Below are 260,160 nucleotides of genomic sequence, written 5' to 3'. Positions count from 1 at the left end.
GTCTTGTTTCTCTATGCGGCAGCGGAGCGTGCTGAGAATTACAGTAATTACCTCTAATGACAGTCAGCTAGGAACCAGGACCTTCCCTGTAAACAACATGATTCTCTGAAGCCTCAAGTTCAGCCTGAGTTCTACTTTTAGTGTCTCAGTTTTTCTATCTTTGTGATAAACCTGAATGGATGAAATTACTCATGAGGTTAAAGGATTTTTTTTATGTTCAAGAAAGATTTCTGATTATTATCAATGTTGAAAACAGTTGTGCTGCTTTTAAAGTTTTTTGAAAACCATGATTTTTTATCAAGATTTTTTATGAATATGAGGTCCAAAAAACAGCATTTATTTGAAACAATATCTTTTGTAACATTTTAAATATATTTACTGTCACTTTTGATCAATTTAATACATCCTTGATGAATAAAAGAAAAGTATAGGCCTATATTTCTTTAAAAAAAAAAAAAAGTCTTACTGACGGCAAACTTTTGAACAGTAAGAAAAAAAAATGGTAACACTTTATTTCGATAGTCCACTTTAGACTATAAGCAACTTTTTAACTACATGCCAGCTAACTGTCATTAGAGTATTAGTAGACTGTCAGCTTAATATCTGCTAACACTTTATTTTGTTGGTCCCCCAACAGACATTTACTGAGTACTTCACGACAAGTAAACTTATTCTCCTAACCCAAAGCCAACATCTAACCATAACCTAACAGTCTACTGACAGTCTACGATAATATAGCCTACTAATAGGCCTACTCTAATGAGAGTTACTTGACATGTAGTTGAAAAGTTACTTATAATTAGTAGAACGTCTAAAGTGACTATCGAAATAAAGTGTAACCCAGTGCAGTACTATCTTATGTAGTAATCTAACACTGCAGTCCGCTAGATCTGGCTGTGATGCCACTTTTTTATTTTCACAATACTGAGATCAGTGCCTTGACTCTGGCAGATTATGTGCACCATATGTATTGGTGAACGACAGCCGTTTGTTGTGTCCACATTAAGACTTCGTATTTTGTTGATGTAGTAACATTATCTGAGGCCGTCACATACCTGCACTGTTTGAGGGAAGTGTCTGGTTTCACACAGTCACATGAATGAAACGTTAGACTTTTTGCACCTTCAGATAAAACTTTTACATTTTTTACATGTTATCATTGGATTTTAAGGTTGTGCCATTTAAGATTGGGAACATCCTGCATGTGAATTTAAAAAAGAAATATGTGGAGTAACATAACAAAAGTAGAACATCTGAAAAGGAGGTTAGCATATCCCTGAGGACTGGAGAGGAGGATGTCAGACACAGAGAACTCTTCTTTTGTGTGTGTGTGTGTGTGTGTGTGTGTGTGTGTGTGTGTGTGTGTGTGTGTGTGTGTGTGTGTGTGTGTGTGTGTGTGTGTGTGTGTGTGTGTGTGTGTGTGTGTGTGTGTGTGTGTGTGTGTGTGTGTGTGTGTGTGCGTGTGTGAGTGTGTGAAAGAGCTTCAATATCAGACAATGTCATTGGTTATAGGCACAAGTTAATGGCAAAGACAGCCTCCAGCAATGCGTGTACGTGTATCTGACAATGAATACTTCTTTCGAATTTCCTCATCATTAAACAACATGCATAACACAAACTGATAGGTTGAGGAAAACAAGATACTTCCATGGAATATTTTATATAAGTGTGTAGGATTTCAAAGAACAAAACAATATTAAATCTCTAAATATTTAAGCATCATTCATTTATTTGATGATTACACTATTCATTGTGTGCGCGTGTGTGTGTGTGTGTGTATTTTTGGACCCTTATGGAAAACAGCTTATAAATCTTAATAATTGATGTTTTTTTGAAAATGTAAAAATGCTGAAAGTTTTCTGTAATGAGTAGGTTTAGGGATAGGGGATAGAATACACAGTTAGTTTGTACAGTATAAAAAGCATATCTATAGTCCCAACATGTGTGTGTGCACACAATAAATACGTAGGACATAACATATTAGTGATAAAACCAATTTTGTAAAATGTATACGTAGCTATTGTGTGAAATCTTCAAACATCAGAATCAGGGTTCTGTGTATTCTGGCTTAAACAAGCACCAGATGCATGTACAGAAGATGTGAAAACTATTTCCAGCAGTAGCAGCTGTTTTCTGGAACAGTGAAAGTGTGTGTGTATGAGACAAGAAAAGAGAAAGAAGTTTCCAGAAGTTCTGGATCAGTGAGCATGTACAATGCAGCTCTGATGAACACACACTGCGACTGGAGAATCCCTGCCGAATAGCCAAGAACTGTTCAATAAAATTGACAACTTGTAGGTTAATTGTAGGAGATATATCATAAAATAAATGGTTGTTTTCCCCCACATATTTCTGGCATGGATTGGAACAAGCTCTTCTGAGAGAAAAGGGCTTCAATCCATTTGTGGGGTTTTCAGAACAACAAATAAACTCACACAAATTGTGCAGTGAAGCTCACTGTGGAGGCCATGGCAGAGAGTTTCTTAGCTCTAGGTCATATGTGCAGGAGTGAAACCTTAAAAATACTGCCCTCTAGAGAAGCAAATGCATTTGACATATTTTCCAATGTGCAAGCAAGCATATGGTGAATATTATGCATTAGAGCAGTCTTCCAGGAGCTTTTTTATAGGGCCCCCTAGCTGATATGTGGCACTTCTGTTGTACTAAAACAAAAATATGATGTTCGTTTTGTGTACATCTTTATTTTTTAGTGTGTTTTTTTATCATTTTAATTAAATGATGCAAATTGTATTACATTGAGACTTATTGGGGTAGATCACCCAAAAATTACAATTCTGTCATTATTTACTTACCCTCATTATGAGGGTGAGAAATGATTGACAACATTTTCATTATTGATCCAATTTCGTTTGAATTTTCATGTTGTTACAAACCTGTAAGACTTTCTTTATCTTCGGAACACAAATGAAGATCTTTTTGAAGAAATCTGAGAGCTTTTTTCCCACTTTTTTCAACTACCACTTTGACGCTTCAAAAAGTTCATATAGAGATCATAAAACTAATCCATTTGATTTGAGCAGTTTAGTCCAAATTTTATGAAGAGAATATCAAACATAGTCTACAAGTTCAAACGAGCTGCGTAATACGAGATTTAACCTCATTGGTTCTTGAGGAAGCTCAAACGAGCTGCGTAACACTAGAATGAACCTCATTGGTTCTCGCACATCAAGCGAACATCCTTGAGCTTCAGTTTACCACAGCTGATGTGCCTAATGGGCTTTATGCCCAGCTGCACTACTTCCTGAACTTCAGCCAGCTCCTTGTTTCCTGTCTGCCATTATTGGCCAAATTGATTAATTCAGGTGTACCTGACCTCAGTAGTCATGGCAACAATAATCAGACACACCTGAATTAATCAATTTGGCCAATAATGGCAGACAGGAAACAAGGAGCTGGCTGAAGTTCAGGAAGTAGTGCAGCTGGGCATAAAGCCAATTGTTAAATGTTCATCATATAAAGCAATCATGTCTCCTCAGAAAATTTGGACTAAACTGCTCAATTATGGATTCGTTTACGATCTCTTTATGAACTTTTTGAAATGTCAAAGTGCAGTTGTGCATGGGAGGAACAAAAGATGAACGAAATTCTTACTGGTTTGGAACGACATGAGGGAGAGTGATTAATAATGACACAATTTTCATTTTTTGGGTAAACTATCTCTTTACCAGCTTCACAACCAAATATCACACATCACATTAATAGTAGCCACCAAAATGTATTTTGACACTTTCATTTTTATCGCATTTCTCAAATGTTGTAATGCCAGAGCAAATGTTTCTATCGTTTTCTCAGGTTTTTTTTTTTTTTTTTTGAGAAACAAGTAGAACGTTTGATGATCAGACAGAATAGTGATTGTTTTGTATATTTTTTTGTTTTGAGATTTGGTTTCATTTTTTAAGGACTTTTAGTTTGTTACCTATATTTCCTGTGTTTTCTTCTTTTGGTTATATCTAAGTTGTTTATTTTTGAGTTAATTTTCTTGTGTATTTAGGTCCTTCAGTTCACTGTCTTGTGTTGATTGTAGTTTACAGACTGTTGTGTATAGTTTTCTATTTAGTTCCTTTGTTTGATTTAATAAATGTAAGCTGGAAATAGATCTGCAAAACCTCTCACCCTTTTTTATGACATGACAAAAATACTTTTTTGTCCTCATTTTGAAAAGTATACCTTTCATTATTAAAAACCTCAAACTTCTCTTTATAAAGTGCTTGTGCTATCTTTATCTTCCTCTAATAATTAAATAATAAAATCATGTTTTCTAATGCAATCATATCCATTTAGGGTCCAAATACTTCTTTTGGCTACTGTACAAAAGTTCAGAGCAGGTAAGATTTTTTTTTTTTTTGTTTCAATATATTAATACTTTAATTTAGCAAGGAAACATTAAATTAATATCTACTCACAATATTCGTTTTTCTATATTTTCCAGTCAATAAAAACAGCATTGGTGAGCATAAAATACTTCAAAAAAACCTCTTTGAACATCAGTGTAAATATGCATCTCTAAATGTGAATTGAAATGCAAAACTGTAAAATAAAGGCCAACAAATTAGCATTTTCTGTGAAACCACACAGCACATCAGCTTTAGACTGTTTATTAACAGTGCTGATTTACAGTCTCAAAAACAGAAACATTCCAAAACCTCTCTCTCTCTCTCTCTCACACACACACACACACACACACACACACACACACACACACGCTTTAAGCAATAAAGTTGTAAATGCAGACATTCACACGTTAGAATTGTTCTGCTGTGGACAATTAAGCAGAACATTTTGAGAAGCACTTTAATTCTAGTGGATCAGTCAAGGGTCAGAGGTCAAAGTATAGTAACGTAAAGATAAGAAGAAAACTATTTGGAAGACCAAGACACAATTTAAATATACATCCTAAAATCCACTGTAACATAAAAACACGTGAAAGAAAACGTGATACCAGTTCAAATGAATCGGATGCGTTATTCAATAAAAAATATTGAAGGAAACCGGGTGTGGAAGGTAAAATGAATGAAACTCATTTTAAAGTAAAACATGAGAACACAAATCATGTCTATGGGACAACTAATAAAACTGTCTTTCGGTGTCAAATAATAATCACAAACACACACACGCACATGTTAAATCATTCTCAAAGCTTCAATAACACAAAAACCAAACACAAAAAGTATGAATCTGATCTCTATATGTAAGAAAAGACATTTAAAACAGCAAACTGAACATTCCAACTTTATATAACAGGCATCCAAAAAGCTCAAATAATAAAATATTTACAAAGTAAAGCACAAAACCTTTCATATTCCCAAAAGCCTAATTTCACAGTGAGGTCATTGTTTGATCTTGGTTATTTGCTCAGTATTTGTAAGGGGAATATTGCAGCTGTGTGTTGTGAAATTCCTTAAAGTAGGTGCTTATATTCCTCTAACACAGCGCTTCTCAAAGCTGTCCTGGGCATCAACCTCATCTGACACACCTGATTCAACTCATCATTTCATTTGTAGAGACTGCAAGACTTAAACGGGGTGTTACTGATAAAAATGTGCAATGGTGGGTGACCAGGACAGCTTTGAGAAGCACTGCTCCAACACACAAACACACACTGTGTGGACATAATGCATAGCAAGGGGTGTAATAATTAAAACTGGACAGGTGGAAAAGAGAAAACACAAACCTGCAGCAAAATAGAGAGAAAGCACAACCACATCAATCTTTCAGAAGGGAGCTATGACATCATATGTGATATCATCAAGCTCAATGAGCACTGCTATGGCAGCACGTGAGGGCATTGCCGTTGCGATGTGGTTTGTGTAGCGATTTTGTGCACAGTGAGGCAGTTCCTCTCCAGTCCTCTAGGTGTCCTCCTCCGGCACACCCAAACCTCTTCTTCTGACAGCCTCGGCTCCGCCCACCGGCTGCCACTCTTCAGTCTTTCCCCCGTACTCGTCTTCATCATCCTCCTCTTCTCCATCTGCTTCCTGCTCATCTTCAGATTGCTGCAGGAGACGCACCTGCCCCGCAAGCAGTTTCCCTACAGAAACATTCACGCGTCCATAATTACACAATATCGTCTTTAAGTTTTAATCGATCTCTGTTACGTTAGAAGTTCTCAGAGTAAAGCAAGTATAGGTTAATATAAAACATTCACACTTACTGTGGTGATAATCTGGTGAAAGTCGTCGTGATGGGAACACAAAATCTGCGATGAAAACCAGCACCTGAGAGAGGAAATAACATGAACTTAGGGAGACGTGACTGGCAATTGATTCCAATGGAGTCCAGGTTTGATGTTAACATGTTCTAAGCTAGGGCTGTCAAACGATTAATCGCGATTAATCGCACCCAAAATAAAAGTTTGCGTTTACATAATATATGTGGGTGCACTGTGTATAATTATTTTGTAAATATATATATATATATATACACACACACACGTATATTTAAGAAAAACATATTTTTTATAAGTAAAATATTTATATATAATATAAACTATATATAAATCTATATACAGTCTATACATGAAAAATTTCTTGAATATATACAAGCATGTGTGTGTATTTATGTATATAAAATAATTATACACAGTGCACCTACATATATTATGTAAACACAAACTTTTATTTTGGATGCGATTAATCATTTGACAGCCCTATTCTAAGCTAATGATTCAAAATAGCACACAGTATTAAATTGTACTTTTTTTGATGATTTTCACAACTTAAGGAAATAAATAGGGTCCGTTTACACGACAATGATATACTAAAAATGTATATTTTTTTTTTTTTTTTTTTTGGCAATGTCAAAACAATCCCGGTTCACACGGATTCGTGAAAACAACTAAAATTGCTCAATTATGCTGCCATACCAGTAGCTTGCGATTATGTCACTTTGTAAAGAAACACTATGTGCCAATAGACTGAACACATAACACGCATGCGCAATTGCGCATGACATCGCCATTTTCACAAATTTGTGTTTTTGTAGTTTACACAGAGTAGTAGTTTTCAAAAACTTGTAAGTTTGCATTTTCATATCACCAAAATCGCCGTTGTTGTCGAAAGGCCAAAACACATAAAAAGTTTTAAATCGTCTAAATGGTCCCTTTCTCTTAAATCATCCATGATTTTGGATGAATGAAGTTTTTGCAATGCATTCTGGGATTTTACACTCCAAAAATTACACTTGAAACAGATCTGGGGTCAATAAGATTTATAAAAGATATTAAAACTTTAATTCAGTAAGGATGCATTTAATTGAGATGAAAGAAAAGACATTTATAATGTAACAAAAAAATCCATTTCAAAATCTGTTCTTTGAAGCTTTCTATTCATCAAAGAATCCTAAAAGGATCCTAAAAGGATGTATCAAAGTTTCCACAAAAATATTAATCGGCATTACTGTTTTCAACATTGATAATAATAGTAAATGTTTATTTAGCCCCAAAATCAGCAAATTAGACTGGAGTAATGACGCTGAAAATTCAGCTTTGCCATCAAAGAAATAAATTAGATTTTAAAATATACTAAAAGAGAACATTTTAAATTATTATATTTACAATATCAAGTTTTACTGTATTTAAAATCAAATTAATGCAGCCTGGTTGAGAATAAAAGACTGAGCAGTGAGCATAAGAAAATACAAGGTAGATTAGTGTATTTGTGTGCACTCACCAATCCAAGAGTCAATCCTGAGATGAGTGTTGCCAGAGCAAATATCCCATACGAGCCCCAAACCGGGACGCCCAGCTGCTCTGTTAAGTAATTATGGCATTGCTGGAACACAATGTTAAAAGATCATTTAAATTACTGCATGAAAAAATCCATGAGCAGATTATAAATTCACCAGGTATTTATTACAAAATCATTATAACCATAAATTAAGTTTATTTTCCACTGGCTTCAAATTATGTTTGCAAAAAGCTCATACAATAAAATCAATTGAACCAAATCACATTTCAAATGAAACATTTTTAAGTAGCTTTGTCATATGCAGGATACTGTAGTCAGGGCAGGCAATCGTTATTGTAAACCCTTCAGGACGACACAAGCCCCCTCTTCTTTAAATCAGACAGTTTATTTTAAATGTACATTGACTATTTTAATGTATATTTTCCCTCACTGTCTGTTGCTGGTTCCTTCACCATTAGCTTGAGGTATAAATTATTTGTGCATGTAAGTTGCAACTTTTAAATTATTCACAAAATTGCTAAGAAATTAAAAAAAAAATTGCTAATTACAATTAAAAACACAGATCTGAGAGGAACGCAGTTTAATATTAAAAGACATACACACTCACCCTGATGAACATGGATAACTTAAAGAGGGCTGACATTGCGTTCATCCTACGAAAAATAAATATCAAAGACAATATCAAATCAACTGTAAAAATAGTCATTTATAGTGTGCTGCCTTATGAATCAAATTTTACATTAACCACAGGCTGTGGGTTCTCTGATCTCCGTTTTCTGGAGACTTTGCCAGACTCACCCAGAGCCCTTTGCATTATTACAGAATTTGAAAGTCACATTTATTTATATAGAGCTTTTTACATTACAGATTGTATCAAAGCAGCTTCACAGTGATAACATGAAAATAAAAAATGACTTGACTTGACACCACCCACACACACACTACAAATACTCACAGGAAGGAAGAGGGGCCGAACCAGGAAGAGACCGGCTCTATGCTCTGCCATTTCTTGTCATCAATGAAGCTCAGGAAGTCGTCTTTAGATCGGGCTCCTTGATATCTCCGAAACACACCATCTTTACAGCTGCAACACACACACACACACACTTAACCAAGTTTAAACTGAGTTTACACCCAACACACGGGGACGGTGCATATGACTGAAAACAACTGCTGGTGTCGATCTATCGACCTAACTCTATACAACTGTTCAAAATATCTGAACAACTGCTCAATAGTTTGGTGTCAGAAAGACTATTTAAAATATATATTATTCAGCAAGGACACATTAAATTTATCAAAAAATGACAATTTCTATTTGAAATAAATGTTCAAATTTTCTATTCATCAAACAATCCTGTAAATATGCATCACGGTTTCCACAAAAGATATTAATGGAATGAAACTCACTGGTAGATAGTTGGGAGAGCTGTGATGATAAACCTCCCACTCAAACCTGCAGAACAGAGAGAGAGAGAGAGACAGAGTCATTCAGCTGGTCCTGACACTCACTAACCCGACTAACACTAACCAGTCTCAGACCAGCACTGCTTCTCACACACATCAGAATAAACCAAATTACCAAACAGTATAAAAATACATATCTGGAACATTGGGATCAGGAAAACAAAACACAAAGTAAACTACAATTCTATCGAAATCTGAAAGCAAATTATGAAATGGAAGAATATCTCTACTTCCTCTAATTCATACCCACCATAATAACTTAAAGCCACACTGCAGAACTTTTTGGCCACTAGATGGTGCTCGACATGTAATTTTCACGTCCAGCGTCCCTAGAGGCCACAAGCTACGCAGCACTGTCGCAAATTAAAGTCAACAAACAGTCAACCGGTCAGCCTCCCGTGTCTTTAGATTGTGTGTGCTTGTGCTTTTACTGTCTATGGTGCTTGCAGTGTATGAGGCGGGCCGGGCAACCTTGCCGCGCTTGATTCCCTTATAGCAGTCAGCTGAGAGAGCGAGCGGGGTGATCCCCGTGGGGATTATCATGTCTGTGAGTGAATGTGGGCGCGGGACAGCCGACACATTCACTGCACTGAAAACACCGTCGGCCAGAGCTGACTGTAACGTTCTGTGTTTTGGTTTATTTTTACAGAAACCGTGGGACATGTGGTGTGTAATGTTAGTGTTTGTGGGTACTACTGAGTCGTGGGGACGTTCACTACATTTAATGTAACGTTGAGGCGATTTTATTAGTGCGAGCCCTTCACTGAGGCGGGCTGTGTTTGTAGAAATGAACACTGGGCTGTGGGCATTTTATTGCACTCATAGCACCATCGGCTGTGGCCGGAATACCAGAAAATACTACACTGCTAATATGAATTTATCTGGGTTACCTTAGAAACGGCATTTTTGTGCAGGCAAGCGTCCGCATCGGTCGAGCACTCTTTCTCCTCCGTTAGCTCACGCCAGCGAGCGAAGCGAAAGCTGGACCAATGTGTTAATCCTAGTCTTGGCTTTTAATTTGTCACTCTCCCCTTTTCTTTTTTAGGTTCCTCTGATAAAAGCGTTGCCTTCTTCCTTGTAGCTGTTGTTCGGCATGACGAAAACACAATCTAACGTTAGATTCTGAGGAAGTTGTGGGTGGTGGGGGAAGTGACGTATGCCGTAAAGCGGTCGAAGTTTGTAGTTCTTTTTGTGCTCGGGTTCCTACCCGAAACCCGAAGTTACAAAGTGCAAGTAAAAGCGATACAGACACTTTCAGGAGACGGCAGATGCGTCATTCGTCCTATTGCAAGTCGATCTACCATCTCAATAGGTTTTGGTAATATATTATAAAGGTTGAAGAGTTCCACGGTGTGGCTTTAAAACAGAACTTTACAGGCATAACTGAAGTAGAACAGATAAAGATCTTACTAGGGACAGACCGCAGTACTGGCTAGCAGATACGTGTGTGTGTGTGTGTGTGTGTGTGTGTGTGTGTGTGTGTGCCACAGCCTGAGAGACAGTAGGTGAATGTGTGTGTGTGTGTCTGACCTCAGTGAGTTTCCCTAATGTGCACCACAGTGACCCTCAGTAATGCGTGTATGTGTGTGTATGTATATGTTAAACCACTGTGGTATCAAATGTTCACAGAAATTATAATCTGTTACACTGTTAATTTGTGCAATCAATTTAATTTAAGTTGTTATAATACTTTATTATTCTTTATGTCTTCATTATTATACTATGTTATAATAATGTCATTATTATACTTCATTATTACAAGCTTTGCCAATATGTAGAGTCAAGCCAATAAAGCAATTTATTTATTTATTTTTATTTATTTATTTTAATTTGAGAGAGAGAGAGAGAGAGAGAGAGAGAGAGAGAGAATGGAGGGAAACCCATAAGGACAGCAGACCAGGTGAGCAGAGAAACAAGATTTGAGGAGATAACAGCATACCCGGCTGCTCGGTGACGTCCACTTTGGCAATGCTCAATCCCAAATCTTCTCCCCATTCTGCAAACTCATTCCACACGGGCTGGAGCTGCTGGCAGGCCGGACACCATGGAGCAAAGCTGCAGTAGACAGACAAACCTTTAATCCAATAACACAATCCCAGCCAGAGGAGACACAAAGACACAGAGGCTCATTTGTTTTCCATGGGATCTATTTAACTAGAATCCTCTTGTTCGATGGCTCTAGCAGGAGGAAGCTGACATTATTTACTCACTATCATGTTTTTCCAAAACTGTATGACTTTCTTCTGTGGAATACAAAAGGAGTTGTTATGCAGAATGACAGCCTCAGGCACCATTCAGTTTTGAATCCGTTTTACATACAAGTGAACGGTGACTGAGGTTATCATTCTGTCTAATATGTCCCTTTTCTTCTTCATAGAAGGAAGAAACGCATATGAGATTGGATCAACATGAGAATGATTAAATGATTACATCCCTTTGATTTTGGCAAACTCTTTAACTTTAAAACCACAGAACTTCCTCTAACCTGAGCCCAGTACAAGAACACGGTAGTAAACAATAATGAAATAATAAGTTATTGTTGTGTAATTATTATTATCATGTGTACACTGTTAATGGCTATGCAAAAATAAACAGACTTTTTGCAAAATTTAATCTAATAACTCACAACTCGATCATCCATTCTCCAGTCAGGATTTCCTCCCAGTTACCATCTGTGATTTCTCTTAATTTACCCGGCTTGGCCGAAGCGGGCTGCAGTATCACACATGTTGCGATAAACACAGAAAATAAACACGCGCCGGCTGTCATCTCTCTGACTCTACGTGTGTATGAGCACGCCATGTTTCTGCGCCCACTGTTTCCCTTCCGCTTCCGCCTCCACTCCCACGTGCTGATGATGGGCGGGGCCAAGTCATTGACGTCATGACGCACAGCGTTCGAAAAGGTTTACAACAATTTTTGTCAATGGTTTACAACATAATTAACCCACTTCAAGACACTTATGCATAATTAACCTACAATTAATTATTTTACATCGTATGTATTGCCCCTTGTATTTAAATTAACGTTATTTCATGAACTGTTTGATTATTCCATAAAAAATAATGTTCTGTTTGTCTTGTTTCATCTGCTATTAGGTATTTTTCTACCTTAATAAAATGTATTAAAAAGATATTCTATTAATATGAATTACATTACATGTATTACATGCATGTGTGTATGTATATTAGTAGAAAATATTTATAATTCATTTTATTTTTAAAGTATTTACTTTCTATATAGATAATGCATTTCCTATTATATATGCCTGAAATTCAATTATTAAATTAATTTACATAAAATGTATATATTATGTATAACGGTTTTCCTCTTCTTATGATTAGGACAAAAACAAAAACATGTCCAAACACAAGGTGGCGATATGAGGTCTGTCTTTTTTTTGAAAGTCCGTGTAGGCCCACTGATTTTACTGCACAGTTTTTGTGAATCCTATATGAGAATATAAAATATCGACGATTGTAGACTTACTACACTCTCTGTGTGTGTGTGGGGGGGGGGGGGGGGGATCTCTCTCTCTCTCTCTCTCTCTCTCTCTCTCTCTCTCTCTCTCTCTCTCTCTCTCTCTCTCTCTCTCTCTGACAAATGAGTGCTAATGACAGCAGTGAGGTGCATTTTTAAAATATTCACTGTGGAAAAGAAACTGTCACAAGTTAACTGTCACATGCAAAAGTGATACACCCCTCACATTTTAGCAAACATTTTTGTATATGTTCTCAAGGGAAAATACTATAGAAATTAAACTTAAATATATTTTAGAGTCAATGTGCTTCTTTTATAGCAGTATTTACTGTCCTCTGAAAATAACTCAACACAGCTATTATTGTCAAAATAACTGGCAACAAAAGTGAGTACACCAAGTGATAATAACTGTATGTCATTAAACCATGCAAAGTCATTTATCATGTATATCAAGCAGTTTTTGTCTGCTTGACAGATTTAATATTATTATTAATAATAAAAGACACATTTTTGTATCTTGAGCAGTTAAAATTTGTGCTTTGAGTGCAATTCTCTCATACTGACCACTGGATGTTCATGGCAAATAACTCTCTAAGGATTTGAGAATAAGAATTGTTCCTCTCCACAAAGATGGTCTAGGCTAAAAGAAGATTGGGAACACCCTGACACTGAGTGACAGTATACAGTGGCCTGGCCTGGGTCATACAGAGGTTTTCCAAGACCGGATTCCTCTCGTAACAGGCCTCGCAAGGGTCAATCAAAGAAGTCGAGTCCTCGTGCTGTGCGTCAGGTGCAGAAGCTGGCTTCAGAAAACAGACGCATGATCGTGCCAGCATTGCTTTAGAGGTTGCAGAAGCGGAAGTTCAACCTGTCAGTGCTCAGATCATACGCCGCACACTGCAACAAGTTGGTTTGCATGGCCGTCGTCACAGAAGGAAGTCTCTTCTTAAGTTGGCTCACAAGAAAGCCTGCAAACAGTTTGTTGAAAGCAACCTGTCCAAGAGCATGAATTTCTGGAACCATGTCCTGTGGTCTGATGAGACTAAGATAAACGTGTTTGGCTCAGATGGTATCCAGCATGTGTGGCGAAGCTCTGGTGAGGAGTACCAAGAACATTGCGTCTTGCCTACAGTCAAGCATGATGGTGATAGCATCACGGTCTGGGGCTGCTTGAGTGCCGCTGGTACTGGGGAGCTGAGCTTCATTGAGGACATGGATTCCTACATGCACTGTGACATTATGAAGCAGAACATGATGCCCTGCCTTCAGAAACTGGCCCGAACGGCATGATAACGACCCCAAACACACCACCAAGATGACAACTGCCTCGCTGAGGAAGCTGAAGGTGATGGAGTGGCCAAGTATGTCTCCAGACCTGAACCCTGTTGAGCATCTGTGGTGATCCTCAAGAGGAAGGTGGAGAAGTGCCATGTGTCCAACGTCCAGCAGCTCGGTGATGTCGTTATGGAGGAGTAGAAGAGGATCCCAGTAATATGCAGCTCCGGTGAACTTCATGGATTAAGGCAGTGCTAGTTAACACTGGTGCTCACACAAAATATTGACACTTTGGACAGAGTCCAACATTTTGACATGTTCACTTAGGATACCCACTTTTGTTGCCACTTTTGTTTTGTGTTGAGTTATTTTCAGAGTTCAGTAAATATTGGTATACAAGAACACATTGACTCTAAAATATATCCACGTTTAATTTCTATTGTTCCTTGAGAAGATATACAAAAATGTCTGCTGAAATGTGACGGGTGTACTCAATTTTGTGAGATCCTATTTTCAATAAAATGATGATCTTTCACAGAGCAAAGATGGATGATTTCTACAATTTCTTCTTTAAGTCTCTCTAGTTGTGCAACCAAGTGGAAATACAGAAAAAAATGATTACTTCCATACATGATTGTTTGTACAATAATTTGCACACATTTCCAGAATGGAAATCTGAACATTGGATGAAGCCAGTTTCAATATTCTTCTTTTGTTTGTCAGTATATGCTTTATACTCTCTGTTGTGTGAAGAAAGTCAAATACAAAACACTTTCAAATAGGTGATTTTTTCTAAAGCTGCTTATTTTGTGTGTATTTCTTTTATGTGAATACTAGATATGTGACACATTTTTGGAATAAAATGGCTTGATTGTTTGCACTTTTGAATGCATCCTAATACACACATTAAGTAATATTTTCAAGCGTGCATAATTTGAATCTAATTGCAAATGACGTGCAATAAAAATATTCTGTTCACACATCATGTAAAGTGTCCCCACACATCATGTCTCACATTTTATCTCAAGCATGCCTTTCACTAATCATTTTGTTTCCTTGGTAACCAAGGACACTCACTAACAGATAAAACTGTATTAGATAGACACATTGTTCATTGCAGTGGATAATTAAACTGATATCAATCATATATTGAAATGGTTTATGATTATTTCACTCCATGTTTATCATTATAATGTTTTTAAAATTAACGATGGGTCAGGGTCTGGAACAAAAAAAAACAAGACAGTTTCAAAATATCAGTAACACGCAAACAAATAAAAACAAAATAAAAAGACAGGAGGCTTAAATCTGCAGAGTATATTATTATGTGATAAAAAAGAATCTTGTCCGTTCATTTCTCAATCATTTCATCCGGTTAACACCATCTACGGAGTGTTACGCAGTGACCGTTCTCACTGACGTCTGCCACGCACACATACACACACACACACACACACACGACAGGATGCACGTGGGAGGAGAGAAAACGCCGGAGACAGCATGAATAGGAGTAGGTGGATAGAGAAATCTACTTTCCCCCTTCTATTTCTCATCCTCAATCTCAAACAGGCTTTTACCTGTTATGCAAGGCGCTGCCTACTCTCAGCATCATAGAAAGAGCCTGCTCATTTTCAGATGTACCAAAAATAAATTGCATTCTGTGAACTTCTGCCAAACATAGTCTAACGGACAGGCATACTCATAAAAACCCTATTATAGATGCGGGTTGTCTTCATTAGATTGCGTTGCAGCTTTTATGTAACTGTGGATGATGAACAGCTTGTGCACTCAAACAGAAGAAAAAAAGAACTTAACACTATAAATCCACACGCAGCACGGTCTGATTGATTCCTATTTGACGCAGAACTCTAAATCTCTACAGCTGGGATGTAGATATTCTGTTGTTGAGTTATAGGGACACAGTCCAAGCCAATTTCTGGAGCTGCAACTCCTTCTGCGATTTTAAGTCTCCAAAATCTTTCAGAAGATTGAGCATCACCTCCTTCACCAAGAGCAGCTCCAGATGGACAGACTGAAGCTGAGAGCCAGAGAGAGTTGAAGAGCTGTTCTAGGTTTACTGTGCAGCTGCGAGTACAATCGCTGTGCTTGCTGGTCTTTAGAGATCGAGCTTGAGCAACACAAGCTTTGAGAATGGACCCTTTTCACATTTCTGTCGTTCAGAAGCAGAAGTCGTCATTGTGTAAACTGCTATAGTGGTGAATGGGAGGCGACAGCAAATGTAATGTTTGTATTCCCGTTTGCTCCAATAGCAGAAAAAAAAAATCCATGATATAATTTCCAAGACTTTCCGAAAGAGGGAAAAATATAGAGATTCATTACAGCAGTCAGAGGAGAGGATGATGTGAAATTTGCCATCACTCCTTCACTCATGTGATAATTGGTGTTAATATCTTTTTTTTCTCTAATTTAATTTCAAGGAAATATAACATAGTATGATTAGAATTTTAGAGTATGTGAATAATGAAACACAAACAACAGAGTTATAAATGTGTATTAAAAGAAAGAAATTATGAAAATATTTAATATATACAGTTGATTTGATTTGGAGTTTTGTAACAGAAATCACTCTCATCAGCATCTTGAGGTTGTTAGGTTTCTGATAGTTCAGTTCAGAATCTTGGCAGAAAAAACTATCACTGAGTAAATGTCTAAATGATATTTCTGCTCAAAAATGTTCCCTCTCAGGTCTTTATCTGGCAACATAGAGTTTGAAAAATATATGGTTTAACAAAGTTTTGTGGCTTTTAGTCCATGTTTTTGGGGTTTGAGATAATCTACAGTATGTAGCCAGCCTACTGTACTGCTGACAGAATGTAAAGGGGTGATGAACTGAGAAATAAAATTTTCCTTGAGCTTTTGACATCTAAGAGATCATCATATTTTAAGAATATCCTGTAAGTATCGGAACTGAAAACGTCCTTGTTAGTCCAATAAAAGCTTTTATTGACACCAGCCTCAAACGACTCGTTTTTCAAAGTGGGGAACTATGACGTCAAAGAGGATAAAACACCATCACCGCAGAAGATGATCAACGCCTACTTCAACACGGCCGGTTTAGCCCCGCCCACCGATAGCGCATTACGCGCATAGCTAAATCACATAAGCTAACCTCGAGATGACAAACCGGATCGAGCTACCGAGCAATACAGAATATTGTGCAGTGCCTGATTGTAAAAGAAGACAGTGGCTGCATAAGCTTCCTCTGGATTCCAATAGGACTACATGGATAAACTTTATTTTTAATGACGTTCCAGCTGATGAGGTAAAACATTGTCTGTCTGTTCACTTCATTTCACTGAGTATTGTTTTGTAAACAAGACTGGATTTGCAGACCGATTTAGGCTATGTTTACACGGAAACAATTCTGAAGAGAAAACGCAAAAGTGGCGTTGCGTTATCACTTTTTATTCTGCGTTTAGACGAGCGTTTTGGGTGGTAAATCCGTGTGCATATGGTGACGCAAAAGCGTGTGAAATTCAATGTAGTATGCACTCCAGGCGGCTAGGTGGCAATGTGGAGCACCGCCACACAACAACACCAAGTCCGCGCGCCTGCGTACAACCTTCACTGTCAAGCAGACTTTTGCGTTTTACCAGTTTTTACCCTTTACACGGGATGTTGGGATCATGAACTGGCTTCATGTTGGGATGTTGGTATCATGAACTGATCATGAACGCGGCTGTGTTTTTAAGATTTCCACTCTGGAGAGTGGTTTCACTTTTTGCATTTTTAAGCCCCAAAAACGCTGCCACCGTGTAAACGAAAGGCACATATTTTTAAGTTTTCACCCGCGAGCGTTCGAATAAAGAATAAGTGTGGAAAGAATGGTGCTGTGCCGACGCCGTCCATATTGGATCTGACAGGAATTGTGCAACACACGGACTCTGGGTCCAACATGTATGGGCGAATCATTTCGGTTACAACATGACATCATGACTTTTGCGTAAACATATCTATACACATTTTGAGCTATCCGCGTGTATCCGTGTGTATGCGTGTATGTCTACGCCATTAATGCCCGAGTGATTCCGCGTGTCAATATGCATGCCGTTAAATGTCCGAGCAAAACGAAGCAAAATGTAGATCTACATCTGGGAAGCGATATTTTTTTTCCTAGAATGGCATGGGAAGACTCATAAATGCCATTAACCCCAGTGACGGGTAGGTTTAGGGACGGTGTTGAGGTAGGTCATTTATTTATATATACAGTAATAACGTTAAGTCAATGGCGTTCATAAACACGCTGAAAAGCGATTATGCATATTGATAGCACGCCAAAAATGGAAATACGAATTGGCGTGTCATACACACGCAATTTCATGAGATCAGTCTGCCGGTTGCCATTTTACAACATTGGACATTTTCAAAACAATTTCCCCCAAGTGCATCAACGGGCGAGAGAACTCATTATAATATACAAAACTGTTCACTCACAGCAGTGGGCGTTCACTTCCAAGTCTTCAGTGCAAGACGCCCATAAAAACCTAGCGTTTTTCAGCTAACTAAGGTACAAAATAGCCTATTACTCATTAATTTTGATGTTTTTGAATGCAAAAACCAAGCGAACGTCATAAGTTGACCTCAGACAACAATTATAATAAAATCTAAAAAGCCAGTTCATGACCCCTTTAAGATAGCAGATGCATTCAGTTACTTTTTTCTCTTCCCGGAGACAGAGGCAAAAATATTGATGATGCATTCTGCATTACAACAATTTTATCTCTAGCATGAGAATGTCCCTCCCCAAATTATCTTCAAGTCAACTAAGTAGCAGCAAATTGTGGCAAGGAAAAACAACAGTTAGTTGACCAATGTGCTGTATAAAAAAACTATGCAAAAAGCAAACACAAAAATCCAACATATCAATAAGCTTCAACAACAACAAAGAAATAAACGACAACAGTGTGGAGGCAGTTCTAATGTGCAAAGGCACAAACAAATCTAATTCAAATATTGACAAAAAATAATAATAATATATAGATACTGAAATAACAGTTTCATGCACTTAGATAATATTCTGAAGCAATAATACATGTGTGTTGCACTGTGTCCCACATAAATTCTCTATTAGTTTAAATGTTGATGATTTCAGATTAATTTTGGATTCAGAAGGTCGAGATCTGAGAATCACCTTGAAGATGATTATGCGAATACAGCTGACTCTCTCTGAGAATCTCAATAAGCTGGCCCCAGTTCTGCTCTGTGACCCAATTACTGTCATAAGAATAAAAATGATTAAGCAATTAATTTCCCCCCACAGATAGGCCTACTCACCAGAGTGGCACATGCACAAAATTCACATGGCTCTCAAATAACAGGACTTCTAACACACACACACACACACACATACACACAGCAATACGCCCACATTGCACTCCTCTACTAGCACTCACATTTACAATATTCACACGTGTCTAAAACACATGACACAAACACTACAACACAGGGGTCAAACATTTGGTCAAATCAATAGCAACAGCACTATAATAGTTTGCCACACACCTGACTATATGAGAATGTAAAAGACACCATTATATGTCCTGACCAAAGCAAAGTCAAAGCATAAACAAACTAAACATTATTAGGAGCAACAATTGCTCGTTCGTTCGCTGTCTGACGGTATATTGACAAAAAGTGTTTGACAGATTCTGTTGTAATTTCTCAATTTGCTCTCTCTTTGGTTACCATGGAAATTTAGCTGAAGGCAATTATTATCACCCACCAGGCCAGCAATTAGGGTAGAACGTTTCAGATTTAGCTCCTACATTTCAGCTGTCGAACACTACAACCGAAGACTGGCTTGTGATGTAGCCTACATACGTGATGGATGGATAGGACAAATCAGGCGCGCTGTGAGAACAGGTGCACTACCACAAACATTGGCTGTGTGTGTCTCAAATTCATTAAGCACTCCTGCTTTGCATCATCAGTTTGATTGGATTCCTGGAGCTCATCGCATAAACTGACAGAGATTTTATGCAGTAGCTGTTGGCGCTCGTGCCCCAGTCAGCCTACGCCCACTGGATTTATACCGCCCCCTCCTCTATCCTCCGGTGCATAGGACGGAGAGCGCGAAGGAGACGCGTCCGTGCGGAGTTGCCATCGTTGGGGAATATTCGTTTAGAGGAAGTCTCCGAATCCGTCTCGAACGACAAAAATGGATGAAATGGAAGAGGAGTTAAAATGCCCGGTGTGCGGCTCGTTTTTCCGCGAGCCGATCATACTGCCCTGCTCGCATAATATCTGCCTGGCCTGCGCGAGAAACATCCTTGTGCAGACGCCCGACGCCGAATCCCCGCAGAGCAGCCGCGCGTCCGGCTCCGGCGTCTCCGATTATGATTACTTGGACCTGGATAAGATGAGCCTGTACAGCGAGGCGGACAGTGGATACGGCTCTTACGGCGGGTTCGTGAGCGCACCGACCACCCCGTGCCAGAAGTCCCCTAACGGGGTGCGAGTTTTCCCCCCTACCGTGCCTCATCCGACCCAGGCGCAACACCACCTGCTGCCTCACACCGGCGTCCTGCCGCCGGTCCCGCGGAACTCCTGCCTCACCTGCCCGCAGTGCCACCGCAGCTTGACTCTGGACGACCGGGGGCTCCGGGGCTTCCCCAAGAACCGCGTGCTCGAGGGAGTGGTGGACCGGTACCAGCAGAGTAAAGCGGCCGCGCTAAAGTGTCAGCTGTGCGAGAAGAGTCCCCGCGAGGCGACGGTCATGTGCGAGCAGTGCGACGTGTTCTACTGCGACCCGTGCCGCCTCCGGTGCCACCCGCCTCGGGGTCCGCTGGCTAAACACCGGCTCGTGCCGCCAGCGCAAGGCAGAATCAGCCGTCGCGCGAGCCCCCGGAAGATCTCCACCTGCACCGAGCACGAGCTGGAGAACCTGAGTATGTACTGCGTCCAGTGTAAGACCCCAGTGTGCTACCAGTGTCTGGAGGACGGCAAACACTCCACTCATGAGGTCAAAGCGCTGGGGGCCATGTGGAAGCTCCACAAGGTGGGGAAACTGGTTGAGGTTGTTGTTATTGTTGTTGTTTATCTATTACATTTCCCCCCCAATGACTAAAAAAGCATCTCTGGCCAAATGGTTTTAGCTGGTATCACAGATAAACATCCTGGTCTAGATGTCTCACAGTCTGGTATTCAGAATGCCACTAACCCTTTTAAATCAAGCTAAAAGCAGCTTAAATGTTGTTTTTTTCAGCCTGCTGAGGGCACTGGTTTTAGTATAAGGGTCTGTGATAGTGCAGTAAGACTTGTCATTGTGATGGGAGAGACACCACCGGTCTAATTAAAACACAGCGCACGGCACAGCCAGCCATGATTCAGGCCAAATGAAAAACACTTGTGCTCCAGCTCTCCGGTTTAGATTTGACTGGAAAAGGTACAAACATGGAAATATGTTTTGGATTTTGAGGCATCTATGAGAACTGCTGTGCACGGTCAGGGCTGGTTTATAGGGATGGAGGTTTAATTCTCTTGTGGTGTATGCACGTTTTAATTCAAATCTATTCGTTGATTGAACTCAAATATACAGGTTGCTCGTGTGTGTGTCTGGATTCCTCATGGGAATGTGCATAACCGCTGTGACACTGGCCTGTTGTTGTAGCAACATGAGGCAGAGCTGATTGACTGTCTGTCTGTGAAGGAGAAAGGAGTGTATCCAATGGAGAGCCAAAGAATGAGGGAAGAGTCCCCTCTCTTTCTCTTAGTCCTAACGTGCACCACTATGCGAGTCAATATGTAAAATTGAGAGTGACTCTCAGCTAGACCTTTTTTTATGTAATCAGAAACCATAAACATGAGCAATCAACAGGTATGGAGATGATGGATCAATAAGCACATGGTTTAAGGTGGCACCCAAAAGTCATATCTGTACATTACCCTTTTAATTTAGAAATATTTTTGTTGGTGTGAGACAATATTGGCGATGCATTGATATTAAAATGCTGGGTGATATGATAAGCCATTAACTGCCAAGTGAATTTAGGCACTTCAACATATGTAAAATATAAAAATTAATATTCATTCTGAGATTTGCTAAAGATTACATTTAAACGGGTCATGACATGGATTTTTTTCACTTAAAGTTTTTTTTTGTACAAAAAAATGTGGAAGAACTGTTATTTTCTTCCTTCATTCTGACCCTCTGTCTGAAATGATCTGTTTTTAAGGGGCGGCTTCTTTAAGGCTTGTCAGTGAATGGCTACTTTTATGATTGCATAGGAAACGGTACGAACACCAACTCTCTATTGTGCATGAGTAAGTGTTTTGAAAACATCCATATAAAGCCATAATGTACAGCTAAGCGTTATGAAATAATTTACACACAGTTTGTGACGCAGTTGCTGTGAGATTCAATACAATTGGCTGCTTATCTGTTAACCCTTAAATGCAGGAACGTTTCATTATAACTTATTTGGGTCTTTAGCGATTTGTATCTAACACAGATGGATTTTCACCAGTCGTGACTCGTGATAATATAAAACTCTCCTGATATTAGAGGAAGAATAAAATATAGCATGTTTTGTTACCTTTTGGAGCTTGAAGAGTTCAGTTTGAGTTCATCATCACTGTCCTCATCAGAGCTCATTTCCCAGTACATTCAGCATCTGGTTCATATTCGAGATCTCAAACATATTCTCAAAACTATGTTTTCAACATGTTCAGAATCAATATTTTGATCGCTGACAGCTTTTTCACCAGATCCACCATCAAGTGACAGTGACACTAATATTCGATTGCTTTCAGTATTTGTCACTGAGCCATTTCAATTGCTGATGATATTTCCTATTCTGTTGTTTTCTGCCTGCTGTAACTATAAGTGAAACAGCACTTCATCATTGTGAATGAAAAGGAAAAAAGGTAATTTTATATTTTTTTCTTGTTGTATTGTTTATAATGAATTGATTAAGGGATACTGAGGAGGAGGTTGATATCTAACTTTAAAAAACGAATGAGAAGGACGGTAGTGAATGACGTCGAGGGTAACTAAAGACCTGAGGTATCCATTTAAGGGTTAACAAAAGTTTCTTTGTGAACTGTTAATTCCTCATTTACAAAGCAATATGTGGTCAAATTCTCTGAACAAACATATAATCCTCCAATGCAGGACACCATTAAAATAAACCATCCAGTTGATAAAGCAACCTGGTATTCTTCTGAAGTCTACAGAAATGAGAAAATGAGCTGTTCAGACAGAATGCACCAAAGCGAACTTTCCTTTATGCTGCTTCTATTCACTCATCCAATTGTCCTGTTTTTTTTTTTTTTACAGTTTCTACAAAAATATTAAGCAGCACAACCTTTTTAAATATTGATAATAATAAGAAATGTTTCTTGAGCTGCTACTCAGCATATTAGAATGATTTCTAAAGGATCATGTGATACTGAAGACTGGAGTAATGATGCTGAAAATTCAGCTTTGTCTCCACAGGAATATATTACTTTTTAAAACATTTCACAACATTACCGTTTTAATGGTTTTTGATTAAATAAATGCAGCCTTGGTGAGTGTAAAAGACTTCTTCAAAATCATTAACAAATCTTTTGAACAGTTTTGTATGTCAAATATTGACTGAGAAATCACTATACATTTTTACTCTATCAATTAGAAATGAAATAAAATAATAGTACATTTGAAAATAGGACATTTAAGGCATGTGGTTGCATTTAATTTGACTGCTGGATGATACTAATATTCACCCCTCTTTCAATTTTGAAGAAGATATGGAGACATTTTTATGGGCAGGCAGATGTGAGAGCAGTTACAAAGTTTCTTAATTCATGCACTATTATTCTTTGTGCTAAGCTACATCATTTTGGTTCAGTTACTTTACTCTCTGTTCATGTGTGATGTTGTGATTGCATAATATCAGTTTGAACTGGGACAGCAGCTTTATGGCAGACCCAAATACAGCTCCCCCTTTTAGCACCTGGGACACACACACACACACACACACACACAGAGAGAAGATCTTGGATCAGTGTCCTCTACTACGGTCCCATCTGTAGCTTTTTCACTGAACACTGGTGAGCTGGCCTCATATCAGAGGAAAATGGCCTCTTTCCGCACTGCAGACACTTGCTCGTCATTCACTAAACAGATTGTAGTTTTGCTTTAGCCTCAGGACCCCATATGCTACTTTTTCTCTCATTTTCTCCATCTATCTCTCGGTGTCAGTGTCACATACATTACGCAGACGCTTACACCGCAAGAAGGAAATGAGGCCTGTGTGTTGATGCTATGAGAGATTTTTACTTGGAGGGAATATATTCCTGCTTTTTGCAACAGTGCAACATATTTCAATTAGTATTTAATTAGTAAAATAATAGTCCACAGATATGACTGTTAGAGAGTGTCAGATGTACATATTTTTTTACATTTGTTTTTAACTTATTTTGCATGATTATTTATTTTACATAATGTTTACTGACTATTCACTTAATTGTGATAAAAAAAAAAAATGTCCAGTGAAAAAGGCTGGCGTTAGATTTTGGAACTGGTTTAACATACAGTGAGTACACCCGTCACATTTCAGAAAACATTTTTGTATATGTTCTCAAGGGACAACAATATAGAAATGAAACTTGGATATATTTTAGAGTCAATGTGCTTCTTGTATTGCAGTAAAGTACTGTCCTCTGATTATAACTCAACACACAGCCATTATTGTCAAAATATCATGTCAACAAAAGTGAGTACACCCTAAGTGAACAAAACTCTGTCCAAAGTGTCAATATTTTGTGTGAGCACCAGTGTTAACTAGCACTGCCTTAATCCATGAAGTTCACCGGAGCTGCACAGGTTATTGCTGGGATCCTCTTCTACTCCATAATGACATCACCGAGCTGCTGGATGTTGGACACATGGCGCTTCTCCACCTTCCTCTTGAGGATCACCACAGATGCTCAACAGGGTTCAGGTCTGGAAACACACTTGGCCACTCCATCACCTTCACCTTCAGTTTCCTCAGCGAGGCAGTTGTCATATTGGTGGTGGGTTTGGGGTCGTTATCATGCCGTTCGGGCCAGTTTCTGAAGGGAGGGCATCATGTTCTGCTTCAGAATGTCACAGTACATGTAGGAATCCATGTCCTCAATGAAGCTCAGCTCCCCAGTACCAGCGGCACTCAAGCAGCCCCAGACCGTGATGCTATCACCATCATGCTTGACTGTAGGCAAGACGCAATGTTCTTGGTTCTCCTCACCAGAGCTTCGCCACACATGCTGGATACCATCTGAGCCAAACACGTTTATCTTAGTCTCATCAGACCACAGGACATGGTTCCAGAAATTCATGCTCTTGGACAGGTTGCTTTCAACAAACTGTTTGCTGTCTTTCTTGTGAGCCAACTTAAGAAGAGACTTCCTTCTGTGACGACAGCCTTGCAAACCTGGAAATGCTGGCACGATCATGCGTCTGTTTTCTGAAGCCAGCTTCTGCACTTGACGCACGGACTCAACTTCTTTGATTGTCTTGCCTACTAATAATGTCTGAAATGTCTATTTAACCAATGGGTTTGTAGCAACTGGGCTCTTATTACAGAACCATCCCAACTAGAATCTAGTCTTATTTGTCTAGTAACCATGGTGATTTTAGCTCTCATTTAGGACAAAGATTTAAGATAGGATGTTTCTGTAACATTGCCCCTGCTGGGTTCTCATTGTAGGACTTTAGTATGTCAGGTGTTAGTCTGTTAGTATAGGGGTTTAGTGTGTAAGGCTGTCAAATGTAGGGCTCTATGTAATGTTATGGAGTGTAATGCTGTATCATATAGTGTTGTAATGTAGTATGTAGGCCATAGAGAGAAATTTGGAGCACTATGTTTCATTCCTTGTTCTCTCACTTTTGTTCCTCGTTTGAGAACAGACCACAAATGAAAGTGGAGGTCTCTCGGCGGATGGTTGTCATAGCAATGTGAGAACATTTATAATGGGATATTTTTCCCACTCTAAAGCAACATCCTTTGGGCTGTGCCTGACGCACACACACACATACGCACATGCACTCCTCTTCCTATTCTCTCACCCACTCTTTAAATGACAGATTTAATCACTAACCTCTCACAAATTATGTCACTTCCTCTCTAAAACACATTTTATGTAGATCCCTGGTTCCCTGTTGCAGCAGTTTGAACGGCTCTGAACTGTGTTAAATAAAGTGTTAAGAGTACTGAAAAAATTATATTAAGTGTCACGTCACGTCCCCTTTTTTGAATAAACATGAAAATGCACAATCCGAACTTAAGAATGCTTTGGAATATAGATGTAAGATTGGTCTTGTTTTAAAGAAGTCATTTGGCAGATTTTTGTGGAAGTTAAATAAATTAAGAAAGTGAAACCAGTTTGAGTTTATGAAAATGTTAAAATGTAATTATTCATATTTTGAAAACCTGGTGGGCTCTAAAACTGCAAGAAAATCAAAGCCAACACTCTGAACAAGTTGTGTTTCAAATTTTAGGTTGATATCTAAAAAAAAATTTGCTTTCAGTAAGATTTTGTTTGGGTCAGTACCAAACATTTTCACTATGTCAAAACCAGACTCCATTACTGCCCATATAAATATATGGGCGCCTCCATTTCCATGTGTTTTGACTAATCTGAACCATTATTTCCACAATTTTCTTAGTTAGCATCCTATTCAGAAGTAGTAAGGGAAGTGTGACATATTTTGATATGAGTTCAACCTCAAAGAAACACATACAAAGAACACGCATAATGTGTTATTATAGCTGGCTGCCACATCACAAATGGTGAATTTTTTTCTTTATATTTAAAACATTTTCAGATATTTTTTTCTAAAATTGAATGGATGTTGTCTTTTGAACTATTGGCATAAAAACAAACTGAGATTTCTACCATTCTTTCATGATTTTCATGTTCATCACTATTTCAAAATAAAGGTTTGAAAAAAACTTTCTAGTGTATTTTATGTTAAAACAAAAAGAATAAAATTCACTTGTTTTGTATGATTATTTACTCACAATATACTAACCTGAAATAATAAGACTGTTGTCCTTTGTGCAGAACAAGCTTTAGTAAAGTTAGTTAAGTAAAGTTCACTTGCCCTTTATTTATATCGTTTCATCTCTCTTACCTTATGCCTTTATCTTTCCAGGGACAGCTCTCTCAAGCACTGAATGTTCTGTCTGACCGGGCCACAGAGGCTAAAGAGTTCCTGGTTCAGCTCAGAAATATGGTACAACACATACAGGTACAACAAACACACAAAATAACACTTATACTCTCATACGGTGCATTTGTGATGTGATCTGATTCTGTCCTCTCCTTATGTGCTCTAGGAGAATGGAGTTGAATTCGAGGCATGTTTGGTCGCCCAATGTGATGCTCTGATCGAAGCTCTCAACCGCAGGAAAGCTCAGCTTCTCAGCAGAGTGACCAAAGAACATGAACACAAACTCTCAGTAAGCACAACCACTCACGAAACACTCCTTGAGTTCTTGAAGAGATTAGAAAAAATAATCTCAGTTATTGGGTGGCGTTCTTCATTTGAGGAGCTCATTCATGCAATGCAAATCGACCGCAAAAGCAGAACGACAGCTCTCTGTTGTGTTTTTGAGGTAAAAGGAAGGTTGGAAAAAAGCCAAATCACACGAGTCACAGTTTGATTTCTTAATTGGAGGTTTAGTGACTGCCACCTTGAAGATTTTTAGTGTGTGCTAATAGAACTGATGAAATTAATTTAACACATTTTTTATTGCAAGCAAGGGGATTCATTTATTATTTATTTTTTCAGTTGCTTTGTAAGACCTACAGAAAAACACATTGATAACTTAAAGTGTTTAGTTTATTTAAACGTTTTTGAACTTTGAAATCAGCATTCACTGTAAAAAATAATTAGTTGTTTCAACTTAAAGCAAGTACATGCTTTAAAATTTTAACTTTAGTCAACTTGAAATGTGAAGTACTAAGTGACAACTTGGATATTTGAGTTGAGTTGAATAAACTTAAAAATTTAAGGCAGCACGAACATGTCACAATGCCTGTGCGCTGTGTCTTGTAAGGACTTTTAAGTTGAAGTGTTTCTATTCTTTCTGTGTTCTCCTCTCCTGTTTCCCTTGTTTGTGTTACCATAGCAACCCTGATTAGTTATTAACAGTCCCTCAGGTGTTTCTTGTTTCCCTGTGTGTGTGTGTGTGTGTGTGTGTGTGTGTGTGTGTGTGTGTGTGTGTGTGTGTGTGTGTGTGTGTGTGTGTGTGTGTGTGTGTGTGTGTGTGTGTGTGTGTGTGTGTGTGTGTGTATGTGTATAGCCCTGTGTTTTAGTCTGTTTTTGTGAGTTGCTTTTTGCATTCTTCGTTTCTGGTTTCTGGTCAGGGGGGATATTCCTGAAAGCAAGGTTATCTTAGTAAAATATCAAGTAAAATAGTGCTGCATTACACCACAATTTTAATTCGCCAGATGAAGTGACCTGTATGAGTTCAATTTAGCACTACGGCTGTTAAGTTAGAATTGAAAAAAAATAATGTGAATTTAAGTGATCAAACGTAACAAACTGTAACAAAGTTCAAATTCAGGGAAGAAGGAGACGAACATTAAACATAAATTTAATTGTAAAATATGCATAATCATCACTGAAAATCCTAATAAGTTAATTGAACTCAATTGATTTGAGTAAACTCGTTCTCTCAATTTAATTGAGTATGGGGTCTCCCAAAACATGCATATTTAAGTTTACTTAACTTGGTGCTTATGTTGACTTGACTTAAATTGTTTAATTCACCAAACTTGACGATTTTTTAAATGTATTTAAACAATAAAGTTCACTTAGTGTTGATTTCAAGTGTACTTATGTACTTATACCAATATTTAGGTATACAGCAAAATCAGCAGTGTTAAATTACCAATGCTCAGTGTTTTATACAGTATGAGTCCACTCTCAAGAGTGTTATAAGTAACACTTAATGAGATAATTAAGTGAATAATTGAGAGATGATTGAGCATTATTGAAGACACCTGATGTTAACAAGTAGAATCACTGAAGGAGAAACCCATAATTTTTAAGTCACCGTTAATCTGATCAGTGTGTCTTTTAGTTGGGCTCTTGTCCCTTTGATCATTAACTTTATATTTAGTTAGACTGCTGTAACTCAGTTATAACAGTCAGATGGACAGTCAGAACAAATAGAAAAAGTCATCTGATGGTGGTGATTGTGTCTTAACATAATCGTTATATCACAATCTTTTGACCTGAATCCTAAACTCATTTAAAGCCCAATTTCTGATTTAGATTTATGTTATTAATTAGAGCAACGCTGTTCTTGTACAGCATAACATTTTCAATGATTACATATTAATGCCAACAATTTCTTTAAAGTTTGTTCTTATACATAATACTGTATATTATTATTATTAGACACACAGACATCAAGATTTAGCATATGAATCTCAGCAATGGTGATAAACAGATCACCTCTGAACATAAGCTCATTATTTATTCATGTAGAAATGCATTATGGGAGCCATGAATGAGTTTTGATTGGTGGCACCCAGAATGCACTGCAACATGCTTTATAAGTGTCACCATTGTTGAGATTCACGGGCTGATTCTTGATCTCTATGTGTCTAAAATAATGAAATTAGAAAAAAAAAAAGTAGGGCGGGGCTTGATTTCGTCCTTCGGCAGATAGCCGCACCCTCATCTGATCTGGCCGCACATTTTCGCCACTCCACGTGACCGAAATAGAAGAGAGGTAATTTCGATGGGGGAGGGAAGGGTAATGTCTTTGATTAAAGATTATAAGGGTACATGAATTTTTAAAAAATAATGAAGTGCACAGATAAATCATTTATAATAAATACTACAGTATTACATAAAAAAGATAATTTGTCAAATTTGATTTCATGCCGACTTTAAAGAGAATATTTGGATTATAATTTAAATGTTACAAATATTATGCTTTTTAAACAGTGCTGCTATAATCCATAAGGTGAACACGATTCAGCTTTATATGACTTCAAAAATTAAATTCTAATAATTATGAAATAATGATTATATTAAAACACAGTCACCACCATCAGATCAACTTTTCTATTTGTTCATCTGGTTACAACTGAGTTACAGCAGTCAAATAAAATATAAACTTATTGAGTTGAGTGTCAAGAGCCCAATTAAACAAACACTGATCAGCATAACGGTGACTTAAAATTATTCTCCTTCAGTGATTCTGCTTGTTATCATCAGGTGTCTTCAATCATCACTCAATTAATCTCTTAATTATCTCATTAAATTTAACACTGCTTCAGTGTTACAGTCTACATAAGCACCAAGTTGAATAGACTTAATCCATTAGCTCACCCATTAACATGATTTCTGCATGGGTCCTGTCATATTGCTTTCCATCGGCTGTGGAGGTGAAGACGACCACTCCCATGATTCCACTCTCGTTCAAAGCGTCATCATATGGCTAACATATCTCTTACATATTTTGCCTTTAAATATTCCGAAAGCACGTGCATTTAAAAAAAAAAAAGAATTATGTGCATAAATTTTTAATTCATGGAAATCTCTACACATTTCTGTATTAGGGCAACAGATGACTGGCACTGAGGGTATTTTCTATTTTCCCATTAAAAATTCATTAAATCTCTTTTCTGCCAAAGTTGGATTCAGAATGGATTCATGCTTCAGGCAGCAGGGCTAATCAGCAACCATTGTTGGTGAGTCAAATCAGCCTGTTTCTAGCCCAAGCTTCTGTGCCATATTAAAAGGTTTGCTATCATAGGGGGAAAGCAGCTTAATGGTTAAAAATCTGGGCTATTAACGGAAAGATTTATGTTTAAAATGGAGTCATTGTGTCCTTGACTAAGACTCCCAAGCTGCTCCACTGAGACTGCACCTAGTTTGCTGTGATTCTCTTTAGTTGAAATGCAGAAATGGAATTACAAGTAATTAAATAGCAAACCAGTATGTTTTTTTATGGTCCTGTACTCTAGGAACATCATACAGCTTATTATGCACTAACATGACCCTGATTTAGTTGTCTCTGTCAGTGGAGAGATGCTAAATATTAATATTTTTAAAGCACCATTTCTTTAAAGTTTTACGTAATCTTCTATTACTTTTTGTATTTTGTAGTAGTCTGTGAGTTATAAGGGGAAACTTAAAAAATGTTATATTAAAATGTTGCATAATCTTCAATTACTCTTTTTGCTGTTTAATTAAATATGTTAATACGCTGATTTCATGCAGCTGCCATTTTGAAATGGCGCCAGTGGGAAGAAAACCAGAAGTGTCACCTTTAATCATAGAAGAGCCGCGAATGCAATATTGTTGTGTTTAATGTAGAAATGAGTTATTCTAAAAATGTACGTACTTAATGTACGATTGTGTGACTATATACAGTGAAATTCATTTATAAATAAAATTATTTTTTATATGTAGTTCAGAAAGTAAAAAAAAGAAGAAGAAGGAATGAACTATATACATCCTATCCTATATTGGATATTAACATCCAATAGTGTAAATCGCGAAAGCACCTTCAGGTTGGTATAGTCCAAGGCATTGTTGTCTATCTGTACTTCCGGGGTTCTTCCCTCCGGAGCCTCGCTTTTGATTTCAAAATGGCTGCTGCGTGAAATCAGCGTATAATCCAAATTTCTTCAAGCTGGAGTGATGACACTAACTCAATAATATTTAATAGTCTGTGAGTTATTACTGGAAATATACAAATTTTATATTAAAATTGTCCTGGTCTCCCCCTATACTGTTAATACACTTTCACACAGTAATCCCAAAAGTTACCGTAAAATTACCAGAATGATTTTACTGTAGCAAGGTGTTTTTTTTTTTCTTTTCAAAGCAAGCTTCTTAAATCAGCACATTCGGACCTTGTACGTGTGGTAATCTTCATTCTTTGAGCAAATTCCAATCGGAAGTGAGCATCCTTATGCCCTACTCAATCCGGAGGGCAGAGCCCTTGAAGTGGGGACTTTGGAGGGAGCAGGGCACTTGTGTGTCATAATGAAGCTGTTTGGAATTCTCCATTTGTTCACACACAGCAGTATCATACCGGTAATTTACTGGTAATGTTACAACTTCGCATACTGGTAAATTGCCAACTGATTTACCTGTATTTTTGAAAAGGTGCTATTGAACTCTTAAAGGGATAGTTCACCCAAAAATTGCATTCCCTTGTGTTGTTTCAAACCTGTTTAACTTTCTTTCATCTTCAGAACACAAATGAAGATCTTTTTGATGAAATCTGAGAGCTTTCTGTCCCTCCATTGACAGCAACGCAACTGATACTTTGACGCGACTGAATTTAGGTTTTTATTCACATAAACATTAATAAACACACACATCAGATGTGGTAAACTGAAGCTCAAGCATGTTCACTTGATATGTGAGAACCAATGAGGTTCATTCCCGTGTTACGCAGCACGTTTGAGCTTCTGCAAGAACCAATGACGTTTGTTCTCACGCTTCAAGCAGGTTCGGTTGAGCAGCTTCTGTTTATTTTTGCTAATAGATGTTAAAATGTGAATTAAAAGTTCAATCTAAATTAAATCTGTTCATCATATTAAGCAATCATGTCTCGTCAGATAATTTGGACTAAACCACTCAATTCACATGGATTAGTTTTACGATATGGAGGGACAGAAAGCTCTCAGCTTTCATTATGAAGATCAACGAAAGTCTCATGGGTTTGGAATGTCATAAGAGTAATTTTTGGGTGAATGATCCCTGTAACGGTAATTGGTAAATACTGTATGTGTACAGGGAAATGTAAAAAATGTAATATTAAAATTGTTAAAACTCCCCTATACCATTAGTCATGTGCTTTTGCTGGCATCTCATGTAGGCCTATTCTCTCGTCTTGTCTCCATGGTGCCTCAGGCCTGTTCCCATGGTGACAAAGATGTTGGGGTTCTAGTTTTGTCCAGTGGCTTTCTTCAGTTCTGCCTATTTCTTCCTCATTCTGTTTGGATGTGAATGGCTCTTTTGCTTCTCATAAATTAAGTGTCTAATGTTTGATTCATTTTGGTATAAGATTGGCTTTGGAGGGACGTGTGTGTGTGTGTGTGTGTGCATCAGTGTGAACGTGTGCGTCATGTAAAATGAATGTAGCCAGTAGGTTTAAGTAGAAGGAGGAGGGACACACTCAGACACACATTCACCCAGTGGAATATGCAAGCATGAAGTGCAATTTTTTTGTGTGAAAAAGGTCAGTGATGTGTTGCTTGCTCAGAGAGGATGCTGACAATTGGTCCTGCTGTTGCCTAGCAACCCAGCCACTGAACAGTTATCATGGATTCATTCTCTTTCTCTTTCTTTCTGCCTCTTTATCGCAGGTGGTTCGTGATCAGATATCTCACTGCACGGTGAAGTTGAGGCAGACCACAGGACTGATGGAATACTGTCTGGAGGTTATCAAAGAGAACGACCCCAGCGGCTTCCTGCAGGTCTCTGACCCTTTTAATATAGCACAAACCTCGCAAAGGCCGCAAAGTTAGGGTGCTTACACGCCAGAGGAAGATCTAAGCAAACTTGGATGGGAATGTCTAAGATCCATTGGGCCTGTTTACACCTGGCAACAATCATTTTCTCTGATTGTAGAAAGATCCAAATCAGTTTGACATAAAGAAAAATTGGATTTCCAAAACTGTGCCGCCTCTCTGAAAACCTCATTGGTCAATAAGAAAATGAAATTTAGATTTAGAAAATTAAATGTAACATTTATTTCTATTTAATTTTAACTTTAACTTACTTTTTCTTGTAAGAGTTCAAAAGTCAGAATTGTCAGATATAAACTTGCAAAAGTCGCAATCACCTTTTTTATTTTTTATATTCTGTGGCTCAAACAAGCTTTCTTAGATATCAGATATTTGTGTATGCTCATTTCTTAGTTTTTTTATTTAGATTACCTTTGCTATCATTAAACACTCATTGAAGTTAATCTTTAAAAACACTAATAACTTGTTAAAACTGTTAATTTTTTGCAATTCTTAAAATGAATATCCATTTTTCATGCTGTACATAATCTCAATTCACATGCAGCATTTTGATTTGAGCTTTTAGTGTTTAATCTTTTAGTTTGAACAAAATAGTATTTTAACTAATTAAAAAAAATAGTGTTTTTATAAATAATTTTAAAAATTAAAATAATCTATTTTAATATCACATTAATATCATCGGTTATTGACCATGAACGTAATTATCTTATTGGTGTTTGCCAGAACTTTAAAGGGATACTCCACTTTTTTTTTTTTTTTTGGAATTAGGCTCATTTTATCACTCCCCCAAAGTTAAACAGTTGAGTTTCACCATTTTCAATTGCATTCAGCCGATTTTCTAATATTTAGAAGAATATCAGTAACCAGACAATTGCTGGCCTCATTGACTACCATAGTAGGAAAAAAATATATACTATGGAGGTCAATGAGACCAGAAACTGTCTGGTTACTGATATTCTTCTAAATATTAGAAAATCGGCTGAATGTGTTTGAAAACGGTGAAACTTAACTGTTTAACGTTGGGGGAGTTGTAAAATGAGCCTATTTCCAAAAAAAAGTGGAGTATCCCTTTAACATCAGTGTGTCAATACTAGATATTGCTCTTTGTGAGTGTAAAGGGCAAGGAAACTTTGGTTTTGTCACTCCTGTTCAATGACACTTTGCCTTCCAAAACTTTTCTCATCACAAAATGTTTCCTGCTCTGAGGAATCTTATTAAATTAACAGAAGGTCATACATTTACATAATTGCAACACTTCATTAATTTGACTTAATGCCGTGTAATATATTCTGAATCTCTGTGTGTGTGTAGATCTCTGATGCTCTGATAAGACGGGTCCATATGACGGAGAACCAGTGGGGGAAGGGCTCTCTGACCCCTCGCATGAGCAGTGACTTTGACCTGACGCTGGACAGCGGACCCCTGCTGCAGACCATACACCAGTTAGACTTCGTCCAGATGAAGGGTGAGCCTGTGTGTGTGTGTGTGTGTGAGTGATTGGGTGTGTTTCATTTTTGCATGGCTTTCTTTAATGACACAGTAAGTCAGAACACTGGACCCAAAATAACCCTGTCTGTCTTTGTTTGTGGCTTTGTGTGTGTGTGTAGTTCCAGCTGCTCCTATTCTTCAGTTAGAGGAGTGCTGTACTCAAACCAACAGTGCGACTCTGTCCTGGAAGCAGCCGCCTCTCTCCACCATCGCTGTGGATGGCTACATTTTAGAACTGGATGATGGGACTGGAGGCCAGTTCAGAGTGAGTGTCACATGCACGCAGTGAACTTTTCTGTGCAAATTGCTTTCTTATGGTGATGATACACAGGGCAACTTTTTGAGCAATGTTGCTGGGCAATCTTGCAGAGCGATTGTTGCCTGGGCACTTTCCCATTGAAAATGGGCAAATCTGGGTAATTTAGATGGGTCGTGGGCCCTGTGCCTCATCTGGTTCCCTACTGATGGCAACATTGCTCAAAAAGTTGCCCTGTGTATCATCACCTTTAGAATGATATATTCATTTCAACAAAATAGTGTTCTGTGGAGTGTTCACTCTATGTTGCCCCTAATATTAAAGGGGCACCAGTACTATCCTTACTTTGTTCCCTAGAAAAGATAAGACATGACAAAGGATAATAAAAAAAAATTTTTTAAAAGCTTAGTAGATCATTTGGTTGAATGTAATATGTGTTATTCAGGTGTTACTTTAAATACTCTCAAGTCATCAACATGCATTTTGCTTAAGAGAAAAATCCTTCTGGATCATGAAAAATTCATGTAAGGTTGGATAGATGAAACAAGTTTCAGCTTAAAGTCACCAAGAAAACATAGAATATTTGGAATATTTATATTTATTGTAAATGATTTATCCATGTAGAGATCATTATTTATTTAATGTACCCTCATATTATGTAATAAATCCCCCCACACTTGCAGAGAAATCTGCTCTCTGCTCTGATGATGTGTTTTGGGGCAGCTTGTCAATCACTTCAGATCATAGCATTAGCTAACCACAACCATCCAATCAATTCCCAGACAGACAATATCAAGCCCCACCCTACAATTTTTCTTGTTTGAAAAGCCGTTTCACTTGGATATGTCGCAATTGGCATGAAAAGTCTGGAACTCAGTTGGGCTGGTCAAATTTACACATCATAAAACCGTACAGAGATTTCAAGTTCATAGCAGCACCGAGCAAAAAATGCAATAATGATGACTATTCCAAACAAATGGATTCCCACAGAAGCCATATGTTATTGCATTTATTTATTTATTTATTTATTTATTGGTGTAGTATTATTTTACTATCTCGAAGTGGACACTGAACACTGCATAATTGTTAGATGTGATGTTTCGGCTTGGCAAGCTGAATGGTCTGTCCAGTAGATGTTTTACTCAGCAAGAAGAAACATTAGATGAAACATTGACAGTGGATGAGGGTGTACGTGTGTGTTCATACACATGAACAGTGTGTACTGTATTAATAAAGTGATATTGTTGAACATGGTTTGTCATTTGGATGTGGGCAGTCAGAATCAGTGATGTTCATTTGAGTGACAAGGGACATGCATATATTCCTTTAGATCATCAAGTTAAGTCCACAAAAATGGTGTCTCATCTCGGAGTCTAAAGATGATTCATACCTCTCACTGCAGAAGTCTATTTATATATTAGAGGACCACTTCACGAACACACTTACATGATCACGAACGCACATATGCATGCACCACTGTCACTCGTTGGCTTTTTACACTTGGTATTGACATTCATCTGAGGTGATCACAAGTGGCCACTTTTGTGGTTTCATGCAGTACCGTTCAAATGTTTGGGATCGGTGAGATCTTTTAATGTTATTAATTTGAATTAATATTGTGAATTATTTGTACAATTTCAAATAACAATTTTCTATATGTTTTAAAAATGTAATTTATTCCTGTGATGACAAAGCAGAATTTTCCGCATCATTACTCCGGTCTTCAGTGTCACATTATCCCACATAATACTGATTTGCTGGCTGCTTAAAGGTAGGGTATGGAATTTGCAGAACGGCAGACAGATTTTGAAAATACACAACTCAAAACGTCCTACCTTCTTTCCTCCAACGCTGGCCCTGACTCCACCCAAGAGCATGAGCGTGCAATCATGATAAACTCAGATGTGCGAGATTGCATTTACTCACTTTCTCTCTCTCTCTATACCGGGGCGACTTGAACGTACTGTGACTGGGTCACTAGCTTTGAGTTTTGGATGGGGGAAGGGGGTATGGTATGACCGTTTGATTGACACATTTTCTGTCCAATGATTCTAGGTGGTCTTGGAAATGATTGGCTGGAGTTTTTAGAGTCCTGCCCGTTCCACATATGATTCAATTGTTTAATTTTCATTTCAGTGCTCCTAACTCAGTGTCTGTAAGGGGTTAGGAATAGGATTTCAAGTGATTTTGAAAAAAAAAAGGTAAAAAAAAAAAAAGAAAATCACATATCCCGCCTGAAACATGTCTTATTATTATCAAACAAGATTATTATATTATCATTGAAAACAGTTGTGCTGCTTATTTTGTTTCTGGAAATTTTTCTGAAATTTCAAAAGAACAGCATTTATTTAAAATATAATTTTTTTTTAATCATGGAAATGTCTTTATTCTTACTTTTGATCAATTTAATGCATTCTTGCTGAATAAAAGTATTAATTTCTTTTTTTAAATGTGTACCCCAAACTTTGAACGGTAGTGCCATCAAAATATTTAAAGAGAATAAATCTCCTGAGTCACATTCACACTTACACTTACACATAATAATTCAAATACCCTCAGACATATAGACTCAATCTCTACTCTCCTCTAAACAGGCCAAGCTCTTATTTTAGAAAGCCAGGTTCATGTGTTCTTATATTTGCTCCATTTTTGGGCAGATTTTTAGCAACAGTATCACATTGTGTTTTCCCAAGATATTCATCAGCTTTAATTAGCAAATTATCTTAATGTTTTATTCTACAGGAAGTGATTCCATGCATACAGAAAATGTGCATACTATGCAAAAAATGTCATTTTTCTGTATGCATCTGGGCTGAACTGAATTTGAAGTTGCATACTACCCTTCTAGTCCTGAAATATTAAGAGTAGTATGATAGTATTGAATTCGGACATTTCATATTATATACGACCTGATTCTTTGATTTACTGTAATGTAGTTTGCACTTTGTGTTGGGTACTATTTCCCACAATGCAATGCACTCACTGATCTATATAGAATGACATTGTCATTATATAGATCAGTGAATGCACTCAATCTGCCCTTCCATATAAAATGTTACCAATAAACCAAATGTAATACCTGGGGTTTTTAACATATTTTCTTGATTCAGAATTTAATTAGACTGCCCAATTTAAACACTGAGTCATGTGAAACAAACATGTATACTGTTTAAAAAATAGTAGGCCACATAGAGTATTTAATGTTCAGTATACCGTAAGCAGGACCCTATTTGCTATTTCAAACATAGTTTGCCACGTGTGTTTACTAACTGAAGTATGTATTCTTCTACAGGAAGTGTATGTTGGTACAGAGATGATCTGCACTGTGGACGGTCTGCACTTCAACAGCACCTATAAATCCCGTGTCAAAGCGTTTAACTCCAGTGGAGTCGGCCAGTACAGCAAAACGCTTGTCATGCAGACATCAGAGAGTAAGAGATGTTATCTCACTGCTACACTCACACACCTTACTATTGAATGCTGCCACTCTTAATGCACAGGGAAGCTGGAGCATGTCAGTGCAAAATAAAACATCAGATTTTTAGTAATGTCAATATAGTAGGCAGTTTCCATAAATAGGATTACTATATATATATATATATATATATATATATATATATATATACACACACACACATATACTATAGGATATATATATATATATATATATATATATATATATATATATATATATATATATATACTTGGTGTCTTGTGCCTTTTTAAGGGCTTGTAGGCCTACATTTTTTTTTTTTTGTAAAACCATCAGATACATTTGATAAACTGGTTTCTAACACAAAATTAACCTGGCATGCAAAGTAGTTTTAAATGCCTGTATCTTATATATATATATTTATAAATATTGTTTTTATATGTAGCTATATTTAATATAAATATTTCTATGAATAGATTTTACTATATTAATATATTTTCATAGTTGTAATATTTATTTTATATGTTTATTATATGCGAAGTAGTTTTAAATGCCTGTATCTTATATATATATATATATATTTATAAATATTGATTTTTATATGTAGCTATATTTAATATAAATATTTCTATGAATAGATTTTACTATATTAATATATTTTAATAGTTGTAATATTTATTTTATATGTTTATTATAAATGTTTATTGTTACAATATATGAAGAGTTCAGATGCAAAAGCCTCTAAATGCCATTTGAAATTTTCTTCTTTAATGATGATTTTTATCAAACTTATATATTTAAGTTCAGTAATTTCACTTAAATAACAATTAATAGGTAATTATCATTGCAATTTAAGTGAAATTACTGAACTTAAATATACAAGTTTGGTAAAAATCATCATTAAAGAAGAAAATTTCAAATGGCATTTAGAGGCTTTTGCATCTGAACTCTTCATATATATATATATATATACTGTATATTGTGCCTTGCACACCCAAATCAAGCATTGGATTAAGATACAATATACTGTAGATTACAAAATAGAAATCCTGCACAGTACTCATATATATAGATTTGTAGGCCTGCTCATTAAAATATTTTTGTGATGATGCAAACTTTAGTGTGTGCAGGATTTATATTTTGTAGTTTCTAATGTTTCTTGCTAGAAAATAATGAAACCACACAAGTCATGGTTTTAAAACTGCATGCCCTTAAACATTGGTTACATTGTTGCAAAATCTTCATTTAAAATTAAGCTCATATAATGCTCTTATAATATTTAGTTTAACCTTGTTAGGTTTTACCCTATTCTTGGAAAGTGCCAATGACATCACCCTGAAAGTCTACTGGTCTTGATGAGCACCACTATATGTCTGATACTAATATAAATTAACATCATTGTTAATTTGCTGTTAACATTATTGACTTGTTCTTTACATGTGAGCGCAGAATAAGTCCAGCTTCCCTGATCTGCTGCTTTCCTTCCTCTCTTTTAGTACCCAATTCTGTTACTTTCTTTTTCTCTCTCCTTCCACCATTCTGATTTTTCTTTTCTCTGCATTTCTCTGCCTCCTCCACTTTTCTTGTGGTCTCCAACCTTTTCTCGCTCTTTTCCTCTCTCTTGATTTCAGTGAGTCTGCCTTCATATGGTAGTAAAACTCTGGCAGCAGGTATGAATGCCTGAATATCTGAACATCATGATTATGTTAACCTCATACACCCTTTCGTGTGTGTGTGTGTGTGTGTGTGTGTGCGTGCGCGTGTGTGTGTGAATGATAGAGTGTGTTTGCGGGATTTATTTGCAGTGTCTCTGTGTACTTAAATTCATCTGGACTTTCATTCGTACTGTAAATCGGAGCTTAACCAACCAGCCTTCATGACTGTATGTGTGTGTGCTTTTTCTGCAGTTGCCTGGTTCACCTTTGACTCTGCATCGGCCCACCCTGACATTATATTGTCCAACGACAACCTCACGGTGACGTGTAACAGTTACGATGATCGTGTTGTCATGGGCAATACAGGGTTCTCTCGTGGTGTGCACTACTGGGAGATGACCATCGATCGCTATGACAACCACCCTGACCCTGCATTTGGGATCGCCCGGGCTGATGTCATGAAGGACGTTATGCTGGGGAAGGATGATAAAGCCTGGGCCATGTATGTGGACAACAATCGCTCCTGGTTCATGCATAACAACTCGCACACCAACCGGTATGAATTTGTTTATGTGTTCATGGTAGTCACTGAAAAAGTAAAATGATTGTGTCGTTTCAGTAATTAATTATTTATTTATATTAATTGTTAGTATTTTTGAATTTCTTTATTGATATACACTGAAAAAAAAGTAAAACGATTGTGTAATTTATTTAAAGTGCATTTTTATATTGATCTAATTGAAAATCATGGTGTAAACCTGTTTCCCTTTCAATTGGGAATTCGCACTGCGTCTGAACAAGGCGCTATGGGGAATGCCTCCAGCGTGACCGGTGTCTGAACCATGTGTTAAATCGCGACAATATCATTGGCCGAAGACAGTCTGTGACATCACTACCAGTGCGACCGTGAGTATAAAAGGGCGCCTGTAGTACACGTCATTATAATCTTTGTCTTCAGGAGACGTTTGTTTGTTACGTGTTAAGGCGAATTTTCTCTACTGCCAAACGTTTTAAGAAGTGTGTGCCTCCTTGTCAGAGGTATCTGACACCCGAGGACACACATGACTTGTGCGTTATGTGCTTAGTCGAGGAGTACGCACGTTCAGTCCTTGGTGGGGCTGAAAGGGCACACTGTGAGAGCTTCTCAATGAAGAAGCTCCGTTCACATGTGTCCTTTGTCTCGAAGGACAAGCGTCTGCGTCTCCGCGGCTCAGGACCCCCGAACATCGAGGCAAAGCGGGGAATGAGATGCTAGTCAGTCTGGCTAAGGAGTTTGAGAAAGGTATGAATCTTACTCTTCTGCTGCCGACACGAGAGAATTGCTGGATCAGGACATGCTATCACTTGCATCATCCAATCCAGATAGCACTCTGCTGTCTGCCAGCCAGGAAGAGTAGGTTGTGGCTGAGGAGGGTGAAGAAGCTGGTGAGGCCTCCCAGCCTGCCTGCTCCACATATGAGGAGCTTCTGGACACAAACCGTCATAACTGTCCCGTTCCGTTGAGCCTTCAATTTCTTCTGGATCTCAATGCTGAGATTGATAGATCATGGAAGATACCATATTCAGCCCGCATTCATCTTTGTCATCATGATAGTTATGTGAATGTAAGGGGAATGCGCGAGCACAAATATGTCTTTATGCCTTCCATTGAAGAGACCCTAGCCAGCTATCTCTCAGTGGCTTAGGCATCATCATTAAAGGCTCCAAACCTTGCCACCCTAGCCGCTGCATACCACATCTTGTTTGCATGGCAGGTCATGAATGGCAGGGCATATGCAGCAACGAGCTGGTCCGGGGCTGCACAGCACACAATAACTGTTCCATAAGCAAAGCAGGCTGATCTGGGGAATGATCTACCCCTAACCCTAAGCATGTCTGACAAGTGAGGACAACTTCTGACAAGTCACAAGTTGAGGATGCTCGCCAGTTAAAATTGGCATCCCTCCTAGACTCTGTCAACTACAGTACATTGCTATAGTACCTGTCAACAGCAAACTTGATGATTGCTCAAGATAGAAGCTTCCTCCCCCAGATATTGGGGTCTACTAAGTTGGAATCTCCCTTACAGTGCAGATCTAGAGAATCCTTACAAAAAATGGCTTTAGTAAATCTTTGCAAACCCACCAGAACCCTCTCCTTGTTCAGGTGTATAGTTCCTCTTTTCACCAAGAAGAGCTCTTCCTTTCTCAAGAACCCGAAGGGATGTGCCATTCGGCCCAGATTTGCAAACCCTTCTTGTTGTAAATATCCTTGTGCAAATTAGTCTGAAGACAGCAGTTTGAGGGGTTTGCCTTCAATAGTTAAGTCTTCATGGAGAACGTTGATTAGGACCCCCACTTGAGGGTCTTTAAGTTGAGTCCTCTGCTCCCTCAGAAGTGCTCCATGGGATTCTTGCAAACCTTCTTTATATCCACTAGACAAGCCTCAGACTGATCTCTTGGTAACTGACGAAACGTGCAAACCCTTTTTGTTGTAATGCGACTTTGGAAAATGTCTTCAGTCACTGTATGATCGGAGATCTTGGTATGAGAACAGCTGGTTGTAGTTAAAAGTAAAACGGCTAACTCCCTTTTTCCTGCAGGCCTTCAGATTCTTTTGAAGAGTGACCCTCCTTAACTGTTAAGGGTCTTCGAGTCTTCAGGGTCCTCTTCTCTCCGAGATGATCACTGTCCGATTCCTGGAATCATACCTCTATAAGACACCAAGCTTGAGTGGTAGTAGCTAGCGCTTTTGCAGATCCCCTTGATAAGTGAGTCTTTAGGGTTGACTGGGGTATCCTAGAGGTAGAGCAGGGATTCTCTTGCTCCCCCTAGAGGTAGTGACAGACTAGGGAGTTAGGGATTCCTAGGCCAGGTTCCCTTTAAGGTGATGTCTTGCATTCAGAGCTAACATACCAAACCTGAGTCCTCCCCTCAGAACGGGCTCTATCGCTCTATCGCTTAACCCTGAGAGGTAAGTAGGAAGTTTAAAAAGGCCAGGGCTTTCCTTGTATAGGGCATAAGACTAGGGTAGTGGCCGTTGGCAATTTCGTTACTGACAGTTCCACCGCTGGTTCACTTGAGTTGGGCATATAAGTCTGATGTGTCTTTTTTTGTGTACTTGGACATTTCCTTTTAGCATGGCGTAATAGGTATTTGTTCCCAATAGGATCTTGTTCAGACACAGTATGAGTTCCTATTCGAAAGGGAACGTCTTGGTCACAAATGTAATCCTGGTTTACTGAGGATGGGAACAATACACTGCACTTTCAAGTCAAGTGGCGTGTTATCTATACGCATTTTGAGCTATCTGCGTGTATGTCTACGCCATTAATGTCTGAGTGATTCCGCGTGTATGTACATGCCATCAAATGTCAGAGCGAAACGAAGCAAAATGTAGATCTACATCTGGGGAGCGATATTTTTTTTCCTAGGATGGCATGGGAAGACTCATAAATGCCATTAACCCCAGTGACGGGTCGGTTTAGGGACGGGGTTGGGGTAGGTCATATATTTATATATACAGTAATAACGTTAAGTCAACGGCATTCATAAACACGCTGAAAAGCGATTATGCGTGTTGATAGCACGCCAAAAATGGAAATACGAATTGGCGTGTCATACACATGCAATTTCATGAGATCAGTCTGCTGCTTCAGATAAAGAAGAGAATGACGTGCACGACAGGCGCCCTTTTATACTCACGGTCGAACTGGTAGTGATGTCACAGACTGTCGCCGGCCAATGATATTGTTGCGCTTTAGAACGTGCTTCAGACAGCAGTGTCACGCTGGAGGCATTCGCCATAATGTCTTGTTCAGATGCAGTGTCTCATTCCCCTTCTCAGGGAACCAGGGTTACATTTGTAACCAAGACATTTTTTTTAATGTTTGTCTTTATTTATACTAAATAAATTAAATTAAACATTGACTAACAAATTGTTTATAGTTTTATCCTAAGTGAAATCTTAGATTAAAAAAATATTTTTATTAAAAAAAAATTTTTTGGGGAAAATATTTTTTATATTTTTGATTATTATTAAATATAATTTAAGGTTTGAACCAAACCAAAATATACACTGAACAAAATTATAAATGCAACACTTGTTTTTGCCCCCATTTTTCATGAGCTGAACCAGAGACAATTTATATAGAGACTTCCTAAACCCTCAATACAACTACATAGGGAAAACCCGTAAAGCCAAAGATGGCTGTTGTATGCACATGTCCCACCCCTCCTGCTGGAAAGCCAATCGACTGCTTTTAACAGTCAAACCGGGAAACATTTAAGCCTGTCGTCTGGTTCCACTGATGCACGCGCACATTTGATGTTTGCAACAGCAGAGACGAGAACCCTTGCACATGCGTAGTAAAAGTATAGCATGTGGGGAAAAAGTGGGTTTTAAACCTTATTTTTGGGGCAAAGTAATCAAACTTTTTCAGCGATTTTTATCATAATTTACTTCTGTTTCTATACATGCAGTTTTTATGTCCTGGTGACCAGTGAAAGTGCAGTTCTGACTCTGCCCATTCATTTAGATAGGAGCCTGGTCTTGTTAGTCTGAAATAGCTGCCCGGAGGCGTTGCCAAGATGGTGGCCGAGTGGCATGACTTGCCTACAAGGACTTTGGCTGAACTCAAAGATCTAAGACTTATTCTATGTACACAAAAGGCCTATTTCTCTCAAATATTGTTCACACAAATCTGTGTAAATCTGTGTTAGTGAGCACTTCTCCTTTGCCAAGATAATCCATCCACCTCACAGGTGTGACTAATCTGCATCTTGATATGCCACTCCTGTGAAGTAGAGGGATTATCTCATGCTCACTAATACAGATTTAGACAGATTTGTGAACAATATTTGAGAGAAATAGGCCTTTGAACATGGAAAAAGTCTTAGATCTCGGAGTTCAGCTCATGAAAAAGTGTTGCGTTTATAATTTTGTTCAGTGTAATTTATGAAATTATTAAAAGAAATTATTGCCTGATTATAGCCTGATAAAGCATCTCAGCAAATGTTCACTGTTGCCCTTGGTTACAAAGTACATGCTTCATTTAATTAATGAATGAAGCTAATAAAAACGTCTGAAATTGCTCACAGTAGGCTACAGTACATAAAAAGTGAAAAAATCTGATGCATTACTGCCATCTGCTGTTAACTCATATTATTCACATGCAGTAGAGAGAGGTCAAGGGTAACAGCAGGCTAAAATCACTAATAGATTTACGTTAAATGTTGCAAATAAAATGTTCTTCTATATGTTTAATGTGTTTATTGAGTCAAACTGGGTCTATAATAGGTCTTTCACCCTATTGGTCAGGGCATTATGTTTAATTTACTCTGTCTTTATCTTCTCCCTCTTTCAGTACGGATGGAGGAATAAGTAAAGGGGCGACTGTGGGTGTGCTGCTGGATTTCTCTCGTGGGATTCTATTGTTTTTGATAAATGATGAGCAACAGGGACCCGTTGCCTTCAACACACTAGAGGGCATGTACTACCCAGCTATCAGCCTCAACCGCAATGTTCAGGTAACATTCATTTCATTCATTCACTGCTTTTGCATACTTAAAAAAAAAAACAAGTGCAAATTGTTAAAAGTTATAGTTTTGGATACTTAATTGCATGTTTTTTGCAATTAAATGAACATGTATTTACTTTTTATTAAATGTAATTAGCACTTAAAATGTGAGTTCACCCAAAAATTCTATTTTGTCAGTTAATTATTCACCCTCATGTCCTTCCAAACCTGTAAGACTTTTGTTCATCTTCAAACACCTTGCCACCTCGTACATTTATACGATTTTTAAACAAACAAACAAACAAACAAACAAACCACTTTTATGATTTATTTTCACACAAAATATGTTGCTCCATCAATGTTCAATAAAAACATTAATACCCTGGTCTGTTTTAATACTCGGTTCTGTTTGGCTTGAAGGTGCGCAATAAAACAGTTTAATTCACAGGTAGTTCCAAGTCAGTTCTATATTATGAACCATAAGGCTTTGTTATGAGCAATAACTTGGTAATATAATATCTTGATTATTTTTGTGTGTATTTCTTTTAATAGGTGACTCTTCACTCTGGGCTGCCTATTCCTGATTTTTATACACCCGGAGAGTCTGAAGCTGCAGGCTCAGTCTGCTGAAGAGTCCTCGACGGATACACATTCATACACAGACACACACGCACAGACAAGTGCACATGGATTCAGCTGTGAGTACTTGGCAGGGGATTTGCTGTTGACAGTCATTAATATATTTTAACAAGGTCTGAGAGATCAGAAATGTAAATGGACTTGTTAGGGTCAACTCAACCCAAACTTAACCCTAACCTTAACTCTGACCCTGATGTATGTGAGGTAAATTATTGGAATTCTTGAATCATTTTTCTCTCTTTCTTACTCTTTTTCTAGATATGATTATTATTATTATTATTATTATCATTATTGATGTTGTCATTGTTGTTTTTATGGAAAAGGTGCTCATGTGAACTCCAAGCTTACTGGATCTTAACAGAGTGTTGTTTCATGATAAAATCCTCTGTTTCAAGTTAAGCTTAGAAATAAGTTACTGATGTGTTAGACCTTAGAGGATGAATTTTACATTATATAGAAACTTTCTGTTGCATATAAAGGGAATTTTAACTGCAGATGGGGACATAAACGAGAGTACAATATCTTATATTACAGCCTCATTGCGCATATTATGCCTCAGTTAATCTCATATATATATTAAACCCTATTCTGAAATTCAGAATATAAACCCTAACCAAACCCGATCCCTAAACCTAAACTCAGAATGAGATATTTCTAACCTTCTCTTCATATTCACTGTCGATGAGCAAACATACATTTGGGGTGTATTAGAGAAGGCCAGAATGAGCTGAATGTGTGTCAGTGAGGAGGTAATGGCTTTCTGTTTGTTGAACAGAATAGAAAACACTAATTGGGACACAAACACACAGGCATTTCCACATCCTTGCATAATGTATTATGGAGAGATGAGAATGAATACACTTTTGTTTCTCTCTCTCTCCGTTTGATTTATCCTTTGCTGCCTCAAATGTGCACAAGCTAAACGTGAATGCTAAACAAATAACTGGTGCTGCTTTTGTTCAATGTGATAAAAGATTGCAATATAAAACAATAGAGAAATTTAAACAAGACAGCATATAGTTTAGCTGCTTGAAGCATTGGCTATAAGTTTACCATAAAGGATGTACAGTTGCATTTTTAAAACAAATATTTAAAATCCCACTGGTGGGGTTAAAAATGGGGCAGGTGCTGTAGCCTACTTTATCTGTTTGTTGAGCTCAACAAACAACTGAATGTTTGGGTGCGTGACAGGAAAATTTCACCCATTGTAAATTGTATTTTTTAATAAATTAATCCCAATATAAGAAATGTATTATTATTATTATTGTGTCTGAATTGTTATCTGTGTGCTCAATAAACTGGATTAGTGCAATAAAAAACTGTCTGTCATTTCCCTGCGAAAATAGTTTGTGCAAAATGTGTGCAAATTTGCTGTGCAAAAAAATTAATGGTAATGTATTTAATCAGAGTAATGTGGTTATATACCTATATATATTTCGATATTTTTCATGAATTTCAAATGGCAATTTTTGACCTTGAACCGTTTGGTTCCCATTGAAGTCCATTATATGGAGAAAATCCTGGAATGTTTTCATCAAAAACCTTAATTTCTTTTCGACTGAAGAAGGAAAGACATCTTATGACCTTATGATCTTATAAGTGAACTACTCCTTTAAGTCTAACAAAAATCAACTGAACACATATCATAGAAAAAATGATTGTTCAAGTGTGTGAGCTGCATTTTTTTATAACTGAAAAAATCCAGACAAAACCACAACAGAGTCTACAAGATGAAATTGGACTGAGTAATCAATAGCCTACGTATTTTAATTGAATAACTGATTAAGGATTGTTCAATTATTCAATTAAAATAAGTAAGCCTTATGATTATCCTATTCAATTTGATGGATTTTTTTACTGCGTAAATTTAAAAAAAAACTTTTTTTTTATTATGGACCGTATGGACGTCACGTCATTGATTCAAATACTGTATGTTTACCATGGCTAAAAAACAAACAAACATAAAAAACAGTTCAATGAGAAAGGGAGGGAGAGACTTTCTGTCCCTCCCTCTATTCCCCCTATAAAAATATGTGCCTTGTGACCCCCGTGCGCTGTGCTCGGTGTAACCAGTGATCTTCAGGATGGCGACGCCTCTAACGGACCAGGAGAAACGCAAGCAGATCAGCATCAGAGGGATCGTCGGTGTGGAGAATGTGGCGGAGCTCAAAAAGGGCTTCAACCGGCACCTGCACTTCACGCTGGTCAAAGACAGGAACGTCGCGACGCCGCGGGATTATTATTTCGCGCTCGCGCATACGGTGCGTGATCACCTGGTGGGTCGCTGGATCCGAACTCAGCAGTTCTACTATGAGGCCGACCCGAAGGTGAGTCGGGAAAAAAGTCCCATAAAAAGTCATTTAGTACCTTATTGGCTTTGACTATTATTAATTACTAATTTTACTAACTATTTATTATTTGGCCAAAGTTAAAAGTTATTTAAATAGGCTGTAATTTCAAAAACATTTACTTGTAATAAGTTCACAGTGCTTGGAATACAAACAAAAGGGTAATGTTTTTTGGTAATTTGTAATATAGGCTAAGATTAGCAGGTTGTTAGTGTCAGTCATCTAGGTTAATCTAGGTGCATAAATCTTTAAAACGTATTACAGACAAGTTTTATGGATGAAAATAAAGTATTAGTTCCAGTTGTTTGTGATTAATAACAGGGTTCCAACTGTAATTGCCAAACCTGCATAAATTAGGGAAATATACTATCCTGGAAAAGTTATGGAAATTTATAACATTTTATAATAATTTTAAAATGAAAAATAATAAATATCTCTATTTTTATTTTCCTCTAGTTATGCAGAGCTTTTAATCAAAATAAATTACAATTAGAAATGTATAGAAGAGTAATAGAAATGAATGTCAAAATGCATTATACAAGAATGCAGTTTCTCTAGAAAGACTGTTTAATTTGTGTGTGTGTGTTTCTATGTGCTTCAGCGTGTATATTACCTGTCGTTGGAGTTCTACATGGGTAGAGCGCTCCAGAATACCATGATTAATCTGGGTCTGCAGAACTCCTGTGATGAGGCCATCTACCAGGTAAGAGAGAACAAGACACTCATCCATCCATCTGTGTGTCTAGCTGTCCGTAAACCTCTCTCTTTCCTTCCAGCTGGGGTTGGATATGGAGGATCTGGAAGAAATGGAAGAAGATGCAGGATTAGGCAATGGAGGGCTGGGAAGATTAGCAGGTCTCACTCACTCACTCACTCACTCACTCACTCACTCACTCACTCACTCACATACACATTAAACAAGTAATAGCATGATCTAGATTAATAGTGATATTTCCTGTGTGTTGCCAATCCACAGCTTGTTTTCTCGACTCCATGGCGACCCTGGGTCTGGCTGCTTATGGATATGGAATCCGATATGAGTATGGAATCTTCAACCAGAAAATTAAAGATGGCTGGCAGGTAAATTTGATGGCTGGCAAAATAATATATTTTCTCAAATATTTTTTACATAATTTCTCAAATATGTTTACAAATATTTCAGAATCCATTAAAAAGCCAAAATATTTTTAAATGATTATTTATAATTTCTCAAATATTTTTATATGTCTTGTACAACATTTGCTAAAATATAAAATGTTATATTTAAAATATATTTAAACAAGAATAAGTTTTATTAGTTGCTTATATTTTCTTAAACATATAATCTAATATGTTAAATTTATGTTTAAAAAAAATACATTTTTGCAGTTACACAAAACTGTGGATAGTTTGCGTTACATCAGGTCAGCGTCTGCACTCTGCATAAAAATCGATGAAAATGGGCCAGGAGTCCATTGCGTTTGTGGTCACTGGCCTGTTGCATGTGAGCTTGCCGCAAAACTGATAATACTGCACCAATACTGGACCAATGAGGGTCTTGTGCAAGCTGTAGTAGGTTAATAAGAAACAGTGGCTCAACTTATTTACAAAGGGACAGTGATAATGGTGTGTGGGTTAAAAAATACACACACACCTGAACTTTAACCTGACCTAGATCTGAGTACCATGTCGTCCAGTGCAGATTGACACTGGTGTCGTCTTCGTCATCGCTGTATCATTGTCTGTTAGGTTGAGGAAGCGGATGATTGGTTAAGGTATGGTAACCCCTGGGAGAAGGCCCGTCCTGAGTTCATGCTTCCTGTGCATTTCTATGGCCGTGTGGAGGAAGAGGAGGGAAAGGAGCCGAAATGGGTTGACACACAGGTTTGAAAACAGCTACAGGCATACAGAACATACACTCCTCCCACAATATAGCATTACAGTACTTTGGCCAGGTTTGTAATGCATGTTTGTGGTGCAGGTGGTCCTGGCAATGCCGTACGACACGCCAATCCCTGGCTACATGAATAATACGGTGAACACCATGCGCCTGTGGTCTGCACGCGCTCCCAACGACTTCAATCTCCGAGACTGTGAGTCATTCAATTTCACACAATGGGTCACCAATACAATTTATCTGACATTTTTTGTAATTCCTTATAAGACAAACACTTGAAAATATTTTATTACTAAAATTAATGTAAAATCATAATTGAGCCTATTTTTGTGTTTTATTATGATGCAGTTAATCCATATTATTCCAAAGGTCTTCATTTTTCAAGATATAATGTACATAAAAATAGATTTGAATAAAGTCTTCAACTGCTTGCATGGATAAAATCAAGCCTCATTTTCCTCATTTAATTATTCAGTCTAAAAGGCATAAGCAAAATAGGTGTGACCTTAAAGGTATTGGAATTTATATGTAATAATTCAATGATGGATGTTTTTGTTTTTACAGTTAATGTTGGTGATTATATCCAGGCAGTTTTGGACCGTAACTTAGCAGAAAACATTTCCCGCGTGCTCTATCCAAATGACAATGTAAGTTTTATTTGAGGCAGATTGAGGATTAAATGGCTTTTCTGTGTTTAAACTGCATTCATTATTGTTTGCAGAAAATTAGGCTTCATTTATCCAGTTTAAGCTTTTTGACACTTTGCAATTGGTGGGTGTTGTAGTTTTTTGAGGGAAAGGAGCTGCGTTTGAAGCAGGAATATTTCGTGGTTGCAGCAACTTTACAAGATGTGATTCGCCGCTTTAAGACCTCGAAGAGAAGCTTCTCTGGACCGTTGTCATTTGACAGCTTCCCTGATAAGGTCAACTTTACTACACACAACTGTTTTAACTAATTGAACTTTAAAGAAAGTCGCTGCATGGATTTGTGTGATTCTTCATGTATGTGTTTCAGGTTGCCATCCAGCTAAATGATACTCATCCTGCAATGGCCATACCTGAGCTGATGAGGATATTTGTGGACATTGAGAAACTGGACTGGGATTCAGTAAGATTCATAAATCTATGATACACTGTGACAGCCCATACAGATGTGTTTATCATGTGTTTTTTTTAATTGGTCAAATGTTGAAGTCTGAAGTCAAATAAGTAAAAAAAACTGTCACGAAACACACACAGAAAATCCAAGAGCAGTAGTTTTTAATAAAAAGACAATCCAAACTCGTGGTCATCCAGGACGGGGTCCAAATCCAATAATCAATCCAAACACAAGAACAAAACAAAAACAAAAACAAGAACCAGGCAGATACAGACATGTGTGGTGACATAAAACAAGGACTCCGTAACAAACACTAAACAGGCAGGGTATTTATACACACAGAACATGAGCATCATGATGGGGAACAGCTGAGTGCAATGAACAGTGATGAGCACAGATAAGGATTGTGGGGAATTTAGGCCCCGTTTACATGAAGGGAAAACGCAGATATTTCCCTGCGGATTGGCCTCTACTTTACACGAAAACCCTGTTTTTATCACAGAAAACGATTTTTTTCTAAACTCCGGCCAAAGTGGAGATTTCTGAAAACGCCGGTTATGTGTTATCGTGTGAACTGGGAGAAACGGCGTTTTAGGTTCTCTCTTCTCGATTCTGATTGGCTTCCATGGCTTTATCCTTCTCCCTACACTGCCGCCCATAGGTTTGGCATAGTTATGATGGCGCTCGATGGCGTATTTATGCGGGTGTGTGAGGGGGAAAATATTTGTTTCGCTAAATACCCGGCTTTGTGTAAACGTGGCCTTAGTTCCAAAAGTGAATGACACAATGTGGAAAGAGGACCTCTAGTGGACACCAGGGAACATACACCTGACACTGTGATGGAAACTGTAGTACAATGAGTCAGAGCATTAAAACTAAAAAAAATTCATAATTCTTTTCATAATTGAAATAAAGCTCAAATAAAATGTAGATATGTAGGTAATGAATAACTGACTAGGTTAAATGTAAGTTTAAGAATAATGCGAGGGCTTGGAGCCAGAGGGGCGTAAGTGGCATTTTGGGCGAATATGAGTTCTTTATATCAAAATAAAGGTCTCGATGAGCTCTATCCAATGGTGCCAAAAATACCTATCTGAGATCAAACTGTATTGAATAAAGCAACAAAAATGCGTATCTGACGTATTTTACTTTTTGTTTTTTTGAAAATGTTTTAGAACATGTTCATTGTGTTAATATGCCATACATTTACTTAAATAGTCATTTCATGTATTATATATATATATATATATATATATATATATAAATATTTCATTTCAAGTATGCCTGTGGTTGCAATGTCTGTGGTTTAAGGTTAATAATAAAGGTGATTGAAGTGTGGTCAATTTTGTTTTGTCTCTCCTGTAAAGTTTGTTAAAAGCCACTTACGCCCTCGAATGAATGAATAAAATGACGCAAACAAAACAAAGTAAAAGTGAACCCTGAAAATATAAAAATATTTAAAAATATTACAAGTATATAAATAATGCTAAAATTAAACTGATGCTTTAATACTGTGCTCAGTTTAATGAAGTCGCTAAAAAGCTCGAAAAAGTGCTAAATTTAGACATTATAGGTCAGATTGAATAAACGGCATGAGAGCCCAATTCCAAAACAGCACTGATGGGAAAGGAAAGTTCTGTGTGTGATCTACTGACGACGTGCAAATTAAAGAACACAGACAAAGTCAGATCATGTCCATAATGACCAACACAAATCTAACAGTTAGCGTCTGGTTTAAGACGTGCTTTTCTTTTTGGGTGGTAAATAATGGCGCAAGCACCAGCACATTGACGAGTCCAAACCTTAGTAAATCACCTTGCGTGACTCATTTAAAAACTCTCCTCCTGAAAGGGAAACTCCTACAATTGCATATGCTTTAAGTTCAGCCGCAAAAATAACCCTATCCATGCCTTTTCAGCGCAAATATTTCACTATTTTTTTCAAAAGAGGGTTTGCACTGGCACAAGCTGTCCATTTGGCCATTTGGTTGTTGGTTTTTTGTACATTTGACAGTATGTCGGATTTGTCAAGGCAACATGATTACTTAAAGTGAGATCTTCTGTGTGAGCGTCTAGGCGTGGAATATCACTAAGAAAACGTTTGCATACACCAACCACACGGTTCTGCCTGAGGCTCTGGAGCGCTGGCCAGTCGAACTGATGGAGAAACTTTTACCCCGACACTTGCAAATCATATACAAGATCAACCAAACACATCTGGATGTGAGTACACTCCAAATAATAGAGGACTGCCCATTTTTGAAAACCCACATACACAAGTAAACCCAGCATTAATGTTTTTGTACTGTATGCATGTTTGTGTGTGCGTGTAGCATATAGCATCTCTATTTCCAGATGATATGGATCGAATCCGTAGGATGTCTTTGATTGAGGAGGTAGAGGGAAAGAAAGTGAACATGGCTCATCTCTGCATCGTGGGCTCACACAAGGTCAATGGAGTTGCTGAGATCCACTCAGACATCATCAAAAGAGACGTGTAGGGCTTTCTCTTTCTCACTCACACACTCACACACAATCCTACATCCCATCGCTGATTATTTTCAATGTAATGATGTAGATTTCGAGACTTCAGCGAGCTGGAACCAGACAAATTTCAGAATAAAACAAACGGCATCACGCCACGACGCTGGCTGCTCCTCTGCAATCCAGGACTCGCGGATCTCATCGCAGAGGTCCGACACACGTACACATTTGTTTTTCTCTTTTTATAACATATTTTTTCAATTCATTTCATGTTTTTTTATTGTGTGTGTGCGCGTTTGTAGGCTATCGGTGAAGAGTATGTAAAAGATCTGACTGCGCTGCAGAAGCTGAATGATCTGGTTGACGATGACGCCTTCATCCGAGATGTAGCCAAAGTCAAACAGGTCAAAACGCACACTCCTCTCATATCAATGCATTTGTAAATCTTATCTATGTAGATTTTAATGGCCAAATTGGACTGTTTAACTGCTTATCACTGGGGCAGTCCCCTTTAGGGCCACTTAGCTACCCCTAAAAAGTGCATATTAGAGTGATATGTAGTCTTTCTGCCCTAGTGACAAGCTGTTTCTGTGGGGATTACTGACTCTGATGAATGGTATTATTCTTAAAATGTGGTGATTTCAATTCAAAGTCATTTGCAGTTAATTTTTATGTTTCTGTGTGTAGGATAACAAGGTGAAGTTTGCACAGTATTTAGAGAAAGAGTACAACGTGGATGTAAATCCTGCATCCATGTTTGACGTCCATGTGAAAAGGATACATGAATACAAACGACAACTTCTCAATTGCCTCCATGTCATCACTATGTACAACCGTATGTACACGCACTTGCACACTTTCTAACTGCTAAAGTGTATTTTTTTGGGATGTTTTTCGACAAATATTCTCTCATGTAGAAGAGGGTTCTCAAGTCTCACGCATTGGCCATGAGACACACTCATTTCGACCGGTTCACATGCCACAGTGTGTATTTCTCACGCTGAAAATGCAATGCCAACCAAGTTGTCCTGGCTGAAAGCTTTCTAACGTTGTATACGAGGCGCAGGCAAACAAAGTGAAGTTTCCTGCCGCCAGCGCGTATCTCCGCCAGATTGCGTTCGTTACTAGGCAACATATATGCGCGCTGCGTGCACCACTGATCTATACATGACATGTCATTCAGTAGTGCGAACACACGGAAATGGACGGAACATCCTCGGTATCCTAGGTAACCAACAACATCGCGCGAACACATGTGTCGTGATGGAGAAGAAGGTAAGTTGGAAGAAGCTCGTCTAACATTTTTGGGCTAGAACATTTAATATGTAGCCCATCGTACATTATTATTGATGCAGTCAAAAACTCTACAACTACTTTGCAACCAGGCTCAGTTTGGCTATCTTACGTTATCTGAAACTAAGAGAAATGTTAGTGGGTATGGAAAGGAATGAAGATTTACTGATTTTATTTTAAATTATATTATACTGTAATATTAATAGTCTTTCTAGTTACATTAAGGATGTATTACAGCAGATTGCTCTGGGTAATATTTAATCATTGTCATAATGTTGCATTTGTATTTTTCAAAGATGTCAGGAAAAAAAGCAGAAAGATATTTTGTCATTTTGGGCACCAAAGGGTAAGCCCCCTAAAAAGGTTGCCAGATTATAGGAGGAGACAGTGGAAGAGGTGGTGCACTCTAATCTGTCCATTTGTTCTCAATGTCCCACCACACAATAAATCATTCGTCTAGATAGAAGACGCATTCAAAAATCAAAATGCAATTTTTAAAGATTTGTTTGAAACTGTTTGGAGCGATTTGTTATATTTTTGGTTAGCTATATTTGTAATAGTGCATTAAAGAGTATTTGATGTGATGAATTGCTCTGTCATTTATCAGATTTACTAATTGTTATAATTTTAATTTGTTCTGGTTAATTATGAACAATGGGTAAAATTGGGGGCGGGGATGGGTGCGGGGCTTCATTATGGCTCCTCCCCTAACCGCGTGTGATCTCACTCCAAGCTTTTGCTCAAACTTGAGAACCCTGAAACAATGAAATTCTGCCATTATTTACTCTCTTTGATTAAGATTGAAGAATTTTTCAACTGTTTTACACACAGGAATCAAGAAGAGCCCCACGAAACCGTTTGTGCCGCGGACTGTGATTATCGGGGGCAAGGTAAAACAAACAACCTTTTCCAAACACTCACATGCACTGATTTGCAATATGTACACTACAAAGTGAAAAAGTAACAGTAATATTGGGAAATATTATCACAATAGTTTTCTATTTGAATATATTTTAAAATGTATTATATTCCTGTGATTGTAAAGCTGAATTTTCAGCATCATTATTCCAGTCTTCAGTGTCACATGATCCTCCAGAAATCATTCTGATATGCTGATTTGGTGCAACTGTGTGAAAACTGTTTTGCTGCTTAATGTTTTTGTGGAAAACCACACTGTAAAAAAAATATTTTCAAGATTTGTTATCACAACATTTTTTTTTTCTTTTTTCAAATCAAATTTTTTTACAGTGCATAATAGATTATTTATATAATTATTTTTTGATAAATAAAAAGTTCAAAAGAACAGTATTTATTTGAAATATAATTTGTTTGTATCATTATAAATTATCACTTCTAATCAATTTAATGCATACTTGCTAAATAAAAGTCATTTAAAAAAAAAAATAAAAAAAACATTTTGAATGCCAAGTTTTAATATGTTTGTTTCTGCAGGCTGCTCCTGGATATCACATGGCAAAGATGATCATTAAGTTGATCACCACTGTCGCTGATGTCATCAATAACGATCCTGTGATTGGCCGTAAACTGAAGGTCATTTACCTGGAGAACTACAGAGTGTCACTGGCAGAGAAGGGTAACTACGGTTTAATAACTAAACTGGGTATGGTATTTTCTGTGTATTAATGCATAAATCCCTGTTCATCTCTGTTTTATGTGCAGTGATCCCAGCTACAGACCTGTCGGAGCAGATCTCCACCGCGGGTACGGAGGCGTCCGGAACCGGAAACATGAAGTTCATGCTGAATGGGGCGCTGACCATTGGCACAATGGATGGTGCCAACGTGGAAATGGCAGAAGAAGCTGGAGAAGAAAACCTCTTCATCTTCGGCATGAGGGTGGAAGATGTAGCAGAGATGGATAAAAAAGGGTAGAGAATGAGACAGAGAGATTAAATCGATGGAAATGGATGCTGAGTAAATATCATTCAATCTTTGTGCTTGTGTGAAGACATTAACCATTCCTTTGTGTGTGTGTGCAGCTATGATGCATTACAATATTATGAGAATCTTCCGGAGCTGAAACAGGCCATAAATCAGATTAAAAGTGGCTATTTTTCACCGAAACAGCCTGAGATGTTCAGCGATATCATCAACATGCTGTTCTATCATGATCGGTAAAACCCACATGCAGACACATTTTTTTTTTTTTTTTTACTCCTACATTACTTTCTCATCACTCAGAATTTTTTCTCCAGGTTTAAGGTTTTCGCAGACTACGAGTCTTACGTCAAGTGTCAAGAGAAAGTTAGCTCTCTGTATAAGGTGAACATTACCACATAAACATTTCATTTAATACTCAACATTCATTTCATAAGTTATAGCGGCTTTTGAATACAGCTTAATGAAGCTTCAAAATCTTGGAGAATCTTTTGTTTTTAATCAGTGGTTCGGAGCACGTATCAAACTAGAATAATGACATTATCCTTATTGAGTAAACCTTTATTATCATTACTCATTATTTACATAACTCAATATTTAATGTATGGACTCTGTTCATCAATTTCCAACCCCAAGCTATTTTTTTCTGTGAAACGCAAAAGGAAAAATTTTGATTTAAGATTTAAGAATCATTACACAGCTTATTTCTACGTTGCACCAGGTCAAAGTGACCATGGATGTCAAGCTCTAGTAAATTACAAAGACTCTAAACTGGTCCATATTTCTCCGTCTACAGGATCCGAGAGAGTGGACTCGGGTGGTAATTAAGAACATTGCGGCCTCTGGAAAGTTCTCGAGCGACCGCACCATTACAGACTATGCTACTGAGATCTGGGGAGTGGAGCCCACTGACCTGAAGATCCCTCCTCCCAGTGAACCACGTGAAGCTCTGGAGGAAACCGCACGCGCCTTGCGCAAGATCTGAACACGTCTGTGCAGTTATAGAATCGTGAGAGGACTTGTTAGAAGGGTAAATTAATTACTTGGTATGAATACATTTTCCAGTTTTGCTTTCAGTTTTTAAATATTCATGCATGATTGTATGATGATCATGAATGGATTGTACTAGCAAAGAGATAAAATAAAAATTATGTTTTAATTCAACATTGAAGTCAAATTATTCATATAATAACTATCAGTCAATATATTGATTTTAGGTATATTGGTGGAGAGTGATGAGAGGCAGAAGACAAAGAGTTGCACTTAGAACATTAATTGTACAAAAGAAAAGTTTCACTGAAGAGCAAGCTTGTGGGATGTATTTCAAGGAACATAAAATGTTCCTGAATGAATACACTGTAAGCATCTAACAAATAAATACACTATTGAATACTATGGGATTCATTGATAAAAAGGACAGTAAACACTTTTTCATTGTTACAAAAATTATATTTCAAATAAATGCTTTTCAAATCTTTCTAGTCACCAAAGAATCTTGGAAAAAAAGTATCACCGTTTACACACAAAACATTAAAGTTCCCCTGTAGTCAATAATTTTACCATTAAAATTCATCTTTGATTGCATATCTAAGCGAATTAATGAATATGCAAATGAGCCCGGCCTGCACTCACACAGGCTCCTCTACAAGTCAATATATCATAATGGTTAATGTGTTTTGTATCGCTCTTTACAACGTTGGATAACAATGCATAGTGGTAATTGATATTATTAACCTTTGGCTTTTGACTATGTTATCAAAAAGCTAATAATGTGTTGCAAATTTTACACAAACCATGTTCCCATTTTATTTCATTTAATTTACAGAAAAATATACCGGGATAACCTAGCTTCTCTTGAGATTGCCCTGCTTCAGAGAATAGTTAAAGATATATATATTTTTTTAATTAAACAAATATAACGCAAATAGAATAGTTAATGATATGCTTAAGCCCGCCTCCCTGGTCGTGACGTGATTGGTTCCAAGGTATTTTGTTTGTGACATAAGAAACACCAACGATTCCAAAACCGCTTTGCTGACTGTCTTTTTTTCACTGCTGTTTTATGGAGAAAATATTCAGCAATGGTGTTGACTGTTGACTGATGAATTTGTGCATGGCTTGTCTTAAAGCATTTAAAACATCCCATAGACATATAAACAACATTGATTTTCACCACAGGGGGACATTAAGCAAAACACAACAAGAAATGTAACTCAAGAGTTGCAATCACAAGAATAAATTAGATTTTAAAACTACAAAATTTATTTTAAGTTGTATTTATATTTCACATTGTTCCTTTTATTACTGTATTTTATTAAATACAGTAATAAATAAATAAATAGTATTTTATTTAGTATCTAATAATAAATAGTATTTTATTTATTATTTTATTAAATAATTACAGCCTTGGTAAGAGACTTTTTTTTCAGACAAATTAAATAATTTCACCTACCCCCAAATTAGAGTGAATTGGATTTGACAATGATTACTCAAAAAAAAAAAAAAAAAAAAAAGCTAATAAATCTTCATAGTATTGAATGCGAGAAAATGATGCGAGAATGAGAAAATAAAGAGAAAAAATAAAGAGAACTCGTCTAGGTCTTCACTCAACCGGTGTTGTAGTTCCTTCACTGTCATCCTGGTGGCGCTGTTGCGCGCTGTGTTTCTGCTCGTCTCCTCCTCTTCCTCCTGCAGGGCCTTTCAAAATCTCCCTGACCAACCCACTATAACAGACAATGTAGCACGCTGACCCGAGCACTCAGCAGAAATACAATTCATCCACAGCTTTAGCCCCGGTATTAGATCCAAACACAAGCAGAACGGTTCAGTTTGAGTGCGAGCACTGGATCAAACTAATGGACTTCTAGCCGAACGGAGAGAGAGAGAGCGCGCGCATCTTTGGTACCGCCGGGTATGTTCTGATGGATTTAACTTTAACTTAATCATCAGACACAAATCACACTCATCTCACTCCTAACATATTCATGCATTTATTTTGTACACTGTCTCCTACATAATGGTTTATTGAGCTTGTGACGTAATATGAGTTGGTGATTAATTTGTGTCTGACAAGTTGAAGTTCAGAACTTTGTATGTATCTTCTACATACACAGATTTCTATTATTATTTTCTTACACCACAAATCAACCTGACAGTAAATGTTGGGTAATTTAAGTGTTTATGTAGGCTTTAAATCAGTGGCAGTGATCTTTGGTTTTTGTTTAATGGCGTGTTTGTGTATTTAATGTTGCTGTGTGTCTTTATGTTGCTAATAGTTACTGTTATGGACTGATGACCTCAATCATCTGAGATTGCAGAACTGTAGACATGTGATGATGAGGGAAGTTGGTTTTCAACAGGTTGTTGTGTCATTGTTTTAAAACAACTAATTGTTTAAAAGTTTAAAAGTGGAAACAGAATTAGACACCACTAATACCCAGTGAGTTTTCTGTCCTCCGCTGAATCACTCCATCTGTCTCTGATGTGTGTCTGTTGTCTTCCTTTGTGTCTGTTTCACTTGCATGATGCTGAAATCTCAGATTTTTATTATCCAGTTTTACTGGATTCACAATGAGCTGGGCTCATATCACTTTTAGATATTAATTTCTAATAACTAATATTTAATATTATACCTAACAAAAATTTCTCAGATGCATCATATTCTATTCTCTTATCCTGTTCTAGCTCTATGAGACCTGTTGCTATCAGATACCAGAGCTTCAATGGGTGCCGCTCACTGAGGGCAAACAAAGCAGAGTTTTGCATATTTTCTAGTAATGAGATGATTTTAAATGATTTAAAATGTATTCTTACAGTACAATTTTTACTTGTGCATTATTTGTTGGGAGAATGGTTCCCATGGTCATTTAAAAAACTGCAAAAATTGGGATTTTCAGACCTGGAAATATCATAATTTGCATTTAAAATGAAATTATTTAATACAATTTTTGAATTCATAGTTTTAAGATATCCATTTGATTTGTTCCAATTATGCTCAGTGTGAAAATGTATTAATGTTTGCTAAAAAAATAATAATAATATTTTTGATTACAATCTCAGTAAAAATAAATATGAAATAAATGCAAAAAAATAAAATGTAAAAAATCCAATTATCACAAATTCATTGGTTAAAAACTGTGGTTACCCTGTTTGCAGCTTTAAAATTTCAAATTAATCTGGTATTAAACATTACAGCTATAATCGTTAAAAAAAAGTATTTGATCGATGCTGTACATTTTATATGGTTAGAAATAAATTTCACCTGAAAATCAATTCCAAATATTTTACCTCATCCATATCTGAATCTATTCTTCCTGAATAGAGGAACACCTGGCTACTCTCAGACATCCTTGTAAGGGGCTGGTGATGTCATTGGCAAGGAGCAGATGGGCACCAAACACCCTCCCCCGTTGTGTGTGTGTGTGTGTGTGTGTGTGTGTGTGTGTGCACCATCCACTGAAGAATAAGAAATGCATACACACACTTACAGCCTATGCTTGTAAGCCTTTCAAAGGTGTCAGGGCACCTTAGGACAAAAGACAACCACTGCAGTCGTTGATTGTGTTTAGGGCGGCACAATAAAAATAATAATAATTAAATAATATCTAAATTCAATAAATAATAAATTCAATAAAAATGCAATAACTTGTTAAATTATGCAATATGATCCTTTACTTGTGTAAAAGAAATGTAAATTATATTTAAAAACTTAAAAAGATTAACGAACATACATGTTTCACATTCTTTTTTTGTGAGGGGAAAGCCACCCTACAACTTCTGAAAGTGAATAGCAGTGTTTTACTGTAGCATTACATAAAAAGTAAGTGTCATTTTACCGTCAGTGTAAACCAGGGGGGTTGTTTAGGGTTTCAGGTAGGCCTACATTAGGTTTATTTAACAACAGATATTGAATAATCAAACGTAAAAATAAAGCACTGCTTAGTCTTCACTGTATGAAATGTATAGTAATTCTTAGTCGATTCCAAAAACACGGAATTGAACACCCATACTGAGTACTCGCCAAGATTGAGTTATAATTGTCTACGTGTATTTGTATGTCTACGTATATTTCTACGTGACCTTGCACTTGCACTTTGTTTTTGTAATATTTTGGAGTATTAAAATCATGCAGTTATTGCAAGCTGTTGCGATATGCAAATTTGCAATATTTCAAATTCAATATATCATGCACCCCTGCTTGTGTTCATCATCTCAGTAGTTATAACTTGTGTGTCCTGACATTGGCCTCTCTCATCTGTGCACTCTGCATTTAGCTCACAGATCTCTTCTCTTCCTGAGCGGATGGATTTTGTGTGTCAGAAATAGTGCTGTAGGTCTGTATGCTCTCCATTTTTGTGGATCAAGCTTAAATGTTCCCTTTGGATCTTATAGACCATTTCACAAGATGTAAACAACACTGGTCCAGAAACACTTCCTGTTTCAGTTTGTAACTGTTTTCTTTATTTCACATGTAAAGAAAAAATCTAAAAGATGTTTGTTTAACTTTTTGATTCAGTTTTAAATGTTCTGTTGGTTGTATTTTATCCCAGCTTTTATGTAGTGTTAAAAAACTGAAACAGGAAGTGCTTCTGGACCAGTGTTGTTTACATCTTGTGAAATGGTCTATACATACGCAAGCATGTGCTTGCATTGAGTAAAACTTGTATGCAAACAACCATTGCAATTTTAATCTGTCCAGTCGTGGTTATTTTGGAGACATTTGCAAAGTAGCAGGTATTAGGGACGTCTCTAATAAACTGATTATAATTTTCTTGTTATGGCTGATTATTAAAATTGTCTAAATAAATAACAAATAAAATACTAAAAATTTAAATCAGTTTTGAATTTTTTAGTCATCTCAACATAATTTTAAGTATTAAAAAATTGATATTAATTTTAAGATTTGTGAAAAATTACATTTAACAGTGTTAATTAGTGTTTTTAAAAATGAACATGATTATTCATTTTTTGTTAGATCATGGCAAAAGTAGTGTTTATTTATTTATTTTATTGTAATAATATTGTCAGATAATTGAAATGGTACTGATTTATTACACATCCCCTTATGTACACCTATTAATTCAAAAGAATGGTACCTGACATGAAAATTAGCCCGGAGTTTCTAAATGCTCCTTATCCTTCTGACCGACTAAAAGGTTTAGGAAATCCATTAGTCAAGTCTGGGAACGTTCGTTGTTTGAGTTTACAAGAGCTCTGCGGTTATGAAAGCTGTAGTCCTTTAATGGCTCAAATCCAATACAGCCTCTCTGGTAGAAGTGACCAGTGTGCGTCAGGCACTTGCGTTTGAGCTCGTCGTTCTTCTTGTCCATTTTTCCTTTGGTTTCTGATGGCTCTTTTTGCATCCTTGTGTTTTGAACAGGAAGACATTGGAGTTATTGTGAGTGTGGAGGTGAACTGTCTGATTAAATAAGCCAAATGTCAGTGGGCAGAACGTGTAACTCTGTGTGTCTGTAGGAAAGGCTGATGGATGGAGCGAGGGACCAGTATGAGGAACGATTGAAAGAGGTGTTTGAAAGTTTTGATGGCAGTGGTTTGGGATCTCTGAGTCCTGAAGAACTGACTGATCTCTGCCGGGCCCTTCAGCTAGAGGAGAACACACTAAACACACTCTTACACACACTGCTGCAGGACCAGATCAGTGCACGGGTAAGAGAACATGCATATTTTAGTTTAGTTTAATTTTTTTGTGTGTGTGTGATCTTGTTTTGTTTTTTTAATGCTGAGACGTTTAATACTGTTAATGGTCGGGAATTCGAGTGTGGATTACATTTCAGAAACTTTGTATTTTATACTTTTCTAGAGTATCTAAAACAAGAAGCTTTATAGACTTGGATGAAAAGAGGAGAGGTTTATTGTTATTTTTTTATTTTTCAGGTTGATTTTGAACAGTTTAAGGATGTGCTGATCCTCGTGTTGTCCAGTACAAACACAGATGATCCAGAGGAATGTCTTGAACAGCCAGGTAATGTTCTCATAATGTAGCTTATTATGTTAAGAACTGGGCTGGTAACCAAAATAATGCAGTTTTGAATCATGTAATGGTAATCTTGAACGGACATCATTGCTTCATTGATTACTGAACTTCATTGATCATTTTAAATGTTTGGCATCAGCAATAATTATTGAACTCTAAATATATATTGGTCATTGGATACCCACCTGTCTGGACTGGAATTTACCATTTAATCTCCATTTTCAAGCAATCATTATCTAGCATGCTGCGATAAATATTTAGGCTACCTGTATGGAAATAAATATCTGTTAAAGTGATACTCCACTATTTTTGGAAATAGGCTTATTTTACAACTTCCTCGGAGTTAAACAGTTGAGTTTTGCCATTTTCGAATCCATTTTCTGATATTTAGAAGAATATCAGTAACCAGACAGTTTCTGTTCCCATTGACTTCCATAGTAGGAAAAAAAATATACTATGGAAGTCAATGAGACCAGAAACTGTTTGGTTACTGATATTCTTCTATATATATGAAAATGGATTGGCTGAATGGATTCAAAAATGGTAAAACTCAACTGTTTAATTCTGAAGCAGTTGTAAAATGAGTCCCTTTAAGGTATAATATAGGCTCTTTGTGTTTGACACCATTTATTCTTGAGTCTGCTTTATTTATGACTATTGTATGAGACTATTTTACAAAATTAAATAAGATATATTTTGACTATTTACTTTAACTTGAAACTGCAGGTTGTGATCGAACAGTTTTGCTCAGTGTTTGGATATCCTGATGTCACCGAGGATGTATTAAAAGCCAGACAGCGGGAGCTCAGGGAGTAAATAGGGAGGATGTAAGGTTAAATCTGGATTAAGGATTATTCTGAGAGCAGTGAGAGTGTAAATGAAGACTATTCTATCTTAAAACAAGCTCTTCTCTTAATTATGAAATTCACAGTTAATGATGGTAGTCCTGACTTTGCTATGTGGTTCCTATGGTGTTTTTAGAACATTGGGTGGTTGCTAAGTGGTTTATTATTGGCCCTCACCGTTTCCAAGTCTTTATGATATTCGTCTCCTTAAAAGTCAGAATTTTTAGGAAAGAAATAATACTTTTAATCAAGTATGCATTAAATTGATCAAAACTGACAGTAAAGACTATTACAAAAGATTTCAAGTAAATTCTGTTCATCAACGTTGCGTTCCATTCGAAGTATTGACAAAAATGAACCGTTTTCAACATTGATAATAATAAATGTAATGTAAGTAAATGTTTCTTGAGGACCAAATCAGCATAGAATAATTTCTGACTTAGTGATCCCTTGTGCAAATGTTGCGAAAGACTGTTAGATTTTACTGTGCTGAGATGTATTAATGTTGCAAGAATCCTTTTGTCTCTCCCCTAGATTCCCCAGAAGTCCAGCCACGCTTTGTCAAGGGCAGTAAGCGCTATGGCCGTCGCACTGCTCCGGAGTTCATTCACGCACACACCGATTCACACACACAGGCTGAAGATGAGGAGGAGAAGGATGAAGATGCTCAAGAGAGCGATGACAGGACTGTACCCAGGAAACGTGAGGTAACAAACAGACGTGAAGAACGGTGAAGGTTAAGGCACATTCTTCTCGTTCGGAATCATCCATATCTGAACACGCAGATAAGATGAAGGTTAAAGTTGTGAGTCTCCTTGAGGAAAACTTTCAAATTATTTCCGTCGCAAATTTTGAACTAGCTCTGAAAAAGCAGAAACACACTGTGTATGTGTGTCTTTGCCCTATGCTCTGACAGCAGGTCAGTGTGACACTGAATTAATTTGATTTTAGAGTCTTAGAAGACATCCCACTGGCTTTAAAGCACTCAAACTAACCTTATCTATTCCTGCTGGCGTGTGTTTTGTGAGCTTTTGTGTGTGACTCTGGCCACGCTCTCCAGCAGGTGCACATTAATACACACTGCTGCGCAGAGCTCTCTCTGATATTCTGATGTGTGAACAATCCTCCGGTTCTATGATGGCAGATGTGCGGGGTGTGTGTTTGGAGGGGGGTGGGTGTCTATTGATGAACAATGACCCCTCCCCTACCCCCTGAATTCCATTGCAAGTATTCTCCATCTGCTCCCTACACCCCCCAAAATTCACCCTGTCCATATCTGAACAGGCACACAATGATCTTGACTAAACAACAGGGAAAAAATTGATTGAGTGGCTTTGCATTAATACATTTCTTCACTTCATTTTTTTACTTGGTTATTCATTATTGAGTTATTTTATATAATATAATGTTTTGAAGAGTCATTTAAGCTCACCCTGGCTGCATTTATTTGATCAAAAATGCATTAAAAAATTGTAATATTGTGAAATATTATTACCATTCAAAATAATAGCTATTTTAATACATTTTGGCCAAACTTATTTTTTTCAGCATCATTACTCCAGTCTTCAGTGTCACATGATCCTTCAGAAATCATTCTAATTTGCAGATTTGGTGCTCAAGATCTTTTTAGCTTTTTTTAAAACAAAGTCTTGAAAACAGTTATGTCGCTTAATGTTTTTGTAGAAACTGTGGCACTTTTTTTCAGTAATCTTTTAATAGAAAGTTAAAAAATAGATTTTATTGTAACCATACGAATGACTTTACTGTCACTTTTGATAAGTGTTTTGAAAAGTGTAATCCTTGCCGTATAAAATTCTTTTAAAGAAAAAAATCATACTGACCCCAAACCTTTAAACGGTAGTGTTTTTATGTACATTATTAAATTCCTGCCCGTATAGATAGTGTTCCACACATTGCTTAGCTGATCACTGAAGGCATTTGTTTTGACATTGATGGAGTCAAAATAAATTAGTAATGTGACCGTTAACACCCCTCCTTATTTATTCACCATTTTAACATCTTCTGTCTCGTTGTTGCTTAGTACTGCCCCCTCCTGGGACTGTGATGATAACAACAGTTTTTCATTTGTGCATTTTATTTTTGTTTTCATTATAGCGCTGGAATGCTGACATGAGCATTTCTGAAGAGTTTGAAGCAGAAGGTAAGGTTAAATACTCTCAACCCCCCCAGACATCTTCCTTTATGCCAGAGATTTACACTGGTTTTTGTGCAGGTCAGATGCACCTCTGGAACCCTGATGAACCCAGTACACCCCGAGGCAAAGCAGTGCCACTCTGTGACTTGGAGGAGCGTTTGCAGAATGCCTGTCATCAGCTCTCTCTACCCCTAAATGGCATGGCCACACTGAAACAGCTACACGCACTCTGTCAGCGCATTGGCATTGAGGTATTTTCCATCATCACAACCTGAGGGTTAAGGGCCCTATTTTAATGATCTAAGCATAAGCGCATGATGCAAGTGTGTGCCCGAATCCACTTTTGTTAGTTTAAAGGGATAGCTCACTTTGAAATTAATTTTTGATATGTTTTAGCTTACCTCAAGGACATCCAAGATGTAGGTGTTTTTGTTTCCACAGTATTTTCAATTTTGATATTTTTAGGTCAAACCGTTGTTGTCTGTCAGTCAAATAATGGAGGTTTATGGGGTTCACCTCAAAGAGCATGCACAGAGAAGTCCAAATTAAACATGATTTAATGACTCGTAAATGTAAGTACACATTGATGGCCTAAGACGCGAAACGAGCGGTTTGTGTGAGAAAACGAACAGTATTTATATCGTTTTTACCTCTTGTAACCACAGCCACGTCCAAGTGATCTGAAGGCACTGGCGCTTCGGTCTGTGCAAGCGCCGGAAGTGATCTCTTACGCGGTTGCGGAAAAAAAAATCAACATTGTCTGTTGATATATCGAAATTTCACCGGATGTATGATAGGGCCCTAAGTGGTTAAATACCATATTAACATGCAGTTCCTGTGTTTTTGAATGTTCCCAGGTGGATGAGGATCTGTTGCAGGGTGCTGATGAAAGTGTAATGGATGTGCAGGAGTTCATCTCATGCATAATAAACCACAGCAAACCACCCACACCGTCAGTATCTACACCCTACAGACAATTAAAGAGACACCATTCTACTCAGGTAGTACACAAAAATAGGTTGTCCGCAAAACATGGCTGAATATAATAGTTTAACCTCTTTTCTCCATCTCTCTCTCTCTTTCAAGTTTGATGAGTCGGGCCGAAGGATCTCCTGTGCTTTGAGCAGTACAATTGGTCTGCAGGTGTTTTCAGATTTGGATGATGGATCGGGACACGCTCCTGTGGAAACTCTGCTTTTCCGGTGGATGGAAGAGGGAGTGGACAATAGCTCTGAAATCCTACAGGTAAAACACATAGACGTTGTGCATCTACACAACTCTACGTTTAATCTGGGATATTCATAACAAGATTTTATGTGTGTGTCTGTCTGTAGGCTCTGGATTTTAATCTGGAAGGTAAAGTGAATCTGTGTGAGCTGACCGTTGCTCTAGAGAATGAGCTGCTGAGCACTAAGAACTCGATCCACCAAGCGGCGCTAGTGAGCTTTAAGGCAGAAATCAGACATCTGCTGTGAGTCCATGTATTTGAACTCCAACTCTCACAGCTCACTCAAGCTTGGTCTAGATTTATCCAGCATACTACTGCATGATTCATATTACTAATTTGTATGATCATCGTAATAATCATTCATTAAATCCAACTCGTATGCTAACACTCACGCCAGCTCATTACTCTAATCATCACTCTAGAGCACTGTAGCCATTCATTTCTGCATCATTCTAGATCAGTTTGTTAATCACACTTACTCTAGCTCATTCTAAATCAGTGGTTCAACCAGGAGGCTTCAGCACAATTCCAAGGGGGCCACAAGATGGATTTAAATTATTTAAGCCTGAATTCCGTAACTTTTTTTTTTTTTTGGTTTCTAATATTCACTTTGTTTTTTGAGCAAATATATTACCAGCCAGTGTTCAAAACTCTCTGCTTGCCTTAGCTCGATTCAAAGCGGTAAGTTTGTAATACAGTTTTTAATTCCAGTGGTGCTGGTGGATTTCCATGGGATGAGTCTTTGCGTCACATCTGTACACATAAAGGAGTCTCGGCTAGTAGGCTATTTTGCGTGTGAGGATGCTGGAGGTGGAGATTTATAGCCTTTTCTCACAGCACTTGATCTAATTAAACGTATCAATTTGATGGCGGATCCAGAAAGGTTCAAACGACAATCACCAGTGACAACAGATTCACCCGCTGTAAAATGCAAAAGACTTTGTTCGGACTTCGGAGTGGCTACAGAAAAAAAAAGAGACTGCAACCGGACCCATGCAAAAACCAGGATAATATCGGAAGGGCATTAAATGTAGTCACGCAATGCTGATGTTGTTAACATTAACAATTTGAGAAGAAAGTATAGTTTGCACGTTTTGACATGTCACACGATATGATAAGCAATCTTTAGATTTAATCAGCGTGATTTACTGCGATGCTTTTTTTTTTTTTTTCACTTAGTTGGTCTGAGCAAAAGTGATTCATTCTTGTTCAGATGACATTTTCTGGTGAAAATTATTATCTGTGATTCTGAATGCTAGTATCCACACCGGCGCGGTGACTGACAGCCTCAGTCTCCTCAAACATTGTGTTCATCCATGCTGTGCCGTGCCGGGGCACAACCCACGTAAAATGTATAATTCCGAATTGCAGATTTCGAACAGAGATAGCGATAAAGAGGCAAAACTATGGACTGCAGCTTAAAAATGAGACAAAGTATATTTTAAAATTAGGTAAAACAGCAGCAACAACAAAAATTTCTCATTTTAATGTATTACCTCAACAACTATCATTTTATTTGAAAATCAGGATTCCCACAGTCTTGGAAAAAAAATAAAAAGTGTAATTTCTAAATCTGGAAGCATAATAAAAATGAATAAAATATTCAAAGTATTTTTCTAGTTATGTTGAACTCTTTTTATTACTAGTACTACTAATAATAAACCTATTAAAAATCACTGAAAAAATGAATTTATGTAATTCGAGTGCTTAATTCTAATAATGAGAGGGGACTATTAATTAATGTGTATTCTGTTTAATCCATTGCTTCACTCACTCCAGTAAAAGAGTGTGTATGTACAGTCTCAAGCCAGTACAGTGATGGGATGGAAAATTTCAGCCCTGGAAAGTCACTGTCCAATAGAGTTTATCTCCAACCCCAATAAAAAACTTAAATCCCTGTAGCTTTCTAGCAATCCTAAAGACCTTGATTACCTTGTTCAGGTGTGTTTGATTAGGGTTGGAGCTTAACTCTGCAGGACAGTCCCCCTCCAGGACCGAAGTCACCCAGCCCTGGTCTAGAGTGCGCATATTTCATTTTGGACCCATTCCAGATCTCTTCATTTAATTCAGACTCACTCCAGATCACCTCAGTTTTGTTAGTTTGACTCAAGCTTATTGTTTTCTCTTCTTCTAAATTGTTATTCTGCCTAAATCCATGTCCTTATTCATATTTACTTCACATACTCAGCGTCACTCCAGTTGATTAAGACTCTTTTTTTTAAATTGTCTTTATGTCTACATCAATCTAGCTCATTATTCAGATTCACTCAAGATCATTTAAAAATCATCAGAGCTCCAGATTGCTTCTAATGTCATACTTCTTTACTGTGACAGTGAGTGTGTTGATCTGGAAAGACGTGAGAAGGAAAGGATCCGCTTTGATCTGGACAAAGCAGAGAAGCTGAAATCTCAGCTGGCGTCAGAAGTGGACGACCACCACGCTGCCATCGAACGCAACAACGAACTTAACCTCCGGTAACATTTCACTTTCAATAATTTCATAACTGAACCATCTTACTCCGTTTAAATGCAGAAATCCCTTAAAGATTTCAAATTTTCCAATCTCTTCTCTGCATGTCATCTGTGATGTGACATTTTCTTTGACAGTATCTTTGTTTACCTGCAGTCAGAGACTGCTGCATAAACATAGAAGGCCTGTTCTGTGGACATTGATGATCTGTGCATGTGGGTGTGACGTGAGCATGTGTAGTCATGTTTCATCATGTGCATGTGTGTTTATGTCCATGCATACAATTATGTACAGGAAGTTGGAGCAGGAATATAAAGAGAGTATGACTACTCTGAAGGTAGAGCTAAGTAGAGAGGTGGAGCATGTGCAGCAGCAGGCCAATCAGCAACGAGAAGAGCTTGAACAGAGTATTGGCAAGATGAAAGATGATGAAACCTTCTTACGAGAACACCTTACTCGCACCATTAAAGTAATCAGCATTTTGCATTTGATTTTTTTTTTCTTCTTTTTACTTATGATATGCCTGCTAAATGTTTACATCACATTTCTGTCAACCTGTCATATTGATTCGATTAAATGGTTTGAATTGAAGAGTGTAATTTATGGGTTTGTCTTCAATAACTGTCTTGTAGGAAAATAGTCGCCTGGAGTCAGAGCTTATTGAGACCACAGAGAAACTGGTGGAAGCTGAAAACCAGTTGAACAAAGCGCAGAACAGTCTGGACGATGTTTTGAAAGAGAAGGTACTGAAATCAGCACAGATGCAGACATCAATATTGACATGAGGAGAAACATGCGTAGATTAATAGTGACATCACCAAAGACACCCAACTTTGCTGACATCACATACTCAGGCCTGCTGATATTACACACATCTTTCAGATTACATAGATCAGCATTCCGAATGTCTTGAAAAAGCTGAATATATATATATATATATATATATGAGGCAGTCTTATTGTGATTTCTTGACCAGGAGAAGCCATCTAAATTCTTATAACTACATGGGGCATTTTGATATATGTTTATGAATGTTCATTTTTCTAGGTTAGAAAGGTAACATTTTTCTGAAATGAAAATATAGTAAAAAAAATATATATATATTTTTGTATTTATTTATTAGGGCTGTGAAACGATTAATCACATCCAAAATAAATAATATTTTATTTATCCAAAATAAAAGTTTGTGTTTACATAATATATGTGTGTGTAGTGTGTAATTATTTTGTATATATAAATACACACACATGCATGTATATATTTAAGAAATATTTGCATGTATACTTTATATATATTTATTCAAAATTAATATTATACATAAATATAAATATTTGATATATTGATTACACATTTTTCTTAAATATATACATGCATGTGTGTGTATTTATATAGGCCTATATATACAAAATAATTATACGCACTACACACACATATATTATGTAAACACAAACTTTTATTTTGGATGCGATTAATCGTTTCACAGCCATAATATATATATATATATATATTTTATCTTTAATCCTTATCCAATAAATCATGAAAAATTGGAAAGTTGATATTGTCCACTGATTTAGATGATCCTGTCATTTGTTATACCATTACTGGTTTATTGTAGTGTTTTGTGGGTTTCTAAATGTTCTTTTTGTTTCTGTTTGTAGTTTGGTGATTTGGATCCAGACAGTGCAGAGTTTTACCAGCAGGAGGAACGTCTCAGACATCTGCGCAGTAACTATGAGGAGCAGTGCAGGGTCTGTAACCTCTTTGTTTTTGTAATACTTTCCATTTGATTCATTCTATTATTCTGCCTGAAATTCACATCTATATCTGTATGTGTATTGTAGGAGCTGCAGGATCGTATAGACGAGCTGGAAGCTCAGCTGGAGGAATATCAGACTTCAGGTCACACACCCTCGACACGTCCCGGATTGAGTCTGTCGGATGAACTGGCCAGCAAGAGTTCAGGTAACGCATACATGTGTGCTCATACTCATAGACAACACTGAATGAATGCTTAGAGTTGGATTTCATCTTCTGCCACATGTAACGAGCTATGCTTGTTGTGTGTATGCACGTGTAGGTTCTCAAGAGCGGCAGCCGTTAAACATGAGTCTTGAGACAGAGATGTTACTGGAGCAGCACCAACAAGAGATAGAAAACATCAGGGCAATGGTGAGACATCAGGGTGACGAGCACACTAAAACTTTTAAAAAAATTTAAGTTTTAGGTGAACCATACCTTTAAGATTAAATTAAATTCAAAACTGCCCTGGATTGTTCAAAATAAAAGTTGTACTGTCGCCCTCTTATCTCCTCTATAGGTTTATGAAGAAAAACGTAGCGCAGAAGAGGAGAGAAGTCATCTCTCTCTGCAGCACCAACAGGAGGTGCAGGTTTTGAAGGAGGAGATGGCAAGAGAACTAGAGAGAGCCAACAGATTGGAGCAGGACATTTCTGCCCTCCAAACTCTCCACCAGCAGGAGCTTCAGTTTCTCACGCAGGAGGTGCAGGAAGCCAGAAGCCGTGCAGAACAGCTGGAAGCGAAGGTGCGAGTTCTGGAGGAGAAACAGACTGCCCATGAGGAGCAGAGCAGAGTGCATGCTGAGGAGATGAGTTTGATGGAGTCAAAGCACCAAGAGTTGCTGGAGGCAAGTCTGCAGGAGCAGAGAGAGAGACTGCAAGAAGAGAAGGAAAAGGAGGAGATGAGGCTCACGGAACAATGGCAACAAGAGCAGAAGAGCTATGAGGAGGTGCTAAGTGCTCAGCTCGAAGAGATGCAGCAGAGAACAGAACAAGAGCGCGTTGAGCTGGAACAGAGGCTCAGGGAGGAGTGGGAACGAGAGAGGCAGGAGTTAGAGGAGAGCAGTAAGGAGGCTTTTCAGGCTGTGCTGGAAGAGAGAGAACGGAGGCTCAAGGAGGAGTGGGAACAGGAGAAGCAGGAGCTTGTGGAGATCAGTAAGGAGGCATTGCAGGCTGCGCTGGAGGAGAGAGAACAGAGGAGAGAGGAGTGGGAACGGGAGAAGCAGGAGCTAGAGGAGATCAATAAGGAGGCGCTGCAGGCCGTGCTGGAAGAGAGATTGGAGAGGGAAAGGAGTCTCAGGCAGCAGTGGGATGAGGAGCGGGCTTCATTAGAGAACAAACATCACGCTCTGCTTCTACAGCGTTTGCAGGAAGAGAGGGAACGACTCCGAACTCAGCAGGAAGAGAACGAGAGCATTATCATTGAGCATTGGGGGAGAGAGAGGGCTCAGATGGAGAAACAACATGAGGAGGTGCTGCAGGCCTGTTTGGAGCAGGAGAGAGAGAGACTGCAAGTGGAGCGAGAGGAGCAAGAGAGAAGGTGGCAGCAGGTGCTGAATGAAGAGCAGGGCCGGATGGAGGAGGCGCACAGGGAGGCCATGCAGGAGCTTTGTGCCAAACACAGCGAGGAGAGGGAAAGAATCAGCTGCCTTTTGGAGAAACTACGCACAGACATTGCAGAACAGAGGTAAGAGACACACTTGCTAACTGAAAATAACCTTAAAATTTGAATATTTTTAAGTTTGAAATAATTCAATTTCGACTGATGCATGTCCTCAAATTGGATATCATTTGGATTTTTCTTAACAAGTATTTGTCAATCTTTAGTACAAGTTCTGTCTTACACTGGATTTCCCATTATGTGCCTCATGCCAGAGTCCTCTATCTGTGAAACGTATTTAATTGAACTCTGGTGGTTTTCATTTTTTGAGGAAATTATTTAAAAAAAAAAAAGATATATATATATATATATATATATATATATATATATATATATATAAATATAAATTTGTATTCAAATTTCCTTTTAATTTCAGTTTAAGAAGGTTTTTTTTAATAAAATAGGTATGGGTTTTGTATAGGTTTTAATCTTCAATATATTTTATTATATTTCTACCTATTTTATGCTACGGTAGCTGACATGGCATAAATGACAGACAAATATTTTACAAACATTTTCAAGTATAATTTTTTTTTTTTTTAGTATAACAAAATACACTTATATTAAAGATGCATTCTCTTGAAACAAGTCTTTAGCAGTGTTGTTTCTCAAGTAATAATAGCGCTAATAAATGGAAAATAAATTTTTAAATATAAATATAGTGGGGGGAATTTGGTCCAAATAAAGAAGAAAACTCCAACCCTGCTATTGGAGGGCTTTTATCCTGCAGAGTTCAGCTCCAAACCCAATCAAACACCCTGAACACCTTGATTTAGTGATTCGATCCAGTCCAAAATTGCCATGCCCTTCACTCGCTAACTTCCCTCCGTCTCGTTCACTCGGATGTACGTCATTGCTTACGTTGCACGAGTGCCCACTAATGGCGGAAACCGCAATGAGATGAACTGGAACGTCCTATGCTCTTGATCACTTTGAATCAGCTATGAGTTGATATATTATTTACTTTTTTCCCCTTCACGAATTTGTTTAATGCAGCATCCATCCACATGTATATAGGTGTGTTTGGGTTATTTTAAAATAAATAAATGAATTATAATTAACATATCATAGAGTGTTTGTTGTGGTGGTGATTAGACGATGTGTGGTTACGTCACAATCGTACTGCATTGTGGGATATATAGATGCCTGAAGTGTACATATGAAGTAGACTTGCTCCCTCGGTCTAAATCGGGGGAACGGGTGTCTGTCCATATAAACTTCCCTCGTTCACTTCACGAAGTGGAACGCCCTTCAAAATGGCGTCAGGGATTCCCCCGAGGGGAAGTGCTTAGGGAAGTTCGCAAGTGCGTGTCTAATAGTGGACAGGAACGCAGCCAAGGTGAGGTTCAGGTGTTCATTTACTTTACTGGGCTTAAATTACATGCAGGTGTGGTGAAGCAGGGTTGGGGCAGAAGTCTGCTAGAAGTGTTTCCCAAACCTGTTCCTGGAATACCCCCAGAACTTAATTTTAGGCCTTGTCCACAGTAAAACGAGAAGGGGTTGATAATCCGGATTGAGAAACACTGCTCCAGGAGCAGGGTTGGAGACCCCTGATATATAAAGGTATCAAAGTCATGAATCTCAAGCCCATGTGTGATGATGTGCTTTTGGATTTAACCGCACTTAACTTCTCACCTTGAAACATATAAAATCACTGTCTACTATTCTTCATCTCAACTCATTTTAAATGTCCCATATGATATGAGTTGGTGAGATTTTTTTTAGGTAATGATATAAGCCGTTGATGTTGATTGCCCGTGTGCAGGAGAGACCTGGAGAAACAATTCTCTCAGCGCCTTGAAGAAATGGAAGTCCGTTTCAATGGTGACCAGGAGGCAATGTCTAAACGTTTTGAGGCAGATGTACATAAACTCGAGCAACATTACCAAAGTGAGATTGCAGCACTTGCCCAACAGCATGCTGCAGACCGCGCCCACTGGGAGGAGTCAGAGGCAGCCACCAAGGAGGCGGAGCAACACTGGCAGCTGTTGAGGGAGGCGCTCAAAACGGAGAACCAATGCCTTGAACTTGCACACGCACAGGATATTAAAGCTCTGATAGACAAGAACCTACAACTTCAGGCCGAACTAGAGGTTTTTGTTAGTGCTGCTCGAACAAAAGAGATTGAGCTGAGCCGTCAACTCAGTGAGCTGCACAAGGATAGGGTGGAGGCCAAAGATTTGCTGCTGGCTCAAGCAGAGAACAAAGCCATTGAGCTGGAAGAGATGCTGAAACAGGCCGTGGAAGACTTCATCCAGGAGCGAGCGGAGCTTCAATCGAGTCTGTCTGCTTTGGAGAGCAGGCGAGGGGAAGTTTTTTCAATCACTGAGAGCATGGAGCTGAAAGGCACAGTCAAGGAGGGTGAGGAGCTCCTCTGTCAAGAATTAAAGATTGAAAGAAAGGCTCTGCTGGCAGAGAGAGATGCATTGGCATTGAGAGTGTTGCAGTTGGAAGAAATTGTGTTGCAGTTGACAGGAACCACTGGAGAACCTTCTGCAGAACCCTTGGGGGAACCTTGCGTAGAGTCTACTGAAGGAATCCATGCAGAATCCATTGGAGACAACTGTGAAGAAACTTCCAAAGAATCCACAGTACAACCCTTTGGTGAACTCAACCAATACACCTGCACAGAATCTACTGATGAAGTCAGTCCAAAGCACCTCATATGTGAGGAGTCTTCTGTAAACAGAGATAGTGAAGAGGAAGCAGGCATAATAGATGAAGTTACTGACTCTGGGCTTGGTAATCCACAGCAACACGGATGCCTAGAGATTGGAGTTACAAATGATATAACTTCAATCTCTTGTGTTGATGAATTAGATAGGTCTAATGTAGAATCTAACAATAGTGTAACAGAAACCCCTGATTTTGCCTGTCTTATAGAAGAGAAGGAAAAGACAGAGGAGAATCTCACTAATCCTGGAGTCGATGGTTCTGAAGATGCAGCATTGAACGAAGAGTTGCAGAATACTGGGAGGAATAGTGCAGAGTCTCAAAGAGATGAGACCTTAGAGATGGCTGAGGAGGATATTTTGAATGGTACAGAAATAAAAGCTCAAATCTTGGTTGAGAATGAAGATTCCCATAACCAGGAGAGCTTGCAACACCATGAACCTCCAAGCACAGATGACACCCTGCTCGAATACAATTGCAAACCACTTGAACATGTGATTGAAGACGATCCAGATGTCGGTATCAGCATATCAAGTCTTGAGAATGAAATCAAGGCTTTTGCGTATAAGGTTTGTAGCCCAACCACAGTTGACACAGAACTGGACAAACTTGCGGATTTCAGAGATGTGTGCATACAGGAGATCCTGGATCTTCAAGAAACAGTGATGCAGTACAGTAAAGCTGCAGAAGGCACTAGCTCCCAGTTACAGAGCCCTAAATGGCAGTATCTGGATAAAGAGAATATCAGACATCCAGTCCCAAATCGTTTTGACCAAATGGAGGACTTAATCAAAGATGTGCAACTTGCTGAGCTAAAGATCTGCTTTGAGCAAAGCATCCAAGAGAATTTGCAGCTTGTGGAGCGCAACAGAAACCTGGAGAAGAGAGTCAAGAGTCTGGAGGGTAAGATGCATGTAGTCCTGGACCTGCACAAGCAGCAGGTGTCTGTCCTGGAAAAGACTGCACAACTTGGAGTGGAGTATTCCAAACTGAAGGTACTTCTTCAGGACTTTGATAAGCTGCCGGAGTGGGACTCTGATTCTTCAGATACTTCAAACAATTCAAGTAACTCCCAGTTAAAAGAGAAGATTGCTGCTGTAGCAGAGCCTGAATTCTTCTGCATGGAGTTTGAGAAGCAGAACTTGCAACTACGCAGAGAACTTGCTGATCTGCAGGACAAATCTCTCAGGATCCATGAACAAATGCAGGAACGGAGGTACCATGTGATGGTCCCCTTTGTCCTGCTTTAGTAGAACAGAATCCCCAATTCCCTCATCCCATTTGCCCCTGCTGCTCAATCACCTCTGAGTGCCTGGGTAGACCCTGCCTTTTTTCCGAGATAGAGGCTTGACATCCACCATTAATCTCTCCCACACACTTACAAACTCTGGTGGAGTTGTACTCCAGTATTGTGACAAAAAAAGATCTGTCTGTGTAGCGTAGCTGTTGTATACCAGTTTTGACCCAATCTTTGTCTTGACTATTAAAAAATTGTAAAAGCTTGTAAATTTAACAGACTAAATGAATGACCTAATCCTAAAAAATGTACTCTGAACTTATGTTCCATGCAACAAACTGCTGCATCATTTTGCTGTGCTTGGTCATTGTTGTACTGAATTGAATGTCACCAAGTGGATTTACAATGCCTTCTGTGTTTAGGAGTGAAATTTGTCGTCTGGCTAAAGAGAATATCATTCTGAGGCACAAGATCTCAACGGCGAGGGAGGAGGACCTGAGAGAGAACCAGGATGACCTGCGGTAAGACTCTGCTGTTTTACCTTAAGAGTTCTCAATTTTCAACAAGAGCTGTTGAATGACAACCAATAATGTTTTTCTCCAGATTACAACACATGAAGCAAGGGAAGAGATCAGTTCAAGCTCTCAGGAGACAGGTGAGATTTAACTCCATTACTCAGAAAGTTAAAATTTCATGTTTAAAGCAGCACTATGCAGTTTTAACTGAATAGCTTCGAAGTTATTGCAATGGTTATTTGACTATTTTCGGGTTGAATGTTGCCCCCCCCACCCCTGTTTCTTGTGAGCGGAAAAAACACACTTGTCACTTTCCGGCCGCAGCATCAGGAAGTGTCGCGCGATGTAACGAATTGCTTTACGGCAAGAAAGATCTGCTAAAATGAGCATCAAACAGAAATATCACGCCGCCGTATACATGTGGTGTTCGAGTTGCATACAGTACAGACTGCAGACAGTTTAACAGGGCGCAGCTCTTAAAGGGGCCACGCCTTATTTCCAGTCGTTACAGCTTCCATCCTACTGAACAGGTACCGGTATACAGAGGAAGGGGATCAGGCCGTGAGTGCAGAGGCATTTCTGCGTGAGTGCTATTTACAACAGTGCAAGTACTCCACAGCGACTCTAGGGGTCACAGTTTGACAAAAACGGAAATCCTGCATAGTGGTGCTTTAAACATCATGCAATGAGCCACACATGTCCACAAACAAACACTCCTAATGTCTTCTTCTCCAGCTCTCAGAGCCTCGTCGCTTGGGACAGCAGCTGGATGAGGAGAATATTTTATTGCAGCAGAATCCAGATCATGTGCTTCGACATGCGCTCCAGGAAGTAATGCGTCATCATGACAGCTCAACCAATGAGAAGAATGGGGTATGGTTTTAAATGTGTACATTTAATCGTAATATGCTCAGAGTTCGAGTCACCTGAATGTCCATTATATTTATCTTTTTCCTTCATGCCCATGTCATGCTGAATGCACACATACACGGTTGCTTCCAGTTTTGTGATCGAGAGGAGATTGTTTCCAGAACAGAAAAAGACCTGCTTCGATCAGAACTCAATCGGTGCATAGAAAAGGTACAAAAAGCGTACACAGTGCAAGACCCCCTCCTTGCCCATTTTCTCTCGCATCTGACACTTTACTTTACAAATGTTTCCTGGTCTCCTTCAGGTCATGTCACTGGACTCATCTTTACAGACACTCACTCAGCAGAACGTTCGTCTCAAATCTGACCTACGCATCACACAGCAAGAAAGGGATGCCCTCAAACAGGAAGTGATTTCTTTGCACAAAAAATTGCAATATGCCAATGAGAGGGTGAGTATTGAGGACAGGAGTGTCTGTTATTTCATTAGATGAAGATTGTAACAATCTTCCTCTTTCTCTCTTTCTCCGCATCAGTTGTTGGAGGTTTCCGTTGTGTCTGCTGGTCAGCAGCAGGGTAGGCGTGTGTGGGAGGAGCTTTCTGGGCTGATGGAGGTGGAGCATGCCTCTCTAACTGAGGAGAACCAACAACTCAAGCGGCAGATGAGCGAGATGAGCTCAGAGATGCAGACGTCAAAGGATCAGGTCAGAACATGTTTACTAAACACCTCTAGCAGCCATAGGATGTGTGCAAGAATGCTGATTATGATGTTCTTTTTTAGATCCGCCATATGGAGGCATTAAGTGTGAAACAGAGAGGACTCGTGAAAACTGCAGATCAAGAAAAATCTGCTTTGAAACATGAACTGGAGGCTCTGCACACACAGCTGTTATCAACACGGAACAAGGTTATACACAAGTGTTTTATATAACACACTACACAAACCTCATTGTACAATTAAAAAAGCTATAGCCAATCCCAAATGGGTAACCCTACCTCAAACTTTGTTTGAGCCAAATTTGTGTATAAAACTTTTTTTTTAATATGCTGTTTAAACTTTTTAAATGTATGAAACCATTAAAAAAGTCATTTCTACTTAGTATGAACATGTAGTAGAACTACTTTATATATAGAGGACATGTATGTGATTTCAGATGCAGCCTGCAGGTGCGTTCTCGTTTTCCATTGCTCAGAGAAATCCAGTCATTTTTCTATAGGAATCCACGTGATCGGGAGTTACATTTGAGAGTGAATGTAGATTTTGCTCATCTAAGTTGGTCTCTAATTTTTTTTTGCCTTGGCCATCAAAAAAGCTGCTTAGTTTGAAAGTGACTTCTGTCAACACTGATAACACTGGACCTATTTTTGCATGTGAAATTCCGCTAATGTAACTGTACCCTATGCACTTGACCATGCGGGCTAATGCAGGTGAGCAAAAATAAAGAAGCTATCGAACACAATCCTTAATTTAAATCTTTCTGATAGTATTCATTTAAATTAAGCAATGACAAAGACTTCACGTACTACTCATGTAACTAAAAAATAATTTTCCTATATTATTCATGTCAACAGTCAGGGAACAAAAAGTCATTAATAGCACATTGAGTGGGTTTTCTTTTTTCCTCGTCAAGATTGATTTCAACTCAGTCTGTCGTTTTATCTACCTCTCCATGATTTTATTGAAATTTGACATTTTATTATTGTTTCACTTTGACTAAATATGCATTGTCCCAGTGACTAAAGTAAATTCATGACTATAAATTATTTGTTTAATTATTATAAAATATACTTTTTCTTGTCAGTAGTTGACTTGATTCATTTAACACTCCTTATCATGTGCTCAAACACACATTTCCTCATAATAACACACTGATTCTCTGTTGTTTCAGGCTCATCTGTCTGCAGTCTTGCCTTCATCTCCTCTACAGTTTCCGGGGGAACAGAGAGGACAGCACTATAGTGACGGCCCAGACTTCAACATGCAGGTAACACACTCAGCATCACAGCCAGCATGAGAATTCTCTCGGGTCAGTGCATACTCTGTCACGGTGTACTTGTATGCTTGTGCAGCACTCTCTGAGGAGTATTTAGGGTGCGTCTGGTCTCTGAAGTTTCGGGTTTTCTTTGGTCTCTTGGGCTCGTCTGTTTGTTTGCTTTGTTCTGGAAAACACTCGTCATCCTTTCTATTCACACTCTTTAAGAAGCGTGTGGGCAGCACTGGGTCAGTTTTCTGTGTAGTAGCAGTGTTAGAGGAGCGCCCCCTAGGTTGTTTAAATGAATGGTGTTGGGTGTGTCTTTACTAATGGCCTTAAATCCTTTTGAGCTTGTACCCGTCAAAGTCTGTTCCGTCACAGCTGAGAAGTTTGTATATAGCACTGTGTGTATGTTTCTCTGCAGGTGTAAGAGCTGTTACATCATCACCAACAGACATAGGAGAGTGGCAAGCTGTGACATCTCCTCCCAATTGAACTCTGACCTTTACTCTGTGTACCCCAATCACCGAACCCTTCCTGACAGATTTTGTTTTTGTTTGAGGTGTTAAGGCCAATGTCCTCTGTCTGATTTAGAATGGTAGTGATTTACAACTGCCACGAGGTGGTGTCATACTGCATTTGCTCTTGGCTGTGAGTCGTTTCCTCTGTCATGCAGATGATGGCACATATATCTGGTAAAACAAGCTAAGATTTTGACATGCCATTAAGGGAAGTTTAATCTGTTTGAATGTATTTTAAGATTTTCAAGCATTTGAAAGAGCAGTATTGTTTTTTTTTTTAAGTTTGCACTGTTATGGCATCAGTTTTAACACGATACCGCACTACAGCTGAAATGAATGATTGTTCTGAGATAAATCCAGCTTTTGTATTTTATTTTCATATTTATTTTATTTAATGAAGACTTAATTCATCACTATATCTACCTCTACATGTTTTTACTGAACATTGTGGCATTTATAATTAATGAATGTTTATTTATTGATTTATTTTATTTTATTCGTTGGATTATGTTATGTTGCTTTTCTTGGTTTATATGTGTTATGTCCATTATTGATGTGAATGTGTGTTTTTTATATATATATATATATTAAGTGAGACCAAATAAACTATTAGGTGAAATATTTTGCATAGTGTTTAATTTGATTTATTCTTTAAAATGCTTTACTCTTGATTGTCCGTGACCTCTTTACATCTCCCTAATTTTACACTATTATTACAAAAATAGTTTTCATACATTTTAAGTGTTTTCATTGCTCATAAATCAAAACGGAAAAAACTTCATAATAGATCATTTACCAGTAAGGAAAGGTACAGTGACCATGAAAAGTCAATAACTGTTAATTAAATTAATCTAAGAGCAGTTGTGTCTAGCATAACTAATGCCTGGTTCAGATTACACGATTTTAGCCCGATTTTGGCACCATCCGTTTGACGTAGGGTGTCGTGGGGATTCGTAAACGACAAAGGGCGTCGGGACGCAAGATTCGATCGTATCATCTTGTATAGTGTGTCATTGTGGACGTCAACCTACGCCGCATCTGCGATGCTTCACAACATCACGACAAAAAGACTTGCATGTTTAATTTTTTAACGGTAGTCCACAATGGTTCCGTCACATGTATGAGGTTGACCAATAGGACCAAAGAAGCTTTTCCGTACACAACTTTCAAAAATGGTTAAACGAAAGAGAGACGATGTTTACGTTTCTTTCCGGAAGTCACTCGCTACTAGTTTCGCCTTCTCGATGACATCACACGCGCCATTAAAAACGGCATGCGATGACTGGTCAGGAAGCAACGTGTAGTCTGACATGTGTCTTGTCCATGACACGACAAGATTTTAGGAGCCAAAATCGCGTAATCCGACACAGTGATTATCGTAACAGACAAAAAAAATCGTGTGTTCTGAACCAGGCATAAGGCAACTGATTTTTAGCATACCAATTGACCTTGTGACCTCTGACCTTGATTTGTATGCCCAGCAGGACGAGCGGGAGGTGGCGCTTTTACAGATGGAGGAGAGAATGAGAGAAGTCGAGGTCATGCTCCGAAACCTCAAACTGTTGCTTCAGGAGAAGGTGTCTCAGCTGAAAGACCAGGTACAGAAATGCACAAACATGCTCCCCTGCCCTTTGACACATTCTTGATAATACATTTTACTCCAAACTAGAGCCCAACCAACAAATATTTGTATCGGTATCGGCAAAATCTTTTATCGGTTTTAAAATCCGATATTCCGATATATCAGCCGATATTTTTATTTATTTATTATTATTTTTTTCAGAAATGCGCAACAAAACATTAACAGATTTCCCTAACATTAGTTATTTGTAGTTATGTACAGTATGAGTTTTAACTAAAGTAATATGATAATGCATTTTAAAAAGAAAGTTGTTTCTTTTATTGTCGCAACAGAAAAGAGGAACCAAAGCTCATTAATGTTAACGTTAGTGGTCTTCCACTGTTGATAGCTTTGTGGTTAGCAGGAATGGCGTAGAGTGCCCTTGGGTGGACAAACTATACAACTCTAACACTCATGACATGGTTGAAGCATGTTTCGTCCGTTTTTATTTTATTTTTTAAATATTCATTTATCGGCCATTATAACTGCCGATACCGATAGTTTGGAAAATGCCTAATATCGGCCTGCCAATATATCGGTCTGGCTCTACTCCAAACCAGACTTCCAGTTGAACCGTTCTGTTCTCTCTGCTTCTGTAGTTGATCAGGAACAGTGAGTCCGACGTGTTGATCAAAGACCTGTACGTGGAGAACACTCAGCTGCTCAAAACCTTGGAGAAAACCGAACAGCGTCAGAAAGTGGCAGAGAAGAAGAACTTCCTGCTAGAAGAGAAAATTTCTAGCCTCAACAAGATCGTCCGTGACCTCGGCCCTTCCCCTTTGACCCCCGCGCCATACCACTTTACACGCTCCTGATTTTACTGTATTACACACAAGCCATTCCAAACAGTCAAGCTACAATAAGGACAACAAATGCAGGTAGTCCATATGACTTGTGCACTATATTCTAAGTCTCCGAAGCCATACGAAAACTTTGTACTGACTGAAATAGAAGTATTTATTTACTGAAAATGTTCCGTCTGCCATACAACTCAAATCTCTTTCCCAATCATTTTCATTTCTGGGTGAACCATTCCTTTAAAGAAAACCATCTCTATTGTAGTCTCTATTGTAGAACATGTTCCTCATTTAAATAATTCTCGCTCAAGGCATTTGCGAAACAAGGGGGTTAGGCCTGTAACTAGTGTGTTTCTTGGTTATGATAAGGGGGCCAAACGCGCTTGAAGTGGTTGACCAATCACAACACACTGATCCAGCCAACCAATCCAAGCACATTGTGCATTTTTGTAAGGAGGGGCTTCATAGAAGCAGGATCTAAACAGTGTTACTAACAAAGTGGGAAGAGAGGAGGTGCAACAATGTAAAATAAATGAAACATTTTCTTTCAAGCATGAAACATATTCTTAGTAGACCCCAAAATCAAAACTTAAGTGCACATGGCTGCTTTATTTTTATTTATTTTTCATTGCTATTAATGATTTGATTTGAATTAATAGCAGTTTCTTTTTACTGAACACTACTGGTATATGTCTGGTGAGTCTCGACCTTAAACTGCAATTGGAAGATTGTCTTAAGGAATGGTGAAATTCCTTAGACCTAGAGAAGCTTGTCCAACAGCTGAGGCCCCTGTGTTCACACACACACACACACACACGCTCAGCCGCCTGTCATTACATAGTTTTCAGTGAAATGCAAACAAGGTCAGTGATTCCCTACGTCTTAGAGAAGGAAATTAAAGGGTAAATGTCACTGTTTATTCCTGGTTGTTATTTTATGTCTTTGGGATTGTTTAGTTAATATAAACCTCCTTACTTGAGAATGTGCACCAAAAAAATAAAATAAATAAATATAACATCCAACAACGTTACTTTAGTTGCAGCAGGACTCTTTGCTGTGTATTTATATTGTGTACCTATTTTTCATTTATGAACTGTAATCATGCATTATGAGCACTGTGAATATGAATAATAGGGAATTTATTAAAATATTTATGTGGATTAAAAGAAACTCAGAGCTTGGTGACTTCAGGCTCATGGTAGCCACTGTATAATTTGTGTGTGGAGAAGAAAATTGCTGGTTATGAAGTTTCATTTCAGGCGTCTCTCAACAAATGCCGTTTACAAGCTTTGATGCTGTGGTGGAAAAATGCACAGAGATTTACAGGCATTTAAACATTTTGAAATTGCTTTGAATTTTGTGTCTTTGTGTTTTTTAGCAATGTAACAGCCTTTGGTGAAGTATATAAGCTATGCTATACCACTATTTGTTATGAAAATGACTGTAACTTACTTTTACGTGTTAATTGTATAACACTTGAATGTAAAAAACATAAAAACTTTCTTTTTAGTAAAAAAAAATAGTTTTAGGAAAAATTGTTTTTGAGTGTTTTGTATGCATAAATATTGCACATTTCTCTTTAGAAATATAGATGTGAAAATTAGAATTTTATAAATATATACAAATTAGTAGCCTACCCAAATCAAGGATTTTACTCCATACTGTATACAGAATTTGTGTTAAATCCCACAGGAAATAAAGACATAAACAAAGCAGACCTTATATGTGTACCCTGTTCATGGAGAATGCCTACTTATTTTTATAGTAAACGTGTTGAATAAACCATCATATCTGTCCTGCAGCGAAACCATAAAAATGTGAAGGAGAAAAGAAGTTCGGGAGTAAAATATTTCCCACAATGCACTGCACCTCTAAGGACATGCCTTAGGGAAGGTCTGATCTGGGATCAGTCTGCTGCGGGGAGTGAGCGATCTAGAGAGGTGATCTAGGAGCGATTAAAGACGCTTCCACGTTGTGCAAATAATGCTTGTAAAAATTATTGTGTGCGTAGTTGAACGGATACTCGTTACTAATGTTAGCTGTTTTGGGGGTATAAAGTTACTAATAAACCTCTTGAATCTGAAACTAAAGTAAACTGATCTGTAATCAGGCCGTTGGAAGTTAAAGATCCAAACAGCTGATCTGAGATCAGGTGGCGGGGAGGGATCCAGTGAGAGCTGGTCTGGGATCAGGAGGCGATGGTGAGGGTTGGGTGGACACATTCAGCTGATAAAAGTTTTCGTGCTTTTCTCTGGGCGTAATTTGGACAGCGCGCGCGGGGAGCGCTAATTAGTCGTCGAAAAATATTCATAATGTTCGACTAAACACTGAAAACTACGAAACGTTCGTTAAACGCAAACTCGTTTGTTTTGTGTTGATGTTTACAGATTGTAGCCATGATGACTCGAAACTAGCTATCGGGCTACGCTCCGAAATGGTCTCGGTTCTGCGTGTCAGTGCGAATCTCGATCCGGATTTCAGGATGAAACCGAAGTCTAATCGGGCCAGAACCGATTCGGATTAACGATGCTCTCCAGAAAGAAGAGTAAAAACGAAGCGTCCAAGCCAGCCGAAGTTCAGGGCAAATATGTGAAGAAAGAAACTTCCCCGCTTCTGAGAAGTGAGTAACTTCTAAGTCAATATGCCTAACAAAACCCTCAAATAAATAAATAGATCTACATTTTTATGTAATGTGGTCATTCGGTGCATGTTGAGCTATGAAACTTTTGACAATTAAACCTAATTGTAAGTATGTTTCATTGCAAATTAATTAAGGTTTTTAATATGAATTACAATATGTAATTTACAGTTAACGTTACATAGCCTATAATACAAATACACGTTTGCATCAATCAAAAGATATGTGCCATCTGCTCATTAATATTATAAGTATTACTTTTTTTGTTTTTACACTATTCTGTCTTTTAATGTTGCGTAGTTATTTAACTCTAAGCCAATGTATCTTGGCATAATTGGGTAAACAGTAGCTCAAGGGACACTTTCAGTATTAACACTCCAAATTAGCCACAAGTGTGTTTTGCGTAGTATAGCCATAGACTTTGGTGGGGGAAAAATTAGAAATCCAATTATTTTCACTCTTATTTTTGTAAGAATAAAAATTGCTGCTCTGGAGACATGGGAAAATAATTGTAGTCCAGGAAAATTATTTAAATATGTAATATGCTTTTTTAAATAATCTCATTAGAAATATAAGTAGTTGGACTTTAACATTATAAATGCCATAACTTGCATTGGGGATTTAAAAGGCAAAGGAGTCTAGAAATGATAAGTTTCAAGATATTTTCCAACCTGTGCTGTGCACATCTGGAGCAACTTAAATTTGAATCACTTTAGCACTTTTTGTATTCTGGAAAATAGATTCATCTTAAGCATTCTTTACAAATGAAATATTGTTGAGTATGTTTTGATCCACTTACCCTAGGTTTCTCTTTTTTGCCTCTCCCTTGTTTTTTTTCCCCTCCAGATTTAATGCCCTCGTTTATCCGGCATCCAACATTTCTTCGGCGTGAGCCCCCGTTAGTGGATCCAGTTCCGGCGGGGGTATCTGGTGCGGGTCCGTATTCCTCTGGTTCTGTTGGGGATGTTAGCGGCCCCAAGAGTTTCCTGCGCAACGCACCTCCACGGACCCCCCTCGAAATATCCCGTAGGGAGACTCATCGGCTTTCTGCTCCACCACACCTTCATCGCGATTACTCCCCTTCCTCGCCATCCTACATCAGCGATGCTGGTTCGGTGACGGAGAATGGAGATGGCGGCCCGTATTACTATCCTCCAGAGCCGTACTACAATAACCAACCCAGACGAGCCCACAGACAAGACCACTTTAATGAGAGCTACAGGTACTATGAGCACAATGAACTCAACTACCCACGAAACCCAGGACAGCCCCAGACGCCCCAGCCACATAGTCGCCCACCCCCAGGTGAGGAACATGTCATCATGTGTGCATTCAGACTCGCATGCATTATAATAGACTCCGCATGAAATAACAAACATGGCCGTCGCTCTTTACTATAAATACACAGCCGTAAACTGTCTCTATTTATGAGACCATATTATGCTGTTGACTATATGAGACCGGGTTTGCCGGCACACACATCCTGAAAAGTAAGCTAAAGCATTTATGAACCCGCCCTCTCCATGTAAACAAATGTGACTTTTTCAGGCAAACTGAAACAATCAAATTACACTTCAAGAAGAATTTTACACAGTTTGTAATCACACTGATGTAAGTTAAAGTGTTCTTTATATAGGTTTGGTTTTAGTTAGTTATTTGATGCTTTAATACAGGGGTGTGACATCATGATTGACATCTTCTCTGAGTGATGTAGTCATGGAGGCAGCAACAGCCTTTTTTGGGATATGCCTAGTTGTATTTTCCTTATTTTAACAAGCCTTCAGTTGTATTACAATCAGCAGACATCAGAATTGGAGCAGTCAATCTACTTAAAAAAGTTGTCGGCACGTGTGCTTGCGATTTCATTCGGCGGGAGTGTGGGCAGGACCTTTATACACCGTGGGTCCACTATACACTCACTACTGTGCAGACTCACTATAGGCTACTGTCTTTGATGTTTCTATATTAATTTGGAGATTAATGATGTGACATTATTAAAATATAAAGGTATATTTTAGATATAAGATATAACTTTAATTTTAGGTTTTAGTAATCGTGATTAATTACAGAAAAAATAAAAAAATGTGTTGATTGACAGGACTAATATATATATATATATATATATATATATATATCATGATTAATCGTTCGTATCCAAAGTAAAAGTTTGTGTTTACATAATATATGTGTGTGTAGTGCATATAATTATTTTGTATATATAAATACACACATATGCATGTATATATTTAAGAAAAATGTGTTATTAATATATCAAATATTTATATTTATGTATTATATAAATTTTGTATAAATATATATAAAGTATATACATGCAAATATTTCTTAAATATATACATGCATATATATATATGTGTATATTTATATCAACATTACGGAATGCTATTAATTCAAATTTAATAAAATAAATTAACATAATTAAATTACTATATTATTTGCTTTGTAAGTGTTATATATATATATATGTATATATGTCATGGTGTTATACATATATGTGCTAAGAATGTCAGGTGACAGCTGTGCAGAAAAGTATTAGGTTGAATGAATGAACAGAATTATAGATTAAAATATTATAATATGCAGCAGAATCAGATGGATTATTGGTTCCTTCAAAAAGATATGCTCATGATTAGAGCTGATGGATATAGCTAAAATTGTCCTGATATTATATATATATATATATATATATATATATATATATATATATATTGTTTTGATGAACTACTGTGGAAGAGTTCGTGGTCAGTAACAAGTTAAAATATTTTTTACAATGTAATTTATGGCACAGCTTTATTTTCAGCATCATTACTCCAGTCTTCAGTGTCACATGATCATTCAGAATTCATTCTAATATGCTGATTTGATGTTCAAGAAACATTTATTTTTATTAACAATATCGGAAACGGTTGTGCAGATTTGTGGAAACTATATATATATAATAAACATCAATATTTACCAGCATATATTATTTACTGAAGCGTTTTAATGCAAAACATTTAAGTGAACATTTCTGAATGATGCAAGTCCTTAGCATAGACTCATAGAAATGAATCAAACTTACCAACTCTAAAAGCATTTTGCAACTGAAGAATAAACAAGAGATGAGATAAAGTTTACAATGTGGCTTTGTATTACCAGCAAATTTGTCACAAATATGCATAAATAAATATTACGATTTTTTGCCAGCCCTACTTACTACATTTTCTACACTTTTGTGGCCAATACACACACACTTTCTCGGCTGTCACTCTGGTGCGGTATTTCTCATTCTGTGTGAGATTGAAACAAATGTGGATTTTTCTAGGTTGCCCTTTTCTTCAATGTGTGTGTGTGTGTGTGTGGGCTGAACTTTTGGTAGTCTTCTGGGGGCTGTCATTTTATATTTGACCCTGCAGCTGTGACTTGTTGTTTTCTCCCCATCTCTCTTTAACGTCACCAGTCCTCCTTTGTGTTCAAATTGAAAATAAATGTAAATACTCAAAGAAACATGTTCTGCATGTAGATCTGTAATACTTCACTATGTTTGTGCATTTATAGCAATCGGCCGTGTGCCAGCAAAGTCGGTGGGTAATCTGACTACGATGAGTGGAGAGGAGATGGTTCTTCCTCCTGGCTGGACTGTTGATTGGACGATTCGAGGCCGGAAGTATTACATCGATCACAACACAAACACAACACATTGGAGCCACCCGCTGGAGAGGGAGGGGCTTCCGCCGGGCTGGGAGAGGGTGGAGTCAGCTGAGTTTGGAGTGTATTATGTTGACCACATCAACAAACGTGCCCAATACAGACACCCCTGCGCACCCAGGTGAGTGTTGAGATGTTCCAGCACATTCTGAGACTGTTTGGTGCCATTTTGTATCCAAAATACACATACAAGCTCTGCTCTCAATCTGCCTCAGTGTTCCACGTTATGACCAGCCCCCTCCCCCGCCAGTCACCTACCAGCCCCGCCCACCGGAACGAAACCAGCCCGTACTGGTCCCAGCGAACCCGTATCACACAGCCGAGATCCCAGACTGGCTGCAGGTGTATGCCAGAGCTCCACTAAAGTAAGTTTCACAGATAACCAAACCCTGAGGTGCAGCAATCTAACAGCAAACAGAAAACTCTCACTTACACTCCAGTCTGCATCACAGATGGCCACATTGGTGTACAGCTATGTTGGTTGTAATGGGAGTGCTTTCATTTTGAAGTGTCATGCCACACTGTATGTGTTCAGTATTCATACTTTGCACGTGATGTAAAAATAGAGAAAACGGACCAAAAAGGGCTTAGTCCCCAGAGGGTTAAGATGTTTTTTCAGCAGTGACATCAGCCAGAAGATTTTTTTTATTGAAGAGAGCAAGAAAGTGTTTCATTGGCTGCTTCCTGGAAGCCACCAGAGACTGTAAACATGTCGTGATGATGGAGTCTTGTTAAGGCCAGTGTCATTAGGGCCGGTTCACATATCGCGTCTTTTGCGCGCTCAAGTTCGTTATTTCAAATGTAGGCGCGCGGTATGCGCGCTCATAATGGAAGCGGTGCGGTCGCGGTGCGACGCGCTCGTTTTTTCCATGCGCGTCCGCGCCGCATCGAGATAAAAACATCTCAACTTTTCAGAATACCGCAAGCGCACCATACGCACACAATAGGTCATGTGACAAGAACCAACTGAAGTGCAACCGCCCTGGCGCTTTGGAAAATGGAGAATGCGGCGCGCCCAGCGTTTTCTACGCGTTTTTAGGCGCTATATGTGAATCCGGACTTAACCTGCAGTCATATCGATGTGTTTGTGTTTGTCTCAGGTATGACCACATCCTGAAGTGGGAACTCTTCCAGTTAATGGATCTGGACACATATCAGGGGATGTTGAAGCTGCTTTTCATGAAAGAGCTGGAGTGCATAGTTAAATCCTATGAAGCATATCGACAAGCGCTGCTCACCGAACTTGACACTCGCAAGCAGCGGCAGCAGTGGTATGCCCAACAGCCAGCCAAAAACTTCCCTCCGAACATGTGACTCGAATGAGACACACACCAGCCTTATCAGTGCCTTAGCTGCTGATGCAGACTCTCATTTATTTCCTCAAACAGCTCCAAATATAAACGCCCAAAGAGAGACGCCACACAAAGCATGTTGGAAACTTTACACTATTACGCCTATGTAGATTATCAGCCATTATACGGCTGTGTGTTATGAGTCTGTGCTTTGGTTTTGACTGTGTGTTGTGAATGTGTTTGCGCATGTCAGGACTCGCTCCTTCTTTATGGCATTGTCTGTATGGACAATCATAACTATCAGTTTTCATTGTTTTATGTTTTATCAGACTCAGCCTGCGCAATGGTAGTTTTGCTTTTTGGATGAATCTCATAAAAAAATGCATCCAGTTCACATTTTACCCCAGAATTTAAAAGGAAGAAAAAAAGGAATTTATTGTTGGTAAAGAAAATGAAGCTCGTTTTAGGATTAAAAACATCCGCATTAATGAACGATTTTACTATTAAATTATAAACAATAAAAATCTTGTTTTTTGCATTACAGTAATTAGACATCTTCATGGAGGTTCATCCTTTAAGATCTGGGTGGATTCCTTTTTTAAGGAATTTGCTTCTTATATTTAAAAACAAAACTTTCAGGCTGAATCGTCACTTTGGATGAAGTGATTGTGCCTGTGGAATTTGGGTTTTTTCAAGAGGTTATTGCCTGTATTTTTCAGTTATAATGTTTGTAAAAAATATTTTATGCATCAACACTAAATAAACCAGGATCTTGTATTGTGGGCATGTGTGAGAGGATGTTCTTCCCAGTTAAGATTATACTTTTCTCACCTCTTTTCAAAGTTATTATTTTTATTTTGATGGAAGTAGAGCAGAACACCTCATTTTCCATTTTAATATATATATATATATATATATATATAAAGCCCTTTTTGTGGACATATTATGGGTAAAGACAAAGCCACTTTGAAACAAATGCAAAATTCAACATTTTGGAAACAAAAATAGTAGCAATACAAAGGTACCCTGGGCCTCAATTCCATGGATTTTATCCTACATCAAGAGTGAGGAACGAATAGGGATTTATAAAGGAAAAGGCTGACGTGAAAATATTCTAAATTGAATGCGTACTCAAGAGCAAGTACAAGCTTTTTGTGCCTATACCAGTATTTAAAATTGTCCAATGTTGTTTATTAAAATGTAAACATAGAGTCTCACGTCCAGTATGAATTAATATATGTAAAGTAGCAACATATTAACTGCTTTGTGATAATTACATAACAAAATTAATTTATGTTCATGATTCCCTGGAATTCATAGTGCATGTGCTTCTGATGAACCATAAAGGGATATTTCTGGGTGAAAAAAAAAAATTCAATAATTTGTTATCACAACTTTTTTTCTTTTGTCAAATTAACTTTGATAAAGAAACTCTAAATATCATGCTATCTGAACCACATTAATTATCAATTTATAGGGCTGTCAAACAATTAATCGCGATTAATCACATCCAAAATAAAAGTTCGTGTTTACCTAATATATGTGAGTACACTGTGCAAAATTAATTTATATATATAAATACACACACATGCTTGTATATATTTAAGAAATATTTTCAAGTATATACTGTACATAGATTTATATATAATTTATATTATATATAAATATTTTATATATACTGTAAATAATATTTTTTTCTTAAATATGCATGCATGTGTGTGTATTTATACAAAATAATTATACACAGTGCACCCACAGATATTATGTAAACACGAACTTTTATTTTGGATGAGATTAATCTTTTGACAGCCCTATCTATTTATTAAACCAATCTCCTTTATTTATTTAAGGAAACAGGTAACTTTCTTTTTTAAGTTGAACTAACAATAATTTTTTACAGTGTAGATGGATTTGATCCGCTTAAATTTAAGATGATCTGCAGTTTATAAAAAGGATGCATTTAAGATCATTTTGTGCTTATGGACAATTTATACATTTTACACATCTAAATTTTGGAAACTTATGTTCACATAAAGGATCATCGATTCTGCACACACAAATGAGCCCCGTAGTCATTCATGAGCATTAGCTGAACACATTTTATTATGAGCTAACAAGATTTAAGATACTATAAATGTCAGATTTTCTTGGTGATTTTGTGTTATTGAAACAAGCTTGGCAATTTGTCTTTTCCCATACAAGTAGGCTTTTTTAAAGGTTTGATGTCTTTGAAAAATGATTAAGATTGTCCTAAATATGATGGGATGGAAGATCACTGCATCACATTATTTGGCCCATGATAATGACTACAACTTGTGTTTTTAAACATGTAGTACTTTATTCCCTTATAAATAGCACTGAACTCAACGTACGACATCCATTACAAAATAAGAACAGACTCCTTTCATGTGAGTGTCAGAGAGAGAACCAGTATTTACAGTGAGAAGATGGTAAAATTGTGATTCAGAACTAATACCGTGATTTTCGACTTCAGGCGCAAAAGACTGAATCTTTGAAGTCAGTCTGATTCTCGTCATCGTCTGACTGTGGGCCTGAGCTGTAGGTGGAGGATGTTGCAGTGGTGGGTGATAGTGACGATATGTTCCTGTTGTAGCAGTAAACAGTCCCGTGCCTCTTTCTCTCTCTGACTGTACGCTCCACTGTCACTGTCCACAGTGCATCTGCGTGAAACTGTGTGGGGTCAGTTTTGTTTCTTGTCCTGCTCAGGCGGCTGACCGGTCTGGTGTCCGGGGAAGGCGTGGTTGTACAACTGCCTGTGGTTTGCAGCTACACTGTACAGCTTATACAGAGCCTGAGCGAGAAGGAAAGGAAGATACAACATGTTAATGTGAGACATCTCTTTCTGTTTGTATGATGTTGTGGGATTGTGATGTAAGTAGACAGATACAGTAAGTGTGTGCAGGTACAGTTACCTCATTTGTGCTTCCCTGAAACAAAGAGATGAGGAAAGCAGTTAACAAACTTTGGTTTAAATAAAAATGACCTGATTTTATACACATGAAATTATGACGACAGAATATTCATTCTTAGATTATTCCGAATGGAAAGAGTAGCTGTGTTTATTACAGCCCTGAGAAGACTACAGACACTCGATTATTATACTCTCCTTTTCAGAGTACTTACATTTTAAATATGTATTGGTATATAAAGACGGTTTAAACAAATTTGGGAAAAAGTTTTTTAGACAAAACCTGCCTTTATATTAAGAACCAACTCTTTTGAAAGAATGATCTTTCAAAATATTTCTTTTTTTTTTTTTTTTTTTTCATGGAAGAATCCTGAAACCCTGTTTCATGGTCTCCACAAAAAAAAAAAAAATATTTTCAACATTGATAATAATAGGAAATGTTCTTGAGCAGCATCTCAGCATATTAGAATGATTTCTGAAGGATCATGTGACACTAAAGACTGGAGTAATGATGCTGAAAATTCAGCTTTGATCACAGGAATAAATTGCATTTTAAAATATATTCAAATACAAAACAGTTATTTTAAATAGTAATAATATTTTACAATATCACAAAATCTTACTGACCCAAAACTGAATGGTATACATTCAATATTTATAACAAAAACTATAACCAAATACATAAACTTGCATACAAATTAGGGTTCAATTATACTGTACAATTTGAAAGCGCATGCATGGTAAATTGGTATCATATTGGCTGTTGGCCGTAGATTTTTTTTAAATTGATCATTATCAGTCAGTCTACATGCATACTTGTTTTTGTTAAAGGGGTAGTTCACTTTTGAAAAAACTTTTGCTGATAATTTACTCACCCCCATGTCATCCAAGATGTCCATGTCATTCTTTAGTCAAAAAGAAATTAAGGTTTTTGATGAAAACATTCCAGGATTTTTCTCCATATAATGGACTTCATTGGGAACCAAACAGTTCAAGGTCCAAAAGACACTTTCAGTACAAACTGCAAACTGTTCAAAGGGCTTTAAACGGCACCAGATGATGAATAAGGGTCTTATCAAGCGAAACGATTGCTCATTTAATAAATAAATAGCAAAGTTTAAGTTTTATGAGCTCAAATGCTCACCTTGCTCTGTTCTGTGACGCACGTTTGTGACTCTCCTGTTCGAACTCATTCATCAAAATGAACAAATCTTTTTCCAAGTCATTTGGTTCATTCAATGAACGAAACGAACGAATTGACTCGGAAAAAGATTCGTTCACTTTGATAAACGAGTTCGAACAGGAGAGTCACAAACGAGCGTCACAGAACAGAGCAAGGCGACCATTTAAGCTTATAAAACTTTGTTATTTATTTTTTTTTAAATGGCCGATCGTTTTGCTTGATAAGACCCTTATTCATCGTCTGGAAACGTTTAAAGCCCTTTGAACAGTTTGCAGTTTGTACTGAAAGTGTCTTCCCACTGAAGTGCATTATATGAAGAAAATTTTCTTTTCGACTGAAGAAAGAAAGACATGGACATCTTGGATGACATGGGGGTGAGTAAATTATCAGCAAAAGTTTTTTGAAAAGTGAACTACTCCTTTAAGTAGTTATTTCCTCTTAAAGTTTGTGTTGTACCTGATCCCACAGCGCTCCGGCCACCTGGTCAATGACTGCGCCCAGTTCTCTGTATTCTCCTGAGTAGCGGATGTACGCCCATGTGCACAGAGTGATGAGCGCGAAGCCCAGCACCATGTTGCAGACGCTTGCGATGACGTCCACGCCCACGAACCCCGTGATCCCTGCGGCCACGTACATCACAAAGATCACCACGAACAGCGTCGCGGGGGTGCGTGCCGCGTGGAAGATGTTCTTGGAGTCGTTGTGTTTGATGTACTGCACGAACGACTCGTCGATCTCCGTCTCCAGCTGCAGCAGGTACCGCCGGCTGAACTCCTCCCCGCCCATTTTCTTCACACTGCGAAACAACGCCAGTGACTCCTCGCGGATGTCTAAGTGACGTGCCTGGAGCTCGCTTGGGGCGAGGAAAGGCCGATCTCCCCCGCTCACCTGGGGGCGTGAGACACGCGATGAAGACGAGTCGCACTGATATCATATGGTAAGAAACCAGCTGTCAATATCACACTTACCACCTCCATCTTCCTGTTGTAAAGATCTTTAGCTGCAGCCACTGCGGCCAGATTATTGGCTTCTGCTGTGGCCTGTGCAAACAAACACAGCCTAACACTGTCATACTGTAGGATGATAGTAGCTCTCGGATGAATTCACTGCATGTAAGGCTTTGGAAGGGGGAATGCTCGTGCTGAAGGTTAAGAGGTTGTACCTGTAACATAGATTTTGGATGTGGCAGCTCCTCTCCCTGGTAAATCTTGATGTATGCCTGAAATCATAAACAGCTGCTCAGTTCACTCTAATTCCAAAAATCGAATTATACTGTAACAATTATAAACTGCGTACAAATTATATACATGATATATCGGGCCCTTATTGGCTATAGATTTATTTTTATTTACTGATATAATTTGATATCAGTTATTAAATCTAACACTCATAGATGTAATCTTAAGCAAATTTTAATATCCATTTTTATATGTACAATAAAATTGTAGTTATTGTAATTGTAGTTTTTATTTTTTGTTCATTCAGACAAAATAGTATAATATTGTCTATTATATAAAGACAACCGTTTGGGGTACAAAAACAGCACACATTTGAAATATTGCAATTTAAAATAACTTTTCTATTTCATTATATTTTTTAAATTGTGATAAAAGCTGAATTTTCTGCTCAAGAAACACTTTTCATCAATCTTTAAAAACAGTTGTACTGTGGTACTGTGCATATATTTAAAATATATAAATATAATTTGAATATTGGCCACTATGTAAGAAAAGGAATTTAGTGTTATCTGACTCTTAATATCATTGAATGTCTAATGAATAATGTCAGTTGGTTAATATATATATATATACAGTATATCATTACTAGTAGTGGTGATTGCACAGCTATCAAAACTATTACCTTGAAGTACTCCAGGAGTCCACGACAGGTGATTTTGCTTCCATTTATTTCTTTCACGTCCAGGTTTTTGGGGCGTAGTAACCATGGAACAAGCACTTTGAGATTATTGGTAAACTCTTGATCGATCTCTGAAACACATGATTGGAAATAGGTGTTTTTGAACACTGTTTTTGTACTTCATGGCCAGTGCTGGGTAGATCACTTACAAATTGTAGTCTGTTTCTGAATTCAGATTGTAACATAATCATTACACATTTTAGGTAATATAATCTGATTACTTTTAGATTACTTGACTATAACATATAAAGTTGACCTAGTTTAACATGAAGTGCATTAAATATTACATTACATCAGGGTTTCCCTAACTAGGGTTTGGGAAGAAGGAACTGTAGGGGGCTCATAAATTTATGACAAGTTAATAATTAGTTAAATCATTACATAATTTGAGAGTAAAAACAATCAAAACACTAAAAAAATGTGGCCTCTCAATTGCCCATGTAATTATAGTCACCTGACTAGGGGCCGGTCTGTGTGTGCAATTCCATAAAACTTTTGAGAAAAGAAAAGATACAATAGAAGAATTAGGGAGAATCAATGAATTGTGGATAATTTCCTGCCATTTTGTGAATATTAAAGGAGTAGTTCACTTTTAAAAAAACTTTTGCTGATAATTTACTCACCCCATGTCATCTAAGATGTCCATGTCTTTCTTTCTTCAGTCGAAAAGAAATTAAGGTTTCTGATGAAAACATTCCAGGATTTTTCTCCATATAATGGACTTCAATGGGAACCAACCGTTTCAATGTCCAAGTTTTATAAGCACAAATGCTAGCCATTGAAAGAACGAAATGACTCGAAAAAAGATTTTTTTAAGACCCTTATTCATCGTCTGGTGTCGTTTAAAGCCCTTTGAAGCTGCACTGAAACTCTCATTTGGACCTTTATATGGAGAAAATCCTGGAATGTTTTCATCAAAAACCTTAATTTCTTTTCGAATGAAGAAAGAATGACATGGACATCTTGGATGACGTGGGGGTGAGTAAATTATCAGCAAAAGTTGTATCAAAAGTGAACTACTCCTTTAAGTGATCAGTAAAAAGGAACTGTTTTCTGATTTTAAAAAATGTGCATAATATAATTACAGGTATTTAATTTTTGGAATAATTTTTTGGAGCACGGCCCAAGTGTACGCTCCACTCGTTTACCGCTCGCGCTCACCAGTAAAACGAACTCGCTTAAATCCCGCTCCGACATTTTTTTTGTGTACTATATGTCTTTCTGTTTATATAGAATTTCTTGAGTAAATCTCTCAATTACGTATGCCTACAGATAACAGTTATGATATTTGATAAATGATAAATTATTTTAGATGAATATGCTTGCACTCTTTCATGGATTAGATATTTAAAATAATAACATCAGACATTTGGCATTATCAGGACCCACAAATAATCCCCCACTGCATTATATTATAATCAACATTATATATATAGTACTTGCGCTAAAAATCTAAAAAAAACTATTTTGGGGGCACTATCCACGATACATATTGTCACTATCCACTGCACGATATATTGTTACACCCCTAATATATCGCTTCAAACTTCTTTTTACGCTCACATGCTCTGATAATCAGTTACTACCCAGCACTGTTCATAATATAAAGATGCTAACATAGCTTCCACATGTTTGAGCTCTGCATCTGTAGGCTTACCCCTCAATCTGCCATCAAAGTGTGGGTTTGTGGCCACCTTGAGTCCCGGGTGTGGCATGAGGAAGCAGGAGATGTTGGTGAAGCAGGAATGAATGTGTTTCCTTACGTTCTGCAGCTCCTCGTGTTGATTCTCTGAGATCTACACATAAACGCACATTAGTGGTGATTCTGTTGGAATGGTTTCAGAATATTCATGTTATATTTCCAGAAATATTTGCCTTTAATCTTTTCTCCAGGAATTTCATCCCCCCTTCCTGTCCGTAGGGAAACTCGTATGGAAAGCTCCAGTCCCGCACCAGAAAGATCATTGACTTGAAATAACACAAACCAGATGATTGGTGACGTTTATTTCTACCAGTATCACGATAGCACATTTTATAAGGAACATTCTGTTTCAGAATCATCATCATCAGCAATAAAAGAGGCTGTTAGCAGAAGAAGCAAATACCTGAAATGGTTTGAGGAATGTTTCTTCCATTGCCAGTCTGCCATATTCAGTGAAAAGCTACACAGGTCAACAAAAACAAAAGCGTATAAAAATTGTTTTTATAATTATTTATGTATGGTTTTCTGATTCAAATTACAAAAATGTCTGCACTCGTGACTCAAATGTCCTATTTAAGATGTTTGTTCGGTTAAAACCAGTGTTTTAATGAATGTATTACGGTCTAAAAGTCGGATAACTAATGGGTCTCTCTATACCTGCAGATGCTGAAGATCATCTTCCTGAACGTTCTGAGATATGTTATATACCTACAAACAAAGAAAATGAAAATCCTGCTTTGTTGCATTAAGAATATGGTAAACAGGAAGGTTTAAGGTCACAGTTTTTTTTAGGAGGGTGTTTTTTTGTGTAATGTTGTTTGTGTACAACCTGCATAGAGCTGATCATAGTACTGAGGGCAAATACAGTAGCTGAGTCACGGAGAGTGGACTGGCTGTCGAAGGTCCCCTGTGTGTCCATTAGCAGCACTGCCACCTACAGGCAAAAGGACATAATGCACCCCTCCCATTTAAACCACATATACATACTAAATGTCCTCATGAAGTAATTTCCTCCCATGTTTACACAGATATGATAGATTACAATCATACTCAAGTCATGACATTGAGTATACACAACTGTTCAAAACTTTTGGGATCAGAAAAAAAAAAACTTTTATTCAGCAAGGATGCATTTAATTGATCAAGGTAAATTAATCTTAATCTAGAATACTTAATCATGTGTTTTAAATATGGCTTTAATACAGATTACTAACAACTGAAGTCCTAAACTCAAATAAGATACATTTAAGACCAAATGTGCTAATCTGATTTAGCATAACTGAGGTTGCCCATAAAACATGGAATGAACCACGCAATCTTAAAATTTAGCCCTGGGCTGAATCCTAAATCGTCGCCTTTACCATCAAGCAGGGGGTTATTCGAGGGGACAGCCATTTGTATTGATTTTGTGTGCACTTATTCAATACCACACATTGTACCACAATTGCTGATGTCCAGTAAACTCAACAGCTGTGCTAATTCGCTCACTCCTTTTCATTAAGTGAACAGTATTAGTGGACTAACTTAGGGAATAGCGAATGAGGGTTTAGGGGGTGATTTCAGATTCAGCCCTGGAGTAGCTCTAGTCTTCCAGGAAAATCAGATCATTAAACTCTGGACTAGACTAAGTCTAGGACTATTTAAAACCATGACAGGTTTAATAATCTGGTTTACAAGGGCATTTTAGGCTATGACCAGGCTTAACCTCTCTCCGGGAAAAGTGACTGTAAAGACATTCATGATCTTTTAAAAGATTTCTATTTTTTTCTATTGAGCTTTCCCCGTTTCACGGTTTCCACAAAAAATATTAAGCTGCACAACTGTTTTCAACATTGATAATAATAGGAAATGTTCTTGAGCAGCAAACCAGCATATTAGAATGATTTCTGAAGGATCATGTGACACCGAAGACTGGAGCAATGATGCTGAAAATTCAGCTCTGATCACAGGAATAAATTACATTTTAAAATATATTCAGAGAGTAGACAACAGTTATTTTAAATAGTAATATTTCAAATTATCACAGTTTTTACTGATCAAATAAACGCAGCCTTGGTGAGCATAAGAGACTCAAAAACATCTTACCGACCCCAAAACTTGTGTACGGTAGGTGTTTTAGACAGTTTAAAGGGAGTCTTACCTTGCTGCCATCTGGCTTGTCCACCAGAAAGACCTCACTCCAGATCTGAATCCCAGTGGTCTCCCGCTCTGACCCTCCTCTCCATGAGAATCCCGTCAGTGGTTCCTCAGGGTCACCCAGCCACTGCTCACTGGCCTAAACACACACACACACAATGCATTTGAGACTAGTCTGAGAGCATGTTTTTATACTTGAAAGATGAGCTATAGACAATCTGACCTGGCTGTACATGTAACGCAGCATGAAGTCCATGAGGAAGGATTTGCCCTTGCGAAAGGCTCCTGCCACGGAGATGGCCACCACCTCTCGGTCTCTGAGCTCTTCAGCCAGCAGGATCTTACTGAGCGCCGCCTCGTCCAGCTCAAACGAGTGGTCATCCTTCACCACCAACACCTGCACTGGACGGGCCCGTCCGTCTGTCTCCTCCTCCTCTGAGCTCCAGTCATACACGTTCTTGTCCCCTAAAGACCCTGAATAAAGACACATTTAAATGTGTTTCTCCTGCAACTGCAATGACTGTCATAGTGCAAACCGTAGACGCAATATCATCCAGCGTTGTAAGCAAACCGCAGCTGATAGAGACGCCATGTACTGTAAATGATCTTAAAGGAGTAGTTCACTTTTAAAAAAACTTTTGCTGATAATTTACTCACCCCCATGTCATCCAAGATATCCATGTCTTTCTCTCTTCAGTCGAAAAGAAATTAAGGTTTTTGATGAAAACATTCAGGATTTTTCTGCATATTAAGGACTTCAGTGGGAACCAAACGATTCAAGGTCCAAAAGACACTTTCCGTACACTGCAAACTGTTCAAAGGGCTTTAAACGATTCTAGACGATGAATAAGGGTCTTATCAAGCGAAACGATCGCTCATTTAAAAAAAAAAAAAAAAGTTAAGTTTTATAAGCTAAAATGGTCGCCTTGCTCTGTTTTGTTATGCGCATTCGTGACTCTCCTATTCAAACTTGTTCATCAAAATGAACAAATCTTTTCCCGAGTCAACTCGTTCATTTCATTTGTTGAATAAACCAAATGACACGAAAAAAGATTCGTTCATTCTGATAAAAGAGTTCGAACAGGAGAGTCACGAACGCGCATCACAGAACAGAGCAAGGCGACCATTTTAGCTTATAAAGCTTTAACGATTCATCGTCTGGAATCGTTTAAAGCCCTTTGAAAAGTTTGCATTTTATACAGAAAGTGTCATTTGGACCTTGAACCGTTTGGTTCCCATTGAAGTCCATTATATGGAGAAAAATCCTGGAATGTTTTCATCAAAAACCTTAATTTCTTTTCGACTGAAGAAAGAATGACATGGACATCTTGGGTGACATGGGGGTGAGTAAATTATCAGCAAAAAGTTTTTTTAATGTGAACTACTCCTTTAAAGCTGCTGCTTTTAAACGCCTTGCTCTCTATAAACCAAAACGTTTGGGTTGCACCAATATAACGTTTGGGTTGCACCAATATAACGTTTGGGTTGCACCATGACTATGATGGAGAATTTCAAAATCAGATGAAGAAAAAAGTGACACTGTTTGTTAGTTGATAGGAGCAGATTGCATTTTATGCTGTGTTATTTTAATGTTATTTATATATATATATATATATATATATTAGTTTTTATTATTATTATATGTTTATTTTATAGTTTTATAGGTTTAATTTTAATGAATTTGTATTTTTTATATTACTATATGTTTATTTTATATTTTAAAGTTTTCATTTTAATATGTGTCATTTTTTATTTGTTTTATAAGCTACAATTTAGGTTTAATTCATTTTTATTCATGTTTTAGTTTTTATTTATTTAGTCATTTTAGTACTTCAAATTAGTCTTATTTCAGTTAGCTACAAAGGAATTTTTTCTAATTTACGCTCAGTTCAAGTTTTTCATCTAATATTTATATGTTGTGTGTATGTGAGAGAACAACATTAATGAATGAAGTGAATTAATGAAGCATTAATGCCATGTCATGCTTAAAATAATCATCTGTTTGAAACCAAATTAGGCCTAAATTCAAATCAGAGATGAGTGTTCACAGCACATATGTTACGAGAAAACATGTTTCTTATTCTAGCATTCTCCAGGGAGAAATGGTGGAGTCATGGTTTAGTAAGGCTTAATGCAGCTGGCAATCCTAATGGAGGTTTACTGATGATCTTGACCTCTGCATCAAGGCCAATGTGTTACGGTTCATTATTAGTTTAGAAGTCCATCTCTTTCACTTCTCATTCTTCCTGATGTACAAACAACTGTTAATGTGTTTTTAAGCATCATATAGGTATGTGAACCAGTAAAACACCAAGTTGCTCTGGGGATTCTGCCTGTCTCATTGATGCATTAGTTAAGCATTTCTTAAATGCAATTGAACATTAATGGATATTGACAGGGGAATGAGAACATCTCTAACATAACATATTTTCAACCAGGGCTAAAAGGATCGTAGTGAGTCAGATTCAAATTATAAGGATGTGATGAGTCAGTTCACAACATTACATTTACACTTTTGCCATTTGGTTGGTTCCAAAATTACACCAATACTGTCCCAACCCTGTAAATTATTTACATTCAAATTGCCTTGTAGAGCCCCAAACCCCCCCCCCCCCCCTTCTCTCTCTCTCTCTCTCTCTCTCTCTCTCTCGCACTGTATCTTGTCATATTCACCTGGTCAGGCCTGTATGGAGCAGTAAGCATCACATGGCAACCGTGTATACATTATATAAATCAGCAAATCCATACAGGCCTGTAGCAGATGTGTAGAGCTCTGCTTATGTGGGTCGCTGGCTTCACTTCTTCACACACAGTCAATGCACTTCTGATTTTAACCACTGCAATGAAGAGAAACTATGACGCGGGATCTATGCACAACGATGAATTCCAGAAATAAAACATTACTGACCGGAATGTGTATGAAATAATTAGGTTGGAACATTCGCAAACGACCAAGAATTTGCGTTCCCATGCATTGACATTACAGTACTGCAAATGTCACACTGCTTTTAAATATAGATTGTACAGCAGTTAAATAGCTGTCAACACAAACACACACGAACAGATACAGGGCGGAACAGGGCTGTGGTCCGGACCAAATCAGCTGATTTGGACAGAGAGGAAAATCATTGTTTTTGTCTGTGTGCAGGCCTATGTTCTTTAATATATAGACAGAGTATCTATGCAACAGCATCCTCATAATTTACAGAATCACACAATAACCCGTCTCATAGGGTGTCTCGCGTCTAGGTGGTTTATTGTAAAGATGGACTCACCCCAGCTGTCTCTGTCCTTTTTGTCTCGTGCCATGTCGCACTGGGTGTTTTGTTCAGTATTCGGGTCGGGTCTTGTCGGTTCGGTTCTAAACAGCGATCATGAGACGAATGCGATGCTGGAAATCAGCTGCGAGTGATGGAGGCTCATTCTCATCTGAACCTAAGATGCAGCGCACTTTTTGACCGCCTAGTGGCGCTGTATGTGGTCGGTGGTAAACATATATGAAATGGGCGGGGCTTAGGCTCTGGCTTTGTCTGTAATTGGACAGGTACGGTTGGTCTAAAAAGTTTTCACAGTTGTTCTCATTGTCATTATTATTTACGATTAAGTTATTATCCAGACCACTGCTGATGTCAATACATACTTTTAACAGTGCTGGTGTCACGCATAAATATAATAGATTTAAAATAAAACGTGCTTTTTACGCATAAATGTGTCTAAAACAACAAATTAGATTTTTTTTTAATGTGGCAGTGGCTTAAGTTAATGGAAAAATTCAGCTAACTGCGTCGTTAAGCGTCAGATGTGACAATGTTTTCCGTTGAGGAGTGTGTTTTGTTAAATATTCGTTGGTTACATTTAAAACAACATTGCTTTCTATCTATTTAATAAACTCTATTGTTTATTTGCTTTACCCGCCGGTGAATTTGCAAATAACTCTAGGGTAAAAAAAATGTGTTTATGAAAATATGCGGTTGCGTGACGTTTGCCCAAAAAGTCTATTATAATAATAATCATTAAAAATAGTAAACATTCGTATACTTTCGTCGTGTGGCTCTGGCTCAGGATATATCCGTCAGATGGCGCTAGGCGAACACTATAGAAAAGAAAAGAAAAGAAAAGAAAAGAAAAGAAAAGAAAAGGATGATTAGGTCTATATATGAAAATATAAGCCTTATATATAGCTAAATATGAGCTAAAATAAATAACACCAGTTAATATATAACCTTTTCCCACCATTATTTATTTTGCTGTATAACTGACAGTTGTCACTGTCAGTACAATGGTACCATTGTTTCAAGTGCAAATAATGCACATTGAAACAGAGTGAATTAAAGTGAAATAGACATCGTCTAATGCTCAACATTGTGCTTGCTTTTATATATCATGTTTGTTTGTTTTCTGTGTGAGTGTGGTCTGTGTGTCTGTGCGTGATTTTGAGTGTGCTGTGTGAGTGTGTTTGAGAGAGAGAGAGAGAGAGAGAGAGAGAGAGAGAGAGAGAGAGAGAGAGAGAGAGAGAGAGAGAGAGAGAGAGAGAGAGAGAGAGTCTGGTGGTCTGATCTGATCTGGCTTCAGTTGAAGTTTGTGCTTTCTCTGTTCCTGTTTGGATGGTTTTTTCGACGCAAAATGAACTTCGTCATTTATGAAAACCTCTTCATCTTCATGAGATCAGAGGACAAATATTAATCGCACTAATGGTAAAGTTTAAATCAAAGTTTCTGAATTTAAGTGATTTATTTTGTGTTGTAGTTTGACGCTGTTTATAGCATTAGCATTAGCTTCGGCTGGACTTTACTGTCACTCAAAGCAAACGGCAGTTAAAAACACCCATTAGCTAAATGCAAGTATATATCTGTAAAATCTCGATTATGCGTTCGATTTGAATTTGTATTTATTGTGTTTATAAAATGTTAAAATTATAAAAAGTTTAAAGCTGAAGTGATTATGTGAGATTAGTTAGCAGAAGTTAGCCGAGTTAGCCTCATACACGGACATTCAGACCAAAAAAAAAAAAACTTTAAATAAACTCTCTACCTTACTATGAAGAGGTACTTTTAATAATAACCCACCTGTTTTGACAGTTTAGAATTATTGACATAATTTCGAAACGCATAAATAACTGAAGTAACGTTACAAATACTTACTTTTAAATCATCACCATCTACAAAGGTAGGTTTAACAGTAGTTTGATTTTGTTGGAAAAGTCCTTATAAAACGATTATTATATTTTATATGTATTATTTTTGTCCATAAATTGCTTTGCATTTTCACTAGAGTATCTATCTAACTATCTATCTATCTATCTATCTATCTATCTATCTATCTATCTATCTATCTATCTATCTATCTATCTATCTATCTATCTATCTATTTGTCTGTGTGCCTGTCTCTCTGTCTATCAATGAACTGTAGCTGTCTATCTGTTTGTTTAAGCTTAGGTGTGCTGCTGGTATTAATGACATTATGTTCTGGTTTCTGTTATTTTTCAGGGGGATGTGGACTGCAGGTCTGTTGTGAAACTGAATCTGGGTCATTAAAGTAGTAAATACTCCAGTCCGACAGGATGGATCCGCTGGGCCGGTCCGGAGGGGAGATTCAGCGCAGAAACCCACAGAACGACTTTGAGCTGATCCAGAGAGTTGGCAGCGGAACCTATGGAGACGTGTATAAGGTACTGGACACATTATACCAGGATTCCTGAGAAACTCTCTTATAGAGAATGGGAAACTTCTTCACACTGCATTACATTCTGTAGCAGTTGCCATATTTTTGGTACACAATCAGGAGCACACAGTGTCAACAAATGCAAATCAGCAGAGAAAAAAAATCTGTTTTTGTATTAATACTTTTTGAGATTTGTTGCTTACAATCGCTTAAAATAAAACAGAGTAACATTTTAATATCTAACTAATTTAATCCCTCCCTACGACCAGACAACACACAAGACCTAATTCATTTCTCTTTTGCTGCTTATTGCTTTGATCGCTCTCAATACAAACTATGTTAATTGTTGTACTGCCATTCCATCTTAGTTTTACTCTGTAACTCTGATGTCAGTATTTTCATTCAGTCTTGTTCATTAAGAGACACTTATATAACTGATAAAATAATATGGTTAGTTCTCATATGGTGGATCATGTGTATCATCGTTATATATTGTCAAATTGGACTAAACCTTCTCAATGTTAAAGCATTAAGCCATTATAGACAATGTGCATTGGAGAAAGTGCCATACAAATAAATGACTTGACTTTAATGAATAAATATCTATAATATATGATATTCATCTATAAATATAAATTATAACGCCACATTTTGGTTAAGTTGTTAACTTCACTGAGTTTCACTTTCACCCTTGAAAGCTGAAAACTCACACCTTTTCCATGCTGGCCATGAGAACGGCTGTGGAAGTTGATGACGTCAAGATCCCATTCTCAGTATTCGCTGTAGACAGTGATATGGTAACCTGATATATATATATATGTATGTAGTTAGTTTTTATTTGCCTTCAAATTAATAATACTTGTGGTTTTAATATTTCCGTGTTGGGTCTGGATTCCAGCCTTAGGCCCTTTTTAGGCAAACATTTGTATACAAAGGGCTAATGATGTGAAGCAGTAGCAAGAAAAAATAACAATGTATTTATGCATTTAGTTAGTATTGTTATTTCTGAGCTGATTGGGAAGCCACAAACTCTTAAAGTGTGGTAAAGTCACTGTCATGAAATGTTTGTCTATTGCACCATCAGGCCACACATGGTATCCTGCATTTAAAGTTCTGTATGTTAAGAGACTCGTTCATTACCTTGCGTTAATATCCTGCCATGGGTTCATTTACTGCTTTTCCAAAGCCCTCAAAAGAAAAAAAAGGCCATATACAGTCAGAAAATGTCCCAGTAGCAGCTCCTGAGAGAAGAATAAGCTTCTGATTGTATTAGTGACATGTGGGTTGCTTGTTTCTGAGTTAGAGCGGTTTGGTTAGTGTTAATGTGTAAATGGACTTGTGCTGTTTCTTTTAAAGATAAAAGTTAAAACAAACAAAAAGATTAAAAAAAGCATTAGGAAATTAAATAGGTGATGAATTTAGTGCCAAGCATCTCTTTTATTTTTATATTATTATTGCTCATACCCGAGTAACAGATTTGAACAAATTAATAATCCTTATTATTGAACTTTACTTTACCATATAACTTTTCCAACTCCATGTGTGCTATAGTCATGTATGATACCTCAAATTGTGCAGTATGTTGAGATGATGTGTGCTATTGCTTTTTCTAAGCAATCATACATATAATTTTTTTTCACATGGTTTATGACCCAGGCTTCCAAGAACACTTTAGCAATTGCATGGTAACACCCTGGCACAGTGGAAGATGTCTTCAGAAAGTCTGTTCATAAGTTTTCGCAGAAAATGTATTAGAAATGGAAAGGGCATTTGGGATCTCTTGAGTTGAACTCAATTATACTCAGGAGGTTTAATGATGATAAATCATACTTGATCTCATGGAAACTTTGATCAAAGATTTATTAACTTTCATTTGGCTCGAGTCTGTGTGCAACATGAGTGTTTAATTTGTTTATTTGGAGACTAAACACACACATTGTCCCCCAGGAGTTTGGATGTTGCCAGTGGTCTGGAAGTGCTTGAAAATCTGGTGAATTGTTGTAGTTTCCATTCATTCAGCAAAGTGCAGAAGTCGTGTGTGTGTCTGCGTATTACATTTACTGTTATTGATTGCTGAGCACACTTCCTGGCCGGGTGAGTGGCTGCTGGTTATGTGATCTAGCATTGATCCGACCGACTACATTAAGGAATTTTCATATGGTCTACGGACTTTTTTTTCTAAAATGTTTCTAAAATAAAATGTTAGTTGTAACAGCGGAGATATAATTTTGACCAAACAGCACAGTTTTACTAAAAATGATAGAATGCAGTAAATAAATAATAAAATACTGTGGTAATGTAAATATAATAAAAATACATTTTTCCACACTACTTCCACACTTTTGGTTCAAAAAAATCTTATTTATGCACACCAAAACTGTTAATTTTAAATATTTTAAATAAACATTTTAAAAAAGTCTTATGAATTCAACTGATTAGACATGCTTTTTTTTAATGAAAATTGAATTAAACCATTATGACAGAAAACAGAATTTAGGGGAAAATAAACAAAATTGAAGGAAAACAAAATTATATTTCATATTTCATAGAGCACTATATAAAAGTACATGGTAATAGTAACATAAATTTTCACAGCAGTGTGTTTTTATTAAATCATGAAAAAATGTTTTTGAATTGATTTTTTTTTTTATTAAAGGTAGTGTAGGTCAGAATTTCATAAAAACTTTTTTCCAAATTTGTTTAAACTTTCTATATATATATATATGCATAATTAAAATCTAAGTACTCTGAAAAAAAGACTATAAAAATCGAGTGACTCTAGACCGTTTAATCTGCACTAAACACAGCTCATTATTTCGAACCGGGACGAAACAACGGATTGGCTTAGGCGACTGTCAATCTCTCCCAACCATGGCAACGACCACCCTTTTGCCCCACAGGACCTGCCCACTTGCGCGTATCCAGATCGTACCTGTTCGCATGCCCTTGTTTGAGCTTAAAGATGCAAAACTCAATGCAGGTCCTCTTGTCTAAAAAGTGCTCCTTGCCCTGCACTTCGACTACCCCGTCCTCGGCCTCTACTAATAGCACGGCCTCTTGCACGACCTCCTCTGCTTCACCCTCGACCACGGATCTGTCCTCGAGCTGACGATGCGGTACTTGCTTTCTTGTACTGTCTATGGGTAACTTACTTGTCTCGGGAGTGTAGTCCTCATCAGAATCAACAATGCTTTCATCAAGCAAACTCTTACATGCAGTCAGAACACCATATATATGTTATGAATCTTACACGAAATTCATCTTCATCACAGTGTAAATGATGGCAATGGAAAAACGTGTATCATGCAACCTGTTTTTAGCTTTGCCTTATAGATAAGTTGCTCGTTAGCGAATCAATAAATATATATTGTAAACTTTACCAATATCAATATGCTAGCTTTATAGTGAGTAATAAAATACAACTTATTTGTTTATCTTCATAATGATAGTTAGATTTTTTTATTTACATGTGTTTCTGACATGATGTCACTACATGCACTCTTTCCTCTCCTCTCCGTTCGTCTCAGGTAAATAATGTGTCTTAAGCTCAGCTGTCGGAGTCGCGCGTTCATGTGTTTTGGGGGCGTGGCTTTGGAAGGAGCCCAGAAGGGAGGGGGTGAAGTGAATGGAAATAATGAGCTGTCTTTAAAACAGTCGTGAGAGGTCTACAGACACTCGATTTTTATCCTTTCTTTTTCAGAGTACTTAGATTTTAATTATGCATTGATATATACAGAAAGTTTAAGCAAATTTGGAAAAAAGTTTTTTAAATTCTGACCTACACTACCTTTAAAAAATTTTTTTGTTTACAGTACTGTTTATTTTAATAATCTTAATTTAATTTAAACATAGCAAATATTCAACATAATGTTAAACCCTGGTTGACGGATATATAGTATATAGTTTACAGATTGAAATTGTTTTAAAGGGGTGCTATTATGCCCTTTTACGAAGTCTTGGTTTTGTTTTTTGGGGTGTACTAGATTATGTTTTCATGCTTGATTGTTCAAAAAACACATTATTTTTCAAATATTTTACATGATCGAAGCGTGGATTTCACAGGACGTTTCACAGTGGTATGTTTTTTTGTAATTTTCTTATAGATATGATGTTTTCCACCATTTAAATATACTGTATTTGTCGGAAAACTATGGTAATACAAATAGTAATGGATCACAAAAACATGGTTAATTTTCTTACGGGGCGGTGAACAGACTTACAAAAGCTGAAGTAAACACTATCAATACTGTAAGGATAGTTATCAGGCTAGCAGAGTCAAAGCTTTGCCCTTCGTTTACATCGTAGCTTTCATTGAAACTGTTAATAGAAAACACAACTACAAATAATAAGACATCGTTTTTTTCAAGTGATCCAAAAACATCAGATTGTCCTGAGAAAATGGGAATGACTACGTCTTTTAGGAGAAGCTTACATACAGAGCTTACAGAGTATACATACTGGTTTAGAGCTATGGATGCTGTTATCTGGCCTACTTGGTTATAAAAGTGTTATCAGAGTTATCTGGTTCAAATAACTGTTTTGAAGCTGCCATGGTGCTACTGTGTTTTACAGTACAGTAAAGATAGTACAAAGTACTATAACACACCATTACCACTTTACTTAGTTGTGTGTAGTTATCAATGAATCGTATCAAGAATTGGTGGTTTATGTGATCTGATCCTCAGTGAAACAAGCACACATATAACTTCCTTCCAAACACTTGATTGTCTCTCTCAGATGAGGACGTGTCTTGTTGTCTCACACATACCCACACACAATCATACTTGTTTATTGTACCCGTTTATCTTGCTCAGTCCTAAGATATACACCTTTTATGCACTGTTAAATGACACTTGCAGATTATGGCAAGTTACAAGTTACACTGTGAAAGGAAACATGTATATGTCTGGGAATTTTGGAAATTGTGTTTCTGGAGCAGGCATGGAAATGCATAAAATCTTAAAACGTCATTGTGTTGTGTGAGTGCTATCTATTTCTATAACTGTTTTTGAAATCCATATAAAACATTTGTGGAAAAGGTATGGAAATTCACTGGCCAAAAAGTGTGGGAACTCTAAAGTTACTTGTTTAAAAACACTGCAGGTAACAAATGGATGACCCTCAAGTCTCTTTTCTGTGTATGCTCATATGTTTCGATGGCTGATGACCTACTTCCATTTGGAAACGATGAGGCGGTTTCCATCAGAGACACGGCTCTCACTTACACAAGCACATTCCAGTGTTTATTTGAATCGGAAACTATTCTCGCTCTTTCGTTCTTTTTTTTAATCATAATCTGCCCTCCTTGTTTTTGTATTTTGCAGGCTCGAAACATCTCCACTGGAGAACTTGCAGCGGTGAAGATCATCAAACTTGAGCCCGGTGAGTATGAAGCCATTCTGTTGTGCTCAAGGAGGTGTGATGTGAAGTCTGCGGTGAAGCTCACATGACACATCCTGTTTTGTTCTTTGCAAAGCAGCATGAAAGAACAAATTAATGATGGTGTGTAGACTGATGTACATGAATGTTGGTGGATGTTTTATGATATGCATTTTTCAAATATTACCATACCGGTGCGTAGCTGAAACATTATGAAACATAATTCTGTAATTGCAAGTTGCAGCATTTTTTTTGCAGACATTATTGAATTCTAGATAAAGCTGTCAGTTTTTTTTTTTTTATCCTTGTCATGACTCCAGACTAACATTTGAGAGCAGTAGCACTAGTGCCACTAAGCTCTACAGATGGTGGTGCTAGCAACTGATTTGGTAGTGCTGTGGGGATTTTTAATCATAAAACTACTATTGTTTTGCATTAATAAGTGCAGTTACTTACAATATTGCATATTTGATTATTGGAAATTTGACAGTAAAGCACTGAGCTGAAAAGTGCATGAATTTCACGCTTAAATCCCTAAAATGAGTACAGTGAAAAAACACTATTTCTGCCACAATACCATGATTGTAGTTAGTGTTGCTACATTAAATCCATGGTGAATATTGGTGATTTGTTGATTTGAAGAAATCTTTCATGGCAAAAATCAAATCTTTCAATGTTTCCTATGGTTTATAACTATGGTTTATGGTTTATAACAGAATTCTAGGGCTGTCAACTTTAGTCGTTTAATCGACCAATCAGTCGATGCCGTCTTGGTCGACTGACATTCTTATTGGTCGACCAGTCGAATTTTTTTTTTACCAATAGAAATAGATTTTCAATGATTTACTCCTTGATATTTATTCCTTTATAAAGCAGTTATTTTTTACTGTTTTCTAAATATAATTAGCCTATGTTTTATCCCCAACTGTAAATTATTTAATTTAGCCTATTTTTTGTAACTGCGCCACAGTTTAGCGCACACACATAATGCACTCGGGAACCGCACCTGTGTCTGGCTACATTTAAAAAATCGAACTTGAGAACGCAAAAGACGTGAGCAGCCCTTTTAACGGCTTTATCATGCTGACTCAGATTGTGTTTTCTAAATATGTTTTCGTTTTATTTGTACACTTCACGCATTTGAAAATAACCTAAATAAAGTAACAAAACGAAAATAAACCTATATGCCTTCTTACAACACAGCCTATTTCAGATTAATTTTAAGGCTATTTTGTTTTTTTTGTGTGTTGTTTTAAAACGCCTAGATGGCTAGATCGGCTGGACAAAAGTTAACCCATAGCTTTGTAAGTAAAGAAGAATACAGCCTGTATAAATGAGAGCTTTTGTTTAGATTTTTCATTATGTGGCAGATAGCAGTTCTATTTTTTGTAGCGTTTGGTGTAAGCAGGTGCGCGATGACTCACCATAGACCTAGGACAGAGCTCCTCACTTTTTGCAGTAAAAAAATAATAAATTTTTTTTAGTCGACTAATCGTTGCGCAGGACAAGACCTTGGTCGACTAAGGATTTCTTTGGTTGACTACAGCCCTACAGAATTCTGCATTGAAGTTGAATGCTTGTTCTCACTAGAAATTTTGCATTGATGTTATTAATTCTGCCGTGAATTCACTGTGTAATAACGATGTTGCATGCTCAAGATCAACCCGCAAGTAAAACCTGCAGCTCACGCTGTCTAATTATTTTCCTGAGCCAATAAACGTTTCGCACAATGCAGCTCAAACGAGTAGCACAGTTTCATTTCACATTTGTTTAGTTTGTCGATTGATCTGGACCCGCAGGAAAAAAGGTCTCAAAATGTGACCATCTGGTCGCAGTCTGGAACCCTGTTTGTGTAAAAGCTGTTCTGTTCTCACGCTCTTATGACTTTGTTTGACATTAAATATCCCAAAAGATTATTTAAATCATTAAGAGCCTGGTGAAAGAAAAAAAAACACGGTAAAAAATATGTTAATTCAGTCCTATATATTGTATGTTTATTAAATTGACATATGTATTAATAGAGGGTGAGACTGCAAGATTAATCATGACTACAATCGGGAAATGGCTTAGTGTGTTTGGTGGTCCAGAATGAACTTGAAGTGTGGCACTCTGTGCATTTACACATGATCTGGTGTTCTCAGATCATCTCGGTTTGCAGGAAACGCTGCTCCATACAATCTCATTTCTGTCTGTGCTTTGAGTTTGGAATGCTTATGCCGTGTATTGGGAACAACTTGCGGCAATCATCTCTCCAAGCTTGTAATGAGAAGAGTTTATCCACCTTTTTTCTAATGAGCCTAATGTTTTAGATTATGGGAGGCACTTCTGGATTGGGCAAATTTCACTTTAAAAGACTGAAAAAAATACTTTCAAATCAAAGTTGTGCTACAAATAATCCTTTTCCAATAATCACTATGCCAGTATGACTGAATGAGCTGTAATAATTCCCTTCATGTTCCATTTTCAGACCTAAGGAGAATAACATAATGCTTGGTATAAAAAAAATCATTGGCATTTCATTGCATTACACCTAAAAATCAGTCAATAATCTTCCCACAGTTTAATTTGTTGGGATTGATGGGCTTTTATCTACCGTATTTAGTAAGAAGAGGCATGGCCATGTCTTGAACGTCTGAGGCTTCCGGTGTCATCTGCTTCCAGTTATTTTAGCTGTATGAAAACAGCCTGGTATGCTGCTTGAAATTGCAAACAGGTATTTTAGTGTGTTTATGATCACAATAATAAAATAAAATAAATTATTATTTTAGTATCTTGATGATCATAAAGTATAGTTTAGTTATAGTTTTATAGTATAGTTTTCCATTTTCCATTTACTGTACTTTGTTATTCTTCTAGGTACATGGTTAATGAATCTCAAATCTCGCACATTGACAGAAAATATCTTACTTCTGCATTTCTAATTAAGGTGGATAGAGAATGAAGTTATTGTTTCACAAGTGTCCTTGAATGCTTTCTGCTTGCTTGAATTCTGCCGTAACCGTTTCCAACACGTCTGTAGCAATAGAGGCCGACTGTCCTTTTATAGTACCGTACCAAGTGTTTACTTAATGACGTGTGAGCATTTATGTCACTCAGATTGTGTCAGTGTCAGATCGCATGATGCTGATGATTGTTAGTGATTTGCTAGCAACTTGTCTAGATTGGTTAACATCTGGACAAAAAAGTAAAAAAGCCAAATCTGATATCCACCTGGAAAGCAGGTGTGCGTGTGCTTTATCGTATGTCACATCTAAAAGAAGCCCGTCAGCTGGAGTTTTCGTGTGAATCTGAGTGTGTTTTGTGTAGAGTTTTGCGTGACCACAAATGGCATCTAATGGAGAACTGAAAAGCTGACTGAATTCACAACTTTTTTTTGCAGTAGCCACACTGTTACGCTGCTGCAGGAAAGGACAAAACTTGACAACGAAGATACTTGTTGATGTAGAGGACAGATTTATTTGCTTGCTCATTGGCTAGTTTACACCCCACCCCATAGAAATGATCCAATCACATCGTAGCAACCATTGGGATATCTGTCAAGAGGGCATTTTTTTTTACTGTGGAAGTCTGGGATCTCTTTCCACCGCTGAGAGCGGATGGGTGTTTTTTTTGTCATAGTTTGGTTTGTGGAAATGTTAAATATGAATCCCAACTATAAAATTTGCAGAGCATGAATAATTGTGAATAAGATGAAGTTATGGTTTCCCCTATGGTGGATGTTTAATTTGGGATCCATTTGATGATCCATTCATTTCTAAATTCATCACAAGCAGCTGGCAAATTATTTTGCTGTAGATTGAGATCTTGTGTTTGCTTCTCAAAGCATTTTTTGGGCTATTCTTCTGGATTCTCTCTGATCTGTTTTACACAAGTTATAATGTATTGGATAGTTGATACAAATTTGTAATACCAGATAATAATTAGTTGACAGAGAATTTAAGGAGATCTGACAAGTGATGTGATAGTTGTGTCTCAAGATTAGTGAGGCTTTTTCACAGAAGTTGTTTTTCTAGTTTTAAGTTTGTTCCTAAGTAATTTTACATTGTTACACCAACAGTTAGAATTTAATTAAATTCATTCATTTATTCATTTTTTATTTATTTCAACAGGGACAATGTGCAAAAAACATTAATTAAAGATGCACCAGATTTAGCTTAAGCTAGTTTCCATCTGCAGTCCCCGAGCAGGTGAATTACAATACAAAATATACAATATGAAATGTTACAATTAGTCACTCAAATACAACTATCAATTAATTCAGTCATCCATTCTCTATTTCAACCATCAATAAAACCTCACTAAAAAGTCATATTTACATACATAATTACAGTGTTGTAGTCGAGACCACCTCACTCGAGTCCGAGTTGAGACCGAGACCAGAGAGAGTCGAGTCCGAGTCAAGACCGAGTCCATAGAGAGTTGAGTCCGAGACCAGAGACGGTCGAGTCCGAGTCGAGACCGAGACCAGTGAGGGTTGATTACCTAATTTACTTTTATTTACTTAGAGAAATCCTTTTTTTTTACTGAATTTACTTAGAGTTTAAAAAATATGATCAGTTTAGGGTAAAAAGGCCACATAGTAGGTGGTGTTAAAAGTAATTTTATTACAATTTGTCATGCGCAGTTGCGCACTAAAAAATCACCAATCACTGGGTGTGTCAATCAATTTAAAGAAATATTTTATTAACATACATTAATAATCATGAAAACTATTTTGAATTGAACTCGAGTGGACTCGGGAATAAGTCAGAGTCCTAAAAAAGAAAATGTTCGAGTACGAGTCAATTCCGAGTCCAAATGCACACGAGTCCATGACAAGACCAAGACCATTAAAATATGGTCTCGAGATCGAGTCCGAGACGAGTCAGAGTCTCGAGTACTACAACACTGCATAATTATCTATGCTGGCACAACTGGTTGTTCAATAGCACTTTCCTTATATTACTAGAAAAATCCTTCAGGTCAAAAGTGAGTTTTAGAGCCTTTGGGAGTTTGTTCCATTCTTTAATGCCCTTGAAGGAGAAGGCTGTCTGTGCAAAGGCCGAGCTACATTTAGGCAGCCTGCAATCATTGCAACATTGCGACCTGGTACTCCTTGTCATCTTTTCAGAGCAAAACTGTACAAATGTTTTTAGGGCAAGAGGCGCAATATTATTCAAAATTTTAAAAACTAATCGCACATTGGCATACACAATTATATTATCAAAGTTTAACATACTGCATTTTCTAAGAATCAGACAGTGATGATATCTCAATGGTTTTTTATCCAAAACTTTAACAGCTTGATTATATAAAGATTTTAAAGGTTTTACTGCCGTTTCACTCGCCTGTGACCAACAAGAAATACAGTAATTAATATTTAATATCCATTGTTGAGGAAGTACAGCGTCCATGGGAAGCCCGAAACACAGAAGACCTGACAGCTGCGTGAACAACACACTCGACGAGTCGACGTGCCTCAGAAATATACGCATGCCATTTTCTGCATATTCTGAGGGAGGAGTTTATGCAAATGTGCGGGTTAGTGACGTGCCATAACCCAGCTGTAGTCCCAATCGAGTCGTTTTTGTAGGCAATTATACTTCCTGATTTTTAAAAGACGATATCTCTGCTTACACTGAACTTTCAGAGCTGCAACTTTGCAGATACTGTTCATGCACCAACAGCAACATTACACACTATTTAAAATGAAAAAAGTGAAATCGCAGTCAACCCCCCCTTTAATCGGTCTGCAAATCCAGTCTTGTTTACAAAACAATCCTCAGTGAAATGAAGCGAACAGACGGACAATGTTTTACCCACATCAGCTGGAACGTCATTATAAATAAAGTTTATCCAAATAAAGAATCCAGTGGAAGCATATGCAGCGACTGTTTTCTTCCACAACCAGGCACTGCACAATATTTTGTATTGCTCGCTCGATCCGGTTTGTCATCACGAGGTAGGCATCTATGTCATTTAACTATGCATGCGTGTAATACGCGAAAAAAAAAAACGAGTCGTTTGTTGAGGCTGGTGTCAATAAAAGCTTTCATTGGACTAACAAGGACGTTTTCAGTTCCGAAACTTACAGGATATTCTTATAGTATCATGACCTCTAAGATTTCAAAAGCTCAAGGAAAAATTGATTTCTCAGTTCATCACACCTTTATTTAAAACAGATGTATTAAGTTCATCAAAAGTGACAGTAAGGACTTGCAAACAATTTATTTCAAATACGTGCTGTTCATTAAAACAACAACAAATGTTTTTGTTTTTTTTTTAGCTCCAAACCAGCGTATTAAAATGATTTCTGAAGGATCAAGTGACGACAAAGTAATGGCTGCTGAAAATAAAATGAATAAATTACATTTTAAATTATATATAAAAATATTACTGTCTTTACTATGTTTTTTGAAATTCAGCCTTGTTGATTATAAGAGACTTCTTTCAAAACATTATAAACTCCTACTGACCCCATTCTTTTGAACCTTAGTGTATTTTGAAGATTGTCAATGGGGTCCAATAGTTTACACTAACTATTCCATGAAAATATTAGAAAGTAATGATCATTTAAAAACGTATTTCTGTGTAAATTCTGTTCACTGAGAAGTGCATCTAGCTCAAAGGAAGCTGCCTGAGTTCAGCTTTCAACAGACAAACCCTCAGGCCCTGCTGCTGTCCTTTCACACAGTCTCACATTATCTCATATTCTCACACTCTTGGGCATGGCCTGTTTGTCTTGAGTGGAGAGGAAGTGGTCAGAGCTTGTAGGCATAACTGTGTTGTTTCTTGTTTGGCACATAAAACCATACACTGTGATGCTGCAGATGTCCTGTGTTGAAACTCAAGTGCATATTGCCCCAAATTGTTGTTCCTAGCAGTCTTTAATGTTCTGACAGCTACGTTTCTTTCTGGATCTCATTATGGAGTCGTGTGAAACAGAGGTGGTGGGGTTTTGTTTGCGAGTTTCCAATTGAAAGGTCTGCACCAGAATAGAGAAGTGGTTACAGTCAGTTAAACATCCATCACTGGGTTGAGGTCTATGTTGAAAGGCATCTATTTAAAAAAATATAGGGTTTCATATTTTTACCTTGTATATTCTAGGCGGGGAGGACGCTGTCATTTAATATTCTCTCTCTCTTTTTTCTTTTGTCTATCATTTTTGCGCGAGTTTTGTGAGTAATGAGATTTTCAGCTGTCATGAACAGCTCAAGAGATTCTGAGAGCATCACAGTGACGACCAATGCTTATGTAAAGGAAACAGCGCCACCTGCAGGAAACTATGCGGCATTCACTGTACTGAAGCCATTAATCATAAACAAATCATGTGCTTCAAGTGAAGATGCGTGGTCATTGAGTCACACGATAAATTAAAATGGTTTAAAACTTGTGATTCACTGCTTTAACAAAGCAGGCTTTGAAGGGAAAGAGGTGTGCGAGTTTGGCTGATAACGTCTTCTTCATTCTTTTTTAATAGGCTAGAGGCCTTGTCATGACACATCTGATTATTTGACTTGGGATTTTAGGAAAAAATGTGGATGCAGCTATTAGTCACTCAATTTTCTGTATGATTTTTTTTATATTTCTGTGAGCATGCAGGTAAGTCTAGGACCATGATGATCTGTTTGCACTGGAATCTGATTTTGGCCACATTTAAAACAACAATGTGAACAGTAAAAAAAAAAATCGGGTTTGAGCAATAATTAGTAATTGAGCGCTAAGGCTTGCAGTGTGAACATAGACTACGAGTGAATGAGTTCTAGATGAGGAGGTTCTGTTTGAATGGTTAACTAACTAAATCACAAAAACCCACTAACGCGAAAACTAACGAGTTCATAATAATCACTCAGCCATCTGCTCTCCATATCTGATCCAACCGTTCCGTCTTTCTTTTCACAGTTTAATTTCTACAGCTGTCATCTACTGATTCTTGATTGATCAATAACATTCACATTTTCTTTTTCCCTCTTTTTTTAGGTGATGATTTCTCAATCATCCAGCAGGAGATTTTTATGGTGAAGGAATGCACCCATCACAACATTGTGGCTTACTTTGGCAGTTACCTCTGGTAACAATGGATAGATTTTACTAGATTTACTAGATTGAACTAGATTTTTCTATAAATGGATTTATTTTAGATGCCTAATTTATGATGTATTTTTTATTTAAATGCCTCACATTTGAGTTTAAATATATGTACGTTTTTTAAAGATATCTTTCTGTCTCTCTTTAGCCGTGAAAAATTGTGGATTTGTATGGAATACTGTGGTGGAGGATCCTTACAAGACATTTATCATGGTAAAATGGTTGTGTGTTTAAAAATGTCCATGTTGAATTGACACCCTCTATTTTTATTATGTATGACACCACTGAACATGTGTGTTTGTGTACATGTGCAGTTACAGGTCCACTCTCTGAGCTTCAGATCGCCTATGTCTGCAGAGAGACATTACAGGTAAGATTCTTTACTCACATGGTATAAAGGCCTGTTCACACCAAGGATAACTACGTATAACAATAACATAAAAGATATAGTTCTAAAAAAAACAAAAAAACAATAGAAGAGTCCACACCACAACGGCACAGAGCAACAATATTTTTGAAATCACTTTTAGAACAATTTTTTTATTTTACAGCCTATCAGAATCCAGCCTGCTTTAAAGAGCTCAAGCATTTAAAGCGGCAGAAGAAATATCTCAAGCGAACGCTTAGAATAAACAGAACTATGTCCACTAGAGTGGACACTAATATAGTTATCGTTATAATTATTGTTCTTGGTGTGACCTGGCCTTCATGCTGTAGAGACTCTGTTTTATTTAATTAATCCTTATTAAACATCTTGAGCTGATTGAAGTGTGTGTATGTGTTTAGGGTCTGGGTTATCTGCACTCCAAAGGAAAGATGCACAGAGACATCAAGGTAATACAGAGTTATAATCAATGCATCTTTTTGGTGTTCCTCCTGTTTCATATCACATATTTTCCCCTGCTTGTTAATTACTCTAAGCTCATTGTGCAATAGGGGGCGAATATTCTGCTCACAGACAATGGAGATGTCAAATTAGGTGAGAGATTCACAATAAAATTGCTGTGTGTGGTTGTGTGTTTGACTAAACAAAGTTCTCCCCTTTTTGCAGCGGACTTTGGTGTCGCCGCTAAAATAACAGCCACCATGGCAAAAAGGAAATCCTTTATTGGGACGCCTTACTGGTAAGCCCCATTCCATCTGTCTGTGATTTGTGATGAAGCTACATTTGAAAGTACATTTAAAAAGTCTGGAAAGGATATTAAAAAATGATACGGCATCATATTAAACATCTACGGCCTTGTATTTTCAACAGTGCTGAAAACATGGGTAGAGTCTCATAATCCAAAATGGAAAATGGAAATTTACCATAAGAACAGCAGAGCGTATTTAGATACAGTTCAGACTGTGAAATCATAAAACTTTGAAAGCCTTCCAAAAGACTATGAAACGTAGCAATAAATGCCTCATTTAGGATAGAATGGCTCCCTTGGGATTTCTTGGAATCTGGGGTGGGCAACTTGTGCCAGCACAGGCGGATGGACGAGGATAGCACTTGGAGTTACAGCTTACAAGACAAGAATGTAGCTCTTCAAGTTTCAATGAATGGAATTGTTTTGCAACTCTGTGTCTTTTCCTAATGAAAAAACAGATAAAAAGAGGTAGGGATGGGAATCGAGAACCGGTTTCACTCGAGAACCGGTTCTAAGTTTTACGATCCATCGATATTGTATGCCCTCGACGTTAACGATTCCTCTTATCGATGCTCCTGCTCTGACTCAACCATTGTATGTAGGCTACAGTCCGTGAACTCACAACTGTCCCTGTTGTATTTTTTCACAACTGTCCCAAGCGAATTTTTGTACCGCCAAAGCCTTATTTGATCGGTGAGTAAAACTGTCTCTCTCTGCAGTGATGAACCGCTGCGCTTGTGACAGCGCGCATGTTAAACTGAACGAGCAGGGAGAGAGAGAGAGAGAGAGAGAGAGAGAGAGTGCCCCGAACGTGCGCGCGCACTCTCAGGCTTCACCGTCTCAAAACTAAGCGCTGTCTTGCTCTCTCTCTCTCTCCCTCCCTCGCACATATTAATCAAAATAATCGACACGATGCTAAGGTTAGGAGACTAAAGTTTCATGTGGAGCATTCGGAGATTTGTTTTTCCAGAATCACAGCTGGCCGTGAATTGTGCTAAAATAGGCCTACGTTGCCTTATTATCTTCTCTTAAAAGCGTTCTGCACATTCAGCTGACATAAACCACACTTCAAAAAAATGAAAAAAAAAAAACAATCCAGTGATGAAATGTTTTCTTTGACACACATCTTGTGAGATGTCCCAACCGCCGGGATAATCACACAACACGCACACGTCCGATGATGACACGTTCAATTTGCGAACTTATGACTCATTTGAACCGATTCGTTTTAATGAATGGTTAAAACAACTGAACTGATCTTCCAACACCGAACTCACGGGACTTATAATCGGTGAATAACTTATTGTAACACTTTTCAATAAGGTTCCATTTATTACATAAATAACATAAAAAGTTGCTTAGTCAAACAGTTTGCTTAGTCAAGTGTAAGGTTTAAAACAAATAAAACCACTTGTTTTCCCCCCTGAAAAAGCATATGACTACTTTTTCCCACACAGTGCTATCAGGAATCGATAAGAGAATCGTTAAAGAATCGGATCGATAAGCAGAATCGTTAGTGGCATTGATATCGATAAAATCATTTCCTCTAAAGGTTTATGGACCTCAGCAGGAAAACCAAAGTCCAAAGCTAACGGCCTCTGATTTGGCACATGTACAGCTTCCAAATCTCGGGATGAGGATGCCATATCCTGCCCTGAAGTTGGAACAACAGATCCTCCCTGACCGGAATCTCCCAAGGGGGGAGTTCCAAGAGGGGAATCAGCTCTGAAAACCACAGCTGGGAGGGCCAGAATGGGGCTACCAGGAGGAGATGAACTCCGCTCTCTCTCACCCTGGAAAGAACTGCCTGGATAAGCTTGACCGGCGGGAAAGCATAAAGTCTCCGTCTCAGCCAAGGGTGGGCGAATGCATCTATCCCCAGAGGTGCTGTGGGGCTCAAGGAGAACCAAAGAGGGCACTGGGTCGACTCCTGGCCTCTCCGAACACTTCCCAAATTAGAGCTACTGTCTGACGGTTAAACGCCCATTCCCCCGACCTGAGTTTCTGCCTCTACAGAAAATCTGAGACCAAAGGAGAAGGCAGCGCGCATGGCTGTCCAGGGTGTGCGACCGCGAGCCCCCTTGCCGATTTATATGAGACACCACTGTAGGGGTGGGCGATATGGCAAAAATATCATATCACGATTTTTTTAGGAAAATCACGATCACGATTTTTTATCACGATTCTTTTTCAAGTTGGTTTTAATATTTTGCAAGTGGCTGTTCATTACAGCCAAACTAATGTCCCTATGTTTAAAACAAAGCCTTAGGTAACAAAAGAAAAAAGAAAGGCATACATTTAGGCCAGTGGCGAAGATAAAAATCTTTGTCATTATTTTCTTTGTTATTAAAAAAATAAGACACGATAAACATTACACAGATTAATATTCTAATTAAATAAATAGTGCTTTATTTTTTCAGATACAGTATAGGTGTATTTAGCAGTAGCATTGAAGAAAGTAATTAAATTAACAAATATGAAATTAAAACACTACATAGACTTCACTGAATAAATTATTGATTCTTATTAAAGCTACTATTAAAGTTCTCAGTCAGTGAGTGATTTTCTCCTTGTGTTTTTTTTTTTGTTTTATTAACACTAAAGGGATAGTTCCCTCAAAAATGAAAATGGTCTTAATTTAGTCTCTCAAGATGTTTTAAACCCGAATAAGTTTCTTTCTTCTGTTGAAAATGAAAGTTATTTTGAATAATGTGTGGGTAACCGAACAGTTGCTGGTCCCCCTATAGTTTTTTTATAGGTTCTCTCCTGGAAGTTAATGGGGACCAGCAACTGTTTGGTTACCCACATTAAAAAAAAATCGTCTTTTGTGTTCAGCACAAGAAAGAAATTAATACAGGTTTGGAACAACATTACAGTGAGTAAATAATGACAGATTATTATTATTATTTTTTTTTTTTGTGAACTATCCCTTTAAGGACAAGCGATTCCTGTCGCTTTTAGACCAGCACGTGACGCGTTTAATATAGACGCATATTACACCAGATATTCTCTCAAATGTTTGCTTTCACTTTAGACATAGCGTGTTTATGTAAACATTGTGTGTATTTAACAGTATTAGCATAGTAAGACTCGAAAGATAACTTAGTCCAGTATTCTGGCGCTGTTTGACAGGCTTCTAGTTCCTGTGAGCGTCGGGAGTATGCGGTCAGGAAAGTGCACGTTAGAACAGCACATCAGCGCGTGAATTAAATATTAACCGGCAAGGCTTATGCAAATAATAATAACTTTTGTGAATTGCAGTGTCCCGTACCTATTCATTAACCTGTGATGTGTAGGCTACGTCGCGTTGTACAGTTGAGACGGCGCCAGAACTGAACTGATAGAATGCACTGTAACGCGATACTACGATATTTCTTCAAAAGCAGATCGTGGAGACATTTTAATCGTCCACGATTAAAAATCGTCATATCGCACACCCCTACACCACTGCCATATTGTCTGTTCTGACAATGACGTGATGCCCTCTGAGAAAGGGAAGAAAGTGAAGAAGGGCCAGGGAAACAGCTCTCAGCTCCAAGCTGTTTATGTGTCAAACAAGAGTCTCTCCAGTCCAAACACCATTTGCTGGTCTGCCCTCAAACCGCACCCCATCTGGTTAGAGAAGCATTTGTCGTGATAATTTGGCGACGGAAAACTGCACCTATGCTGACCTCTTTCTGAAGGAAAAGAGGGTCCCGCCAAATTGAGACTGCGAGGAGGCAGCTGCGCGACACCTTCAATAGGCGAAAAGCCGGTCCTGTGGACCGTGCACCTGAGAGTTTCATCCACCAAAGGAACGGCCTCATGTGGAGTAACCCAAGGGGAAGCACCGGGAATGCTGCGGCCATGGGGCCCAGCAGCCTGCGACAAGTGCCCACAGAAACATGATGACCGTGTGAAAAACGGGCCAAACATGTCAGAAGGTTGGAAATTGGGGCAGGAGCCAACCGGGCCTGCATCAGAACCGAATCCAAGCGCACCCCTAGGAAGACTGCTCTTAGAGCTAGGGCAAGAACACTCTTCTCCGTGTTCAACCTCAGGCCAAGAGACTGAATGTGACGAGGGACAAGGTCCCTGTGGTGAATCACTAATTCCTTGGAGTTGGCTAAAAGGAGCCAATCGTCCAGGTAATTGAGTATTCGGATGCCCTTGAGCCTCAAGGGGCCAGAGCAGCATCCATACACTTCGTGAAAGTTTGTGGAGCTAGGGCAAGACCAAAGGGGAGGACCTTGTACTGGTATGCCTTTTCCCCGAAGGAGAACCTGAGAAACCACCTGTGTCGTTGCACTACCTGAATATGAAAATATGGATCCTTCAGGTCTATAGTCACAAACCAGACCCCTGCTTGAATTTGAGAGATGATAGCTTTGAGCGTCAACATCTTGAATTTCCCCTTGTAGAGACAAAAATTCAGTCGGCGCAGGTCCAGTATTGGACGCAGACCTCCGCCCTTTTGGGGACTAGGAAGTAACGACTGAAGAGGCCCTGCTCGATCTCCTCCAGAGGAATCTCCTCTATGGCTCCTTTGAGTAAAAGGGAGAAAATTTCCTGCTGTAGAACAGAAGCCTTTGAGGCGCTGTCGACTACAGTTGGGCAGACTCCGTTGAAGCAGGGGGGCGGGCGACAGAACTGAAGTTTGTAGCCGAGTCCAATTGTGCGGAGGACCCAGGGGCGAAACCCCTGGTAGACGCTCCCAAACTGGAAAGAACTGAGAGAGAGGAGGTGGAGTGGTGCAAGGCGGCGGACATACCCGAATGGGGTGATGTGTTGGCTCTCGTGGGGGGGAGCGATCCATCGTGAAGGAAGGCAGTTGACGTCCTGACACGTAGAGGGGAGCACCATTGCCCGATTGGCTAAGACCAACGAGTCCATCTGCTTCTGAGAGAAAACAAAAGTGTCTCCTGCGCGAGTGAAAGGAATTGGGTGAGTCGAGAGGGAGGGGAGAAAGCTGAGCGTGTCTCCTTCCTCCTGCTCTAGACGGTTTGGATACTGTTGAGGGATGGCTGCACTTCGGGACACGCAGGGTGGCGAAAGTGGCCGGGTTAGAAAAGGAGAGCGAGTGGTAGGTGGGCAGAAACGCATGCGCGGTCTGACCCAACCTTGTGGATCGAGAGAAGCTCTCCTTTTTCCTGACCTAAGGGTCAGGAACGTTTCGAGGAGGCCTTAGCGAAGGGTTTGTTAGACCGCTTCAGCTCGAGGCGCTTATGGGGCCGCTGGCGGGGGAACGGGCGACCACGGGCTCCCCAGACCGTAGCGGGTGGGAGATGAGCCGAGTCACTTCTCCTGACGACGGGGAGAGATGAGAAGCCAGCGTGTCCTCAACCACTGGGATGGTGAATAACCCTGCTCTACAGAACCAACAAGGTTGGTGAAGTCAGCGGCTGCCGCGTTACGCTGCTGTCACTCACAAACATTACTAGGCAACCAGTAGAGGACTGAGACTCGCGGGGCTCGTCAGGCCAGTATGCCGATTTGTTTAAGAAACATTTCTTATTTATTATCAACAAAACAGTTTAAACCGTTCAATGTTTCCTTGCAGAATAAAAATATTAATTTCTTAAATAAAATAAAAAAATAAATAAATAAAATACACCCAAAAAACCCAAAAGGAAAACACTCCTATCTTGATGCCTCTGTACCCACATTCCCGTACATGCTATGCAACACAGGCAACAACAACTATGGTGGAATCTGCTGTGGCTGCTGTCCGAGGGTACGATGTCATCAATAAGTGAAAGCAATTTGTGCTACTAAGATAATTCAGGCCGGATGTCTAATTGTTATTTAGCTCCTTTGATGGCGAAAGTCATCCCTTCCATCCCATAAAACAAACACTGTTTTCATGAACAGCTCCCTACAAACACGATAATCCAAGTAGGCTTACTAATATATCACAAATGTGACGAGATTAAGGGGTCATAGTGATCACTAAAAGAGGAACCAAAAAAAAAAAAACGTATATTAGTAGTTCTCATTTTTCTGACACATTTTGGGGGCTGATGGTTGAAACGGGCTGTGGAGGTAGTATAGACATTCCAGGCTTATAATAATAATAATGCAAAATGAACAAACAAGCGAAGGTGACACACGAGTGTCAAAGAGAGCAAAAGAAAGCATTTCTTAGTTCTGTGAAACTGCAAAACCAATGTTACTCGCATATTGAGGAGAAATAAAGCAACATCATAAAACTATCTCTTACCTGATCGTAGTCATTCTTTTTAAAGTTATATTCCCCTGGCCTTTTGTACTTTGTTGTTCTGCTAATGTCTGTCTTGTGCACTGAGCTCTCTCACATACGTCCCTTACACCTGATTGGCTACTAGTGTTTTGTTGGTCGGCCCAATCCACTTTACTACAAAGTTATTCAAAAATAGCTTCCTGCACCTGTAATGTCTTATCTGCTCTGTGTGTGTGTGTGTGTGTAGGATGGCTCCAGAGGTGGCAGCAGTGGAGAAGAATGGGGGTTATAATCATCTGTGTGATATCTGGGCTGTTGGAATCACTTCCATAGAACTGGCAGAACTACAGCCACCCATGTTTGACCTCCATCCAATGAGGTATACACACACAGACACACACACTTTTTGCCAATGTGCAGACATCTTTTTAACCAAGGCATTTGCTCTGGGAATCTCAATAACTTAATTATCCACAAAAAATCTTCTATGTTTAGAGCCAAGATAATTAACCATTAAACTACCACCACATCCTCACATTATTATGCAATTTATTATCTTTGTTTGATCTCTTTTTATCTCACTTTTTTGTGTGTATGTGCAGGGCTTTATTTCTGATGTCTAAAAGCAACTTCCAGCCACCCAAATTAAAGGACAAGACCAAATGGTGAGTCTCTCTGGCCTGTTTTATGTTCATGTTTGCGTATTTAAACAATACAGGAAAACAGAGTTTGCATTCTGAATGGTGACTTTTACCATTCAAATCATAAATCATCTCTTTACGTTTCTGTCTTGCTTTTCCACAGGTCTACAGCCTTCCATAATTTTGTTAAAATTTCTCTCACTAAAAATCCGAAGAAGAGACCATCAGCTGAGAAGCTGCTTTCGGTAAAGATTTCTTCTGAATCTCCACACAGCAATAAACTCTGTCACATGTCATATAGAGAATTGTCCACTGACCTCTATATCTTAAAAAATCTCTTATGCTTAACAAAGCTCTATTCATTTGATTGAAAATACAATGAAACATTACTACAAAATAACAGTTTTTAATTTTAATACATTTAGCATTTGTCCTGTGAATTCAAAACTGAATTTTCAGTCTTCAGTGTCACATGATCCTTCAGAAATCATTCTAATATGCTGATTTGGTGTTCAAGAAACATTTCTTGTTATTATCAATGTTGAAAATAGTTGTACTGCTTAAAGGGTTAGTTCACCCAAAAATGAAAATTCTGTCAGTATTTACTCACCCTCATGTTGTTCCAACCCCGTAAGACCTTCGTTCATCTTCGGAACACAAATTAAGATATTTAAGATATTAAGATCGCTCCTGCATACAGTCCATAGGCTTCTTGAGGGACTGGCTCTTGCTGTCCTCGAAAAGTCATTAAAGACATCGTTAAAATAGTCCAAGTGACTACAGGGGCTCAATCTTAAGTTTATCAAACGACGAGAACACTTTTGTGCGCAAAAAAACAACAAAAATAACGACTTTATTTCAACTATTCGTTTATTTCTCCCTCTGCGCGAGTCAGGTTACTAGTTTAATAGCGTAAGCTTCTGTTATTGTACGTCACACGCATCACACACACATGACCAGCGTCGGCCAATAGTGAGCCTACGTGTGACGTAGCTTCTACGCCATCACACTACGTTAACTGACTTACAGGCTCATGGAGAAGGAAGTGAATAGTTGAAATAAAGTCGTTATTTTTGTTGTTTTTTTGCGCACAAAAGTGTTCTCGTCGTTTGATAAACTTAAGATTGAGCCCCTGTAGTCACTTGGACTATTTTAATGATGTCTTTAATGACTTTTCGGGGACAGCAAGAGCCAGTCCCTCAAGAAGCCTATGGACTGTATGCAGGAGCGATCTTAATATCTTAAATATCTTAATTTGTGTTCCGAAGATGAACGAAGGTCTTACGGGGTTGAAACAACATGAGGGCGAGTAAATACTGACAGAATTTTCATTTTTGGGTGAACTAACCCTTTAATATATTTTGTGAAAACTGATTTTTTTTCTGGATTCTTTGATGAATAGAAAGTTTAGAAGAACAGCATTTATTTGAAATAGAATTATTAGCGTACATGAATATTACAGAGGTCAAATCACAAGCAGCCACTCACTACGTTGTCTGTGTGTTTGTGTGCAGCACTTATTTGTGGCTCAGCCAGGGTTGACTCGACGGTTAGCTTTAGAGCTACTCGATAAAATGAACAACCCGGATAATCATCAGTCTCACTTCATCCAAGGAGATGAGGATGACTTGGAGGTAAAACACATGACTTGTGCGTCTATGAGAGAGAAAGATGGCGAGTTAGTTTCTCTAGATGGGTTGCACCAATAAGGATTAAGCTTAAATCTAGATTAAATCAAGGTTTATCTAATAATTCTGTTGCACCAAACTTTAAACCTTCTTTAAAAATAAGCAGGTTTACATTTAAACCATTATTTTGATCCTGGATTCAATTTATATTTAAGATAGATTAACTTTAATCCTGTTGCTCCATAACTTTAAAGGGGTCATGAACTGCATTGTTTTATGTTTTTTTTTTGTTTGTTTGTTTGTTTGTTTGGGTTTTTTTGTGTGTGTTCTTTCAAAAATATAGGTGCTCATTAATGTAGATTTACTTCGTTCAAGTAATAAAGTATTCTTGTGAGTGTATAATATGCCATTGAAAATACATACGGGTGAGGGGTTCTAATGTCGGTCGCCATGTTGACCCTCCATCTTGAAGGTACATTAGCCAAAGAGGGACATACCCGTTCATTCAAGCTTCGCCTTTCGCCTTTGTTTTTTTTTCTTATCTTGGTTGTTTTTTCATAAATGATGCTGCCATATTACTCCAATAATTGATACTATATATTTCTAAACTTATGAAATCTATACGCACTGCCGCAATGTTTTCACTACCTACTTGATCAACCCTTTATTCTAACTGTCTCTGCATAGCAGTTTATACAGACAGCTGACATTTTACTAGTTTATTTCCTTTATTTGCAAAAGCTACTTATGTCAGAGAGAGAGTTTCTACTGGTCAATAAAAGGAGGAAATGGAGTCTTAACATTGTTGCTGTTCATTTACAATGGTGAATCCATCATGTTAATCGTAAATGGAGGTTTTAATCCCAGGGTCGAATTCTAATCCCTAATTTGTTAATTTGCGTTTAAAATTAAGTTGTGCAACACAACTGGATTTAAAATAAAACCCAGTTCAACAAATCCTTGATTAGATTTAAACGGAATTTTATCCTTATTGGTGCAATCCACCCTATGTCTGAAAATGTATGTTGGTGTGTGAGAGTTTGTGCGTAAATATGTGTATGAGTGTGTGTGCGCATGACTTTAAATGGTAAATGTGTGCAAGCAATTGTGTGTGGTAAAAATATTTTTACCACGTTTCTTTCTCTGGTTCGCAGCCGCTTGCAGAGCGCCACACCATCCGCTCGTCCCACAACAGGAGCTCTCGTGCTGAAAGAACCCAGTCACAGATCAACTGTACGTAAGAGTTTGTCAATCATGATGATGATGGGTTTCATCCTTAGATCATCCTTAGACCTCCAACCAATTCCAGTTTATAACAGAACTTTTGTACACAGAAATCTTACATTTTTTATTTTATAATATTGTCATCGTCCTATAAGATCAAAAGTTGTTATTGTCCTTAGATAAAGATAAACTTACCTCCCTCTGAGGATGTCCTAAATAGAATTATAGATTCTAGAAAAATGCTGTTTTCTTTTATGTTTAGAATGTGGGTTATGGACACAATATTTATTACAGTCTACTAGCCTGACTAACGCCTGGGAACCACATGTTCATTTTCTCGTATTTGAGGTGTGGTTTACGAATGTCTATCAAATGTATGTAGCTGTATGTAGCTCATAGCCTATCGGTTCAATTATACCGGATGACATATGTAGAGCGATAGAAATTAGACGAGGAAGAAGATGATGGGTCCGAGGCTGCGTCCGAAATCGCGTACTTCCATACTATATAGTATGCGAAAAACAGTACGCGAGCAGAGTAGTATGTCCGAATTCATAGAATTCGAAAAACAGTAGGCGAGAAGTACCCGGATGGCCTACTACTTCCGGCGAGATTCTGAAGTGCGCATACGATGGACACTTTACTATCCCATGATGCCACGGGAGAGGAGGAGTTGTCGTTATATTTGAAAATGCCGGAAACCGGAGACGCGGGAGTTTTCCACTGTATATGGAGTTTTCAAGTGTAAGTACTATATTAAACACTTTTTGTTTATTTGTGGTGAAATTGTGTTTGTTTAACATCATATAAGTAAACGATTGACTTGTTAAACGTTTAAATAATGTAAATCGCGGGTGCAATTTTCTGATTTGGCTGCAAAATGACACTTTTGTCTTTGCCATTATTACCGAACTGAACGAGCTAAATTAATGCATGTCAGCTAACGTTAGATAACTTTGTTTTCTTTGTTTCGCAGTTGAATGAGATACACAACTTTTATTTATTTTTATTTTAAAACGATTTGGAAAATCAGGTGGAAATTAGCACTTAAGTGCTACAACCTGCAAATGCATCTCTCCTTTTTAAGGTTAATGTATATTTTGCATTGCCCTTGTTCAAAAATTAATGAATTAAATTAAATTTTATTTTATTTCTCCTTTACCGGTGTTGTTATTATGAAATATTTGTTGCCTGCATAGCAAACTACTGTTAACAAGTGTACCTCAACTTGTCAATGTAACATAGACTGATCATAGTTCATCACATGTTAAATCCTGTGTTGATTTTGGAGGGGCAAAATGATAAGATTAAGAATATTTAGGATTCATAAGCATGACATAATGACACCTTTATAATCATGTCATGACGCATGTCATTAATATTAAGGTGGTTTTATGCATGTATAACAGCTGTCACTAAATGTTATTTGCTCAATTATGGTATTTTTAATGCGAATATGACAGTTTGAGATGTCTTTGTCATGACAACTTGACATAAACCAATAGGCCTACATCATAACAGTGTGTCTCACTCAAACAATGTCATATTTGCAATTTTGCATAAAAAAATTAATAATTGAGCGAATGACACTTAATGACAGTTGTCATATACCCTCCTTCACATTAATGATATGTGTCATGTCAGTCTTATGCACACCCCTTCAAGTAAAGTGTTACCATTCTTTTTTTTAATTATTATTTTAATAGTTCACCCCAAAATGAGAATTCTGTCATGCAATGATTTAACAAATTATGTTTTACAAGCAAATTACAGTTATATCTGAAAAATATATTGTCTGACTATGAATGCTGCACTGTAGAGAAATAGCCACACACTTCAGACACCTTTAACATTTATTTGCTTTATTTTTGTGTATTAACTTTTAAATGGATGCAGAATACAAAGCTTAAAACAAAATCACATAACTTTGGCATAAAGTAGTATAATAGAGCTTAAAGCACTACCAAAAGGAAAAGTATTAAAACATTTTTATTATGGTGTCACCATGAGGAAAGACAATGAACTTTAGCAGCTTTAGTAAGGTAACTTTCACAGGTTTCTAAAAAGATCTAAAGGGACTTTGATAATAGCAATCTCATTTGGAGGACATCACTAAAATTATTCAATATGTTTTGTTTTTTTCAAGGCATGTTTACAAGACGAGGCAAGGATACCCACCATCTCCAAGGATGCACTATCCTGCAGATGGAAACAGGCGGCCAGTGCACACAGGGCTGTTCTTCAGCACCCGAGCATCGTGCACCGACCCAAGATACCCAACAAAAATGTCGAGGAACTTCCCCTTGTGGTCAGTGATGGCCTGCAGCTGAAAATAATGAAGCAGCTTTCTGGTTGAAGTAGCACTGGACGTCACTTGCTAGTGGTTTGATGCGGATGTGACAGCCATCTATTGCACCAGCTACTACACTGACAGCTGGAGACCCTGCCAGCTGGGTAAAACCTGCTCCCACTGCCTCCTGGTCATCTGCACTGGGGAAAGCGATAACCTGTCTCAAAGTGCCGATGACTGCCTTGCTCATTCTGTGCATAATGTCGTGCACAGCAGACTACGGGATGTCATAGACGAGTGACACTACCCGGTATGATGCTGCATGGGCCAGCCAGTAAAGGAACACCAGCACCTCGACGTCCTTTTCCCACCCATGGTCGCAATCTGCTTTCACTACAGCAATCAGGGACTGGATGGACTGCCGTGAAAGTCGGGAGGCTGCTGTGCCAATTCTTCGGCTGTACTTTGAAGATGGAGCTGACCTCCACCCCGGTCCGCTCCTCCACCCCGGCCGAAGGATTGGCACAGCAGCATTCACGTGGCAGTAGGTTGTAGGGCTCACAATCTGTAAACATTTATATAGTTTTAATATAAAATACAATTTGAATCAACAAGACACTTGTTTCCTGTGTTTGCTTATTTATAAATATAAATGTATTAGATCCCATTTCTTATGCATGATGTATTTGAATATGTCTGTGTGTGTGTGTGTGTGTGTGTGTGTGTGTGTGTGTGTGTGTGTGTATATATATACTTATATGATCATATAAAAGCTTTATAAAAACTAATTCTTGACGAAAATGTAAGATGTCACTTTAAATCTGAAGTCAAATGTGTGTGTGTGTGTGTGTATTTATATATATATATATATATATATATATATATATATATATATAAAACATTATATTTGACTTCAGATGTGGTGGTTTAAATGAATTATAATTTTAACAGGCTTGTTAAACAGGCATATTTGTGTTTAGTTATTTCACTGTAATGGCAATGAAAAAAACCTATTGCCATAAAATATAACATTCATTTTATATATATATATATATATATATATATATATTTGACTTCAGATGTAAATTGACATCTTAAATTTTGTTCTAGAATTATAGTTTTTATCAAGCTTGTATGATGTATACACACACACAGACAAGCAGGCACACCGCTTGTGCTATTATTACCATCAATGAATGAATCAATAGAGGGAACAGGTACACACATACATATGTATAAATAGGTAGGTAAATAAATGCTACTTACGTTATTTGAGAAAATCCGCAAAAGCTCTCGATGAAGGCATGATCTACGACCAGCTTGAAAAACGCAGATGAAAACAAAGCAAAACAGCGCGAAGGTGGGCTCTTTAAATTTCCGCGCTGTTATGACAGCGCATGACACGTGACATTTCCAATATGTCGCATGTAGTACGTCCGGAATTCATTCATACTACCCGTATTCATACTATATAGAACGTACTTTTTTAACGGTCGCGAAGTACGTTCTTTTTTAAATGTAGTACCTACTCACATAGTACGCGATTTCGGACGCAGCCCGAGATTTATGTGTACGCGATGGCGTGTACCTGACGTTTCACACCACATGCGTGAGCGGCGCATATTTTTTCCCCCTGCATGTTAATCAATGAGTGCATTCACACTGGGAGCAGGAGCAGCGCTTGAGCAGCAGTGAGGCGGGGGTTTCGGCATCGAATCTGTTTTTGCTGCACTGCTCACGCTAAATTAAAGTTAAAGCACACTTTTGATGGACAAAAATAAATATGATTTCACACAAAAAGTGCCTAAAATGAACAGAATAAGCATGTCTAGTGAGTTTAAACAAGAACTTGAGCAGGCAAATAAAAGAAAATGAAGACTCAAAAATATTTATAGTAGTTTTAGGCTACCCTGTAAAAACTTGTTTTTAATCATTCAGTTTGGGTGAAAGATGTGTATTTTATTTAAAAAAAAAAACGAAGTAAACTACCCAGAAAATATTATATATAAAGGTTCTTTTAGTTTATGTAACACGCGGACAGCTACATAGGATAGCACAACCCAAATCAAACCCGCGTGTGTGGTTTATTTGTGTGTTTTGTTTTTTATCCGCAGAGTTGCAGTCTTGTAAACATATCGAAAGTATGACAGAAACTAATAAAGTTGTTTTGTTGTTTAACATTAATATTATATGAGAATGTTGTACACCTCCCCATTACAAACTTTCAAGACTATCAGTGATATAAATGACCAACCTCTAAAAACAAATGTATAGTTGTCTTTGTAAAGAATTGCTCGCTAATATATGTAGCTATTTAGCCGCTGCTGTGACACTGTACAAACGATTCCAGTGTGAATACTCTCGCTCAAGTGCTGCTCTCGCTTGCAGTGTGAAACGGGCGTAAGGCTGCATCGAAAGGTAACTTCGCGTCTGCTGCCATTTTGGATCTATAGGTATAAACAAACTGCTTCAGTGTGTCGCATAGACGTCTTCATCGTCTTGCTGCTCCCTCCCCGTTCTGTGATTGGTTCCGTAGATGAGGTGAAAATTTAGTCCATGGTGTTACGGACTGTGAATAAAATCACGCCGCGCCAAGGCAGTATGGGGGAACCCAGGTTACCAGTCTACCATGTCCTTGCTCAGAAGTCGACATGTGTTTAACCTTTATTTGTGAACGTGAGACCACAGACCACAATCATAAGTGCCTTCTCTTGGTCTTACTCTATTCTTGAAGAGAGTTTTAGCTGCTTACTTCAGATAGAACTGCAAGCCTTGAGCCCCCCTGTGGTGGAGATATGGTACTACATGTGAGGGCTTCAACTCAAACCTTGTGAAGCAACTCTTGTGCAAAGCATTGCAATAGAAAAGAATGTTAAAGATGAGTGCAGATAAGTTATGGTGAGATTTTACATCTCAGTGGCATGCTGGGACTGGGTAAATAAATACACTAGTATGCATTAAAGATTTTTCTCTTGTCTCTGTATTTCAGTTGATAAGCTTCAGTTTGAGCCACCCCTAAGAAAAGAGACTGAAGCGAGTGCCGAGATGGTGAGAGAAATATCACAGATTGTCCACACATCACTAATATTAAAGGGGTGGTTAATTATGATTTCACTTTTCTAGCTTTAGTCTGAAGTTGAGTCCGCTCAATCTGTCTCATCCCACTTTTCACATGCAGTACAGTACATAACATAAAGGCATGTCATTATACCACCCCTTTAATACACACTACTGTTTGAAAGTTTGGCTCAATAAGATATTTTGTTTTAATTTTTTAAGTGAAAGAACTTAATACTATTATTCGGCTAGAATGCATTTAATTGATCAAAAGAGAATATTTTTATTTCAAATATATACTGTTATTTTTATTCCTGGAAAAAAAGAGACCTTTTTCAAAACCAATAAAAACCGACCCCAAACTTTTAATAATAGTGGTGTGTGTGTGTGTATAGACCATTTTGCAAGATGTAAACAACACTGGTCCAGAAACGCTTCCTGTTTCAGTTTGTAACCGTTTTCTTTATTTCACATGTAAAGAAAACATCTTAAAGATATTTGTTTAACTTTTTGATTCAGTTTTATATGTTCTGTTGGTTGTATTTTATCCCAGCTTTTAATGTAGTGTTAAAAAACTGAAACAGGAAGTGCTTCTGGACCAATGTTGTTTACATCTTAAAATGGTCCATATATTTAAATGTGTACATGAACTATATATACATACATACAGACACTCCAAAATAATCCTGCACTTTAGTAAACTTATATTATCGTTTTTTGATACGCTTGAAACCAAACATGTTCCATGCGGAAGTCTGTATGAGTAGATTATTTGCACAAGGCAGGTGTCCAATGAAACCTGACTGACATGTATTTAAATGTTCTCTATCAAACATGTCTGTTTCTTTTTTCCCCCCAGGATGTCACTAAAGACAATGATTTCTCCTCCCCCTGGAGCCCATTTACTGAGGGCCCCATCACCTCCAGGTAACTATTAAAAGTCCTCTGAATGACTTTATGAACCGATTCGATTCCTGTTACTGCCGTCTGCATGAAAGTGCCTTCCCAATGGCGTCGGCGTCATCTCTGTACGCACTTCCTTCTTTCAGCTTCTTCTCACATGAGCTCTGCCTGCATTCCCTCTACTTTCACTGTCCTGTTGTTTTCTTTCTTTTCCCCGTTTTCCTTTCCTCTATCCCTTTGTGCACTCCTCTGCTGAAGGAGTCTTCTGAAGAGCGTTGAGGAGGAGTTGTTTATACGGTAATGAATTGGTTTGTGTAGCTGTATTTAACGGATCCATAGAAACTTCCATTCAGGGCTTAAAATTAACACTCGCCAAAAGCCCAAATGAGATAAAAATGGGCTTTTCGTGGTAAAGATAATTAATGAAAATGAACGTTTTTCCATTGGCGACCAAATTTTCAATTTCCATCCACCATTGGCAGGTGTGGCAAAAGTTTAATTTTGTGCCCTGATTACACCACACAAAAATTGCAGATTCATCTCTCCCTGGAACTAATAGCGCTTTCTATGTGTCTGTTTCTTTCTCTCTCTGTCTGTCTCTGAAGAGGGCATTTGGCTCCATTAGAAGATGCTTTTGAGGACGTTGATCTGTAAGTGTGGCACCTTTAATCATTAAACATTGACTTAGAGTTTATTTTCTTCTTGGGCTTGCTCACTTGGGTTTATAAAGCAACGTATTCTGTTAAACTAGTATTGAAAAATATGGGAAAATACAAATAATGAATATTCAATCACAAACAAAGAGCAACAAGTCACTCTCTGTGTTTCATCTCCCCCTCTCAGTTCGACTCTTAAACAGGGAGTGCCGCCACCTCTGCCTCCTAAGGTAATTATGAGTTTGTGTATAAGTGTACATGGCTATATTTATATTTGTTGGCATGTTTTTTTTTTTAAATTCCCATTTGTTTTTGCAATTCTCTTTCCCATCAGCCCTCTCAGGCCCGGTCGTGCAGTGTGTCTGACGAGTTTGCTTTGATCGAAGGCTGCCAGACAGTACGGAGGTTCCCTGGGTCTGATAACGGGCCGGGACCAGTGGCTCGCAGACAAAGCACACCTGAGAGAGGAAGTAACACAGAACACACCAACTCAGACTACATGTCTGTGAGCATCAGCAGCCCAGGACTTCTCTCACACACAGCAGACCACGGTAAGACCTCACCTCACATACAATCATGTTTACGCCGGGCTGCTGTTTGTGTGCTACTCTTATATAGGTGTGTTGGAGACTATATAGATGTGTTTTCTATTTTAATATAATTTCAAATGTAATTTATTCCTGTGTTGGCAAATTTTTAGCATCATTTCTCCAGTCTTCAGTGTCACATGATCCTTCAGAAATCATACTAATATATGCTGATTTGGTGCTCAAGAAACATTTCTTACTATTATTAGTAATTTTAAAAGCAGTTGTGCTGCTTGATATTTTTGTGGAAATGTGATGCATTTTTTTTAATAGAAAGTTTAAAATAAAAAAATAAAAAGCATTTATCTTTTGTAACATTATAAATTACTTTTAATGTTTTTTTTTTTAAATCAATTTTTTGCAAACAATTACAAAGAAAATCTTTTGAATGGTAATGTACTTTCAGTTGCATATTATTGAACAATAAATCAACAGTAGGATCAGAATCCCTTGTTTATCGTGGACTTATATGTTAATATATAAATGGACATGAAATATTGATTTGATTATTTTATGTGAGAACAAAAACAAAGGAGACAGTTTGCTTGCTGAAGTATACCTTTTCAGTACTCAACAATATTTGATAACTGAAGTTGACCAATCAGAATGACATATTCCAGAGAGTTGTAATAAATGATTAAACCTTTCAAATTTCTCTCTCACTCTTTGTAGAGGAAGATTCAGACGGAAGTGTAAACGGAGATGTGTCAAAATCACCTCCTGGTCGTCCCCTAAGGAAAGAGAGAAAAGATTTCCCAGTAAGTGTGTGAGTCTTTGTGGGTGTGTGTCCTGTTGAGAGTAGTGTGACGCAAGAAGACAATGTGGCTTCTCTACTCTTTTTTTCTGTTCCTTTTTACAGAAACCTGCAATTAACGGCTTACCACCCACTCCCAAAGTCCTGGTGAGTGACATCACAGATAACTTGCTGATTAAATCCTAATATATACAAGAGCTATTTGCTCAGTCCTTTATTTGAATTCTGTGTTTTATAACTGCTACAATCTCACATATAACCTGTCTGTGTGTCTGCAGATGGGAGCCTGTTTCTCAAAGGTTTTTGATGGTTGTCCTCTTAAAATTAACTGTGCCACTTCATGGATTCACCCAGATACCAAAGGTAAACTCCTGATATAGCTTACACTACATCTGATATATATTTTGTATATAAGTTAATCAGTTTTAAATGCGACAAGGGAATTTAGGCATCACAACATTATAATGTACAGTATAAAAATTATATTGATTTTGAGATTTGGTAACTTTTTTTTAAATTTACAGTGTTGATGAATTAAAATTAGTACTTTTTTAAAATTAAGTTTAAAGGATAGTGTTGTGTAATATATAATTATTATAATTAATGTAAATTGTAGAATGTTTTGAAAGAAGGCTCTTATGTTCAGCAAGGCTGAGTTTATTTATACAAACACTGTAAAAGCGAAATTATGAAATATTTAAAGTAACTGTTTTCTAATGTAATTTATTCCTGTGATGCTAAAGTCTGAATTTTTTAGCATTACTTCAGGCCATTAATATTTTTGTAGAAACTGTGGTTTTATGTTTTTCAGAAAGTTCAAATAAACAGCTGTCACTTTTGATCCATTTGATACTGAATTAAAGAATTACAGTTTATAATACAATATTAGCGGATACCGATAAAAATGAAAAAAATTCAGGCTGTAAACATTACTCATTTTGTTTGGTTGTTTATTTTAGACCAGTATCTGATATTTGGCACTGAAGACGGTATCTACACTCTGAACCTGAACGAGCTTCATGAAGCCACCATGGAGCAGGTACTGTCTAAACTCTTGCGACTCACCTTTACCATCTTCCCCAAAAAGACCAGCAGGTCCATGAACTCATAAACTGCTATGTGGATGTGTTTCAGTTGTTTCCACGGAGATGCACATGGCTGTACATAATCAATAATAATCTGATGTCATTGTCAGGTGAGTGAGAGTGATGTGGGCGCAGCTCTTCTGTCTTTCTGTTACTGAGATTCTCTGCAGTACCTGTATGATCCCTGTCTGTCTTTCTGTCTCTCTCCGTGTTCACGGCTGATTTTACTGCTTTGCTGGCTCCTCTAATGCCTAAATCACCATAATCAGAAGGTAAAAAGTCAAACCTCTGTCTTCTATGGCACACGCTCACACAGCTAATATCACATCATCTTTCTAGTCTCATTCTTACTCTGATTTTGGTTCAACTTGCGTAACTACAGCTCAACTTTTCTATGTGCTGGGAGTAATGACTATTCATTTCTGTGGGGCATTATTTCCATTCTCATAAGCACAAATGTTGAATTATTATTTCGTATCCTGTGTGTAGTCGTACCCTGTGTATTGCACGTGTTTGATGTGTGTTATCTCTCGTTCAAAGGGAAGACGTTTCAGTTGTATACCCATAATTTGATTGGGCTGTTTGAACAGCTTAGGAAACCTGGACTGGCCGCTCAATTACAGACCCACAGATTCCCTGACAGAATACTGCCCAGGTACACACACACACAGTTTCTGCACAACACTTCACAGCATATTTGCCACAATTTATTAGCAATATAACATAAAGCCACTGTGACTGTTGTTAGCCATTAGGTTTAAATAAAGTGTTATAAAACTAGTTTTTAACTTTAAACCCAAGAAGCAAAACGTGCTTTGTGTTTTATGTATTCAAATATTTAAGTGAAAAATAGGATATTTAGATTAAAAAATATTTATCAAATAATTGGGTAAAATTTACAATAAGGTCATTTTAGTTAATGTATTAACAGACATTTACTAACAATTAGCAATACATTTGTTATAGTACTTGTTTGTGGTAGTTCAGTGTTAGTTGCCAGCTGTTCATTTAAGCTTAGGTCCATTAAACTGTATTAACAGATAGAACTTTTGATTTTAAAAATGTATTAGTAAAAATTGAAATTAAGATTACTTAATGCTTTAGAAGCATTTATCATTGTTAGTTCATGCTAAATTTATTGCAGTTAACTAATGTTAACAAATGGAATCTTATATATAGACTTATACAATTATAATTTTATTATATTTTTATTTATTATTCATTTTTCTATGTATGCAGTATAGTATATATTTATAGATTAAAATAAAGATAATAAAGTTTTATTAGTTTTTGTTTTAAGAGTATATTTAGCTTAATTTATTTCATTTCTGTTTTCAATTTTAGCACTTGAACCTTATCATATTTCACTTCATATTTCTAAGGCAACATGTCTAAGACTTTTTTCCATATAATATTTATATTTTATTTCAGCTTTATTTAATTACGGAAAATTATTTTAAATACATATATTTAACAATAACAACACTTGTGTCTGCTCTACAGGAGATTTGCTCTCACCACCAAGATCCCCGACACCAAGGGATGCCACAAGTGTTGCATCGGTAAAGCTTTAAACATGCACTCTAGTACACACCCCAAACACACTTAGATTGAGTCTGACCTCCTGCTCTCTTTCTCTCTGTCAGTGCGGAATCCGTACACGGGTCACAAGTATCTCTGCGGAGCTTTGCAGTCAGGGATTGTTTTACTGCAGTGGTACGAACCCATGCAGAGATTCATGCTTATTAAGGTTAGACAAGAAGGAAAGGTGTATTAATTCAAGACTGAACAAAGAAAAAAAAGATGGCATATTATATAAAGAAGCTCTCTCTCTTTCTCTCTCTCTCTCTCTCTCAGCATTTTGATTTCCCGTTGCCCAGTCCGCTGCGTGTGTTTGAGATGCTGGTGGTCCCTGAGCAAGAGTATCCTCTGGTGTGTGTGGCGGTCAGTCAGGGCATAGAGCCCGGACAGCTGGTTCGCTTCCAGACCATCAACCTCAATTCCTGCTCGTCCTGGTTCACTGAGATCGGCTCAGGTATAGCTTACACGCACACAATTTGCCCAGTTCCTATACCTTGCTGATGAGAACTATCAAATGGGCCTAGTAAGCAAATGAGTGATGTGTATTTATCTGGGTGTAGGTGGCAACCAGGTTGATACAATCCATGTGACACAGTTAGAGAGAGACACCGTACTCGTGTGCCTGGACAGTAAGTGACAACTTTGAGCACACGTCGATGAACCTTTTTTCAAAAATGTAGCAAATACATTAGCTATATAAGATTTCTAATGTTGTCTTTCTTCTGTTCCTGTGCGTGTTTAGAGAACGTAAAAATAGTGAACTTGCAGGGAAAGCTGAAGTCTAATAAGAAGCTGGCATCTGAGCTGAGCTTTGATTTCTGCGTGGACTCCGTAGGTGAGAGATTCGCCTCTGCTTTCATTCAGCTGTGATATCCTTTTAGACTGATATTTAGTATGCGTTTGATGTGTCCGTAACCTTCTATATGTGTGTGTGTTTGTGCCAGTGTGTCTCCAGGACAGTGTTCTGGCCTTTTGGAAACATGGGATGCAGGGGAAGAACTTTAAATCAAATGAGGTAAACAAACACACAAGACAAGACTGTTGGGTTTCAGGGAGCTGTTCACAAGTTTGGGGATTAAAACAAAAGACTGGCAAGGATGGCATTACATTGATCAAACTTGATCAAACATGATTTCTATTTTTTTTTTTAAATCTATTCACTGTATTTTCTTTTTTTGCCAAATAAATGCAGCCTTGGTTATAAAAAATAGACTTCTTTCAACAATAACTTGCTGACCCCAAACGTTTGATTGGTATGTTTATAAAATAAAACTTAATTAAATGAACAATTTATGCATTTAGCAGATGCTATTATCCAAAGCAAGTTACATTGCATGATTAGTATGTATTTATTTTATCTGTTCATGCATTCAAACCCATGATATTAATGTTGCTTGCTCTGTTTGATCACAAGCTCTTTAATATCTGTGTGTGTGTGTGTGTGTGTGTGTGTGTGTGTGTGTGTGTGTGTGTGTGTGCGCACGTAAATGTATTTGTATTGTGTGTGAGATGATGTTTCAAGTTTCATGGCTCTATAGCGTGTAACAATAAAAGACCAAAGGTCTTCTGGAGGTGAAGCACTGTCTTTATGACATATGATAGTGTGTGAGTGTGTGTAGGACACAGATGACATGGTGTGATGGATGATGTAAAATTCATGTACAATCAGAAAGCTCCAGCTGGCCAGAGAGTAATAGATTAAATTATTCAGCTGTTTTTCTCCTCTCTGACTCCACTGAAAAGCGCTCAGCACCTACACCCCTCAAAAGATTGTGTTAGTGTGTGTGTGTGTAGGGTGAGCTTTAGAGCCTGCCAGGTTGTGCACCTGCTTTGCCACTCATTGTAGTTTTGGAACATGCCACGTGTGATATTTTCAGCCATTGTTTTAAGTTTTTCAGATGGGAGTAGTTGTAGCAAACAAATCAGTTGTAGCATTGGTAATCTGACATTGCAGCCTCCTCATCATAACACTAAAATGCTGTCAACAAAAGACTACACAGTTACAAAAGTTACACAGTTCAGTTTAAACTGATTGTTCTACCATATGCAAATGAAAACTGCAAACCGTGCAGCAGAACGCAAATTTGGTAGCCTGGTTAAAACCAAAGCATTCTCAGTTGTAACTGAATAATGGTCTGGCAAAGCGTCATTGACAAATCATTTCCAGCGGTGCGTCACCAACGGACGTCGCGGATGCACCTAAAACCAATCAGAGCGATGAAGGAGATGACGTATGCAGAGCGGCGGAGAAAAGTGTTGTTTGCTCGGTTTTTAACAAAAAGGAAACAAACGTTCAAATCGCTTAAAACAGATGCGATAGCTGATTCGAGCGAGTGATGTTCGACGGCGGCATCCATCTTTTTAATGTAAGCTACAAAATCTGCTTCAAAATCCCAGCGCTGTCGTCATCGTGTAAAGCCCGCCCAAAACGCTCTTCTGATTGGTTCCTCGATTTTGACGGATTGGAAATAGGGCTTGAATGAGCTCTTTGCCAGACTAACTTTAAGATCAAATCTAAATTCGCCGGAAGTTGTCTGGGTTTTTCCAGGCTACAAATTTGATGTGTAAGCGAAAAATTGGTGCAAAACTACTGAAAAGGTGAAACAACGCTTAATGAAATAAAAAAGACCAAATGAGCGGATTGTGAACATGAAGGCCTGAGCTAGAGGAGAACGTTTACAGCGGAGTTCTCGAACTGCCGGTAGAGGTGTGTCCACTGTACAGTTATGTCTCTGTTACTTTCCTATCAGGAATTCATTTAGGCTTGGCATTTATAATAAATATTTTTTTTTATATGAACACTACTTAAAGCTATGTTATGCATTGGTATTTTACATTATTTCTGAATGTAATAAGTAATAAAATGCAACTTTATCTATTTTTTTCTTCCAACAATGCAATTTTGCCACGGTGCGACTTGTCCAGTGGGAAAAAAGGAGTAGTTGGTTGTTTTTTAGTCTGGTCCACATTGTATTGTGACAAAGATCACCTACCTTCCTACCTCTAGAAAGAAACAGAGCTGGAAACGTGTTTAAACACAATCATTATTATAACTAGTTCATTGTTATATGATTGTTTATACCTTTTATGACACATCTCTAATTACTGTTCTAATTCTTTAATTATTTCTCTTTGTGTTTTGTTTTGATATGCATAATTGTACAACAGGGTTAAAATAGAGGCATTGCTGGGCCATCTCAGCAGGTGTACTACAGTTGTTGATTAAAGAATATTTCCTCTCGTTTGCAGGTGACACAGGAGATTTCAGACCCAAGCAGAGTTTTCAGACTCCTGGGATCAGACAGGTTGGAACCAGATCAAATCATTTCTGTCTCTCTCTTGCCTTACATCATCACCGTTTTCCCTCTAATTCTTTTTGTCTCATGGAAACATTACTCTCCACTCTCACTTCTTCCCAGAAACTCTGCATGTAGTCTTTTATTTTCCCTGCACACAGTGGACAGAAATAGAGACATGTGGAGGAAAAAAGCCAACAGGGAGATCACGGTGTACCGGCTGGATTTGTTTCTATAGTGAGGGAAGCCCTGGGTTTATTGGGGGGCCGGGGGGGGGGGGGGGGGGACATGAGCTTTGTGTTACGTACGGGGTTAAGTAAGGTCTGTCAATTTCAACGCCCAGGTTCAATAAGGAGACTTTGTTCTGAGCCAGAAGTCTCTTGTCAACATTTTTACTTGTTCCACAAAAGAATGAGGAATTTATATATATATATATATATTTATATAAATATATATACATATATATATGTTTTGGAGAGCCGGCCTACAGATAACCCTACCGCTTACAGTAACCTATATATATATATATATATATATATATATATATACAGTGGTATGAAAAAGTTTGTTTATCATATAGGAGACAAACACAGTGATATTTGAGAAATTAAATAAAGTTTATATGATTTATAGAAAGTGTACAAGAATTATTTAAACAAAATTAGGCATGTGCATAAATAAATAATTGTTGCACACTTTCCATAAATCATATAAACTTTATTTCACTTCTCAAATATCACTGTGTTTGTCTCCTATATGATATATTTAATTGAAATTTCTTATCCAGACAACCAATGATTTATGAAAGAAAATCATGAAATTTTACAGGGGTGCCCAAACATTTCCATACCACTGTATTAGTGCTGTCAACGTTAACACATGCAATTTCAGTTGTAATGCGTTAAAAAAACAAATTACCATTTTTTTCTGTCGTCCTTTGACTATAGGCAAGTTGCCTCAGCAAAAAATAACACAAAAAAACAGTAGAGTAGGCACTTCTTGCATTTAAAAAACAATATAACTGAACACATTAGTAGGAAAATAAAAGAAGCATTATATTGACTTCTGAAACCACTTTTTGATGCATATTCCTTGCTTTACTTGTGTGCTGTGTGTTTTTGTGTCAGAGAAACTTGTCACATACATTGACACTAGGGATGCCACAATTCTCAGTATAATATGGAACCGTTCGATACGACTTTTTCTGTCGCTGAGATAAGGACGGAGATTTTTTTGCTTTTAAGTATAGAAAGAGTATTGCATTAAAAGTAATTTTTCTCCATAACCTCTTACTGTTTCTGATGCCTAAGCATAGACTAACAAAAAACACTCTGATGTGCCAAGCCATGAGAACTGAACCGAACCAAAAACCGTGATTAAAAACCGAGATCTCTATTGAACCGTGGGCTAACTGTATTGTTGCATCCCTAATTGACACCACATACACAATGGCCTCATACCACCCCAAGACCCTCTTTAGCACATTCTGTCTCTCTCTTTCACTCTCCCTCTGAGATCTCCATATTTTATTTACACTGGTAGTGCCAGGCTGGTGTCTGTGTGCTGTAATTTCATCTGTCGCCCGCTGCTGCTGAGGACACCACCATCCTCACGCAACCCCTCTACATTCGCATAATCATGGCTTTCTTCCACCCTTTTACAGTCATCTCCTGTATATGATACGTGTTGCTTCTGACAAGTGTATGTGTGTTAATATTTGTGGGCTTCTGTGCATTTTAGGGTTGTTGTTTTGGAGAGCCGGCCTACGGATAACCCTACCGCTTACAGTAACCTCTACATCCTGGCTGGACATGAGAACAGTTATTAGCTCCTCCTCCTCCTTCAGCCATTCAGGCACGCTGCACCTGGAGCCGTTGCAGGAACGGCACAGATGCTGGACAACCACAGCTGAGCTGATGAGCAGACTGTGTTTAGTGCTAAATCTCACTGCAGCCTTATACCATACTCCGCCCACCGGCAGAAACCCCCCGACTTCTCAACACTTCAGGCATTCAAAATCAAATATCATGCAGTTCTACCGCAGACAGTTAGATTTGTGCAAATCAAGCAAGAAATCGCCAGAACTGCAAGGAATAGTGCTCTGTATTCAATGCTCTTCTTTTTTTAACCCTATTAAATGTAATCATTCTAAACGTATTCAAAAACATTAAAGCTGCGAAGATTAGACCATTGAGCAAAGAGCATTGCTGCTCAAAAAGTGCCATATAAAGGAATGGTTTTATTAAACGTAACTAACTTCGGAGGTTTTGTGTTAATGTGGATTTAAAATATCAGGTTTTCATGCCAGCTAATGGGGAGAGTTTTGGGAGAGTGAGTGAGTGTTATTTATTCAGCGGAGTCGTGTGAGTGAAGCATCTCGCCCTCATGTTACTGAGTGAATATTTTTCTGCTGCAGGTCATTTTATTCTTGTTTTTGTTTTTTAGCTCTTTTATTTTCTCCAGCTGAGTAATATTTTAAAATATCAGTTATCTCTTTTAAAAGTAACTTTAATTCAATACTTGCACCATGTAAGCACTTTTGTACATGATCTTTTTATATTTAAAAAATGACAAAACATGGGAGATGCGAGGTTACTGTGATATCTCAAGTGTTTCCGTTGCTTTAGTTTTATGTATGCAGCTTTTGTAATAAAAAGGCAGTTGTTAACACTTTGGGATGTGTTTTATTATTTGTGAAAGTCATTTAAAATAAATATCCACACAAATAGCCTCTTGAAACCAACATGTTTTGGCATGCTCACTTGGAAAAAAACGTAATGTGTGGGCTGATTATTGTTTGTAATGGGCAGGGGATTCTATTTTTGTTGTCTTATTAATTCAAGTACACTGATATACCCAGAAGTACTTTTTACAAGTTTACAGTGTAGTGTGTGATCAACAAAGGGAGTTGTTTGTTCTTACACCTTAATAACAAAAAAATCTCTTGCGGATATGGGTGTGCGAGACGGTATTTGAAAAAAAAAAGTTAAAATAAAATAATAATAATATTTGCTCATGCTCAAGTTGTTCCAAAACGTTGAATTTCTTCTTCTGAACACAAAAGAACATATTTTAAAGAATATATCATGGCTAACTATGTAGTTCTGGGGCACCATTGACTTCCATAATATGGGGGCCCATCAACCGTTTGGTCTCAAACATTCTTCCAACTATTCAGCAGAACAAAGACATTTATACAGGTTTGAAACAATATGAGGGCGACTAAATGGTGACAGAATTTTCATTTTACGGTGAACTATCCCTTTAACAGAAACTTTAATCTGCGTGCTCGTCACCTCCCGCTCGCACTGTTGGGTATGTGGAGGCTGAACAAAATACTGTGTTGTATTTGATTTGTCCTCGGATGAAGGGATTTACGGTCCCACTTATTTCGGCTCGTAAATAGCTGATCTGAGGTCAGCTCTTGTGGATTGTTTCGAGCGTTTGTCATGTTGCTGTGCAGACTGAAGCGCGCGCAAGGTGGAGGTGGAGTTTCGACTCGGTTTCTACGGCGACCTGCCGCTTGTAAATAGCGTGTTTTCTTCTCCATGCGAACTCAAACAGTTTGTTGTTGTACGCGGACACACGGCTACATCTGTCGTCAGATTCACTCAACACAAAACTTATTCGCTTATGTGACACATTTCGATCTCAGGAAGTTGCGCTTTGTGTACGTTTTTTTTTTAATCGTGAAGCAAATATTTGTGACATTGAAAGGTAAGCTCTCTCGCTCTCTCTCACTCTCTCTCTCGAAAAATATAAGATGTGTATTGTAGTTTTAATGGAGTTTAATTCTTCTTGGTAACCAGAACTGATCTTGACCACAATCATGTTACATAACAGTAAGACTTCAGTTACTCAAAATTCATATTGTCATATAAACTTTCAAGAAATTCAGAAATAAAATTCAGTGACCAGCTGATGTTTGCCTAAAAAAATAGTCAAGTCATCTTTATAGTGCTTTTTACAATACAGATTGTATCAAAGCTTCACAGTGATAACATTGAAATAAATACAAGAAATTTGTTTCTAGAATAAAATAAAGGCAGATCAAGAATATTGTTGAATAATTAAATGTCGTGTGGGGAATTAAGTTTGGTGTCTCTTCCTCCTAGGGGCCCACAAAAATTAAGTGATACTTAATATAAAGGCAAGGGGTCCAGAACACTATTTTGGTAACACTTTATTTTAAAATGGCCTTGTTGTGACAAATTACATGTACTATAGTTGTACTTCTTTTTGTAATTACACATTGTAACGGGGACACCTTCAAAATATTACCTCATTTTTTAACTATATCCTTATATCGGTCATTTACAAGCCTCATATGTGGCTCCAGGGTTTTTTATTTATTATTTTTTTTATTTTCACATTTAGATCAACATCAAGGTGAAACAGTATCTTAAGTGTGTTCTGCTGGTGTCACAGAGATGGAGAAGTATGAGAAGATCAGCAAGATTGGTGAAGGCTCGTACGGCGTCGTGTTCAAATGCAGGAATAAAGACACCGGACAGATCGTCGCCATCAAGAAGTTTGTAGAATCTGAGGATGATCCCATCATTAAGAAAATAGCGCTCAGAGAAATCCGCATGCTGAAGGTAAATGCTCAGTCTGACCCTGCGGGAATAATCCCAGTTTAAACCAGCCTAAGTGGTTTGCTGGTTTTAGCTGGTTTAAGATGGTTCCCCAGCCTGGGCATACTGGGCTCTTAGGATGGCCAGGTATTAAATGCCCCTTTAAAATTAGCCAAAAGACAGTAAGACCAGCAAATCTGTTTAGGCTGGTTTAAGATCACCATTTGTATGTAGACTTGAAGAATAGTTAGTATTTTTGTCTCATTAGTCAGCATGTGGCAGTAGGATGTTTCAATAATCAGTGTCTGGAGCTCTTGTGTGATTTGCAAACTCTTTCCTTTGAGCTGAGAGCAAAGCCGTGGCCCTTTGAAGATCTGACATGTCAGCCAACACTGGCTTACCAATTATTTTCACTCTGTTATGCATGAAGGCATGGATGGATGACTATTCTTGTTGTTCCCTTTCCCTCCCTAGAGGGTATTTTTTATTATTTGTTCAGTCATGATAGCAGGCAGTTATACTGTACCACAGATTTTGGTCCATTTATTTGACTTTGGGCTGTAGAAATGTGTGTGTGTGTGTTGGTGTGTGTATATATATATATATATATATATATATGTATGTATATAATTTTGTCTCTAAACGTAGTGCCAGTTTATTCTAAGTTCATACGTAAGTTAATGTATGTATGTTTAATGCAGCTGGGGTGGATGGTGACCTAAAGCTTTTTTATATTTTTAGTTTACATTTTAGTTTTAGTTGGTCATTTATATACTTATGTCATTTTTTTTATTTTTTAAATAATTCTATTTAGCTTTATTTTTACTTCAATTTTAGTTTCAGTAAAAGTAGTAAAACTATAATTTATAAAATAAAGTTTATTACTAAATAAAAATGTTTATATTATATTTGTTATGTTAGCCTCATTTCAATTACCAAACAAGATTTTAATCTTGTTCAACCTTAAAATAGTTTAGTTTAGTTAACAATAACTACACTGATATGGCGTGTTTTTGTCATTTTGGGCATTTTAAATCCATTAAATCCATCTAATGAGACTTTTTTAACTTCTAACACACAGTTCACCCAAAAATGAAAATTTTGTCAGATTTTTTTTCCAAACCTGTATGAGTTTCCTCCTGCTCAACACAAAAGAAGATATCTTAAACATTGCTGGTAACCAGACAGTTGAGGGTAGCCACTGACTTAGTTGGAAAGAAAAGAAAAACTAGCCTATCAATGGATGTTGTTTGGTTTGGTTGCCAACATGGTTTAAAATATCTTCTTTTGTATTGAGCCGAAAAAGGAAACTCATAAAGGTTTGGAACAACATGAGGGTGATTGCCGTACATGATGACAATTTTTGTTTTGAACCTATCACTGTCTATGCGAACTCTTCTTTACAGACTATTATGTTCTTTCTTTCATTTCTTTTCATTTTTTCATTTCTCTCTATGTCTAATGCTGGAGAACATAATCATCATGTTTTACACCAACTTGTGTCACTTATTTTTAAAGCAAGGGGGCAGACTAAATGCTAAGATGTTTGGAATTAGATAAGAAACATTTTCACTAGCGGTCTTAGACTTTTTTGGATATATTTCCACACATATAAATCCTAATTTACATTGTGTGTCTAGCAACTGAAACATCCAAACCTGGTGAATCTGATTGAGGTGTTCAGAAGAAAGAGAAAACTGCACTTGGTGTTTGAGTACTGCGACCACACTGTCCTAAATGAGCTGGACAGATACCCACGAGGGTGAGAACACACACACACACACACACACATGCAGACACACCTATAAAACAGCTCTGTTTTTCTCACACTAACAGACATATTGTTTTTGTTGCCATGACACCCTGCATGTCTTTAGTGGAATGTTTACAGCAGGATGCATTTGCCCTCTGTGGTGGTGCATTTAACTAAGACGCTTTTAAACATTTAACAACATTTAACTCTTTCTGCCGTCCTCTTGATTTACGAGTCAAGAATCAACAAAGCTTACACAAAAAGATCACTTATACATGCACATAGACAATGAACCTATAGGGTTAGTGTGGAGTTCAGTAGGAGGGTTGAGATAGACAGAAGGGGCCGAGAAGAATTAATAGTTAAAGGGATAGTTAGCCCCAAAGTTAAAATTGTGTCATTAATTACTCACCCTCATGTCGTTCCAAACACATGTTCAAAACACAAATGAAGATCTTTTTGATGAAATCTGAGAGCTTTCTGTCCCTCCTTTGACAGCTACACAACTGACACTTTGACGCTGCAAAAAGTTCATAAAGAGATCGTAAAACTAATCAATATGAATTGAGCGGTTTAGTCCAATTTGAGCTTCCCCAAGGACCAATGAGGTTCATTCTCGTGTTACGCAGCTCGTTTGAGCTTCCTCAAGGACCAATGAGGTTCATTCTCGTGTTACGCAGCTCGTTTGAGCTTCCTCAAGAACCAATGAGGTTCATTCTTGTGTTACGCAGCTCGTTTGAGCTTCCTCAAGAACCAATGAGGTTCATTCTCGTGTTACGCAGCTCGTTTGAGCTTCCTCAAGAACCAATGAGGTTCATTCTTGTGTTACGCAGCTCGTTTGAGCTTCCTCAAGAACCAATGAGGTTCATTCTCGTGTTACGCAGCTCGTTTGAGCTTCCTCAAGAACCAATGAGGTTCATTCTCGTGTTACACAGCTCGTTTGAGCTTCCTCAAGAACCAATGAGGTTCATTCTTGTGTTACGCAGCTCGTTTGAGCTTCCTCAAGAACCAATGAGGTTCATTCTCGTGTTACACAGCTCGTTTGAGCTTCCTCAAGAACCAATGAGAATATATAAGAACCAATGAGGTATGTTCTCGCTCGTTTGGTTGAGCTACTGTTTTATGTTTGCTGATCAAAGTTTATATGTGAAAATGTCACATTTCACATTTTTCACATGCTCTCTCTGTGTGAATTTTTTTTAAGTAGAAAATGAGTTTTTTGTTCCTGTAACTGTATTGTGATGCTTTTGTGTGTGTGTGTGTGTGTGTGTGTGTGTGTGTGTGTGTGTGTGTGTGTGTGTGTGTGTGTGTGTGTGTGTGTGTGTGTGTGTGTGTGTGTGTGTGTGTGTGTGTGTGTGTGTGTGTGTGTCCACTCAAGTGTTCCAGAGCACATGGTTAAAAGCATCATCTGGCAAACACTTCAGGCTGTGAACTTCTGCCACAAACAAAACGTAAGAATTTCAAACTTGTTGCTACTCTCTCCTACTCTTACCTTGTCAACAGTATTACTAATAATAGTTATAACAATAGTTATATTATATAATATAATATAAAGGCAGCTGCATTTATACTGTGTAAGAAAGTGTCACAAGGTTTAATACAGTTAAACATTTAAAAGCTAATTATTTAACTAAGTTATTACAATATTATCTGGAAAATATTTACTTTATATGAAGTATTTAAATTTTGTAGATGTTAATAAACATTTTCTTTAATAAAATTAATCAATAAGTCAATATGTTTACTGACATTTACAAATGATTAGAAATTGTATTGAATGAAAATTATACATTTTGTTCATTTAAATATGAAATTACAAGTGAAATAAATGGTTTTTTGTTTTTGTTTTGTTTTTAAATGCAATACTATCAACATAATGTAACATAATAATACAACATAACAACAATGTAAAAATCTGGATGCGGCATCTATGGAATTGTATCTTCCACTTGTTTTAGTAGACCCCTAACATCAAATGCCTTGAGCTGTATATTTGTTTCATGGTGCGTTCAAGCCATGTCGTAATTACTGTTATTCGCGTGGTAGTAGAAGTTATAATTTCAGCATGTATATTAGTAATATTCTGAGAGATATGACGTGTACACGTGGCTGCTGTGCTGTACCACCTGACAACTGCAGATTTAAGGTGTGTTCAACTTAAAGCAGCGTTGTTTTACCATTTTATTTATAACCAATTAGTGCCTGCAACCCCTTCAGTCGTTAATTATTTAGGATACAGCACTTGCCTCGTGTACTTTATTGCTTTTATAAAACAGTTACCACACAATAAAAATATTAATAAAAAAAAAATGTATTAGTGCCACTTTCATAAAGTAAAATCACTAAAAACCTTCCTTCCGCTAGAAAAAAATAGTAACTGACTAACATGAACCGCATGAACATGACATGAACAGGAACCGCAGTGATGTGCAGTGAAGAACCGTTGGGTGAAGCGGTCATAGTCGTGTTTTATCATGAATAAAGCACATCTATTGACCAGTCAGAATCAAGGATTCGAACTAACCGTTTTATAAACGGTTATTACAACATGGCGTTAACGAGGTATAATAATATCAATTACCAGAAGAGGTGGGATCCAGATCCAGTCACTCCAGAATTGCACCTATTTAAGTGGTTCCACCAATTAGTCTTAAAACATCTGATCTAAAAACAGTATTAACCTGTTAAGCCCTGCCCCCTGATATGAAAAAAAAACAAAAAAGGCTAAAAATAGTATCCCCTAAAACAAACAGGTATAACTTTTCAACCGTAAGACCCACATACATGATTCTGGTATCGTTGGATAGATCAGAACCTAAGGGATATAAATACATTGTAAGTAAAAGTCTATCTTTTATTATTGAAGAATAATATCAGATGGAAAACAGCATAAATAAAATATGTATTTCTCACCTAAAGAAACACCACATTTTATAGGGAAAATCCCCTAGGTATAATGCTGTTCAAAGCCTAAAAACTGTAGAAAACAAAAAAATAATATCTCAACATCATCTGCTCAAAGTTTGAGGTCATAAGAGTCTAGTATAGCAGAGTTATACATGATATATTAGAGGCATATCTAGGCGAACTCTCCAAATTTTTGGAGCTCATTTGGGCACAATTTGGCACAATCTGTGCCATTTGAAATTTCTCAGGTACCAAACTGTAAAACTCGTTTGATTTCACTTACATGTCACTATAGCTATTTATTCCATCTAAAAACAAAAGTTTTGGCTTTGTTTTGAAAAATCAACCAGACCTCATTATAGTTTCCCATGCAAAAAAGACATACGAAAGGAATAAAGTTTGACTCCAAATGGAGCAGATTTATTCAAAACAAACTGAAAACAACAAAACTCAGTATAAATAAACTGGTGAAAAAAAAGACACACACAAAAAAAAAAAAACACTAGCAATAGCTAGATCTGTTCTCCTAATACCACTAATGGCTGTCATGCCACTCCTGGAAACAGTTTTTCTTTGAGGTAAGGCACAGAGGGACCTGACACTTCCGGCAATAAATGGGGGTTTTTACTCTTTGGATGCCAGCCTCCTGGCATCTCCTGCAGTACCGCCGTGCTTGTGTGGCATCACCCCCATAATACATAGGCATGCAGGTGGGCTGTGGTGGTGGTGGTGGAGGAGGTGGAGCTGCTGAGGCCTCAGCAAAGCTCAACATTTCTGCAGCCAACCTCTCTCTGAAGGTTTTCTGTGTGAGAGGCTTCGTGAGTGTGGGCTCGTTCCTCATCTTGAACAACTCCTTGTGCAGAAGGAAACTGTTCACCACAGCGATGTCAATAAAATGGTAAAAGAAAGTCTTGTACCACTTCATTGTCTTGTGGTGCACAGTGTAATAGCCTATCAAGGCATCAGATACATCAACACCACCCATGTTCTTGTTGTAGTCCACCACAGCGTCTGGAATAGGGATGTACTTGATTTTCCACACACCAGCCTCTTTCACCTTCCTCTTGACAGTGTGTCCACTAAAAGCCTCATGGATAGTGGAGCACATGGTCACCTCCCGGGTATCCATCCACTTCACAAAGAGAAGTTTGCCATCTCTTATCCAGCGCATATCTCCCCGGGCAGCCTTTTTGTGGAGGTCGTTTTGTGTGATGTGTGGAAACCCAATACGATTTTGCCTGATGGTCCCACAACAACCAATGTGTTTCGTGTACAAGTCCAGAAACAGGGCAGGGCTAGTATAAAAATTATCTACGAACAAATTATAGCCCCCACCAAGCAGTGGAAATGGCAAAAGGTCCATGACTGAACTGTAGCTGAGACCATGGCCTGTGGTGTCCACACTCTTGCCGGCATACACAAAAAAATTCCATGTGTACGCAGTTGCTGCATCAGCCAGAACAAAGAGTTTGTAACCCCACTTTGTTGGTTTGTCCTTCATATACTGTTTCATGCTGCTGCGGGCCTTGGACGCGACCATCCTCTCGTCGATGCAAATGTTTTTATTCGGGTGGAAGTTTGCTTGGCAGGCAGTCACCATCTCAGTGTAGAGAGGCTTGATCTTGAAAAGCCTGTCGTACTGATCCGTGCTCCTCTTCCGCTCATTCTCCTCGTCTTCTTCTGGGTTACTCAAATGCAGGGACCACAAGATGGCTTCGAAGCGGTCCCGTGACATCTTTTCACCTGGGAAGTGGAAGTTGTATGGCCACGCCTTCCGCCAGTAGTCAGATCTGAGATGCACCTGAACGAGGCCTGTATAAAGTATGATGGCCATGAAAATGTAAAATTCCGGTGCTGTCAGTGCTTTCCACACAAACTTCATGCCAGCCTGTAGTCGCTTCGCAGCATTGAAATTTGTATTGTCAATTATTGTCCTGACCACAGATGCACTAAAAAAAAGCTGGAACAGTGTGAGGGGAGACCATGATGCTGTTGTATCAAAGGTGGGTCCTGGGGTCCTGGCTGGCATGAATCTGGGTGGGTCAGGTTTGTTGTCCTTCTCCTCTCTGTTGTGCCACGGCTGCTCTTGGTCTCTTGAAGTGGCAGTGGCAGACCTACTCCGACCACGCTTAGGTCTTGCTGACTTCTGTAGTGCTTTCCCCTTTCTTTTTGGACGGCTTTCTTGAGGCACATCAGAATCAGATGAGGTGGGGGATGTGCTTGATGGCTGTGGTTGAGGTGTTGATGGCCTTGCCTGTAACTGTGGTGCAGAAGCTCGTCGGGGGGTGGTGCGGCGTGGCTGGGGCAGAGGTGTTGATGGCCTTGGCTGGGGGGGGTGGGCTGGTGCAGAGGTAACAGAAGATGAAGGCCCCTCATAATCTTCATCATCACTGTGAAACAAAGGAGAAAGAAAAACTATAAAGATATATTCACACTGACACTGTATTTGAACAGAAATGATTCACTGTTACAGAAAACTGTAGTAACATAACCCACTGACTAACTGAAATGCCTAGAAATGTTTATAGAAGTTTAGAGAAATAACCCACAGTAACTGTAAACACTAGTACATTTTGTTTTTACTGGGAAAGTAAACAAACAATCCAGTTTGAGTGTGTGGTAAACATGTTTGGACTTAGAAAGTAAGCAAACAAACAATCCACTTTGAGTGTGTAGTAAACATCTTTGAACAAAGAAAGTAAGCAAAAAAGCCAGTTTGAGTTTGTGTATTCAGACGCTTTGTCCATATTTTTCACAATCTATGATCCATTCATTGTACGGAAGCTAGAAAGCTAACTAGAAAAACGGGCATTTTACACAAATAACAGTGAAACAGCTCCGTACTTTGATACCAACACAATAAATAAATTATAACAAAACGTATTTCACATACCTTTCCGTTGATGGAAGTTTATAATCTGGGTCACCGTCGTCCGAAATGCCCTCTGCAACAAACAGATCTTCATCCTCAGATGACGAGTCAATAGCACTCACCGCAGCTTCTTCATCCGCCTGAATCATTGCCAGTGCTTCGGCGGCCGACATCTTCTTCTCCCATTTTCTCTGTGCCATTATTTCTCCGAGAAACGAAAAGGAATGGCTCAATAGACAATATTATAATCCACGAGTGCAATCAGTGAATTCAGGTGTGCGATCAGCTGCGCGCTACTACTATTTATCCGCAGAGGGATCCTTTGTATTGGCTGTGCGCGCTGCGTCATGAAGGCAAACGTCCTACGCGCATCCATATCTCGGCAACCGATTGGTCAATTTGGATGATTGACACCTCTTTCTTATCGTCAGAACCAATAGAATCGATGGCATTTCGCAAAATCCGCGCAAACAACACCACTAGCCAACCAGGAGCCGATACGCGCATTGCGTAAGACTAGCACGTTTCACCCCACTCCTTATGCGCAGTCTGTTTCCAAAGCAGGAATTAGTTGCAGACTGTCCGGAATCATCTCAAAGTGACACAGAGGCATCGGAGTAATCGCAAACACAGTTGATATGGCATTGTACACATTTTTTATCTCAAGACAGCAATCGAAGACACAATTCATAGTGGTAAATGTGTAAATAAAAGTTTTTTTTCTGTTGTTCACTGACTGTTTACTTCGTGAGTTTTTGTCGTACAGTGATGTGAGTTAGACTGTTGGATTCTGTGGAGCCTCCTGAATCATTTGAGAGGTCGTTTGTCTTCATAGATCAACATTAGAGAGATTAGGAGTGCTGTGATTACTGGCATTGGCGTGTTTCAGACAGACAGTGTGTTTTACAATAAAATTACTCAATTGCTTCGTGTTTGATGTGTGTTTTGTTTTGGCGAAAATGGATAGCATCATTTTTTAGCGGAGTTCTGTCTGATTACGGGGATATGCGGCATAGTTAGGTTGCGCTCACACTCTTTGAAGTGAAAGGACATAAAAGGCGCTAAGCCCCGTTGCCCCCGGTACCGGGGGCGGCCGTTATTAAGAGGTTAAGACAGTGGTTCTGGGCACCACTCTACACATTTTATATGTCTTCTTTATTTACCAATATATTAAGTTGGGTATCATCAGCTTGTTAGAAAAGATCTCCACAAACTGAAGTGACTGTGTCAGATAAGGGAGACATTCAAAATGTGCTGAGCGGTGGATCCCCAGGATCAGAGTTGAGGGCCACTGTTCTAAGAGACTCTCAGATTGATTTAAAAATGTGTGTTTTAGTGTATCCACAGAGACGTGAAACCTGAAAATATTCTCATCACCAAGCATCAGGTCATCAAACTTTGCGACTTTGGCTTCGCTAGGATCCTCAGTACGTGCAGTCCATACACTTAAACCACACACACTCTGCACCTTCACCGTTTCATTAATCTAATGGCTCACTCTTTTTTTCAGCGGGTCCATGTGATTATTACACGGATTATGTAGCGACGCGGTGGTACAGAGCTCCAGAACTGTTAGTGGGAGACACACAGTACGGCCCGCCAGTAGACGTCTGGGCAGTGGGGTGCGTGTTTGCAGAGCTGCTCTCTGGCGCCCCCTTATGGCCGGGCAAATCTGATGTAGATCAGCTGTATCTGATTAGGAAAACTCTGGGTAAGAGACAGACATGTGACTCTAGCTGATTATATCATGTGTGAATAGATGCATTACATGAATACCTTTTTTTTTTTTCGTGTTGTTGTGTTCACAGGCGAGTTGATTCCTCGACACCAGCAGGTGTTCAGCACTAACCAGTTCTTTAGCGGAGTTTGTGTCCCGGAACCACAGGAAACGGTAAGATGATTTTTAACTTTTCATTCAGCATAAGTTCATTTCTATAGTTCTAGAAAGTAAACACACTCTATATATGTCTTATGCACAGGAGCCTCTTGAACTAAGGTATCCAAATCTGTCGTACCAGGCACTGAGTCTGATGAAGGTGAGTTAAACACCCACACACACACGCACACCATTCATTCAGAAATCTACTGCGCACTCAGAATCTGAACCTTTCTGTCTGTCTTAGGGTTGTCTGCAGATGGATCCGGCTGAAAGGTTGTCCTGTGAGCAGTTACTGGAACAGCCATACTTTGACAGTTTGAGAGAGGAGAATGAGAGTGTGACACGTGAACTGGACCGAAAGCGGCGCGTACGCCAGCCACGGAAACACCTGCCTCCTGGGGTCTGTTGCAACACTCACACCTAGGGCTAGGCTGTTTGACCCTTTAGTGTGCATTGATAGTTCAAGCTGTTGAATTTATATATAGGGTACAAAAGGAACTAAAGGCGCCTTCGATTTTATTTTCCTCTACACAAAAACTTCCAAAACATCTATTTTTTAAGATGCACATGGAAATGGCTGATCCTTGACGTGAACGCGGGCAGCAGCGCAAAGTTGATTCTGTGCTAATTTGATTTAAAATTTGATGGGTTTTTTTTACATTTTGTAGATTTAAGTAGCAAATGAGAAAAGCAAAAATATATATAGATTTTGAGACAAAGGTCTTCTTAATGATTTTCAGTTTTGTTCAAGCTAATTAAAGGAACTGGTTTTAGGAAGGGAAGAATATGTAAAAGAATGATATTTGGGGTCAAAGGCGCCCCTGCTGTTGGGGCGAAACAAAAGGCACAATAATTGACATAATAAACAGCTTTTGTTGATATGCCATGGTTAGATTCAGATGGTAAATATCATACATTAAGTTGAGTGTGCACCTTAGAGATAGTCACCATATTTATAATGAAACCATATTTAAAAAAATACTGTAAATCTCTATAAAATTATTATGAGATCTCCATCAATTATTTTGTAATTTTTTAAATAATTTAAAATATACTTTTATATTAACATATGAATGACATATTTATATTTATAGTATATTTATTGAACAGAAATTAATTATTTTATTTATTAAAATAAACAGAATATAGTTTTATATATAGTAACTTTGTTAAAGTGATTGTTTTGAACAAGTATTAACTTAGACATTATTAAAATGTATTTTAGCTGAAGTATTTATAAAAATAATGTGTGACTAATAATAAAACAAAATGTTTCTTGAGCAGCAAAAATCAGTAGGGACATGTGACACTAAAGACTGGAGTAATGATGCTGAAAATTCAGCTTTACTATCACAGGAATAAATTACATTTTATAATGTATCATCAAAATAATATCTGTTATCTTAAAGCTGAAGTCCACAGTTTTTCCTCTCTGTCGCCATCTCTGTTCGAAATCTGTAATTGCAGTCATTCGGAATTATCAACTTTACACGAGTTGAATTTTGACACGGCATGGCACAGCACGGATAAACCGATGTTTGAGGAGAGTGTGCAGCTGTCAGTCACCGCGCCGGTGTGGATACTGTCATTCAGAATCTCAGATTATTCTTTTTAAAAGTATGACCAATATAATAATTTTCACCTAAAAATGTCATCTGAACTAGTAAGAAACATCCACTTTTGTTCTGGTTCTGACATTGCAGTAAATGGTGCTGATTAAATCTAACAATCGCTTATGAGTTATCATATCACGCAAAACCGAGCAAATTATACTTTGTTCTCAAATTGTTAATGTTAACAACATCAGCATTGCGTGACTACATTTAATGCCCTTCCGATATTATCCTTGTTTTCACATGGGTCCGGTTGCAGTCTCTTTTTTCTGTAGCCACTTCGAAGTCTGAATGAAGTCTTTTGCATTTTACAGCGGGTGAATTTGTTGCCACTGGTGATTGTCACTTGAACCTTTCTGGATCCGCCATCAAATTGATAAATTTAATTATATCAAGTGCTGTGAGAAAAGTCTATAAATCTTCACCTCCAACATCCTCACACGCAATATAGCCTATTAGCCGAGACTCCTTTATGTGTACAGATGTGACGTAATGACGCAAAGACTTGCTCGAATCTCCCGCGGAAATCCACCAACACCACTGGAATTAAAAACATTATTACAAACTTACCGCTTTGAATCGAGCTAAGGCAAGCGTTTCGTTTTGAACACTGGCTGGTTGTTTTTAATCCAAAAAAAACTACAGACTTCAGCTTTAAATTGTAATTATATTAAAAAAAATATTTGATCAAATAAATTTGCCTCTCACACTCATAGAAATCCCTCATTTATTTTAACATTTCAAATCCCTGTTTTCTGTTTGTGTAGTATCTGCCTCAGTTGGCCAGCAGTACTGTCTTCCCAGCCGTGGAGAACAGAAAATACAACAACAACCTGCGCAAATTCAACTGTCATCTGCCCAACATATGATGGACGCCGACTCATCAGGAACCCGAGAACAGAGCGTCCACCTCCCAGCTGGTGTGTAAGATAGACAAAGGGCTCTGCTCTGCCTGTAGAACAATGATGTCACACTGCCAAAGCAAACACTCACAGAAGCATTTCTGTAATATGAAAAATGACAGCATTAGCTGTAAAGCAAGCATTCAAATTGGATCTTGTGCTGTGCTTGATATTTTGATTAGAAACTGACATCAGTGCTATAGAAGAGTTTGCTCTGTGGGACAGACTTTTTTAGATTATTAGATACAGATATTTTTCTCCATTATAAACGCTAATGATGCTTCATGTATGTATGCATGAAGTGTGTATATATGACAATAATTTGTAAAAACGTAACCAGGCACAAAACAGAATCTGCAGACTTTTCTGTGGAGAAAGACTTTGAAACTCTGCAGAATGCATTTTTTTTTTCCGTAAAAAGTGTAAAACGGAATTGTGATTTGCTTAAAGCAAATTAGCCAAAATATTTAAGAAATGAACACAAGGGTTTGAGGATGTGTAGAACTTGTAGAGAAATCTGTGGCTCTTTCCCTGTTAATTAATTACCCAATTGTGGACTTAATGATCTTTATCGTTGCCTTTACGACTGGTGCTAATAATTGAGCCACTGTCTCGCACCAAATGCCAAATTTGAGAGACATGAGCAAACGTGTGTTTTTTGCGTTGAGATGTATAGATGTAAAATTAAATTGTTTTTGTTTGTTTTCAGACTAAATCATTAAAGATCTTTCCGCAACATATATTTGTTTCTATAGCTTCTTTATAAGAAACAAAGCAAGAAATGTGTGAAGAAAAAAACTACAGCTGAAAATGTATAGTTAACAGCAACATAAGCCCTGGGTGGTCTGACTAAACACTTCTGATTCGGAAGCCGGTGTTGTTGATTTGCAGCTCTCTGGATCCGTCTCTGGGATTCTCAGTTGCTTGAATACGGTTGCCAGAGGAGTCATGGACATCATCCAGAGGGGTTTTCTGGCCTGGTCACGAGGCTGTGAGAGTTGTGGTGTTCCAATTGTGCTCTGAGAGGCGATGTGATTGGTTAAGCGAGATCCAGTTCTATGGCGAGTCTGGGAAGTGCGGTCTGGAGTCTGTCCACAGTCTGAGCTTTATCTTTTACACCAGGGAGATCACTGAGAAATAGCAACTCCAGGTTCCTGATACACACAAGCACACAATCTGAGATAACGGTTGTTACTCAAACCAATGTGTTGTTCAGGGCGTTTTCACACCTTTTGCTTTGTTCCGAAACAGGGACTTAATGCGTTGCATTTTCTTCTTGGTTTGGTTCGCTTTCACAAGCCAACATTTGAAACATAGCAAAATGTGTTCATGCGAATCACATGTGAGTAAAACTGTCCACTTATTGGTCAGAGTTCACCTGTTTACGTTCCTCTGCGTCATCCATCAAGATGGACTGACAAGTTCGCTCCACGGGCTTATTGTGGCTTTATCTGTAGCTGTCGTGACACATGCAAACCCCTGTACGAATGTAGCCTTAAATTCCAGCTTAAATTATATATATATATATATATATATAAAACCAATAGTGCAGTTAGAATGGGAATCAAGGCTTCGTCAGGACAGCATTGTTGGATCATTGTAGCATCGTTTAGGTGATCTCGGAGCGATTGTTTTGGTGTGAATCCAAGCGTGATTGCCGTGTTCATACAGTATATGCCTAAACGAACCAAACTAAGGGAGAAAACCCACCAGGTTCAGAAACAAACGCTCCAAGCGAGGTGTGAAAACGCCCAAGACTAAGTAGATTGTTGAAACTTTAGGCAACATTGGTCTCTGTTCAACTGAGGCTCACGATGCTTCTGGGAAACGCATTCCTGGCTGATAAATCTTCGGATATTTGGTAATTTGAGATCAACCTCATCCAATCACTGTCCTCATTTGGCATAAAATGTAATATCTACATGAGTAACATGGTGCTAAATTGAAAATGAAAAGATGCTGTTGTCATACCTGAGTTGATGAAGAGCGATGAGTCCTATATCTGTCACATTACCACAGGAAACTACCGTCATGTTCTTCACACTGTCCTGCAGTGTCTTTATTTGACTCAAACGCTCCAGACAGGCGTCTTCTATATAAATACACTTATTTAACCGGATTTCCTCCAAGTGCTCGAGACCCTCTAAACACAAATACAAAGGCGACCTTTATTGATTACAGTAGGTGTAATGTATAATGTAGTGTACTGTATAGTCAAACTAGATGTGTCAAAAAAAAAGAGAGAGAACCGCACTGTATCTGACAGTGTAAAACACCCTTTGGCTTTACGTCACTTTTTCCCACAACTGAACCTCTCATCCTCACCTGTGACACACAGACAGTGTCTCATCCTCACCTGTGACACTCAAACGGTGTCTCAGTGTCTCATCTCACACACACACATAGCGTCCTCACAAACTTTCCCTCTCTGGGGTCTAATTTAATAAATAATGCAAGATTGTTTTGCTGGAGCAAATGGAGTAAGAGATCTTGGCCGTCTCCATTCACTAATGATTTCATTAAATTTGCACAGGTAATTTACAGTACAGTAACAATGCTAAAGGTTAAAAGATAATTTTCCTACATAAAGGCACCTGGATGAGGTCAGTGAGAAGGGTGTTTATGTGCGTCTAATCGATCATTCGGCACTGCAGAATTCACTTACCCAGGTGATCAAAACCACGATACATGATGCAGGACTCTGTGGCATCAATAGCTTCGATCCTGTACCGGCCCAGCGGCCCAGTCGGGAGTCCGTTGTAGTCGTGTTGCCAGCGGTCGAAGCCACGGAAGCGAACTTTTGCACCACACCTCAGGAGCCACTCGGCAGCAGCTCGATCTGGACCCACTGCTTTAATACGCTCATAATCAACTCTATATTGATCAAAGAACACAACAATTACTGAATAATGGGTAACACTTTACAATAAGGTTCATTAGTTAACATTAGATACTGTATTAACAAACAGGAACTAATAATGAGTAATACATTTGTTACTATATTTGTTCATCTTTGTTAATGTTAGCTAATAAAAATACAGCTGTTCATTGTTTGTTCCTGTTAGTTCACGGTGCATTAACTAGTGTTAACAAGATTTAAATAAAATACTAGTAAATGTTGAAATGAACCAATAAATGCTGTATATGTGTAGTTCATATTATTGCCACTCAGTGTGCAAAAACTTGGTGACAAAGTTATGGCTAAGAAACCCACCACAGTTGCCGAACTGTGGAAGAGACTAGAAGAAGAGTGCAGAATTTTGACTTCTGTAAGTATCACATTTTAGTTGTAATGCTTTCTTATGTGCTGCAATGGTTATTGTTCTCTAATTTTGACTGCTGTGTTTTCCACAAAATAAAAGTTTTTGTTTAAGTACCTTGGTTATTTTGTAAAAAATGCTAGTAGAACTGTGGTATACCCACAGCGAATATTTCTTCAAATTTCAAGCAATAAAGCTTAACAATATTTCTGAAAATAAAGTCTTTCACATCCACTGGCCAGCCAAAATTTTTAAAAGTAAACTGCTATATGCTATTACTTTAAAGTTACAAGTTTAGACTCTAAATAAGAGCTGTTGTTGTGAATTACCACATTTAAATGAGTCTCTGTAGAGATTCCTCACTCTAAGGAATAGTCAATCTAGACATAAGTCCCTATGGCTATTTTGTTTCTTATAACAGGCCTCAGGTGCTTTACAGTCTGCTGTGGGTTTGAGAACGGAAATAAAATATGACATCAGAGAACTAAACTAGTTACATAATTGTTGTCTTGGAAAAAATGTTTAAAAAAAATTACTTGTTGAAAACAGCATTGAGCCACCCCCAGAACTCTCGACTGCCCCCTGGCGGCTGCTTGCGTGCGGATAAAACCATCCGCGCTGACCGGGTCAACAATCTCATGTCTTCTATGACTAAAAAAAAGAGAGAGAACACGTCAAAGCATGAAGAGGCACGGTTCAAAAACACTTTCTAATAAAATATCGAGAAGAATAATCTGTGTGCGTAGATGGTCATGGTCATGTCATTGAATCTAACGTTAGACGTTAGAGGACATATTCATTTATCTAAATGCAGATCCAAGAGAATCTGTTCTAATCTCATTTAGAACCGTGACAAAAAGAAAGGGTGGTAAACTTACAAAACTGGCCGTGTGGTTCGGCCCGGGTAGTGCTGAATCTGATCTGTGTATATGTGCGTAGTATCTGTTATTTACATCCCGTGTCCTCCTCTCCATGCGCGCCGTGCGCGTTGATCGTTCAACCATTTACGTCATCCCGTCCCGCGCTCACATTGGTCAGTGAGTGTGCGACCTCTGCGTCAGGGGCGGGGCCACGAAGGACAAGCTTTTCAGCACCGGAGCGAAGAGATTCCTAAAACCACCAGACTGGGTCAAAGACGAACACTATGACCACACGGCCATGACAAGTCTATTAAGGGAAGTAAAAACTTTCTTTGTGGAATAATGAAACGAACTTTCTGTACCGGATATGTGCGCGCGCGTTTACTTTCACAGGGATCAAAGTCTGCAACGTGCAGAGCTGCACACCACAGCGGGTGAGAATAACAACTTATCTTCTACAGTAGACATAAAAGAACAGTTCAGAGTATTAACAGTGACAGAAAATGGTCTGACTGTAACTGTCACACCATGAATCCTTTTAAGGTATGTCGGCTGTAGTATGACTGTACTGTAGTATGCATGTATGAATGTGTGTATCCATTGTGACTGCACAGTAATACTGTAACGAGGGTACATTCAATGACACTTCAGTTAACAGTGCACCGATATTATAAAATGGGATGATTCAGTGTAATCATTTACCGTTACTTATCCTCTTGTCGTTCCAAACTTGTATGACCTACTTTCTTATGCGGATCGAAGACGAAAGAAAATATTTTGAGAAGTGTTGGTAACCAAACAGTTTGGTTACCATTGGATTTCATTCTATGGAGGGTAAAAAAACCCGAACATTATTCAAAATATCATTATTTATGTTCCACAGAAGAAGAAAAGTCAAACATGTTTGGAATTATATGAGGGTGAGTAACTGTTAACAATTTTATTTATTTTATTTTGGGGGGGATTATGCCTTTAAAGTCACCGCTGATACCAATAAACCAATAATTATTTTGTCTTTTGGCCGATAACTGGCAAATGGACAAATGTAAAAGAAGAAAGACAAATCTATACCGTTTTTAATAAATAAGTCAAACACTATGCTACAAGTGAAATTTGGCATCAGAGCTTTATGTGATTTTCTACAGATTACATTTTAACAGTGATATTAAACTATGTGTGTTAGTGAACATCAACTTTAAGTGTGTGTTTTCTATGATGACAAAAAGTAAAAATAGATGAAATGTGCATGCACAATTAAATTTCCATTCTCGGCTGATAATATACCATTATATTGTGTAGCTCATTCGATGTGGCTGTTATTGGTGGAGGGATTGTTGGACTGGCCTCTGCCAGAGAGATGATCCTCAGGCACCCAAACCTCACCTTCACCCTACTGGAGAAAGAGAAAGAGCTTGGTGAGTGTGCATTGGTTCATCTAGATGCTTATTCATATATTCATCCTGATTTCATTTTAATTTCTTTGGTGTCTCCCCTCCAGCTGTCCATCAGACAGGTCATAACAGTGGTGTGATCCACAGTGGGATTTACTACACTCCGGGCTCTCTGAAGGCTCAGCTTTGTGTTCGTGGAGCCAAGCTGACATATCAGTACTGTCAGAAGAAAGGTGTCCCTTATAAGAGATGTGGCAAGGTGAGAATGAGCACAGGCCTCTTAACACAACACAGATACCAAATCCTGGTCCTGACAAAGAGATTTGTCTCTATAGTATCTCGTGTGTATGTGTGTGACCGCAGCTTATCGTAGCAGTGGAGAAAGAGGAGATTCCACGTCTGAAAGCTCTATATGAGCGAGGTCAGAAGAACAATGTACGGGATCTCCAGCTGATTGACGCCAAAGCCATTCGAGAGAGAGAGCCGTACTGCAGGGTGAGTGACACCTGTTTGTTTGTTAATGAAAGATCAGGTACATTTTTTCCACTCGTGTATCATTCATTGGTTTGATCACATTTTTTTGTTGTTGTTGGTGGTGGATTTGAATATATAGTTGAAACAATCTCAAAAAATATTTCTTATAAAAAAATTGACAAAAAACAAAAATTCACAAATTTTTTTTTTCTTTTTTTTTTTTACAATTTCCCATTCATTTCCTATGGGGGTCATTTTTGACCAAAGACCACAAGTGTGACTATTTTTTTTAAGACCACTTAGCATGCTCAGATCATGACCTCAATTTTTGTGTGTTCACATACATAATGCCATAAAAGTCACCAAGTTTCGTAACAGTCCGATGAAGCTGTGATTTTTAAAATTTCGAAACTTAAAGTCCCCGTGAAATCAAAATTGAACCTATTTACTTTGTTAGCGCATATTACTAGTCTTGTGGTGAACAATTAATCCGTGCAAGTAAAAATATATTTAAAAAATGTTTTACCTTGGTAATCTTTAATCAAAATCTGAAAAGTTACTTCCGGTCTGAAACGGTTTCTTTTTCTGATGACGTAGGTTTCACAGCTTGGGTGGGGAAACGCTTAACCACTCCCCTCAAACCGTTAGTTTGCTATGAGCGAGAGATGGAGAGGAGGAGCGCTAGAGTAAAACCCTGCCCTCTGTTCAATATTCCGTTTCACTTGGAAATACGTCACAGCACTGGAGAAAAATCGGTTGCAACTTCCGGTTCACGGGGACTTTAAAATTAAAAAATTTTCGGTCAGAAATGACCAAAGAGCACCTGAGGGTTAAAATAACTGTTATCTATTTAAATATATTTTAAAATGTAATTTATTCCTGTGTTGGCAAAGCTACATTTTTAGCAGTCTTCAGTATCACATGATCCTGATTTAATGCCCAAGAAGTATTTCTTATTATTATCAATGTTGAAAACAGCTGTGCTGCTTAGGATATTTTTGGAAACATTTTTGATACATTTTGATAAATTTTTTCAGGATTCCCTGATGAATAGAAAGTTTAAAAGAACAGCGTTTAGACATGTAGAGACCATCCGAATCTTTCATCATACGCAACAAATCACTGTTTGTTTTGTTTATATATAACATTTTTGTTAAATAGATAATGCTACAATAACAGACTGTAGTGTGACTTCCAGTAATCAGAATTTCTGTTAATCCAAAATAAAAAGGACAAATGGTTCACAGATTATTTCATAAAATGAAGCATAATTTCAGTTGCTCACTGGTGCACCCCTCGAGGAAGTTGTGTTGTGATTTCAGCCAACCAATGCCATTTTTGTGTGCAATATGCATCAAACTGTCAGAGAACGGACTGTACATGAAATAAATCATTCCTTTGTTTATACATAGGGCATCATGGCATTGGACTCTCCATACACGGGGATCGTTGACTGGCAGTTAGTAGCTCTGACCTATGGCAAAGACTTCCAGGAGGCAGGTGGGACTGTGCTGACAGACTTTGAGGCCTCAGACATCACGGTTGCAGCAGAGAGCCCAGCTGGGAGCGCTGAAGGTGAGTCACGTGACCTGTTCGATGTCCCAGACCTCTTTCTTTTCTTTAATATAACTATTCATCGCTTTATGTGTGTTTAGGGCTGAAATATCCCATCACCATCAAAAGCTCACAGGTGAGAAACTGAAATGTATCAGTCATGTTTTTATGATTTCAGGTCGGAAACGTATCTCTTGGGATTGTGTATGTCTGAGTGTGGCTGTGTTTGTGTGCAGGGGAAGGAGGTGAGGTGTCGGTTTGTGTTGACATGTGGAGGCCTTTACTCTGACCGTTTGTCTGAGATGTCTGGCTGTAGTTCAGAGCCCCGTATCGTTCCCTTCAGAGGAGATTACCTGGTGCTCAAGCCAGAGAAAAACTACCTGGTCAGGGGCAACATCTACCCTGTGAGTAGAAACACACACGCACTTAATCCACAGATATATGAGCGTGTCTTTTAAGGTCTCTGTTTGTGTGCCGAGGTGCCGAACCCACGCTTCCCATTTCTTGGAGTCCATTTCACTCCTCGAATGGATGGTAGTGTCTGGCTGGGCCCAAATGCGGTGTTGGCTTTTAAACGAGAGGGGTATAAACTCTATGACTTCGACACACAAGACTTCATTAATGCGCTCTCCTACAGGTACATACTAATACACATTGGCTGCATATACACTACTGTTCAAATGTTTGTCAGTTTGTTTTTTTTTTTTTTAAATAAATGAATGAAATGCTCTATTTCAGCATGGATGCATTAAATTGATCAAAAGTGACGGTAGATGCCCTAATGTTACAAAATAGTTATATTTCATGCTGTTCTTTTGAACTTTCTATTCATTAAAGACACCTGAAAAATCTGTCATCTTTCCACATAAATATTAAGCTGCAACTGTTTTTAACACAATACATTTTTCTTGAGCAGCAAATCAGTATATTAGAATCATTTCTGAAGGATCATGTGACACTGAAGACTGGAGTAATGATTTTTGTCAGTTATTATGAATTTTAATCATATTTCAGTTATTACTATTTTTACTGTAAAGTTATTTCCAGTTTTATAACTTTGTTATGAAAACGGCATGGCCTAAAAACTAAAATGGGTGGTGATGGCATAGTGGATAAGACTCATGCCTTTGGTGTGAGAGACCCGAGTTTGAATCCACTGTGAGACACCAATGTGTCCCTGAGCAAGACACTTAACCCCTAGTTGCTCCAGAGGCATGCGACCTCTGACATATATGAAGAGTTGATGAGTTGATTCAAATGAATGCCATTTGAAATTTTCTTCTTTAATGATGATTTTTATCAAACTTGTATATTTAAGTTCAGTAATTTCACTTAAATAACAATTAATAGGAAATTATCATTGCCATTTAAGTGAAATTGCTGAACTTAAATAAACAAGCTTGATAAAAATGATCATTAAAGAAGAAAATTTCAAATGGCATTTAGAGGCTTTTGCATCTGAACTCTTCATATAGCTATTGTAAGACGCTTTGGATAAAAAGCGTCAGCTAAATGTAAATGTAATATTGCAAATATGTAAAATGACCACGAGAATAATTCACATCTCAAATAATAAATGGTTAAACTGGCAAATGAATGTGTGTTTTTATACAATTATAAACTTCACGATTTTGCTTTAAAAATGGTTATGAAGTAAATTGGCCCCATTTACTTCCATTCTTTGTCACCTTTATTTTCTTTTAAGAAAATGAGGGACAAGTCAAAATACGTTTTTAAGGTAATCAACATGCCAAAATCCTGTCGATTGCGCAAACTGAACCCTGAATATTCCTTTAAATAGGGGTGTTCATTTAAGACAGTTTCTTGACTTGAAAACTGTGTATGTGTGTAGGGGTCTTCAGAGGCTGGTAATGAAGAACATTGTGTATGGAATGGGGGAGATGTATAGAGGTGTGTTTCCCAGTGCTCAGGTGAAGATCCTGCAGAAGTTTATACCTGAGCTGGGCCCCAGTGATGTCCTCAGGTAAAATCACTCTATTAGGAAAGGGTAATAGCTTAGTGTAATTTATCACCACTATTGCTGTATAGTCACTCTCAAATAGTGCTTTTGCCCTGCACACACTGGCCTATTTGAAAATGTTGTTTTTCTGCTTGTTGGTTTGTGCAGGGGGCCGTCCGGTGTGCGTGCACAGGCATTGGATGCTGAAGGAAACCTGGTGGATGATTTTGTGTTTGACGGTGGGAAGGGAGAGCTGGGCAGACGGATCCTTCACGTACGTAATGCACCGTCACCCGCTGCGAGCTCCTCTCTGGCCATCGCTGAGATGATTGCAGATGAGCTGGAGAAAAGATTTCAACTGTAGACATAGCTAAGAGGACATTGCCAGCTCCATGATAACACTCTCATTCTTATACTTTAATTCAGAGGAAAAAAGAAGAATTATAGAATAAAACTTTGATGGTATTGTGTGGAACAGTCATTATGCAAAACGATTTCTGGTGCTCTTTTTTAATGGATCTTCTGCAAATAATTCAGATTTTGGGAAATGTTGGGAAACTATTATTATGTATTCTTTATAAATCTAATGATTTATGAGGGACAGAACTGCCTTAAAGTAATGTACAAAGGTAGTTGCTTCTTAAGAATCAATGTGTTCACTCCATATCTGAATTTGTAATAAAATAAAAATAAAACACGACTAAATCTTTTTGGTGGGTTTTCAAATGATATCTTAAGCTCTGGGGCCGTTGCGTACCGGCCCTGAAAGAGGTGTACACCACTTCTGACGTTTGTAGAATCATGGTTTTGAACCCAAGCATACATTCCCTTGACATTATAACTCTTTTCTTTCTTTCTTGCATAATCTGTTAGGTGAACATGTAATGTTAGTTGATATTATTGAAAGTTTTGTTTTTTTTTTCTACAGAATAAAGAGCTTGGCGTAACTATACAAATTTAAACCTGGATAAACTATAGGAACCTTGATACTGAAAAGAAAAGAAAAAAAAGATTTTGAGGAGGTGAAACGTCATGATTTTTTGTTGCTTAATCTTAATTTTAAGTTTTTTTTTAAATAGTTTTAAAGTGATAGTTTACCCCAAAAGACAATTTTGTCATCATTTGTGAATGAAAAAATATTTTTATTCATCCAATTAAAAATTTTTAAGGTAATGGTTCACATCTATATTTTATAACTTGAACCAATGAAAAATAAGTAACTTACCCTAACCAATATTTTCTATGTCTATGAAAAGGTTTTTTTTTTTAAACTTGGTACAAAGTAAATATTTCATGTTGAAGAAAGTCATAATTTAAATACTTTTTTTGATCTAAACAATAATCTATAGATTTAACTGAAACAAAACTTCTCATTTAAGAAATATGTATTATAAATGATTTATTTTCTCCAATCAAATATATATAGATTTAATTAAACAATGATGTATCATTTTTAAAATAAATGTTAATAGAAATTATTAATTTTAAACAAACAAAATGATATGGATTTAATAAACCATGTTTCCCATCAAGGAACATTGCTTTATATTTGATCGATCCAAAATCTAATAAATAAAAAAAGACAAATAACTTGCATTGCAAAAAGATTTATTAACCAATTTAAACACATCAGCAATTTCAGTGCTCAAGTTTCATATTTTAACTTCAAGGGCTGCCAAACATTGACCTTATTCAACAGCCTTAAAGGGATAGTTAAACGAAAGTTTAATGACTCTCCCTAATAATGACTAAATTAATTAAGATTAAGTAATACATTTATTTTAAGACAGCATGGTATATATAGATTGTAGAATATGCTGTTAGCTATCATTTGGATGATATAGTATCATGAGCCACAATTAAAGTCATGTGACGCTCATGCCAGGCGACAGGCGTTATTGTTGGGCCGTTTTTTAGTCCCAGTCCATCCCTGGCTTAGTGTGTGAATTTAATCAGCCCAGTGACAGCAGATGAAAATGATCTGTTTATATTACACTAATTAATGTGTGTTGTCATTGACAAATAAATAAATAAAATACTTTTTTATTATAGGACTCACACGTTTAACAAAATAAAAATTAAATATTTTAAATGACAAAACATTTTGCAAATAAGCAACATAAATAATCCATTTGGTCTGCGTTGCCTGGATCTGACTGTTGGTCGTTCACTTCGATCGCCATCCGCTGCTTGTTTTGTAAGGCTGACCTGTCCACTCCGGCACTGTCTTGTTGAAGGAACAGACATAATCATGTACCGCTGACCAGATTTAATGAGGGATTCTTAAAGAAAATCTAAAGAAAACTTGCTTCTACCATTTCAATATGAGGGGTCTGAATTGAAAAGGAAATGATGTGCATCCCAGATTAAATTAATAAAGTATTTAGTTTCTAAATCTTAGTCAAATTGAGAGATAGGAGGGTCTAATCAATGCTCTTTTACGGGTCGGCTGGGACCTGGGCTAAAGTCTGTTTGAGTTCTCCGGTTCGGTCGAGATATATATAATATAAGGGACTTACAGACACTCCCTTTTGGATTTTCTTCTGCCTCTGCTGATGCCCCCACCAATCCCTCAAATTCTCCCTCTGCTTCGGGATCCTCAGTTTTGCGGAAGACTCGGGCTCTGGTGCATTTCGGGTATTCTGCCTCCGCAGCTCAAGGATTTCAGCATTTCTCCGCTCGGAGATCTTTTTAATAACAAGAGCCGCCTGAGCACAAGACAGAGGCGCTATCTCAGGCTGAGTATCTCACTCTGTCTGGATCTGTCGGGCACAGGCGCTCCCTCTGAGGATCTGGCGGATCTGTCGGGCACAGGCGCTCCCTCTGAGGATCTGGCGGATCTGTCGGGCACAGGCGCTCCTTCTGAGGATCTGGCGGATCTGTCGGGCACAGGCGCTCCCTCTGAGGATCTGGCGGATCTGTTGGGCACAGGCGCTCCCTCTGAGGATCTGGCGGATCTGTTGGGCACAGGCGCTCCCTATGAGGATCTGGCGGATCTGTCGGGCACAGGCGCTCCCTATGAGGATTTGGCGGGCACAGGCGCTCCCTCTGAGGATCTGTCGGGCACAGGCGCTCCCTCTGAGGATCTGTCGGGCACAGGCGCTCACTCTGAGGATCTGTCGGGCACAGGCGCTCCCTATGAGGATCTGTCGGGCACAGGCGCTCACTCTGAGGATCTGTCGGGCACAGGCTCTCCCTCTGAGGATCTGGCGGGCACAGGCTCTCCCTCTGAGGATCTGGCGGGCACAGGCGCTCCCTCTGAGGATCTGGCGGATCTGTCGGGCACAGGCGCTCCCTCTGAGGATCTGTTGGGCACAGGCGCTCTCCGTGTGGCTCTGGAAGAGAAGGGCTCTCCCTGCGTCCTCTTCTGCCTCCACTCCAGTGTGGTCTTCAGTGTTGCATCTGAGAAGCCCGAGTGTTGGAAATGAGCCTTCTCAGATGCATCACTGAAGACCAGGGATGAGGGACATGATGTTGCTCCTGCCTCTTCCGTTTCCCCCCACTCCTCTGAGATGGAGAAGTCGTACTCATAATCGTCAGGGATGGGGTCTGACACTTCCATAATCGCCCACCACCGTCCCAGTTTTTTGTCTTTTGAAGTTCAACGGACATCCATGTGTTAAGGCATCCTCTCATTTCCACATAAACCATCAGAGTAGCCATGCCTATTTATTAACCTAAATGTAGCTACAGCAAATCGAGACAATAACATTCCACAGTTTAAGCAGTTTCTTCTGTAATTTATTAAAAATATTAAAATTCAGATCCCCAAATCCAGTGTAAAAAGCATCACATACTCACTCAATCGCCGACTCGCTAAAGAAAGCAGGATTCCGCTGCACTCATAAAAAATATATATAAGTCAAGTCAATGAGTGTTGTCAACTGTCTGGTTTTACTGTCATTCTTCAAAATCTCGTCTTTTATGTTCAACAGAAGAAAAAAAAAATTAATGCAGGTTTGGAACAACATTAAGGTGAGTAAATTATGACAAACATTTATTTTTAGGCGATCTATCCCTTTAAGCAACCCTGAAGCCTATTCAGTTTTCCTGTGCGCCCAGGCCCACTGCAAGGCTTACTACCACTACCATGAATTGCTACCATGAATCTGCTGAAAAGTTCCCAAGAAAAAGTGTTTACAGGATTTCTTGGGTGACCGTGTCGCTATTGACCACACGATGGCAGTGGTTGGCTGGAAATTTAGGGGATTTTTTAATAAATAGGAACTGAAATAACTATCAAAAATATAATCTGTAAATACCGCTGACACGGCACTATACGAAATATAGCCAAGTATTCTGAAAAAAGATTATTCTGTGCTTTTTAACTGAAAGGCAACAACAATAGTTAGACTGTAAAATGTACTTCTAGAAAACACGCTTGAGTGTATGTGTGTTTATTGTGCCAAAATAAAACCAAAATATGTGCTAGCAGGCAGCTACGTTGCTGCGCTTGTTCTCTCTCGCTCGCACACAGCGGGCGATCCCTCCCTCCGGGCTGCGCAGATGCGGGAAGCGCGCGCAGTGAGCAGCTGTGATTACACCGTCATGGACACGAGCGCACCACATCAGAGTTGAATCGGGACGTTGCCAACAACAAAAACAAAGACATTAGCACTCTCCACTTTTCGTCGGAATATAACGTATTCAGACGTCGCTTGTGTAACTGGAATATGCCCAGCAGACGGACTCTCGCAACATGACAGTCTCGCACTGGAGGAACTCCTGCTCGCGCGCTTCATGAGGAGTCTCGAGGCCACAGAGCAGCCGCCGCGCGCCGCCAGATGTGCAGCTGTTAACCGCAGGCAAAACACCGCGCGACGAACACCAGTCTGACGACGCTCAACGCTTTTTTCTTAACATTTGCCCCTGTGTGAAAGAAATGACATCGGCTGTCCTGTTTGAGGAGGAGCAGCTGGGCGAACTGCCCGACTAGCATGTGAGGCTAATCTCGGGTGTATGTTAGCGGCTAATTAGCGCTGCGCGAGACACCCGCGACACTCAAACGACTGACAGGACAGAGACGCGAACACTTTCACAGTCGTTGAAACGGCTTAATTTTAATTACGAACAGTTTTCCCTGCAGAATGCGGTGTTTCACGTGTCTAAAAGCCTCACTGGCCCGTAAATGTGACCGAGTCTGAGTTTGTTTTGAGTGTGTCTGCGCGCCGCACGAGCGGCTAAAGTTGTGTGGTTGTTCCCGGTGCTGGGAGCGCGCGGGGCCGATGCAGAGCAGCCATGCAGCACGACTTCAGCTCCAGCGAGGAGAGCAGCGCGAGATGGCGAGGCCTGTTCGTACAGGCACTAAGAAAGGTACTGACCCTGTTCGTTCCCTCATTCGCACTTTTCCCAGTGTTTACAATTGAACCTCTGGTTAATGAGTTAGTTTTAAAGAGTGATTGTGCAGAACTGAAATCCAGAGTTCTCCCCGTAACTACAGCTTTGCACAGCTGTAGTCTGTTTTTAGATGTTCCTTAAGGATGCATTCGTGCAAGATGCAAAAAAAATGTTTCTTTACTATTGGCCTCGGCCTTAACACCTTACAGTTACGATTTCATGCATGACACACACTCACTTTGACGTGACATGTCATGTCCAGTGTCTAGGTGGAGTTCAGTGTTGGCTTTTACTTTTTTTAATGGGGATTTTTACCTTTGACCAAACAGTCCAATGTGTAACTAACTGTCATGCACTGTTAGTGTTACATCTATTATTGAGTGATCTCGGGGCTTCCCTTGCCAGAATTAATGTCAAATGTATTCCAAATCTCCCTCATGTCTTCTTACTACTGCAAGGAAAATATCTCAGCACCATCAGGAGACTCTTGGAGCAGATGGTGTGTGTGTGAATGTTTGTGGTTGTGAGAGAAAGATTTTGGCTGCATCTGATCTGATGCTGGAAATGATTTTTGATTCCAAACAAACAAGAAAACCCTTAGAAATGAATGTGAAGTGAGTGACTCGCTCACACACTTGAATGAACTTTGATTATAAACAATATTTTTTACAGATTATTGCTTAAAGGAATAGTTCACCCAAAATCATTTGTTTGCCCTCATTTACTGTGGTCCCAGATCTGTATATATCTTTCTTCTGTTGAACATAAAAGAAGATATTTGTTTGTTTTGGGGTTTTTTTCATATAATGGAAGGTAACAGGAACCACAACTAGTTAACAACATTATACAAAATAAATAGTGTTTCTCAGAAGAAAGAAAGAAAAAAAGTCATACAGGTTTTTGGAACAACATGAGAGTGAGTAAATAACAGATTTTCATTTTTGGGTAAACTGTCCCTTTAATTCATTCTAATTCACTTAAAGCAAAAATAACTTATCCCAATCGGGAATAGTGAACAGTATTATTATTCACTTTTATTGGTAGAGCTGTTCTGTATGAGTTATATTATTCATCCAAACCTATACTATTAAGAGGTAAATATACAGAGCATCACTCTGGATGTGCACTCGCATCTTTCATTTTCTCTGCCTACACTCCCATTCTCCACATCAATACTTTTCTGTCTGCTACTATCATCCCCCCATCCCTGGAGAAGACAGAGGGGTAGAGTGTGTGTTTGTATATGCGTGTGTGTGTGTGTTGTGGAGTCCCAGTAGAGTAGCTCTCAGTGCCTAATGGAGGACAGCATGTAACCAGACACTAGAGCAGAGATCACAAGCCATCTCTCATCTGTGTATTTGTGTGTGTGTGTGTGTGCATGCATGCATTTGCTTTGTGTTTTTTGGTCTGTATTTCTTTTTTGGACTGCAGAAGGGAATTAAATCTTTATTTTAAACCTGTGCTCACCTTTAACCTTTCACCTGTCGTAACACAAATGCTGTTCTCTCTCACACTTTTCTATAACTGGTTTTGCCACAGTACCTGAACAGACTGCATTCCTGTTAAAGGACACAGCCCAGTAAGGTGGGAGGGGGATAAAATGGGAAAGAGAGTTTTTTTTTTTTCTTCTTCTTCCAATTTGTCCACCAAACTGAGAGCCGCAAGGTGTGTGTGCATATCAGTGTACGTATGTCAGATGATGTCATGCTGCCTTTGTTTGTAACAGTGTAGCTTCCTGTGCGTATATCTATAAATCAGACCAGATCCCAGACCAGATTGATTTTTTTTTAAAAACAATTTATATTTTAATTTATGTGCTTTTGTCTTTCCATTCCTCCCCATTCAAATGCATCTTTGGTTCCCTTTATGACATTGCTCTGTTTTTAAATGTGCAGGTGCAGCTACAAGTACATCCAAACCTGTCGGCTAAAGAAGACGCACTCCAACACATTGAGGCGCTCATACTACAGCTCCTGAACAAGCTGTGTGTCACACAGCCTAGAACAATAGCTGATGTTGAGGTACGTGCACTCACCTGTGATGGACGGTATTATGGTATATAGTGTACTATGGGAAAAATGTCAACTGGCAGAGGTTGCGCTGTACATTTTGATATATTTATGCAAATATTAGTAGGCAGCTTTACAATTTACATTTGACTGATGAAGAAACATGGAGAAATGTAAAAATATGGATCAGGTATGTCCTAAACAAACAAGACAAAGAAGGTTTTGTTATTTAAGGGTGCAACTTAACATAATATTCGACTGATATCCCAATAGATGTGTGTGTTTATGTCAGCTGTTTTTAAATGGCTTCAAATGAGGCTCATCCGATCAGAGTCTTAGTCTAAACTTTTTTTCATATAACTTAAAAATTTCAGGAGTCAGCACGATTTTGACCAGTCTATAGACCATTTTGCAAGATGTAAACAACACTGGTCCAGAAACACTTCCTGTTTCACATGTAAAGAAAACATCTTAAAAATGTTTGTTTAACTTTTTGATTCATATTTATATGTTCTGTTGGTGGTATTTTATCCCAGCTTTTATGTAGTGTTAAAAAACTGAAACAGGAAGTGCTTATGGACCAGTGTTGCTTACATCTTGCAAAATGGTCTATAGGCTCTTTCCTAGGGATGCACCGATCCGATACTCTGTATCGGTATCGGCTCCGATACTCTGTATCCATCGGTATCGGCTCTGATACTTCCATTCTTTGCCGGATCGGATGTGGTTCAGACGAGACCGATCCAAATCCGATATTGTGCGTATACTATTGTGTCATTGTTAAGCCCCACAAAAGGAACAAAAAAATTATAAACCACCACTATTATAACATTTCTGAAGCCATTTTATAGTATAATGTGAGTTTGAAATTAATATTTAAATTGTTAAATTCACGTTCACGTAAACTCTTCCTTCCGCTGCGTCTGTCAGTCATTCTTCATTCAGCATTGAAACAGCGCGTCAAGTTCGGTTACGACAGCCAACACGATGAAACTCTCCAAGAGGATTCAATGTTACTATTAATATACTTGATCTGTAGATAAAGCTCTATGGTTTCGCATAAATTGACTATCTTGCTGTAGTACCTTAATCATGTTCCTTTACTGTGTGTCTAGATCACAACACTGGATCAACACTATCATTGTTCTTCACACGCACAGTAACTGAAATTTAAAACTGTTAAAAGAAAACGCTCAATAAACTATTGCATAGATAGATAATATCTGTATAATACACTATGTGTTGATATGTATTTCCTTTGTGCTTTTAACTTTTCAATGCAGACTCGAAGAGCTGCGCGCTGTGACTCATGTTGTCTCAAGCGCACCATTCAGCGCTCGGGATGCGCATAAGCTCTGTGTGCAGCACTCTATTGGAGTCTTTCATGATCATAAAATACTTCTGCGCAATGAAAGATTATTAATATAGCATTATTTGTTCTGTTCTGTCCTATCTATCATATGTTGCTGCCTCATTAAACAGCTGTGCTATACATTTGTGCTATGTATATTTTCTTAATTTTATTTTAGACTATAAAATAATTGATCTTTTTGATTTTTTATCTTGTTTTTCATGAATGTATTTTACAACAATACAAAGAGCAATGTGTAACGTTTTACCAGATTTAGTGCTACACTTATTGTCTCTTATTTGTTCCCCACTAAATATTTTTTTTTTCTCTAAATGTTCTGATTTTATAAAATTATTGTTTTTCTAGACTAAATTTTAATCACTAATCTAGTTTATAATAGCATTTTTTGTCATAGATTATGATCACATACATTTTTTTGATTTGTTGTTTTTCTTTATAATTAAGTTGTCTGTATTTAGTAGATTGTGTTGAACACACAAAAAAGTGATAATCTGTTCAACACTCAGAGTTATAGAAATTCTTCTTGATTAAAAACCAAAAAACTGGTATCGGTCAATACTCCAGATTTTTGGTATCGGATCGGTTCTGAAAAGATGGTATCTGTGCATCCCTATTCTTCCCTATTGCAAAATCACACACAACCATGTCACATAGGCTAGATCTATGAATATATTATTATAGTTCAGTGACTGCAACAACCCTACAGCGTGAGCATACACTTAAACACACACACAAATACAGGCTTTGTTGTTCTTTGCTTTTCACCAAATCATTTTACACATTTGTCTTTTTATTTTCTTTCTTTTTCTATCCAAAGCTAATATAGCAGCAACATTAAAAGTTCCAAGTGCCGTGTTTTGTGCGAAAGCTCATGTGATTTCCACTGGCAAAATTTGGTTGAGAATGTGGTCAATATCGATTCTCAAAAACCACTAATCAATCTTTTTTACATATTTATTTCTGCAAACATTGAAAATAAAATCTGATTGACATTAATCGTATTACTAGTCTTTTCCACTAGATGTCCTCCTTTTATTGCAGATGCAGGTGCGCCTTTCAGCATGAAAGACATTCTGGACATTGAAGGAACTGATACTGTCCCAATCGGACCATTGCTGCCGTGGTCACAAGTTTATCATTTGCACATGTTTAATATTTTAAACATAATTGAAACATCCTAGCTCAAAGTGTGGTGTGAAGTTTTATTTGACGCAGAAAGAAGTTTTGTGATACGCATAAAAAGCTGTGCCTCTCAGACAGAGTTCTCTTTCACGTCTCTTTGCACTCGAATGGACAAATTCACACAAATTTACCTCAAAATCCCCAACATGGCGAATATAATAACCAACTAGGCCTATGTTTACTATGTTATTAACGTCGTAAACACTTGAGAAGACAACACGTGTATCATTATACTGGATCCATGCATTGTCTTAAAGTGACAGCAGCATAAGATTCCTTAAAGGGTTAGTTCACCCAAAAATCATCCTCATGTCGTTCCAAACCTGTAAGACCTCCGTTCATCTTCGTAACACAGTTTAAGATATTTTAGATTTAGTCCGAGAGCATTTCTGTCTCTCCATTAAAAATGTGTATGGTATACTGTCCTTGTCCAGAAAGGAAATAAAGACATCATCAAAGTAGTCCATGTGACACCAGTGGGTTAGTTAGAATGTTTTGAAGCATCAAAAATACATTTTGTTCCAAAAATAACAAAAACTATGACTTTATTCAGCATTGTTTTCTCTTCCGGTTCTGTTTTTGATATAAGTCGCACCTGACTATAAGGTGCAGGACCAGCCAAACTATGAAAAAAGTTTGACTTATAGTCCAGGAAATACAGTATGTAAAATTTTAGAGAGAAAAATAAAAGAGAGGTCTTGTTACCTTTGGCTTAATTTTTGTTCACAGGATCGTGTTCAGAAGACGTTCCCAAATCCCATCGATAAATGGGCCATGGCAGACGCTCAGGCTGCAATAGAAAAGCGCAAGCGAAGGAACCCACTGCTGCTGCCAGTCGACAAGATACATCCACTACTGAAGGTGCTAAAAACACTTAAACACATCTTACTTAATCTACAACATTCACATACTAGCACACAGAGTAACATGTGTCTGGTTTTGTGTGTGCAGGAGGTGCTGGGCTATAAGATCGACTATCATGTATGTCTGTATATTGTTGCTGTGTTGGAGTATATCTCGGCCGACATCCTCAAGCTGGCTGGAAACTACGTGAGCAACATTCGACATTACGAGATCAGCCAGCAGGACATCACCGTCTCCATGTGTGCTGACAAGGTCAGAAATGTGTGTCTGTGATTCGTCATGTGGTTTCATTAGTTTAAGTTTTTGATAAGTTTTTGTTTCCTGAAGGGATGTTGTGGGTCAACAAAAAAAAAATCACTAAATAAATTTAGTGATATTACACCTTTAATAATGACAATTATTATGATTGTCATAAGAGTATCATTCTATTGTGTCTGAAACATGGAGAAAACCCTTCTTAATGCCTTATTCAATTTAGGCAATTAATTAAAAAAACAGAAAGTGAGTCATTTGCAGTCTTTGTTACACTGAATGTAATTATCTACAAAGTTCATCAAATCTTAAACCTGCAAAATATGTCAGTGGTTCTAGGGTCAGTGACAAATAAAGTCCTAAATGATAAACTAGATGAAAAGTCTAGTTTAAAATACATTTCAGGTTCTGCGAAATAATGTTTTTTGACCTGGTTTCATGTTTCTTGTTTCATGTTTTTACTTTCATTACCTAATGATATTATTATCTAAAACCAAACTATCTGAATTGTTTTGATGCTTATTGACCTTGACAGATATTGTGCTCTACAGAGGTCTGTAATATTATTATGATTATCTTTAATATGGTTTGTAATAGCAATGATGGTAATAATAATAATAATTATTATTATTATTAGTAGTAGTAGTAGTAGTAACAAAAAAAAAATGTCCCAAAGCTGCTCCACTCTATTACACTAAAGAAATAATGAAAGATTATTCTGGACTAAAAGGTCTGAACACTAAGAGCAATAAAAAATGTATTGGATAAAATCATGGTAATTTAAAGTTCCAATTAAATACTTTGATGTATTAAGAGCCCTAATATTGCTTTTGTGTGTCTTCAGGTGTTGATGGATATGTTTGATCAGGAAGAGGAGATGGGGCTGGTGTCTCAGAGTGTAGAGGAGGTGTCTTCCTCTGGTGTGCTCACATATGACGATCTTGTGCGCCTGGAGATCGCTGAGGAACGTCAGTATCTGCGGGAACTCGATCTCATCATCAAAGTATTCCGCCAAGCCTTTATGTCCAATAGCAAACTCTTCTCCTCTCAGGTGTGTTCTTTTGACCAATCAGAACATGAGTTGTCTATGTAAATGAGCATACACACATCAATTTGCTGGGATTAGCTCTCTACATTCTCTTTATTATCATTTATTCTCTCTCTCTATGTGATGTTTGTAGGATGTGGAGCTGGCATTTAGTAATATTCTAGAGGTCCATGAGTTAACAGTTAAACTGTTGGGTCTGATTGAGGATGCTGTAGAAATGACAGCTGATGGGAGTCCACACCCCCTTGTGGGCAGCTGCTTCGAAGACCTCGCTGAGGTACAAATAAAGTCATAGACACGCATGAAAGTTCACAAGTGAGAAAGATCATCCACAGAAGTACATTAGATTGCTGTTAGAAATGTCTATGTATGTGTCTGTTGTGTACAGGAGCAGGCATTTGATCCCTATGAGACACTCTCTCAGGACATCCTCTCTAAAGAATTCTGTCAACATTTCAACACTCTGATGTCCCGCCCCACTGTTGCCCTGCACTTTCAGGTCAGCACCATCACTGATTATTATTGATATATTGTGCATCCCTTCTAAATTCAAAACCTGTTTAAAAATAACCAAAATCTCCAGACACTAATACAGTATTACAAAACTAAAACACAATCCTCAATCAATTCAATTATTGGTTTAGATATATTGTTTATTTTACTTAGGCTCTAGCCTAAGTGCACTTTTAAGCACTTGTTTTATAATTGTGCTTATAAAGACAACTGCTCCTTCATCAGTTTAACTAGGAAATCATATATACCACATTTTAAAGGCAAGTAATACTTCACTTTATTTGTATATGGCCCAGAAGGACTATTAATTTTACAGTAAGACAGCAAACAAAAGGACAATTTACAATACATTAATAATACAATCTGAAAAGAGACCTGTGGGGTCAGAGAGACAGTGGAGGGCGGTGGAGTCAAAGCCTTTATCTCTGCAGGCATGAGCTCAGATGTTCTGCCTCATGTGGTGTGATGTGTGTGTGTGTGTGTGTGTGTGTGTTTTAGTCAATTGCAGAGGGTTTTAAGGAGGCAGTGCAGTATGTGCTTCCTCAGTTGATGATGGTTCCAGTTTATCACTGCATGCACTACTTTGAACTGTTACAGGTGAGTACTAAACATTCACACTCAATCAGTAACCTACAGTTACGTAATCTTGCGTTATTTGAGGTTCATTGAGATCATTGTCTTTCTAGCAATTGCAGGAGTGCAGTGAAGACCAGGATGACAGAGAGTGTTTAAAACAGGCTCAGACTGCACTGATCAACCTACAATGCAGCATTGAACGCATATATGCTAAACACCAACCACGGCGCAAACAAGGGTAACGGAAACACCAGGGCTTGCACAACTATGTGTCTGTACCAAACACCTTTTTCATCTCTCGTTCTTGTGACTCTCTTTTAGGGAGCCTCTATACCGGTTATATAGTCGCGCATCTCGCAGTAAGCAGGCAGCAATAAAGCGTATGAATGACATCCAGAAGAGTATTGATGGCTGGGAAGGCAGAGATATTGGGCAGTGCTGCAGCCAGTTCATCCTGGAGGGGGCACTCCTACGGGCTGGTGCCAAGCATGAACGGCACAACTTCCTGTTCGACGGCCTCATGATAAGCTGCAAAGCCAACCAGAGCTCCCGGTTGCCTGGGGCTGGCAGTGCGGCTGAGTTTCGTCTAAAAGAGAAGTTTGTGTTACGCAAGTATCGCATCGTAGATCGCGAAGATTCATCAGAGTTTCGCCACGCATTTGAGCTGGTAGGCCGCGAGGAAAGCAGTGCCGTATTTGGTGCGCGTTCGGCGGAAGAGAAGAGTGCGTGGATGGCTTCATTGGTCACGCTGCAGTACCGGCCCACTCTGGACCGCATGCTGGACACTGTCCTGCACCGTGAGGAACAAGCACAACCACTGAGGCTGCCATCACCGGATGTCTACCGGTTTGCCATCCAGGACTCTGAAGAGAACATAGTGTTTGAGGAGGGAGCGCAGAGTAAGACTGGAATCCCCATTATTAAAGCCGGGACAGTGGTCAAGCTCATTGAGAGACTGACATACCACATGTACGCAGGTACAGAACAACAATCCCCCTTAATTCAAAAGGTTTTTAAGATCATGACAAATGTTCTGTCCAAACTCTTGATTGGTAGTGTATGTTTTGGTTATTTGGTTTGGTCCCTCCCTGAGGATGTTTTTATGTACATTTCCTCTTTTTCTTACAGACCCAAATTTCGTGCGTACGTTTCTGACTACATACCGTTCTTTCTGTAAACCCCAAGACCTGCTCACACTACTGATTGAAAGGTAAAGAGCACATACACTTGTCTCATGCACATGTTCAGACAAAAGTCAGTCCTTTATGTGGTGAGGCTGTCAAATTCTACACTTAAGTAAAGTTTGCATAAAGTTCTACATTTGTAGAATGTTATTTTGTCTCTGGCCCCTGCTGTGCTGTTGTATGCAAATGTCTTATGATTGGTCACTGTCAAGGGAGCTTTTGAGTCTGTCGCATTAGATCACTTAAAGCAGCATTATGTGACTTTTGAAATTTTGCTCTCGGGCTCCCCCTACAGTTGGAAAACAGTATTGTTTTCTACTATTGTCGTAAAATCTGTCATGGTTACACTATGGAATACACGCATCCTTTTGTTGACAAGCGATACCCCCGAACTCTGCAGAAGGAAGGAGTTCTCACATCTTGGGCAGACTCCAGTGTTGCATGTGAAATGTCTTCATCCCCGGTACATTGGCATATATTTCAGCATGTCATATGAATATAGTGTCATGAGCTTTATTTTTTTTAAAAGTCAAAAGATCGCGTAGCTCACATTTACAAGCAAGCTTCTTTATAGTAACGTTAGCCTATTGGCTACTGTGTTTTACATAATCGATATGCTAATTCAATTCAATGTTTGTATGGTAGATAATAGCCATGTCGTCAATATTATAATATCAAGCTACCATAGATGAATCTGCAAATTTGAAAAATCGATTTGCATTATAGTCTGAGGCAAGACACTTTCACCAGAAAAATAAATAACAAACATGACTATTAGCCTGCAGACATAGGATAGTTATCCTGACCGATTATTTTGTCCATCTAATCATGTATTATTTACTGGCAAGAATGTAGTAGCCTCAACCAAACTCGGTGATCAGTATACTTTCACCGTCTCGAGATGGCGCGAGCAGCCCGCCACGACTACGGGGATGCTTGAATGTCTTAAGCGCCCTCAAAAGAAAGCAATGCAGTCATTGCTTTACATTGGATGCGGCGAGGGGCGAAGCTACACAACACATTACCAACAGTAAACTGATCGCGCGTGTGCTCTGTTTCTGACGCACTTCACATTTGCTAGGCGGGGGATGATTGATGCAACGGATCGGAGTCGGGGAACTTACTTACGTTTTTGTGGAGTAGTATTACGAATCAATGTTTTTAAAATAGTAGGCTATTAGTGTAAAAAAATCACTCCTTCGCTCATTTTGGCGTACCCTATGGATGAGTGGCGCCAGCGAGCTAAAGCTGGACCAATATTCATTTGATCCTCGTCCAGCCTTTTATTTTGCCACTCCCCCTTTTTCTCTTTCTACTGTCTTCCGACAAAACCTTTGGCTTCTTGGTTTTACTTGCTGCCTCAGCCATGACAACATACAGAGGTAAATAAACACTTGTTGGGCTCTCACGCCGGAATTTGAGGAAGTGGGGGAAGTGATGTTGCCGTAAAGCAGTCGAATTTTGTAGTTCTTTTTGTGCTCGGGTTCCTACCCACTGCCCAAGTTACAGAGTGCCAGTAAAAGCGATACAGACACTAATCAGGCTTTGGCAGACCTGTCATTCAACCTATTGTAAGTCGATGTACCATCTCAAGGGTTTTGGAAAAATATGATTAAGGTTTGAAAATGTTACGTAGTGCTGCTTTAAGTCTTTGCACAAGTGTTTCATTACACTGCTGAGCAAACATTTGCATTAAAGAAGCATCAGCCAATGAAAAGAAAGGAATTCTTTTTTTAAAAAAATTTGTGTTCCTTCCACCCTAAAATATTGACATATCTGTCAAGGAGTTAGTTTCCTTTACACATTTGTTTGCCTACATAAAGTTGTCTGATTTTTCTTGTTTTGTTTGCCTTTCATTTTAGGATGTATCGTATATGCATGTAATTTGGTTGTACTTGTTTCCCCATGATGCTTCAGGATTGAGATTCCAGAGCCCGAGCCATCAGAAGCAGACCGAGAGGCTCTCTGGAACGGAGAGCAACCAATGGCAGCTGAGCTTCAGAGATTTCGCAGGGAATATGTGCAGCCTGTCCAACTCCGGTAAAACAAACACACATTCTCAATTGCCATGCACACTTATACATGATGCACTCATAATATTATAAAAATGTAAAATTTTAAAACATTTGTTCCACCAAATATGTTGTTGTTAAGATTCTTTGATGAATAGGAAGTTCAAAAGAACAGAATTTATTTGAAGTAAAAATTTGTTGCAACAATGTTGAGGTTTTTAAAGCAGCAGTCCGGCGTTTTTTTTTTCCTCTTTGTCGCCATCTCTGTTCGAAATCTGCAATTGCAGTCATTAGCAGAATTATCAACTTTACTGACCCCAAACTCTTGAACTGTAGTGTGTTTATATGGTGTTTTTGGTGGTGGTGGTGGGCTTGTTTTTGTAAGACTCACATGCATCCTGTTTTTTTTCTCCGTCTTCTCTGTGGTCATTTCAGTCAATGTGCTGTTGTACATTAAGTCACCACAGTGAGCATGTCGGTCTAATGTCTGTGTGTGTCATTAGGGTTTTGAATGTATTCCGTCAGTGGGTGGAACATCACTTTTATGACTTTGAGAATGATCCTGAACTCTGCGGAAGACTTGAAGAGTACCTCACCAGCACCACACAGCTTAGAGGTACCTACACCCTCTTAATACACATTTATACACACCCTGAAATACGTATTCTGCTGCATATTCGCATACATGCATGCATACTCAATGAGACAAACACAAGCTCAGAGACTGATGTACTATGTTCTGTTTTCAGGTAAATCGATGCGTAAGTGGGTGGAGTCTATCAGTAAGATCATGAGACGTAAGATACAAACTCAGTCTAATGGCATTAGTCACAACATTACCTTTGAGAGCCCACCTCCTCCTATCGAATGGCACATCAGCCGTCCAGGGCAGGTCGAAACCTTCGACCTCATGACTCTTCATCCAATAGAAATTGCTCGCCAGTTAACACTTCTAGAGTCTGATCTATACAGGTGAGACAATCGGAACTTAAAGCATGAGAATAAGAAAGACAGTACATCAACTAACTGTGGTACGTTTGTATGCATAGAGCCGTTCGTCCATCTGAGCTTGTAGGCAGTGTTTGGACAAAGGAAGATAAAGAGAAGAATTCTCCCAATCTGCTGAGGATGATCAGACACACAACCAACCTCACACTGTGGTTTGAGAAGTGAGTAACTAGCCCTTAGTCAACTGCATCATCTCCATGAACAATAGCCTACTTTTTATCTAGCAGAAAAACCATTATCACACCATTGTTTCCAATGTTTTAAATCCTGTAAGTACTTTAATTCTTTGTTTCTTTCTCTGTCCCTCAGGTGTATAGTTGAGGCTGAAAATGTGGACGAGAGGGTTGCCGTATTCTCCCGTATTATCGAGATCTTGCAGGTGTTTCAAGAGCTCAATAACTTTAATGGTGTTTTGGAGATTGTAAGCGCAATCAACTCAGTACCGGTGTATCGACTGGACCACACCTTTGAGGTGACCTGTTAATTTATTATTGATGGCACTCACAATGTGAATCTGAATCGTAAATGACAGATAACCAGATAACGGTACAGTGTTTGTGGTTTTGTTGTTTATATGTAGGCCGTGCCTGAGAGGAAGAGGAGGATTCTAGAGGAAGCTGTTGAACTTAGTCAGGATCATTTTAAGAAATACCTCGCCAAGCTTAAATCCATCAACCCACCTTGTGTACCCTTCTTTGGTAAGAGAAAGAGATGCTTGTAACAACTCGCACTACTCTGAAAGGCTGCATTTATACAGTAAAAACAACTTTAAAATAAATTTAAAATAACTGTTTTCAATATGAATATATTTGAAAATATAGTGTATTCCTGTGATGGTGAAGCTGAATTTTTGCAGCCATTTCTCCAGACTTTAAAAAAACAGTTGAGTTGCTTAAAAATTTTGTGGGAACTGATTCTTAGATGAATAGAAAGTTATTTGAAATTGAAAACTTTTCTGACATTGTAATTATGAATTTCTTCACTACCACTTTTGCCTCATTTAATCTGTCCTATCCTATCTGAATAACAGCATTAATTTCTTTAAAAACAAAAGTCTTACTGACCCCAAACTTATGAACAGTAGTGTTGTACGGCATATGTGATGTTTCCTGTCTGTTTTGTGAATTTAGGTATCTACCTGACTAACATTTTGAAGACTGAAGAGGGGAATCCAGATTTCCTAAAGCGTGATGGAAAAGAACTGATCAACTTTAGCAAAAGACGCAAAGTAGCAGAAATCACTGGAGAAATCCAGCAGTACCAGAACCAACCCTACTGCCTCAAAGTAGAACACGACATAAAGGTTTATATTGTTCATCACTCACACTGTTTTCCTATTCCCCTCTCTCATTCTCATGAGTTTAACCCTTTCCTCTATTCCTGTCCCTGTAAAAAATTAACCAAAGCCCTATTTTTTTTTTGTTCTGCATTGTAAATGTTTTAATCTAACCACTTCATATATGTGTGCAGTCTGTATTGTGACTGACTGATTTTTATTACAAAAAACATTGCCTCTGTTTTATGCATGTGAGTGTGTTCTGCTTTGGGGATGTTATATAGTCTTATATCTTCATTTGTAAGTGTTTTTTTTTCTGGATTGTGCCAGATTAAAAAAAAGACAAATAAATAAAAATCCCATTTCCCATTCATTACTACGGGTATCAAATTGACCCACGAGGGAAGGATTTGTTACTATTTTTATTATAATCACATAATCCTAGAACTAAGTTAAACAGTTTTTGTCGTATTCCCAGTTCAAGTGTGACAAATCTCCTAAGCTCTAGGACCACTCCAATGAACACTCAACTTTTAAAAATTATAAATGAGGAATTTCGGGTCAAAATGACCTGAGGAGAAAATGAGATTCGAGATTGTCATTTTGTCTTGCAGAGGTTTTTTGAGAATCTGAATCCAATGGAAAACATGAGTGAAAAGGAGTTTTCTGACTACCTGTTCAACAAGTCTCTAGAGATCGAACCACGGAACTGCAAACAGCCATCCAGATTTGTGAGTTTTTGTTAAAACACTGTATGTGATAGTTAAGAGATGAATCAGGTTGGTGTCTAAATTACTCTATTTAAAACTTTTTCAAAAGTTTTTTTAAAGGACTTTTATTTAAAATCAATAAAATGGAGTCCGAATGTACCGTTTCCTTTTCGCTGTGGGTAATGTGAAGTGTTTTAAGTTTACACGGTATGTTTGTCTTACAACTGAGTGTGTTGTGTCATATAGCCCAGAAAGACTATGTATCCTCTGAAGTCTCCCGGCGTTCGGCCGGTGCGGCAGGCGTCAGGAGGAGGAGGAACGCTGAAAGGTCACCCAGTGCCATTAGAACGAGAACCACCTCACAAAATCACCTTCAGAAGCATTGCAGAAACAGAGCCTGAGACCCCTCCTTCTCTCCCCACCTCTCCGAACACACCCACGCCTCCACAGTCTGCCAGCTCGGACTTTAACTCCGTGTTCATGGAGCACGACCTGAGCAGCTCCTGCGGTGAGAGAGGGGATCTGTGGCGACTCAGTGGATACGAATCAGCTATAAACAAAGTCATGCATGACTTAAATGCCATTTTGTGTTTTTTTCTGCAGGTAACACAATATTTGCCCCAGTCTTGCTCCCCCAGTTCAGTAAGTTTTCTGATTTTCCTCAAGCAGCGCTCCTCTGCTTATGTTTTTTGTGACAGACCAAAAGACTGTGTACTTCTGTCTTTTTGTCAGAGTCTGTGTCATGTGGCAGTTTACACCAGTTGATGGGCGATGAGCTACTTAAACCCCCGCCATTACCTCCCCGCAGGAAAGATACCTCTTCAGAGTCCAAGGTGCCTTACATACTGTGTTGTGAATGATAATTTGAAACTATGCATACTAACATGATTTTAAAAATTAAGAGACACACTTTTACAAACTACAGCTTTTAACTAAATATTTCAAAAAAAAAAAAAAAAATGTAACACTCATTATTTTTTGTCATTCCCTAATGTTGATTTTCTGATGCAAATTTTTTTCCAGCATGAGTATTATACTGATACTTTCATTATTTTGCGTACTTACCAATACCTGTATTATCATTGCATTTGTAATAAAAAATAACAATAATGGGCACAGAATGCGAATCATATTAGTTGGTTTACTTTGTTTAGTTATAGAGTTTTTTTCTAGTCATTTTCATGCTTAAATTATGCCTTATAAAATGTATGAACTTTTCTTACTTTCACTCTGCATTGTATCATTCATCATATTTTGTCTTTAATTTAAAGGGATAGTTCACTTTGAAAGTTATTTTTGATATGTTTTAACTTACCTCAAGGGCATCCAAGATGTAGGTGTCAGTGATGCGCGGGTCAATGTATAAACAAACCGCAACCGACCGACGTTTTCAACTACCCGCCCGCAACTCGGACCGCAAAAAAAAGTACAAAAATATTGTACCCGACCCGCTTCCTGACCGCATTTTTTAAAAGTAGTAAATGCTCATCGGAGCGTTATTGGGCCATAGACGTGTAACAACACAGCATCGCAAGAAGACGTAGGCCTGGCCTACACATAACAAAGGCAAAGCCAGCACTTTGGTCATCATATTTCATTATTTCAGCAAATGTCTCCCACACTTACTCTTTCTATTTGTGTATTTGCGGAGCTTCCACTCCCCAGTCTTCACCTTTTCTCTTGCCGCCTCCATCTCTCTGCAGACTGTAGTGATCATAGACATGGCCGGTTCGTGAACGAATCGTTCTTTTGAACCGGTTCTTTTTAGTGAACCGGTCGCAACTACACTAAATCGAACTGAATCGTTCTAAACAGTTCGCGTCTTGCGTCAGTGCTGATCCACAAGTTAGTTACTTACTTTCAGACATGCCTGACAGTCGCCTCCGAATCGAAATAAATCAATATCCTGAATTCTATTTTACTCCAGTAACTCCAACAGTTCACTGAACCGAGACATGTTGGTGCCACTGTTGAGAGAAGTGATGAGCACGAGCAGCTGATACTGCGCATAGATACTGCGTACTACCGAACGCACAGGGACAGCGGTTCTCCAATCACTAGTAAAGAACCGAGAACTGTTTAGACTGAGCTTGTGGGTTATCTTCGTGCCAGTTATTCAGGCAATAATGTGTAGGGCTGTGTATTTCATCAAAAATTGTGTCTAGTAGGCTACTATATTAATACAAATGTTTAATTGGCATCTTTTTTCAAACGACCCGACCGACCGCGACCCGAATATCATCAAAAACATTTTTGGATGACCCGTAACTGCGGGTAACCGCGGGTGACCGCAGGCACCCGCTCATTTCGGATCAACCCGCGCATCACTAGTAGGTGTCTTTGTTTCCACAGTATTTTAAATTTTGACATTTTTCGATCTAACCGTTGTTGTCTGTCAGTCATATAATGGAGGTTTAGGGGGTCCACATCAAAGAGCATGCACAGAGAAGTCCAAATTAAACATGATTTAATGATTCGTAAATGTAAGTACACATTGATGGCCTAAGACACGAAACGAGCGGTTTGTGTGAGAAAACAAACAGTATTTATATCGTTTTTACCTCTTGTTGACAGCTATGTCGAACTAATCTGAATCAGATGTCCAACTGAATTGAACCGAACTGAACCGTCTCCAGACGTTACGCCGGAAGTGATCTCTCGCGTGTCTACGTCACGCATTGTTTACACAGAGATTTCGGAAGTTTTACCTTTCACTAAACATATTTTGATATACGGAAATCGCAATGGAAGACGATTTCGATATATATAAATATGTTTAGTGAAAGGTCAGTGTAAATCTCAGTGTAAACAATGCGTGACGTAGACGCGTGAGAGATCACTTCCGGCGTAACGTTGGACATGGTTCAGTTCGGTTCAGTTGGACATTTGATTCAGATCAGTTCGACATAGCTGTCAACAAGAGGTAAAAACGATATAAATACTGTTTGTTTTCTCACACAAACCGCTCGTTTCGTGTCTTAGGCCATCAATGTGTACTTACATTTACGAATCATTAAATCATGTTTAATTTGGACTTCTCTGTGCATGCTCTTTGATGTGGACCCCCTAAACCTCCATTATATGACTGACAGACAACACCGGTTAGACCGAAAAATCTCAAAATTGATAATACTGTGGAAACTAAGACACCTACATCTTGGATGCCCTTGAGGTAAGCTGAAACATACCAAAAATTAATTTCAATGTGAACTATCCCTTTAATGGCAGAGCCCCGTTTAGAGCTGCTTCAGTGCAATGATACGATAATCACTACCGCTTCTTGTTTTAGTACATATCCATATACTTTACTATAGGGTCCAAAAGTAAGAGAACACTTCTTTTCACAGGCTAAATTCATCATGTTGTGCTGTCACATTCACACGAGTGCAATCTATTCTTTGCAGAGTTTCAGGTCTGAAAGTCCTCCCGCCATTCCACCACGACTGCCTCCTCCCCCTCGCCTGCAGCCACGCGTTCCGGTGATCAACGGGCCGACGGAAGGGCCGCTGCCGAGCCCCCCACCCCCTCCACCCCGCGATCCCCTTCCAGACACGCCTCCACCCGTTCCACAACGACCACCCGAGATCTTCATCAACTACCCGGTGAACATGCAGCCATCTCCAGGGATCCGTTTTCATTGGGACTTCACCAGCTCGCCAAGCACTCCCAACACCCCACCCGGCACGCCCTCTCCACGTGCTCCGCCCCCGGGCACACCTTCTCCACGCGTGCCCCGCCGGCCCTGCACACCCAGCTTCAGTCAGCCCATTCTGGTCCACCTGCCCCCACCCACTCCAGCACCTCCCATACCGCCTCGTCACAACTCCACCCCTGCGCTGCCAAAACTGCCACCCAAGACTTACAAGAGAGAACTCTCTCAATCAACACACACTCTCTCACAGCCTTCGCTACACACTCTCTCGCTAGTCGACAACAGGGACAGCAACGAATAAGAGCATCCCCCGACCTAAAATAGAGACGCGAGTGTGTGCGTGTTTTAACATAGTTTAACCTGGAACCAGACAATCTGATGCTAGTCGAAACCTGAAGACGGTCATTGCTCTTGAGGAATGTGATTCGCTCATTTTCTTTCACGTTCAGCATGCAGAGCTACGCAAGGTCATGTGCTCGTCAGCAGTACATTCTCGAATGAAAATGCAGCTCTGAGGCCTTTCACCATCATTAGACTCTGCTGTGGATGTTTATTTGGTTGCAGGTCAAAGGTCAACCAGGGTTCAACCCGAACACCCTCAGCACGCCTCTCTTCAGTTGCCTTTAACTCACAGCTGTGACCTTGACCAGAGATTGTACCCTTCAGGTGAACTCTTGACATTTTGGTGAGGGTTTTTCCTCACACTATTTAAAGCCAATATGATGTCTTAACCCCTCCCCTCAAAGGCGTACTCATCTATTCATTGATTCATCACAAGCCACACCCCTCCACCGATACTTACGACTCGTGATTTTTCGCTCCAGACTCTTAATGTGCCTTCAATATCAGTACTGAACAAAATTGAAGTGTCTGAAAGCATTCGCCTTGACCATGCTTAGAACAAATGTCTAGACAACACCGTTTGTGCGCGTGTGTGTGTGCGCGAGCGTGCTCCAAGTATTCTGTACAGAGTAACATATCTGCCCTCACTTCTCACCTCTGCGCCCCAGTTGCTGATGTATCTACTGACAATCTCAGTCTGAGACCCACCGGATTCACACACTGTTGTATAGTGTTTGGTGTGGACCAGTGTCAAGTTTGTGTGTCTTAATAGTGTGCGGTGAGCCTTTTTTTTGCACTTTAGGGCAGTACTGTTACAAAGAAGCAGAGGACAAAAAAAAAAAACTCACAATCCTGTGACCTTATGACCCTGTCCTGCTGACCCCCGTCCTCTGGGCTGGCCGGGACAACCGTCAGGCTGTGTCCCAAAACTCATGTACTTGGGGACAAAGCGCTGCGGTCCGAATGTTCTATTGTAAATCACGCCTCTTGCTTTCATTCAGGTCCTCTCATCAACCAAACCAGGTCCACACAGGAAGGGCTTTGTAACCAGAGCAATTCCTCTCAAATTGACCATGGCGATCAGCCATAGAGGGACTGCAGTGTTTTGTAGTGATGTCACATCCTGTATGTGTAGACACTCATACTGGCCTTTCCCACTGAGCTGATTTGTCAATTGGTTTGAAGTGTTAGTAAATCCCCAAAAACTCACTGTTTCTGTGTGTGTGTGTATGTGTGAGTGTGTGTGTCTGTGCGCATTCCAAGGCCTGTAACTGCTTTTGTACCATGTTCTCCATGAGACTCATTAATAAACACGCAGTCTTATTTTCTACGGAATGTTTTTATTCCTCTGACTTTATGTACATTGTTACATTTAAAATGTTTCTTTCTCTGACAAATCAAATCATGCTGAAACTTGTTGAATTTAGCTGTTGTGAGCTGCATTGCTGCATGTCAGTTCACAGTGAGAGGAACTGTTGTCGTTTATTTAAAACAGTGCAGACTCATGAATATTAATTGTTTGCTGGCATGAGAGTGTGTCAGACTGTACTGCAGGGTCCTTCACTGTCCTCACTGTCATGCCACACTGCTTCAGCCCGCTGGACTCCAGTACCTCTATATGCAGATCTAAAACAACAGATGCACACATTACCACTTTCAAGTGCCCTTAATTGGCATCACACAATTTTAAGTATAGCACAGGGATGACTATGCACATAATTGAATTGACATGCAGTACTGTGATTTCATTTGGTATGTTTGGAATAGCATACCACTTCACATATTTTTATATTACTATTTTCACAATATTCTATTGTAGGCATATATAGTTTTTGGGTTTAGTGGCTATGCAGACAGTGACCTCAGAGGTGCGTGCTTTTGAATATGTTGCTAAAATGAAGCAAAGAAAACAGTCCTCACTTGACACTGCAATTTTATTCATACAGTATTGTGTGCATTAAATGAACATCAATGTTTTTAATTAGACTGTAAGGGCATATTTAAAATAAATAAATTATGTACATTGAGCCAGTTATCACAAAATAAACCCTGACACTTTTATGTTATCCCTTGCATAATAAAGATTGGATTATTCCATTAAATTAATGTAAAATTTTGATTTTAAAGGTGCAATGTGTAAAAAAGTTGAGTATCTATTAACAGAAATGCAATATGACATCCATAACTATGTTTTCAGTGGTGTATAAAGAACTTACTTAATTAACCGTAATGTTTTTATTACCTTAGAATGAGACATTAATAGCTCCATAACCGCGGGAATCCCCTTCTATGAAGGTCGCCATGTTGTGACGTCATATTCCTACCGTAGCCGAACGCGAACACACAGTGCTACAGAACGCGTTTCATCACTACCTTGAAAGAGAAGTAGCGGAAAGCTGGAAGCTAGCCTTACACTCCGTGAGTAGTGACTTTTCCCTTGTGAGTGGTGTAAAATATGAAGTTGGGATTGTTTCATGTAACTTAGTTCTCCCTCGCTGTGTTATGGGTTTGTTATGTTGGGGATAGATGTGCTGTTACGTTCGTGAGACAGGCAGCTGATGATTAGTATTCATGTCATTGACCGTAAAACAGTACGTTACAGGAATCACTAACCCGTCGATAGAGACTTTTAGATCACTAAAGTCGATCACGAAGAGTTTTCAAAATCAGAGAAAAAAGCCTATTGTGTGTAGTAAATAGTATCTGTGGGATGCGGAGATGACATGATTGTAACAGCGCGCGCACTTCCGACCTTTGGACTCATGCAGACGCGTCCCAGCTCAGCCACAGTAACAGCTCATATTAGCCAGCTAAACTATTACTACCCTGTTAGAAAAAATATACAGTATAGCTGCTCCCTCGCTGTATTATGGGTTTGCTACAGTATGTGTGGAGAAATGTGCTGCTGGTTACGTTTGTGAGACAATCAGCTGATTACTATTATTATATTAAAACCCTTGATCCTCACCTGACTATGGCTTTGTAAACAGTATCCATGATGTGGTTTATAATGGACTGTGGTACAGAAACAGTGACAATGTTACACACTCTTGGCTTACTCTGGCTATTTCTCTGCTGTCTCAGCCGACGAGATGTTTGTCCCGTTTTAGCAACCGTAGCTTCTTCGAAAGGGAGGGGTGAGCAGTGGGCTGAGCCCTTAGTGCAAACCTGGTGCAAACTCGCAACCGAACCACTAGATGTCGCTAAAAATCACACATTGCTCCTGTATTTTACATGCATGGATGGTATCAGCATCCAAAATTAACACTTACCAAGTGCCAAATGTTAAATTAGTTCAAATTGAATGATAGGAATCTTAATGTAACTATTTGAAATACATATTTATATAAAATTACACAAATGCATAATGTTCCAGTTCCTAACATAATGTAAGTTTTGTTTTATTCCTACTGACCACTAGAGGCAGTGTAAGCACTACTGGATTATCGCAGGTGCACAGACATGAACCAATCAGGCTTTCAGTATTCGGAGAGAAACAGGAGTTTTTCCCATAAGCGTCAGTTACTAATGCAATGATAGTGAACCTTATCGAAAGGGAATTGTTTTCTGAGGTTATTAAATGTTAAAAACCATATACTGCATATTTTGGTCATCAAGGTAGCATGCTATTCCAAATGCAGCTATACGCCTCTTACCGTGATTGGTCGGTCTCTTGCTGTTGATTCATGATTTGATTGGTTGAGCTGAAAGACACAGAGTTCTCTTTTGCAGGAGTCACATCACTCTGAAAGAGAAAAGATGAGAGGTTTTCTTAATGTTTTGGTAATATTTACCTCTCAATTTCAGACTAGCTTGAACTGTATCTCAAGGGGTCATGTAAAAAAAAAAAACATTTCCTCTTTTTGAATAAAACTACATAATGTAACTTCTTAAAATGTTGAAACTAAGCTGCAAAAAATTGTCATCCCAAATTTTGATACAGCACAATGGGACAGTATAAAATGTTCATGTGAAACTGAATTAGAGATTATAAGTGAACATAAGGGGAAGGAACTATGATTAAAAGTTGTAGGATGGAGTAGTCTCAAACCTGTGAGTAAATTGGCTCCCAAATCGGCCGAAAGGCACTGGCGGGGATTCTGTGAGGTTTTGGGGCACGAGTTTTTCCTTGTATCCCAATGCGAACCTCGGCAGGAATAGGAGCCCGTCTCGGAATCTGCCACGGCATGCATAAGCTTCCCCCCGCCTGTACGGCTGAAGTGTTGTGAGTGTATGAAGGTTTGAGGAGAACTGGAACCTCGTTGTCCTCTTCGTCATCATCCTCATCATCATGAGCCTCCGCTCCCCTGAGCCGATTTAAAGTTTCATCTGGGCTACAGGTTGTCACAGAGGAGAAGTCAAACACGGATGCATCGGCCACGTCGCAGTCTGTGTCCCCGTCATCGAGACGAGGGGGTGGAGGGCACAGGTCAGATGTGTAAACGCGTCCATCAAGTCCCGGAGACCCACAAACACGTACAGCCAGACCAGCCGAGGAGCTCTGACTCTTGGCAGCAGTGGTGAGGTTTCCCCCTACATCAACAGGTGGCCCAGGGTTCAGAAACCGGCCAGCCTCTCTAGGATGACAAACGAAGGGAACGCAGATGGGACCCGTGTGGCTCCGCCCTGCGCTGCCATTCCACATGTACTCTGAAGTCCAGCCACCATGTGGCAGCTCACAAATATGCTCACGGCCATTTCTAAAGGGGAAACAGTTTCTGTTTTATTATGTAGATAAAAAGAGTGTAATTTACATTTTGCAGAATGCAGTTAGTATTTTATATAAGGTGAGCAAAACTTAAAAAAAAGTCAATCCTTATTATGTTTAATCTAATTGTAAATTACACACATACTGTTTATATGAGGGATTTAAAAAATGGTTTTCTTTTTATATGTATATTATATACACACACACACTCACCTAAAGGATTATTAGGAACACCTGTTCAATTTCTCATTAATACAATTATTTAATCAATCACATGGCAGATGCTTCAATGCATTTAGGGGTGTGGTCCGGGTCAAGACAATCTCCTGAACTCCAAACTGAAAGTGAGAATGGGAAAGAAATGTGATTCAAGCAATTTTGAGCATGGCATGGTTGTTGGTGCCAGACGGGCTGGTCTGCAGTAGCACCTCATTGCAGTACACAAGATCCAGGGGGGAGTTGGATCCAGATCTAAAGAGTTGAGATGGGTAGGTTTAGGTATATGTAAGGTGGGAAATCCCCTTGGATTTAGTGTTCTGCAGTGAGGACCATCTCCTGGTCTGAGTATTTCACAATCTGCTCAGTTACTGGGATTTTCATGCACAACCATATCTATGGTTTACAAAGAATGGTGTGAAAAGGGAAAAACATCCAGTATGCGGCAGTCCTGTGGCCTTGTTGATGCTAGAGGTCAGAGGAGAATGGGCCGACTGATTCAAGCTGATAGAAGAGCAACTTTGACTGAAATAATCACTCGTTACAACCAAGGTATGCAGCAAAGCATTTGTGAAGCCACAACACGCACAACCTTGAGACGGATGGGCTACAACTTCAGAAGACCCCACCGGGTACCACTCATCTCCACTACAAATAGGAGAAAGAGGCTGCAATTTGCAGGAGCTCACCAAAATTAGTCAGTTGAAGACTGGAAAAATGTTGCCTGGTCTGATGAATCTCGATCTCTGTTGAGACATTCAGATGTTAGAGTCAGAATTTGTCGTAATGGTGTGAGGGATATTTTCTTGGCACAGTTTAGGCACCTTCGTGCCAATTGGGCATCATTTAAATGCCACGGCATCCCTGAGCATTGTTTCTGACCATGTCCATCCCTTTATGGCCACCATGCACCCATCCTCTGTACACCATGTCACAAAGCTTGAATCATTTCAAATTGGTTTCTTGAACATGATAATGAGTTTACTGTACTAAAATGGCCCCCACAGTCAACAGATCTCAACCCAATTGAACATCTTTGGGATGTGGTGGAACGGGAGCTTCATGTCCTGGATATGCATCCCACAAATCTCCATCAACTGCAAGATGCTATCCTATCAATATGGGCCAACATTTCTAAAGAATGTTTTCAGCACCTTGTTGAATCAATGCCACGTAGAATTAAGGCAGTTCTAAAGGCGAAAGGGGGACAAACACAGTATTAGTATGGTGTTCCTAATAATCCTTTAGGTGAGTGTGTGTGTGTATGTGTGTGTATGTATGTATATATATATATATATATATATATATATACAGTATATTCACCTCCATCATTTTTAATCAAAATGTCATATTTGGATCGCTTTTCAGCAACTCAAAATCCAAGCAAAGGACCCACCTCAATTTTTTTCTTTTTCAATAATCTGTCGCTACCTCGGTTTCATCACCACTTTATGTGATATTATGAAGATAAAATGTTTAAAATTTAAATCATTGCCATTTATTTTGTAATTGCTCTACAGCCAATAGATATTATTCAAATATAATCTGTACTTACAGGCTCCATAGTTTGATTTAATTGATTTAATTAATACTTTTCAGTACATTTAGATTTTTTAAAATGTTTAAATCAATTAAAAAAGTTTATTTTAACCCTTAAAGCAGGAATTCCTAAACTCTATTGAATTAACTCCCTTAAGTTTAATTTAATTTGTTAGAATTTGCTTTTATATATTTTGGTATTTATTATTTGTAAGTAATTATTTAGTTGTTTAAAAAAAGAAAAAGAAAAGAAAAAGAGATTTAATAAAGGTGTACCTGTATCCTCCAGTTATGTAAGTAGCCAGATTCAAATGTCCATATGCATATTATTTAAGATCTGCATCATCTCTTGAAATTGGATAGAAATAGCTCTCAAACCGAGCTTGATCAGATAATTTTCTTCAAATTCAGGGGGTTAATATGAAGGCTTTTTATGTATGATTGTTATCAGTCTGATTTTTTTTTAACAGATTATTAGGCTATATGTAAATGTATTCGTTTAATTTAAATGTAGTCAAACTAGCTTGATTATATTCCAAGAAAATGTGACTGAGCCATACAAATGTAGCCATAAAAAGACTTTCTTAAAGTGACTTTTATTTTGCTCTAATTTCTAATGACACACTGGAGTACCTTAAGATGCCACTAGGCCGAGGTAGCGTCCGTGAGATGCCAACGCGACAGCATTTCCTCTGGTGTACAGTGTTGTCTATGCCTGCTCCCGCTGTGACACTGGCTGAATCCACATTAGTGTTGGCACAGTACTTAGTAAAGGCGGAAGGACCACTGTCGGGGCTCTCGGCATTGCATCTGCTTCTCAAACTGCAGACACACTAAAATTAGCATCAACCACCTGCCACAAAAGCCAGCTTTAACCAGTTAGACAGAATAGTACTTCATAAAATTCACATTTACTGAAGCATTACGTGACAGACAAAATAATCCAAAAAACACTGACCCTTGTTTAGGCCCCACCCCCTCTTTGCATGGCCCCGCCTTCTCCAAGGTCATGTGACAGCTTGTGCAGAGATCCGACAGCACCCGTTCGCTCTCCTGTAGTGAACACCAGTCTGTGTGCCCAGCGCCAGAACTGCATAACAGAGCCTGGTGGAAATAGTAAGTGCAGTTGAGAAGATATAGTGTCTTTTGTAGCAACACTGGAAATTAAAGTCCCTTAGAAACTGCATTTTAGGAAGAAAATGTACACTTTTTGTAGTGAAGTGCTTGGCAGCGATATAGTTTCTCAGACAATAGTGCAGTAGTGAGCAAAGAAGACCTAAGCTGGCACGAGTTCAGCAATGCAGTAATGCCATCTGGACCTGCTCAACTGTGCATAGCATTAAGTGCCAACTGACGGGTTACAACCCTAGCGTCACGTCTAGCATCACAACGTTTTCTCTATTTCTACATTTAGAACTTCAAAAGTATCTTCTTGACTATACATTCCTAAATTTAACATCACTAACAACATCAGCTGTTTAATTGAGTCAGGTTGCACATTTCATGATGGCTGAAACTTAAGATAATATATAAGGATTAAATACAACTTCTTGAACACTGTTGCTGAGTCGAAACTGCATACTAGCATACTACTCCTACTATTTCTGCCACAGGAAGATATAATAAAGGTAGTCGTACACTAGTATGCGGTTCTGATTTCAACACGTCATGTCATGCTGTCGATTACCACAGAAAATATTTTTGACTCTCAGTTTGTAAAAACAAATAACAAACATGTTTGCAGTAATGGAAGCTCATCAAGTATGTACACTCACCTAAATGATTATGTTTGACCCCCTTTCGCCTTCAGAACTGCCTTAATTCTACGTGGCATTGATTCAACAAGGTGCTGAAAACATTCTTTAGAAATCTTGGCCCATATATATTGATAGGATAGCATTTTGCTGTTGATGGAGATTTGTGGGATGCACATCCAGGGCACGAAGCTCCTGTTCCACCACATCCCAAAGATGCTCTATTGGGTTGAGATCTGGGACTGTAGGGGCCATCTAATACAGTGAACTCATTGTCATGTTCAAGAAACCAATTTGAAATGATTCAAGCTTTGTGAAATTGTGCATTATCCTGCTGGAAGTAGCCATCAGAGGATGGGCACATGGTGACCATAAAGGGATGGACATGGTCAGAAACAATGCTCAGATAGGCCGTGGCATTTAAACGATGCCCAATTGGCACTAAGGGGCCTAAAGTGTGCCAAGAAAATATCCCTCACACCATTACACCACCACCACCAGCCTGCACAGTGGTAATAAGGCATGATGGATCCATGCTCTCATTCTTTTTATGCCAAATTCTGACTCTACCATCTGAATGTCTCAACAGAGATCGAGATTCAACAGACCAGGCAACATTTTTCTAGTCTTCAACTGACTAATTTTGGTGAGCTCCTGCAAATTGCAGCCTCTTTCTCCTATTTGTAGTGGAGATGAGTGGTACCCGGTGGGGTCTTCTGCTGTTGTAGCCCATCCACCTCAAGGTTGTGCGTGTTGTGGCTTCACAAATGCTTTACTGCATCCCTCGGTTGTAACGAGTGGTTATTTCAGTCACAGTTGCTCTTCTATCAGCTTGAATCAGTCGGCCCATTCTCCTCTGATCTTTAGCATCAACAAGGCATTTTCGCCCACAGGACTGCCACATACTGGATGTTTTTCCGTTTTCACATCATTCTTTGTAAACCCAAGAAATGGTTGTGCGTGAAAATCCCAGTAACTGAGCAGATTGTGAAAGACCGGCCCGTCTGGCACCAACAACCATGCCACGCTCAAAATTGCTTGAATCACCTTTCTTTCCCATTCAGTTTGGAGTAAAAGCATAAAAGCATTGAAGCAACTGCCATGTGATTGGTCGATTAGATAATTGAACAGGTGTTCATAATAATCCTTTAGGTGAGTGTATATAGTACTTTAAATGAATAAAATGTGCAACTACATAAAAACTGTCCACAAAATTATTAAGCAGACCAACTGATTTTAACACTAATAATAATCAGAAATGTTTCTTGAGCACCAATTATTCGAATGATTCCTGAAGGATCATGTGACACTGAAGACTGGTGTACTAATGCTAAAAATTCAGCTTTTCCATAACAGGAATAAATTACATTCATAAAAAAAGGAAAAAAAATTCCCTTGGTATAATTGTGGTATAATTCCCTTTTCACAAGATGTTAAATAATTCTCTGATGTCTCCTGAGTGTGTATGTGAAGTTTAAGCTCAAATTAGCCCACAAAACATTTTTTAAAGCATTTTATAATTGTCACTTTTTGAGGCTGAGCAAAAAATCTCTGTTTTTGTGTGTCCCTTTAAATTCAAATGAGCTGCTGCTCCTGGCGGAGCTTCAAGAGCTTGTGTGTGCTATCAGCTCTGACGATCTCACACAGATACACACTTAAAAATTTCAAAAACTTTTAGCCTTTTATGTTAGCCAGAGTTAACTATCTTCTAGCATATTCTGTCACGATAATCTATAAATCGCGTTCCTGGGGATGGGGTTTCTATACATTTAAGGGTTATTGATGTCAGACACAAACCCGAGAGAAAGCTCATGTAGTCCCTAACAGCCGTTTGTTGTAGTCCTTAAAAAGTGATTTCTGTAAAAGAAAATATCTCCCTTTGCATTGAACTTTGAGCGTCATTACTTTGCAGATGTTGTTTTTGCTCAAACAGCAACAGTACACACTAACTAAAGTTAGTTCAATCAAAATCAACCACACCTTTAACATAATCAAAATAGCAAGTATTGTTTTTATTACAGCTAACAATTTATTTCATTTATTTTTTATCAAGTTCATTTGCACACATGTGACTCACCTGTATAATGTTCAGGTATGCGTGGATGCGGGAAACCGGAGCGAACAGTAGCGAAAGCAATCTGCAGCTCTCTTTCTCCTCCTAGCAGAAAAATATTATAAATAAATACATGAAACCAATATTGCACAAAAGTTAAAAATCAATAGACTGTGCGTGCACTTATATATAAAAGTTATATATATATAAGGCCTTGTTGCTTTAGACACATTTGATAGTCCCTTGCATTCAAAACTTTAAATATTGTAAAATTCATAACATGAAACAGGAAGATCTTGCCTGAGCGTTTTGTGGATTGTTGTGGGGTGTAGTTGTACTGAACTCTGTTTTTAGGACAGTTCCCAGACCGTACACATATCCCAGATATGCATCAGAGAAAGACTTCTGCAGAGAGACAAGTTTGGGGTCAGTAATTTTAATTGTTTAAAAAAAAGAGCAGTTCTGTGAAACATTATTACAATTTAAAATATCTATTTTCTACTATGATATATTTTAAATTGTAATAATGTATTCCTGTGATGGTAAAGCTGAATTTTCAGCATCATTGAGTCACATGATCCTTCAGAAATCATTTTTGTAGCAAAAGTCTTTACTGTCACTTTTGAAACATTTATGATGACAGATTATTATGTTACATTGTTCTGTCCAGTGAGGTTGAGAAAAGCCTCCCCAGCTGCACAGCTTCTCTCATTCGTGGTCAGGCGTTCTTCTAGGGTGTTGCGGAACAGCAGGTGGCGCTGTAGCAACTGATCAATATGCTTTACAAACGCCACACTGTCTCAGAAACACACAAACACGCTTGTTATAATCCGTGATAATTACAGAGATAAAGAGATGACATGAAATAGTGATAATATAGTTCTCTACTTTTGCTCTGTAGATTTATATTTCTCATAGAGCTGTTTCAAACTAGACACATAATCTCGCTCAGACTGCAACAGCATCTCTACCACACCGCGCCTCCTGCCTGACAGAAAGAAAGGAGGAACATGAGGACCCACATGTGAATATTGAGCTGTTAAAAGTCTCGGAGAAGAGGTGATTTACCTCGCCGTAAGCAGCTGTGTGTTCCCTGGCAGGAAAGAGCATCTACACCTGAGAAACAGAAAACAAAATCATTGTGGATTTTTAAATATAACTTACTTCTCATTTAATTCCTACCACATATTATTTAGTACTTAAGAGTTTATGTTTAAAATTAAAGAGTTTATTTTAAAGTCACTTTGAAATCAAAATTGACAATTCTTTTTTTATTATTATTAAATATTGCAGTATTTATTGTTTAAAAGCTTTATCGCGCTCATAATCTTTTTTTATTCATGTGCATTTATCATTTTTAAAGTCACCATGAAATCAAAATTGGCAATACATATTTTTAATGGAATATTACAGTGATAATTATAAATTATTTTACTACTTTTAATTGTTCAAGAAGCCATTTTATCTCGGATATACATCACAATAGGAAAGAAACAATTATCGCAACTTCCATTTCATTCCAAATTTAACATATAGTTTAAAAACAAACATATTTTATATAAGCATTACAAATATTTTTACCCCAAAAAATGAAAGCTCACCTGTATTCTGTCTGGCCCATTGCCACACCTGTAAGCCCTGTAGGTAACAGTGTATGAGAAATGCTCCGCCCACAGATGAAAGGGGAGGAGCCTCTGCAGCACCATCACTCTGTCCGATACCGTCATCCACTCCATTACTGTACTCATACACACATTGGCACACACTTTAACACAGTTTCAGTCTTACATTCTATGGGTAAATGCGTGTGTGTGTATGTGTGTTTACTTCTCTCTTTCTGGATTCTCTGGTGGTTTTCTGTCTTGTGTCTCACAGAGCTGACGAAACTGACAACGTACCTCCTCCAGCTCCTCCTAAAAAGACACATGAAAAAAGTGACATACACAGATAAGATTTTAACCGTTTTTCTCCTTTTTCCTTCTTTCCTTGAGTTTGTGGTATCTGTAATTGAATTAGTGTCATTTATGTAATGCATGTTTGTATTTTAATAATTGTCATTATTCGTAATGTATTGTTTGCATTACCTGCCTAGGAACTACGGATGTAAATTAGCAATGTTGCTGTAATCCGGTACGTTTACATTTGGTATTTTATATTGATTTTCATTAATGTGCGTTGTCACAATTACATAAACAAATAAAGAAATAGATTGATGCTGTCACCTTGAGGGACAGCACCAGACTCTCTAGGTGAAGTGCGCGCTTGTTGCAGCCGTGTCTTGTGTCCTCCAGCTGGCTCTGCAGCTCAGTATCTCCCTGCTGAATCTGATTCAGCTCCAGCAGCGCACGAGAAAACCCTGCCCGCAACTCGCACACCATGCCTTGAACCTGAACACAACCAGATGAGACAGAATACTTCATGAAGATATTTAATCAATGTATGCAGATTGCACTCTTAAAGGGGACCTATTATGCCCTTTTTTTACAAGATAATATTTACAATTATGTAGGCTAATAAAAAGTCATAGATGTTCCTAATATGTCTGTGAAGTTTCAACTTAAAATACCTCACAGATCATTTATTATATCATGTTGTAAATGCCCATTTTTGAGTGGAAGTATCTTTAAATGCAAATGAGCTCGTGCCTAATAGACACTAAAACATCTTTTGGTTTTGATTATCGTCTCTATTGCGGCCAAGCTCATGTTACATTGCAGTTCTTCATCATCATGAAAGTTTATTTATTGCATGTGTTTTAAAGCCATACACGTCTAAACTTCAAATTTATGGTTTTCGCATCCAGAGCTGGCTGTCAGATAGCCCGTGAGTATTAAACTAAGTTCTCTTTCACGTCTTAATGCGCTTAAAAACTGTCAAATGCATGCAAGGTTATGTAATAAACAAACAAAGTTCACATAAACACAGTCGGTTATGTCTGTGAACGTTAACAGCAAGTAAAGAAATCGCATCTGTGTATTAAAGTGAAAGCAGCGTAATGTACAGTACCTTCTGCTAAATATCAAATCAAACAAAAAAAAATCAATCACTGCTCTTGATTGAATAGCTTTAATAAGAATACATTTCTTACTTAAATGCTGATGTTAAATGCTCTGGCGAGGAGATAAACAGACTGTGTACAGTTCACTCAGGGTGGGGTCTATGCTAATAAGGTCCATCAGCATTCGTGGGCGGGGGCTTGTTTTGAGACACTGCTTATGGGGATTTAAAAACAGGAGTGGGTGGATTTTTACCATTAGGGTGATATATACGTTACACACTTAATTAATGTTCAAACATCATGTTAAAGTGAATTTTGCCTAATAGGTTCCTTTAACGAACATTTTGGGGTCAAGCATAGTTTAATTTCTTGACTTAATTTCCATATATTTTTCCAGGCCTAGTAATCATAATTAGATTCAATTATTTGATATTTCCTGATTTTCTATGACAGTGGGAAACCTGAATTACACATACCTACCCAAAGACAAAATAATGTTTAAAGACCCATGAAGATGCGATAAATTAATGTTCATTGCTCATATAAGTTTCTTGTTATTACTCAAAGGTGAAAGATTGTCGGTGTGTGTTTGTTACCTTAGAGATCTCTCTTTCCATGTCTCCCTCATGAGATTTTCTTCTCTGTGTGTGGATACACAAACATAATTTAACACACAGTCTCAAAGGTTTGTAAACATTCTCTGTGGGGAAGCTTTGACTACAGGTGACTACTGAAATTTATGTTGCTGAATTAAAACACAACCATATGGTTATGATACTTAGGCTACTGTAGCCATGATCACTTTATCAATTATATATATATATATATATATAATTGATAAAGTGATCATGGCTGTGATCATATATTTAAAACAATTTATTCACCACAGCAACAGTAAAACCTGAAATCACCAACATTGTGGGAACAAGCAGCATAACAACAATGTTGATGAATGTCTAAAACATTCATCCAGTGTAATGTCTAAAACAAATTCTAAATAAGCAGAAAGGTTTGTGTAAGTGTTAGATTTAAGGCCCGTTCACACAAAGGTCAATAACTATAAAGTTAACGATGAAGATATATCCAAGGCAAGCTCTCGTGTTTCTATGAAATGCGCGCTCTTGTGTTGTATTTTTACCATGATTTTTACCTAGAGCTGGTCGCCCGCCCCGACGCCTTGTCCGCAAATCCCAGGTGGGGGAAAGATACCTGCCAAAGAGCTTCTCCACCTACAGCAGGGAGAGGCAACAGATTTATAAATGTTTTGTTTTATTTTTTCAGAAGTATTTCACAATCTTCTCATTAAAACAATTTACAGTTTTGTACAATAACGTAAAATCAAGTAACTTTAGGCTATATAAAATCCATATATAAAAGTAAACAATTCCTCAACACAAATCTTTATAATCAACCTAAACTCAATTAATAATAATAATAATTATAGCAACGATGATGACTATGATGACCGTGCAGCGCGCGCCCACTTACCAGAAAGCAAATCTTCAAGATTTCTTTTTCAGTTTAAACGTTATTCCATTTCTCTGACATAGTGACGGCCTCATGTTTCAATAGTTGTCTCTCCCTGAGCTCTTGTATCCCGGTGTCCCGTCTATCCGGTGTCGTGCAGTACTGCGTCTAACTGCGGGAGGAGGACAGGACACGGACTGACTGTGCGCGCGCCGTCCGGTGTCCCTCTCGGGACCGTTCACGCGCTCTTGGCTTGCACAGTCAGCAAAAGAGCGATATTGCTCTTTCACGTCCACTCACACATTATATGAGAGGTATATTATATATCATTATAGGGACGTGGTTTACGATTCACTTGAATTTGAACTTAAATACAAAGAATATTTTGTGCCGTAATCAAGATAAAATAAGTTCCATACATTCGTACATTTATATAGTTCACTTCAAAAAGGCTGAAAATTAAACGGACACACGACTCATTAATATTTAATTCACAAATTTTGCGAAACTGCGGGCAGGGCGTGTCTTATATAAACAGAGGCGTGGATTTTAAACATGTCGAATATGATTGGACAAACGAATCCTTTCGGTATGTTTTGAAATTTCCGCGCATGCGCAGTGGGGAGTGTTGTTTCTCGGTGAGTTCGATTGTCGATTCTCTCTCTGTCGCTTACAACTTTGTTTCTATGCGGTAATTAATGCTTCGGATGAATAACTTGTTGTCGAGTGCGAGAATATAATTAGTTGTGCAAACAAGAATATTTCTGCTTATATATACACCTTTTAATGTCACCCAGCATGTTATACTATTATTGCTAATAAATTTACACTAAATACATCTGAATTTTCATAAGAACATCTCAGTTCCTTTCCCACATGATAAGCACATCCATCAGAACAAGCTGCTGTTTTGGATATCGGTTGTTTGGATGTCAGTGTCTCGGTTTTTTTCTTGGTGTCATTACGTTTATGTGCATGGTAGACTGCGGAAATGAGGACAAGTGAGTTTGATTCATCTGACGAAGAGGATTTTGGTGAAGAGGAAGCCACACCTCTTCAGATCTCATGGTTAGCAACATATACATGTGCAATTTTGCATTTACATACTTAACATAGATTTTAACTGATCGTGTGTGTGTGTGTGTGTGTGTGATTTGCAGGTTGTCTCTGTCAGCGGTGGAGTGTTCCCAGTCTCTTGGCATCTGTTCCTTACCTGGTAAAATTAATTCCATAAATGAGGCAATTTTTTTCCTAATAAAAATTGTTATTTAAAAAAAAAAACAATTTTAAAAAGCACCAGATTTGCTTTGATTGTTTTTTAGGGATGCACAATTTGGCCCAAAATTCTGTGATTATTTATCAACATGACTATAAAATAATAATAATTATTACTAAATTCAAATATTACTAATGTAATATTTCATTTTTAAATAAAATAGGCTACTATTTAAGAAAAATACTAAATGACCAAAATACTAAAATGATTGACCAAAAAACTAATGATTATTATTTTACTGTATAACTGTACTGTACCAAACTAAAAACACCAGATCATGAGGTACTTGTGTGTACATTCATGGGCAAAAGTTTTGGCAGTGACATAAATTTCACATGTTTGCTGCTTCAGTATTTGTAGATAATGTTTCTATAATATACTGGAAACCAATTATTCAGCATTTCATAGGTTTTAAATTATTATATTGGCAAAAACATTCAATGTATGTAGCAGAGTCAGTATTTACAGTGTTGACCCTTCTTCATAACCTCTGCAATTCGCTCTGGCATGCTGGATATCAGCTTCTGCGCCACATTCTTCTCTAAAGAAAAATTGTCTGACAAAACTTAGTATGAAAGTCATCATTGCTGTTCAATAAATGTGGTACATAGAATTATATGTTGCTCAATTTAGTTTTTGGAGTAATACAGTCTATTCTTCAATTTGTGACCGATGTAAAATAGAAGGCGGCTCCTTGTCACACATTTTTTGGTTTTGTTCCAAACTGTTATTTTTAACCCATGTTCTGGATTGATTCCTTTTTCAAAAGTTTTTCAAAAATAAATCGAGGCGGATCATGCCAACAATTTTGGGATCCTCTGGGACATTAAAAACTCTTTCAAGCTTTCAGCAATGACCTCTAATGATGGCCATGATTCTTACTAAAAGAAGAATTTTCAAAGCTTGGTTTAAAGGAGCCGTTTGCAAGATTGTGGCCACTGCAATGGTACTCTGGGTACTGCAATCACTTTCAAATTACTGTAGAGCGGTATATACATTTCTTGAATACAGCTCCTTTAAATTGAATTGCTTTGTCATACAACTGGAAGGCATGTTTTTTTTTGTTTGTTTTTTTTTTTTGATTGATTACGGTTGCCATTTAAACTCGTTGATTTAAACTCGCAATTGTGAGTTATCAGGCCAATTCTAAGGGGAAAAAAAGGACTAGCTTTTTCCCCTCAGAATAGTTTATCTCACAATTCTGACTTTATATCACGTGATTTCGACTTTATATCACGTATTTCTGACTTTATAATATGCAATTGTGACTATATATAAATGCAATTCTGACTTTATATCTCGCAATTCTGACTGTATATCTCGCAATTCTGACTTTATATCTCGCAATTGCGACTTTATATCACGCAATTCTGACTTTATATCACGCAATTCTGACTTTATATCTCGCAATTCTGACTGTATATCTCTCAATTGCGACTTGTATCACGCAATTCTGACTTTATATCTCGCAATTGCCACTTTATATCACCCAATTCTGACTTTATATCTCGCGATTCTGAGAAATAAAGTCAGAATTGCGAGAAGTAAATTCGCAATTGTGAGAAAAAAGTCCGAATTTTGAGATAAAAAAAGTCGCAATTACCTTTTTTATTTTTCATTTTTCTGCACACTAATCTAGAAACAATGTGAATCAACACCACAACAACTGAAGCAGCAACCTTAGTTTGCAAAACACCAAATTTATGCCGAAGATTTTGGCCATGAGTGTAAATGACCACAGTGCTTCACTCTAAAACACACAACGCAAATATTTAATTAAACTGCAGCCTTTGTGATTTGAAAATCAATTTTGAAAAGCCATAACGTTTCGGTTTTATTTTGATTGATTCCACAGCCCTAATTTCTGCCCATTTTTAGGTTGCAGATATAAAGAAATCAGAAGGAACCTGCAGAAAGATGTTGGTGAGTCTAGCTGACACACACACACACACACAGTAATGGTCTAATCCAGTGGTTCTCGACTGATTGGTTCATCAGTTTGCAAGCAGCAATTAGCAAACGACAATGATCCAATCAAGTCTCCACCTACTTTTTGTTCTCCGTCAAAATGCTGACTCACTATATATGCGTCACAATAGGGGAGAGAAAATACGATCACGATTTCTATTTCATGCTAGTTCATTTGCATAAGTATGGTTTGTTTCATTAAACCCCTAAAATTCAAGAGGCTAATTTTTTTAAATTTTTAATTCAGCCTGTGCTATGCCATATGCTATTGAATATAGCAAGGCCTGTTCGTGGTAATATTAATTCATTTTAATGTTAGGATTGTTTTCTTTACTTTTGTACAATAAACAATTTTGTTCACCACTTGATGTTCTGAAGCACAACCAGTTAAAGTGTGCGTTGTGTGCAGTGTGTACATGGGGGATAGGATTACTGTGATTTATCTGTGGTTTGTGTTTGTGTGTAGCTGAGATGTGTGATCAGGGTGTGGAGGACGTGTTTGTATTCTGCACCAGAGGAGAGCTGGTGCGCTACAGAGTGCCATGTCTGTTAGAGGTTTATTCTCAGAGTGGGCTCAGAGTGCACCACCTCCCCTTTCCAGACGGATGCGCTCCAGAGCTTCCTCAGTGCTGCTGCATCCTGGAGGAACTGCACGACTGCCTGCAGAATCAACGCAAGACTGTCATACAGTAAGAATAAAACACTCTCAGTTACTGCATTCTGTGATATTCTTCCTCTTCCAGGGAGAAGAAATGGGATCATTTTTCCTTTATAACAAATCTAACAGAAAAATCTATTTTCTATACAGTATATCAAAACCGGTACTACGGTGTTTAGTTTTTACCTTCTAACTGTCACCCCCCCTTTTTTGAATAGACATGAAAATGCACATTTCGAACTTAAATGGTTGTAATTCAAGAATGCTTTGGAATATAGACATATGATTGGTCTTGTTTTAAAGAAGACATTTGGCAGATTTTTGTAGAAGTGAAATAAATTAAGAAAGTGAAACAGAAAAAAAGTTATAGAAGTTTGAGTTTATGGAAATGTACAATGTAAAAATATTAATTATTCATATTTTACATAAAATATATATTTTCAAAACCTGGGCTACTCTAAAATGGCAGAAAGATCAAAGCCAAAAATCTGAACAAGTTGTGTTTCAAATTTTAGGTTGATATCTCAAAAAATGAGCTTTCAGTTAGATTTTGTTTGAGCGCAGTACCAAACTTTTTCACTAGGGCACAATCAGACTCCATTACTGCCCATATAAGGGCGCCTGCATTTCCATTCGTGTTTTGAGTGATATGAACCATTATTTTCACAATTTTCATACAATTTCTGAAGTAGAGAGCCTATTCAGAAGTAGCATGGGAAGTTTGGCAGATTTTGATATGAATTGAACCTCTAAGAAACACATACAAAGAACACGCATGTAAGTCATAGCTAGCTGCCACGTCACAAATGGTGAATTTATTATTTTTTTCTTGATATTTCAAACTTTTCAGACCTTTTTTTTTCCAAAATAATTGAATGGATTCTATCTTTTGAACTTTTGGCATGAAAACAAACTGAGGTATCTACCATTTTTTCATGATTTTTCATGTTTACTGCTATTTTAAAATAAAGGTCTGAACACGCCTTATGAGTATGAAAATATTCTTGTTTTATATTGATAAATTATGGCTCCTCTGTAATATATTTTGAAAATCAGTCACCAAATATGGAAACTAGAGATTGTAAGCTTTCAAATGATATATAGTTTGTCAATATTATTTAAGGTATTTACTAAGATATTATTGTTTTAATAATATAGTGGCAAACGTCCCACCTGTGGGACGGTGACAGTTAATTAAACTAACTTTATTTTAAATTTAGTTTTAGGACAGGTATATGTATTACTATTATTTAGGATTATTTTTTAAGAGAAATGAATACTTTTATTCAACAAGGATGAATCGATGTGAAAAGTGACAGTGACGACATTTATAATGTTAAAAGGTTTCTTTTTCAGATAAATGCTGTTCTTTTTAACTTTCTAGTCATCAAAGAATGTCAAAAATGTCAGTTTACACAAGCTCAACATTGGTTGCTAAAAGAAAATTAGCATATTTAAATGTATATATATATTACATGAACATCAGAAGAACAGCAGCTTCTAATTGTGCTTGTATTCCTCCACAGTTGTTATGGAGGTTTGGGACGCTCAGGAATAAGTAAGTATCAAATGTTCAAACTGAGCGCAGTGTCATGATTAATGTTAGTCCCGTGTGTGTGTGATTAGGAGTTTAACTTGTGTTTCATTGTCACAGTTGCGGCATGTTTGCTGCTGCAGCTCTCTGTCTCCATCACGCCCAATGCCGCGCTGGAAATCCTGAGGGAGCTGAGAGGAGGTGGAGCCATTCAGACTGTCAAGGTAAGAGGCAACATCTGAAAACCTAGATACATCACTTCCCTTAACCATTCAACTAAGTTGTTAATTATGCTTCTTTATGGCCTCTTATAGCAATACAACTTCCTTCACGAGTTTCGGGAGAAGTTTGCAGCATATCAAGAAACCAAAGAGCGGCTTTTAGAGAGATCAGTGTCCCGATGATCAACCTGACATTCATATGATTTGAAAACAGGAAAGAAAAAAGACGAATTGTTTTGATTGGTTGTTCTATGGATGTTCTCTACCTTGATCACGAGTGCATTTGTTTCTATATTCTGATGACACTTTAAAAATTCTTTACTTTTATAAGTTGATCTAATAATAGTGTGCTTAATATATAACGTTAGCTTTGCAATTAAATGAGCTTTGTTCACTTAAATGTGGTCTATATAAGGTGGCCTATATAACATGTTGTCTGCATTAATCCTGACCAGTGGATCAAGTTGAGAGTGATGCTTCTTTTTGTGTCTGGGAAACAATATATTCCTTATGTGAGTGACAGTGATTTGAATGGCAGATTAAATTCATTAGGCAGTTGTTGGCAATACTTCTTAGCAATTCCTTCATACCAAAGTGGCCATTGGAAAGGGGATATATTAAGTTTTTAACCATTACTGGAGAAGTTAACCAAGGTAACAAGTACCAATGCCTTTACATTGTTCAGAGATACAATAATAATCACAATCAATGCAGTCCAATTGCTACAATTTATGGCACTAATGATTATAAACCTTTTAGGTTTTTCACATGATCATTTTAACACAGTGTAGGAGCCAAAATTTGTGTTTGTGCATTTTGATATTGGGTGCTGTTCCTTGTTTGTACAGTGGGTGTCACTCTATTATCACCTGGGGTTAAATGCATAAAAGAAGGATCAGAACTGCCAACAGGAAAGGGGTTTTGTCCCGGAAGGGCAAAAGGTTTTTGACTGCTATGGCGCGGAAACGTATTGTTGATATTCAATTTTGTATTATGGATATGGTTTACCGTTGAAACTGGATGATGGAAATTTACCTCTGCACGGACAAACAAATAAACTTTATACTAAACAACACAACAAAGTCTGGAGACTCTTCAGAACGACACAAAGAATAGGTACAGCGCGTCAGCCAGAGCACTCCTGGGCTAAACCACCTCAGTAGCCGTCAGTATTAGATTGAGCGTCTACATTTAGTCAAAAACCTGGCTCAATTGGAACTTTGTTTGAAACGCAACGAGATGGATTAAGAGGATAAACTGCCTTGTTGGCTTGGGGATTCAAGTTACTACGGCGGATGCAGTCAGCTGTTGGTGAAAGGACGCGGAGGAGCTACTAGCCGGCTGTCGGGATCACTGGATCATCGCAAGGCGCCCAACGCAAGAGGTATGTGCACGCTACATTTTTGGCCATTTAAATTGTGTGCACACATAAAAAGGGCATATAAACCCAATGCATTGGTTGCCAGATACGGCGGACAATAGACTTTTCACGGACTGTTATTGCGAACTTTGAGTGACTGTTTGTTGTTATGGAGGAGATCGTGACGCAAGGTCAGATCGGGACTGGTGTGCTTAAAGTAACACCAGGTAGCTTTTCAAGCTTCATAATATATTTCCAAGTCTCTTATGATGGTACATCGACTTACAATAGGTTGAATGACACGTCTGCCATAGCCTGACAGGGTCTGTAGCATTTTAATCGTACTTTTAAATTTCGGGTTTCGGGTAGTAACCCCGTGAACAAAGAGAACTTCAAAATTCGACTGCTTTACGGCATATATTACGTCACTTCCACCACCACCACCACTTCCTTAAAGAGTAACTAAACCCCTGGTCAGAGCCTGACTCCACCCACTAGCAATATTTGAAAAATGCTGAAAAAATGGGCAGACCCCAGCGGGGCCAGGGGGCGTGCACCTGAGACCCGCCGTTAGTGACAGCTGCTGTCAGACTCTAAAATAGAGCGAGACTGGAGTGACGCAAGTAGCTGCCTTTGCAACAGAGCGGCCATTTGGAGTCGAGGACTTTTCTCCCTCACCTTCACCTGAAGTGAGGGTGAATTGTATGTAGACACAGGGCCAAATCCATTCGAGCCGCTGACTCACACTGCGGTCTTAACTCCCGCATCGCGACCGGCATCTGATGAGTTTTGTCGTCGAGTTGATCTCAATAGCGCACGCTCTGTGGGCATGTATTCATATTGATATTCTGCCGCTATGTGCAAAAATCCAGCAAAATGCACCGGCTCGTTTGTCGACCCCAGAGGATTAACTTTATCCTAACCATAAATTGTGATTAAAATATGATCACTCACATCAAGACGCCGCTGCAGTGGAGGAGTCCATGCAGGACGAGCAGTGTTTGGCACTGCGTGTGCAGCTGTGTGGAGAAGCCCATGTCCACCTCTATTCCGTTACTATCCTGATCACTGTACTACACACTGATAAATATATGCTAACTTGAAGCTATCCTAACTGTACTATGCTACTAGCTACACAAAATAATCTAAATTATCTATAGAATGCTAATGCTAAATAGATGCAACAATACGCTATCCTGATTGTTTTCAAAAATAATCTAAATAACTATATAAATGTTATGCTAACTAGATGCTATGCTATCCTGATCGTTTTCAATACTCATAAATCCAACTCCTGACTCGCTACAGTAGTTTTGACGGAACCAGATGCTTTTATACCAGGGGCTTCCAAGGGCGTCGTGAGCTCGCACCAAGGGTGTGACAGAGTGCGTCTGAGAGTTCCCTACGTCAGAAAGTACCCCTACTGCAGGAGCTTTCCGTTTAACCTGAAGAGGGCAGCACTCAGACGTTTTTACACCATATATTTGAAAATCAAAACACTTTATACTCAATTGTCAAAAAATGTACTCGAATCAATGAACAGCATTTATGAAGCTCCATTCTTACAGATCATTAACTAAAAAAAGTTGTTTTGGTGTTTAGTTACCCTTTAAAAACGGATGTGCGAGCCAAATGTTATAGTCATGGCCTAAGCAGCACAGAAAAGCAAGAAAGCAAAGGTTTTATTGGAGCAAAGCAAAAAGAGAAAGAACGCGTTAAAATCAGAAGGAGGATAAACTTTGGGCTAGCGTTTTCTCGCTGGCGTGAGCTGAGGGAGGGGGAGGAGGGATGCCCACATAGACGGGTGCGTGACCGATGCGGACTTGGCTGTCTTGCTTTTGGACCCTATGTTTTGGACTAGTAAGTGTATTGCTTGCATACTATCTCTTTGTTTTTGTTTTTTTGTCTGCCTGACTATTTAACGGAAGCTATCTTATCCCCTGTTTATCTTCATGAATCAAGTAATGATAGTAGAGTAGCGAATTATCAATCTGGTAGCTTGTAAACGATATTCTAGAAAAAATTTTAAAAAATGAAAGCCTATGTCTAAACAGGGTGTACAAGTTTGGTAGGGGCTACATTCTTGCAAGTAAATATAAGATGTACAAAATAATATTTTAGGATACATGTCTTTGATATTAGTTTATTTCTCTTGCCTCAAGCTATAATGCAAATCGATTTGTAAAATTTGCAGATTCATTTATGGTAGCTTGATATTATAATATGGACAATATATGGTTATTATCTACCACTCAACATTGCATTGAAGTATCTTATAGATTTAGTAAAATGGTAACGAATAGACTAGGCTACTATAATGACGCTGGCTTGTAAACGTGAACATTGTGATCATTTGACGATAGAAAAAATAAAACCCATGACATTATATTCATATGACATGCTGAAATTTATGCCACTGTACCTGGGATGAAGACATTTAGTTCTACAGCAGCGCTCATTGTCTCTACCACCACGAGCTGTTCCCATCTTTGAAGGTGACCCTCTCCAATACAGAGCATTTATTAAGGCTTTTGAACAAGGAGTGGAAGTAAAAGCAGAAAAAGCAGATTGTTTGTACTATTTGGAACAATTTACAAGAGGACCGCTACAAGAACTGGTGCGTAGCTGCCAACATATGGAGCCTGGGTGTGGTTATGTAGTGGCAAAGGGTCTTCTACAGGAGCACTTTGGCAATCAGTATGAAATTGCAACAGCTTATATTGAAAGGGCTTTGACCTGGCGACCAATACGAGCTGAGGATGTAAAGGCACTTCAAAACTACTCCTTATTCTTGCGTGGCTGCTGTAATGTAATGGAGGAGCTCCAGTATATGCAGGAACTGGATATGCCTGTTATCATGAGAGCCATTATTGCAAAGCTGGCATTCAAAATGAGAGAGCAATGGAGGACCAAGGCTCACGACATAATGGAAAGAACTAACGATAGAGCTCATTTTGAGGATATGTTCACATTCATTGAGTGTCGTGTTAGTATTCTTTCTGACCCCCTGTTTGGTAACATACAGGATTCATCTCCACCAGGTGTAGCTGGTATGAAGAATCTTACCAGGTCTAAATTCCAGCCCTGGAACAAAGTAACTGGAAATATTGTTGCCACCACAGTAACATCTAGGAACTTGTCGGAGCTGGTAAAGGAGCCAATATTGCCTCCAGGGAAGGAAAAGAAAGTTGGATGCTTTGCTGTGCTCGTAGTCACCTGTTGGAAGAGTGCAAACAGTTCAGTGGAAAAAAGCAGAAGGAAAAGATTACATTTTTGAGGGAAAAGGGAGTTTGCTTCGCATGTTTGGGTCATGGTCACATGAGTAGGGATTGCGATAGGCGCTTGACTTGCAAAGTTTGTGGCCAAACTCGTGCTGCATAATATTAAAAGGCAAACAACAGCTATGGTACAGTCAGAGGAACCATATAATGACCAGCCAACATCGCAGGAAACATGTGGACATACAGGGGCCGGTAAGGACCAGTGCGTTCTGTCCATTCTCCCTGTAAAGGTGAAATCTGCGAAGGGAAATTGTATCATAAACACCTATGCTTTACTGGATCCTAAAAGTTCAGCCACAATCTGCACGGAAGATCTAATGCAGAAGCTGAATATTACAGGCAGAAGAACTAATTTCTTATTGTTCACCATGGGGCAAGAAACTGTTGTTCCAGCCTTCTCGTTGACTGGTTTGGAGGTATCTGATCTGGACAGCAATTGCTTCTATAGGCTCCCAGAGGTTCTCACACAAATGAAAATGCCAGTTACTTTGGATAACATGGTAAGGCCCGAAGACCTAGCTAGCTGGCCATACTTGTCAAAAGTACACATCCCAAGCCTGAAAGCAAATGTTGATCTCTTGATTGGGACCAATGCTCCCAAGGTATTAGAACCTTGGGAGGTCATTAACAGCTGTGGAAATGGCCCATATGCTGTTAGGACGGTACTGGGATGGGTCGTTAGTGGTCTGCTGAATGGTAACAGGGGGGCGGTGGAGAAGGATCTTCCCGCTGCTATGGTGAACAGGATAAACTGGAAGAGATGCTGACCATTCAGTACAATCACGATTTCAATGAAAGGAATATGGAAAAGAAGGAAATGTCCAGAGAAGATTGTAAGTTTCTTGAAATTATGGAGCACTCGGCAGTACTTCAAGAAGGTAAATATTGTTTGAAATTGCCCTTCAGGAATAAGAAATTCTACCTCCCCAACAATCTTGCAGTGGCTAAGCAGAGGATGAAGGGTCTGAAGAAAAGGTTCCTTAAACATAGACACTTGCACCAGGACAGATTATATGGAAAAACTCATTGGTAATACCTATGCCGAGCAAGTACCTCAGCAGAAACTGCATTATGAGAGAGGAAAGGTGTGGTATATTCCTCACCATGGTGTCCACCATTCCAGAAAGGGTTCCCTTCGTGTGGTGTTCGACTGTGGAGCCACTTGTAAAGGGGTCTCGCTAAATAGTGAGCTCTTGCAGGGTCCTAACTTCACCAGCTCGCTGCTAGGAATTCTAACCCATTTTAGACCGGAACCTGTGGCTTTCATGGGTGATATCCAAGCCATGTTCCACCAGGTGAGGGTTGCTGAGGGAGACAGAGACTTTCTGCGCTTTCTCTGGTGGCCAGATGGGGACATCAATAAGGATTTTGTGGAGTTTAGAATGACTGTACACCTGTTTGGCTCCGTTTCGTCCCCAAGTTGTGCAAGCTGTACTCAGAAGAACTGCTAATGATAATAATTCTGAGTTTTCAGCTGAAGTTCTTCAATGTATTAAGCATAATTTTTATGTGGATGACTGTTTGAAGAGCTCAGCCACAGATGAAGAAGCTATTCAGATGGTAAGAGATCTAATTGCTCTGTGTCGAAAGGGAGGCTTCATCTTAGAGAAATGGATAACTAACAGTCCCATTGTCTTACAAGCCATTGCAGAAGATCAGAGGTCTAAAGACCTTAAGGAATTGGATCTGGACTGAGATACACTTCCAGTAGAAAGAGCTTTGGGTCTATAGTGGTGTGTGGAGACTGACTCTTTTAGGTTCAAAATGGAGATAAAACAACAGCCTCTAACCAGACGGGGTATGTTGTCAGTTAACAGCTCGGTGTACGATCCCTTTGCTTGCTAAATTGATGCAGCAAAAACACTGTCGGAGACATTGTTCATGGGATGATGTCCTGCCACAGGACATCTTGCGCAAACGGGGAAAGTGGTTGAAAGATCTGGATCTGCTGACTTCATTTAATGTGGATAGGTGCATTAAGCCAGTGTATTTCGGAGAGGTCAGGCATGCACGACTACATCACTTTGCCGATGCCAGTGAAGATGGATATGGGACGGTAACCTACATCCGGATGTTAAATCAGCAAAACAACATCCAGGTCACATTTCTGCTTGGTAAAGCCAGAGTGACACCACTGAAGGCTGTAACTATTCCCAGACTAGAGTTGACCGCGGGTGTTCTGGCTGTCCGAGTGGATTCAATGTTAAAGTCGGAATTGGATTTGCAGTTGGAGGAGTCAATATTCTGGACTGACAGCCCTTCAGTGTTAAAGTACCTTAACAACGAGGACAGGCGCTTCCACAAATTTGTGGCCAACAGAATCTCGACCATCAGAGAAATATCTGAACCCTCACAGTGGAGGCACGTTGGTTCTTAAGATAATCCAGTGGATGATGCATCGAGGGGTCTGAATCTCTCTGACTTTCTGAAGAAAAGCACTTGGTTGGGAGGTCCTTTATTTCTTTGGCAGCAGGAGGAAGACTGGCCTAAACCTGTGTCTGAATTGTCGTTGGACTTAAATGACCCAGAGGTGAGGAAAAAGACTACAGCAAATGCCATCAATGTGTGTGCCGTGTCTAGTCGTACTGACCAGCTCATTTCCTACTTTTCTGACTGGAGGAGGCTGAACACAGCAGTTGCCTGGTTTCTCAGGTTAAAGGTCATGTTGAAAGCAAAGGTTCGCCTGAGGGGGCAGTTGGAGGCTGCTGTGGCCGACCATCCAAAGGAAATCAGTCAGGATAGATTGAAGAAGGCTGAAGGACAACAGGGCCCAGTGGCATCTAGGAGTGGAGTCCTGACATTGGAAGATCAATTAGAAGCAGAGATTCGCCGTCATTCGCTATTGTCAGCAACAGAGATTCAAGGAGGAGATTTCTGTTCTGTTATCTGGGAAAGCAGCAGTGAGCAGACCGAGTTCCATATAGACCATTTCACAAGATGTAAACAACACTGGTCCAGAAGCACTTTCTGTTTCAGTTTGTAACTGTTTTCTTTATTTCACATGTAAAGAAAACATCTTAAAGATGTTTGTTTAACTTTTTGATTCAATTTTACATGTTCTGTTGGTTGTATTTTATCCCAGCTTTTATATAGTGTTAAAAAACTGAAACAGGAAGTGCTTCTGGACCAGTGTTGTTTACATCTTGTGAAATGGTCTATATAGATTGGATCCAGTGGTCGAGGAGGGACTCTTAAGAGTTGGAGGAAGGTTGAACAGAGGAGCGATGCCAGAGGAAGTCAAACATCCCCTCATTCTAGCCAAGAATCAGTATGTCTCCATGCTTATTCTTAAGCATGTACATCAGACTCTGGGCCATGGTGGACGGACGGACTCATACCCTGTCTAAAGTGAGGAAGAGGTTTTGGAATACCAAGGCCAATTCAGCAGTTAGGAAGGTGATTGCTGAATGCAGCTTTTGTAGACGGTACAACGTAAGAGCAGTGGAACAAAAAATGGCAGATCTCCCAAAGGTGAGAATCCTTCCTGATCTACCACCATTTACGAACATGGGAGTAGATTACTTTGGACCAGTTGAAGTAAGGAGGGGACGATCGACCTGTAAGCGATACGGAGTTATATTTACCTGAATGGCAACCAGGGCCATCCATCTGGAGGTGGCAGTATCCCTGGAAACGGATGCATGCATCAATGCTTTGCGCCGTTTTATCAGCAGGAGAGGACAAGTGGGACATCTGAGGTCAGACAAAGGTACCAACTTTGTTGGGGTGGAAAGGGAACTCAAGAAGGCTTTTATTGCTTTGAACCAGGATATGATTCAAGGAGCCATGTCGCAGGTTGGAATCCGTTAGAGTTTTAATCCACCAGCTAGTTCACACCATGGTGGTGTATGGGAACGGATGATCCGCCTGGTGCAAAGGGTTCTGACTTCTGTCCTACGCCAACAGACATTGGATGATGATGGACTTCATACGGTGTTCTGTGAAGTGGAGCCATCTTGAACGATAGGCCTATTACTAAGCTTTAGGATGATCCCAGTCACTTGGAACCTCTTACTCCTAACCATCTTCTTCTTCTGAAGGGTAATGTTCAATCCTCACGATCAATATGGGAGAAGTCGTTGGAGACAGGTACAGTACCTCTCGGATCTTTTTTTGAGGAGATGGATACGAGAGTATTTGCCCTTGCTTCTAGAGAGGCAAAAGTGAAATCAGAGGAAGAGGAGTTTGATTGCTGGAGACATTGTGGTAATAAAGGATTCTTCAGCTCCTGGCCACTTGGAAAGGTTCTGGAGGTTTTTCCAGACAAACATGGGCTTGTGCGGTCTGTAAGATTACAGACTAAAACTAACATCGTGGAAAGGCCAGTGACTAAGCTCTGTTTACTGCATGGAGTATAAATATGTTGTTAATACTGAGCTTGACTGTATTTTGTTGGATTGTAAAATTTTGGCTCTTTGTTTGTTTGAATTGTAATGGCTTCTGAACATTAACAATTAGGGGCCGGTGTGTAGGAGCCAAAATTTGTGTTTGCGCATTTTGATATTGGGTGCTGTTCCTTGTTTGTACAGTGGGTGTCACTCTATTATCACCTGGGGTTAAATGTATAAAAGAAGGATCCCAACTGCCAACAGGAAAGGGTTTTTTTCCCGGAAGGGCAAAAGGTTTTTGACCACTGTGACGCAATGGCATTGAAACGTATTGTTGATATTCAATTTTGTATTATTGCAAAATTTTGTATATTTTGTTATGGTTTACCGTTGAAACAGGATGAGGGAAATTTACCTCTGCACGGACAAACAAATAAACTTTATACTAAGCAACATAACAAAGTTTGGAGACTCTTAAGAACGATACAAAGAATAACAATGGTACAGCGCGTCAACCAGAGCACTCCTGGGCTAAACCACCTCAGTAGCAGTCAGTATTAGATTGAGCATCGACACACACCTTGTGCAATGCAGTGTCACATTATTGTAGCCAAAAAATAAAAATAAACAGGAGTTCATATAGAAAAAACGGCCTCATAAAATGAGCCATCAGTTAATATATGGAGATTTTTTTATTGGGAACTTTAAAGCAATATTACAAGCAAAAAAAGAAAAGAAAAACATCACAATTTACTACAGCTCTTGCTAGACTTTATAACATTCAAACGCACATATCAAGCTGGATTCACTCACACACAAAAAGGCAAACGAAAAAAATTCTAAAACAATCACAGGGAAAATCCAAAATTACAACCTATTACTCTAAATATCACCTTGGTGGTCCAGCTTGGTGATTAGAAACAGCTGCATTGACTGTCAGTATAGTCAAAGATCTTTCGATACAGATGTGCTCCGAATCCAGACACAAACTACAGCGTCACTGAAGATTGCCTGTGATTACTGATGGGAAAGAAAAATCTTGGCATACTGAGACCATACCAACATCAAACCAGTGTCAAAAATAGTATCCAGTCATCTCTGCTATCTCGAAAAAAAACAAAAAAAACAATTCCACTTAGAAATACAAAATGCACACAAAATTTAAAAGCAAAAAATGTTATATGTAGAGTATTTCCAGGATGTATGAGAGAAGCAAAGCCTTCAATACACTGAAAGCATCAGTCCTCGTTTGCTTCCAACATGACAGAAAAACAATGGTTTTAACACTTGAAATGGCGCATTCATTTGATAAGACCCATCAACATGAAGACGACCACCAGCCTGAGCTCAAAAACACGGTATTACCAGATCAAGAATTACCAAAGCAGCACACAACTCTGAAGGTCAAATGAAAGAACTGACTGAGCAACAAGGCAGTAATATAGTTAAAATAAGTCTGTAAAAATGCTACAATCAAGATCTTTATTTTGCCCCCCAGTTTGAAAACACAAGAGTAAAATCTCTACACATATCCACCAGCAATATAGTTTAGTAGCCCTTGTGCATCTGCTTTGGACATGATCTGGTCAATGTAAATCGTTTTATCTCATCTACTGATGCTTTCAGTGTGTGAAGAGGTTTGGCATTGGTGCGGCATGTGTTTATAGGTCTAAAAAGGTTGCACTTAAGAGTTGGTAATCACTTATTTTTGCATGTGTGGTTCTGGAGTTGTGCGGCTGCTTGCGTCCTGATTCGTTCTTGGCTGATGAGGAGTAAATAAAGTCAATGTCCATTTGAAACAGCCAAGCAGAACTGAGAGAGATGTTCGAGTCCAAGCTCCATTTGGGTTTTAAAATCAGCATCTCAAACGCCTTCATATACACTTTGCAGCTGTATCCAGATTAAGAGCTCACCAAAACATAGATCATCCTATAATAAAAAGACCAGAGAAACACAGTGATAGAAAGATTAAAGATGAAGTCTCATGTGTTCAAAAAACAGCAAAAACAATTGTATATACATGTTTCTATATGTTTGATAAACCATTTAACTCAACATACCCGTAAAGGTAGTAGAAAAACGAGAGGAGGTAGAATGCAAGTTTGCACCAGCCCTCCTTCTGACAGTACGCCAAAATATCTGCGTTCATTATCGTAGTGGGGTCATACAATCCAGGTCCACTCATCACAGGACGGCTCATATACCTGCACACAAACACTTAATGTTGCACTTTGAGCAAGACACAATGCTGACTAATAACTTATTAACTTTAAAGACACTAGCTTGACACATCTGCTGAGATGTTTGATATATATATATTTCCAGCAAGTGTTTATCTGTGATTGGTTTGGGGTTGAATGCCCCACCCACCTCCAGACGTGATAGGCCAGCAGGGGCATGTTGAGTCCAAGCGTCAGCCATTCTGCGGCGCACAGGAACATTACGCAGAAAAACACATGGATGAGGTACTCTGGCAAGACGAGCTAAGGAAACCAGACAACACATGATCAGAAAACAAAAAAACATACACAGATCCATCTCAGAGACAGAGTTCTATTGCGTCTGAAGCCTGTGCCCAAATCTAGCCAATCAGGTGTAAGAATCATTAGGATTACCACCAACCCATGAGCTCTAGTACTTAGTAATCTATGCACATCTAAATCTCTTTAAACCTCAGAAAACCCAGATCTGCTGAGAATAACTGTCAGTCATAAATCATTATTTAAAGCAATGATAAATAAAATATTTACATTTAACAAGTGACTTTAAAGTACGTAGTATAGACTGCAAAATTAAATTAAAAAAAATCCCTATGCAAATATCATGTGAAGAATTCAAGAGCTTAGAATTCAAAGACCTTTGATCCATTTAAGAACTTATGACATCATGAAGTTCAAAATTCAAACAAACCAGAACACCTTTAAACCATTTCACAAGATGTAAACAACACTGGTCCAGAAGCACTTCCTGTTTCAGTGTTTTAACACTACATAAAAGCTGGGATAAAATACAACCGACAGAACATTTAAAACTGAATCAAAAAGTTAAACAAACATCTTTAAGATGTTTTCTTTACATGTGAAATAAAGAAAACAGTTACAAACTGAAACAGGAAGTGCTTCTGGACCAGTGTTGTTTACATCTTGTGAAATGGTCTATAGGGCTGGTAAATCCCGCCCCTTCTGCTAACCCCACTGGACCTCTAGGTTGAAAAATCGTCAATGCAAGTGAATGAGAGAAAATAATTATTTTGTAATCCCGTTTGAATTTTGCAATGAATGTGAACATGTTGTCTGTGAATTTTTTTATATAATTTTTCGTGTAAAGTATGCTACAATTTAGCGGGTATAATTTTCATACGGTTAGACTTTGTGTGAGAGCACTTAGTGGACTACAACTCTTCGCTGCTTTCGACGCGTTTGATATACGTCACCACCACTAGCACACGGATCCCGCTAAACAAACCATTGTTTGAATGGTGACATTTGGGAACAAAACACATAGGCATCTCGATTTTCTCTCATTCACTCGCATTGACGCTTTTTCAACCTAGAGGTCCACTTGGAGTTTTACGGATGGGTCGGACTTACCAGCTCTATTCCTACTCAATAACCTCTGAAACAGGTTATCTATTACAACCCAAAGCTGTTGAGGTTTGTAAAGAATATACTATACCCCATCTGCTTTAGATTGTCAAAAATAGAGTAGAGAATTTCTCTAATTGGGCAAATAGAACATCTGACCATTGACAAATTATTGTATTTATAAAAAAAAAAAAAGACATTTACTACACCCCCATCCCACATACAAAGGTGTGGGAACAGATTGTGTTTTTACAGGGAAACAATGCCAGGCAGAGTGATAAGAACAGCCATGCTGAGGAAGGGAGAAGCTACAAGGACCCCAGGCTGCCCCTGCCATGCCTGATCATAAATTAAGACAACACAAAGCCCATGCAAAAGAGAAAAAGTGTGTTCTGCTTTCACCCGACACAAACACATAGTAAAAATTCGAACTGTTGATGGTGATTATGAAGTAAAATTGCCTCAAAACCCATTAAAGGGTTAGTTCACCCAAAAATGAAAATTCTGTCAGTATTTACTCACCCTCATGTTGTTCCAACCCCGTAAGACCTTCGTTCATCTTCGGAAAACGAATTAAGATATTTAAGATATTAAAATCGCTCCTGCATACAGTCCATAGGCTTCTTGAGGGACTGGCTCTTGCCGTCCCCGAAAAGTCATAAAAGACATCGTTAAAATAGTCCAAGTGACTACAGGGGCTCAATCTTAAGTTTATCAAACGACGAGAACACTTTTGTGCGCAAAAAAAACAACAAAAATAACGACTTTATTTCAACTATTCGTTTATTTCTCCCTCTGCGCGAGTCAGCTAACTAGTTTAATAGCGTAAGCTTCTGTTATTGTACGTCACACGCATCACACACACATGACCAGCGTCGACCAATAGTGAGCCTACGTGTGACGTAGCTCTACGCAATCACACTACGTTAACGGACTATAGGCTTATGGAGAAGGAAGTGAATAGTTGAAATAAAGTCGTTATTTTTGTTGTTTTTTTGCGCACAAAATTGTTCTCGTCGTTTGATAAACTTAAGATTGAGCCCCTGTAGTCACTTGGACTATTTTAACGATGTCTTCAATTACTTTTCGAGGACAGCAAGAGCCAGTCCCTCAAGAAGCCTATGGACTGTATGCAGGAGCGATTTTAATATCCTAAATATCTTAATTTGTGTTCCGAAGATGAACGAAGGTCTTACGGGGTTGGAACAACATGAGGGTGAGTAAATACTGACAGAATTTTCATTTTTGGGTGAACTAACCCTTTAAGCATATCCTTCCGAGGGTGATCGGACACATCCAGCCAGAAATACCAACTCTGAGTCGATTCTAAGGTATACCATTCCTCAACTCTAGATTAACGTGCACCAAAGATGCTCACTACACCTGCTCTTCCTTCCCATCCATCATTAATCTCAAGTGTACTTGAAATTATGACTTCTCCTGCATTAACTTAACGGTGCAATTGCTTTTTTTCAGCGGTGCCAAGTTTATAAGAACACTTTCTAAGTGAGACATCATAAATGGAGTTAGTCGCTCTGGGTAAAGAGCAAACAAAGGAGGGGGGACAGAACGGCACATGCATGTTCTGAGCATTTGCAAGTCTTTTCAGTTAACACTTTTCCCTGTAAACCACAGTCTTTCCTACACTCAAGTATACACCTGCGCAGACATCTGTGCCTCCCTCCACCCAACCCCACACTAACGGACTAAACCAGCCAAACATGAGTGAGATATAAGCAACCCTAAAGGAGCAATGCGTTTTGTTCATTCAGCATATGCAATGGCTTTTGCAAGACGAGACAACCTCTGTAATCAAGCTGTTCAGTTGGCATAAACCAGGTCCTGTCTCCCTGCTTGGCATGTTCGTACATCGAGGTGTTAGTTAACTGAAAAGACATTTGTAAACACTCCGCTCGTGCACACAGAGAGACTGTTACTGATCTTAAGCTGAATTCTGGTACCAACCTTCAGAGCAAGCCTGACCCTTTTAATTTTTTTCACCCTGTCAACTGTCTTTGAGCCAATCAGAGGAAAAAAGGTAAAAAGTAAATATTAAGAAAATAAATAGCACAATATGCAAATCAGAAAATCAAACAATAGTAGTGTTAGTGTTGGAAAGCAACATTCACTGCAGATGATTTCATTGATTAGCAGAACAGTGTTGTGATCGAAGAGAAGAAACAGGAGTGCATGCATTACCCGGCATCTCTCCAAAAACTCTCACTTACCGGATTTAATGTGTTACATTGGTCTATAGGATTCTTATAGTCAGTCTTCAGCTCATCGAATGCAATTATCTAAAAGTAAAACGGGGGGAAAGTTAAGCACATGATCTAGGAGTAAACATACAAACATAATTTCCAACATCATATGCCAGGAATGCGAACAATTAGCCTACAATGTTTTATAAACGTTCAGAAATATTCTTGTGCTGAATGAATCATTTAAAAAAATTCATTTACAAACAGACTATAAAATACTGACAAACAGCAGAGCTTAAAGAACTTAATATTTCATGAGATTTGTGTTGCAAGAGAAATGATGCGAGTTTAAACAGCTTTAATACAGAGATGGACAATTGCAGAGTCAGATGCTGATTCCCAATTCGCATACTATCCGTCTTAAATAGTATTCGAAAAAAGAATTAGTACGTCCCAAATCGTAGTATGTTGAAATGAGTGTTTCAAAGATACCCGGATGGTCTACTTTTTCCGGTCAGAATCCGAAGTGTAAATCGATGCAAACTCTAAGGGCTGATATTGCCCACAAACCATTGCGCGTTGGACGAGGATTCGGTAAGAACTACAAACACGAGTAAAAAGTGTTAAAAAACTACAGACACGTAGTCGATACGGAGGACGCGCGAGTCCCTGCGGTTGTGTAGAGAGTTTTAGATAAAGAGCTTTGAGTGATTAATTATCAGTATCTAACCTGACGAAAATGAATTTATTCAATGTTGTCCACATTATATTGCATTTGCAGCAGCATTGTGAACTTTTGTAAAGACATGTTTAGCCATTACGTTTTAAATGCATCATTATATTCAAATTGCTAACACGAGGAGAGCATGAAAGACCCACAACTGGCAGATGAACGTGCTCTCCGAAACGGCAGGAAATAAAATTAGATAGAATGGAGGATTTTAACTGTGACAAGATGATTGACAGGGCAGTTTACGGTGACAGGATGCACGCAGCACACGACAGAGCTGTCCGTTAAAGATGACGTATGTCCCATAGTATGTCCCAAAGCTTGCCTACTCTTTTGCTACACACTCAAAAGTATGTACTTTTTCCTCACAAAAAGAGTACAGACTTTTAGGGCGTAGTATAAGTAAGCGAATTGGGAAGCAGCAAGAGATCTTAATGCTTTACGGTTTCTTTTTGTTTTGCCTGACCTGTAATCCTCAAGTCAAGTGCTTTTTGACTAATTATACCATGTATTATCCTGTATGCCTGAATCCAATTAAGGTTATAATGGTTTACTCGTGAAAATTGGTAATGACAGATTTAATGCATTACCAAAAGTAATATTATTGTATGAAATTCACATGTCCCTTTCTTCAACTCTTGGGGGAGAAAGGGATGATGTGTGTGTATATATATAAACATTTGTGTTTACATAATATATGTGGGTGCACTGTGTATAATTATTTTATATATATATATATATATATATATATATATATATATATACACACACACACACACACTCCAGTCACTATTGTGGTGTGAAAACATTTGAAAGTATTTGGCATATTTGAACAAAGGCAGAAATGTGACACTAGTTATATACTGAAAGTTTTTGTATCTTTGAAACAGATTAATGACACCAGGCAGCATTGAGGAGATCTGAACAATGGTGCTGTTCAGTCCGCAAATAACTCACAAAATTCTCTCAAACAAAACAGTTCTAATTCATTTTACTCACCTAACTCATTTAACATGCAAAGGCCCACAAACGAGAGGTAACGTTACTTAATACCGAATTCACTGCACTGTTTTATTTATTTAATGGCCTTTTGCCATAAAAAATATAATAATAATTTACACATTATATACAATACATTGATTTTCACAGCAGTTCGGATTTATTACTGATCTGTAAACACAAGCACGAGAGCCAAACGGGAGCGCGCGTCCCATTCGCCCGTGATCACCAGTATTTACTGCGACAGAAACTAATAAACAAAGCGTGAACAAAATGTGGCTAACCCCGTAGATAATACGTTTAAATACATAGAAATACCCTAATTGTTTAACGGAAGATTAGCGGTAATGATAATAATGGGTGTCACCAGGTTTCGCTCGTGCCATTCATTCCCGTTCGTCTCGTGCTCTGCCATATGTTGAACTAATGGCACTATCCACTGAGTATTTGAGTTAAAACCCTTAGCAAATATGTAGAAGTTCTATTAAAAACACTTACATGCCAAATAGCGAAGAAAATGAGCGCCGCCGTCAGCAGAAGCGCCAACATATAACAAAAGGCCGCGAATGTGAACGCCATTTTTCGCTCATGTGGAATTATCCCGACCGACGACTGCTGTGACGTTGAGGCAGCTGTACGTCACGTGACTGTAGAATTCACATGGATACTCGAAAAAACGCGAGAGCAGGGGAAACCTGATAAATGCTTATTTTAAAAAGGCTTTAAAAAGAGACATGTATTTATTGGCCTAACTTACTGATAAATAAATATAACATTCTTATTAAAATGTGCTGAATGAATAAATAAGATTAACAGTAACACAAACTTTAGGGCCTATAAAATACAGACAAATATGAATCACGAACATAAAAGTTTAAAACGAGCCTATATGAGAATATTTTACATGTTGCAGTGAAAGTGATGTGAGATTGAACTGCTTTAATATGGAAACAGAATGGGCTTTATGCACAGCTGCATTACTTCTTGAACTTCAGCCAGCTCCTTGTTTCCTGTCTGCCATTTTTGGCCAAACTTAATTAATTCAGGTGTGTCTGATTATTGTTGCCGTGACTACTGAGGTCAGGCACACCTGAATTAATCAATTCGGCCAATAATGGCAGACAGGAAACAAGGAGCTGGCTGAAGTTCAGGAAGTAGTGCAGCTGTGCATAAAGCCAATTGACTTTGCCATGGTAACGGGTTGAATGGAATTACATTTACTCTCTTACCAGATACTTCCTTCCCATGCAACTTCAAAAAGTAAACTTTGCTAAAACCAGTAAGATACTCAAATTTAACATAAGACCTCAATTTTACATTTAGTTATTTTTTGTATGACATTATTTCACCCCTTGCTTCCTACAAATGACAGGAAAACACTACATGAAAACAAGATGCAAAACTAAGAAGCTTAAAAATAAAGGTATGAATACAATCAAGAACACTCCAGTTAAACACAGTCAAATTTTTAAAGGAAAAAAACCTTCTGTTTAATTATTCAAAACATCAGACAAATGCAATTGAGACACATATAGAAGGGTTAACTGTTTTTCTGGTTTGAAGAGATTATAAATGAGCAGGAAAAGCATCTTCAGTTCAGTCATTAAAAAATTGACATTAAACACATACACAGTTCACTGTATGTATGGGACATATCATGTGATGTCCACATCATATAAACCACCAAAGTGAGCAATCAGTGTTTAATAGGAAACAGCACTAATCACAGGTGTTACAGGTTCTACAGATGTACAAAGATGAGCCTGACCCACATTAGAGCTCACAGATTCTGCAGAGGTATTACTAATCGAAATCACAATATCACTTCCTCCAACTATTTGTATTACTCTGTTAAACTGTAAACATTTAATTAATTTCCAGTGTTTACATTTTGCCAATAGAATGATTGTTTTTACATAAATATGGAAATAGCAATGCTTCGCAAAAAACCCAAGACTAGTGAGGCCGGCTTTATTCCAGTGTTTAGCTGGACAAAGAGAAAGAGGAATTCATCAGATTATGCCAGTGGCCGAATAACACCATAGCATAGCAAACCCCTGCCATTTTACATCTACAACTACACATTTCCAAAAAGGTGGGACAGATTGTCTGGGTGATGTATACCTTACCCCTTTTCCCAAAAACAATAAATCAATAAAAAAAACTGTCCCAGAACTCTCACCCAATTGTCCTCACAGATTCTAGATCTTTAGTGGAGATTTGTTTGTCAGGTTGTGAGCACAGATTTAAAAAGGCGAAACAGAATAAATTTATGACACTCAAGACAACAGGTCAGATACGATAATCACATGCTCTCTCCCAACTTCTCCCGACTTCTGAACCCTTCGCCTACCATTACAGTCCAACAGATATCAAAACAAAATAATTAATGTTTGGTCAAAAATACTCCAAATTAGAGGTAGAAAATGCATTACGAAGACCCTTGTAATATCAGGGCATTACATGAAGACATAACTGGGAAAACACATGTTAAGAGTTTTAGAATGTTTAAATCTGTTGCCATCGATCAAGAAGGATAGCTGACGTGGGATTGCATAAAATCACAACATGACCCTACTATCATGGCAGTAAGATTGGATTACCTGTGCAGGCCAGTACATACTTTACTGCTCAGGGATGAGGGTGGAATGGTTCTAAAAATCCAAGGAATATTGTTCAGAGTACTTGTGGAATTTGATTTCATATTGTCTTTGCACCTCAAATATCTGTCGTCTTAAACTGGTACAGGCGGGTTTAGAGTTTGGGCAGAAGCATTCAAACATACACAAACAGACAGTATCAGATGGACTATGGTATTCTCTCCGTTTGGAGGTGATGGTCCCATCTCGGTCACTCTTTAAACAGGAGTTGTAGCTTGTTCGGTCTGTTCTTAGCGGAAGAAGCCAAGTTTCTCTCTTAGCCACTCCTCTGTCAGGTCCTCAGTGTTCCTTATCTCAAACACCTGAAAAAAATACAAATTCAGAAGCCATTACCACTACACTGCTTTAAAGAAAGAACATCAGTGGGTGTAAGGTCAAGTGTTTCACCTTGGTTAGTTCAACCGTCTGTACCAGTTTGTTTTTGCTGCCCGCATACATCATCTGCTGCTCAGGTTTGCATCCTAGAAAAGTGTGTTTCATTTTAGAGAATTGGAGATTGGAGTTTGTGCATATTGAATTATTCATTTTTTTAACAGATTTTTTTTTTTTTACCAACAGGACTGGAGAAGATAAAACACAGAGGGTAGGACACTCTCCCATCATCGTGCTGGTACTTATAGCTGTAGACTACAAATGTGTCACAGGTTAGGGAAAATAATGATTGTTCAATGTTGAATGGAAAATACACAAGTCACATAAGTTATTAGAGTTTAAATCAGGGAATAGTACAAAGTGACTTTATTTTAGTTAAGGATATCTGGGCTGTCTCTCTGGTAGCTCGTTCTTCAGATCTTCAGGGGAAATATCCTACAAGAAATCAAACCACTGAGCTGTTTAATTGTAATTACCACTGCAAAGCCGTCTATTATGCATTCATGCAATAACAGTGGTTATGAGATGGGTGTGTAAATTTACCTCATGCTCCTCCTCCAGAATCACCAGCTGTTTGTCTTTATCAATCTTCACTGTAAGCAGAGGAGAATACGGCAATATCAACATTCAATCCTCATGGTATATGAGAAAGTGTGAGCATGTGGACCAGTTTGAGTGTTTCATTTAAGTTCAACTCACTGATGATGGCAGCATTATTGGTTTCCTTCCTGAAGCGGAAATCACGCAACTTTTTCACCAGGTCTTCGTCCACCTCACACACAACTAAAGACTCACTCTGAACACACACATGTTTCTTATTACAATTTTTTTTTTTCACATTTTAAAATATTATCAAATCTAAAAATCGAAGAAGTCTATCAGCGGTTACATTTTATTTTAAGGTGTCCGATACAATACATTATGCAATTATACAATATTTGAAGTATGTGAATTATGTAAACCAAAAACAATACAAAAAATATTTATACATTTAGGAGAAGCGGTCAAGCAACAGAAGTGGACAGCAGCGTGTACGTGTATTTGTTTCTTTTCTCATTTGATTTTTGTTGTCGTTGCTACAGTATTAGACTAACAAGGGACTAGTCACAGCACTTATTGTTGCATATTGTTGCATAATTGTTAGTTTGATTGCTTCTAATTTTCTTTAAATTTGCAGTCGCTTCGGATAAAAGCATCTGCAGAATGATTAAAAGTAAATCAAATTTATATTTTGGTTTCTTTAAAATAACCATCCTTTGTCTAAACCACAGCTCAGCATACTCTCAGTCATATCATAACCATAGTTTATTAGGTGTGTCCAGAGACCACATTCAAGGCTGGTTTTCCTCAAGTCTTGTCCAAACTTTTGACTGGTAGTGTATAAATAATTAATCAACCTGAAAAACTTCCAATTACTGGTAATCTCTTTGAATATGACTGAATCATACAGCTTAGGGACACACACAGGGTTGAGAGTTTGTCAATTAAACTATATGAATTAGAAGCTCCAATAAGTGTTAAAATTAACAATCTAAATTAAAATGCTAGCTAGATGCACAATAATAAACTGACTTACTGACTAATATTGTAAGAACCACTGACCTATAAATCACTGACTGAAAAAGCAGAGTGGAAACTACAATGTATTTCTTCTGATTGAGAAATTGTTATTCTGTTAACAAACTCTAATTCATATCAGTTCAATATGATGCTACAGTATATTAACAATAAAACCTCCTGTATACTCGAACACACAACAACATCCAGCTGTATGGGGTCTTCAGAGATTAGGAGTTCATTAGGAGACGTTAGTTCATTATGACATTGAGTATGGGTCATCAGGAGGAGAACAACACTCACTTTCTTAGCTGTTGATGTGGCGGACTAAGTGAGCAAACGCGTTTGTCGTGCAGTGCTGGTGGAATGCGAAGAATTTATTTCATTGCATTGTTTGCCATTTCTGCTCTGATTAAATTACATCGTTTGATCGTGACTTGTGCCATTCCAAGAAAAGGAGCCACACCGTCTCTTTGTCACTCAGATTTTCCAACATTTCCTTGAAATACTGAAGTGTGAGCGGAGCACGTCCCTGCCCGCAACAGGAAATGAGAATTCCCCCGGAGCCGCCGGAATTCCATCATATCACTATTATGTAAGGCAATCCTATATCGTGAAAATCCTAAACAGAGTTTTAGGGTAAATGTAACGCCAAAAGCGTCTTTATTCTGGTAAACTTTATAAGTCGGAGTAATGCAGAAGAGGGTTTGACATGCAGCTCATCACAAAGCACTGGGTGGAACTGCAACAGGGTTAAAAAAAACAACAACCTCTCTTACATACACATATCACTGACCCTGGAGGCCTACGGCGTTATTTGGAAATGGTTCGGTATTATTATACATCCTATAGGACAACGCCGCCATTGAATTGTTTGTATTAATCCAAACCAGTTTTTGTACTCACCATTTTCACAGACAGCACGAGCCCAGCAGTGCAGCAGGAGTTATACCGTGCCGCGTCTCGTGACGTTCGTTTGACCAATCAGAACGCCTGAACGCGCCAGGATTTGAGTGGATGACTGTTCCAGGATCAGTTCGTTTCACCCATAAAGGGACGAGCTCTATCTGATCCCAGAACAGCAGCGTTTTGACATGAACTCAGACTGTTCATGGAAAGAACTATCGAATAATTGGTTCTATCTCTGCCATAGATTGTATAAAACAAGATCTCTCCGTATCTACAGGGAAATTAAAAGATTACTATCTGTTCTAACAGCTAACTATCTACTATATCGAATTAATTCTTCTATCTCTCCCATAGATACATTTTATATAATAAAATTAAATAATATATACATATATTAAAATATAAAACCATATGTAACAGATTGAAACACCCAATTTACAGGGACCCTCGTCATGAATATATAACATTTTGTTTTCGCAATTTTTTAAGCATTTGAGTCTTTTTTAAATGTCATATATTTATTGTAGTCAAAGTTTTTTTAATGGGAAATGTAAATGTATCAATAACTTAAAAAAAAAAATCTAAATACTAAAAAATCCCAAACTGTATTTTGAGCGACAGAAAAATTACACAAATATTGTTCAAATTGTAGATGTCCCAAATTTTAGGATCATGGTAACAATAAATAAATAAATAAATAAAATCTTTTCATACATTGTACGTTGACAATGAACATTTTGTCAACCTTCATATCAACATTCACCAGTTTTTGGAAAATCTTTACCTTTTCAGGCTGTGTTCGTGGAAGGACATTTAAAAAACCGGAAAAGTTTATAAACCAGGAGGAGTATGGTTCATTTTATTATGGTTGTTTTATTTTAAGCACAACACCCCCCTCCCCACTCTCCGTCTCAGTAACCTACGCATGCGCAGATAAACCGGCCCATCCCTCAGATGACACGCCCATCGGGGAGCATGCGCGTGCATAGCGCTCATATCTGATCTATAAACACAGTAGATTGATCTGTGCCTTTAACTACAGCGTTAAATGTCTCATCCATATAATTTGATGCTCACATTGTTTTCAAACACGCCGTTGAAAACCCTCATTATTCCAGTTATCACCTCACTTCCTGTATAGAGTTTAGTAATAGCTACTGACTTTCGGATCTTTTCGGGCGACGGGACTGGTGCTGCTCAGAAACCCGAATCTTCGGACCGCAGGCCCTGATCCAGCCGAGGTGCTTGTGCTCACTAAACTGCTCATGTTTCAACCAAAATGCGCATGTGTATAGATGACAGTTCAATTTGTGTATAGTTAGAATGGTGCCTGATTTCATCTTAAACCAGATCATTTTTAAATGTATTGTGTTTAAATAACCATTTGCGACAGTGTGTTCAATCCAGTGACGTATCTCTCTATGAATAGCGTCTTTATAAGTTGTCTTACATGTGCTAGATTTTTGACAGTTGATTTGTATGCAATTGCATGATATTAAATGTCACTTCTTGTTTCTCTGTTAGGCCATGGCAGACTTTTCGGTAAGTTTTTTAACTGTTTATGAATAATTATTAAATTGTTCACTTGATTCATTTTGGGCTTGTATTTCCTCCTGTGTTAATTAAATAACAAACTTTGTAATTGTATCCATGTTACTAGCAGTAGAAATGACTGTGCTAGTAGACTTGGTTATTTACATTTCCCATCAATTTAATTTTAGCAAATATATTCAATAATTCTGTATAGTCATAGATATACCAAAATATACAGTATTAAATAATACAGTGGGGTCCAAACGCTTAAGACCACTAGTGGAAAAGACAAGTTTCTATTGAACATTATATATATAAGAATGAACAATAGAAACAGGTTTCACTTTTTTTTTTTTTTTTTTGCTTTTATAACTCCACAAGTGAGATCAAAACCTGATGATCATGTTGTCCAGCATAATTTGAGATGATTTCAGTTCACTTCAGTTCACTAAAAGTTTATTTACAAGTTTAATTTAAGTTTTTAGTCCCGTATCTTGTCTCAGTCTTTTGAACTCCACTGTTTGCCCTAGTAAGTCTTTGGCTTTGCACCGATAATAACAGATCAAAAGTCTTTTTGATGAAAGTTCAGTTGATGTTTCATTTGCTGTGATGTATCTCCTGCATCTTCTTTCTGTAGCTTGCTGACGCAATCCCAGATGATGTTTCTGGTGAAGCATCAAAAACTAGGCACACCAATCCATCAGCTCCTGGAAATGGTGCTCCGCCCCCCACTAATCCTGGATGGCCTGGTGCGGCCCCTGGTGGCCCTAATTTCCCATCCTCAGGAGGCCCAGGCCAACCAACAGCCCCCTCTGGCTTTCCCCAGAGCGGGCCTTCTGCCCCTGGTTCCTTTCCACCCGGCCCAGGAGCCCCGGGACAGTTTCCAGGAGCCCCAGCTGCCCCGGGTGGATACCCTCCAGGTCCGGGCGGATACCCTCCGGGTCCGGGCGTACCTGGGCAGTTCCCCTCCAACCCTGGAGCTCCAGGACAGTTTCCCTCGATGCCAGGTCAGTTCCCACCAGGTGGGGCACCCATGCCATACCCTGTTCCTGGACAGTTCCCTTCCCCACCTGGGGCTCCACAGGGCCCATATCCAAATGTGCCTTACCCACCAGGTCAGTCTGGGCCTGGCATGTACGGCCCAGGAGGCCCTGGTGCCTTTCCACCAGATGGAGGCCCAGGATATGCAGGAGGAATGTTTCCCCCAATACCACCAGGGTCCTGGGGTACACACGGAGGGGGCTTCCCTCCTCAACCTGGCCCACCAGGAGGCTACGGTCCAGGGCCCATGGGACCATACGGAGGGCCTGCAGCTCCAGGTGGAATGCTGGTGAGCAATTATGACCGAATGAATGGGTGTATATTAGGGCTGGATATTGACACAAATTTCAAGATTTGATTCGACATCAGTCCACAGGCTTGTGATTCAATTCAGTTTCTAACTCAATTCATAAGGATATACTGATTATCAGGTACAGTTACATGAGAGTTATATTTCTCCCTGAAAATAAGTGATAACTAATCCTGTAACTATATATGGGCGAACCCTGTCAGTTGGTACATTACTATTGAATAAAAGGTTCAAATTAACAGCTGATTTGTATACAAACATTTCAATTTTTTTTTAATAATATAAACTTTTTATTTGATAAAAATTAAGTTTCTACTCCAATTCGATTTTTGAAATATAAACATTTAAACGGTTGCTGATGTAAGAACTTGTTTTCATGAAAGATTTGTTCAATATGTATTAATGTTGAACAACACGTTTAGTAAAAATATAATAAAAATGTAATATAGTGCATATATTTAGCTAAAGGAACGGGTCTGTTGCGAGCGGGGCGAGGCCGAGGGCTACGAGAGAACGGCACAAGACCGGTGCGTCGCGCTGGTGTCACTCATTATCAATCACGCCACCGGCCTCGTCCCGCTCGCCACGGGCTCCATTGAATGCCTTTTCTGAGGTAATATTATGTCACATATTTTACAAGCTGTTGTATTTGGGTCGGTTAAAACACTGAGAGATTACATGAGACATTTATACCATTACATTTCAGTAAGTGTACTATTTCTTTCAAACCTTCTGATGTTCATTCGTGTTTATTTTGTGCTGTAACTGGTAGTAAAGAAGAAGAAATTATCAGTTCACGTGCGCTCTGTGCTGCCGCTTTCCTCGAATCAGAATCGATTTCGGTTCATTAAAATGAGAATCGATTAAAATCAAGACATGAATATCGTCAACCCAGCCCTAGTGTATAAAGGGATTTGCATGTGTGAGTCTGCATATAACTGTGTGGGATTGGCTTGGTTTGGTGGTTGCTGGGGATTTGTTTTTCGGGCCTGCTGGGGTTTATTTTATCAAAGTGTTGGTGACATAAATCTTGCTTTCAGGGTTGTAGGTTTAGCTCTTGAGGTCTGGGATGTTCCTGCGGTGGTCTCATGCTTCTGGATCACGTTAAAACTACAGATCTCAAAAGCTCCTCTTTTTGTTTTTCAGCCACCATATAGACCTCCATATTTTTGAGCACAATGAACAGCTCAGCCAATCACAGGAGGAGGACAGCACTGCAACCATCACAAAGACCCCAGTTAACATCCAAACTGAGCTCTGGACATTTAGCACAAACTCATGCTGATATATTTGCATATCACCTTTGCAAACAATTGCACATATTTAATTTAGCTGAGACACTTTCTGCAAAGTACACTCGTGATTATTTTAATACTTTTGACAGGTGTATGTTTTAATGATGTTAATGCTTAAAAAATAGAAAAAAATAAATAATGCACTTTGTGTTTATACAACAAACAGATGTCTGTTATTGAAATTAAAGGTTTTTAAGGGGCTCAATTTATTGTTTGTTAAAAGTAGATATTGTAGGTAAGGCTGAGAAGCTCAAAAGTTTGCTTATCTCTTATGCTTACAAGGCTATGATCAAAAAGTCAGTAAAACTATTGTTGCTACAATTTAAAATGACTATTTTCTATTTAAATATATTTTAAAATTGATTTTCAGGGTTTTTTTCAGGATTCTTTAATTAATAGAAAGTTAAAAAGAATAGAATTTATTGGAAATGGAAATATTTTGTATCATACATGTCTTAAATGTCACTTTTGATCAGTTTAATGTGTCTGCTGAATAAAAATATACATATATTTGACAAAAAAAATCATACTTTTCCCAACTTTTGAAAGGTAGTGTGTGTTTAATCAGACCAGACTTTTTTTCTCGCTGAAAGGAATAATGAGTCAGTGGGCGGGGTTTGGAATCAGGGATTGGCAGTTTATGAGATTTGTCACAGTCACAGTGTTGCCATAGCAAAGTTGTTTATGAACTTGATGTCATGTGATCTCAGACGTGGCATTAGCTAAAATAAGAGAGAAAAAGGGGACTTGTTTGGGTGTTTGCTGTTTAGTATACATACGCTTTTATGACATTGAGTAACTAGCTTCTCTCTAGAGTTTTGTTTTTTCCAGTTTAAAGGGATAGTTCACTTCAAAATGAAAATTCTGTCATCATTTACTCGCCCTCAAGTTGTTTCAAACCTGTGTGATTTTCTTTCTTCTGCTGAACACAAAGGAAGATATTTTGAAGAATGTCAGTAACCATACAGTTAACTGGACCCATTGACTTCCATAGTATTTTTTTTCCTACTATGGAAGTCAATGGGTTGAAGTGAACTATTCCTTTAAGTTGGAAAAATATTCCGTTGAATTGAACAGTCCAGTTAAATGTCAGGGAGGGCTTCGTCTCATTTTGCACACTATGGAAAAGCCATGGAATTTTATAATGGAGAATAGAAGAAAGTTAGAGACATAATGAGTAAATGTATTAAAGATGAAACCTAACTACTTAGGTTCTATGTACTTAAAAGGGCTGGGCAATGATTAATCGCATCCAAAATAAAAGTTTGTGTTTACATAATATATGTGTGTGTACTGTGTATAACTATTTTGTATATAAGAATTCACAAATGTGCATGTCTATATTTAAGAAAAATGTGTTATTAATATATAAAATATCAATGTTGATATTTAATATAAATTATGTATAAATATATATATATATATACATGCAAATATTTTTTAAATATATACATGTGTGTATTTATATATTCAAAATAATTATACACACTACACACACATATATTATGTAAACACAAACTTTTTTTGGATGCGATTAATCACGATTAATCATTGCCCAGGCTAGTACTTAATCACAATTTATTGGTGAATAGACATTGGTGTGTCTTGAGGAGATTCCCTCCTTCTATGTAAAGTGCTTTGAGTACTCAGAAAATATATAAATGTAACAAATTATTATAATTTTATTAAAAGTTTTGGGGTCTGTAAGATACTTTTATTCAGCAAGGGTGTGTTAAATTGATCAAAAATTACAGTAAAACATTTTAATGTTAAAAATTTTTGTATTTTGAATAAATGCTGTTCTTTTGAACTTTCCATTCATCAAAGAATCCTAAAAAATGCATTTTGAGCAGCAAATCAGCAAAGGATCATGTGACATTGAAGATGAGTAGTGATGCTGAACATTCAACTTTGCATTCCAACATTCCAACTTTGCATATAATTTTAAATTATAATGATATTACAATATTACTGTTCATACTGTATTTTTGACAAAATAAATGCGTGTGAGATCATTTTAATGAGATAATTTATCCATTCATAAGCATAAGAGATTACCCAAAATGTTTGAACTGTAGTATATTTGTAAGAGATTGCAATTTTGTGTCTCTAATATTTATTGTGCAATCATATTTTGGAATATAGAGTTCATTTTAGGACAGAGATCATAATGTGTAGCTGCTTGCAGGTGTTTTCTTTGCAATTAGAGGAGCACATATGATTATTGGTGGATATTATTAGTTTTACATTTTAATAGTATCAGTTGTTATATGTACTTATACGTGCTATTTTCCCTTATTTTTTCATTTAGATTAACTTTGCTGTCATCTAACACTTATTTTAATTAATCTCTGAAATCAAGTTAATCTGTGAAAACACTAATAATTAATAACACATCTTTAGCAAATCTCAAAATTTAAATCAGGTTTTTATGCTGCATATTATTATAATGTGCACTTGTAGCATTTATGGTTAATGTTTACTTATTCCACCTTTCATTGGTTATCAGCCATAACATGCCAGATATTTCGTTTTTTGCATCCCTATTTGTAATGTCAATATCTACAATAACAAGGATGAAGGATAAACTCTAAATATATTCTTATTGTAGAGAATATTAAACCTGTTAAGGACTTCAAATAACATCTGTTGGTGTGTATGTGTGTTTTAGCCATTGCCATACGATCTACCGCTGCACGCAGGGATAATGCCCGGACTCCTGATCACTATTGTGGGTGAGCCAGTACCAGGAGGAGATAGGTAACACACGCATTTATGTAACAAAACACAGCATTACTTCTCCAAAGCAAACACTCACTTCTCTTATCTTAGGTTCCATGTAGATCTTGTGAGGGGCCATGATGTGGTTTTCCATTTCAACCCACGTTTCCATGAGAACACCATCGTACGGAACACAAATTTTGATGGCTACTGGGGTCCCGAGGAGAGAGATGGAGGCTTTCCCTTTGTGCAGGGCAGACAGTTTGAGGTACGGGCTTCAGATTTATCTCAGAGAAGGAATGCCTGATTTCAGTTGAATTCCCATATAGGCCACGTACAGTTTCAGGAGTGACAACCGCATTGAATTATGGGAGTGAATCCCCTGAATTATCATTCCTTGTACAGAACAAATGACTTAATCCTGAAATTGCTATTAACACTGTGGTAACCATAGCGAAGTCCTGGCATATTTTGTGTTTGGTATCTTCTATTTTTGACCAAAGTGAAATGCATAAGCATCTGTAATATGGTTTGTTTAAAAAAAAAAAACACACACGTAAGGCAGACAGACAGAGTTAGGCTTATGTATGTTTCTGTCGATGGATACACATTGTGGCTTCCCCTAAACTTTGTTCTATGCGAGTGGCGTATTCTCTAACATGACCAGTCACTTACAGTACACCTGGGTGTTGATAGCGTGCGAGCGCAGGTGACACTTGAACAGCACATGTTGCTATCTGTGTTTAAAATAATATCATGTATACCTTGCTAATTTAAACATTTATTCGCAAGAAGTGTACCGCGAGCAAATATTAAGTTCTCTTTCAAGTCTTGTTCTTGAAATTCACACAAAAATGATGCCAACATGCCCGTCTAGGGGGAATATGTCAAGTTAAATTGCATGAGAAAGATGCCTGAGTGTGATTTTGAATCTGTGCAGCATTATTTCTTAAAGTGACAGCAGCCTAATATTCCTGCTGTCTGTGTTTATAATGTAAATCATACAACAAAAGACAAGGACATCACTCTCTGCTCTTAACCGAATAGCTGCTGTAACTTTAAAAATGCAGTGAAGATTAAATTCCATGTTGTTTTACAATGATTACTTTATTCAATTTCTGTACTGTTACATACCTAAATAACCTTTTTCCGAGCCGCACCGAAACCGTGACCTGGGAAAACAAATCTTTTCCCGAGTCAACTCGTTCATTTTGTTCATTGAAACAAATGACACGAAAAAAGATTCGTTCATTTTAAAAAAATGAGTTCGAACTAGAGAGTCACAAACGTGCATCACAGAACAGAGCAAGGCGACCATTTGAGCTTATAAAACTTAAACTTTGTTTTTTTTAAAATGAGCGATCATTTCGCTTGATAAGACCCTTATTCATTGTTGGAATCGTTTAAAGCCATTTGAACAGTTTGCACTGAAACTGTCTTTTGGACCTTGAACCGTTTGGTTCCCATTGAATTCCATTAAATGGAGAAAAATCCTGGAATGTTTTCATCAAAAACCTTAATTTCTTTTCGACTGAAGAACGAAAGACATGGACATCTTGGATGACATGGGGGTGAGTAAATTATCAGCAAAAGTTTTTTAAAAGTGAACTACTCCTTTAATAACGAACCGTGATAAATTAGAAAACCACAGGGAAAGACTACGAGGGTTGACTCATTCTTGTTGCCAGTTCTTGTTAAAAAAAAACACAGCAAACAAGAACATGCATTTATTTTGGAAGTACAGCCGAAATATTGCGACCTGCTCCTACCTATTTTAATAACGGCACAAACTGGATGAGCCAAGCCCAATCAACAAGCCCAAAGACGCTTATAATAATGTCAACACTGCAAGAGCGTGCTCAGCAAAGATGCCTACATAAACACAACTCTGCCTCTGTCAACGGTGGTTTGGTTAAAATTGCTAAACACGAGTCTTTGGTCACCGCAGCATCGTCAGATTTAAGATGAACTGCGGTGCAAATGTGTGCCGAACTGTGGGTTTAGAGCGGTAGGATTTTCTTACTGAGAACCAGAAGATGTGCGTTTGAATATGTCATTAACAACTAGTTGTTCAGTTCGGTTATAATATGGACTTACTGGTATTTTACTGAACTGTGTGTGTACAGAACAGGACTGAGCACTAAAAGGTGAATTGACAACCGAATTTATCTGCAGTTTTCATGACCCTAATGTTTTTGTGTGTGCAGCTGAAGATCCTGGTGGAGACAGACGGGTTTAAGGTGGCTGTGGACGGGGTTCATCTGCTGGAGTTTGAGCACAGAGCAGGCGGGATGGAGGATGTCACTCGTCTGCACATAGAGGGAGACCTTACTCTGTTCAGTGCAGCCCCCAGCATGATCTGAAACACAGGGAGCCGTTTGACAATGTTGAGATGACACATTAAGTCATCGGTCTTTAAAACGTACTTTATCTCCAAAAAAGTGGGACGAACAGAAATGAATAAAAGTTATAATGATATATCTGTTACCGGTCTCTCCATTGCAGATTAGTCAAACACATGATCGCCACTTGATCTAAACAATTGAAATACAGATGTAGAACAAGTTTTGACCCGTCTGAGAGGTCATCAGGACACTGCTGTCACTGATGCGTGTCTATCGCACCGTGACGGTCTGTTTTGACCCGTCAGAATGCATTATGCTAGTCATCCTTTTGCATGTATACCGGAACGTGACTAATTTTATAAAAAAAATCAAACGTATTGGCCAGCCTTTCACACGCTATGTTTATAGTTATCGATCATTAATTCAGGAAAACTGCAGACCAGAGCTGTGACACTGTGCTGAATTACATCAGATCAAAATGGCTGAATTATTTTTTATTTGGTATGAATGTTGGAAAATGTTTATTATTTTGAATAAAACCATAATAATTAAAGCATTGTGATAAAGGAGATGAGAAAGTAATTATGTTTGAATAAATGCTGTATCACCCCAATTGAAATGTGCTTGTTCATATTATGTTCTGCATGTTGATCTGCATGTCCACTTTTATGGTCAGTCTTACTCTTATTACATGTTGGTGCAGTCAATTTGACAATAATGCTCAGTGTTATTTACATGTTAAAATGTTTATTTAAAACACTGATATTAACACTAATATGAAGCAGAACATAGTATGTGCCAGACGCCAGGGATGCTCTTTCCTATAACATGTTTTTCAAAGACACAATTTCTGCACACATTGGTGAAGCTATGTGAGATTTCTGATGATTGTCAATACTGTTGCGTCTGATTGGTGAATGAATCATTCTTTTTGAATCGAATCTTTTTATTGATTCAATTGAACTGATTCACAAAACAAGATCCAGCTAAAATTTGACTATTTACCAACAATGAACCAGTTTAAACAGTTTAAAAGGTTTCGATCCACCTCAAATGATGACTACTGTATACAGAACACACTTTTTTGGCGGTCATGAAGTAATTAAATACTCAAAAGAAGTACCTACTCAAGTGAGTATGCCATTTGGGACACAGCCTAGGTGTGTTTGACTTGAAGCGGATCGGTGTATGACATCTAGTACCGCAAGAGCGATTTGAAAGCTAACAGAGCCGCCTTTTCTCTAATCGCTCTCTCTGTACTTTAATATCATTCACCGATCGGTCTGCACAGCGCCGCTTCAAGTCAAACACACCTATGGCATACTCCCTTGAGTAGGTACTTATTTTGAGTATTTAATTACTTCATGACCGCCAAAAAAGTGTGTTCTGTATACAGTAGTCATCATTTGAGGTGGATCGAAACCTTTTAAACTCTTTAAATTGGTTCATTGTTCGTAAATAGTCAAATTTTAGCTGAATCTGCAATTTGTACCAGGAAAAAGGTGCAAAAACTTTAAAGGCACTTTGACCAAAGACATGACTTGCCAATATGATCGAAGATTACATTTCCTGGTAGTAACTTTAGGAATTCAGACATACTTTTGTCTCATACTTTTTTCAGCCTACTATATAGGGACGTATTTGATTTTGGATGCAGCCATAGACATACCTCTTTAGTCACATACTGTTTTTCACCTACTATAGAGTAGGGATGTTTTTCACCTACTAGTTTTATTCACATTTTGTTTTTATAGTAGGCAAGTATGCGATTTGTACGCAATAATAGACATACTACTTTATATAGTAGGCAAGTATGCGATTTGTACGCAATAATAGACATACTACTTTAGTAACATAGGTTTTTTCGCCTACTAGGGAAGTATACAATTTTGTATGGAGCCATAGACACTTCTTTAGTCACACACTGTTTTTCACCTACTATATGGGATGTAGGCCTTTGTGATTTCGGACGCAGCCATTGACATAGACCTACATTAGTCAAATACTGTTTTTCACCTACTATATATTGTAGTTACATTTGGTTTTTCGCCTACTATATAGTAGGCAAGTATGCGATTTGGACGGAATAATAAACATACTACTATAATTACATGCGATTTTTTGTCTACTATTTGGGAAGTATGCGATTTCATATGCTGCCATAGACATACTTCTTTAGTCACACATTCTTTTTCACCTTCTATATAGTATGTATGTGATTTTAGACGCAGATTTTGTGATTCTTTAGTTCCCCCCCCCCCCCTTTCTCCCCCCAGCGTGCAAATATGGGATTTGGAAGCAGCCATAGACACACGTCTTAGTCACATTCTGTTTTTCGCCTACTATATAATTTGAGTCGCATACTGTTTCCCCCGTACTGTAAGTATGCAATTTCGGATGCAGCCATAATGTCTAAAAGATTTGTTCAAACGAGTCAACCGGTCACCAATTCACAGAACAGAACTATGGCAAGCCGTTTTAGCTTAAATTGTACCCAGCCTTGCCTTAGTGCACTGTCTCTTTCAAACAAGTCGAGTTTGCTGATTGTTTGGACATTTGACTGGTGTGGAAACACTTGCACAAATCTTAAAAATGAAACATACTGAAAATATGTATGAATTGAGTGTATTATAACAGTTTGAAAGAAGGTTTTTTTTCAGCCAAAAGATGCAAAATAATTATAGTGTTGAATTGTTTTTAATAAAATTACAATAATCGAAAAAAAGCAATAACTTCAATTGTCTGTAACAAAATTGGGACGTTTTAGAGCATGTACTAGACAGATTTCTTTACATATATGTGATGCAACATGGCGAACTGTTGCAAGAACCGACTCCCGAAGATAAATCAGGCGTCCCGTCACTAGTGTGTGCAGTGCACTTTGAAAGTGTTCCGGTGGTATCCGCTAGGGGGCGGTGACGGGTGCACTCGTGTCCCGGCAGCATTAGAGAGGAAGCAGGCGGAGTTCCGCACGCTTTATGAGGCTTTTTAGCTGTTTCGGGAATAAAAAGTAGAACTTTTCCGACATCATGAACGGATCCGCACACAGCGCGGCAAGCGTTACAGATATTACACTGAAAAGAGGCCCGGCTGGTAAGTTTGGCTCTCTCCTCGACTTCTCCGGCACTGTTGGAGCTGTTGAAACAGAGTTCAGTCCGGCGGTTCGGTTCTGTGCTGCGGGTTCGGCCCGCTTCAACAAATAAGTGGCGTGCTGATTTAACAGGCGCCGTGAACCCAAACGGGAAATCCGATGATTTCCATTACACGAGAGTTAGACGAGTTGATCGGATTTATTCAGAGACGTTTCTGCTATTATGAAAGCGAAAGTTCAGAACCAGCTCAATACACCATCAGCGATATGGGCTGACATATACAGATCCATTTCTGTCAGATTCAGGCACACTGTGTTTGGCTGATGTTGAAGTCTTTCAGGTGTTGTGGGTCTGGATTTGGGCAGGTTCTGAGGGCTGACAGTCTCAGCTGCCTGTTGACTTTGATTAAACTCTTATATAATGCGTTGGTGTGTGCGTGTGACCTTTGCGAGGTCATGGACTGGACTGCTCAGATAGCTCTGGACTTTGAATTGTGATTAAAGGGTATGACTTTAAAACAATAATATAATCTTCACACGTCATCAACACCATTGATCAAGTCAGTTTGTTAAACTGATACCAATACCACCTCTTTAAACAATCAATTTGTCAATATTGGAAAGAGAACGTTCTTAATTAAATTAGATTTAGACCCATGGACTGCATCTAATATAATATTTTTTAACGTGACTTTACAATAAAACGATATCAGGTGCAAAAATGTCCACCAGTGTACAGTGATGTAACATTATGACTATCCTACATTTCCACCTTTTCATCATAATCATATTCATCACACGTACTACAGATTCAGATTTATCTTAAGTAAATAACATTTTAAATTTGAAATAAATTGCACAAATAAATCAAATACATTTAAAATGTGAAAATTCACTTTATCTACCTAAATGCATGTTATAGATCTTATTGAATGGATCATCCATGTATTTTTTTTTTCTTGTAATGTTTAATCGAATTTTAGTGATACCCCCATTTCAAAATTCAATCAACTACTAATTTATAGACACAAGTCCCCACTCTACATTTTGTTTTTTGATAATCTGGTACTTCACAATTCAGAGTAAAAAATCTGTTGCTTTTTTTATTTCGTTGTGACTTTAAATTTGAGTTGTATCAACCTCTTACTAAAATGCATAAAAGAGCAAAGAACATGAACTTTAAAATTTTTTTTTTGCTTGCTGCGTAATTTCAATGACTAATTTTAAGTGTTTTGATTTAACATTTATTAAATTATGCATTAGCATACATATAAAATGTTTCTGCGAGTGATGTTTTCCGGGTGTGTGAATTAAGAATGAGACGAGTGTATCTTAAGCAGTGATGCCTGGCTGGGATCATGCCTGTTTGTACAACATCTCCGTCTCTTCAGAAATTACATTAAAGCCTTCTGACCATAGTTTAATCATGTTACTAGTCCAGCCTGGTGCTGTGTGTAACATCCTCTCCATCTCTGTCAGGTCTGGGGTTTAATATAGTCGGTGGAGTGGACCAGCAGTATATAATGAATGACAGCGGAATCTATGTGGCAAAAATCAAAGAAAACGGAGCAGCCGCGCTGGACGGACGTCTGCAGGAGGGAGATAAAGTTATTGCGGTAAAACCACTGTAATTTACTGTACAAACTCAACAAATTATACTTTACTCATGCTTAATTCTTGAATATGGCTGTACTTAACTGTGAACAAAAACTATCTCTTCACCAGAGCAGAAAGGGGTCCATTTTTTAAGAAAAACATTAATTAAACTTTACATACTGTATATAAACGTTTCGAGTCAGTAAGTTTTAACCAAGGGTGCATTTATTTGTTAAAAGAAAAACATAATATTGTGAAATATTATTTTAATTTAAAATAACTGTTTTCTATTTGAATATTTTAAAAAATGTCATTTATTCCAGCTGAATTTTCATACATGCACATATTTCAAAATAAATGATGAGTACATGATTGTTTCGTGTAGATAAATGGCCAGAAGTTAGACAATCTGTCTCACGGTGCAGCAGTGGAGCTGTTTCGGTCTGCAGGCGAGGATGTGTATCTTCGCGTACAGCAGCGAGTAAGTACTGCTGGCCATCGCAATTGACCTATGGCTAAGCCACGCCCCCTCCACTCACTCGGACACACAGTCAACATTTGGGGACAGGCGCTATGGCAGCTGTCACAGTAGGAGACATTTCAGAGGATGCAATTGGTGATTTTTGGAGACAGAAAGATTATATATCATCTTGAAGTCACCTAAAGGGCCTTAACTATGCATTGGAGGGTTATATTAATAATTTTATTGTGAGAAGGTCGATGAAAAGCTTCAATTCCAGGCAAAAATGTGATAAACATGATAAACCGCATATCGTTGCTATCACCGTTACAGTATTTACATGAATCACTCAGCACAACATTGTTAATTATCTTGGTTATTTAATGACACTTTAATGAAGCTAAGTGATGCGATGTACAGCGTAGCTACAAGCTAATGTTAAAGGGTTAGTTCACCCAAAAATGAAAATTCTATGTTTTAATCAAACAAGATCTCATTCCCCATTGACTACCACTATGGTAGTCAATGGGGAATGAGATCTGTTTGATTAAAACATTCTTACAAATATCTTCCTTTGTGTTCAACAGAACAAATAAACACATAGAGCTTTGGAAAAACATGAGGGTGAGTAAATACTGACAGAATTTTCATTTTTGGGTGAACTAACCCTTTAACGTTTTCTGATGTTAGGCTACGTTAGAGATTTTAAAGATAATGTTCAAATATGTTGTTGACTTAACTTTGAACAGATGTTGACAACCTTGTTTAATTTATCCATGTTTAGTTGGTCTTGTGGTCTACCGCATAACTTAATCCAGAGCAGACACTTATCTTGGTTGAGATGTGGCTTGGGAAGTGTAAAAAACATACACACCGTCGCCCAGCCTCTCAGGATCCTTGTGTCGGAGTCGCATGTACCCCATGAACACCGTTTGACCATTTTAAACTTAAAATGGCTAGAAAAAACTAATGAAAACTGATTAACTGCAGTGCATTTCAATGGACGTGGAAGCAGAGAATGTCCGAGTGCATTGGGTTAGCTGCGCACTGTGATTGGCTCATCGCGTTTGAGGGCGTGGCCTAGCCATAGGTCAATTGTGATGCACTGTAGATTCAACTGTCATTCAATCACCTTCACTTACATGTGTTTATATATGTCTACAGCCAACTCTTCAGAACGGCCCCACAAGCTCTCGTACCGATGGAGAATCTTCATCTGCTTTCGGTACATGGACATTGTATACTGTAGTCGCCCTGGCAGTAGTAACGGCAGGTTTCATCGCTTTCAAACGCCTTCAGCTGAACCACCGGGGGCCCCGGGGCCCGTTTTAACCCATCACATTTTATAGACTAAAGCTTTTTTTTTTTTTTTTTTCGCCCAAACATAACCAGGGAGTGAAAATGGAAACCCAGTTAATGGAAGCAGAAAGTGTAAATTTTCTTTAATCGTTTATGCCATGTTATGATGACACGCATGTAGCTGTAAAATATTTTCACGAATAATTTGGTGATAATCATTGGCGTTTAACCAGAATACCCAGCATGCCTGATGACATCACATGGTGGAATAAGGGAACAGGGATGATGAACACAGTGTTTGAATCAACAGCTGCAGAAATCTCTGTAATCCGAACTAGAGAGAGGGGCCGCAGGCAGGAGACCTAGGCCGAGGTGGAGCTGTGTTTCTGGGCAGAAGACAGACAGACCCACGGTGGAATGATTCGTCTTGTACCTCCAGAGAGTGCTTGAATGAGCCTGAGGTTGTACGATTAGATCTTGGGTACCTGCTTGTGCAAGAGTATGTTCGAAATGATGTGGGTTGAGAGTTTTTCTTTTTTTAAATACTTTAATTTCTCACTCATCCATGTTGGAACATGCAGGATGCATTTCAGTGGCTGGAGTAGAGTGGGAAGTGAAGTCTTTCAGTTTGTTTATTTGCCATCAGTGCTTGGCCGTGTATTTTCTCTTCTTCCCTCAGGGGAATGAAAAACTAAATGTGGCACTTGTTAGAATTCACAATCAGAATGAAATTGTTGTATTGTTCATGTTGTATATGGCCTGTGTTTCTGGAATCGTCTTGTACACAATTTGTTTTTTTCTTCACCACAGCTCGTGCCTGGCCAAGTTGAGCTGCTGGTCTCAGCGTGTCTGTAGTTTAGGGGTGGCATCTCTGTTGCTTCTGACTGTATCTGTCCTGTAACTGACAAATGTGTTTGTGGTGTCATGGCTGATCTTCTGCAGGTCTGTGTGGATGGAAAAACGCATGTAAATGCCATGCATGAAGTGCTCATTCACGTTTCACAGTTCAAATAAGGTTGGATTCACATGCATCAAGCATTGAATAAATCATTTATTTGAAAAAACAATTTACTTTTTGCTTCTTGGTATTTGAAATATTTGTAAAAACGGCAAAATCATTGATTGTAATGACACTGACATCTATATATGCTAGTGCATCTTTTACATTTTAAGATGTATAAATTACAATTAATGTATTATGAATGAAAATGATTTTACAAGTGTTTATAAATTAACATTGACCTAGATTAATGGTTTCTTTAAAAAATTAGCCTACCGTTAAAAATTCATTGTGATATGATACAAAATGCATTAACTAATTTTAACAAGGAGAACCGTATGGTAAAGTGTTATTATTGAGGGTCTGAAATTTTTGCGGAGTGACAAGTTGAAGTGATAGTTTACCCAAGAATTAAAATTCTCACATCACACGCATGACCAGCGTTGGCCAATAGTGAGCCTACCTGTGACGTACAACATAGAAGCGTTGCTAGTTACACTACGTGAACTAATAGTCGGGGAGCCAAAGTCTCAAAAGCTCTATAAAATGGGTTGAACCTGACATGGTCTGCCATACTTTTTATTTGTGTTTTTTCTGTTAACTTTGACCCTAAGAACAAATAATTAGAGGGTCTGCTCTGCCGGAAATATCGCGAAAAAAAATTGTGGCCATTTTAGTGTACGCACCCTTTATTTTTTATCAGAAAAATGTGAAAAATTATTTTTTTCATCAAATCCTCAGTGGGTTGGGTAGGTTCTCAATAAATGCATTCCAGATACACAGAACACATGTGCGGACAACATCCACTGAAAAAATAATTCTTAAAACACATTTCTACATGATTTCGCATCAATTTAATGCAAAAAAACAGGCGTTTTTTCACTTATTTTCCACTATTTTCATCTTTACTTCATTGGCAATCAACTATTCCCTTAAGTTATGACATCAGGCAATATGCCATTCTTTTCACCAAACACTATACTCATTACACAGAAAAAAATATAAAAATCCAAACAAAATCAATGGATCTGTGATGATTTCACTACTAGTTGGCGATCAACAGGCTCAGAATTTCAATAGAATTTTAGACTACTCTCAAAATTCTTAAAAACATGCTGGATTTTTAGCATCATGGCTCACTTACAAACACACACACACACACACACACGCACACACATGATCTTAGTAATTTTTATGAGTTTGGAACAACCAACCAATGGTTACCAACGGTTACCAACAGACTTCGAAGCTGCTCATCATTGTCTGTGGTAAGTGATAGTGACTAATATACCGGTAGGTCTGCCCCAGAGTTTTGGGAAAAGAATGGTAATATGGATACTGTAATTGTAATTAACTGAAAGGACCACACCAGTCTTCAAACAATAATATTTCTGATGATTCCTCATCCCAAACATATCCCTGTAGCAGCAGCATTCATTCTCTACTAGTTTACTTAGCTAGCTTTAGCCGTTTTAGCTAATGTCGGTGGTTTCTTTAAACGGCATTACTCCTCACAGGTATGGGGTAGAGAGTAGAGACTTACTTTTTTTAAATGCTTAGGATATTATTCTCTAATAGAGGTATGTGTCCTATATGTTCAATAAGCTTCAACCGGAAGTTGAGAAATTGCCAAAATTTCAACTGGACTTGTTAGGTAAAGAAATAGATATGAGAATAAATGCTGATACGTTTGGAGCGAGGAATCATTGGAAATAAACTTGTATGAAGCCTGGTGTGGTCCTTGAAGTGTTTTTCATGTCAGACAGATAGTAGGCTAGTAAGGATAACTAAAGGCTACATTAAACGTTAGTTGCCATTAGCAATTAGCAACATGGCTAGTTGTTACATTCAGATTTAGAAAGTTTAGCTAGTTAGCTTGTGCACGAATGGCCACACAGACACAAAAAAACAATATATAGCTATATTGGATATCAGATTGTACACAATACTGAACAGTACAAATGTTCAGTAAAATGTAAACATACTATATAGTATGCATAGTTTGTTTTTTAATACTGTACAGTATAGAGTGAGTGATTTGTCAAAAGCTAGTTACCTAGTGTCAAACATCTAGATTTCTTTCACCCGAATGCACAATATTTTCCATTGGCAGATTTGGTTCTGATCTAATTGGGTTTGCTGTGGAGGAAAAGGTAACGAGAAGAGAAGTCAGCAGACGATTGGAAAGGACTGTAAAGAGGAGTGGAGGATTGAACAGAAGGGAAGAGTAGAATGATGAGATTAGAGTGAAGAGGACAGGAGTGGACTGAACAAGAGAGAAGAATAGTAGATGAAAAAAGAGGAGTGAATTGATCATTTACATTTATTCATTTAGCTGATGCTTTTTATCCAAAGTGACTTACAATTGCTATATATGTCAGAGGTCACACACCTCTGGAGAAACTAAGGGTTAAGTGTCTTGCTCAAGGACACATTGGTGTCTCACAGTGGATTCGAACCCCGGTCTCTCACACCAAAGGCATGTGTCTTATCCACTGCGCCATAACCACCCCGCTCAGTGATGATCAGATGTGGTTTGTTGGTGCCTTGGGGAAGAAGGGACCACAGTTGATCACAGTTGCAGGGATGGTATCTGGGATGAGAAATGTTGGAATGATTTCCATGTAGGAGCAGTGCAATTTGGTTCCAGGTCCTCCAATAGTTTGTTGGTGACTTGGGGAAGATGGGACCATAGCTTATCACAGTTGCGGGGATGGTATCTGGGATGGTAAATGCTTGGAATGAACTGCCATGCAGTGTTCGTCCATCCTTTGTGTACTCTGGGAAGTCAAGTTTATCAAACTGTGTGAATCGTCAAACCTTCAGGTTCGTTGGTATGAAGGCACCATCCCTAGTTGTCTGCTCTTCAACTGCCATTGTTGTAAAATATATGTACTTCTTTGTAGCTGATGCTGTTCCTAAATCTATTTAGGAGTGACACGGTTGACTTCTGGTTTCCTTAACGGCTATCCCAACGTGTTTCGGTGTTGGGATCTTGGCAACTGCTTGGCAGACATCCTGGGCAAGGTTGAGAACTTGTTCTTGCTGCTTAAGACTAACTTTCACCCGGTCGTCTTCACCTAACTCTGGAGATGCATCTGTTATCATCCATGCCAGGTGGTATAACAGCTCAATCTTTGGGATGCCTCCAGGTATGATATCTTGCTGCAGTGTTGGGTCTTCAGTCATACTGCCAGCGATCTGGTGACTTCCTCTGGCTTGAGCTGTTCTGGCTTGTCTTGCTTCCTTCAGGGCCTGCTTAGGTTGGTCCTGGAGTTCCTTCCGTATTCTAGTTGCAGTGTTGTAGGAAGAGACTATGGTGTCAACTCACATTCTTCTTCATATTCTGCAAGAAGTATGCAGAGTATTAGGGTGGTGATGGTGCAGTGGATAAGGCACATGCCTTTGGGTTGAGAAACCCTGGTTTGAATCCACTGCGAGACACCAATGTGTCCCTGAGCAAGACACTTAACCCCTAGTTGCTCCAGAGGCGTGCGACCTCTGACATACACTCACCGGCCACTTTATTAGGTACCCCATGCTAGTAACGGGTTGGACCCCCTTTTGCCTTCAGAACTGCCTCAATTCTTCGTGACATAGATTCCACAAGGTGCTGGAAGCATTCCTCAGGGAGTTTGGTCCATATTGACATGATGGCATCACACAGTTGCCGCAGATTTGTCGGCTGCACATCCATGATGCGAATCTCCCGTTCCACCACATCCCAAAGATGCTCTATTGGATTGAGATCTGGTGATTGTGGAGGCCATTTGAGTACAGCGAACTCATTGTCATGTTCAAGAAACCAGTCTGAGATGATTCCAGCTTTATGACATGGCGCATTATCCTGCTGAAAGTAGCCATCAGAAGTTGGGTACATTGTGGTCATAAAGGGATGGACATGGTCAGCAACAATACTCAGGTAGGCTGTGGCGTTGCAACGATGCTCAATTGGTACCAAGGGGCCCAAAGAGTGCCAAGAAAATATTCCCCACACCATGACACCACCACCACCAGCCTGAACCATTGATACAAGGCAGGATGGATCCATGCTTTCATGTTGTAGACGCCAAATTCTGACCCTACCATCCGAATGTCGCAGCAGAAATCGAGACTCATCAGACCAGGCAATGTTTTTCCAATCTTCTATTGTCCAATTTCGATGAGCTTGTGCAAATTGTAGCCTCAGTTTCCTGTTCTTAGCTGAAAGGAGTGGCACCCGGTGTGGTCTTCTGCTGCTGTAGCCCATCTGCCTCAAAGTTCGACGTACTGTGCGTTCAGAGATGCTCTTCTGCCCACCTTGGTTGTAACGGGTGGTTATTTGAGTCACTGTTGCCCTTCTATCAGCTCGAACCAGTCTGGCCATTCTCCTCTGACCTCTGGCATCAACAAGGCATTTCCACCCCCAGAACTGCCACTCACTGGATGTTTTTTCTTTTTCGGACCATTCTCTGTTAACCCTAGAGATGGTTGTGCGTGAAAATCCCAGTAGATTAGCAGTTTCTGAAATACTCAGACCAGCCCTTCTGGCACCAACAATCATGCCACGTTCAAAGTCACTCAAATCACCTTTCTTCCCCATACTGATGCTCGGTTTGAACTGCAGGAGATTGTCTTGACCATGTCTACATGCCTAAATGCACTGAGTTGCCGCCATGTTATTGGCTGCTTAGAAATTAAGTGTTAACGAGCAGTTGGACAGGTGTACCTAATAAAGTGGCCGGTGAGTGTATATAGCACTTGTAAGTCGCTTTGGATAAAAGCATCAGATAACTGTAAATGAGTATTTCTTCTTCATAGTCTGCCTCTTCCGTTTTCTCCTTAAGTTCCTTCAACTTTGAGAGCATGTGGCCAACATTCATTTATGCTGAGCAAATAGAACATACTTTCTGTGGCACAACCATTATTTTAAAAATACCACCTACTTCAAAGTGCCTTCTAAGGTGGGCAATAAAGGACTGATATGTATGAGGTAACATTGTGAACTCCATGGCTTTCCAAGTATTTATGGAATTCATCCCTCAAAGCTGTAACGAAGAATATGGCATTCAGGTCTGGATGCTGGTGCCATAGGGTGGCCCGTCTCTGAGAGAGCAGATCCTGGGCCAGGGAGGGGCTGTTGCGAGGAGCACCAGTTCCAGGAACCAGATCCGGTTGGACCAATACAGCGCAACTAACAAGACCTGCTCCTCGTCCTTCCTGACCTTGCACAATGTCTGTGCAAGAAGGCTCACTGGGGGAAACGCATACTTGCGTAGGTCCGGGGACCAGCTGTGTGCCAGAGCATCCATGCCGAGGGTCCCCTCGGTCAGAGAATAGAACGACTGGTAGTGAGAATTGTCCGGGGCGGCAAACAGATAAACCTGTGGGGTCCACACTGAGGCCTGGATGGTGG

General features: G+C 38.4%; 16 protein-coding genes and 1 pseudogene across 37 annotated transcripts; 10 read left to right on the top strand and 7 right to left on the bottom strand.

Annotated features, from left to right (window-relative positions):
* Window positions 1-5,721: 5,721 nt before the first annotated feature.
* On the bottom strand, window positions 5,722-12,019 carry tmx1 (thioredoxin-related transmembrane protein 1). Its single transcript, XM_039656405.2, has 8 exons — window positions 11,800-12,019; window positions 11,113-11,228; window positions 9,117-9,162; window positions 8,662-8,790; window positions 8,314-8,359; window positions 7,689-7,790; window positions 6,173-6,236; window positions 5,722-6,049 (listed from the first exon to the last, which is right to left on the bottom strand). The coding sequence occupies exons 1-8, from the start codon at window positions 11,973-11,975 to the stop codon at window positions 5,871-5,873; spliced, it is 858 nt and encodes a 285-aa protein (XP_039512339.1). The 5' UTR covers window positions 11,976-12,019; the 3' UTR covers window positions 5,722-5,870.
* Window positions 12,020-19,906: 7,887 nt separating this feature from the next.
* trim9 (tripartite motif containing 9) lies at window positions 19,907-47,706 on the top strand. Of its 9 annotated transcripts, none has more exons than XM_089117182.1 (13): window positions 19,907-20,946; window positions 27,070-27,165; window positions 27,254-27,376; window positions 30,573-30,629; window positions 33,264-33,374; window positions 34,737-34,890; window positions 35,033-35,178; window positions 38,462-38,600; window positions 40,234-40,272; window positions 40,510-40,813; window positions 41,059-41,163; window positions 45,602-45,764; window positions 46,307-47,706. In XM_089117182.1, exons 1-13 carry the CDS (start codon window positions 20,107-20,109, stop codon window positions 46,382-46,384), a joined length of 2,355 nt encoding a protein of 784 aa, XP_088973308.1. In that variant the 5' UTR covers window positions 19,907-20,106; the 3' UTR covers window positions 46,385-47,706. The 9 variants fall into 9 exon arrangements, with proteins under 9 accessions (XP_088973308.1, XP_088973313.1, XP_088973309.1 ...); XM_089117187.1 differs by lacking the exon at window positions 30,573-30,629 and adding an exon at window positions 25,822-25,869 and having other exon boundaries at window positions 19,908-20,946; XM_089117183.1 differs by lacking the exon at window positions 40,234-40,272 and having other exon boundaries at window positions 19,916-20,946.
* Window positions 47,707-48,440: 734 nt separating this feature from the next.
* Window positions 48,441-58,553, top strand: pygl (phosphorylase, glycogen, liver). Its single transcript, XM_039656181.2, has 20 exons — window positions 48,441-48,720; window positions 49,343-49,444; window positions 49,518-49,596; window positions 49,718-49,821; window positions 50,470-50,604; window positions 50,702-50,813; window positions 51,182-51,264; window positions 51,402-51,539; window positions 51,632-51,724; window positions 53,791-53,937; window positions 54,048-54,211; window positions 54,293-54,407; window positions 54,501-54,602; window positions 54,886-55,033; window positions 56,323-56,381; window positions 56,944-57,085; window positions 57,172-57,379; window positions 57,491-57,625; window positions 57,707-57,773; window positions 58,186-58,553. The coding sequence occupies exons 1-20, from the start codon at window positions 48,478-48,480 to the stop codon at window positions 58,372-58,374; spliced, it is 2,565 nt and encodes an 854-aa protein (XP_039512115.1). The 5' UTR covers window positions 48,441-48,477; the 3' UTR covers window positions 58,375-58,553.
* A 1,447-nt stretch (window positions 58,554-60,000) lies between these two features.
* Window positions 60,001-86,453, top strand: nin (ninein (GSK3B interacting protein)). Of its 4 annotated transcripts, none has more exons than XM_089117180.1 (27): window positions 63,407-63,786; window positions 63,864-64,055; window positions 64,284-64,371; window positions 65,763-65,935; window positions 67,344-67,389; window positions 67,462-67,634; window positions 68,241-68,384; window positions 68,470-68,628; window positions 68,718-68,854; window positions 70,946-71,086; window positions 71,376-71,550; window positions 71,714-71,824; window positions 72,740-72,829; window positions 72,923-73,043; window positions 73,159-73,250; window positions 73,399-74,564; window positions 76,303-78,426; window positions 78,870-78,968; window positions 79,051-79,102; window positions 79,698-79,835; window positions 79,965-80,042; window positions 80,137-80,283; window positions 80,368-80,535; window positions 80,613-80,738; window positions 81,721-81,816; window positions 83,807-83,923; window positions 84,546-86,453. In XM_089117180.1, the coding sequence occupies exons 1-27, from the start codon at window positions 63,736-63,738 to the stop codon at window positions 84,759-84,761; spliced, it is 6,420 nt and encodes a 2,139-aa protein (XP_088973306.1). In that variant the 5' UTR covers window positions 63,407-63,735; the 3' UTR covers window positions 84,762-86,453. The 4 variants fall into 4 exon arrangements, with proteins under 4 accessions (XP_039512113.2, XP_039512112.2, XP_088973306.1 ...); XM_089117181.1 differs by having other exon boundaries at window positions 63,736-63,786; window positions 83,810-83,923; XM_039656179.2 differs by lacking the exons at window positions 63,407-63,786; window positions 76,303-78,426 and adding an exon at window positions 60,001-60,300 and having other exon boundaries at window positions 83,810-83,923; window positions 84,546-86,451.
* A 486-nt stretch (window positions 86,454-86,939) lies between these two features.
* On the top strand, window positions 86,940-93,160 carry sav1 (salvador family WW domain containing protein 1). The gene is made up of 5 exons (XM_039656421.2): window positions 86,940-87,363; window positions 88,228-88,686; window positions 90,937-91,207; window positions 91,302-91,451; window positions 92,187-93,160. The coding sequence occupies exons 1-5, from the start codon at window positions 87,270-87,272 to the stop codon at window positions 92,398-92,400; spliced, it is 1,188 nt and encodes a 395-aa protein (XP_039512355.1). The 5' UTR covers window positions 86,940-87,269; the 3' UTR covers window positions 92,401-93,160.
* A 1,531-nt stretch (window positions 93,161-94,691) lies between these two features.
* On the bottom strand, window positions 94,692-105,713 carry atl1 (atlastin GTPase 1). The gene is made up of 14 exons (XM_039656436.2): window positions 105,521-105,713; window positions 102,469-102,719; window positions 102,250-102,384; window positions 100,939-101,043; window positions 100,767-100,817; window positions 100,513-100,569; window positions 100,283-100,375; window positions 100,065-100,203; window positions 98,351-98,478; window positions 97,653-97,709; window positions 97,459-97,530; window positions 96,947-97,378; window positions 95,312-95,326; window positions 94,692-95,190 (listed from the first exon to the last, which is right to left on the bottom strand). The coding sequence occupies exons 1-14, from the start codon at window positions 105,552-105,554 to the stop codon at window positions 95,080-95,082; spliced, it is 1,680 nt and encodes a 559-aa protein (XP_039512370.1). The 5' UTR covers window positions 105,555-105,713; the 3' UTR covers window positions 94,692-95,079.
* Window positions 105,714-106,780: 1,067 nt separating this feature from the next.
* Window positions 106,781-149,038, top strand: map4k5 (mitogen-activated protein kinase kinase kinase kinase 5). 3 transcript variants are annotated; one of them, XM_039656233.2, is made up of 33 exons: window positions 106,781-106,939; window positions 107,732-107,913; window positions 113,231-113,288; window positions 121,245-121,335; window positions 121,501-121,565; window positions 121,667-121,722; window positions 122,139-122,186; window positions 122,289-122,331; window positions 122,404-122,476; window positions 128,911-129,042; window positions 129,266-129,328; window positions 129,468-129,549; window positions 130,819-130,938; window positions 132,087-132,165; window positions 137,436-137,494; window positions 138,363-138,430; window positions 139,012-139,056; window positions 139,250-139,292; window positions 139,397-139,613; window positions 140,322-140,407; window positions 140,509-140,550; window positions 140,682-140,766; window positions 141,363-141,442; window positions 141,538-141,598; window positions 142,029-142,143; window positions 142,992-143,050; window positions 143,135-143,238; window positions 143,346-143,523; window positions 143,630-143,698; window positions 143,812-143,904; window positions 144,014-144,084; window positions 146,319-146,374; window positions 148,106-149,038. In XM_039656233.2, exons 2-33 carry the CDS (start codon window positions 107,806-107,808, stop codon window positions 148,191-148,193), a joined length of 2,637 nt encoding a protein of 878 aa, XP_039512167.2. In that variant the 5' UTR covers window positions 106,781-106,939; window positions 107,732-107,805; the 3' UTR covers window positions 148,194-149,038. The 3 variants fall into 3 exon arrangements, with proteins under 3 accessions (XP_039512167.2, XP_039512166.2, XP_039512168.2); XM_039656232.2 differs by having other exon boundaries at window positions 142,026-142,143; XM_039656234.2 differs by lacking the exon at window positions 139,012-139,056 and having other exon boundaries at window positions 142,026-142,143.
* On the bottom strand, window positions 133,691-135,889 carry LOC120481166 (uncharacterized; annotated as a pseudogene). The gene is made up of 2 exons (XR_005623273.2): window positions 135,713-135,889; window positions 133,691-135,011 (listed from the first exon to the last, which is right to left on the bottom strand). The product of XR_005623273.2 is annotated as an uncharacterized LOC120481166 (transcript).
* Window positions 149,039-149,668: 630 nt separating the features above from the next.
* cdkl1 (cyclin dependent kinase like 1 (CDC2 related kinase)) lies at window positions 149,669-163,605 on the top strand. Of its 2 annotated transcripts, none has more exons than XM_039656255.2 (10): window positions 149,669-150,082; window positions 150,794-150,963; window positions 152,580-152,701; window positions 154,071-154,143; window positions 159,808-159,898; window positions 159,982-160,182; window positions 160,280-160,362; window positions 160,451-160,507; window positions 160,595-160,750; window positions 162,731-163,605. In XM_039656255.2, exons 1-10 carry the CDS (start codon window positions 149,914-149,916, stop codon window positions 162,830-162,832), a joined length of 1,224 nt encoding a protein of 407 aa, XP_039512189.2. In that variant the 5' UTR covers window positions 149,669-149,913; the 3' UTR covers window positions 162,833-163,605. The 2 variants fall into 2 exon arrangements, with proteins under 2 accessions (XP_039512189.2, XP_039512188.1); XM_039656254.2 differs by having other exon boundaries at window positions 150,743-150,963.
* Window positions 162,674-167,142, bottom strand: dmac2l (distal membrane arm assembly component 2 like). The gene is made up of 5 exons (XM_039656257.2): window positions 167,004-167,142; window positions 166,662-166,776; window positions 165,531-165,739; window positions 164,837-165,008; window positions 162,674-164,019 (listed from the first exon to the last, which is right to left on the bottom strand). Exons 2-5 carry the CDS (start codon window positions 166,763-166,765, stop codon window positions 163,905-163,907), a joined length of 600 nt encoding a protein of 199 aa, XP_039512191.2. The 5' UTR covers window positions 166,766-166,776; window positions 167,004-167,142; the 3' UTR covers window positions 162,674-163,904.
* Window positions 167,143-167,191: 49 nt separating this feature from the next.
* Window positions 167,192-197,031, top strand: sos2 (son of sevenless homolog 2 (Drosophila)). 3 transcript variants are annotated; one of them, XM_089117176.1, is made up of 26 exons: window positions 167,192-167,419; window positions 168,285-168,400; window positions 168,484-168,635; window positions 168,740-168,871; window positions 179,597-179,722; window positions 182,994-183,125; window positions 183,216-183,380; window positions 184,225-184,431; window positions 184,562-184,705; window positions 184,817-184,927; window positions 185,440-185,538; window positions 185,628-185,755; window positions 185,839-186,494; window positions 186,646-186,727; window positions 188,619-188,741; window positions 189,217-189,329; window positions 189,463-189,685; window positions 189,763-189,882; window positions 190,031-190,193; window positions 190,302-190,419; window positions 190,852-191,024; window positions 191,612-191,728; window positions 191,954-192,215; window positions 192,311-192,349; window positions 192,440-192,540; window positions 195,112-197,031. In XM_089117176.1, exons 1-26 carry the CDS (start codon window positions 167,328-167,330, stop codon window positions 195,658-195,660), a joined length of 4,443 nt encoding a protein of 1,480 aa, XP_088973302.1. In that variant the 5' UTR covers window positions 167,192-167,327; the 3' UTR covers window positions 195,661-197,031. The 3 variants fall into 3 exon arrangements, with proteins under 3 accessions (XP_088973302.1, XP_039512186.1, XP_039512154.1); XM_039656220.2 differs by lacking the exons at window positions 167,192-167,419; window positions 168,285-168,400; window positions 168,484-168,635; window positions 168,740-168,871 and adding an exon at window positions 176,846-177,677; XM_039656252.2 differs by lacking the exons at window positions 179,597-179,722; window positions 182,994-183,125; window positions 183,216-183,380; ... (17 more) ...; window positions 192,440-192,540; window positions 195,112-197,031 and adding exons at window positions 170,263-170,425; window positions 170,506-170,540; window positions 170,641-170,808; ... (1 more) ...; window positions 172,257-172,388; window positions 172,533-173,073.
* si:ch211-67f24.7 (uncharacterized) lies at window positions 196,186-210,897 on the bottom strand. Of its 4 annotated transcripts, none has more exons than XM_089117177.1 (16): window positions 210,458-210,897; window positions 210,108-210,198; window positions 209,566-209,610; window positions 208,194-208,358; window positions 207,799-207,884; window positions 207,573-207,709; window positions 207,040-207,087; window positions 206,860-206,959; window positions 206,628-206,766; window positions 206,272-206,376; window positions 205,996-206,076; window positions 203,123-203,268; window positions 202,798-202,986; window positions 199,753-200,401; window positions 199,358-199,446; window positions 196,186-197,327 (listed from the first exon to the last, which is right to left on the bottom strand). In XM_089117177.1, the coding sequence occupies exons 2-16, from the start codon at window positions 210,108-210,110 to the stop codon at window positions 197,240-197,242; spliced, it is 2,070 nt and encodes a 689-aa protein (XP_088973303.1). In that variant the 5' UTR covers window positions 210,111-210,198; window positions 210,458-210,897; the 3' UTR covers window positions 196,186-197,239. The 4 variants fall into 4 exon arrangements, with proteins under 4 accessions (XP_088973303.1, XP_088973304.1, XP_039512155.2 ...); XM_089117178.1 differs by having other exon boundaries at window positions 210,108-210,189; XM_039656221.2 differs by having other exon boundaries at window positions 210,120-210,198; window positions 210,458-210,896.
* Window positions 210,898-211,025: 128 nt separating this feature from the next.
* On the top strand, window positions 211,026-216,659 carry cdkn3 (cyclin dependent kinase inhibitor 3). Its single transcript, XM_039656224.2, has 8 exons — window positions 211,026-211,074; window positions 211,419-211,504; window positions 211,597-211,652; window positions 213,591-213,635; window positions 214,147-214,369; window positions 215,865-215,896; window positions 215,993-216,096; window positions 216,187-216,659. The coding sequence occupies exons 1-8, from the start codon at window positions 211,048-211,050 to the stop codon at window positions 216,274-216,276; spliced, it is 663 nt and encodes a 220-aa protein (XP_039512158.1). The 5' UTR covers window positions 211,026-211,047; the 3' UTR covers window positions 216,277-216,659.
* A 9,076-nt stretch (window positions 216,660-225,735) lies between these two features.
* Window positions 225,736-233,228, bottom strand: cnih1 (cornichon family member 1). Of its 2 annotated transcripts, XM_039656218.2 has the most exons (6): window positions 233,075-233,228; window positions 230,875-230,943; window positions 230,612-230,659; window positions 227,433-227,545; window positions 227,123-227,266; window positions 225,736-226,991 (listed from the first exon to the last, which is right to left on the bottom strand). In XM_039656218.2, exons 1-6 carry the CDS (start codon window positions 233,153-233,155, stop codon window positions 226,964-226,966), a joined length of 483 nt encoding a protein of 160 aa, XP_039512152.1. In that variant the 5' UTR covers window positions 233,156-233,228; the 3' UTR covers window positions 225,736-226,963. The 2 variants fall into 2 exon arrangements, with proteins under 2 accessions (XP_039512152.1, XP_039512153.1); XM_039656219.2 differs by lacking the exon at window positions 230,612-230,659 and having other exon boundaries at window positions 233,075-233,227.
* A 1,899-nt stretch (window positions 233,229-235,127) lies between these two features.
* gmfb (glia maturation factor, beta) lies at window positions 235,128-238,204 on the bottom strand. Its single transcript, XM_039656217.2, has 7 exons — window positions 238,072-238,204; window positions 236,308-236,404; window positions 236,152-236,201; window positions 235,994-236,043; window positions 235,789-235,871; window positions 235,624-235,697; window positions 235,128-235,538 (listed from the first exon to the last, which is right to left on the bottom strand). The coding sequence occupies exons 1-7, from the start codon at window positions 238,072-238,074 to the stop codon at window positions 235,467-235,469; spliced, it is 429 nt and encodes a 142-aa protein (XP_039512151.1). The 5' UTR covers window positions 238,075-238,204; the 3' UTR covers window positions 235,128-235,466.
* A 970-nt stretch (window positions 238,205-239,174) lies between these two features.
* Window positions 239,175-247,932, top strand: lgals3a (lectin, galactoside binding soluble 3a). The gene is made up of 6 exons (XM_039656215.2): window positions 239,175-239,315; window positions 239,599-239,616; window positions 240,245-240,937; window positions 244,925-245,013; window positions 245,086-245,242; window positions 247,182-247,932. Exons 2-6 carry the CDS (start codon window positions 239,602-239,604, stop codon window positions 247,335-247,337), a joined length of 1,110 nt encoding a protein of 369 aa, XP_039512149.2. The 5' UTR covers window positions 239,175-239,315; window positions 239,599-239,601; the 3' UTR covers window positions 247,338-247,932.
* A 2,263-nt stretch (window positions 247,933-250,195) lies between these two features.
* Window positions 250,196-254,832, top strand: synj2bp (synaptojanin 2 binding protein). Its single transcript, XM_039656169.2, has 4 exons — window positions 250,196-250,412; window positions 251,890-252,026; window positions 252,392-252,487; window positions 253,631-254,832. The coding sequence occupies exons 1-4, from the start codon at window positions 250,349-250,351 to the stop codon at window positions 253,796-253,798; spliced, it is 465 nt and encodes a 154-aa protein (XP_039512103.1). The 5' UTR covers window positions 250,196-250,348; the 3' UTR covers window positions 253,799-254,832.
* The last annotated feature ends 5,328 nt before the right edge of the window (window positions 254,833-260,160 follow it).

Source organism: Pimephales promelas, chromosome 11 (genome assembly GCF_988280905.1).
Source record: "Pimephales promelas chromosome 11, fPimPro1.hap1.1, whole genome shotgun sequence".
Taxonomy (NCBI): Eukaryota; Metazoa; Chordata; class Actinopteri; order Cypriniformes; family Leuciscidae; genus Pimephales; species Pimephales promelas.
This window is presented reverse-complemented; position numbering and strand designations above follow the sequence as displayed.

Coding starts and splice junctions, on each gene's coding strand:
- tmx1 (XM_039656405.2), bottom strand. CDS start 11,975: ATGGCGTGCTCATACACACGTAGAGTCAGAGAGATGACAGCCGGCGCG. Junction 8,360..8,661: donor TTCGGCCCCTCTTCCTTCCT/GTGAGTATTTGT, acceptor TATTTTTCGTAG/GATGAACGCAATGTCAGCCC. Junction 7,791..8,313: donor AGTTATCCATGTTCATCAGG/GTGAGTGTGTAT, acceptor ATTGTGTTCCAG/CAATGCCATAATTACTTAAC.
- trim9 (XM_089117182.1), top strand. CDS start 20,107: ATGGATGAAATGGAAGAGGAGTTAAAATGCCCGGTGTGCGGCTCGTTT. Junction 20,947..27,069: donor CCATGTGGAAGCTCCACAAG/GTGGGGAAACTG, acceptor TTATCTTTCCAG/GGACAGCTCTCTCAAGCACT. Junction 30,630..33,263: donor CTAATCAGCAACCATTGTTG/GTGAGTCAAATC, acceptor TCTTTATCGCAG/GTGGTTCGTGATCAGATATC.
- pygl (XM_039656181.2), top strand. CDS start 48,478: ATGGCGACGCCTCTAACGGACCAGGAGAAACGCAAGCAGATCAGCATC. Junction 49,822..50,469: donor AAATTAAAGATGGCTGGCAG/GTAAATTTGATG, acceptor ATTGTCTGTTAG/GTTGAGGAAGCGGATGATTG. Junction 54,212..54,292: donor GACATCATCAAAAGAGACGT/GTAGGGCTTTCT, acceptor GTAATGATGTAG/ATTTCGAGACTTCAGCGAGC.
- nin (XM_089117180.1), top strand. CDS start 63,736: ATGGCTCTTTTTGCATCCTTGTGTTTTGAACAGGAAGACATTGGAGTT. Junction 71,551..71,713: donor ACCTTACTCGCACCATTAAA/GTAATCAGCATT, acceptor ACTGTCTTGTAG/GAAAATAGTCGCCTGGAGTC. Junction 71,825..72,739: donor ACGATGTTTTGAAAGAGAAG/GTACTGAAATCA, acceptor TTCTGTTTGTAG/TTTGGTGATTTGGATCCAGA.
- sav1 (XM_039656421.2), top strand. CDS start 87,270: ATGCTCTCCAGAAAGAAGAGTAAAAACGAAGCGTCCAAGCCAGCCGAA. Junction 87,364..88,227: donor AACTTCCCCGCTTCTGAGAA/GTGAGTAACTTC, acceptor TTTCCCCTCCAG/ATTTAATGCCCTCGTTTATC. Junction 91,208..91,301: donor AGACACCCCTGCGCACCCAG/GTGAGTGTTGAG, acceptor AATCTGCCTCAG/TGTTCCACGTTATGACCAGC.
- atl1 (XM_039656436.2), bottom strand. CDS start 105,554: ATGGCACGAGACAAAAAGGACAGAGACAGCTGGG. Junction 102,720..105,520: donor AAAGGACAGAGACAGCTGGG/GTGAGTCCATCT, acceptor GTCTTTATTCAG/GGTCTTTAGGGGACAAGAAC. Junction 100,376..100,512: donor CATTCCTCAAACCATTTCAG/GTATTTGCTTCT, acceptor TGTTATTTCAAG/TCAATGATCTTTCTGGTGCG.
- map4k5 (XM_039656232.2), top strand. CDS start 107,806: ATGGATCCGCTGGGCCGGTCCGGAGGGGAGATTCAGCGCAGAAACCCA. Junction 140,408..140,508: donor AAGAGAGAAAAGATTTCCCA/GTAAGTGTGTGA, acceptor TCCTTTTTACAG/AAACCTGCAATTAACGGCTT. Junction 143,051..143,134: donor ATGCCACAAGTGTTGCATCG/GTAAAGCTTTAA, acceptor TCTCTCTGTCAG/TGCGGAATCCGTACACGGGT.
- cdkl1 (XM_039656255.2), top strand. CDS start 149,914: ATGCGAACTCAAACAGTTTGTTGTTGTACGCGGACACACGGCTACATC. Junction 150,964..152,579: donor GAGAAATCCGCATGCTGAAG/GTAAATGCTCAG, acceptor TTGTGTGTCTAG/CAACTGAAACATCCAAACCT. Junction 154,144..159,807: donor ACTTCTGCCACAAACAAAAC/GTAAGAATTTCA, acceptor TGTGTGTTTTAG/TGTATCCACAGAGACGTGAA.
- dmac2l (XM_039656257.2), bottom strand. CDS start 166,765: ATGAGATTGTTGACCCGGTCAGCGCGGATGGTTTTATCCGCACGCAAG. Junction 165,009..165,530: donor TCGTGGTTTTGATCACCTGG/GTAAGTGAATTC, acceptor ATTTGTGTTTAG/AGGGTCTCGAGCACTTGGAG. Junction 164,020..164,836: donor ATCGCTCTTCATCAACTCAG/GTATGACAACAG, acceptor TGTGTGTATCAG/GAACCTGGAGTTGCTATTTC.
- sos2 (XM_089117176.1), top strand. CDS start 167,328: ATGAAACGAACTTTCTGTACCGGATATGTGCGCGCGCGTTTACTTTCA. Junction 190,194..190,301: donor GACTGGACCACACCTTTGAG/GTGACCTGTTAA, acceptor GTTTATATGTAG/GCCGTGCCTGAGAGGAAGAG. Junction 192,350..192,439: donor AGTCTTGCTCCCCCAGTTCA/GTAAGTTTTCTG, acceptor TCTTTTTGTCAG/AGTCTGTGTCATGTGGCAGT.
- si:ch211-67f24.7 (XM_089117177.1), bottom strand. Junction 207,885..208,193: donor GTCTGGTGCTGTCCCTCAAG/GTGACAGCATCA, acceptor GTGTCTTTTTAG/GAGGAGCTGGAGGAGGTACG. Junction 200,402..202,797: donor CGGCCTAGTGGCATCTTAAG/GTACTCCAGTGT, acceptor TTTCCCCTTTAG/AAATGGCCGTGAGCATATTT.
- cdkn3 (XM_039656224.2), top strand. CDS start 211,048: ATGCGCAGTGGGGAGTGTTGTTTCTCG. Junction 211,653..213,590: donor TGGCATCTGTTCCTTACCTG/GTAAAATTAATT, acceptor GCCCATTTTTAG/GTTGCAGATATAAAGAAATC. Junction 216,097..216,186: donor GAGCCATTCAGACTGTCAAG/GTAAGAGGCAAC, acceptor GGCCTCTTATAG/CAATACAACTTCCTTCACGA.
- cnih1 (XM_039656218.2), bottom strand. CDS start 233,155: ATGGCGTTCACATTCGCGGCCTTTTGTTATATGTTGGCGCTTCTGCTG. Junction 230,660..230,874: donor AATGTAACACATTAAATCCG/GTAAGTGAGAGT, acceptor ATTGGCTCAAAG/ACAGTTGACAGGGTGAAAAA. Junction 226,992..227,122: donor TTTTTCTACTACCTTTACGG/GTATGTTGAGTT, acceptor TTTTTATTATAG/GATGATCTATGTTTTGGTGA.
- gmfb (XM_039656217.2), bottom strand. Junction 236,202..236,307: donor CAATAATGCTGCCATCATCA/GTGAGTTGAACT, acceptor CTCTGCTTACAG/TGAAGATTGATAAAGACAAA. Junction 235,539..235,623: donor AGACGGTTGAACTAACCAAG/GTGAAACACTTG, acceptor TATTTTTTTCAG/GTGTTTGAGATAAGGAACAC.
- lgals3a (XM_039656215.2), top strand. Junction 245,014..245,085: donor CCAGTACCAGGAGGAGATAG/GTAACACACGCA, acceptor CTCTTATCTTAG/GTTCCATGTAGATCTTGTGA. Junction 245,243..247,181: donor TGCAGGGCAGACAGTTTGAG/GTACGGGCTTCA, acceptor TTGTGTGTGCAG/CTGAAGATCCTGGTGGAGAC.
- synj2bp (XM_039656169.2), top strand. CDS start 250,349: ATGAACGGATCCGCACACAGCGCGGCAAGCGTTACAGATATTACACTG. Junction 250,413..251,889: donor ACTGAAAAGAGGCCCGGCTG/GTAAGTTTGGCT, acceptor CATCTCTGTCAG/GTCTGGGGTTTAATATAGTC. Junction 252,488..253,630: donor ATCTTCGCGTACAGCAGCGA/GTAAGTACTGCT, acceptor ATATGTCTACAG/CCAACTCTTCAGAACGGCCC.